General features: G+C 49.9%; 2 protein-coding genes across 2 annotated transcripts in view; both read left to right on the top strand.

The window, feature by feature from the left end:
* LOC144752426 (uncharacterized) overlaps positions 1–21,623 on the top strand; it is a 1,170,660-nt gene extending 1,149,037 nt beyond the window's left edge. The window contains exons 59-62 of the mRNA XM_078640356.1: positions 10,384–10,437; positions 10,703–10,720; positions 20,994–21,047; positions 21,516–21,623. Coding sequence (XP_078496482.1) covers positions 10,384–10,437; positions 10,703–10,720; positions 20,994–21,047; positions 21,516–21,623 — 234 coding nt within the window. The remainder of the gene's footprint in view (positions 1–10,383; positions 10,438–10,702; positions 10,721–20,993; positions 21,048–21,515) is intronic.
* Positions 21,624–53,649: 32,026 nt separating this feature from the next.
* LOC144753049 (collagen alpha-1(II) chain-like) lies at positions 53,650–185,155 on the top strand. The gene is made up of 5 exons (XM_078640849.1): positions 53,650–53,812; positions 119,611–119,717; positions 170,265–170,345; positions 182,081–182,269; positions 183,076–185,155. Exons 1-5 carry the CDS (start codon positions 53,683–53,685, stop codon positions 183,223–183,225), a joined length of 657 nt encoding a protein of 218 aa, XP_078496975.1. The 5' UTR covers positions 53,650–53,682; the 3' UTR covers positions 183,226–185,155.
* The last annotated feature ends 103,203 nt before the right edge of the window (positions 185,156–288,358 follow it).

The following is a 288,358-nucleotide window of genomic DNA, read 5'->3' as shown; positions in this document are numbered from 1 at the left end:
CATAGACATAGAAAAAGACTGCTCATGTGCCAACCTGTGTGCTGAGTGCAGAGTGTGAGTGCAGAGTGTGAGTGCAGAGTGAGTGTGCAGAGTAGTGAGTAGTGAGTGCAGAGTAGTGAGTGCAGAGTAGTGAGTGCAGAGTATTGAGTAGTGAGTGCAGAGTAGTGAGTAGTGAGTGCAGAGAGTAGTGAGTGCAGAGTAGTGAGTGCAGAGAGTAGTGAGTGCAGAGTAGTGAGTGCAGAGTGCAGAGTAGTGAGTGCAGAGTGCAGAGTAGTGAGTGCAGAGTGCAGAGTAGTGAGTGCAGAGTAGTGAGTGCAGAGTAGTGAGTGCAGAGTGCAGAGTAGTGAGTGCAGAGTAGTGAGTGCAGAGTAGTGAGTGCAGAGTAGTGAGTGCAGAGTAGTGAGTTGTGAGTGCAGAGTAGTGAGTAGTGAGTGCAGAGTAGTGAGTGCAGAGTAGTGAGTGCAGAGTAGTGAGTGCAGAGTAGTGAGTAGTGAGTGCAGAGTAGTGAGTGCAGAGTAGTGAGTGCACAGTAGTGAGTGCAGAGTAGGGAGTAGTGAGTGCAGAGTAGGGAGTAGTGAGTGCAGAGTAGTGAGTAGTGAGTAGTGAGTGCAGAGTAGTGAGTAGTGAGTGCAGAGTAGTGAGCAGTGAGTAGTGAGTGCAGAGTAGTGAGTAGTGAGTGCAGAGTAGTGGGTAGTGAGTGCAGAGTAGTGAGTAGTGAGTGTAGAGTAGTGAGTGCAGAGTAGTGAGTGCAGAGTAGTGAGTAGTGAGTGCAGAGTAGTGAGTGCAGAGTAGTGAGTAGTGAGTGCAGAGTAGTGAGTGCAGAGTAGTGAGTGCAGAGTAGTGAGTAGTGAGTGCAGAGTAGTGAGTAGTGAGTGCAGAGTAGTGAGTGCAGAGTAGTGAGTAGTGAGTGCAGAGTAGTGGGTGCAGAGTAGTGAGTAGTGAGTGCAGAGTAGTGAGTGCATAGTAGTGAGTAGTGAGTGCAGAGTAGTGAGTGCAGAGTAGTGAGTAGTGAGTGCAGAGTAGTGAGTAGTGAGTGCAGAGTAGTGAGTAGTGAGTAGTGAATGCAGAGTAGTGAGTGCAGAGTAGTGAGTAGTGAGTGCAGAGTAGTGAGTAGTGAGTGCAGAGTAGTGAGCAGTGAGTAGTGAGTGCAGAGTAGGGAGTGCAGAGTAGTGAGTGCAGAGTAGTGAGTGCAGAGTAGCGAGTAGTGAGTGCAGAGTAGTGAGTGCAGAGTAGTGAGTAGTGAGTGCAGAGTAGTGAGTAGTGAGTGCAGAATAGTGAGTGCAGAGTAGTGAGTAGTGAGTGCAGAGTAGTGAGTGCAGAGCAGTGAGTAGTGAGTGCTGAGTAGTGAGTGCAGAGCAGTGAGTGCAGAGCAGTGAGTGCAGAGTAGTGAGTGCAGAGTAGTGAGTGCAGAGTAGTGAGTAGTGAGTGCAGAGTAGTGAGTAGTGAGTGCAGAGTAGTGAGTAGTGAGTGCAGAGTAGTGAGTGCAGAGTAGTGAGTGCAGAGTAGTGAGTGCAGAGTAGTGAGTAGTGAGTGCAGAGTAGTGAGTAGTGAGTGCAGAGTAGTGAGTAGTGAGTGCATGCAGAGTAGTGAGTAGTGAGTGCAGAGTAGTGAGTAGTGAGTGCAGAGTAGTGAGTAGTGAGTGCAGAGTAGTGAGTAGTGAGTGCAGAGTAGTGAGTGCAGAGTAGTGAGTGCAGAGTAGTGAGCGCAGAGTAGTGAGTAGTGAGTGCAGAGTAGTGAGTGCAGAGTAGTGAGTGCAGAGTAGTGAGTGCAGAGTAGTGAGTAGTGAGTGCAGAGGAGTGAGTAGTGAGTGCAGAGGAGTGAGTAGTGAGTGCAGAGTAGTGAGTTGTGAGTGCAGAGTAGTGAGTGCAGAGTAGTGAGTAGTGAGTGCAGAGTGCAGAGTAGTGAGTGCAGAGTAGTGAGTGCAGAGTAGTGAGTGCAGAGTAGTGAGTAGTGAGTGCAGAGTGCAGAGTAGTGAGTGCAGAGTAGTGAGTGCAGAGTAGTGAGTGCAGAGTAGTGAGTGCAGAGTAGTGAGTAGTGAGTGCAGAGTAGTGAGTAGTGAGTGCAGAGTAGTGAGTGCAAAGTAGTGAGTAGTGAGTGCAGAGTAGTGAGTGCAAAGTAGTGAGTAGTGAGTGCAGAGTAGTGAGTGCAGAGTAGTGAGTGCAGAGTAGTGAGTAGTGAGTGCAGAGTGCAGAGTAGTGACTGCAGAGTAGTGAGTGCAGAGTAGTGAGTGCAGAGTAGTGAGTAGTGAGTGCAGAGTAGTGAGTAGTGAGTGCAGAGTAGTGAGTGCAAAGTAGTGAGTAGTGAGTGCAGAGTAGTGAGTGCAAAGTAGTGAGTAGTGAGTGCAGAGTAGTGAGTGCAAAGTAGTGAGTGCAGAGTAGTGAGTGCAGAGTAGTGAGTGCAGAGTAGTGAGTAGTGAGTGCACAGTAGTGAGTAGTGAGTGCAGAGTAGCGAGCAGTGAGTAGTGAGTGCAGAGTAGTGAGTGCAGAGTAGTGAGTAGTGAGTGCAGAGTAGTGAGTAGTGAGTGCAGAGTAGTGAGTGCAGAGTAGTGAGTGCAGAGTAGTGAGTGCAGAGTAGTGAGTGCAGAGTAGTGAGTGCAGAGTAGTGGGTGCAGAGTAGTGAGTAGTGAGTGCAGAGTAGTGAGTGCAGAGTAGGGAGTAGTGAGTGCAGAGTAGTGAGTGCAGAATAGTGAGTGCAGAGTAGTGAGTGCAGAGTAGTGAGTGCAGAGTAGTGAGTGCAGAGTAGTGAGTAGTGAGTGCAGAGTAGTGAGTACTGAGTGCAGAGTAGTGAGCAGTGAGTGCAGAGTAGTGAGTAGTGAGTGCAGAGTAGTGAGTGCAGAGTAGTGAGTAGTGAGTGCACAGTAGTGAGTAGTGAGTGCAGAGTAGCGAGCAGTGAGTGCAGAGTAGTGAGTAGTGAGTAGTGAGTGCAGAGTAGCGAGCAGTGAGTAGTGAGTGCAGAGTAGTGAGTAGTGAGTGCAGAGTAGTGAGTAGTGAGTGCAGAGTAGTGAGTGCAGAGTGCAGAGTAGTGAGTGCAGAGTGCAGAGTAGTGAGTAGTGGTAGTGAGTGCAGAGTAGTGAGTGCAGAGTGAGTGTGCAGAGTAGTGAGTAGTGAGTGCAGAGTAGTGAGTGCAGAGTAGTGAGTAGTGAGTGCAGAGCAGTGAGTAGTGAGTGCAGAGTAGTGAGCAGTGAGTAGTGAGTGCAGAGTAGTGAGCAGTGAGTGCAGAGTAGCGAGCAGTGAGTAGTGAGTGCAGAGTAGTGAGTAGTGAGTGCAGAGTAGCGAGCAGTGAGTAGTGAGTGCAGAGTAGTGAGTAGTGAGTGCAGAGTAGTGAGTAGTGATTGCAGAGTAGTGAGTGCAGAGTAGTGAGTAGTGAGTGCAGAGTAGTGAGTGCAGAGTAGTGAGTAGTGAGTGCAGAGTAGTGAGTAGTAAGTGCAGAGTAGTGAGTAGTAAGTGCAGAGTAGTGAGTGCAGAGTAGTGAGTAGTGAGTGGAGAGTAGTGAGTAGTGAGTGCAGAGTAGTGAGTAGTGGTAGTGAGTGCAGAGTAGTGAGTGCAGAGTGAGTGCAGAGTAGTGAGTAGTGAGTGCAGAGTAGTGAGTGGTGAGTGCAGAGCAGTGAGTAGTGAGTGCAGAGTAGTGAGCAGTGAGTAGTGAGTGCAGAGTAGTGAGCAGTGAGTGCAGAGTAGCGAGCAGTGAGTAGTGAGTGCAGAGTAGTGAGTAGTGAGTGCAGAGTAGTGAGTGCAGAGTAGTGAGTGTAGAGTGCAGAGTAGTGAGTGCAGAGTAGTGAGTAGTGGTAGTGAGTGCAGAGTAGTGACTGCAGAATAGTGAGTAGTGAGTGCAGAGTAGTGAGTGCAGAGTAGTGAGTGCAGAGCAGTGAGTAGTGAGTGCAGAGTACTGAGCAGTGAGTAGTGAGTGCAGAGTAGTGAGTAGTGAGTGCAGAGTAGTGAGTGCAGAGTGGTGAGTAGTGAGTGCAGAGTAGTGAGTAGTGAGTGCAGAGTAGTGAGTAGTGAGTGCAGAGTAGTGAGTGCAGAGTAGTGAGTGCAGAGTAGTGAGTAGTGAGTAGTGAGTGCAGAGTAGTGAGTAGTGAGTGCAGAGTAGTGAGTAGTGAGTGCAGAGTAGTGAGTAGTGAGTGCAGAGTAGTGAGTAGTGAGTGCAGAGTAGTGAGTACAGAGTAGTGAGTAGTGAGTGCAGAGTAGTGAGTAGTGAGTGCAGAGTTGTGAGTAGTGAGTGCAGAGTAGTGAGTGCAGAGTAGTGAGTAGTGAGTGCAGAGTAGTGAGTGCAGAGTAGTGAGTAGTAAGTGCAGAGTAGTGAGTAGTGAGTGCAGAGTAGTGAGTAGTGAGTGGAGAGTAGTGAGCAGTGAGTAGTGAGTGCAGAGTAGTGAGTAGTGAGTGCAGAGTAGTGAGTGCAGAGTAGTAGGTAGTGAGTGCAGAGTAGTGAGTAGTGAGTGCAGAGTAGTGAGTAGTGAGTGGAGAGTAGTGAGTGCAGAGTAGTGAGCACTGAGTGCAGAGTAGTGAGTGCAGAGTAGTAGGTAGTGAGTGCAGAGTAGTGAGTAGTGAGTGCAGAGTAGTGAGTAGTGAGTAGAGAGTAGTGAGTAGCGAGGGCAGAGTAGTGAGTAGTGAGTGCGGAGTAGTGAGTAGTGAGTGCAGAGTAGTGAGTAGTGAGTGCAGAGTAGTGATTGCAGAGTAGTGAGTAGTGATTGCAGAGTAGTGAGTAGTGAGTGCAGAGTAGTGAGTAGTGAGTGCAGAGCAGTGAGTAGTGAGTGCAGAGTAGTGAGCAGTGAGTAGTGAGTGCAGAGTAGTGAGCAGTGAGTACAGAGTAGCGAGCAGTGAGTAGTGAGTGCAGAGTAGTGAGTAGTGAGTGCAGAGTAGTGAGTAGTGAGTAGTGAGTGCAGAGTAGCGAGCAGTGAGTAGTGAGTGCAGAGTAGTGAGTAGTGAGTGCAGAGTAGTGAGTAGTGAGTGCAGAGTAGTGAGTGCAGAGTGCAGAGTAGTGAGTGCAGAGTGCAGAGTAGTGAGTAGTGGTAGTGAGTGCAGAGTAGTGAGTGCAGAGTGAGTGCAGAGTAGTGAGTAGTGAGTGCAGAGTAGTGAGTAGTGAGTGCAGAGCAGTGAGTAGTGAGTGCAGAGTAGTGAGCAGTGAGTGCAGAGTAGTGAGCAGTGAGTGCAGAGTAGTGAGCAGTGAGTGCAGAGTAGCGAGCAGTGAGTAGTGAGTGCAGAGTAGTGAGTAGTGAGTGCAGAGTAGTGAGTAGTGAGTGCAGAGTAGTGAGTAGTGAGTGCAGAGTAGTGAGTGCAGAGTAGTGAGTAGTGAGTGCAGAGTAGTGAGTAGTGAGTGCAGAGTAGTGAGTACAGAGTAGTGAGTAGTGAGTGCAGAGTAGTGAGTAGTGAGTGCAGAGTTGTGAGTAGTGAGTGCAGAGTAGTGAGTGCAGAGTAGTGAGTAGTGAGTGCAGAGTAGTGAGTGCAGAGTAGTGAGTAGTAAGTGCAGAGTAGTGAGTAGTGAGTGCAGAGTAGTGAGTAGTGAGTGGAGAGTAGTGAGCAGTGAGTAGTGAGTGCAGAGTAGTGAGTAGTGAGTGCAGAGTAGTGAGTGCAGAGTAGTAGGTAGTGAGTGCAGAGTAGTGAGTAGTGAGTGCAGAGTAGTGAGTAGTGAGTGGAGAGTAGTGAGTGCAGAGTAGTGAGCACTGAGTGCAGAGTAGTGAGTGCAGAGTAGTAGGTAGTGAGTGCAGAGTAGTGAGTAGTGAGTGCAGAGTAGTGAGTAGTGAGTAGAGAGTAGTGAGTAGCGAGGGCAGAGTAGTGAGTATTGAGTGCGGAGTAGTGAGTAGTGAGTGCAGAGTAGTGAGTAGTGAGTGCAGAGTAGTGATTGCAGAGTAGTGAGTAGTGATTGCAGAGTAGTGAGTAGTGAGTGCAGAGTAGTGAGTAGTGAGTGCAGAGCAGTGAGTAGTGAGTGCAGAGTAGTGAGCAGTGAGTAGTGAGTGCAGAGTAGTGAGCAGTGAGTACAGAGTAGCGAGCAGTGAGTAGTGAGTGCAGAGTAGTGAGTAGTGAGTGCAGAGTAGTGAGTAGTGAGTAGTGAGTGCAGAGTAGCGAGCAGTGAGTAGTGAGTGCAGAGTAGTGAGTAGTGAGTGCAGAGTAGTGAGTAGTGAGTGCAGAGTAGTGAGTGCAGAGTGCAGAGTAGTGAGTGCAGAGTGCAGAGTAGTGAGTAGTGGTAGTGAGTGCAGAGTAGTGAGTGCAGAGTGAGTGCAGAGTAGTGAGTAGTGAGTGCAGAGTAGTGAGTAGTGAGTGCAGAGCAGTGAGTAGTGAGTGCAGAGTAGTGAGCAGTGAGTGCAGAGTAGTGAGCAGTGAGTGCAGAGTAGTGAGCAGTGAGTGCAGAGTAGCGAGCAGTGAGTAGTGAGTGCAGAGTAGTGAGTAGTGAGTGCAGAGTAGTGAGTAGTGAGTGCAGAGTAGTGAGTAGTGAGTGCAGAGTAGTGAGTGCAGAGTGCAGAGTAGTGAGTAGTGGTAGTGAGTGCAGAGTAGTGAGTGCAGAGTGAGTGCAGAGTAGTGAGTAGTGAGTGCAGAGTAGTGAGTGCAGAGTAGTGAGTAGTGAGTGCAGAGCAGTGAGTAGTGAGTGCAGAGTAGTGAGTAGTGAGTGCAGAGTAGTGAGTGCAGAGTAGTGAGTAGTGAGTGCAGAGTAGTGAGTAGTGAGTGCAGAGTAGTGAGCAGTGAGTAGTGAGTGCAGAGTAGTGAGTGCAGAGTAGTGAGTGCAGAGTAGTGAGTAGTGAGTAGTGAGTGCAGAGTAGTGAGTAGTGAGTGCAGAGTAGTGAGTAGTGAGTGCAGAGTAGTGAGTAGTGAGTGCAGAGTAGTGAGTAGTGAGTGCAGAGTAGTGAGTAGTGAGTGCAGAGTTCTGAGTAGCGAGTGCAGAGTAGTGAGTGCAGAGTAGTGAGTGCAGAGTAGTGAGTGCAGAGTAGTGAGTAGTGAGTGCAGAGTAGTGAGTAGTAAGTGCAGAGTAGTGAGTAGTAAGTGCAGAGTAGTGAGTGCAGAGTAGTGAGTAGTGAGTGGAGAGTAGTGAGTAGTGAGTGCAGAGTAGTGAGCAGTGAGTAGTGAGTGCAGAGTAGTGAGTAGTGAGTGCAGAGTAGTGAGTGCAGAGTAGGGAGTGCAGAGTAGTGAGTCGTGAGTGCAGAGTAGTGAGTAGTGAGTGCAGAGTAGTGATTAGTGAGTGCAGAGTAGTGAGTGCAGAGTAGTGAGTGCAGAGTAGTGAGTGCAGAGTAGTGAGTAGTGAGTGCAGAGTAGTGAGTAGTGAGAAGTGAGTGCAGAGTAGTGATTGCAGAGTAGAGAGTAGTGAGTAGTGAGTGCAGAGTAGTGAGTAGTGAGTGCAGAGTAGTGAGTGCAGAGTAGTGAGTGCAGAGTAGTGAGTGCAGAGTAGTGAGTGCAGAGTATGAGTAGTGAGTGCAGAGTAGTGAGTGCAGAGTAGTGAATAGTGAGTGCAGAGTAGTGAGTGCAGAGTAGTGAGTGCAGAGTAGTGAGTAGTGAGTAGTGAGTGCAGAGTAGTGAGTAGTGAGTGCAGAGTAGTGAGTAGTGAGTGCAGAGTAGTGAGTGCAGAGTAGTGAGTAGTGAGTGCAGAGTAGTGAGTGCAGAGTAGTGAGTGCAGAGTGCAGAGTAGTGAGTAGTGAGTAGTGGTAGTGAGTGCAGAGTGAGTGCAGATTAGTGAGTAGTGAGTGCAGAGTAGTGAGTAGTGAGTGCAGAGTGCAGAGTAGTGAGTAGTGGTAGTGAGTGCAGAGTAGTGAGTAGTGAGTGCAGAGTAGTGAGTAGTGAGTGCAGAGTAGTGAGTAGTGAGTGCAGAGTAGTGAGTAGTGAGTGCAGAGCAGTGAGTAGTGAGCAGTGAGTGCAGAGTAGTGAGTGCAGAGTAATGAGTAGTGAGAAGTGAGTGCAGAGTAGTGATTGCAGAGTAGAGAGTAGTGAGTAGTGAGTGCAGAGTAGTGAGTAGTGAGTGCAGAGTAGTGAGTGCAGAGTAGTGAGTGCAGAGTAGTGAGTGCAGAGTAGTGAGTGCAGAGTATGAGTAGTGAGTGCAGAGTAGTGAGTGCAGAGTAGTGAATAGTGAGTGCAGAGTAGTGAGTAGTGAGTGCAGAGTAGTGAGTAGTGAGTGCAGAGTAGTGAGTGCTGAGTAGTGAGTGCAGAGTAGTGAGTGCATAGTAGTGAGTAGTGAGTGCAGATTAGTGAGTAGTGAGTGCAGAGTAGTGAGTGCTGAGTAGTGAGTGCAGAGTAGTGAGTAGTGAGTGCAGAGTAGTGAGTAGTGAGTGCAGAGTAGTGAGTAGTGAGTGCAGAGTAGTGAGTAGTGAGTGCAGAGTAGTGAGTGTAGAGTAGTGAGTAGTGAGTGGAGAGTAGTGAGTAGTGAGCGCAGAGTAGTGAGTGCAGAGTAGTGAGTAGTGAGTGCAGAGTAGTGAGTGCAGAGTAGTGAGTGTAGAGTAGTGAGTAGTGAGTGGAGAGTAGTGAGTAGAGTATTGAGTAGTGAGTGCAGAGTAGTGAGTGCAGAGTAGTGAGTAGTGAGTGGAGAGTAGTGAGTAGTGAGTGCAGAGTAGTGAGTAGTGAGTGCAGAGTAGTGAGTGCAGAGTAGTGAGTGCAGAGTAGTGAGTAGTGAGTGCAGAGTAGTGAGTAGTGAGTGCAGAGTAGTGAGTAGTGAGTAGTGAGTGCAGAGTAGTGAGTAGTGAGTGCAGAGTAGTGAGTAGTGAGTGCAGAGTAGTGAGTGCAGAGTAGTGAGTAGTGAGTGGAGAGTAGTGAGTAGAGTATTGAGTAGTGAGTGCAGAGTAGTGAGTGCAGAGTAGTGAGTAGTGAGTAGTGAGTGGAGAGTAGTGAGTAGTGAGTGCAGAGTAGTGAGTAGTGAGTGCAGACTAGTGAGTGCAGAGTAGTGAGTGCAGAGTAGTGAGTAGTGAGTGCAGAGTAGTGAGTAGTGAGTGCAGAGTAGTGAGTAGTGAGTGCAGAGTAGTGAGTAGTGAGTAGTGAGTGCAGAGTAGTGAGTGCAGAGTAATGAGTAGTGAGTGCAGAGTAGTGAGTAGTGAGTGCAGAGTAGTGAGTGCAGAGTAGTGAGTAGTGAGTGCAGAGTAGTGAGTAGTGAGTGCAGAGTAGTGAGTAGTGAGTGCAGAGTAGTGAGTGCAGAGTAGTGAGTAGTGAGTAGTGAGTGCAGAGCAGTGAGTAGTGAGTGCAGAGTAGTGAGTGCAGAGTAGTGAGTGCAGAGTAGTGAGTAGTGAGTGCAGAGTAGTGATTGCAGAGTAGTGAGTAGTGAGTAGTGAGTGCAGAGTAGTGAGTGCAGAGTAGTGAGTAGTGAGTGCAGAGTAGTGAGTGCAGAGTAGTGAGTGCAGGTGCAGAGTGAGTGTGCAGAGCAGTGAGTGCAGGTGCAGAGCAGTGAGTGCAGGTGCAGAGTGAGTGTGCAGAGCAGTGAGTGCAGGTGCAGAGCGGTGAGTGCAGGTGCAGAGCGGTGTGTGCTGTTGAGTGCAGAGTGCTGTTTATTGGCAATGTAAATGACAATGCCATTTATTTATGATTTAAAGAAAAAAAAAGAAATGTCATGAGCAATGCCAAAAGCTCTACCTTTAATGATGCCGAGACCATTGCATTGTAAATGCTTGTCTTTAAAACTGCAACCGCAACTTACCCATTGACTTGTGTTGATCACTCGGTCATGTTCACGCTCTACACACGGCCTCTGTTGGGTTCTTGGGTACTTACCATGGGTGGTTCCTCGAGTCCCCAACACTTTTACATCCTCTGAGTCCATTCTTGACTTGAGTCGTGATTCGCATTCCACTGTTTTAGTATATGGTTTGGTCTTCCCCCCTGGAGACCACTGTGTATTTGTGCTACTTACGTGCTCTATTTCCTAAGTACTGTGTGTATTGTGTTTCTATCTCTGGGTAGTAGATAGTACAAATGTGTTAGTGAGTGTTTGTGATAAAATACATATTTTTTAAAACTACACTGTGTGATTCTTTTTCACTTAACCTATATCATAAGATTAGGTACTGGTAAAACAAGTTGCTTTTCACTACTTCTCGACTAAGCCTGAAGGCTGCACGCCACAGTTACCACTTAGAGAGCTCTCTAAGTTTGTCTAAGACCACTAAAATCCCCATAAGGGTTGTCTGGATTATTGCAGGGTGCTACACTTAAATAAGTGAGCACCATATACTAATCCAGCCTCCCACAATTCCTGAAACTGATATCCAACTGGATCACAGATTGTAAGTGCATTAATCAGGTACATGTTTTATTAATGTAATTCTAGCTAGCATATTTGTGACTCAAAACATTATTTAGCTCAGACTCAACATTCTAGTCTTATAGTCATAAGTCATTATATAAAGTGTTCATCCATGTATGTGTTACATTATGCATTTTTGTGGTACAGCCATAGGTTAACATCAATGATTTTCAAATGTTCTAGGGTAACGTCGGATTCCCTGGCCCTCCAGGAATGCCAGGGCTGCCCGGAATGCCCGTAAGTACTTTTTTGTAATGTTCCTCAGATCAATATGCTGTGGATGTCTGTGCCTGAAATGTCTAAAAGGCATCCAATGTTGGTTCAGCCAATTTGCCTTCATGCTTAAATCAGGATCTCATTTGATGCATTGTGTTAGCTATAGCTTGTCTTTTTAAAGAAGTGTGAGACAGTCTGTGTATTTTGCGTTTGAGTGACACATTGTCTCACAGTATGTGTTAGAAATATACTTATTTTGTACTTTTTGTTCTTTCCTAACTTGCAGGGTTTGTTCGGGGCAAAGGTAAGGACTTCTCATGCACCTATGAAACACAAAAGCTAAATCTCATACTGATTACAAGACTGCCTATTGTTGATTTAACAAATATTCAAGTTTTTGAATATTAAGCATAAAAGCATTATAAGTCCTAGAGAGAATGACACACAGCTGGTGAGCTTATATTTTTGAAGTATCCGTGTGCCGCGGATTTACATAATATACTTATTCTTCTATCTCATAGTTTGGACGTTCAATGTAGTTTTTGCAAAAGTTAAACTTTTTGGGTGTCACCTATGGTTGTGTATTTTAGCTGTCTCTGAGGCAACGGAGCTCCAGCATATTTGTAAGAAAACAATACTGAAATGATGTATCGAAAACCAGAAATTAGTTTAAAAAAAATGCAGCTAGCATGAAGACATGTCTGGTCATCGACAGACATTCCACTCAGTATGTTGATGATTTAGAATGTGATTATGGGGATGGACCTGTAGCAGAAAATGTGTGACCTGTAATCCTGCATAAGGTTTGAGTTGCAGTCAGACCCATTTGCTTGTAAACCCAGATAGCAACTTCCCAGTACCAGAGGGTGTGTGGGAAAGGAGTCTTGGTTCGGAAAATGTAGAGGCAGAAATCAGACAATCCATGCAACTCTAAAAGAAAGAGGATGTCCTAGGACATCTGACTTCGAACACCTCAGAACTGATGTTACATAAACACAAAACCTTCAGAGGTAAATAATTTTCAAACACATTATTTAGCTCGACTAAAGGTTACACATTTCTGCTACGATGTCTAAGCTTTGAAAAGCTCCACGCTTGATGTGCTTTGGGGTTACTTCAGTGCCTCCAGGTGCCACAACTTGTTTTGGTTTCTGGTTTCATCCATCCAGAAATTGATGAAAAAAATAACACCTATGAAAATAACACTTTGAAAGTGTGACACACTGGCTACCGTCAGCCAATAAGATCAGACCTTCCCTAGTAATGTAACGTTTCAGAGCATCCAGGTCTTCAACCTTGGAAAGAGCAGATAGTCCCTAGTGATGATTGTAAAAAGTCACTGGAGCTCCACCACGAAGGTGATGCTTGCTGGCTCTCATCTTTTCTAGCTTTCATTAGGCCTTCAGGGCTTCTTTATTCCTTTCGGCATCCTCCATGCAGGTCCTTCAGGCAGCTAGGTCTTGTACAGGGCTTCCAGCAGAAAGGGAAACTCCTCTCCTTGCAGGGCAGTTCAGCTCATCCTCTCCCACAGCTCGAAGGGGCTCCAGGAATCTAGGCTTATCTGCAGACTTACAGTAAGACCTCAAACTAGCAGACTTTCTAGTCCTGGGAATGTGTCTGCTCAGAGCTAATTCACGGAATGAATGTCCTTGAACTGTAGAGGAGGTGTCAAGAACACTATTAACGTGGCAACTTTGGCCACAAGATAGGAAAACCCAAGTGAATAAGTGTCTGCATCCTGTCTGCACTCTTCACTATTTTCTTCATATCGAGAAGTGCATTTTCTTTCCTTTAGGTCAAATATTATAGTATTGTGGAGCAGCTCACCCAAAGTTAGACTGGGTAGAACCCCCAAACATAGCCACTCTTGGTAGCAAAAGCCATTAATGGAGTGAGGGGAGAGGATGGGCTTCAATGAGTCAGAGGCAGGTTATTTAAAGCCTCCTTCCATCCAATAGGTAAGACACATTTTAGGAAGGATTTTTTGACCCACAGTCTTCTACACTCATAAACATAGCATCCCATATAGACATTACACACGTTCACACACCCCACATATGAAAATAGACAAGGGGCCTCAGTTGTGGGATTGAGGTGTCTGGGTCAGAAACTTCATAGGGGCCCCTGCTAGGCACGGTGTTCTTAGTATAAAGAAATATGTATTTGGAGAAAGAAGAAAACATAGCATTTACAGTGTGTCACCATTTTCTGATAAGTCTTGCTAGCTGGCACATCATTAATAAACTATGCCGGAATATCAGATGTTACAACACAGGACATTACCTTGCTTGCCTTTAACCCACAGTTATTACAATGAGTTGACCTTTGCGTCACATTGTAATACCACACAGGGCTTTACAAAACATGCCTTTAACCCGCAATAGTTATTTTTTCAGAGGTGACCTCCCCCCAAACACCCCCTTATCTCCTTTTTTTTTGGGAGGAGGCCAATCTCCCAAAACACAATTTTTGTAAATCCACTAATCTCCACTTTACCTCTGCCCTCTCCTGAAACCTAAGAACTCTCTACCGCATTCAATTCTACCTCTTGAACACTAAAACAAATTATTATCCCCTTTACCTCTACTTGCCCCTCAAATCCTAAGAACCCCTTAACCCCCCTTTACATCTACCCGCCACTGAACTCTAAAAACAATTCTTACTTCCTTTATTTCTATTCACCCCTTTATCATTCAAAATCATTATCTCCCTTTACCACTACCCATTCCTGACCCCTAAAAAACGTTTAATCTCCTTTACCGCTACCCACCCCTGAACCCTAAAAAACCTTACACCCTTTACCTCTCCCTGCCGCATACCCTAATAATCCCTTTTCCTCTCTTTACCTCAACCCACCCCATAACCCTTAAAATCCCTTACCTACCTTTATCCCAACCCATTCCTGACCCCTAAAAAAACCTTACCTCCGTGTACCTCTACCCATCTCTGAACCCTAAACCCTAAACCATTACCTCTCTTTACCTCTAATACCTTATCTCTTCCCTCCATTACAGTTACTCTATAAATTAATTTTTTGAAATTGTATTTATGCCATTTACAAAAAATATACATACTAACCTGTGTGGTAAAGTACTGTGGGGTAAAGTGCCAGAAAGGGGACAGTGTGGTACTTACCTGTAGGGTAAAGACTGCATAGCATCTGCTGGCTTGTTTTTGAAATGTGTTTCAAATGGATAGATCTTCTCACAGATTCATCACCTTATGAATTATCCTTCCAAGGTCTAGACTCGTTTGAAAAGCTTTTCCCAAACAGCGGCTATCCAGCACCACCAGGTGATGCCATGCAGCTCTAGCCCTGACCTCACTTCCGGATATGGTGGTACTGGAATTTCAAGCCTTATTGCTGATGCACAACATTCTCCTTTTGGGTGCACATGACAACTGCATGTGGTGTCTTTGATCAGAGCACAATACTGCAGTCTGCAATTTGTGTGCCTCCTTGCATCTGAAGGCTATTAGGGAGCAGGATCCATTATTGGTTTTGGCAAAGACCCACAGGGAAACATCTAAGGAATCTTTGTCACCCATGGGTAAAGTCCTGTAAGCAAAAGATCTCCCCAAAAACACAAATCATGCCTTAGGAAAGAGAACTTGTTTTCGTCTGCGAGAAGAGGTCCCCCTCCAGGGGCCATTCAGAGTCTATATATTATTCCCAAATGCCAAACTCTTCCTCTTTCTCATAGCAGATCCCATCACTGAAATAAAGGAGGCCAGAGTTCTGGAGTTCTGGATGGCTCCTGTACAGCACTGTAAGGGCCACCCATCACAAAGGAGCTTTGAGTGGTGGTGAGTGCAGCAGCTCCAACCTTGATGCCTTGCCTACACTGGCATCACCCTGGTGGCGACAAGTAGTTGCAGTTTGCCAAAGTACTGAGAATACAAAAAAGCAAAGGGTAGAATGCCCTGGTTACTTACCTGTAATCTTTATCACTCCACGTCGTGGTCTTCCTGGATGCAGTCCTTACGCATGATACTTCTCCTTTCTGGCAGACCCAACTCCCTAGCTGAAACCCAAAAAGTTCCCACAAGATTGCCCCTGTTACCCATGAGCCACCGCAAAAGGGAGGAACAAGTGAAGCACTTCCTGTAACATACCATACCACGCCAAAAGACACAAGAAAACAGGAAATAGTCAACCGCCATGCCCTTGTGGGAGGGTGTGACTCCGGACTACATCCAGGAAGACCAGGACATGAATCAATCAAGATTACAGGTAAATAACCGGGTTCTTCTGATGGATACATCTGCCTGTGGATTCCTCACCTTATGAATATTCCCTGCGCCAGCATTCCGCAGACATTTTTCCTAGCTCTTCACGCCAACAAGGTCATCACAACGCCATGGCTCCGCACGCGGCTCTGCATGACGTCGCCGGAGCCATAATAGGACCACGTCGGCGTGATGACGTCAGTTCCCTTTTTTCTGCACTGTCGAAGCTAACGGTTTTTTCTGGGACTCTCCATACTTCGACTGGATACTTTGTAATTTCGTTTGTATCTCTTTCTCTTTTGACATGTCTGCCCCAAGGTAGTCAGGTTTTAAGCCCTGAAGGGAGTGCGGTAGACATATGTCAATTACTGACCTGCATGAAGATTGTCTTTGGTGTTTATCTTCAGACCACGACGTCGAAGGATGTTCTTCGTGCAGGAAAATAAATCCTAAGGCGATGAAGGAGCGAGAAGCCAAGCTTTATATGGCCAAGGCAAGAAAAGAAAAAGGGGTCAGAAAAGGTAAAAGTCCAAGTCTTCGTCGTCTCATGACTCCAAGGGGAAGCATAAGAAGAAGAGGAGACATGCTTCTCGACGCCGATCCTTGAAGGCTGTGGTGTCGAGGTCTCCTTCTCCTGCTCGACGATGAGAAAAGGAGATGGTTTCTCCTTCAGTGTCTCATCAGGTGACTTCGGCTCAATCTCCCTCATATAAAGGGACTCCAGAGCAGGCAATGATGCAGAGATTCTCACCGACTCCAGAGAGTGTGTCGAATCCAGCTGACACAGACGTTCCACCTGTGGCTCCAACGGCTCTGACCCCAGGGGTACCTTATTCAGATCTCGAACCGGCCTCATACCCTCAGTTTCCGACGCCGGGTTCGGATCCCTCTGATTTTTTAAATGCGAAGTATGGTGTGTTCACCAGGGCTTCGTACCCCTCTGGAGCACCTTCGGGTCCCATGGGTCCTAGGCATATAATTTGGGTGTGCCTCACCAGTATCCTCAGGCCCCCTTTATGCCGTTCATGCCAGCGACGCCATCCTGGCCCTTTCCAGCTCCGAGGATGTCGACGCCGTATGGTCAGTCCCCGGCTCCATCCCGTGAAGCTTCTCGGATTCGATCGGCGCCGGCTATGGTAGTGGATCCACCTTTGACGCAGCTCCTGGAGCTGTCGACGCCGCGTGTGGCGTCGACGACGACGCAACTAAAGATGTGCTCGAGGAGAGAGGCGCAGAAAATATTGAAAGAGGAGCAGTACCAGGCTGAAGAGAGGGAGGAAGGAGAGGTGTATGACACAGAAGATGTGTTTGAGGACCTGTGTGAGGCAAATGGACTTGACACTTCTCCAGAGTGGGACTTTGCTTCTCTACAGGATTCTCCCTCGAAGGATGTTGCTCCTCATCATACGGTTATTAGGAAGGCTGCGTAATTTTGGGATTTGCAGCTCCCTGTGGCGGAATATAAACCTAATCTTCTCACGGGAGTGCTTCATTTTCCGTCTTCGGTGGTTGAACCACTTTTGCCATTTAAGATGGACTGACTGAGCCAATCCTCGATGTGTGGCACAACCCTCTTTCGGCTCCTACGGATTCAAGGTCAGTCTCAAGAAGGTATAAACCTGCTCCTGGAGATCCGGTTTTCCTTTCTTCTCACCCCTCTCCTGAGAGTCTGGTGGTGCAGGCTTCTTGTTCGCAGCAATATACAGGGGCATTTTCGCAGGCTCCAGCAGACAGGGATTCCAAGGAGTTGGAGCAGTCTGCGAAGAAGGTCTTTTCATCAGCCAGTATGGCACTGAAGTCTACCAACGCCACTTGTCTCTTGTGCAGGTAATTCATGGGTGGAACTGACGGCATTACGCCGAGGTGGTCTTATGGCTCCGGTGATGTCATGCGCAGCCGCGAGCGGAGCCATGACACTGTGACGACTTAGTCAGCGCGGAGAGCTAGGAAAAAGTTTTGCGGAATGCTGGTGCAGGGGATATTCATAAGGTGAGGAATCCACAGGCAGATACTGTATGCACCAGAAAAGGTGTTAACAAAGGTAAGTAACTTGTTCGTCTTTCCCTTCCTATTTTTTTTAAGGATTGACTGGGTCTTACAACAAAATGTTCCTTTCTATTCAAGGTAGGTACAAAATGAGATTTATTGAATTGTTTTGTTTCCTTCTTTTACATCCTTTTAAAGAGGAGGAATGCTTTCACTGTATTAACCTCCAATGAACCTTAAGTCATTGCATTGAGAGAATTCACCCAGTCAGGATTAATGGCAACCTTTTTGCAGTTAGATTGATTTCAATGGTTCTTAACTGTGGATAGCTATGGCAAAATAAAGAATTCCTAAATGGTTGTCCCTCAGAGTTGGTTGGTAAACCTGTACTTGAAGATTTCATTTCTAAATGCATTCCACTAGAGGCACATCTGCTACATTTGTCTTCATGAGGGCTTTTCCAATTCAGACAATCTGCAACCTTGGTACCTTTCTGTAAGAAAGTGGCTCTGTATATACTGGACAATAATGAAGTACAGTGTGTACAGAGTCCACAATCCCCAAAGGTATAACAGAGGTTAAAGTCAGAACAGTCCACAGGGATAGCTTGGTCGAGCAGTAAGGCAGTACCAGAGGACAGTGTAAAGCATTTGTTGTACACACTCCGTCAGCAAAAGGTTTCACACACTCAAGAACTGAACTCCAGGCCAATTGTTATTACATCCTCAGATATAGTCGTTTTATTTTTAGAACCAACCGTTATAAAAATAGACTTTTCAAGTTATGAGTACTCTCATGTAAATACTTTGCAGAGGAGCAATAAAGTTTGTGCACACAATAATTACAGGATAGCTAGTAAGCACCACAGTTCTGAAACACACTATAGCATTGAGCTCAATGGGTTTTTCACAGTTAAGTACAGTTGATTACTTTATGGATTACTTTGGTAGTTCCAGGACTAGATCTTAGATTCAGTCCTGGGGTCTAAGCTGAAATCAGATTAGCAAAAACGTTTTAGTTATTGTGATGAATTTTCATGAATATAAAGCTATTTTAAAAGTTGACACTTAGAAACTTTTCAATGTACTTCTGACAATGTTATTCAATGGGAGGAAATTCAGGTTGCAGGTAAAGTACGATCGCGTTACTTTTGTAACCCAGCACTAGTCTCCTAGGGCCAGCACTGGGGGCTTAACTCAAAACAGGTAGGTAATTGCGTTTCAGTATTTCGTACGATTTTTAAAGAATATTTGCAGTTTTCAAAAGTAGACTGAAGAAATTTCATAGAAAAGCAGACAATGGGTTCCTATGGAGAAAATACAGGTTACTAATAAACCCGCTAGGGATTACTTTTGCGGTTCAGTACTGGGCTGAAAGGTACAGCACTGGCTTCTCTCCTGATCACAGTGAGTACTTTCGAATTCAGACTTTGGCTGATTTAATAGGAATATTTTTAGTTTTCAAAACTTCACACAGAAAATTTTCGAGTCAAAATGGGTCAATGTTATCCAATGGCAGGTAAGTGAATTACTGGTTTCCAGGTGAGTACTTGGTGGGTGAAGTTAGGGTTCTGGGCATCGACTCAGGGGTCCCCCAGTGTCAGGTGAGTACAGTTAGTTCAGTCCCAGCGGCACTGGGGCGGCCGAGTGCAGAGGTAGGTAGGCCCAATGTTATCTAATGAGGGAAAGGGGGCCTTCGGTTGGTGGCTGCTGGCTAGCAGGCCACGCGGCTCTGGGAGCTGGGCTCCTGGTCACTTGCTCAGGGCAAGCGGGGAAGTAGGATAGGGCCAAGGGGTCACAGCCAGCGGCACTCGGGCGGCTGGGTGCAGGGTGCTTTTGAGCCGTCGGGTGCTCAATGTTATCCAATGAGGATTTTGAAAAAGGAACAAAGGCTGCAGGCTCGGGGACGGTGACTCTCCAGGGGCGACCAGCACTTCGCGAGGTAAGTTGGGATGATGGAGCACAGGTAGGTACCCCAAAGGGAGGCACAGGGGGCCTCGGGGCGCCATGTGCAGGGGTGTTTTTGAGGGTCGGAAAAGCTTACCCTCGGCTGGTTGCGGTTGGGATGGCCCCTGGTTCTGAGTCTTCAGGCGTCGGCTGGTTCGTCAAGGAGGGTCTTTGGGCTCTGGACTTTGGGTCCCAGTCGCTGGGGGGACGTCCGCGTGGTCTTGGTTTGGGTTGGCCCGGCCAGGGCTCGGCTGGTGCAGAGTGGGCTGGTCCGGAGCTTCCTGGTGAGCACCAGGTGGGTTGTTGCAGCAGAGCCTATGCTGATGGGAGTCCCAATCTTCGAGAGGGTCAAGGCAGGCAGGTGCTCTGGGTGTCCCAAGGTTGCTGTCCGCGGAGGTCGCCGGGATTAGGCAGGAGCAGGTTCCAGGATCAACAGGCCGGTAGGGCTGGGGTCAAGTCAGTTGTTGTTGTCCTGTTGTTAGCAGCTGCGCGGCGGGTCTTCTACTTCTTGATCTTCTTTCTTCTTTTCCTATCTGGATCTGAGAAAGGAAGGTTCAGGGAGCCCCTAAATACTAAATTTAGGGGCGTTACAGGTAGGGCAAGGGCAGGGACCAATGGGTCCCTGTCCTGGGGTGAGGACAGCCCCTAGCCCGCTCCTCTCCTGTGGGAGGGGGGCAGGAACCTAGCTGGGATTGGGCAGGGCTCCCCATCTACAAGATGGCCGGAGCCCGGATTCGTGCTTCACCTCGCCTCCTCCACCTGAGGGGTGGAGTTGGCAAAGGTTGGCACACCCTCCTTCCTGACGTAGTTTTTCCTGCCAGTCTTCCCGCCAGAGTGGGGGTAGAACGGTTGGGGGGCCAGTTGCTGGGTACAGCAAATGGTCTGTAGAAGCTCTCAGAGGCGGTATGCCTTTGAAGCTTCCCCCTGTCCATCCTGGGGGAGGAGACATAGCACCACACCCGGGATGTGCATTGTTGCAGGCCCAGGAGAGCGGGGGCAATCCACCCAGGGGTCCAGCAACATGTCTTCTGTGTGGCAGCCTCTGCAGCCACTCAGCCCAGACGTGGATTGTAGGTTCGCGTTTTGGAGGGCATCTCTAAGATGCCCTCTCGCGCATCTTACATTAAATCCCACACTGGCATCAGTGCTGGTTTACTGTGCTGAGAAGTTTGGTACCAAACTTGTCAGTCTTCAGTGTAGCCATTATGGTGCTGTGGAGTTCGTAATGACGACCTCCCAGCACCATATAGTCTTAAATGGCATCACTGCACTTCCAGTGCCCAGGAATGGCCCTGGGTACTGTAGGGGCACAGGGCTCATGCCCGGGTGCCCTCACCTCTGGCATAGGGCACCCAGCTAGAGGGGTGACTGAAGTATGCCAGGGCAGTGGGTTCTGTGGGCATGGCACACAGGGATGTGTGCCATGTCGACTCTTGCTTTAGTTCTGTATTTAGGCACGCAGCCTGCAAAGGCAGTGGGTGGGTGCCAGGGTACAAGGAACCTGAAGGTGGCACAATAAGTGCTGCAGCCCTCAGGGGTCTTCTCTGGTCACCATGCCCTGGGTACCATTTACTAGGGGCTGACAGGTGGCCAGAGATGCCAATTGGGTATTTTGTTTCAGCATAGCTTTTCTTTTTAGGGAAGGAACACAGGCCCTGGGTACCCGATTGGCAGGGACCCAGGTCACACTCAGTCAAAGCACATCAGCAGTTCAGAAAAAAAGTGGGGGCATACCAAGGCAAGAAAGATGGCACTTTCTCACACTTTCTTTAGCCAATTCATTTTCACAGTTTTTATTGCCTGGTATCTAATGAAAGAGATCAACTTAAATTTGGTAAAGCGTAAAGCTTTGATGTATTCCTTTGTACCATTCTCCTACCTATACTGCCTTGAGATGTGTTCACTTGATGAGTGTGGGAGCCGTTTTCATTAGAAGTAATTACTTACCTTTGAGAATGTTCTTTATGATGGATTCAGGCCCAGATTACTTATAGCCTTCCTTCTTGAGGATAATTTTGATATTCTCACCTCTTATTTTTGTTAGATCAATCCAGTATGCCCATTGCGGGGGCGGGCAGGCTTGGAAAGTATGGACAGACCAACATCACCAGACCTCAAGTTCAAGTATATGCCAATGGTATATCACTTCCTTTGGAGTTACTTAATGCCACTCCATAACTCTGTCAGATGCTTTGTAGCACTAGTGGACATGCATCACTAGAAAACAAATCCCAGACTTATTCTGGCCCATGTAAAGGCGTTCACCCATGGAATGTATGGAATCCACCGAAAAATAACTTTACAGAAGATAAAAACTTGTTCTTCTATCAGTCAAATTTATTCATATTATCCCTTCTTTCATTAGCTTGATATTTTCAGCTGGGGACTGAAGTTTTCCTATGTTTTTCTTTGCAGGGACTACAAGGCTTTGATGGTCCTGAGGGCCCAAAAGGAGAGCGTGGGCTTCCTGTGAGTACTGTTCTGTTGATTTCCTTTCTCCCCTTTATTTCCCTATCACCTCCGCTTCTCTACCCTTATTTTTGTAAAACAACATATTTTCTTTTGGCACTCGGTTTCCGCATGCTTATCTGGCAAACTATTTTTGAATGTCACTCACTGGTCCTAAAGAATGTAATATAACCACACTCACAATATTTCTGGACAATACTGTTTAACACATCAACTGCAGAGAAGACTCGTAAATTGTCATCACTGTGGTTGTGTGTGCTTAATTGTCATGGGCTGACAATCTTAATTTCACTAAAGTCACAGGCTGATCTGGTCCCATACTTTTACTTATTTTTCATATTATGCTTTTCAGTTTGTTCTGTCATATAAGGTGAGCTCATGCTCTGCTGTAGACTCTATAAATCCAAGGAATAGCTTTCTGTAGTACCTAGATTTCTTGATGAGTGAAATTTAATTGTATTCTCTTAGGGACCACCTGGAGCACCTGGTCCTCCCGGACCCTCATTTAACAGGAGTGCAGAAGAACTGCAGGTGAGTATTGCTTGCAAGGGAAACCTTATAAGGCACATACTATAATACTGGAAGCAGACACTAGATCCTGTGCTGCATGCCGTAGAAGGGAAAGTAAGCCTTCCGTTACCATTCTCTTTGCATGTGTCCTAAGAAATTTTAGTGGGATTGTGTCTTGATGTGCTTTAATATTTGTGTCACTTGGGTTTGCAAGCATTCAGTTAGTTGGTTTGCTCTAGTTCTTTTAAAGGGCATAGTTACTTGCTTTTGGTTTTGTTGTAACTACCTATGTGATTCTTTATGTGCATGTTGCTTTAATTTTGTTTTGATGCTGCCATTTCCATGTCGCTTTGCAGTACTTTGGTGTAGGGGACAATATGATAGAGACTACTAGCCGCAGATTCCTTGATGTAAAATTATCCTCAGGTGTGAGACTGGATCCGGATTTCTTTTGCCACAGCATCGCTGCGCACCGGGGGGGACGGCATCACGCGAATCCGCCCAGGCGTTGTCCGCGTACGTGAAGTCACATAAGTCCCACCCCGGCGCGTCTACGTCAGTTTTTTCCTTTTCCGCTTGCAACGCGGATCCGGATTGTCCTCCGGGCCTGTTCAGGCCTTTCCCTTTCGCTTATTGCGTGTGTGTGGGAACAGTGTGCGAATGCCTTCGGGCTTTAAGACGTGTTCGTCTTGTGCGCGCCAGATATCGGCGATAGATCCTGCATGTGGTGTATGGGGGAACACCACGACTCAACTGATTGTGAGGCGTACCAGCAGATGAAACCGAAGTCCCGGCGGGAGCGCCAGATGAAACTTCTCTCAGCTCGCATTTTCAGGTAGGCGTCGTCAACTCGCCGGCCACCGTGGAGGATTTTCGGAACCGCTGCCTCCGTCTTTGACATCGTCCTTCTCCCAGGCCACAAGAGTGTCGTTCACCTGTTGGTAAGTGCCGCAGTTTGTCCCCAAGGGCTTGTTCCCGGCCTGTTGGGGGCGCGGGCTCTCCGCGGGTGATGCGGCCCCGCGTGTCATCCTCCTATCTGCTGTTTCCCGGTGTGGGGGCGATTAGAGCCCAGATGGAGACATATGCAGCGGCCTTGCAGGCCTCGCTGGCTTCTCCTCCTCCTCCTTCCCCTCCCGGGATGTCTGCGGATCCCTTGCAGTGTGGGCGGCCCTCCGTGACGTCGCAGGTGGCTCCGGCCCTGGCCCTGGCACCGACTGGTTCGGAACCAGGTTCGGAGGATGTGGTGCCATTGGGGTGTGGCTCTTCTGGGGTCCCTCCTTCGGACCACGGCACCTCTGCTTCGCCGCAAACTCCCGCAGGAGTCCCTGTGGTGTCGTGGGAGGTTGCCGGGGCTCGGTATGCATCTCCGAGCCCCCTCGGCCCTCTGGACAGGCGGCGGTCTTATCCGAGGCTGAGGTGATGTCGCTTCGGCGCCAGTGGCTGCTGGCCCTGGTGGCATCACAGGGGTCGGCGGAGGGCCCCTCTCATCCAGTCACCGGGTCAAGGCTGGCGGGGGACCCCTCATCCCTCCCCGGGTCCCTCTCGTCCCTCCATGCAGGCGGCTGCCTCGTCGGAGGTCGAGTTGGAGGTTGAGTCGGCCTTGGCGGCCCTCTGGACAGGTGGCGGTCTTGTCCGAGGCTGAGGTGATGTCGCTTCGGCACCAGCGGCTGCTGGCCCTGGTGGCGTCACAGGGGTCGGCGACGGGCCCCTCTCGTCCCTTTCTGGGTCGAGGTTGGCGGCGGGCTTCTTGTCACTCCCCCGGTCCCTCTTGTCTTACCACACAGGCGGATGCCTTGTCGGAGGTCGAGTTGGTGCCGTTTTGGCGCCATCCCTTGGCCACTCCGGCTCCCGGTCAGCTCCGGTCCCCGGCGCTGCATGACGTGGGGGGGACCTGTCCGGCGTCTCCCTTGGCGCCGGATGGTGATGACGTCCTTCCTCAGGCTGCGGACTCTACTGCGCCGGACAGGTGTCGAGTCGCGGACTAGTCTTCGGACGCTCCCTCTTCTCCGGAGGTTGGGTGCCAGCTGGTGTCGTCCTCACCGAACACGGGCCGACGTGTGGTGGCTTTTTCGCCGGCGTCATCAGAGGGCGGCTCCCCGCCATTCCCGAGGCCGCAGTGTTCACCGGAGGAGCGACAGGTCCCCCACTCCTCGGTCCCTTCTTCTAACTTTCAGGTCTGGCCTTTGCCAGCCCTGCTGGGCTTCGGGGATGGCCGCCTTAGTTTGCAGCCGTCACCCACAGGGGAGCTGCTTTCTCCGCCGCGGGGCACTAGGGAGGCATGCGCGGCCTTCGCTCGCACTGTGTCCACGGATGTGGGTATTTTGCGCTTGGGGGACCCGGTTGCTCATTTCCCTGCAGATCATCTTTTGGAGGTTGTCCACCAGGGCTCTGGTGGGAGGGAGCTGTTGCTTCTTTTTGAGGGTTCGCTCCTTTCTTCCCTGATGGGGACTTAGGGGCGCCCCGCCACAGGGGACCCGGTGCCCCAACACCTCCTGCACCAGCACCACGTGACCCGGCGTGTCTTTCCCTCCACCCCTCCACCCCTCTGCCTCCAGCCCACTTTTGCGGACTGCCTTCCCCTCCCTGCCGCCACTGTTGTCTCCACCGTCCCGGGAGGCCCGCTGGCTGGATTCTTGGGGGTACAACATGTTCACCTTGACCAGCGATGCTCTGCGGGCCCATAACACCTTATGTGTGTTGGCTCGGGTCACCTCTTGTTTGTGGGACTCGGCTGAGTCCTTGGGATCCGCCGCTTCGCAGGAGACTGTTCAGGTTGACTTACGGCATCATGCATTTGATGGCCGGGACATTGCGGTGTTTATTCTTCACTCCGCTCTGGACATCTGGGAGGTGCTGGACTGTGCCATGGCTTCCTCGATTGCCCTCCGCCACCATGCTTGGCTTCGGGACAGTGTGCTCCCTGAGAATGTTTGGGAGCGGCTGGTTGATCTTCCATTCGATGGCACACTGTTATTCCATGCCCAGGCAGACTCCGCCATCCAGAGGTTCTTGGCAGGGCTTTGTCCTCCTCCTCCTCCTCCTCCTCCTCCTCCTCCTCCTCTTCCTCCTCCTCCTCCTCCTCCTCCTCCTCCTCCTCCTCCTCTTCCTCCTCCTCCTCCTCCTCCCCCTCCTCCCCCTCAGTGATAGGTGAGTTGATCTGGTTCTTGGACCTTCTTTTGGGCAGGTTGCCCTGGCTGTGCTGTGTGCTTTATGGCCACTCGAGTCCTCCTTGCTGAGACTGTGGCTTTTTTGGCTGCTGGACGGCCCTTTGTTGCCTGTGTGTTTTTGCTTGAGTTATCTGCACAGAATTGGCCCAGTGATTAGGCCTTCTGTTTTTCTCTTGCCAAGCCTTCTGCAGGGCTTTTTTTCCCAGTGCCTCTTTCGTTTTTATCTCTGCTGCGGATGTTTCTTCCAAAGAGGGTTGGGGTAGTGGTAGCTATGTAGCTGGTATATAGCTTGCGCTGTGCTAGGGAGTTGTGGTCGCCTTCGGGCCTCTGCTCTCCATGGTGTTTATGTATGTGGCCGATGCTTCTTTAGGTCGGGTGCAGGGGCCCCTCGTAGTAGCGTGTCCGGGCATTTCCTCACCTTCATGCTCCTGTCCTGGAGGCTGGGATGATTCTGTGTTTTTCCCTTTTTCAGGCGTAGCCTACCTGGTCTTTCTGGGGCCCCGGGCTGTTCTTCCTGCTTCCGGCAGCCTATTACTGCTGGCGCCGCTCTGTCTGGTCTGTTGCCTTCTGGCTAGGGTGGGCTCGCCTTCTTTTCCCTCGTTTTTTGGGCCCTCTGGACTTTTCCTCTTCCTCTTCCTTGCCGGAATGGGCTGGAGGTTATGTTGCTTTGTAGGGGCGTTGGGTGCTTCAGCCTCCCCTGGCCTTGCCCTTGTTTCCTCTGTTGAGTGTGAACGGGCTTCCTCTTTCTCCTTTCTTCTTCCTACATCCCTCTGGGGGTCGGTGGTGTTCTGCTTGTGGGGGTTCCCCTTGCCTGGGGGTACGGGGCTCCTCGCCCTGTCCGTTGGGCTGATCCCCTGTGGGACCCTCTGTTCTGTCCAGGCTGATGGGGTCCTTTCGCAGACCCTCCTTCCAAGTGGGTATGACAAGGGTATCTACTCTACGTTAAGGAATCTGCGGCTAGTAGTCTCTATCAGATGTACGAGTTACATACCTTCGGTAACGTTGTATCTGGTAGGGACGATTCTAGCCTCAGATTCCTTCATGGCCCGCCCTTCCTCCCTGTTCTGTGAGGACCTTTTATCTTGGTCTTCTGCGTTCGCCTCCCAGTTGGTGGCTGTGTCTTCTGTAAGTGCATTCTTTGCTCTTTTGACAGGATGTTTTTGTCTTGTTTCTTGTTCCTTCCTCCTCTTCGGCAATTTAGAGGATGGGTCTATAGGTACTCCTGTGCCCCTCTACCCAGGTTGCTTCGGGTTGGGGCTTGCCTTTATTCTCGTCTCTCCCTTTCCTCCCTCTTGTTTCTAAGGGTCCTGACCCCTCTGCTACGCTTTGAGTTGGGGTCGCCTGGCTGTGCCTTGCCCTTGTTTCCTTGGGGTATTGTCTCACTCTATGCTAGCGTCGCCTTGGAGGGTTGTGGTTCCCCTTTGTTGGTCTTGGTTGGGGTTCTACTCCTGCTACAAGTTGTCATGACATTTTCCATGTGTTCCTTGTCTCAGGGTGGTACTGTGTACATTCTGGCAGTGTGGCGGTTCAGGGCTGTGCTCTAATCTTTATTCTTTTCCCTGCTTTTGGGTACTGCAGTGTCCGGCACTGCTCCTTATGGTGTTGTTTCTCACCATTCCTTTTTAGGTCTCTGCTAGCGAAGGCTGTGCACATGCGCAGTCCGGCTGGTGAGATTTTACGTTTTTGGGTAGCTTTCACTAGCTGGGTTTAAGCCCAGCCCCTCTTTTCCATTGGCTGGCGTCACCGTGCATGCTAAACGGTGGCCAGCCATTGGAAAAGAGGTACCAGTGACGTACACTTTTCTCTTTTAGTGCCGTCCCATTCGGACTGGCTCCCTTGACTTACGTGTGTGGTAAAAGGTTTCTTATCTTCATTATGGGTCCCATGAACCCATAAAGAAGATAAGAAACCTTTTACGCCAGCAGTATAAAGCTGGTATTGCACTGCTGTCCCTGGGAGGGCCCGTGGCAGGCAGCCTGCGCCCCCTGCACTTGGGTGCCTGTCCGTGGGCAGAATGCAGGCCATATAAATATTACATGAAGACGCGTGGGATCCGATGCCACGCTGGGGGCAGCGCATCAAGAAGTCAGCATTCAACCTTTATTTAGATGGCGGTGCTCGGAGGCCCAGCGGGGTTGGGTGGCCACGCTGTCAGTCTCCCATTCGCAAGGCAGCACAAATTGAATTACTGGGGCCGGGAGGAGGCGTGATGAACTCCTTAACCCCTTCCACGCTCATGACGAGCTGGGCTCGTCATGAAGTAGCCTCCTCGCACGCTCATGACGAGCCCAGCTCGTCATGTTGTGTGGGATTTCCGATTTCTCAGCACAGCAGGGGAATATGCTGAGCATCCATGGGGTTAATCTCATTTCCCCTCACTTCATTAGTGCCATGGGGTAAAGCCCGGGCCCCCCAAGCGCTGGCAAATCAAGGCCGCAGCTCGCAGATCTGCGGCCGGGCGGCAGGACTTCCAGACTCCGGCGCGGCCCCTCCCTGCCTGAGGCTCGTCCTTGTGATCGGAGCCCCGGCACCGTGCTTACCCGTCTCAGAGCGACTGCCGCGCGGCAAGGCAACTCAGCCGGCGAAGGCAGCTGCTGCATGTGAGAAAGTGGCTCTATATATACTGGACCAGAATAAAGTACAGTGTGTATAGAGTCCACAATCCACAGAGGTATAACAGAGGTTAAAGCCAGGTGTGACCTTACTCTCTAAAGTGGTAGCTTGGTCGAGCAGTAAGGCAGTACCAGAGGACAGTTTAAAGCATTTGTTGTACACACTCAGTCAGCAAAAGGTTTCACACACTCTAAGACTGAACTCCAGGCCAATTGTTTTTATATCAAGGCTATAGATGTTTTATGTTCTAGAACCAACAGGTATCAAAATATACTGTTCTCAATATGAGAGGTCTCAGATGAGTACTTTACAGAAAGGCAATAAACTTTGTGAACACAATAGGTACAGGGGTTGCAGTAGGCAACACCATTCTACACACAATTTAGCATTGAGCTCAATGTGTTTTCCTATATAAACACAGTGGATTACTTTGTGGATTACTTTGGTAGTTCCAGGACTGGATCCTAGAGTCAGTCCTGGGGTCTAAGCTGAAAACAATTTAGTAAAAACGTATTGTAGTGATTTTTCAGAAATATAAAGCTATTTTTAAAGTCCACACTTAGAAACTTTTCAACAGGAATCTGGCAATGTTATCCAATAGGAGAAATTTCAGGTTGCAGGTAAAGTACGATCTCGTTACTTTTGTAATCCAGTAGTGGGCTCCTGGGGCTAGCACTGGGGTCTCAACTTAAAACAGGTAAGTAATTACGTTTCAGTATTTCGTATGATTTTTAAAGACTATTTCTAGTTTTCAAAAGTAGACACAAGAAATTTCATAGAAAAGCAGACAATGATTTCCTATGGAGAAAATACAAGTTACTAGTAAACCCGATAGGGATTACTGTTGCGGTTCAGTACTGAGCTACAAGGTACAGTACTGGCTTCTCTCCTGATCACAGGTGAGTACTTCGGAATTCAGATGATTTTATGTGAATATTTTAAGTTTTCAAAAGTAGACACTTAAAAGATTTTTTCGAATCAAACCAGTCAATGTTATTCAATGGCAGGTAAGTGAGTTACCGGTTTCCAGGTGAGTACTCGGCTGGCGAGGTTAAGGTTCTGGGCATAGACTCAGGGGTCCCCCAGGGTCAGGTAGGTACAGTTGGTTCACCCTCAGCGGCGCAGGGGCGGCGGGTGCAGAGGTAGGGAGGCCCAATGTTATCCAATGAGGGGCAGGGGGCCTCCGGTTGGTGGCTGCTGGCTAGCAGGCCACGCGGCTTTGGGAGCTGGGCTCCAGGTCACTTGCTCAGGGTAAATGAGGAAGTAGAATAGGGTACAGGTTGCACTGTCAGGGGCACTCGGGCGGCTGGGTGCAGGGTGTTTTTGAGCCGTCGGGCACTCAATGTTATTCAATGGGAAAGGTGAAAAGGGAACAAAGGCTGCAGACTCTGGGACGGTGATTCTTCAGGTGCGATCACCACTTCGAGAGGTAAGTTGGGATCCTGGAGAAGAGGTAGGTACCCCAAAGGGAGGCACAGGGGGTCGCAGGGCGCCGGGTGCAGGGGTGTCTTTGGGTGTCGGGAAATCTTACCCTCGGCTGGTTGTGGTTGGAGGGGTCCCTGGTTCTGAGGCTGTAGGCATTGTCTGCTTCATCGAGGAGGGTCTTTGGGCACTGGACTTTGGGTCCCAGTCGCCGGGGGGACGTCCTCGTGGTCTTGGATCACTCGGGCACGGGCCGGGCGGGTGCAGAGTGGGCTGGTCCGGAGCTTCCTGACTGGCACCAGGGGGGTTGTTGCAGCAGAGCCTCTGCTGATGGGAGTCCCAATCTTTAAGAGGGTCAAGGCAGGAAGGTCCTCTGGGTGTCCCAAGGTTGCTGTCCACAGGAGTCGCCGGGATTTAGGCAGGAGCTGGTTCCAGGATCGACAGGCCGGTAGGGCTGGGGCCAAGTCAGTTGTTGTCGTCCTGTTGTTAGCAGCTGCACGGCGGGTCTTCTTCCTCTTGGTCTTCTTTCTTCTTTTCTTATCGGGATCTGAGGAAGGAAGGTTCAGGGAGCCCCTAAATACTGAATTTAGGGGTGTTACAGGTAGGGCAAGGGCAGGGACCAATAGGTCCCTGTCCTGGGATGGGTAAACCCCCTAGCCTGCTCCTCTCCTGTGGGAGGGGGGCAGGAGCCTAGCTGTGATTGGGCAGGGCTCCCGATCTTCAAGATGGCCGGTGCCCGGGGTTATGCTTCACCTCGTCTCCCCCACCTGAGGGGTGGGTTGGCAAAGGCTGGCACACCTCCCTTCCTGAAGTATTTTTTCCTGCCAGTCTTCCTGCCAGAGTGGGGATCAGGACTGGTGGGGGCCAGTTTCTGGGTACATCAGATGGTCTGGAGAAGCTCACCGAGGCGGCATGCCTTTGAAGCTTCCCCCTGCCCATCCTGGGAGAGGAGACCTAGCACCTCGCCCAGGATGTGCATTGTTACAGGCCCCGGAGAGCGGGGGGCTCTCCACCCAGGGGTCCAGCAACATGTCTGCCGTGTGGCAGCCTCGCAGCAACTCAGCCCAGACGTGGATTGTAGGTTAGGTTTTCAGGGGGCATCTCTAAGATGCCCTCTGGTGAAGCACATTTTGGGGGGGAGCATGGCGGTCGGAAGCTAACGGCCGCAGGCGGAGCTCCCGAGATGTGCGGCGTGCGTGTGCTACGCTGCTGAGGGGATCAGCTGACTCTGACCCTGCCCACTCTGTTTCCAGCTGCACTTCACCTCGCGTCACGTCCTCGCTAGTCCTCAGCTGCTGCCGTTTAACTCTGCCTCACCCCGGCCTCAAACTTCGTCCTGTAGAGAGAGTCAGAACGGAGGCGTAGCGGTCCACGGAAAGGAGAACGTTTCCAGCAACTTGCTTCAATGGAGGTTTGGATCGGCTGTTGCGTGGCCCTCGCGGGGGTGGGGGGAGTCTGTTCTACACGCTATCCTCTGTGTAGTTCAGTAGCAGGGCACCTGCTTTGGAGGTTGTTTCTCTTGCGTTCTCTCTCTTCTCTTCATTGCTCGAGCATGGCCGACATTTGGTGTGTGAGAGGACTGGGACACTGTTTTTTCGGGCCAAGCTGTTGACACTGAGCATTAAAGTTGATTTGTAAGTTCTTGAACGGAGGCAGATAAGGTTGAAGCCGAGTATACCAATGGTGTGGGAGAGACTCATAAGCAACAGTAGTGACTGTGGAGACACAGAAGTAGGGGTGCGGGCCTTATCTGGGTGTCGCATCTTGGAAGCTGCAAGGAATTGGAGGAAGCAAGCCCCTAGTATTTTAGGGGGCGCCCCACGAGGTAACAGCGGGACTGCAGCTATTGCAGCCATCGCAGTGAACCCCCTGCGCAAAGAGAGTAAGGTTGGAGAGGGAGAAGGGTCTGAGGGAGGCAACTTGTCAATACTGCACCACGACCTCAGTATACTTCCCATCACAAATTGTGAGCTGCTACTGTCCCCAGGGACTAGGGGGCCACACCAAGGGCAAGCCGGGGGGCAAGTTCGGGGGGTTGTAAAGATTTATAAAGACAAGAGGCCACTTAACAGCGCTCAGTGCATGGAGAGTAGAGGGGAGGCGGAACTGGACTGTTGTCCCCTGAAAACTTCACCGAAACACGCCTTGGGGAGATATACGCTGCGGAATAGAGCATTAGTAATCCGACCAGGTCAATCCACATTAAGGGAAGAGCTACCTCCAATTGTAGAGTTTAAAGCTGGGAATAGCAGAACACGAGGGAAAGAAACTAACAGCTCCCAAGGGACACCGCAGGACGCCTCGGAGGATACACCCGGTAAAGGAAAGCGGAAAAGCAAGAAACAGAAGAAAGCCTGTTTCTCGGAAAAACTAAAAATAACACCATCATTGAAGTCATACTACAAGATTTGTAGTACATCTTCCACCTCTACCACCGCTATTACCGCTCCCTCTACTCCTACCTTTACTGCTGTACCCACTGCAGTTCTCCTTCAAACCGGAAAAATGTCAGCTAAGGAAATTACGGCTCCAGCCAGCTCAGCCCCCTGCGTAAAAACTATAAGTGTCAACAGCAAGATAAGCGACCCATCCCTAGGTAAAGTAAGGCACGCCTCGGTACAAGAAGGTCTAACTGAAATACACCCATCAGTGGAGCTCTCAAACAGCTTTTCAACTCTTGCCGTACAAGATCTGGATATGATTCCAGTCATTGATGAGCAACGAGGGCAATGAGGGTCCACTAGCCCAAATACAAGCTCAAGTGCAAGCTACCGCGGTACCGGGTATCTTATAAACCTCCAAATCAATCCCCAATCCATCGACTTATGAAGGTTCAGATGTTTCAGATGCCCTTGATACTCAGAGGAAAGACTCTGGCATACCTCCACCTCCTCATACCTCCATTCCAGGGACCTTAGCGGATATCCTTCTAAGCCTACGAGATAATATAGGCAGGAGATTTGACGATATAGGCAAGAGGTTTACAACTTCAGAAGCGAACCAAGAGGCTATCCAGGCATCTTGTGACCTATCATCCAGAGTCGAGGAAATATCACTAAGGACTGATGCCTTAGAGGCAGAGATACCGAAAATAAAGGAATCTATAAATACCTCCTCCTCCACATTGAGTAAGGTGATCCGGCAAAATCAGGAGCTGCAGGATGATATAGAACGGCTTGAGAATCACTCTAGGAAAAATAATTTGAAACTACTGAATATTCCGGAGGACATTGAGGGAGTTGACATAAAGAGCTTCGTAGTCTCTCTCTTAAAAACTCACATCTTAAAAAGCTCAGATGAAGACCTGGATCTGTCAGCAGATATACAAAGGGTCCATTCGGACCCGTACAGAAGAGTGCCTGGAAAAGATCGCCCTAGGAAAATATTGGTCAATTTCCTAACGTATTCCCTCAAAGAGGGAATTTTAAAAGCTTTAAAAGCTTTAAAAGCTGGTCAATTGAAATGTAACCTGTTTTCTACTTCATTCTCCTTCTCCATTTGGTCGGATGTGTCCCATAGAACAGCAACAAGACAATGGGAACTGGGCAAAAGGATGACCATACTGAACCAACTGGGGGCCAAGAGTCGACTCAGATTTCCAGCATCCCTTCACATCATGTGGGATAACCACATGTACAATATGCGACATATAGAGGAGGTTGATGCTCTAATTGATAAGATAAGAAAGGGGGGGAGGATGAAAATTTTGATAGCGGAAGTGGAGCGGTTTGTAAAATATAGTAAGCATAGTATAATCTAACTTGACACATAATGGTTTAAGTAAAGTAACTGTTGATTTGAGGAGGCGGAGAGGGTTGGAGTCAAGACTGACACTATTCAGCGGTTAGCCTTATTACACTTTTTTATCTTCTTTTTCCTCTTTTTTAATTTTTTTATTTTCAATCAAGTTGTAGAAAGCCACACATCGGGGGGGACTCCGACCGTGGGTGTATGCCCGAGAGTAAGGGAGGGTTCCCCAGGGAAGAAATAGGTAGGGGGGGTCACGGGGGTTAGAAAGGGAGGGGGGCGCACCGGTGGGGTTGCAGAGGGAGAAAATCAAAAAATGTCCTTAATCCCGTTCCAGTATTCTTAACTATAATAGCGCAGCCCAACGGCTGTAGAGAAGTGAAGGGGTTAGTGAATAAATGAATACCATAAAGATAAAGGTCATATCTTGGAACGTTAACGGGTTGCGTGGCGGCAGGAGGGTGCGGCAGATTATGAAATACTTAGAGCAATCGGCAGCGCAAATACTCCTTATACAGGAAACGCACTTGAGCTATCTAGAGACCAAAGACATCTTCGGTAAGTTCAAATGGATTGAACATTCTCTTTGCTCACAAAATACGACACACAATAAGGGAGACGCTGTTTTGATTAGGAAGGGAGACAATTGTATTATTAAATCTGTTTTAACCGACGGCACGGGTAGATGGATTCAGGTGAGAGTAGGATGGGGGGAGACTGAAGTCACCTTAGTATCTTACTACGGCCCTAATGTAGACGACCCCGCCTGCCTGCTTAAAGTTCAGGCTAATTTGACAGAGGTTACTACCCCTGTAATAATCGGGGGCGACTTCAATGTACTCCTCAATCCCGCTCGAGATAGATCGAATCATAGGAAGCAAGTGACAGCCCCGCATACAAAACGAGCAATGATCAATATGATTCACGATCTGGGTTTGGTTGACATTTGGGATGCTAAAGGAGGAACGGGAGCTGGGTACACCTATTTCAGTAAAAAACACGGCCACTCCTCACGAATAGACTATATCCTTACGGATCAAGCAGGTCTAGATAAAGTGGGAGAGATCTCTGTTTTGCCATGTATTCTTTCAGACCACACCCCGATAACGTTCTCTTATATAGGAAGTACAATTAAACCCCCCTTCCGGTGGACGCTAAATAGAGCTATGTTGACAAATCAGGAGTTAATATGTAACATGAAGGAAGCTACTTCTATGTTTTTCATAGATAATGTTGGGTCCACCTCCCCAGAGTATGTATGGGACGCCTTTAAGGCCTATATACGTGGAGTACTTCGCAGCTGGATCCTAGATAGGAATAGAAAAGATAGGCAAGTATTTAAAAACTTGGAATTGGACGTAGCCAGACTGGAGGAAGCTAGGTCGAACTCCCAACCGGAGGAAACCCCTCAAATCCTCGAAGAACTTGATAGAGTTCGCTTTGAATATAAAACCAAGCTGGATGAAAAAGTAAGGGCCCAGTGGGAGATGCATAGAATGGAACACTACGAGTATGGGGAAAAAGCAAGTGCGACCCTGGCGTGGAAGACAAAAGCAGACAGAGCAAAGAACAACATTAATAAGCTAATAATTGATGAGGCTGGCACCACGTCTTGCAAACACGAAGACATGCAACTGCGCCTAGTGTCTCTATTTTCTCAGCTATATAAAGAGGATGGTACATCGGATGTTAACAGTATTAATGCGTGGTTGAACAAAATAAAAGCTCTACCACTGCTAACTGAGGAAGGCAAGGAGATGTTAGAAGGGCCGATCACCGTGGAAGAAATTAAGCTCCATATTAAAAAGATTAAGAACAATAAAGCGGCAGGGACCGTCGCCCTTCCTGGAGAGGTCTATAAAGTCCTAGAAGAAATAATTATATCTAGATTGCACAAGTTATTTAATTATGTACTTATACAACGAGGGGGAATCCCCCCGTCCTGGAAGGAAGCAACAATTGTGCTTATTTTGAAGCCGGGAAAGAGCCCTCTAAAGGCTGATTCCTATAGACCAATCTCCCTGCTGAATGCTGATTATAAGATCTTTACCGGTATTTTAGCAGGGAGATTGGTCAAGATAATACCACAATTAATAGGAATAGAACAGGAAGGCTTTGTTCCGGGTCGGTACATCCAAGAACAAACTTTGCAATTAATAGGATGCATTGACTGGGCAGCGACAAGGGCAGAGCCTCTTGCAGTGGCCGCATATGACGCAGCAAAAGCGTTTGACCGCGTCAGCTGGGTCTTTCTTTGGGAAACTCTTAGAGTAATGGGGTTCGGACCATTGTTTATAAACTCTTTAATAAAATGCTATGAGGGTGCGTCGGCCGCTATTCTCCTTAACGGGAGTTTGACACCTAAATTTGAAATCCCGAGAGGAACGCGTCAGGGGTGTCCCATCTCCCCCCTGTTATTCAATATTTATATGGAGCCTTTTGCTCAAACACTTAGATTAGACCACCTAATCACCCCGTTCTGCGTACAAGAGCTTAACATTAAATTCGCCTTGTACGCAGACGACCTATTGATCTACACTAGCAATCCCATAGAGGTTCTTCCCAAAGTAGAGAACGTCCTAAGTGACTTTGACAAGTACTCTGGGTACGCAGTTAACTCCGATAAAACGGAGATAATGTGTTGGGGGATTGAAGGGTGGGATAGAAATGTCAGTACAGAATGCAAATACCTGGGGATAAATATTGTGCAGGATGTGGTGAATATCCCATTGACAAATTTAAGGAGAGTTTTGAAGGAGATAGATCATCTGTTTCTGAGGTGGAAAAACCTACCACTTACAATTTACGGCCGCGTCAACATCGTTAAAATGGTAATCTTACCCAAACTAACTTATCTTTTTAGCGCCATCCACCTAGATTTTCCAGGCAAACTTCTTAGTAAAATACAGGGTAAGATAGGAAGTTTTATTTGGGCCAATAGGAGCTCCAGATTGTCATGGAAGAAACTAAAGAGAAGGTTAATCAAGGGGGGCCTAGCTCTACCTGACGTCTTTTGCTATTGTTTGTCTTTCCAGTTTAAAAACACCCGTTGCCTATTGTCTAGTCCAACCGAAAACAATTGGGGGAGGATCCTGAGCTTCATCAGAGGTGGGACTGTCTCCAGTCCCCAGAAATGCACAGCTAAACGCCACTTTGGGCTGTACCTATATACGAACATTATTCTTTTACTTATTCCACATTTATCCATGATAGTCCAACTCATTTATCATCAATATTCCAATTTTTCTCAGACGAGAGGGCGCACTTCGTGTGCACGTTAATTTTCAAATTTCTACTATTCTCCTGGTGTCACGAGGACTTTGACCAAGAATATGACAAAGACGAGAATTCATTTTAGGCAGTATTTATTGTATAACCCAATGCATTTCGGGCATCCAGCCCTTCTTCGAGGGTCACTGTAAATTATAAAAATATGACAAGATTACCGAACTGATTCACCCCTATAAATACATTTTTCACTATCTGTGCATATCCAACCACATTTAACTATTACTTTTCATTAAAAAGACATCTCAATAAACATTAAATTAATCTACACATGTTAACCAAAAAGTACCACCTCAGATTCGAACCCCTGTTGTATGCACATTGCATCATGCTGCATTATCGCGCTAAGCCACCCTTTATCCTAATGATCTATACCCTTCTTTTCTTAACTCAGCAAACAATTTCTACAATGCATGAAAAAAATACGTGGAAGTCATGTTTCTCAAACGGTGTAGCCTCTGTGTTAAATGCCATAGCCTCAAGTTCAACAAAGCAGTAAATCTTTTCATTAACACATTTTTAACTAACGGTATTTAACCTAGATAACATCGTCTAGAAGCCCTTTAGAAAGAAACCCCATCCCCATTCTATGCTTAAAAAACATGTTCACCTAGCTTACACGTACCTGCCGTCCCAGCGTTAACAGCTACATTGTATCTCTGGTAAAAAGAGAGTTACCAAACCACCCGTCCTCCCTCTTTTTAAACAACATATATTGTGCTCTGGTTGGTCCGAATTGTACAAAAAGTTCCCACCCTTTCTCATGACAAAATGATTACACCTGAGGTCTGTGCTGCCACAAAACTACAAGTCCCATCTTTCTATGTTCCCATGTGTATTCAGCTCAACTAAAAGACATCTTTAGTCACAGAAATGAAAGTCACATTAGTCCGACAGTAATTTATAAAAATCATGCTGTTTTTTTATCATTTCCAAAACCGTCCGGTATTTCAATCCAGTTCTCTTGCTGCCATCTCCATGAACCACGATGTTGGTTTCGGTGCGCGATCTCGTGTAGTCACACAAATTTCCAATCTTGTCTTTATGGGTGCAGTCCTGTAGTTTGGGCCAAAGTTATAATGTTTTTTCATGTAGGCAGGACGCACACCTTTTCTTCCAATGTCTGATGAAGTTAGTACCCCTGTGCTTAGGGCATAGCACTACAGGAAACTGCACGCACTTAAGGATTAAAAAAAGGATACATAGTATTAAAATTAGGTTTAATAACATTGGAAGAAAAGGTGTGCGTCCTGCCTTCATGAAAAAGGAGGATCCTGAGCGCCATGGTCAACCACGAGGGAGGCGGCGAGGGATTTTTGTATAAGTTCGGGGCCCCCAGGTTTTAAAAAAAAAGTCCGTCTGAAGGTGATTAGATCAGCACTAAATACTTGGCAAAGCCTTAAGGCAAGGTGGGGGATAAATTATTTTTCAGAGTTTGCCCCAATTTGGGAGTCCCCCGGACTCCCTGAGTGCTTGAAGGACGGCTTGGCTGCTCCAATTGCGAGTGCAGGTATTTTGGTGTGGTCTGAGTTAATATCTTTAGATGGGGTCTTAACATGGGAAGTCCTGAGAGCAAGGATTGGAGATACCTTTTCTCGTTTCAAATTTCTACTACTATGTTCATGGTACAAGGCAGAAAAAGGTAATATAGGGGGTAATTATGAGGTGGAGGCAAAGCTCCAAAATATAGCTCCAATTAAGAAAGAAATAGGTCTATGGTATGGTAGTTTGTTAGATAGGGAAGACACTGAATTACCGTCATCACACTTGGTTTGGAGGGCATCCACATTGGAGGACAGTTCCTTAGAGCTTTACTTCCTGTCTCTTAAAAATTTGTATACATTTGTGAAGCCTGCTTCTCTTGAAAAAAAAACATTTCTACACCATCAACAGGTTGTACTATACCCCCCAAAAAAATTGCCAAGTTTGCCCCGAATCCACCCCCAGATGTCCCAGATGTGGCCTGATAGAAGCAGATGATCTGCACATGTTCTATGAGTCTATGAGTGCACTCAGCTAAAGAGCTACTGGGGCAATATAGGGAAGGCATTGACGGGTATCTTCGGGGTGGAAATCACTTTAGATCTACAACTAGTTATATTTGGATCGGGTTTAGGTATCACCACCTTCGAATCAGGACAATATATGGGCCTCTTCTTATGTTTGATCCTGCTGGCCCGACGAGAGATCTGTATATTATGGAAAGATCCTGCCCCCCCTCGTATGAGAAATGGGTCCGAGTGGCTTTGAACATGGCAAGCCTGGAACGTAGTGAGAGAAACATCTGGTCGCCCTTGGTTCGCTGGGGAAAGGAACTATGGCGGATCTAGTTTTTGGTCTGATGATTACACCACGCCTCGTACACAGATGCTGGCCTGGCGGGGCCGAAAGCGAATGCAGGAACATAGACCCAGGGCGTTTAGGATCAGTTGGGTCTTATATGTGACGATGGCAGACGCTTACGGTGATATGAGGACTACAAAAAAAAAAAAAAAAATAGATGCCCTCTGGTGCATTTTACATTAAATCCCACACTGGCATCAGTGCGGGTTTAATGTGCTGAGAAGTTTGGTACCAGGGGTGAGGTGGAGATAGCAGGACAAGAAAGACAGCAGACCACATGGCAAGAGTTGAGAGAATGAAGGGCAAAAGGCGACCGCAGGTTTAGAGTGGGAAGGCCAAAAGATGAAGGGAGACAGGGCAGGGCAAATTACCACTGGGCGACAAAAGAAAGCTAAAGGCTTAGAGAAGAGACTGCAGGGTGTGAGAGGGGGATACCACAAAGCCAGAGCAAAGAGACTTCATAGAAAGAGGTCGCGGGCCACAGTGTAAGATAAGCCAATAGGTTTTACATAGGCTTACCCAATGGTTTAAGCCATGTTGCACAGCACTACTGCTGCTGGGCAAAATGGTCAAAAGTTTTCAAATTAAAAAAGTGCTATGACTTAGTCAGCACTGCCTGTGTCATAGCACTTTCTTAAGACATGCTTTGGCATAGCCAATAGGTCTCGCTTTTGGGACCTTTTAAGTATTTAGTTATGCAGCACAATATCCTTGGTGCGTGGCTAAACACTTATAAGGTCCCAAAGGCAAGACCTATTGGCTATGCCAATGCTTGGTGTGGTTCTGTGTGTGGTTCTGTGTGTGGTTGTGGGTGCGGTTGTGTGTGCAGATGTGGGTGTGTGTGTGGAAGTGTGGTTGCGTGTGTGGTTGTGTGTGTGGTTGTGTATGGTTGTATGTGTGGTTGTGGTTGTGTGGCTGTGTGTGTGTGGTTGTGTGTGTGGTTATGTGTGTGTGGTTGTGTGTGTGGTTGTGTATGTGGTTGTGTGTGTGTTGTGTGTGTATGTGAGTGGTTGTGTGTGTGGTTGTGTGTGTGTGGTTGTGGGTGGGTGTATGCTTGTGTGTGTGTGTGTGGTTGGGTGTGGTTGAGTGTGTGGTTGTGGTTGTATGTGTGGTTGTGTGTGTTTATGTGTGTGTGGTTCTCTGTGGCTGTGGTTGTGTGTGTGTGTGTGCGTGGTTGTGTGCGTGGTTGTGTGTGGTTGTGTGTATGTGTGGTTGTGTGTGTGGTTGTGGGTACGGTTGTGTGTGCAGGTGTGGTTGTGGGTGTGGATGTGTGGTTGCGTGTGTAGTTGTGTGTGTGTGGTTGTGGTTGTGTGTGGTTGTGTGTGTGGTTGTGGGTGTGTGATCGCGGGCGAAAGTGAAAGTGATCGCGGGCGCTAATGAGCATGACACGGTTTGCCATATGGCGCCTCTGCTTCTAAGCGTGCGCCCGCGCGCATGCACTGTAGCTCTAGGCTGGCAATTGTAGCATTTTTTTTAGCCCTCTCTAAAAGTCTCGTCGGTGCAGCGCATGCGCGGGGTCAGGCGAGACCTAAAAGGAATTAGTGGCAGAAGGGATCTTGGAGGGAGGTTGTGCAAGCCGGAGGATGTAGATGCTTTCTGACCTGTCTTCCAGTGAGCAATAAAAACAAGCATTAAAAATGCAATAGGGGGGGCGTGGCCAGGCGCCGAAGGAAATGGCCGCCTGAATCCCTAGCTCCGCCGGGACCGTTAGTGTCCCCTTCTAAATCCGCACGAAATCCTGGCTGGGAGGCTCTCTGAAGGCAGCCCCCAGCTCCCTCAGTTCGAGTGACTCCTCGGTGCGAATCCCGGGCGAGGCGAACCCTCGGAGGCTCCGTAATACGGCCGCGACTGGCAGCGGCGACCCTGCGTCTCACCCCTGGAGCCCGGGAGCGGCCGCATCTGCCACTTGAGATCCCGGCTTTCGGCCTGCCGCGGCTCGCGGCTGAGAGGCGCGAAGGCGGGGGGCGTGGCCTCCGCACCGGCGCGATAACATCGAGGCGCCGGGATCGTCTGGCAGGGCGGCCAGCGAGACCCCTCGGACCCAGGGACCCGAGAACCCCAGTGAACACCTACCTCGGCGGTAAGGGGGGCTGCCACACACAGCGTTGCTACCAGGGGAGGGAGGGAAGAACGACCGGCCTGTGCTGCTCAGAGCCTTCCAGGGAGCAGCTGCCCCTGAGCGCTACCTTCGGACACCCCCTGGAGGCCGGACACATACCCGCGGCTGTGGAGGAGGCTGGTCCCGGGACATTGGCAACAGGTGGACCGGCTGGGAGTGATAGCGAACCTGGGAAGCCTCGGATCGCGACGGAGAATCTTGGGGCACACCCCTGACAGCAGGCCCCACGCTACTATAGCGCCTGGACAGTAGTTGCAGTAAGACAGAGTCTCTGTCTCCTGTTGAGGTCAGTTGGAGCCGGGGAGTGGATCTGAACTGGCGGCGGCCCGGAAGAAGGTGGGCAACGGAACGTCTGACCCCAGGGGCACCAGATCGACCATGAGACCTAAAGGGGGTGTAGTGTCCCAAACGAATAAACTGGATCAATATACAGTACCTAAGACTCAGACGCAGTCCGGGGGGGAGACGAGGGAAGTCAAGGGGAAGGCGGAACCCTCTCTAACGTCCATCATGGCGGCAATCCAGACCCTCGGCACTAGCCTTGAAACGAAGATGGACAAGATCACTATCGAAGTGAATCTGCTCCGCACCGACTTGGGGAAGACCACGGACCGCTCGAAAACCAACGAGGTAGACATTAAGGCCCTCCAGGAGTCGGAGAAGAAGCTCGAAAGCAGGGTCAGCGAGCTTGTCCACCAGCACCGACAGATGGCACTTCGGCTCGATGACCAGGAAGGTAGGGCTCGAAGGAGCAACATACGCTTGGTGGGAGTAGAGGAAGGACTGGAGGGTGACAGCACGGAGCTATTTCTTGAGGACTTGATACTCCGCCACCTTAAACCCAAGAGGCTTTCCAAGATATTTACTGTTGAGCGGGCCCACCGGGCCCCGATTCCTAAACCCAAGCCTGGAGCCCCACCACGAACAATTATTGCCAAAATTCTCAATTACCGAGACCGGGATGCGATACTACAGGCTGCCAGACAACACGGGGACCTGCACTACGAGGGGTCCACAGTACGTTTTTCCCCTGACTTTACGCTCCAAGTGCAACAGGAGCGGCGCTCTTTCCAGGGGGTCAAGGCGGCACTCCGTGACCATGGAGTGCGATACATGATGTTCTTTCCCGCAAAACTAAAGATTATACATGATGGCAAGTCCCATTTCTTCACCTCGCCAGCGACGGTACAGGAGTGGATTGACGCAACGTTGGCAGTGGCCCTCCCTCTTCAAAATGGCGGACAGTGGAGAGACACTGGGCACCCCTCTCCGGGATCGGCGACGGGGGGAGCTGAGGCTGGTGGGCAGAGTCAACGATCCTGGCGTTCGAGGTCAAACAGTCCCCGCTGGGACTCGCCCGGAGAAAACACGGCGAGATGAAGCGACGCACACAGGACTTGGAAGAAGCCGGACAGTAATGTATAAAGTGTGATTGTTTGTATGCCTGGACGCTCCGAGGGGACAGAGCGAGGCCTGCCCGTGGATTAAGGGCCGGGCTCCCCTACGGTACTCGCACACACATGGCCTGAGGGACTGAAGGACCTGGGACGCTGCAGGAGGGCGGCCGGGACGGAGCTGGCCACGTAACTCCCGAGTTAGAAGTTCCTCTGTGTCTCACCGGGGTAGGGTTGGGCGACAGGCGCTCTGCTAATTGGGGTGGTGGGTAATTTGAAACCCACGGAGCAGGGGGCAGGGAGGGGGGGGTTTGTTTTTGCAGAGGTGGGCGGGATGGGGGGGATCCATACCGGGAGGAAAACATGGGCACTGTCGGATGTTCATGTTCCTGTTTGCACTGTTAGAGCCTTTGGGGGGGAACCAGGGTGGGCGATGGCCGCTGGGGGGGATCCGGGGAGGGACGGTATGGTCGTACAGAGTGACTGTCTATGATGTCCTTAATGGTTCAGTGGTGCTAAGTAGGAAAGGCTTACAAAGCAATGGTTATGGCTAGGAAATGGGAAAAGAGCTTAAAAATCAGGAGCTGGAATGTAAATGGACTTGGGGACAGACTTAAGCGGACTATAGTCCTCCAACTCATTAAACGACACCAACCGGATATAGTAATGCTGCAAGAAACTCACCTACTGGGTAACACATGCCACGCCCTCAACAGGTGGGGCTACACTCTCGCTTCGCACTCTGGCTTCACCTCAGGCTCCAGGGGGGTGGGGATCCTTTTGCGCCGCTCATTGCCCTTCCACACTGATAGTACTAAATCAGACCCGCAGGGCCGCTTCACGGTGGTCACAGGACGGTGGGAGGGATACACGTTGAACCTGCTCTCGGCCTACGTCCCGCCGGGCTTGCAGGCTCAAGCATTTGCAGACCTGGGCAAATTGCTGCTCTCCCTTCCCGAAGGTCAGTTAGTCTTAGGCGGAGACTTCAACTCAGTAGTGTCAGGCATCCTGGATAGACAGCCCTCCAGAGACCTACCCCAAGGGCAACAATGGTTAGCTGACTTTCTTGAGGCCTTTGGTCTCACTGACGTTTGGCGTCACCTGCATCCCACGAATAGCCAATTCACCTTCCTCTCTGGGCCGCATCATTCCTTCTCACGCATTGACTACATCCTCACCGTCCTGCAGCACCACACTATAGTACGAGAGGCCACACTCTTAACTCGGGGCATTTCGGACCATTCGCCTGTAACTTCACACATCACGTTCGGATCCAGGAGGGAGGGGTGTGTAGCGCCGATAAACCGCTGGCACCTCAAAAACGAAGACACAAGGGGGAAACTTGACACCTCTATCGCCCACTATTTTGAAGAAAATTTAGGATCAGTAGACTCCCCTGTCACGGTATGGGAGGCATTTAAACCGGTGGTGAGGCGCTGTCAGCCATCTCAGGTAAACGACGAGAACAGCGCTGTCAGGTCACCGCAGTTGAGGCGGACCTTGCAGAACTGGAGGCGGAAGCGCTCGAAAAAGGGGCCAGGATGGTTAGACATCAGTGGCAGGTCAAATTGGCAGAATACAGACCGCTGGTCTCCCAGGAGGCCCAGACGGTGGCAAGACATAGGATGGGTAGGCTGTACGACCAGGGCGACAAAGCCGGAAAGCTCATCGCCTGGCTAGATAAAAAGCAGCAGGCCAGGAAGATAGTCCCGTTAATCCATACGCAATCCGGAGCGATTCTCACAGAGCCTCGAGATATAGTGGGTGAGTTTGCTAGACACTACAAGCAGGTCTATACGAAGGTGTCTGACCGTCCAGAGGAAGACTCTATAGCCCTCCTCGCTGATATCCGAATGCCTTGTCTATCCGATGATGATCGGGAGACCATTGACAGCCCACTCACGGAGGCCGAAATACAGCGTGCGATAATGGAACTCCGGCCAGGGAAAGCGTTGGGTCCCAACGGCCTCCCGATAGAATTGTACAAGATTAAACCTGATACTATTAGTAAACATCTTAAAGCCATGTTTGAGACCAGCAGAAAGGAAGGAATACGGCCTTGCGACCAGCGCATTGCTACTATAGTGGCAATCCCAAAGGAGGGGAAACCCGTTGAATCCTGTGCCTCCTACAGGCCAATTTCCCTCCTCAACGCTGAGCCAAAGATACTGGCAAAAACACTCGCCAGTAGACTTAAACCAGTACTGAGTAAGTTGGTACATCCTGACCAATCAGGCTTTATGCCACACCGAAATACGGCCCTCAATATCCGACGTTTACACGGGGTGCTTGGGCAACGCCATAGACTGAAGGAGGACGCGGTGGTGGTCTCCCTGGACGCCACGATGGCGTTTGACACCCTAGAATGGCCATACATGTTCGCTGTCCTGAGTAAACTGATTCAGAAAAGGGGGTGATGGATCAAGCCCTGATCTTTGGACTGGGTAAGAGTGGTCTGCTTAATTCAGACACTCTGTTCATCACCACCCCCTTTTCTGAATCGTTTTTGGCCACTATAGGTGTGGCAGGGTATACTCAGACATGAGTCCCTTGCTCACTGCTCCATCAGGATTCAAGCAAGCCGGGCCGACGAGGCTGAAATACCAGAAACCGGTCCCCGGTAGCTTGTCTCCTTTCTGGTGAAGAATTGGCTTGGTAGTTTGGTCTGCCCTGTTCCCATGATGCACTGGGCCAGGGACATACTAATTTGCATATAGCCAGGTTCTGAGCTGGGATGGGGCAGTGAGCTAAATAACGGTGATGGATCAAGCCCTGATCTTTGGACTGGGTAAGAGTGGTCTGCTTAATTCAGACACTCTGTTCATCACCACCCCCTTTTCTGAATCGTTTTTGGCCACTATAGGTGTGGCAGGGTATACTCAGACATGAGTCCCTTGCTCACTGCTCCATCAGGATTCAAGCAAGCCGGGCCGACGAGGCTGAAATGCCAGAAACCGGTCCCCGGTAGCTTATCTCCTTTCTGGTGAAAAATTGGCTTGGTAGTTTGGTCTGCCCTGTTCCCATGATGCACTGGGCCAGGTACAGACTAATTTGCATATAGCCAGGTTCTGAGCTGGGATGGGGCAGTGAGCTAAATAACGGTGATGGATCAAGCCCTGATCTTTGGACTGGGTAAGAGTGGTCTGCTTAATTCAGACACTCTGTTCATCACCACCCCCTTTTCTGAATCGTTTTTGGCCACTATAGGTGTGGCAGGGTATACTCAGACATGAGTCCCTTGCTCACTGCTCCATCAGGATTCAAGCAAGCCGGGCCGACGAGGCTGAAATGCCAGAAACCGGTCCCCGGTAGCTTGTCTCCTTTCTGGTGAAGAATTGGCTTGGTAGTTTGGTCTGCCCTGTTCCCATGATGCACTGGGCCAGGGACAGACTAATTTGCATATAGCCAGGTTCTGAGCTGGGATGGGGCAGTGAGCTAAATAACTGTGATGGATCAAGCCCTGATCTTTGGACTGGGTAAGAGTGGTCTGCTTAATTCAGACACTCTGTTCATCACCACCCCCTTTTCTGAATCGTTTTTGGCCACTATAGGTGTGGCAGGGTATACTCAGACATGAGTCCCTTGCTCACTGCTCCATCAGGATTCAAGCAAGCCGGGCCGACGAGGCTGAAATGCCAGAAACCGGTCCCCGGTAGCTTGTCTCCTTTCTGGTGAAGAATTGGCTTGGTAGTTTGGTCTGCCCTGTTCCCATGATGCACTGGGCCAGGGACAGACTAATTTGCATATAGCCAGGTTCTGAGATGGGATGGGGCAGTGAGCTAAATAACGGTGATGGATCAAGCCCTGATCTTTCGACTGGGTAAGAGTGGTCTGCTTAATTCAGACACTCTGTTCATCACCACCCCCTTTTCTGAATCGTTTTTGGCCACTATAGGTGTGGCAGGGTATACTCAGACATGAGTCCCTTGCTCACTGCTCCATCAGGATTCAAGCAAGCCGGGCCGACGAGGCTGAAATGCCAGAAACCGGTCCCCGGTAGCTTGTCTCCTTTCTGGTGAAGAATTGGCTTGGTAGTTTGGTCTGCCCTGTTCCCATGATGCACTGGGCCAGGGACAGACTAATTTGCATATAGCCAGGTTCTGAGCTGGGATGGGGCAGTGAGCTAAATAACGGTGATGGATCAAGCCCTGATCTTTGGACTGGGTAAGAGTGGTCTGCTTAATTCAGACACTCTGTTCATCACCACCCCCTTTTCTGAATCGTTTTTGGCCACTATAGGTGTGGCAGGGTATACTCAGACATGAGTCCCTTGCTCACTGCTCCATCAGGATTCAAGCAAGCCGGGCCGACGAGGCTGAAATGCCAGAAACCGGTCCCCGGTAGCTTGTCTCCTTTCTGGTGAAGAATTGGCTTGGTAGTTTGGTCTGCCCTGTTCCCATGATGCACTGGGCCAGGGACAGACTAATTTGCATATAGCCAGGTTCTGAGCTGGGATGGGGCAGTGAGCTAAATAACGGTGATGGATCAAGCCCTGATCTTTGGACTGGGTAAGAGTGGTCTGCTTAATTCAGACACTCTGTTCATCACCACCCCCTTTTCTGAATCGTCCTGAGTAAACTGGGCTTCGGACCCCAGTTTACGGCGTGGGTTTGTCTCCTTTATTCGGAACCGCTGGCACAGGTCCTAGTGAATAACAAGGTGTCGGAGGTCTTCACTTTAGAGCGGGGAACTAGACAGGGCTGCCCCCTTTCCCCCCTCTTGTTCGCCCTCTCCCTTGAACCGTTGACTGCCTGGATCAGACAAGACGTATACCTTCGAGGAATAGAGTGGGCGGAGGGATGGGAAGATAAAATATCCCTCTACCCAGACGATATTCTTCTATACCTCTCCAAGCCACGACGGTCGATCCTTGCTGCACTCGACATATTCGCGAGCTTTGGTCGTAATTCCGGCTTCAGAGTCAACTGGAGCAAGTCGTATCTTTACGTCCTCAGAGGAAGTCCCCCGAGGCTTCCCGACACGTGTCCATCACAGTCGCTGAGGAAGGCTTCAAATACCTGGGAGTGTTCATCTCCAAGGACAAGGCCCTATCCTACGAGCGTAATCTTCAACCTCCCCTACGGCGTCTCCAACGAGAGGCCAAGTCCTGGCAGGACCTGCCATTGTCATTACTAGGCCGAGCTGCCTTATTCAAAATGATGGCGCTGCCTAGGTTCCTCTACGCCCTCCAAAATTACCCAGACCTGGTGCCTAACGCCTACTTCACAGCGATTGAGGCGGCTCAGTGTACCCTCCTTTGGGCGGGCGCCCCTCGAATTGCCTTGTCAAAACTCACAATGGGGTGGTATGACGGTGGCATAGCCCTCCCCGACATCCGTAAGTACTACTGGGCGGCCCATCTCTCAGCAATTAATCAGGGGACCTATGGGGATGGCAATGATCCGGCCTATGGGATGGACAGATGGCAACTCCCTGGGGGGAACTATGAAATTGCACTCTACTCTAAAATGGGCAAACATCAATTCACGCGACCTACACAACACTCGGTACAGATATGGCATATAGCCCAGAAAAAACTAGGCTGGCCCGGGGTCCTCACCATGGCTACACCACTCTGGGCTTTGGAAACGTTAGGCAACCTGGGTCGTACTAAAGGGTTCCGGAACTGGGACCTGATCGGGATCTCCCAAATAAGAGACGTCTGGGGCCCTAAAGGTGTTCACACGTTCGCTCACATGCAGGCAACGTACGAACTGGCACACACCGAATACTTCAGATACTTACAGGTGCAACACTCCCTTCAGACAAACATTCCACCTGACACCACACTGCCTCACTGCTCCCCTCTTGAAGACAGACTATTAGATGGCCTTATACCAGAACATGCTATATCTCTCACGTACAAAAAATTACTCAATAACTCCCCCGACCTACTCCTTCCCTTAAAAGAGAAATGGACTGCTGATGGGTTGGAAATTGATGAGGAGGAATGGACGTATGCTCTTGCCTCTCCCCGTGAGGTGGCAGTATCAGCCCGACTGCGCCTAATTCAACTGAAAATACTACACAGAATTTATTTTTCATGTACGAAGCTGCAGATGATGGGAAAAGGTGGGGACGGACTCTGCAGAAGGAGATGTGGTGCAGAGGGTACCTTCTTTCATATCCTGTGGGGGTGCCAAAAAGTGCAAATATACTGGGGGAGAGTGGTGCGCTGCATGCAGGAGGTATGGGAGGTAGAAATTCGACTGGAGGCCAAAAGATGTCTGCTCAACATTTGGGAACCAACTGACTTATCACACAAAGGGAGGCTTTGGGTAACACTTGGGCTGATGGTGGCGAAAAGGAACATTGCGAGGCTGTGGGGTGATCCCAACCCGCCGAAACTGAGAGACTGGCAATGTGACATGGACTGGTGCATGCTGCAGGAGAAGACAGTGTATGTCTCGCGAGGCTGTCCTCGCAAATGGGTGGAAATATGGTCCAGGTGGAACGAGTACAGGGGGAACATTTGTGAGCCTCCTCTAACCACGCAGTCTAGCTCATTGGAAATATAAGGCAGACCGTTGCTACCTGACTCCAAGCACTCAAATGCGTTTATGTACCATACATGCACCTGAACTGCTCTGAACCTGACAGTCATGTAACGTATCGACCAAGTTAAAGGGGGGTTTGTTTTCTGTTTGTTTCCTTTTTGGGAAAAGTTTATACACTTTGACCTTATCATACGTGCTAAATTGTAAAATGTGACCTTCCTAATCCCTCATTATCCTTCGGGATCTCATCTATTTACACTCTACAACGCCGCCGTACCCCGGGGTTGACGGCACTGGGCTGTGTCTTTGTTCTATGAAACTAACTAGGTTTTTGACTGTTTGCCGGCCAGATGGGTTGTAGGCGAGGGATGTTTGATGTGATCCACTAAATAAAGGTCTTTATAAAAAAAAATATTAAAAAAAATGCAATAGGTCTCGCCTTTCATTAAGTTAAACCCATTTGCTTTGCTATACAATACCATTAGCAAAGCAAATGGCTTTAACTTAATCAAAATTGCAAAAAACACAGTTGATGGACAGAATGTAGAACAATGTCATACATTCACCCCAGTACAAGGATCTGGGCCTAAATCCATCGTTTTTTGCACTCCACACCACCCTGGGTTAGACACTGGCTATATGCAAATCAGCTCTGGCCCTGTGCCTCATGGGAACAGTCCAGTCCGAACTACCAAGCCATGTCTTTCCCAGACCGGAATCAAGCATCCAAGGACCGGTTTCTGGCTATCAGCCTTCATCAGCCTGGATAGCTTGACTCCAGTGGTGTGGAGAGCCTGGGACTCACGTCTGAGCATACCCAGCCCACTCGGGGTGAAAATTGCAAAAAACACAGTTGATGGACAGAATGTAGAACAATGTCATACATTCACCCCAGTTCAAGGATCTGGGCCTAAATCCATCGTTTTTTTGCACTCCACACCACCCTGGGTTAGACACTGGCTATATGCAAATCAGCTCTGACCCTGTGCCTCATGGGAACAGTCCAGTCCGAACTACCAAGCCATGCCTTTCCCAGACCGGAATCAAGCATCCAAGGACCGGTTTCTGGCTATCAGCCTTCATCAGCCTGGATAGCTTGACTCCAGTGGTGTGGAGAGCCTGGGACTCACGTCTGAGCATACCCAGCCCACTCGGGGTGAAAATTGCAAAAAACACAGTTGATGGACAGAATGTAGAACAATGTCATACATTCACCCCAGTACAAGGATCTGGGCCTAAATCCATCGTTTTTTTGCACTCCACACCACCCTGGGTTAGACACTGGCTATATGCAAATCAGCTCTGACCCTGTGCCTCATGGGAACAGTCCAGTCAGAACTACCAAGCCAAGTCTTTCCCAGACCGGAATCAAGCATCCAAGGACCGGTTTCTGGCTATCAGCCTTCATCAGCCTGGATAGCTTGACTCCAGTGGTGTGGAGAGCCTGGGACTCACGTCTGAGCATAGCCAGCCCACTCGGGGTGAAAAATACAAAAAATACAGTTGATGGACAGAATGTAGAACAATGTCATACATTCACCCCAGTACAGGGATCTGGGCCTAAATCCATCGTTTTATTGCACTCCACACCACCCTGGGTTAGACACTGGCTATATGCAAATCAGCTCTGACCCTGTGCCTCATGGGAACAGTCCAGTCCGAACTACCAAGCCATGTCTTTCCCAGACCGGAATCAAGCATCAATTGTCCATCAACTGTGTTTTTTGCAATTAACTTGATCAAAGGCGAGACCTATTGCATTTTCAATGCTTGTTTCCAAATGTTCTGCTATTCGCACACTGTTCTCATGTTCCCACAGTTTGTCTGGTGGCTCCGTGTTGTGGCGTGGAAAAGTTCTCCGAAGAAAACTGACGTAGGCGCGCCAGGGTGGGACTTATGTCTCAGCGCTGGGATGCTTCCGGGTTACTATGCTCTCTACAAAACCCTAATAATAATAATAATAATGTGACCTCGCTGACGTCATGTTCGCGAACGACGCCTGGGCGGGGTCGCGCGATGCCGTCCCCCAGGCGTGCAGGGATGTTGTGGCAAAAAGTTTTCCGGATCCAGTCTCTCACTTGGGGATAATTCTATGTTAAGGAATCTGCGGCTACAATCGTCTCTGCCAGATACATCGTTACCAAAGGTAAGTAACTCGTACGTCACTGGAGGTCCGCTGGCTGGACTCCTGGGGGCGAAATATATTCGCCTCAACCAGTGCGGCTCTGCAGGCCCTTAACACGCTGTGTGTTTTGGCTAGGTCCACTTCTTGCTTGTGGGACTCGGCGGAGTCCCTTATGTCTGCCGCTTCTCAGGAGGGTGCCTGTGTTGATTTGAGACACCATGTGTTGGATAGCCGGGAGCTGGTGGCGTTTATTCTTCACTCCACTCTGGACGTCTCGGAGGTGCTTGGTCGTGCCATGGCTTCTTCGGTTGCACTTTGTTTGCCATGCCTGGCTTTGGGACAGTGTGTTCCCGGAGAACGTTCGGGAACGGCTGGTGGACCTTCCTTTGGATGGCACTCTTTTGTTCCACGCCCCTGCAGACTCGGCCATTCAGAGGTTCTTGGCGGGGCTTCGACCTCCTCCTCCTCCTTCTTCCCCTCAGTGACCTGTGAGTTGACCTGGTTTTTGGGAGGGCTTCTTCCGCTGGGGCGGGTCACCCCTGTTGTGTGATCTATGTGCTTCATGTGCATTCGAGTCCTCCTTGTTGGGACTGTAGTTCTGTTGGCTACTGGCCGGCCCTTCTTGACTGCGTGTTTTTTGCTTTGGGTTTTCTACACCATGCTGACCTTGAGACTAGGCCTTCTGTTTTCTTTTTCCTTCTCTTTGGCTGCTTGACAAGCCTTCTGCGGGTTTTTCCGCAGGTCTTTTCTGCTGTCCTCTGCTACGGAAGTTTTTTCCTAAGAGGTTCCTATGTCTTGGGACGTAACATGCCTTACGTGTGGTAGTGGTAGCTGTTATATAGCTCTATCATGTGCAAGGGAGCTGTGGTCGCCTTCGGGCCTCTGCTCTCCGTGGCGTTACGGTGTGTTGCAGATGCAATCCTCTTGCTGATGGCTTGGAATGGTTTGAGTTGCGCCCCCGGGTGTCCTTCTCCGGGGTCGCTGCGTTGTTCGCCTGGTCTGGCCTGCTGTCTGTGGCCTGGCGTCATGCCTCTGTCAGGTTCCACTTCTTTTTGGTCCGTGTGTGTGGACTCCTCTCTGGGGCGTGTCCTGACCCTTCTTCGCCCCTCCTGCTCTCTGTCTTTGGCTGGCATCTGGCTTGCCCTTAGTGCATCGTTCTGTGGTGTCCTCAGCGTCTGGCTGTGCTTGCCAGTGCCGATCTACTGTTTTTCTGCACCATTGTGCCTTCTTCGCGCTTTAGTGGGACAGTCATCCTTGCCTTGTTCGTTCTTCCAGTGGGCCCTGCACTCAGTTCTACCTCTCCTCCCTGGGGGATGAGATGGTTATTGGGTTCCTTGTCCCTCTTTTGGGCGCAGTCTGTCCCTGTTGGACGGTTCTTTCTGGGTGACCTCGAGCTACCCTTTCTGCTTCCACCTGCTTATTGCTGATGGCACCGTTCTGTCTGGTCTATTGCCTTCTGGCTGTGATGGGCTTGTCTGCCCTCTTCACTGGGTGTGTTCCCGGTGGAGGGAGCTTTTGCTCTCCCTCTGCTCCTTGGAGTCACTAGGTTGTTTTTCTTCCTCAGTGCTCCTCTTCCTTGCCTTGGCCATGGGCGGAGGTTTTGTTGCCTTGTATGGGCATGGGGTGCTTTGGCCTCCTATCGCCTTGCCCCTGTTTCCTCTGTTGAGTGAGGACGGGCTACCTCTTCTCTTGTTTTTCCCGTATCCCCTTTGGGGTCGGTGGTCTTCTGATTGTAGAGGTTCCCCTTGCCTGGGGGGACAGGGCTCCTTGTCCTGTCCTTGGAACTCTTCCCCTGTGGGACCCTCTGTTATGTCCAGGCTGGTGGGGTCCTCTTGCAGACCCTCCTTCCCCTTGGGTATGGCTATGGTATCTATTCTATGTTCAGGAATCTGTGTCTAGTAGTCTCTATCAGATGTACGAGTTACTTACCTTCGGTAACGATGTATATGGTAGAGACGATTCTAGCTGCAGATTCCTTCATGGCCCGCCCTTCCTCCCTGTTCTGCGAGAAGCTTTGGCTTGGTCTTTTGCACTCGCCTCCCTGTGGGTGGCTATGTCTTCTGTGAGTGCATTCTCTCCCTCTTTCTGTCAAGATGTTCGTCTTGTTTATTTGTTTCTTTTTCCTCCCCTTTTGGAACATTGGAGGATAGGTTTATAGGTATTTCTGTGCCCTTATGCTCTGATTGCACCAGGTTGAGGCCTACCTTCCACCCCGCCCCTCCCCTCCCTCACCCCTTTATTACTAGGGTTTTGGGCCCTCTGCTATCCTATCTCTGTGATGGGGCTGTCTTGGAGTTTTGTCGTTCCTTGTTTGTCCGGACTGGTTCCCCTTCATTGTTATTGGTTGGGGTGTAGTACTGCTACATGTTATCAAGACATTTTTACATATGTTCTATATCTCCAGGGGGGCTATCTTCTTATCTCCAGGGGGGGCTATCTCCGTACTGGCAGGGTTGCTGCTCAAGGCTGGGCTCTGTTCTTTATTCTTTTCCATGCCTTTGGGTACTGCAGTGCCTGGCACTGCTCTTTATGGCGTTTTTCCTCGCCATTCATTTTTTCCATTTTTTCTGTTCTTTCGCACACTGTTCCTATACTCTTACAGTTTTGTCTGATGGCTCCGCGTTGCGGAGCGGAAAAGTTCTCCGAAGAAAACTGACGTAGGCGCGCCGGGGTGGGACTTATGTGACCTCGCTGATGTCATGTACGCGGACAACGCCTAGGCGGAGTCGCGTGATGCTGTTCCCCCCGGCGCACAGGGATGCTGTGGCAAAACATTTTCTGGATCCAGTCTCACGCCTGGGGATAATTCTACGTTAAGGAATCTGCGGCTAGAATCGTCTCTACCAGATACATCGTTACTGAAGTTAAGTAACTCGTGCTTTAATGCTGTTAGTAAAACTAGGGTACCTACAGTTGTCTTTCATGATTGTTAAGCTTTACTGGAAAATGGGCATGCAGAGCAATAGTAAGAAAAATAAATTAGAAGGACCTGAGCAACAGCTTCACAAAGTCATACAGAGGTTTTTTGTCTCAACCCACACAGACACACACTGCTTAGGTAACAGAGACTAGAAAATGTCTCTTAGGCATTCAGGCCTTTTCCTTCTTCTTTGTAACAATTATGATGCTTCATTCTCTAGGTTTAAAAATAAGCCATCATAAAGTTCTTGATACCTATTTAGTCCTTTTGAATGTTTTCCTGAACCTTGACCCAAATGTTTGCATCTAGTTTTAAATCTTTTGAATGTTCTTTAGAATAATTTCCAGAGGGGTACCTCTGTTTCTGTAATTTGTGTGAATGGCCAATATTATTAGGGATTGTTAAACGTCTGTATTCAGTATTGATCTTGTTGTTCTAATGCATTATGTTTCAGGGTTTGCTTTATTCATCAGACAAACTGAATTATGACATGGTTTGGGCCGTCATGGAGAGCTTGGGGCAAGAGTTGAAGCTCCTCGTCAGTCCCCCAAATGGAACAAAGGAAAATCCAGCCACTACCTGCAAGGAGCTTCAGCTGGCACAGACACACCTACTTGATGGTACAGAAACACAAAAGCTGGGGAAAAGTAAAGCATTAAGACTAGGAAGATGGTAAAAAAAGTTGTGGTGGTGTAAAGTCCTCAACAGGAACTTAAATATTGATTCAAATGATCTATCTTTCTGATAGGGCAATTAGCCAAATCTGAAAGAGACATGTTAGTATTAGATTCCTTACCTTAAAATATCCCCAGGCGTCAGACTGGATCCGGAAAATTTTGCGTAGCAGTACCCTTGCGCGTCGGTAGGCGTCGTCTGCGGCTCCGCGTCCGTCGTCGGCGTCGTGGGCGCCGTGATGACGTCGTCTGAGTACTTAGACGCCGCCTCCGCGTGCTGACGCCAGTTCTTCTTTTTTCCGCGCCAGCAAGCGCAGATCTGGAAAAAGCAGTAACCCTAGTCAATTTTTGACTAACTTTTTGATCTTTTTGATTACCTGTTTCGAAGTCTCTCGACTCCGACTCGGTGCCTTAGGGATGCCCGGCTTCAAGCATTGTGACGATTGCGACCGACTGATGTCGGTCACGGATCCTCACCGCATCTGTTTGTCGTGTCTGGGCGTCGACCACGACGACAAGGCCTGCTCCGACTGTCGGGCCCTCTCTTCGAAAGCCAGGCGGGAGCGGTCCCGTAGGCGCCTCGAACTCCGACAGTCGGTCCCGCGCCGTGAGAGGTCCCGATCCCACGGGAGATCGAGGGACAGGTCGCGGGCCCGGAGCCACCACAGCTCCGAGAGTAGGCCGCACTCCTCCGGTTCGAAGTCGTCCTCAGGTAAGAGGCACAAGAAGTCCAAGCGGCGTCATCGTTCCTCGGACTCCCCCCGACGCTCGCGCGATGCGGCCGGGGGTTCGGGTGACACCGCCCACGCGGCTCCGTCGGTGCCGCGGGCGCCGCGTCCGGCTCCATACCCTCCGGTCCCTGGGCTGAATGCGACGCCGGAGGAGATCGAGCGCATCCTCATGGCCATGAGGAAACTCTCTCCTCCGACGGGTTCCGCGACGCCTCCGGGCCCAGCGGACCCGTCTGGGAGTCCTAGCGGGTCGGCGGCTCCGGCCCCGACGCCGTCGGGTGCTTTGGCTCCGACGCCGCCGGCACCTTCGGGCCCGGCGTCGCTGGTCCCTGTTATCCCGACGACGCCGGCGCCTTCGGGCCCGGCGCCGAGTGGTCCCGTTGTTCCGACGCCGCTGGCGCCTTCGGGCCCGGCGCCGCAGGATGCCGCTGGCGCTCCTTCGGGATCTGGTTCGTCGCCGGTGGATCCGACGACCTCCCCGGCGTCGGACCCTCGGGTGTCACCTCCGGCGCCGGCTCCGGGCGGCGCCGACCCCGGTCCTGCCCCCATTCCTGTTCAGCCGTCGGGACGGCCCCGATGGGCGCCGCTCCAGACGCCGATGGGTGAATTTCACTTCTATGAACGGGTCCCATTAATTGATGACCCTGATTCTCAGGAGATGGGAGAGGAGGAGGACTGGGAGGGGTCTGAGGACCCTCTGACCAGGGAGTGTCAGTCTCATGAGGACTGGGCAGGAGACCTTGGGGATGCCAGTGGCCTGGACACTTCTCCAGACACTGGTTTTGTCTCCCCTCCTACCGTGGCTTCGGAGGAGGGGGCAGCTTATAGTGTGGTGCTGATGAGGGCTGCCAAGGCATTGGGCCTTGAGCTCCCCGTCGCGGCCGTGAGGACTAACCTCCTCATTGAGGTCCTTAAACCGCAGTCATGCTCGGCCGAGCCTCTGCTTCCTTTTAATGAGGCCTTGACGGACGTTCTTTTGGGCACTTGGTCCAGGCCCGCTACGGGTTCGCCCGTAGATAGGAACTTGGCCAGACGCCACCGCCCAGCCCCGGGCGACCCATGTTTCCTGTCCACCCACCCCACCCCCGAGAGCCTGGTTATCCAGGCCTTCAATTCCCAGACCGCATTCCCGTCGGCCCCGCCGGATCGGGAATCCAAGAGGTATGATCAGTATGGGAAGAAGATCTTCTCATCCCTGAGCCTAGGCCTGCGGTCTTCCAACACCGCCTGCCTCTTGGGACGTTACACCCACTCGGTGTGGGATAAGGTCGCGGAAGTGCTGCCAGAGTGTCCGTTGGAGGTACGGGCCAAACTCGGCCAAGCCCTTGTGGAGGGCCGGGATGCAGCCAGATACTCTATTAGGTGTGGGCTGGATACCACCGACTCGCTAGGCAGAGCGATGGCAACGACGGTGGCGGTCATACGCCACGTCTGGCTGAGGTCCGCCAACTTCTCGGCAGATGTCCAGAACACACTTATGGACATGCCGTTCGATGGCCGTCGCCTCTTTGGCGACAAGGCAGACCATGCGCTTGAGCGTTTTAAGGACTCCAGGGCTACGGCCAAGTCCTTAGGCCTTTCGGGCCAACGCCAGCAACCGGCTGCCTATCACTCCTTTCGTGGCCACGGAAGGGGTGCGCCCACACGCGCCGCCAGCCACGCACCGCAGGGCAATACCCAACGCGGTGGCGGCCGTGGGAACCGCCGCCCGGGCGGTCGGGGGCAACGGCGAGGTCAGTCCACACCTTCCCCCGCAGCATCCGCCTCTAAACCCTCCTAGTCCGTGCTTTCAGGCCCATGTGACGCCAGTTGGAGGCAGGGTTCGCCATCACCACCTCCACTGGCGCACCGTCACCTCGGACAGGTGGGTGCTGCAAATCGTCCGAAGGGGCTACTCCCTCCCCTTCGAGGCGACTCCTCCAGCCATGCCACCGCAGAACCACCATGTATCGGGGGATCACTTGCGGCTTCTGCAGGAGGAAGTTACGGCCCTCTTGGCCAAGGGGGCCATCAAGCGCGTTCCTGGGCCAGAAGTAGGGTGTGGTTGCTACTCCCACTACTTCCTGGTACCCAAGAAGGGCAAAGGGGGCCTACGCCCTATCTTGGACCTACGGAACGTCAACGGCTTCCTCCGAAAGGAGAAGTTCAAGATGCTGACACTGGCTCAGGTCCTTGCTGCCCTGGACCCAGGAGACTGGATGGTAGCGTTGGACTTGCAGGACGCTTATTTTCACATCCCCGTCCTGCCTGCCCACCGGCGCTACCTGCGGTTCATGGTGGGCCACGAGCACTTTCAGTTTACCGTGCTCCCCTTCGGCCTTACCAGCGCCCCACGGGTGTTCACGAAAGTGATGGCGGTGGTCGCAGCTCATCTGCGCCGGTTAGGGGTTTCAGTCTTCCCCTACCTCGACGACTGGCTGCTGAAGGCGGGCTCGCCCCAGACAGTCGTCAGCCACCTCCAGACGACGGCAGACCTCCTGCACCAGCTGGGGTTTTCCATCAACGTGCCGAAGTCGCACCTGTGTCCCTCTCAGAAGCTCCTCTTCATCGGAGCGGTTCTGGACTCGGCGCGATTCCGGGTTTATCTGCCCGAACAGCGGGTCCGGGATATTCAGGCTCTGATCCCCATCTTTCAGCCGTTATCCCGGGTCTCGGTCAGGTTGACGCTGCGGCTTCTGGGGCTGATGGCCTCCTGCATCCTACTGGTGCATCACGCCAGGTGGCGGATGCGGGCTCTGCAGTGGGACCTGAAGTTTCAGTGGGCCCAGCATCAGGGCAACCTATCCGACCATGTCCTGATCTCGGAGGGCACTGCGAGACAGCTACAGTGGTGGCTTACGGACCGCGATTGGGTCAGCGGCATATCCCTCTCCCTTCCCCAACCGGAGCACGTAGTTGTGACGGACGCGTCCCTCCAGGGCTGGGGAGGCCACATGGGAGAGGCGGAGATCAGAGGTCTCTGGTCTCCGGCGGAGTCCCAGCTCCACATCAACCTGTTGGAGCTCAGGGCGATTCGTCTGGCACTGAAGGCATTCCTCCCCTCTGTCCGGGGGAGTGTAGTGCAGGTGTTCACGGACAACACCACCACCATGTGGTACTACAACAAACAAGGCGGTGTGGGGTCGTGGATCCTTTGTCAAGAGGCTCTTCGCCTTTGGCAATGGCTGGAACGCCAGGGCGTGACCCTGGTGGCTCAACACCTGGCAGGTTCTCTGAACGCCAGGGCGGACGAGCTCAGCCGTCGGTGCATGATGGATCACGAATGGCGTCTGCACTCGGACGTGGCGCAAGGCCTCTTTCAGCGATGGGGAGAGCCTTGGTTAGATCTATTCGCCACCGAAGAGAACGCGCAATGTCATCAGTTCTGCGCGTTGGAATTTCCAAGGCGGCACTCGCTCGGAGACGCTTTTCGTCGCGAGTGGAGTTGCGGTCTGTTGTACGCCTTTCCGCCTATACCACTTCTGCCCAGAGTGCTGAAGAAGATCAAGCGCGACCGGGCCCAAGTCATCCTTGTGGCTCCGGACTGGACTCGAAGGTACTGGTATCCAGAGCTACTCAGTTTGTCAGTAGATCCCCCGGTTCGTCTGCCTCTTCAGGAGGACCTTCTGTCGCAGCAGCAGGGGACGGTCCTCCACCCGAACCTGTCCAGTCTCCACCTCCATGCTTGGAGATTGAGCGGCGACAGTTGAGGCCATTTGACTTGCCTCCTGAAGTCTGTAATGTTATTCTGGCAGCCAGGCGTCCCTCCACAAAATCGGTATACGCCTGCAGGTGGAACAGATTTGTGGCATGGTGCACAGCAAAGGCTGTGGATCCTCTTTCTGCCCCTCTTTCTGAGGTTCTTCTCTTTCTTCTTTCTCTTGCCCAGCAGGGCTCTGCTCTGGGCACTATCAAGGGCTATCTCTCTGCCCTTTCAGCCTTTCTCAGGCTTCCTGATCAGCCTTCTTTGTTCAAGTCCCCTATTGTTAACAGATTTCTTAAAGGCATCACTCACACGTTTCCTCCTGTCCCGTTTGTGATGCCTCAGTGGGACTTGAACCTGGTCTTGACGTTTCTGATGTGCGCTCCCTTTGAGCCACTTCACAACTGTCCTCTTCGCCTTCTGTCTTTGAAGACTGCTTTCCTGGTTGCCATCACCTCTGCCAGGAGAGTGAGTGAGCTCCAGGCTCTATCTTCTAAACCTCCTTTCCTCTCTGTCCATCCGGACAAAGTTGTTCTGAGGACTCGTCCTTCTTTCCTGCCCAAGGTGGTCACAGCCTTTCACATCGGGCAGTCTATTACTTTGCCAACCTTCTTTCCGCCACCGCATCCCTCTAAAGAGGAAGAGCGGCTCCATCGTCTGGACCCAAAACGTGCGCTCTCATTCTACTTGGATCGCACACGCCAGTTCCGGGTGGATGACCAACTCTTTGTTGGTTACGTGGGCGCTAAGAAGGGGAAAGCGGTACACAAGAGGACCATCTCCCGGTGGATCATCTTGTGTATCCAGGCATGCTACTCCTTGGCTAGGAAGGAGCCCCCTGCTGGATTGCGGGCTCATTCTACCCGAGCCACGGCTACTACCACTGCCCTGGGCAGGGGTGTGCCCTTACAAGACATCTGTCAGGCAGCTACGTGGGCATCGCTGCACACGTTTGCGAGACACTACTGCCTGGACAGCCAAGTCCGGAGGGATGGCTTCTTTGGCCGTTCCGTCCTCCAGGACTTTCTGGTGTGATTATTGGTTCGCAGACCCACCACCGGGGTTGGTATTGCTGGGGTATCTATTCTAAGGTAAGGAATCTAATACTAACGTGTCTCTTTCAGATGCACAAGTTACTACTTGTGTAACGATATATCTGTAAGAGACATTAGTTAGTATTAGATTCCTTACCGACCCACCCATCCTCCCCGTTCTGCGAACCAATACCTAGGGTTAGGGTTGTCCCCTTCAGGGCCCTAGTTTCATTGGCACCAGTGTTGGTTTTTGGCATAGCTCTGCGTTTCTGGCGCGGAAAAGCTGTGTCTAAGAACTGACGTCAGCACGCGGAGGCGGCTTATAAGTACTCCGACGACGTCATCACGGCGCCCACGACGCCGACGACGGACGCGGAGCCGCAGACGATGCCTACCAACGCGCAAGGGTACTGCTACGCAAAATTTTCCGGATCCAGTCTGACACCTGGGGATATTCTAAGGTAAGGAATCTAATACTAACTAATGTCTCTTACAGATATATCGTTACACAAGTAGTAACTTGTGCGTTAGCAAAAAAGCAAATACATAATCCCTGCTGATACTGATTTACGTTAGAAACATCACACAAAGTAACACTTGAACAGTAAATGTTTAAACTCTCCTTTGCTTTGTAATCTGGGAAACTTTCAAATAGAATACTTGTAGTAGAGAAGTACATTAACACTCTTTAAATTGAGATGCAAGTTAAGCTATATTTCTGATGGATACATCTGCCAGTGGATTCCTCACCTTGTGAATATCCCCTGCGTCAGCAACATTCGGAACATTCTTTTGTAGCTCTACACGCCGACGTGGAAGACGTCACAGAAGCACGGCATCGCGCGCGGCTCCGTTGACGTCACTGACTCCATAATAGGACTCCGTCAACCTGATGAAATCAGTTCCCTTTTTTCCGCTTCGTCGATGCTAACGGTTTTTCTTGGGATCCTCAGTAGCTCGTTGTTACTTTGTTACTGTTGTCTTTTTCGAGTTAGATCTTGTTTCTTGTCGAAATGTCTTCGAGGAAATCTGGGTTCAAGCCTTGTGGGGAGGGCGGAAAATTGATGTCCATTACAGATCTGCATGAAGACTACGTGTGGTGCTTTTCGTCGGACCACGACATCCAAGGATACCCCTGTTGTAAGAAGATGAACCAAAAGGCGCTTCGAGAGAGAGAGGCGAAGCTGCTTGTTGCGAAGTTGAAGGGGAAGAAAGGTAGGAGACGTTCGAGGTCCCGCTCGAGGTCGAGGTCGGCTTCGAGGTCGTCTTCGGGGCATGCGTCTTGATCCAAGAAGAAGCAGAAGAAGAAGAAGCACAGGTCTCGACATCATTCAGAGAGAGAGTCGGATACGAAGTCGAAGTCTCCAAAACTCCGACATCGGAAGGACTATGTGTCTCCTTCACCTATTGCACCGAATCCGGAAGGTGAGCCTTCTCCTGTGGAGTCTCCGGAGCAGTCTCCGGCTCTGACGTCGAATACATCCCCGACACCGACGCAATCTCCACCTCAAGAGGAGGAAGAAGCTCCATTGCCTGAAGAGTCTTCGACTCCGGTGCATCTTCCATCGAATCCGATTGACCCGTTACCTGCTGTGCCTCGACAGGAGCAGAATCTGGGGCCTTTTCACCTTTTCCAGGCCCGGGTCAAGACCCGACTCATTATCTGAATGCAATGTATGGCGTCTTTTCAAGAGCCATATACCCCTCTGGAGTACCATCTGGTCCCATCGGTCCAATGGCCTTTAATCTGGGCGTCCCTCAGACATATGCTCCAGCGCCGTTTATGCCGGCGACGCCATCTTGGCATTTGTCGACGCCAATTCCATCTTCATCGGCTCTGGTCCCGACTCGACCTCGTACGCTTCAAGTTGTTCCTCCGGATCCGAACACGGTGCCGGTGCCGGGTCCGTCGGAGTCGATTGTGGCTCCGTCTACGCCGATTCCTAGAATGAGGTCTAGGCAGAAGGCTCAAAGGTTGCTGGAGGAGCAAAGGTATCGAGAAGAGGAAATGGAGGAAGGAGATTTGCAAGATACCGATGACTTGTTTGATGAGCTTAAAGAAGCAAGAGGTTTGGAGTTCCAACACATCAGGAGCCGAGGAAAGCTGGGTTCCGGAGTGGCAGCTTTCCTCGGCTCCTGATGTTCCATCAAAGGATGTAGCACCATATCACATGGTCATTAGAAAAGCTGCTGAACTCTTAGATTTGGAACTGCCAACTGCGGTGTTTAAATCTAACATTTTAACAGAGGTTCTCCATTCTCCCTCTTCAGTGGTGGAGCCTATGCTACCTTTTAATGAGGCAATCACAGAGACAATTATGGAAGTGTGGCGTCAGTCTTTTTTGTCTCCTGCAGTTTCAAGGGCTGTCGCAAGGAGGTATAGGGTGGCTCCTGGGGATCCGGACTTCTTGTCAACACATCTGGCTCCTGAAAGTTTGGTAGTTCAGGCGGCCTGCTCCAAAAAATCTACTGGTGCCTTTCCTCAAGTGCCTAGTGACAAAGAGTCTAAGAGACTGGATCAGACAGCGAAGAAAGTTTTCTCTTCGGCTAGCATGGCCCTGAAATCTAAAAATGCCACATGCCTTTTAGGGCATTATATTCAAGCTCTGATGGACTCTGCGAAGCATCTGGTGCCAAAAATACCTGAGGAGGACAGGCAGAACTTCAGTGAGGTTCTTGTTGATAAACAAGATGCTGCTTGCCAGGTGATCCAGAGCGGTTTGGATACGGCGGTCTCTGTGGCAAGAGTCATGGGGTCATCTGTTGCCTTTGAAAGGGCTGCTTGGCTGAAAACATCTGCAATTTCACCTGATGTACGGGCTACTTTAATAGATCTCCCTTTTGATGGTTCCGGCCTGTTTGGAAAGAAGACAGGTGCAGCTTTGGAAAGGTTCAAGGAGAGTAAGGCGACGGCTAGGTCTCTAGGCCTACAATCCAGAGGTTCCTCGAATAAAAGATTCAGAGGTTTTGGTAGATCGTTCTTTCGTTCATACAAGCAGCCACAGCAACAGCAGCAGCAACAGAATACCCTGTATAAATCTTACAGGGGCAGAAACAGGTCCCGTGGTAGAGGTCGTCAAGTCTCCTCTTCTTCCTCCTCCTCTTCCTCTTCCCACCCCCCTCCTGCCACAGCAAAGCAGCCCTAGATCCCCCATTCCGGTTCATGTTGGTCCTGTAGGGGGTCGGCTTACTCATTTTCTACAAGATTGGGAATCGGTCACATCAGACCTTTGGGTTCTCAGTCTTGTAGAAAATGGGTATGCTCTTCCCTTTCGGGAATTTCCCCCAAATTACCCTCCTTGTCAAGGATTCGGCACGAAAGACCACCTACTTCTCCTACAGGAGGAATTCCTGACGTTACTGAGAAAAGGTGCGATAGAGGTGGTCACGGAGCAGGAATGGGGTCAGGGATGCTACTCCTGGTATTTCTTGATACCCAAGAAGGATGGCAGGCTTCGTCCAATCCTGGACCTCAGGATCTTGAACCTCTGTTTGAAACAAGAGAAGTTCAAGATGCTCACCCTTGCGCAGGTTCTTCAGGAGCTGCAACAAGAGGATTGGATGGTGTCGATCGACTTGCAGGATGCGTATTTCCACATCCCAATCCTGAAGTCGCACAGGAAGTATCTCCGTTTTACAGTAGGATCGCAACATTACCAGTTTGCGGTTCTTCCATTTGGTCTTTCTACTGCACCTCGAGTCTTCACCAAGGTGATGGCAGTGGTGGCAGTCCATCTCAGAAGGTCGGGGATACCAGTATTCCCTTATCTGGACGATTGGCTGATCAAAGCAGAGTCGCCAGAGAAGGTGCTCCATCAGCTGCAGATTACAACTCAGTTGTTGTACAGGTTGGGTTTCTCGATAAACGTGCCCAAGTCTCACCTGGTGCCCTCTCAGCGCAACCGGTTCATAGGTGCGGTACTGGATACCACTGTGTGTCGGGCATTCCCTCCTCCACGAAGGATTCTCGACATACAGAGTTTGATTGCTAAATTTTTCAATGCAGCGGCTGTTCCAGTCCTGAAGGTCCTTCGTCTGCTCACTCTGATGGCTTCCTGTATTCTGTTGGTCAACCATGCACGCTGGCACATGAGGACACTCCAGTGGTGTCCCCGCAGGCAGTGGTATCAGCACAACGGAGATCTCAGGGAGTCAGTGAGGATCTCCAGAGAAGCTGCGGCGGATCTATCTGGGTGGAGCGTGGAAGGCAATCTGTCTCAAGGAAAGCCCTTTCATCTGCCTCCATCGGTGGCCACAGTGATAACGGATGCTTCCACCCTAGGGTGGGGTGCTCATCTGTGGGACCTGGAGATCAAGGGTCTTTGGTCTCCAGAGGAAAGGTTGCTTCACATCAACCTTCTAGAGTTGCGGGTGATACGTTTAGCGCTCAAAGCCTTCTTTTCGCGGTCAGTCAGTTAAAGTCCTAACGGACAACACTACCGCGATGTGGTATGTCAACAAACAGGGAGGAGTGGGGTTCCATTGTCTCTGCAGAGAGGCTCTGCGTCTCTGGTCCTGGGTTCAGGACCATCGGATTTGTCTGACGGCAAATCATCAGGCAGGAGTTGTGAACGTACGTGCAGACAGTCTCAGTCGGCAGTTCTCAGCCGACCACGAGTGGAGGCTTCATCCAGAGGTAGTTGATCACGTCTTTCGGACGTGGGGGACTCCTCGGGTGTACCTGTTCGCAACTCACGAGAATGCTCACTGCCCGTCATTCTGCAGTCTCCAGTATCCGATGCAGGAAGCTTTGGGGGACGCGTTTCAGTTGAGTTGGGACTCACATCTCCTTTACGCGTTTCCTCCCATACCCTTGATTCCTTGGGTTCTGAGGAAGGTTCGCCAAGACCGGGCCCAAGTCATATTGATCGCCCCGGATTGGCCAAGAAGGGTGTGATACACAGATCTTCTCCACCTCTCCTTGTGCCCGCCGCTCCGTCTCCCTTTCAGGGCAGAACTCCTCTCGCTGTCGCTGGGGCGGGTTCTACACCCCCACCTCCAGAGCTTACACCTTCATGTCTGGAGATTGAACGGGGCAACCTGAATTCTTTTTCTCTCCCACCTGATGTGGTGGATGTTATTTTATCAGCCAGGCGGTACTCCACCAAATCTATCTTTTCTTATAGGTGGTCCAAGTTTGTCTCATGGTGTGGAGAGTCTATTGACCCCTTGAAGTCTCACTTGTCCGACATTCTTCAGTTTGCACTCTCTTTGGCTCAGCAAGGTTTTGTTGTAGCGACAGTGAAAGGTTATCTTTCGGCTTTGTCTGCATTTCTTTGCTTGCCGGACCAGCCCTCCTTATTTAAGTCACCTGTAGTTTTAAGATTCTTAAAGGGTCTTACAAATAAATATCCTCCTACTCCTTTTATTGTGCCTCAATGGGACTTGAATCTTGTCCTTATTTTCTTAATGGGTTCACCTTTCGAGCCCTTGCATAGGTGTCCCTTGAGGTTATTATCTTTTAAAACGGTCTTTCTGATTGTGATTACCTCGGCAAGGAGGGTAAGTGAGCTTCAAGCTCGAAGTTCAAAACCCTTGTTCTTGACTATTCATGCAGAAAGAATGGGTTCGAGGCATGTGGGCTGCTAAATTCATATCTTTTGCATAGATCGCCGCCTAGTGTTGGGTCCGGATGATCGCACATTGTTGTCCTGGAAGAGTCTTCGAAGTATCCTGAGATAGGTGGCTCCTCCCCTGGACTACAGTGCGCATGGGCATCGGCTCCATCCCCAGATTGTTTTTTTCCGCCATTGGGTTCGGATGCGGTCTCGACGTTTCTCTGTCGGAACCGAGAAAACTTACTTCTTTAAGGCCAAAAGGCCTTCGTTACCTACGTCGGTATTGTTTGCGTACGGTCTCGAGTTTCTCCCGTCTCTTTGAGGCGGAATCTGCGGAGTCGAGTTACTCTTCGGACATCGAGGCCTTCTCATCGCAGCAAGACCACGACTTTTTCAACATGGACCGGAGCCCGTTTAAATACTGTCCCGTCTGTGGGTCCAAATACCCACATATCGACGTGCACCCGGTCTGTAATAAATGCCTCTCGCCAGACCATAACGAGGAGAACTGCATGGCCTGCTCCAAGTTCAGGTCGAAGAAAACGCTCAAGCTTCGGCGTGCGGTGCGCCTCGAGGCCCGGCGGGCGGCCCCGGCACCCGATAACATCTTCGACGGCCCAGAAGAAGAGAGCCTAAGCCATCATCTTCAAATCTCACCGCCTGCGACGGAGGTCGAGGCCGATCCCGAAGAAGACGACGGGGTCATGGACCAAGACCTTGAATACGTCGACGAGGTAGGGGACGACGAAGAAGGGCAAAGTCCACAAAAGTCGTCTACAAACATTCGGTGCCGACAGGGGCACCGTTAGACGAACGCGGGGTCGAAGCGGAGTCTACAAAATCCCTCGGATCAAAGAGCGGAGGCTCTACTCATAGGTCCAAAGACTCCGTGTCTAAAGCTGCGGCGTCGACGTCTAAGCCTCCAAAGGATCCACAGAACGTCGGAGGCGAAGGCCCGTTGGTGGCCTCCTCGTCGGCGCCAGGTGCCTCGGTGGGTGGCGCATCTCACATCGCTAGTTCACTGCAAAGAATTCGTGAGAAGGCTACTGCGACGTCGGCTCCCGCGCCGTCGCACCAGAAGACGCTGGACGTGCCTGCAAAGCCTACTGCCAAGCTTCTATACATTCTGCCGCCGAAGGAGGCACCGAAAGCCTTTGCACCAAAGACGGCGCCAAAGACATCAGAATCTTCCACGTCTGGTGGAATATTGGGTCGACAACACGACTCAGGAGAAGAATCTGAGCGTTGTATCAACGCGGACACTGGCAAGTTGACCCTTTATAAGCGGAAAATCACTTCCCAACCAGTGGACTCCTATGTTATTCCACTAAAAAAGAAAAGGCCTGCACAGGACATTCCTGCCCTGGTTGAACCTATCCAGCCTCCGCCTAGGAGGAGTCCAACACCTTCCCCCGACCACTCTGGGGGAGAGGAGGGGGGACAAGATGACCAGTACAATTTCCCCATCAATGACCCTGATGCACAACAGGATTCCTATGATGACACAGGTGGCCAGGGAAACCAACAAGTGGGGCAAGACCCACAGCCTTTCAGTGTACGCGCATCCCCAACAGAGGATTCTGCAGGATTTCATGCACTAATTGAACGGGCAGCTGCTAATCATGACGTGGACATGCATGCTGACCCAGTGGAGGAAGATTTTCTATTTGACACTTTTTCTGTCTCTGAAAGAACAGTCAAGACACTTCCTATGCTCAAAGGTGTCCTTAAACATGCTGCGGAGATCTTTAAGGAGCCTACCAGAGCGAGAGTGGTCAACCCACGCATCGAGAAGAAATACAGGCCGGCACCTGCAGACCCAGCATATATTCGGGTACAGTTGCCTCTTGACTCTCTTGTAGTCGCAAATGCCCGCAAACGGGCGAACTCCCAAACGACGGGTGAAGCTCCTCCCCCAGACAAGGAGTCTAAAGTGCTTGAGGCAGGGGGCAAAAGAATAGCTGCGCAGGCTGCCAATTTCTGGCGTATAGCAAACACACAAGCGCTATTGGCACGTTATGATAGGGCGCATTACGACACCCTAGAGCAAATTTTACAACACCTGCCTACGCAGTTTCAAGAGGGTACCAAACTGCTCATAGAGGAGGGAAAACTCATCTCCAACGCAGCAATAAAGTGTGCACTTGATGCCGCAGACACGGCAGCTAGGGCTATTAACACTAGCGTCATGCTAAGACGACAAGCGTGGCTACGCATATCAGGGTTTAAACCAGACATTCAAACAACCATACTCAACCAGCCCGTCAATCCTGATAGACTGTTTGGCCCTGATGTTGACACCACCCTCGAAAAGATTAAGAAAGACAACGAAACAGCTAAGTCTATGGGGGCCCTTCAGTCACAACAATTCCGGGGAAACACTTTTCGTCGCTCAGGTGCACATGGTGTTACCCGAGGACAGATGGGTCAACAATCACAGTTCACTAGAGGTGGAGCACAGTCCTCGTACCCCAAGCAGAATAAAGGGGGTTATCGAGGAAACAGCACCAGGGGACGTGGCAGAGGAAACAACAACTCCCGTTCCTCTGCCCCGAACAAACAGTGACTCTCTGTCACTGCCCCCCGACCATTTAACACCTGTCGGGGGGAGACTCCAGCAGTTCCTGCCAGTCTGGACAAACATCACCACAGACAGGTGGGTAAGACAACTTGTCCAGTACGGTTATTGTCTAGAGTTAACGTCCACTCCACCCAACATTCCACCAAGGCAACGTCCTATGTCCGCAAAGCACTTGCACTTATTGCAGCAAGAAGTAGTGGTGATGCTGTAAAAAGGCGCAATCGAGCTCGTGCCAGTGGAGGAGGAAGGCACAGGGGTCTATTCCCTGTACTTCCTTATTCCAAAGAAGGACGGATCCCTCAGACCCATTCTAGATCTGCGCCCCCTCAACCTGTATATACTGTCAGAACATTTCCATATGCTTACACTGCAACAGATTCTTCCCTTGCTGAACCAAGGGGACTTCCTAGCAACCTTAGACCTCAAGGATGCTTATTTCCACATACCACTACACCCGTCCCACAGAAAGTATCTCAGGTTCACTATCCAAGGCAGGCATTATCAGTTCAAAGTCCTACCCTTCGGAGTGACCACCGCCCCCAGAGTGTTTACCAAGTGTCTGGCGACGGTAGCGGCGCACCTCAGGAGGCAGAACATACATGTCTACCCCTACCTGGACGACTGGCTCGTTCAAGCAAAGTCGGAACAACAGTGCGCCGCGGACATGTCGACCACCATTCACCTCCTTCACAATCTGGGCTTCTCGTTGAACTACCCAAAGTCGCACTTTCAACCAGCACATGTGCGGCAGTTTCTGGGTGCGACAATAAATACCCTGACTGCTATGGCTCAGCCAAACAAGGTCAGGATAGACAGCATACAGTCTCTAATCCAAAGGTTCAGACCGCAACACTCGCTTCCAGCGAGAGTGTTCATGCAGTTGATAGGCATGATGGCCTCCTGCATCTTCATAGTCCCTCACGCAAGGTTACATATGCGTCCGCTCCAGGAATGCTTAGCAAATCAGTGGACACAGGCTCGGGGAAAAATGACAGACCTAGTGTTGGTTACCGGTCGGGCGTACAACTCTCTGCATTGGTGGAATCCACACAACCTTTGCAAGGGCCGACCGTTCCAGGAGCCAGTGCCACAGATTATCCTGACAACGGACGCATCTCTCCAGGGATGGGGAGCTCATGTGCTCAATTACACAGTGCAGGGACTGTGGACGACGCAGCAACAAAAGATGCACATCAACTATCTAGAACTGATGGCAATCTTCATGGCGCTCAAGTCCTTCAATGTACATCTGTGCAACAAGGTAGTGTTAGTCCGGACGGACAACATGACAGCGATGTACTACATTCAAAAACAGGGAGGCACCCACTCGCCACAGCTGTCTCATCTGGCTCAGAGCATGTGGAAGTGGGCCATTCAAAGGAACATTTTCCTCATGGCAGAACACCTCCCGGGCAAGGACAATCAGATGGCGGATCTGCTCAGCAGATACAGCCATCAGATGCACGAGTGGGAGTTACATCCATCAGTACTCCGCCCGTACTTCCAGCAGTGGGGTCATCCAGAGATAGACCTGTTTGCCACAAGGGAAAACGCAAAATGCCAACACTTTGCCGCCAGGTTCCCTCACCCACAGTCGCAGGGGAATGCGATATGGATGAACTGGTCAGGCAGATTTGCGTACGCTTTTCCCCCAGCACCTCTAATACCGCTGGTGGCAAGAAAGCTAAGGCAGCACTCAATGACACTCATCCTAGTTGCTCCAACGTGGGCACGCCAACCATGGTACACCACGTTTCTGGAACTCTCAGTGGTGCCGCATCAAAGGCTGCGCCTAACACCCAGGCTCTTGACGCAGAACCATGGAGACATTCAGCATTCAGATCCGCAACAGCTCAACCTGGCGATCTGGCTCCTGAAGTCCTAGAGTTTGGCTACCTTCACTTACCTCCAGAATGCATGGACATCATCAAAGAGGCAAGGAAGCCCACTACCAGAGCATGCTATGCTGCAAAATGGAAGCGTTTCGTCATTCACTGTACAGCCAATAACATAAACCCGCTAGATGCATCTATCCCTAACATCATTTGCTATCTGTTACATCTTTACAAGTGCAATCTAGCGTACACTTCCATTCAGATCCATCTATCCGCCATAGCAGCTTATCTTCAGAACAGGCAACATCTCTCTGTCTTCAGAGTGCCTGCCATTAAAGCCTTCCTAGAGGGTCTGAAACGAGTCATTCCCCCAAGAACACCGCCAGCTCCGGTGTGGAACCTCAATGTGGTCCTCACCAGGCTGATGGGCCCACCTTTTGAGCCACTGCACTCGTGTGAACTCCAGTTCCTAACATGGAAAGTGGCTTTTCTTATTGCTATTACGTCACTAAGACGTGTCAGTGAGCTGCAAGCGCTCACAATCCAGGAGCCATTCATACAAATTCATCCAAATAGGGTGGTACTACGCTCTAACCCCAAATTCCTTCCGAAGGTGGTGTCACAGTTTCATCTCAACCAAACTATTGACCTGCCCGCATTCTTCCAAAACCCACAAACGGTGGCAGAAAGAATGCTCCATACATTGGACGTTAGGAGGGCGTCGATGTACTATATTGACAGGACACAACACTTTAGGAAAACAAAACAACTTTGTGTTGCCTTCTCGCCACAGCACAAAGGCAACCCTATTTCCAAAGCAGGAATAGCCAGGTGGATTGTTAAGTGCATCCAAATCTGTTATCAAAAAGCTAAACGTACCTTAACAATACCCCCAAAGGCGCACTCCACACGCAAATTGGGGGCATCCATGGCTTTCCTGGGGAACATTCCTTTGGAAGACATTTGCAGAGCAGCCACATGGGTTACACCGCACACCTTTACAAAACACTACTGTGTTGATGTGCATTCCAAGCAGCAAGCAGCTGCAGGACAGGCTGTTCTCAAGACACTTTTTCAGGTTTCTGCAGCTGGCACGGGCAACCGCCGCTAATGGAGGGACTGCTATATATTCTATGCAAAAGATATGAATTTAGCAGCCCACATGCCTCGAACTGAATATGCTACTTACCAGTATGCATCTGTTCTTTGCATGTAGGGCTGCTAACATTCATATCGCCCACCCTCCTCCCCGGTGCCTGTCGCAGCTGCAGATATACTCTTGCATTCAATCATTAGCATGGACATCCTTTACACTTTTCACTCCATCTCTGCCACAATGGCTAAAAACAATCTGGGGATGGAGCCGATGCCCATGTGCACTGTAGTCCAGGGGAGGAGCCACCTATCTCAGGATACTTCGAAGACTCTTCCAGGACATCAATGTGCGATCATCCGGACCCAACACTAGGCGGCGATCTATGCAAAAGATATGAATGTTAGCAGCCCTACATGCCAAGAACAGATGCATACTGGTAAGTAGCATATTCATACTCAGGACCAGGGCTGCTTTTCTGCCTAAGGTGGTAACTCCATCTAGGGCAGTCCATTACCCTCCCTACCTTCTATCCTCCCCCTCACCCTTCCAAGGAGGAGGAGAGACTTCACCGTCTGGACCCTACGAGGGCAGTGAGCTTCTACCTTGACAGAACCAGGGAGTTCTGAATTGATGACCAATTCTTCGTGGGTTTCGTTGGCTGCAGGAAAGGCAGAGTGGTGCACAAGCGCATGCTGTCTAGATGGATTGTCTTGTGTATCAAGATTTGCTATTCTCTGGCCGGTAAGGAACCTCCAGTAGGTTTGAGAGCTCATTCTACTAGAGCAAAGTCTTCTACATCTGCTTTGTCTAGAGGTGTTCCTGTGGAGGACATTTGCAGGGCGGCAACTTGGGCCTTCCTTCACACTTTCGCAAAGCATTATTGTTTAGATGCAGAGGTGAGGAGGGACGGACATTTTGCCTGTTCCGTCCTTCAGGATTTCTTGGTATAGAAGGGTGGATACCCTCCTCCGGGAGTGGGACTGCTGTGGGAATCTATTCACAAGGTGAGGAATCCACTGGCAGATGTATCCATCAGAAGAACAAGTTACTTACCATCGGTAACACTTTTTCTGGTGGATACAGTATCTGCCTGTGGATTCCTCACATGTCCACCCGCCTCCCCGTTGTCCACCCTTGTATACCTGCATTTATGGCAATGTTTTTATGTATATATGTTGCCTTTAAAGGAAGTGTATTATTCTATTTGCTTTCCTAAATTGTATTCACACTGTGTGTGTTATCTTGGTTATTTTGTACTGTGTACACTGTATATATATCTACTGTTATTGGTCCATCCGAGTGCTTCGTGGGCACGGACAAAAGGGCGGAACTGATGTTATCACGCCGACGGAGTCCTATTATGGAGTCAGTGACGTCAGCGGAGCAGCGCGCGATGCCGTGCTTCTATGACGTCGTCGGCGTGTAGGGCTGCAAAATAATTTACCGAATGTTGCTGACGCAGGGGATATTCACAAGGTGAGGAATCCACAGGCAGATACTGTATCCACCATAAAAAGCGTTACCGAAGGTAAGTAACTTGTTCTTTACTGTTTATCATTTCATCTGAGACTGTTTATCGAGTATAAAATTAACTGCAAAAATAACTCTTTTATCTGATATCTGCTAAAATTCCGGGCATATACACGGAAATAATTACTGACTGCCCCTATTGCCTCGCGGTTCAAATTACCCATAGGGGTTTTCATAATGTGTTGGTAGTGAATTTTTATAATTCCTTCGATAGGGATCATCCAGTCAGCAACTTGATAATGTTAAATTCTTTTCTGTTTAAATTTAATGAGACATTAGAGTCTGAGTGTACCATCATATTAATGGGGGATTTTAACATCCATGGTTGTCAGGACAAATGTCCTCCTAATGATCATTTTGGTCTTCCTGATGAAGAAATTACTCACTTTGAGCACTCAGACCAGGGCATTTTCTTGGAAACCCTGCTGGCAGAAAATGGACTGATGCTACCAAAGGGGAGTGATGAGGACATTCCCACTTTTACAGGACATGGCAGCGGGTCTGTGATTGATTATATTTTTTTAAGCAGTAGTTGCGGCAGCCACATTAGTAGTTATTCAGTTGTGCGGTCCCATTTCAGCGACCACAACCCAGTTGTATTAAGGGTTAAAAATGTTATTGTTGCTATGGAAAGCAGACCTCATTTGGTGGATAAACGGGACATACGGCTGACTGATCAAGCACGCAGAATTAAGTGGTGCAAGGTAATCCCAGAGGAGTTCCTTTGTAATCTTTATAATAGTAGCCGGGAGGATCTAAAGCTCTGTATGGACGATCAGGCGGGGGACAGTGTAGTAGTGGAAGCGTATAGAAAGGTTTGTCTCGACATTGTCTCCAACCTGACTTGTAAGGGTAGAGGTAAAGCACAAGGGAAGGAAGGCTGGTTTGATAACAACTGTTCTGTGGCCAATCATAAATTGAAAATGGCCCTGAAAACAAAACCAGTAGATAGATCAGTGGTGGCTACCCTTAGGAAAGAGTATAAGACAGTAGTTGAAAAAAGGCGGCGTGAGATTCGAGAGGACGCCTGGGCTGAGTTGACATCAATTGATGTGTTGAAGAGCAGCGCCAAGTTTTGGGCCGTGGTCAACCAACCCTATTTTGCTGATAGCAGCAATAATGAACTGGATTGTGGAGTTCAAGAAGATAAATGGCACCTGCACTTTAAGTCTGTTTATGAGCAGGAGATTCCGGGGGTTGAAGGCTTGACCACCTTTTCCGGAATGCCTTATATCTTAAGAGTAGAAGAGGGAGAGGTGGCCGAGGCCATTGGTAAAATGACTTGCAATAAGGCCCCCGGGCCGGATGGAGTTCCCTACGACCTTTTTAAAACTGATATTTCTTTCTGGTCCAAAATTTTAGCAAATGTTTTTAATAGAATTGCAAAAACAGGAATTCTAGAGACATGGTCTCAGTCGGTGATTGTCCCCATATATAAGAAAGGGGACAGGGGTGACCCTGGTGATTACCGCCCCATATCTCTTATAGACTCAGCAGTAAAGGTTTTAGGGAGAGTGGTCTTGTGTAAACTTACTGTTTGGTTAGAGGAGACCAATACCCTCTGTCCTTTACAGTACGGTTTTTAGAAAGGGCCGCAGCACCATCGATCAAAGTTTGAATTTGCAACTGCTTATTGGGAAGTACACAATAGCGAAGCATGGAGCCCTGTATATCGCCTTCATGGATCTGGCCTCGGCATTTGACCGGGTAAACAGATCCAAGTTGTGGGCCCAGCTTCTTAGAATTAGAATAGACCCTAACATTGTGTACTTTTTGGCTGACCTCCATAGGGATCTTACAGCCACGGTGCGATATGACAGAAAAGGAAATAGCACTGGCAACATTAGCATTTCCAATGGTGTAAGGCAGGGATGCATTCTTGCTCCCCTGCTTTTTACACTATATATAAATGATCTAGGTGGAGTTTTGGGTGCAGTTTGCAAAGATATCCAGAGGGCTGGGAAGTATCTATTGCCCGCATTATTATATGCGGATGATGCTGCTCTCTTAGCCAGAACTGCAGTGGGTCTTCAAAGCCTGTTGAATTCATTTTTTAATTTTATGACAAATCTTGATTTGAGTGTTAACTATGGCAAATCCCATGTTATGGTGGTGGCCCAAAAAGGGAAGGCCATGAAAAATGTAATGACACTGCATTGTAATGGACACAAGTTGACAAGAGTCGCCAGATTTCCCTATCTGGGGGTTGTTTTCGACGACTGTTCTACGTGGCACCCCCAGATATTGGAAAAAAAAAAGGTCCTGGCGCGCTCTATCTCAGCGGTGATGGCCTTTTCACGCAAACTAGGGGTTAAACCGTTGGAGGCTAAAGGTATATGCTGCTAAGTGTATTGCCATTGTTATGTATGGCGCTGATCTGTGGGGTATTAGGCCAGTTAAAACGCTTCAGGTGACAGAGGATAACTTCCTCAAAACAATTCTTTCCTTGCAAAGATCCACGGCCAGCTTCATAGCCCATCAGGAGTGTGGTGTGGATTATTTGGAGGATCGAATCGCTATGGCCCCCCTATTAAAATGGATATCAGTCTGGCTTAACTTGGAACTTGAAGTGAATCGTGAAATATTAAAAGACTGTTTAATGCTAGACCATTGGGACAAGATTCCTTGGTTGAAATACGTACAGCAATTATGTGTAAAGCTGGGTCGGCCTGAATTGTTTAGTAAACCATCAAACTTAGTGAAAGGAGACCTAAAGTGGGTTAAAAACATTTTTTTGTTGAACCGAGGGATGGACAGAGAAGGCTTGGAGCTGTCGAAGCCTTCTGTCAGGACCCACCAATTGATTGTCTCCTCTGGTCATGACTTGGAACTGTATTTAAAGGTTGTCAAAAACTCAAACCATAGATATCTGTTAACCAAGTTCCGATTGGACAAAATCCACCTGCTAATCTCAGGCCGCCCTGGTTGGACCAAGCAAATTGATCTAGACTTGTGCAAATGCGACAGCTATTCAATCATGGACACTGCTCATTTCCTGTTTTTCTGTGAACATTTTAAAGACATCAGGAAAAAGTTCATTATACCCTTGTTAAAGGGGAAAGGGTTTAGGCAAGTCAAGCCAGCTTTATTGTATCTCCAACTACTAGCAGACATATGGCAAATCTACAATGTAGCTAAATTCTTAACCATAGCGGTGAGGCTCAGTAAAAAGATCAACTGGTCCTAGATGATTTACTGTAAATATTGACCATTGTAACTTGAATCAAGCATTTTAAATAAAATTTTCCTATGTTGTTCTTTTTAAATTTAAAGACGATGTATATATTGTTGTTTTTAAACTATGGCATCATGCATTGCACATTTTAATGGGTACTCCCTCCCTTTTTATATTGTATTTTAATGTTTTTATGTAGCTTGGTGACCAATGGACCGTTTTTGTGTGTTCTTGTACTTTTATGGTTTTTGCAATTGAACCGAATAAAGTATTTCTTGAACTCTTTTATCCTACAGTCCAAAAGAGGATGTGTAAGGAGTATTTCTGATAGATACATCTGCCAGTGGATTCCTCACCTTGTGGATATCCCCCTTGCGTCAGCAACGTTCGGAAAATTCTTCGTAGCACGCCGGAGTGGATGATGTCATAGGAAAGCGGCATCGCGCGCGACTCTGTCTGATGTCACCTACTCCTTATTAGGCCCACGTCGGCATGATGACATCAGTTCCCTTTTTTCCGCGTCGTCGACTCCAACAGTTTCTGGGATCTTCTGTGATTCAGAAAGTAACTTGTTGCTATTTTGTGTTACTGTTTCTCTGTCGAGTATCTATTATTCATCGAGGATGTCGTCGAGGAAGACGGGGTTCAAACAGTGCAGATCGTGTGCCCGGATGATGTCTATTACCGATCCGCACGACGATTGCTTGTGGTGTCTTGGTTCGGACCATGATGTCAAGAGCTGCCGATCCTGCTTCAAGATGAACCCAAAGGCTTTACGAGAACGTGAAGCAAAACTTCTGCTAGCCAAGGTGAAAGGTAAAGAAGCTGGTAGGTCTTCGAGGTCAACATCTAGACGCTCGAGGTCGAAGCAGAGGTCGCGATCGAAGTCGAGGTCAAGATCAGCTCCGAGGTCGAGGTCCAGAGTGAGGTCGAGGTACCGGTCGAAGCCGGCTTCGGGTCATACTTCGGGTTCCTCGAAGAAGAAGCACAAGAGGAGGAAGCATAGATCAAGACATCACTCTGGCAAAGAGTCTTCGGATTCGAAGAGGAAGTCTTCATCACGTAAACATCGCATCAACTTCGTGTCGCCTTCACCTGAGTGATCTAGTGAGGTTTCCCCGGATCCGGAGCAAGAACCGAATCTTCGGCGCATGAAGAAGACGAGGAGATTCCTCGGGCACCGACTCCGGTGGAAAACCCAGAGGTTCAAGAGGGTCAGGATGAACCGATGCCAGAGCAGCCTCCTTCGGAGCAGCCGATGGGTTCGTACCCTCCCTTTCCTGGTCCTGGACAGGACCCCTCGCATTTCCTTAACGCCATGTTTGGCGTTTATGCAAGGGCAATGTACCCCACTGGTGCACCAGCAGGTCCCATGGGTCCGTTGTCATTTAACTTGGGTGTCCCTCAAGCTTACGCTCCAGCACCTTTTATGCCGTTTATGCCGACGCCTTATACACCTTGGCTCGGTACGGCGCCGCCGAGGTCTTCGACTCCGCGCACGGCTTCGCCGGCTCCGGAGCGACCTCGAGAACTGGATCAAGGTACGACGCCTGTTCGAGATTCTCGTCCTCAAGCTGTCCCGGCTCCTCGTTCGACGCCGGCTCCGGCTTCGTCTGAGTCGTTACCGGATCCGACGACTTCGATTCGTCTGGAGTGGTCGAGGCGCAGAGCTCAACGCCTCTTGGAGGAAAAGTAGTACGAAGATCCTGAAGTAGAGGAAGGAGAACTTCTGGATCAAGGGGACTGTTTTGAGGATCTGCATAGTGCTAGTGGCCTGGAACTCTCTCCTGAGTGGGGTTTGCCATCAGTTTCTGATGCACCATCTAAGGACGTGGCACCCTACCATGTTGTCATTAAGAAAGCTGCGGAGCTGCTCAATCTGACTTTGCCTACCGTTGAGTTCAAGCCTAACATCCTCACAGAGGTTTTGCATTCGCCTTCCTCTATTATAGAGCCACACTCCCATTCACTGAGGCTTTGACTGAGCCAATAATGGAGGTCTGGAAGAGACCATTGACTGCTCCTGCGGTTTCCAGGTCGGTGGCTAGACGTTACAGGGTGGCACCTGGTGACCCTGACTTTCTTTCTTCGCATCCTTCACCGGAAAGTCTGGTTGTGCAGGCCGCTTGTTCCAACAGATCTGCAGGTTCTTTTCCACAGGTGCCAGCAGATAAAGATTCTAAAAAATTGGACCAGTCTGCAAAAAAGATTTTCTCCTCTGGTAGCATGGCACTTAGATCTACCAATGCTACTTGCCTGCTGGGGAGATATGTTCATGCTTTGATGGACTCTGTGAAACAATTGTCAACTAAGCTTCCGGAGGAAGATAGAAAAAACTTCATTGAAATAGTCTCTGATACTCAGGCAGCGGCCCGCCAGGTAATACAGAGTGGCATGGACACGACTGACTCTGTGGCCAGGATAATGGGCTCTACTGTTGCCACGAGAAGGGCCGCTTGGCTTAAGTCTTCTGAATTTTCAGCAGATGTACAGTCTACTCTAATGGACTTACCATTTGACAGAACTGGCCTCTTTGGAAAAAAAGCGGATGTAGCATTGGAGAGGTTCGACAATAGCCGGGCGACGGCAAGGTCTTTGGGCCTGCAGGCTAGAGGCTCTACCACCAGAAAGTTTAGGGGATTTGGTAGATCCACTTTTCGTCCCTATAAACAAGGCCAGCAGCAACAGCAGAACCCTCTGTACAAGTCATACAGAGGTAAACAGAGGGTTCGTGGACGTGGACGTCAGGCCTCTTCCTCCTCTACTTCCTCCTCTAATACCCACCCCCCACCTACAACAGCAAAGCAGCCCTTGATCCGCCATTCCGGATCATGCGGGTCCAGTAGGGGATCGGCTTACTCATTTTCTACGGGATTGGGAATCGGTTACATCAGATCTTTGGGTTCTCAATCTCGTAGAAAATGGGTATGCACTTCCTTTTCAGGAGTTCCCTCCCAATTACCCTCCTTGCCAAGGTTATTGTTCGGAGGACCACTTGCTTCTCCTGCAGGAAGAAGTCCTGGCACTGTTCAGAAAGGGTGCGATAGAGGTGGTTCCGGAGCAGGAGAGGAGTCAGGGGTGCTACTCCCGGTATTTCCTGATCCCCAAAAAGGATGGCAGACTTTGACCAATACTGGATCTCAGGATCTTGAACTTGTATCTGAGACAGGAAAAGTTCAAGATGCTCACTCTTGCGCAGGTTCTTCAAGCGCTGTTGGAAGAAGACTGGATGGTGTCGATCGACTTGCAGGATGCTTATTTCCACATTCCCATCCTGAAGTCGCACAGGAAGTATCTCCGTTTGACGGTAGGGTCGCAACACTACCAGTTTGCGGTCATTCCGTTTGGACTTACTACTGCGCCTCGAGTTTTCACCAAGGTGATGGCAGTGGTGGCTGCGCATCTCAGAAGGTCGGGGATTCCTGTGTTCCCCTATCTGGACGACTGGCTGATCAAAGCAGAGTCGCCGAAGAAGGTGCTCCATCATCTGCAAGAGACAACTCAGTTGTTGCACAGGTTGGGTTTTTCGATAAATGTACCCAAGTCTCACCTGGTGCCCTCCCAGCGCAACTTGTTCATAGGTGCGGTACTGGACACATCTGTATGTCGTGCATTCCCTCCACCACAAAGGATTCGCGACATACAATAAATGATTCCTTTATTCTTCAATGGAGCGGTTGTTCCAGTCCTGAAGGTCCTTCGTCTGCTCGGTCTGATGGCTTCTTGCATTCTGTTGATCAACCATGCACGCTGGCACATGAGGGCACTCCAGTGGTGCCTCTGCAGGCAGTGGTATCAGCACAACGGAGATCTCAGGGATCTCCAGAGAAACTTCAGCGGAACAGTCTTGGTGGGCGTGGAAGGCAATCTGTCTCAAGGAAAGCCTTTCCAACTGCCTCCATCGGTGGCCACAGTGATAACGGATGCATCCACTCTAGGGTGGGGTGCTCATCTGGGGGATCTGGAAGTCAAAGGTCTTTGGTCTCCGGAGGAAAGGTTACTTCACATCAACCTTCTAGAGTTGCGGGTGATACGTCTGGCTCTCAAGGCCTTCCTCCCTTCCCTTCGCGGTCAGTCGGTTCAAGTCCTGACGGACAACACGACCGCGATGTGGTATGTCAACAAGTAGGGAGGAGTAGGGTTGCAGTGTCTCTGCAGAGAGGCTCTGCGTCTTTGGTCCTGGGTTCAGGTCCACCAGATTTGTCTGATGGCAAATCATCTGGCCGGAGTTCTAAACGTACGTGCAGACATTCTCAGTCGGCAGTTCTCTGCCGACCCCGAGTGGAGGCTCCATCCAGAGGTTGTTCACGACATCTTTCAGATGTGGGGGACTCCTCGGGTGGACCTGTTCGCCACTCGCGAGAACGCTCACTGCCTGTCATTCTGCAGTCTCCAGTATCCGATGCAAGGAGCTTTGGGGGACGCGTTTCAGTTGAGTTGGGGAAGTCAACTCCTTAACGCGTTTCCTCCCATACCCTTGATTCCTCTGGTTCTAAGGAAGATACGCCAGGACCGGGCCCAAGTCATATTGGTCGCCCCGGATTGGCCAAGAAGGATGTGGTACACGGACCTAATCCACCTCTCCTCTCACCCGCCGCTCCGTCTCCCTTTCAGGGTAGATCTCCTCTCTCAGATGGAGGGGCAGGTTCTACACCCCCACCACCAGACATTACACCTTCATGCCTGTAGATTGAACGGGGCAACCTGATTTCCTTTTCTCTCCCTCACGATGTGGTGGATGTCATTCTTTCGGCCAGGCGTGAATCCACCAAGTCCATCTATTCGTATAGGTGGTCTAAATTTGTTGTTTGGTGTAGGGAGAAGGCTATTGACCCTTTGAGGGCTCATCTGTCCGATATTTTGCAGTTCGCTCTTTCTTTGGCGCAGCAAGGATTTGCTGTTGCCACAGTCAAAGGTTACCTTTCGGCGTTATCGGCTTTTCTCTGTTTGCCGGATCAGCCATCTCTTTTTAAGTCTCCAGTGGTTTTGAGGTTTCTGAAGGGCCTCACTAATAAGTTCCCTCCTTCTCCATTTATCGTGACTCAATGGGCCTTAAATCTTGTCTTAACATTCTTGATGGGTTCTCCCTTTGAGCCCTTACACAAGTGTCCCATGAGGCTTTTGTCTTTCAAGGCGGTCTTCTTGGTTGCGATCACCTCGGCAAGGAGGGTGAGTGAGCTTCAAGCTCTTAGTTCTAAGCCCCCATTCCTGACCATTCATGCTGATCGAATGGTTCTTAGGACCAGGGCTGCTTTTCTGCCTAAGGTGGTAACTCCTTCCATCTAGGACAGTCCATTACCCTTCCTACCTTCTATCCTCCCCCTCACCCTTCTAAGGAGGAAGAGAGACTGCACCGTCTGGACCCTAAGAGGGCGGTGTCTTTTTATCTGGACAGAACAAAAGACTTCCGGATGGATGACCAGCTATTTGTTGGTTTTGCTGGCTGTCGGACGGGCAGAGCGGTGCACAAGCGCACACTTCCAGGTGGATAATCCTGTGCATCAAGACTTGCTACTCCCTGGAGGGTAAGGACCCTCCTGAGGGTATAAGAGCTTATTCTACCAGGGCAAGGTCTGCTACTTCTGCATTGTCTAGAGGTGTACCTGTTGAGGACATTTGCAGAGCCGCGACTTGGGCCTCCCTCCACACTTTCGCGAAGCATTACTACTTGGATACCGAGGTGAGGAGGGATGGCCACTTTGCGCGCTCTGTTCTCCAAGATTTCTTGGTGTAGCAGGGTGGACACCCTCCGCCGGGAGTGGGGACTGCTGTGGGACTCAAGGTGAGGAATCCACTGGCAGATGTTTCTATCAGAAGAACAAGTTACTTACCTTCGGTAACGCTTTTTCTGGTAGATACAGTATCTGCCTGTGGATTCCTCACTGACCCACCCGCCTCCCCGTGGACCACTCTGCTATACCTGAGTTTATGTATATTTATAATTATATTTGTATTTATATTGGGTTTTTGATACCTTTGCTTCGCACTATGTGTGCTGTTCTGATTTGTATGTACTGTATACACTGTATATATGTATATTTACTGTCATTGGTCCGTCCGGGTGCCTCGAAGGCACAGAAAAAGGGCAGAACTGATGTCATCACACCAACGTGGGCCTAATAAGGAGTCGGTGACGTCAGACGGCGTCGCGCTCGATGCCGCGTTCCTATGACTTCGTCCACGCCGGCGTGCTACGAAGAATTTTACGAACGTTGCTGACGCAAGGGGGATATTCACAAGGTGAGGAATCACAAGGTGAGGAATCCACAGGCAGATACTGTATCTACCAGAAAAAGCGTTACCGAAGGTAAGTAACTTGTTCGTTACTTACACTGTAAGCATCTATTTGTAGTGTGTAGTGCCACAAATTCACATGCTATGCACACTCCTGCCATCTAGTGTTGGGCTCGGACTTGACATCTTGTTTTTCTCGAAGAAGTCTTATTGTTGGCAAGTGAGGATGAAGTCATGTAAGATAGTTAGTGGTCTTGAACATGCGTGTAACATGTTCTTATGTATATCTAATGATCCATATGTATAAATTTTACACCATCTTATACCTGCCAGGGAGGTGGATAGCGCATGTGAATCTGCAGCAATACACTCTACGACATCTACACACTGACTTCTAGCTGCAGATTCCTTACCTTTGAATATCCCAGGTATCAGGCTGGATCCGGAAACCTTTGCATGAGCAGTACCTGTGAGAGGCTGGCTTAGTATGTGGTGCTCAGTTATGGAAGTGTAGCACCCTGCACTAATCCAGACAACCCTTATGGTGATTTTAGTGGTCTTAGACAACATTAGAAAGCTCTCTTAGTGGTAGCTGTGGATAGCAGCCTTCAAGCTTAGGCCAGACGGAGCTTGTTTTACCAGCACTTAATATTAAGGTATAGGTTAAGTGAAAAAGAACCACACAGTGTACTTATAAAAATAGGTATTTATTATTAACACTCACTAACACATTGCAATATCTCAACCTGGAGATATAAACTCAATACACACAATACTTAGGAAATAGAACTCCTAAATAGAACAAATAGACAGTGGTCCCAAGGGGGAGACTAAACCATATACTAAAATAGTGGAATGTGAACCGTGACTCAAGTCAAGAATGGACCTAGAAGACGTTGAAGAGACAGAGACCCATGGGAGTTATGATATTGACCTTGTCATTGCAGCTGTGAGGACCAGGAGACGCTGAAGAAGCTGTGCATGAGCTGCTCCACATCCGTAGTCTAGAACCAGGGTGTCGGTGTCCAGTGGGAGCACCAACAAGCCATGGCAGCAGCAACAGGTGTGGAAAATGAAGAAGGAGCAACGTTGGGAGCAGCAAGGTCCATGGAACTCACCAAGTGCAGGAGGGTCAGAGCAGGCCCAGAGCAAGCAGGGGAGCCCACTAGAGCAGGAGACGACCCTCAGGAGGACCCATAGGCCAAAGGCACATGAGTCTCAAAAAGATGCTGGAGCTTCTTGTAGCCTGAAGATCTCTGGAGTACGAAGCCAACAAGCTTTGGCAACAGCAAGTCAACGCGGTGCACAGGTTTTTGGTCCCAGCAGTTCTGGCGAGGGATACTGACCTCAAAATTGCAGAGAGAACAGGTCGGGCGTCGAGGGAGTTGCAGAACCACACCTGTGTTGCTGAGTCTTTCGAAGTCTGTGGGACGTTTTTTGCGGTCGCAGAGGGGCATTTTGCCCTTTTGCGACAGCAAAAAATGGTAGCACAATGTACCAACACTATTTGTGAGTTGCTAATGTAATAGGGACTCACAAAACAGGGTTAGAGACCCCTATTAGGAAGGGGCGTTCCAAGGGCGTCCTTTTCTCATAGCGACTCTGAACCCTATGTAAGAATGTTTCTGATGGATACTTCTGCCTAGGGATTCCTCACCTTTTGAATACCCCCTGCACCAGCATTCCGCAGAAATTCTTTCCTAGGTCTCCCATGTCCACGAGGACGTCTTAATAGCACTGCTCCGCTCGCGACACCGTATGACATCATCGGAGCCATAAGAGGACCTCGTCGGCATGAGGACGTGAGTTCCCTTTTTTCCGCGCAGTCGACGCGTATCGGTTTTCTAGGGACTCTCCATTTTCTGTAGTGTTAACTTTGTGTCCTCAAAGATTTCTAATCTCTGCTTTTAGGAAGTCTGGATTTAAACCCTGCAGGGAGTGTGGCGCTCATATGTCGATCACTGACCCGCATGATGATTGTCTTTGGTGCTTATCTTCGGATCACGACGTTGAGTATTGCCGAAGCTGCAGGAAGATGAATCCAAAGGCTATTAAGGAGCGTGAGCCAAAGCCAAAAAGGAGAAGAGGAGTCAAAAACGAGTGAAGTTGATTTCTCACACTTCAAAGTCAAGGAAACATAAGAAGTCCAAGAAGAGACATGGCTCTCGACGCCGTTCGTTGAAGGTCAGGGCTTTGAGGTCATGGTCACCTTCTCCAGCTAAGCGGCTTCGAAGATAGGACTTTGTATCTCCTTCTCCATCTCCACGGGTGACGCCGGTTCCATCTCCGGCTTCGAGGTCGTCGGCGTCAAAGGGCCCTTCGTCGCCTGAAGGATCTCCGGCTCCCAGTATGTCTCTGACACCTAGGGAGTCGTCTCCAGTCTGTGTGGCTTCACCTCTACGGGCGCCATCTCTGGCTCCGCAGGCTCCAGTTCAGCCTCAGGTGGTTCCTGTTCAGGAATGTATGGATTCATATCCTTCTTTTCCTGTTCCTGGATCAGACCCTACGCATTTTTTTAAATGCGATGTTTGGCATGTTAGTCAGGGCCTCTCCTCCATCTGGTTCACCTCCGGGCCCAGTGGGTCCTTTGGCCTTTAACCTGGGTGTGCCTCACCACTATGCTCAGGCACCCTTTGTGCCATTCTTGCCAAATACGCCGGCTTGGCATTTTCCGACGCCAAGGTCTTCCACTCCGGTTCCTCGGACTCCTTCTGCTGTTAAGTCAGCGCCGTCTCGGATTCGATCAGCGCCGAGATTTGTAGCTGAGGCTCCTCCTTTGACGCCGTTGATGTCCTCACTGGCGCTGCGGTTGGCGCTGTCGCCGCTGGTTCTTAAACAGCGCTCTAAGAGAGAGGCGCAGAGGCTTCTTGAGGAGGAGGAATATGCACAGGAGCAGGAGTAAGGAGAAATTGTTGAGTCTGTGGATGAGTTTTAGGGCTTACAGGAGGCCAGTGGATTGGATTCTTCTCCTGAGTATGATCTCTCATCTCCAAAGGCTGGAGTATTGCAAGACATTGCTCCATACCATTTGGTGATAAGGAAAGCAGGTGAGTTGCTTGATCTGTAGCTTCCTTCAGCGTAGGTTAAATCTAATATCCTGACAGAGGTTCTTAATACACCTTCCACAGCCTCTGAACCTCTGCTACCGTTTAATGAGGCTTCAACAGAGCCTATTTTGGAGGTTTGGCAGAAGCCCTTATCTGCTCCTGCAGTTTCTCGGTCCATTTCAAGAAGGTACAGGCCTGCTCCCGGGGATCCGGCTTTTCTGACTTCTCATCAAAGCTTAGTGGTCCGGGCTTCTTGTTCGAAGCAATCTTCAGGTTCTTTCCCTACCATACCCGGTGACAGAGATTCTAAAAGAAAATGGAGCAAGCGGCGAAGAAGGTTTTTTCTTCTGCAAGTATGGCTCTAAAGTCCACCAATGCTACTTATCTCCTTGGGAGGTATATCCATGCTCTGATGGACTTAGTCAAGTAGCTAGCTCCAAAGTTGCCTGAAGAGGATCGAAATAATTTCTTGGAGGACCTTTCTGATTCTCAAGCTGCAGCCCATCAGGTGATTCAATCAAATCTGGACACTGCTGACTCTGTGGCTCGTGTGATGGGGTCTTCTGTGGCGACAAGACGACAAGCTTGGCTCAGATCATCCCGATTTTCTCCTTATGTTCAAGCGACTCTGCTGGATTTGCCTTTTGATTGGTCGAGACTGTTTGGTACTAAAGCGGATTCTGCCCTGCAATGTTTTAAGGACATCAGAGCGACAGCAAGATCACTGAGCCTTCAGGTGCAGTCTAGGGGATACGGCTACAAGCGGTATTGTGGTTTTGGAAGGGCTGCTTCCTTTCGTGGCCACCAACAGCTTCAAAACAGCCAGAAGCAGCAGCAGAATCCTTTGTACAAGTCGTACAGAGGGAAAAATAAAAGGACTTCTCAGGGGAGCTGCTCTGCAACAAACCTCCTCTTCCACTTCCTCCCGCCACCGTTGGTACTTCAGGAAAGCTGTTCTAGATCTCCCATCTTGAAATATGTTGGTCCAGTTGAGGGTCGGGTGTCCCTCTTTCTACAATATTGGAAATCGATCACTTCAGATCGTTGGGTTTTAAATCTTGTAGAGAATGGGTACACCCTCCCTTTTATGGAGTTTCCTCCTCCTTACCCTCCTCGCCAGAGTTGGTGCCCGGAGGACCACTTACTGCTTTTACAGCAGGAAGTACTTAGCTTGTTAGAGAAAGGTGTGATATTGGTGGTTTCGAAGCAGGAAAGGGGTCAGGGATGCTACTCCTGGTATTTCCTGATCCCCCAAGGCCGGCGATTGAGGCCAATCCTGGACCTCAGGATTTTGAATCTTTACCTCAGACAGGAAAAGTTCAAAATGTTGACCTTGGCTCAGGTTCTTCTTGCGCTGCAACAGGAAGACTGGATGGTGTCCATTGATCTGCAGGATGCGTATTTTCATCTTCCCATCCTGAAGTCGCATCGGAAGTATCTCAGGTTCATGGTAGGATCGCAACACTATCAGTTTGCGGTTCTTCCGTTCGGTCTCACTTCTGCGCCTCAAGTCTTTACGAAGGTGATGGCAGTGGTAGCGGCACATCTGAGAAGGTCGGGGATTCCTGTTTTCACCTACCTGGATGACTGGCTGTTGAAAGCAGAGTCTCCGGAGTTGGTGTTGTGCCACTTGCAAGCAACAACACAACTGTTGTTCAACTTGGGTTTCTCGATAAATGTACCCAAATCTCACCTGGTGCCTGCTCAGTGCAGCCTGTTCATAGGGGCAATACTGGACACTTCTGTGTGTCGAACATACCCGCCTCCGCAGAGGATTCTCCACATACATGAAATGATTCCTTTTATTCATGATGGAGTGGTTGTTCCAGTCCTGAAGGTTCCACATCTGCTTAGTCTGATCGTTTCCTGCATACCATTGGTCAGTCATGCACGCTGGCACATGAAGGCACTCCAGTGGTGCCTCCATAGGCAGTGGTATCAGCACAACGGAGATCTTGACGAGAAGGTCAGAATCTTCAGAGACGCTGCAGTGGAGCTCACTTGGTGGAGTGTGCAGGGCAACCTGTCTCAAGGAAAACACTTTCAACCTCCTCCACCGGGGGCCACGATGATCACGGATGCCTTTACTCTAGGGTACGGTGCTCATCTGGGGGATCTGGAGGTCAAAGGTCTTTGGTCTCCAGAGGAAAGGTTGCTTCACATCAACCATCTGGAATTGCGGGTGTTACGTTTGGCACTAAAGGCTTTCCTTCCTTCCCTTCACGGTCAGTCAGTTCAGGTCGTGACGGACAACACTACCGCGATTTGGTACATCAAAAAGCAGGGAGGTGTAAGGTTGTACCTTCTCTGGCGAGAGGCTCTGCAACTCTGGTCCTGGGCACAGAATGATCAGATTTGTGTGTTTGCAAATAATCTGGCTGGTGTGCTAAATGTTCGTGTGGACAGTCTCCGTCTGCAATACTCAGCCGATCACGTGTGGACGCTTCATCCGGAAGTGGTTCATCACATCTTACAGATGTGGGGGACTCCTCGGTTGGACCTATTTGCAACTCACGAGAACACGCACTGCCCGTTGTTCCGCAGTCTCCAGTTTCCGATGCAGGCAGCGTTGGGGGACGCGTTTCATTTGGATTGGAGCTCGCAACTCCTTTATGCGTTTCCTCCCATACCCTTGATTCCTCGGGTTCTGAGGAAGATTCGCCAAAACCGGGCTCAAGTTATATTGATAGCTCCGGATTGGCCCAGATCTTCTTCACCTCTCATCGCACCCTCCGCTCCGTCTCCTTCTCAGGGCAGACCTCCTCTCGCAGTCGCAGGGGCAGGTTCTACACCCCCACCTCCAGAGTCTGCACCTTCATCCTTGGAGATTGAACGGGCAACATGAATTCCTTCTCTCTCCCGCCGGATGTGGTGGATGTTATTTTATCGTCCTGGCGACTCTCCACCAAGTTTCTTTACTCTTCCAGATGGTCTGAATTCCTAAAATGGCGTCGAGAGAGATCCATTGATCCTTTAAAGGCCCATTTGTCGGATGTTCTTCAGTTTTTGCTTTCAGGGTTGTGCTGTGGCCACTGTTAAGGGCTGCTTGTCGGCTTTTCTATGTTTGCCAGACCAGCCATCTTTGTTTAAATCCCCCATTGTTATGAGGTTCATTAAGGGCCTTACAAATAAGTTTCCTCCCACTCCTTTCATTATATCTCTGTGGGATTTGAATCTCGTTCTTACCTTTTTAATGGGTTCTCCATTTGAGCCTCTTCATACTTGCCCGTTGAGGCTTCTCTCTTTTAAAATGTTTTTCTTGATTGCCATTACCTCGGCTAGGAGGGTAAGTGAGCTTCAGGCTCTTAGTTCGAAATGTCCATTCTTGATCATTCATGCAGATAAGTTGGTTCTAAGGACCAGGGCTGCTTTCCTGCCCAAGGTGGTTGCTCATTTCCATATGGGACAGTCCATTACTTTACCTACCTCCCCTCACCCTTCCAAGGAGGAGGAGAGACTTCATTGTGTGGACCCTAAGAGAGCTATTAGCTTTTATATGGACAGAAGAAGAGATCTGAGACTGGATGATCAGCTCTTTGTGGGCTACGTTGAGAAGAAGTCGGCTTTGTCTACATTTCTTTGTTTGCCAGATCATCCTTCTCTTTTTAAGTCTCCTATAGTCTTAAGGTTCATTAAGGGGCTTACTAACATGTTTCCGTCCACTCCTTTTATTATGCCCCAGTGGGATTTAAATCTGGTGTTGACTTTTTTAATGGGTTCCACTTGCGAACCAATGCATAGTTCTCCTTTGAGACTACTGACATTCAAAACGGTCTTTCTAGTGGCTATCACTTTGGCTAGGAGGGTGAGTGAGCACCAGGCTTTGAGTTCAAAGACTCCTTTTCTGACCATACATGCTGAAAGGATGGTACTCAGGACCAGGGCTGCTTTTCTGCTTAAAGTGGTAACTTCCGTCCATCTAGGACAGTCCATTACCCTCCCTACTTTCTATCCTCCCCCTCACCCTTCCAAGGAGGAGAGGCTTCATCGTTTGGATCCAAAGAGAGCGATTAGCTTCAATTTGGATAGAACAAAGGACTTCCGTCAAGATGATCAGCTCTTTGTTGGATATGCTGGTAGTATGAAGGGCAAGGCAGTGCACAAGGGGCTTCTCTCCAGGTGGATCATCTTGTGCATCAAGATTTGCCACGCCTTGACCAAGAAGGACACTCTTGAAGGTATCAGACCTCATTCAACCAGAGCTAAGTCAACTGTTCAAGGCATATGAGCTGCAGATTACACACTGTGTATAGTGTTGGGCCCGGATGTTTGCAGTTTGTTGTTGTCCTGAAAAGTTCTTTGGAAGTCACAAGATAGGTGATTCCTCCTTTGGACCACATTGCGCATGGGCATCGGCTCCATCCTTAGATTGTTTTTTTCCGCCATCGGGCTCGGATGTGTTTTCGGCGCACAAACCTCACCCAGTTCGACAGTATTGTTTCGATCGCGCTCTACATCGATGCGATTCTTCACCACTTCGAAGTCCTCGATTCCGGTCGTCGACGAAGGCCTTCGGGCCTACCTAGGCCTTACTCTCTGGCTCAAGGAAAGGACGGCATTCAAGAGGTATCCTCGATGTCGGTCGAAGTTTCCCCATACCGACCTACATGAGGTGTGCAACCTTTGCCTCTCACCGGAGCACGAGGCCAAAGACTGTTCCGCTTGTGCCTCCTTCCGCTCCAAGAAGACGATCCGGGACCAACGAGCTCGAAGAACAATGGCTCGCTCGTTGGTTTCGATCCTTCGAAGAGGGCGTCAACGTGCCAGAACACCAGCACACCGAAGAGAGTACGATCTCCTCAGATGCCGCAGACTCCGACATCGAGGACGTCACTCCGGCTCAACGGGTCGTAAGTAAGATCGTCGACCCCAACCCTTCCTCAACGCCCTCTAAAAAGGCTTCGGTCACACCCTCACCTTCGGGCCCGGGACCACACAGAGACATTGCCTTCAGGACCGGCAAAGAAGCCCACTAAGCCTTCAGGTGGCTCTGGCCCGAGCCAGCCTATTTACGGTGCCGATCCGATACCGACACCGAAGAAGAAGCCATTTTCTTCAACCACGCCGAACGTTGCTCCGACACCTAAGCACACGGTGCCAAAGACTGGCAGCGGCTCATCGATGCTTAAACTGCATTCGGAGCCGACTAAAAAAACGCCTAAAGCTCAAGAACACGCTTCGGAACCGAGAAAACACCCGGAACTGAAGAAACAGGTACCGGTAAAGGACATTTCAAAAGGGCACACTTCTAAACCGAAATCAGCTCACGCCTCGGTGCCGAAAAAACCTACGGAGCCGAAAACCTCGACACCGAAGGATTTGCCCTGTTCAGAGGAACTTTTCATACCTGATCCTAACCAAAAAACTCTTGTCAAGGATCCTAAGACTGGTCAATTGACTCTCAGCTCCAAAAAGAGACCACTTACTGCACCAGCACCTCCTCCTCCTTCAAAGAAGAGAGACATTGCAACCTCTCCATTAAGGGTGCCTTCTCCTCCACCTCCCCATGCTGTTCCTCCTCCTACACCTACTCCACCTCACCATTCACCTACACCATCCCCTAATCCAGATGATGATGTAAACACAGACTCTGATGACACAGATGGAGGTGCACATGACCCAGCAGGGAATAATACTCCCCCTCAGTCACCTACTCCATGGGATGAGAACAACACCCCTGATGTGCCTTATGCTCCACAAGACGACATATACCCTTCTAGACCTTCCCCACCAGATGACACTATAGGTTTTAACCTACTAGTCCAAAGAGCTGCCCAATATCATCGGGTGGACTTACACACAGATGCGGTGGAGAAAGATTTCCTACTAGACACTTTTGATAACACACACAGGTCTACTGCCATTTTACCAATGCTTAAGGGTGTAATCAAACATGCAACAGAAGTTTTTAAAGACCCCGTCAGGGCTAGGGTCCTCATATTGAAAAAAAATATAAAGCTGCCCCTACAGATCCAGTCTATATTAAAGGCCCAGCACCATTAGATTCTTTGGTAGTGTCTAATGCACGTAAACGTGCTAACTCTCAGACATCAGGTGAGGCCTCACCACCAGACAAAGAATCCAAGGTACTGGACACCTCAGGCAAAAGAACAGCGTCACAAGCAGCTAATATCTGGTGCATCCCCAACACCCAAGCTTTGCTCGCCAGATATGACAGAGCTCATTATGATGAACTAGAGTCCATAATGCAGCATCTACCTGACAAATACAAAAATAGGGCCAATGAACTTATACAGGAAGGTAAAAATATTACTAACACTGCCATTCGCTGTGCCCTAGATGCCGCAGATATCGCCTCAAGGGCAATTAATACCAGCACTCTCCTACGTAGACATGCTTGGCTGCGTATCTCAGGTTTTAAACCTGAGGTACAAAACTCCTTTCTTAATCAACCTTTTGATGAGACACATTTATTTGGCCCAAATGTTGACTGTCTTTAAAAAAAATGAAAAAAGACACTGACACAGCAAAATTTATGAGAGCCTTGCAGCAGCAAGCTCCCAGACGTTCTTTTCGTCGCTCATCATACAGAGGCAACAATAGAGGCTACTCCTCCAAAAGTCCCTCCACCTCTTACAAAACCCCTAGCCAATCCACATTCACTAAGGGCTACCAAAGAGGGGGTTACAGGGGTAACAATAACAAAGGCAGAGGCAAAACCAACAACTCCCGCTCTGCCTCTACCCCTACCCAATGACTTTCCTCCCCTTCCCCCCCAACATTCCACTCCTGTGGGGGAAAGACTGCAACAATTCCTTCCGGCCTGGACCAACATCACATCAGACAGGTGGGTGCGACAAATGATTCAATCAGGTTACTGTCTAGAACTAACATCTACCCCCCCATACACACCACCCAAACAGCGTCCAATGTCACAAGAACATCGAGCATTGTTAAAGCAAGAAGTACAATCCCTGCTACAAAAAAGTGCAATAGAACCAGTTCCTCTGCACCAATAAAACAAAGGGGTTTACTCTCTATATTTTCTAATTCCACAAAAGGACAGCTCTCTAAGGCCTATTCTAGACCTCAGACTGCTAAACATATACATACAGTCAGACCATTTTCACATGGTCACACTCCAACAGCTCCTTCTGCTCCTGTTACAAAACTACTTCCTTGCTACTTTAGATCTCAAGGACGCACACTTCCACATTCCCATTCACGAGGCTCACAGGAAGTATCTCAGATTTGTAATAGACGGGCAGCACTATCAATTCAAAGTACTCCCATTCGGAGTCACAACAGCACCAAGAGTATTCACAAAGTGCTTAGCAGTAGTGGCAGCGCATTTACGAAGACAACACATCCATGACTGGCTCATAAAAGCCAGCTCATACAACCAATGCGTGGACCATACTCATGCCACAATACAACTGCTTCATGACTTGGGATTCACAATAAATCACGTCAAGTCCCATCTACAACCATCCAAAGTACAACAGTACCTCGGTGTCACATTAAACACCTCAAAAGCAGTAGCTTATCCCACTCCAATAAGGATAGCCAGCATGCAAACTCTTCTAACAAGGTTTCAGCTACAACACTCCCTCCCAGCACAAGTGTTCATGCAACTCATAGGGATGATGGCCTCTTGCATTTTCATAGTGCCCCATGCAAGACTTCAAATGCGTCTGCTACAAGAATGCTTATCACGTCAGTGGAACCAGGCTCAAGGTCAATTGACAGACCTAGTGTTGGTAGACGGTCGGACTCATCGCTCTCTGCAGTGGTGGAATACTGTTAGACCTGGCATCATTGGCATGAGTCTCTCCTTCGCCTAGACGCCGCGCACCGCGCATTGACCTTTCATCTCCGGACACAGCTTTCCTTCAGCCTCCCTTCAGCCTCCACGCCTCGCCGGACCCGCTCCGCGGGTCCCGCTTCGTGGATTGAGGCTCTGCGCATCTTGGGGCATTTTTTTCCAACACCGACACCGGCAGGGCTGCGAGGGTAGGGCGGAGGACTCCATTGTCCAGGAGTCTCCGTGCGCCCGTCTCCAGCTGGGCTCCTCTCCCTGCCGGCCGCGCCCCCAACACAGCAGGATTTAACGAGCTTCTGCAGGCTGATCTGTGGATTCTTCGCCTAGACGCCGCGCACCGCGCATTGACCTTTCATCTCCGGACACAGCTTTCCTTCAGCCTCCCTTCAGCCTCCACGCCTCGACGGACCCGCTCCGCGGGTCCCGCTTCATGGATTGAGGCTCTGCGCATCTTGGGGCATTTTTTTCCAACACCGACACCGGCAGGGCTGCGAGGGTAGGGCGGAGGACTCCATTGTCCAGGAGTCTCCGCGCGCCCGTCTCCAGCTGGGCTCCTCTCCCTGCCGGCCGCGCCCCCAACACAGCAGGATTTAACGAGCTTCTGCAGGCTGATCTGTGGATTCTTCGCCTAGACGCCGCGCACCGCGCATTGACCTTTCATCTCCGGACACAGCTTTCCTTCAGCCTCCCTTCAGCCTCCACGCCTCGCCGGACCCGCTCCGCGGGTCCCGCTTCGTGGATTGAGGCTCTGCGCATCTTGGGGCATTTTTTTCCAACACCGACACCGGCAGGGCTGCGAGGGTAGGGCGGAGGACTCCATTGTCCAGGAGTCTCCGCGCGCCCGTCTCCAGCTGGGCTCCTCTCCCTGCCGGCCACGCCCCCTCGGTGCAACCCTTAAAAGGAACTACCACTCCCGCGGCGCGGGAGCGCGCGGGAGGGCGCCGGGAGAAGCCCGGGACAAGGGCGGGACCGTCTGTGGCCGTCCGGGGCCGTAGGAGGCCGGGCTGGGCCCAATCCCTAACATTTTATATTCTACATCCGATATCACGGTACAGGCAAGGCTTTGCGATTTATGAATACACATAATCTGTAAGCCTCATACTCTGTGCCCTTGAACACTGTGGCCTAAACTTCGAAATATTCTGATTTTATTAATTTTACATTTACTCGTGCATTTTGTGATCTTTGACCTGACAATAATGTCTAAAAAAAACGCCTCAGTTACCCCTGCTGCACTTAAAACCCTCGATTCTTTTCTTGTTCATGTGGTCAAAAAAATCAACAATGATAGAAGGGAATCTTTGGGCTTAAGTCAATCGCCAATTTTGCCCCCACCTAGCCCTGAACGAAGTGCACATATTTCTGATACCCCATTGCCTGACCCTACCACTGCTATTCCTGATGTTGACCTAATCAATCTGGAAGCTGACGATGGAAACTCTGATTCGCTAGCTGACCAGTCATTACATATCGCGCCTGAACCAGAGCAGCAGCAAAACACCGTTGTGGAGATTCCCTCATCTTCTTCCCCTGTTACACGCCCTGTGAGAAATTGTAGAAAAGCCCAAGCCAAAAGGGGGGGAAAACAGGCAGGAAAGAAGAAGGTTAATTTACCTCCTGTTCACAAAGGGATAGATGTGGAGTGTGATGACGTTGACGAGCGTAGACAAATTATTGATGATGATCTATTTAATAGATTTGCAGATATGATAGATATAAAAATCCAAACCATCATCAAACCTCTTATTGGGAAGATCGATAGACTAACATCTGAGATAAAAAAGATGGGTGGGTTGCAAAGTAAGTTGGCGGACGATTTAGAGAACTTTGTTAATGAAATTTGTAAACCCATAGTAGCCATAGAGGAAGATCCGGGTGTCGCCTCTGGCACTATGGATTTACAACAACAGCCCATCTCGGATGGCCAACCGCTATCATCCGTGCCCACTAATGATGTAATAAGCGAGGCGCCTACGTCTCAACCCATGTCTCAATCTATGGCACCTGTCCCTTTGCAATCAGGGGATGATTCACTTCAATTTATTCTGGAAGCCTCCCCACTAGTCCTGGTTTTGGCGAATGTGCCTGTTTTATCTCAGGAACAAAGGGAATCCGCCCAAGGCCTCAAGGATAAAGCCCTACATTGGCTTACCAATAATATGCGTATGGCAGATCAGGGGGCAGATCAGTTAGCCGGTGATATTGTTAGGGCAAGGAGGGTTCCATGGATTGGGAGTAAGACCAAGAAATTTAATGGGGATTGCGTTATATTAAATTTTGCTAGCGCCGAAGTACTCCCTAACATTCTCGCATACATCCTCCCACCGCAACGCAGAACCGGATCTATAATTCCCCTCACCCTGAAATTCTTCTACACTGAGACTCAGATGGCGACCTCCTCTAATATTTCCAGGCCTAGAAGGAATGATATAACTGCTCACTGGGGTGGGGAAACTAGGCCCAGTTTTAATAGTATCCACCCTCATCCCATGAGTAGCCGTGGGTTAGGGCAAATCAACTTCCTGCATGGGCCAACGGCCAGAGCAACAGGGCCACTTTGGCCCAACCTAAATAGGTGGGGCCCACACACCCCGGGTTATGCTAATAGAGGCCAGGACTTTGGATTTATGCCTAGGCAAGGGTTTGATCACCTGTCAATACGACCTAATACCCCTCAGCCCATGTGGAACCCGGCAGGAAATGGATGGGGTCAGGCGCCCACCCCTTCTGACTGGGGACTGGCAATGGGAAATAGATATGGGGTTTTGTCAGGATTAAACGACAGCGATTGACATACAGAGGTTACTAATCAGGGTAAAGATGATATAGCTCAACAATTGGATGCGTCGCCGGATCCAGGCCCAGTAGCTGAGATTCTTAGAGACTCGTGTAGGCTAGTAAGTTGGAACATTGCGGGGTTAAATGGTAAACGTGAGGATAAATCATGGTCAAGCTTTGTCTTAGGCCATCATATCATAGCCCTCCAAGAAACGTGGGACACTTCAGATAGTTTGTGCTGGGATGGGTTTATCTGTTTTACTAAAGCCGCTGTCCATAGCCGCATGGGAAGGGCCAAAGGTGGCCTTTTATTTTTGTTTTCATTAGACCTGAAGGGTAGTTGGAGGCAAATTGATACTGATTCTCCAAATATCCTGTTGGTCGAAAGAGTGATCAAAAGCACTAGCAGGACTATTTTTATCAATTTTTATAATTCAGGTAATAGTGAGCACAGAGGCCGTAACATTAAAGATTTGGATAGGATTTTAAATATGGTCAGTCAGAACAAAACGCTTGATACAGATTACATTTTATTAGGCGATTTTAACATCCATCCGTGCAATCTAAATTGCAGGAGAAGTAGCCTTGATGGGGACGATGGGCCCGAGGAACCCCATTTTGAACATTCTATTGAGGGAGAGGAATTAGAGGATTTTCTTGCCAATTTTGACCTGTATGAACCAGATGGTGGCATTAGACAGCCAACTTTCATTGGTATCCCGCATGGCACCATTATTGACTACATATTTGTATCCCTAAGCACCCTTACACGGGTTAATGCTTATTGTACCACACAATCACATCTCAGTGACCATAACCCTGTAGAGTTAGAAGCGGCGTGGGGAGGCAATTTTGGACCATCCCCACTGGAAATCACCTCCCATCCATTAAGGACAACCAGACAAGGAAGATGCCTGAAATGGGCTAAAGTGGTTCCAGAAAAATTTTACGCCGAAAACTTCCCTAAGATTAAGGGTAAGGTTGAGGTCTGTATAAATCCTTGCGCACAGGGCCAAGAAATTGTAGAGGCCTTCGAGGCCATATGTATGCAGGTATCACAGGATCTCTTGGTAAAGACCAAAAATGTAACCACAGGCAATAAGCGCTGGTTTGACTCAGCTTGCTCAAAAGCACACAGACTACTAATGATAGCTCTAAAAAATATCCCAAGGGCAAATGATGAGATCACTAGACTCAGGAAAACTTATAAGTTAGCATTAAAAAAACGAAAGGATATCATCAAACATGAAGCCTGGGAAGATCTCCTTTCGGCGGCAGTCCTGAAGAATAGTAAAAAGTTCTGGGAGATTATCAAACAGCCTTTTTTCTCGGATGACGACAATGATATTATGGATTGTGTTATCCCTGACGAAAAATGGTTATCCCACTTTAAAAACGTCTATGGGGATACTGCTGATGCAACCACTGACGCTTTGCCGATAAGATCCGCTACCTGCTCTATTATTTTTAACCAAGACGAGGTGGAGAAAGCCATCATGTCCACCACAAAGCATAAGGCACCTGGTCCTGATGGTGTGCCCGCTGACTTTTTTATGCATTTCCCAAAATTGTGGGCTAAAGTTTTTACAAATGTGTTTAATGCAGTGAATGAAAATCTTGTACCTGCATCATGGAACATTTCCACAATTGTTCCCATTTTTAAAAAAGGCCAACGAGATAACCCAGGCTGTTATAGGCCCATATCCCTTTTAGCTTCATCTGTAAAAATCTTAGGCAGAGTCCTCCTATCTAGATTAAGGGCGAATGTCGAGGGCTGTGGCGGACTGTCCGAGATCCAATATGGATTTAGGGAAAAAAAAGGCACCATCGAACAGTGTATTAATTTACATCTGTTAATCTCTAAATACACTATAGCCAAGGAGGGGTCATTATATCTTGCTTTCATGGACCTCTCCTCGGCCTTTGACTTGGTCAATAGGACCAAGTTGTGGTCCATCTTGTTGGAGATCGGCATAGATGAAGCTTTGGTCACCTTTATGTCCTCCCTGCACCAAGAACTTTTCTCGAGTGTACGAGTGACCAATGAGGGCAGGTGTACTGCTCTCTTCAGATCCTTAAGGGGTGTGAGGCAGGGCTGTATTTTGGCCCCCTTACTGTTTACCATCTATATTAATGGCCTGGGGGCACATCTGGAGGGGCAGGAAGCTGACGTCCCGCGTGCAGGAGCTGCCAAGATCCCGGCACTCCTGTACGCGGATGACGCAGTGCTGATTGCGCGCACAGGAGTTGGTCTCCAGCGCCTATTAAATGCTTTTGGCACGTTTATGGATCAATTAGATCTTAAAATAAATGTAGCCAAGTCACACACCATGGTGGTGGGTTCTGAGTGTCGCAGGAAGAAAACCAAAACATTCACTTGTAGGGGGGACTTGGTCTCCAGGGTATCCACATTTCCCTATCTAGGCATCTTGTTTGACCAGAATGGGACTTGGGGACCACAGGTTAGAGCGAAGAGGTTGGCGGTCACTCGATCATCCTCAGCAATCATGAGTTTTGCTGCAAGGCTAGGAGCCAGGCCTATGGAAGCCATAATAAAAATCTACAATAGTAAATCCGTGGCTATTGCCCTGTATGGCTCTGCATTGTGGGGGTACGTAAATGTGGAGTCAATACAGAGAGCAGAGAATGGTTTTATCAGAGCTCTGCTCGCTGTACCCCAGTCTACTCCGACGTACTCTATTCACAAAGAAGTCGGCCTTCAGTTCCTCTCGGATAAATTGCGTTTGGCCCCTCTGATTCTATGGTTAAAACTCTGGACGAATGAGGAACTTCCATTAAACCATAAGATCCTGTCTGATGTTCTGTCCCTTGATAGATTCAATAAAATTCCCTGGCTGGCCTATCTTGCAAAAGCCTTTGCCGACATAGGTCGCCCGGAGCTTTTCACCTCTCCGGAGACCATCAGGATTCAAGATCTCGATTTGGTAAAAAAGTCTTTTTTAGGAAGGATGGAGATGTGCCGTGAAGAGCGTGAATTAGCAAAGCCGGCAGTGAGGGATCATTGTCTGTTGCTTACTACTCCCTCACTTGAACCCTATCTTGGCTATGTCACACGTCCTTTTCATAGGTTTCTTTTAATAAAATTTAGATTTAATTTGTTGCATTATTATTTAGGCTCTTTTCAAACTTGGCAGAAACCAGAATTAGCCCCGCCCTGCAGCTGTGACCATTTCTCAGTGCAGGACACAATGCACTTTGTCATGTTTTGTGGTCTATATATAGAGCCTAGAAAGAAATTCTTGATACCAATCCTCAAGGAGGCTGGCTTCACACAGGTGAGGCCGGCTTTACTCTATTTACAGTTATTATCTAACCCTAACATCACTTATTGTGTTGCTAAATTTTTGGTAGCTGCCTCAGGGGCAAAAGCCGCCTGTCAAGATCAATTATAAGAGCTAAGCACATTTTTCTTTTTAAAACAGTTTTTATAAATTTTATATTGTTGATGGATATCTGTATCATGTATTTTATGATAAATTTTGTATGGTATGTATCTTACTGTTCACCTCTTTGTATGGTTTTTAAAAAAAAAAAACGAATAAAGAAAATTGACTGACTGAGTCTCTCCTCCATTTTTTCTGTTTGCCTCCTCTGTTTACGATGTTTTGCTGGTATATTGCTTTGGGCACCGTGCCACTGCTGATCAGTGCCACAGTGCAAGTGCTCCCTATGTGAAATTGCTGTATTGAGTGACTTCCATGTTTGGCTTATTTGGTTTACTATTAGTCCCTAGTAGAGTGCACCAGGAGTGCCAGGGCTTGTAAATACAAATGCTGCTCGTGGGCTTGCAGCACGTGTTGTGCCACCCACAAGAGCGGCCTAGTAAAAGTATGTCTGAAGGTCTACCATTGCTGGACCACGTGCAGTCTGACTGTCACGAGGACTGCGCAAGTACACCTACTTGCCAGTCCCTAAACCTTCCCTTAACTTCATGTTAGTCACCCCTATGGTAGGCCCAAGGGCAGGGTGCATTGTAAGCATAAGGTAGGACAAGCCTGACAAGGTTGGCCTGTCCTAATAGTGAATTACAACCATATTCGTTTTTCACTATTGTAAGGTTACCTGCTCTCCATCAGTTAGAATGGGCTGCCAGGATTATTAACGCTATAATCCTAGCGGACTCGGGGAGCATGGTGCAATGTCGAGTTTGGTATCCCTGAACTCAGGGTTTAATAACGCATCCGTTTGGGTGGGTGGTTTTTGGACTCTGTGTTTGAAAATAGCACTTTTAGAAAGTAGCTATTTTCTTGTCTAACTGTCTACCGGTCTCTGCTGGTTCTGGTGTGCGTGTGACAGGAGCTGGGTGGCTCCAGAGGTCTGAATGAGTCAGTGTGGGATGAGTGGGGCATTTGCATTGAGAATAGGGGAAGAGTAGCTCCTGATAGCCTGCCCTGCCTGATACAATGCTGGCTCCGCCCCTCTGCCGGGCGACTGATGACTCTGAGCCTGCCAGGGACTTTCCAGGCCCCACCCCCTGCCAGGCAACTGATGGCCCTGCCCCTGCCAGTGACAATGCTGGCTCCGCTCCTGCTGGGCGGCTGAAGACTCTGCCCTGCACAGTGAATAGGCCAGGTGCCTAGGCCTGGCAACACCCACAACAAACCCAAGATGGGGGGAAATTCCCCTGCATGGACAAAGGGATCAAAGCCAAAAAGGGGTATAAGAGAAGGACCCCTGAACCAAGAATTTAGATCACTTCTGACAAGGAAACCTGAACCAAGGACAAGAAGCCTGCTGATCCAAGGACTGCCTACCCCTTCTGCCAGAGTGCTGTTTGTTGGGGGAATCCTGCATTGCTTCTTTATTTTTGCCAAGGAACCAGGAGAGAGGAACTGTGTGTGTACTCTCAAACTTTGCTAAGAAAATCTCCAAGGGCTGGAAGAGTGCCAGCCTCCTGTTGAAGTCACAAGGCTAAAGGACTGCATCTGCTTAAAGTGCTGTTTTGCTGGAACTTGTGAATCCAGCACCTCTGAAAGAATCCAGCAATCTCGACGCCGACGGACTCCGCCGAATCCAGCTCGACATCGTGAGTAACGGCTCCAGTGTCCCGCACCTTCGACGCCGGCCGCCGGGCCCGATCGACGCCAGTAGCGACGCCAGTGAGTAGCGAGTTCGGCTGCAGCTCCAAGTGACCCTGTGTCGACGCCGCCGCTGATCGCATCGACCTCGAGCCCTCTCGACGCCGTGAGCGCTGCTCACTCTTGCAACATCGACGACGACGCCGTATCCTGCTTCATCTCATTAGCGCTGCTCCCGCCGACATCGGTCGACGCCGCTGCAGATCGCCCTGACTCCGAGGCCCGATCGACGCCGAAGACGCGACGCCGGACATCTCGACGCCGCTGATCATCGAGTGCTTCACTTTTCCAAGGTACTGTCTTGTTGGGGTCTGTGCGACTCCGGGCTCGACGTAGCGCTCCTCGCGGTCGACGCCGAACCTTTGGATTAACTTTGCCTCGACGTCGTGTGACTCCCGTGTGGGTTACATTGTTGCCAAGAACTGTGTTTTAAAGAAGAAGAGTTGCTTTTGTTACTAAAGACTTTGTGCTAAGAAGAAACCGTGCTTGAACTATTATTTTTCCTTCCAAGAGTATTTATTAAGACTGTGGTATATTTTTGTCGTTATTTGGTCTTGTGCTAAGCCTTATATAAAAATCCTTATTTTTATAATACTACTGTGTCGTGTCCATTTGTAGGGTATTCACCTTATTACTGTATGTGGTCATAAATGTTTAACGCACTGCCTCTGAGATAAGCCTGTCTGCTTTGCCAAGCTACCAAGGGGGTGAGCAGGGGTTATCTAAGTGTGTGATCCCCTTGCCCTGACTAGAAAAGGTGTGTCCCTATTTGTCAGAAGTGTATACCTCTGCCAACTAGAGACAGCCGCTTCTAACATTGGTGGGTCAGCGGTGAGGATTTGAACTTTGCATTAATGACCCATGTGCAGTGATTAGTGTGCGCTACATAGTGAAAGCAGACCATAGCGCATCCACAATCTACTTGGTTGGATATTTTATTTTTGTTCTCCGCTTTCCTGAAGCTTGATTTTTGAAACTGCCAGTTTTGACCATGAGTGATGCCGGAGTCACTACCCCTGTTGTTGTGGAGGAATTTGATAGAAGTAAGATAAAGAAATACAACAGAAAGCAGCTGAAATCCTTTTGCAAGCAATTTAAAGTTCCTACAACAGGCCTCAAAGTTAAGGAAGATTATCTTAAAGCATTCCTCTGATCCGGTGGTGGTACCGACAGGGGAAGGGGAAGAGGAGGTGCCAGTGAATGGGCCCCCCTCCCCTCCTGGCAGCAGTGTTTCCTCCAAAGGTCTTTCTCCTGAAGAAAGAGAAGAAAGGGCGAAGGAGCGAGCGTACAACATGGAAATGGCAAAACTTAAGATAAATGGGCAGTTGGAGCTAGAGAATGCAAGAGGCAGGAGAGAAGCTGATCTGGAGATCAAAAGGTTGGAGTTTGAAAGAGAAAAGTTAGCTTTTGAGCGTGATACCAGGTTGAGGGAGTTGGAGCTCAAAGCTAAAGAGTTCGAATTGAATCCCTCTGGTGGCAGCATCCCATCTGTGCCTGCAGAAAGTAGGTTTTATTTTCCCAAAGATGTGATCAAAGATTTTCAGAAGAATGAAGATATTGGTCAATGGTTTAAAGCATATGAGTTAGCATTGTTGGCCCACCGGGTCCCTGAGAAGGATTGGGGAGCGGGGTTGTGGGGTCACTTTGTGAATGAGGGAAGAGATACCCTGTTAGACATGCCTGTTGAGGATAGAATGTCTTATGCTCATATGAAAGATGCTTTAATGTTAAGGTATGGCCTAACCCCAGAAAAGTACAGACAGGCCTTTAGAGAATGTAAGAAGTTGCCTGGTACGACGTGGGTGGAGTATGTGTCATATTTTTGCAGAGCCATGGATGGTTGGGTAAAGGGCAGCAAAGTGGAAAGTTATGATGCTCTTTATGATTTGTTTGCTTGGGAGCACTTGTCTAATAACTGTTTTCCAGAGCTGCACCAGTACCTTATTGATAGCAAGATATCTAACCCTAGAAAACTTGCTGAGGAGGCGGACCGCTGGGTCAGTACCAGGGTCCACAAGGGTCCAGTGGGAGACTCAGCCAAAGGTGGGCAGGGTCCCCAGCAGAAGAGTGGGGGGGACAAGGGTAAACAGAGGGAGTTCCAGAAAGGGCCCCAAAGTAATCCCCAAGGGAACCAAGGGAACCAAGGGAAGGGTTCCCAGCCTCCCCCAGATAAGAAATCAGAGGCCCCGACAGGTAAACCTGTTCGTAGGGGCCCAATGACCTGCTTCGCTTGTAAACAGGTGGGACACCGTTTTTATGACCCTCAGTGTCCCTTGAAGAACTCTACTGCACCACCACGTGCAGCTCCCCGTCAGTTGGCGAGTGTAGCCCTGGGAGGGGAGGAGATGGTTGCCCATGGTGGGGAGGGTCCCGCAGAGATGTCCCTGGTCTCTCTAGGAGACATGGAATTGGTCCCTCCACCCCCTCTGCCTAGTAACACTAAGAAATATAGGCAGTGGGTGACCATTAATGGCCATAGAGTGGAAGCTCTCAGAGACACCGGAGCGAGTGTGACAGCTGTCAAGTGTCACTTGGTGTCCAGAGAGCAGGTTGTTCCCCACGCATTCTACCCTGTGATAGCTGCTGACAACTCCCAGAGAGAGTGTGAGGTAGCTCAAGTTTCCTTTGAATGGGGGGGAGTTTCAGGTACTCTTCAAGTTGCTGTAAGGCCCGCCATGCCTGTTGATTGTCTCCTGGGCAATGATTTGGAAGACTCCCCTTGGGCTAAGGTGGAGAGGGAGACACATTTGAAAATGTTGGGTGTGCCAAAGTGGGTGTGTGCAACCACTCGATCCATGACAGCAAGTAAGGGTGTTGATGGGGTTCTGGAGCCTGAAAGTATGGCCCAGGACCCAGCTGTGAAGAGAAGAGGCAGGGGGCGCGGGAAACCGTCCCCCGTAGTTCCCGTGGTCCAGGAGGAGGCAGACCTTGAGGGGCATGCCCTGGAACCCACAGGTGAACAAGTTGCTGAACTGGGAGACCGGCCCGAGCTGACCCACTGGCAGCAGGATGGTGGTCCCTCCAGGGAAGAATTTTGTGCAGAACAGAAAGTGTGCCCTTCTCTTGTGGGTATGAGGCAGCAGGCCTCAGCCCAGACAACAGGTGATCAGTCAGGGTCACATTTGGTCTACTGGGAGAACGATCTCCTGTATAGCGAGCCTAAGGCTGCTGAGCCTGGGTCAGCCCGTGTGCTGGTGGTACCCCAGCGCTTCAGAGCCTTCCTACTGGGTTTTACTCATGACGTTCCGTTAGCTGGACATCTGGGGCAGGACAAGACCTATGACAGGCTTGTCACCCATTTTTATTGGCCTCAGATGCGAAGGGATACAAATATCCATTCCAAGACCTGTCAAACTTGCCAGGCAAGTGGGAAAAGCGGGCGGAAGCAGAAGGCTCCCCTCCAACCTTTTCCCGTGGTCAGTACCCCCTTTGACCGGGTGGGGATTGACATTGTTGGGCCCCTGGACCCCAAGACAGCCCTGGGCAACAGGTTCATCCTGGTCTTGGTGGACCATGCCACACGGTACCCGGAAGCCATCCCTCTCAGAACAGTGACGGCCCCCGTGGTGGGACGGGCACTGATGGGTGTTTTCTCCCGAATGGGGTTCCCCAGAGAGGTGGTGTCAGACCGGTGCACCAACTTCATTTCCAATTATATGAAGTCTCTGTGGAAGGAGTGTGGGGTAACCTACAAGTTCACCACTCCTTACCACCCTCAAGGTAATGGGTTGGTTGAGAGATTCAACCGTACCCTTAAAGGCATGATTATGGGTCTTGAGGAACCAATGAGGCGTAAATGGGACGTCCTCTTGCCATGCCTGTTGTTTGCTTACCGTGAGGTGCCACAGAAGTCTCTAGGGTTCAGCCCCTTTGAGCTTTTGTATGGACACCCGGTAAGAGGACCTTTGAGTCTGGTCAAAGAAGGCTGGGAGCAATCTCCCAGGAAACCTCCCCAGGATGTATACAGTTACATGCTGGCCTTTAGGAACCAGACTAGGCGCTTCAGAGATCTTGCTCAGGCAAATCTGGAGGCCAGCCTGGAAGAGATGAAGCGGTGGTACGACCAGAAGGCCACTCTGGTAGAGCTTCAGCCTGGACAGAAAGTTTGGGTCATGTCCCCTGTGGAACCTTGTGCGCTCAAGGACAGATGGAATGGACCATTTAAGGTTGTGGAGAAAAAGAGCGATGTCACCTACATGGTGGACTTGGAGTCTCCCAGGAACCCCTTGCGGGTCCTGCATGTCAACCGTTTGAAGCCCCACTTAGAAAGGTCTGAAGTGGGCATGCTCCTAGCTACAGATGCTGGAATGGAGGAGGAGAGTGAGCCTCTTCCTGACCTTCTGTGTGCAAAAGAGCAAGATGGGTCAGTGGATGGTGTTGTCCTCTCTGACACACTGACCCCTGAACAGCAGCAGGATTGTCGCCAATTGTTGGGACAATTCCCTGATCTGTTTTCCTTGATTCCTGGTGTCACTCAGTGGTGTGTCCATGATGTGGACACCGGGGATAGCACTCCTGTGAAGCACAAGGCTTACAGGGTGACTGACAAGGTCAGAGCATACATCAAGGAGGAGGTCTCCAAAATGTTTGCCTTAGGGGTGGTTGAGTCCTCTAGCAGTCCTTGGGCCAGCCCAGTGGTCTTGGTCCCAAAGGCTGCAGCGCCTGGTGCTTCACCGGAACTTCGGTTCTGTGTGGATTACCGAGGACTCAATTCAGTCACCAAGACTGACGCACACCCCATCCCAGAGCTGATGAGCTCATAGATCGGTTGGGGGCTGCCCGGTACCTTAGTACGTTTGATCTAACGTCTGGGTACTGGCAGATCGCCTTGACTGATGGGGCAAAAGAGAGGTCAGCATTCTCCACACCAGATGGGCACTACCAGTTCCGGGTTATGCCCTTTGGGATGAAGAATGCCCCTGCCACCTTCCAGAGGTTGGTCAACCAGGTCTTGGCTGGACTGGAGGATTTCAGTGCCGCCTACCTGGACGACATCGCAGTGTTCAGCGCTAGCTGGGGGGAACACTTGTGCCACCTCCAGGAAGTGTTGTTGGCCCTGCGCAGAGCGGGCCTCACAATCAAAGCCAGTAAGTGCCAGATTGGGCAGGGTTCAGTGGTGTACTTGGGGCACCAAGTAGGGAGCGGCAAGGTGGCCCCCCTGCAACCCAAGATCGATACCATCCTGGCATGGGCACCGCCCAAAACCCAGACTCAGGTGAGAGCCTTCTTGGGTCTCACGGGTTATTACAGGAGGTTCGTCAAGGATTATGGTAACATTGTGCACCCCTTGACTTCGCTGACTTCCAGGAAGCAGCCACGACTTGTGATCTGGACTGACGCCTGTCAGACGGCCTTTGACACCCTGAAAACTGCAATGTGCACAGCACCCATACTCCAGGCACCCGACTTTTCTAAAGAATTTGTTGTCCAGACGGACGCTTCAGAACATGGCGTGGGGGCTGTTCTAGCTCAGGTGAATGAAGAGGGCCGAGACTTACCTGTAGCCTTCATCAGCAGGAGGTTACTTCCCAGGGAACAGAGGTGGAGTGCGATAGAGAGAGAAGCATTTGCTGTGGTCTGGGCGCTGAAGAAGCTAAGACCCTACCTGTTTGGGACTCACTTCCGGGTTCAGACAGACCACAGGCCCCTCAGATGGTTGATGCAGATGAGGGGTGAGAATCCAAAGCTGTTGAGGTGGTCCATTTCCCTATAGGGGATGGACTTCACGGTGGAACACCGCCCTGGCACAGATCACGCCAATGCTGATGGTCTGTCCAGATTTTTCCGCCTTAGTGATGAGGACTCCCTAGGGTAAGGGTAGTTCTCCCCACATTTCAGCTGGAGGGGACACGTGTTAGACCTGGCATCATTGGCATGAGTCTCTCCTCCATTTTTTCTGTTTGCCTCATCTGTTTACGATGTTTTTGCTGGTATATTGCTTTGGGCACCGTGCCACTGCTGATCAGTGCCACAGTGCAAGTGCTCCCTATGTGAAATTGCTGTATTGAGTGACTTCCATGTTTGGCTTATTTGGTTTACTATTAGTCCCTAGTAGAGTGCACCAGGAGTGCCAGGGCTTGTAAATACAAATGCTGCTCGTGGGCTTGCAGCACGTGTTGTGCCACCCACAAGAGCGGCCTAGTAAAAGTATGTCTGAAGGTCTACCATTGCTGGACCACGTGCAGTCTGACTGTCACGAGGACTGCGCAAGTACACCTACTTGCCAGTCCCTAAACCTTCCCTTAACTTCATGTTAGTCACCCCTATGGTAGGCCCAAGGGCAGGGTGCATTGTAAGCATAAGGTAGGACAAGCCTGACAAGGTTGGCCTGTCCTAATAGTGAATTACAACCATATTCGTTTTTCACTATTGTAAGGTTACCTGCTCTCCATCAGTTAGAATGGGCTGCCAGGATTATTAACGCTATAATCCTAGCGGACTCGGGGAGCATGGTGCAATGTCGAGTTTGGTATCCCTGAACTCAGGGTTTAATAACGCATCCGTTTGGGTGGATGGTTTTTGGACTCTGTGTTTGAAAATAGCACTTTTAGAAAGTAGCTATTTTCTTGTCTAACTGTCTACCGGTCTCTGCTGCTTCTGGTGTGCGTGTGACAGGAGCTGGGTGGCTCCAGAGGTCTGAATGAGTCAGTGTGGGATGAGTGGGGCATTTGCATTGAGAATAGGGGAAGAGTAGCTCCTGATAGCCTGCCCTGCCTGATACAATGCTGGCTCTGCCCCCCTGCCGGGCGACTGATGACTCTGAGCCTGCCAGGGACTTTCCTGGCCCCACCCACTGCCAGGCAACTGATGGCCCTGCCCCTGCCAGTGACAATGCTGGCTCCGCTCCTGCTGGGCGGCTGAAGACTCTGCCCTGCACAGTGAATAGGCCAGGTGCCTAGGCCTGGCAACACCCACAACAAACCCAAGATGGGGGGAAATTCCCCTGCATGGACAAAGGGATCAAAGCCAAAAAGGGGTATAAGAGAAGGACCCCTGAACCAAGAATTTAGATCACTTCTGACAAGGAAACCTGAACCAAGGACAAGAAGCCTGCTGATCCAAGGACTGCCTACCCCTTCTGCCAGAGTGCTGTTTGTTGGGGGAATCCTGCATTGCTTCTTTATTTTTGCCAAGGAACCAGGAGAGAGAAACTGTGTGTGTACTCTCAAACTTTGCTAAGAAAATCTCCAAGGGCTGGAAGAGTGCCAGCCTCCTGTTGAAGTCACAGGGCTAAAGGACTTCATCTGCTTAAAGTGCTGTTTTGCTGGAACTTGTGAATCCAGCACCTCTGAAAGAATCCAGCAATCTCGACGCCGACGGACGCCGCCGAATCCAGCTCGACATCGTGAGTAACGGCTCCAGTGTCCCGCACCTTCGACGCCGGCCGCCGGGCCCGATCGACGCCAGTAGCGACGCCAGTGAGTAGCGAGTTCGGCTCCAGCTCCAAGTGACCCTGTGTCGACGCCGCCGCTGATCGCATCGACCTCGAGCCCTCTCGACGCCGTGAGCGCTGCTCACTCTTGCAACATCGACATCGACGCCGTATCCTGCTTCATCTCGTGAGCGCTGCTCCCGCCGACATCGGTCGACGCCGCTGCAGATCGCCCCGACTCCGAGGCCCGATCGACGCCGAAGACGCGACGCCGGACATCTCGACGCCGCTGATCATAGAGTGCTTCACTTTTCCAAGGTACTGTGTTGTTGGGGTCTGTGCGACTCCGGGCTCGACGTAGCGCTCCTCGCGGTCGACGCCGAACCTTTGGATTAACTTTGCCTCGACGTCGTGTGACTCCCGTGTGGGTTACATTGTTGCCAAGAACTGTGTTTTAAAGAAGAAGAGTTGCTTTTGTTACTAAAGACTTTGTGCTAAGAAGAAACCGTGCTTGAACTATTATTTTTCCTTCCAAGAGTATTTATTAAGACTGTGGTATATTTTTGTCGTATTTGGTCTTGTGCTAAGCCTTATATAAAAATCCTTATTTTTATAATACTACTGTGTCGTGTCCATTTGTAGTGTATTCACCTTATTACTGTATGTGGTCATAAATGCTTAACGCACTGCCTCTGAGATAAGCCTGTCTGCTTTGCCAAGCTACCAAGGGGGTGAGCAGGGGTTATCTAAGTGTGTGATCCCCTTGCCCTGACTAGAAAAGGTGTGTCCCTATTTGTCAGAAGTGTATACCTCTGCCAACTAGAGACAGCCGCTTCTAACAAATACCAAAAACCTTTACAAGGGATGACCGTTCCTACAGCCTGTTCCTCAAATAGTCTTGACAGCGGACGCATCACTCTCCGGCTGGGGAGCCCACCTACTGCAACACACCATGAAAGGCAGGTAGACACCGCAACAAAAGTTACTCCACATCAATCATCTGGAGTTACTAGCAATATTTCTAGCACTAAAAGCTTTCCAAAAGCAAGTCTCAAACAAAGCTGTGTTAGTCCGCACAGACAACATGACAGCCATGTATTACATACAGAAGCAGGTAGGCACACACTCCCTGAAGCTTTCTCAACTAGCACAGGACATATGGCGGTGGGCTATACCTCAAAACACATTCCTTCTAGCCCAACATGTTCCAGGAGTACAAAACACCATAGCGGATCTGTTAAGTCGTCATGTACAACAGACCCACGAGTGGGAACTTCATATGCAAGTTCTTCAGACATTCTTTCAGATGTGGGGACAACCTCAGATAGACCTATTTGCCACCCACGAAAACGCCAAATGCCCAAGCTTCGCCGCCAGATATCCACACCCACTGTCCAAAGGCAATACGATATGGATGAACTGGTCAAAAAATTTGCGTATGCTTTTCTACCGCTATCACTCATGCCACTAGTAGTACACAAACTATGTTATTTAATATGTTATGTTATTTAATTTTTTATATAGCGCACGGCGACTCAAAAAGAGTATCCCGGCGCTTTTTGGTAAAGGAATGCTGCATCATAATAACATAACACGTTTAAAAGAGGGGAATAAAACAAGGAGGACCTGGAAACAGACAAAAAAAGATCTACTGAGTAAACAGCCAAGTCTTAAGATCTTTTCTAAAAGCCAGTAAACTGGTTGCTCCCCGCAGAGAAAGCGGCAGGGAGTTCCACAGCTGTGGTGCAAGTAAGCCGAAAGAGCGGCCACCCACGCGGGCCTTCTTCACTCGCGGGACAACCGCCAGAAGCAGAGACTCCGGCCTCAGGGAGCGAGTTGGATAATAAAAAGACATTCTCTTTTGAAGATATTTTGCTCCCACCGCATAGAGGGCTTTATAAGCCAAGGTCAGAGCCTTAAAGGCAATCCGTTTCCGAACTGGAAGCCAGTGCAAGGTCTTCAACAGCCCTGTTGCACTAGCCCGCCTATTTAAGCCAAAAATGGCTCTTGCGGCCGCGTTCTGCACCACTTGGAGCCGCTGCAGCAAGTATTCTGGTAGGCCCAGGTAGAGAATGTTGGAATAATCCAACCTGGACCCAATCAGAGACTGTACTGTCAGCCTCCTGTGCTCCTCAGACAACAGGGGCAGAAACCTCCGCAGCATCCTGAGGACGCCAAAACAGGTGCCCGAAACCCCCAAAATCTGAGATTTTAAAGAAAGCCCATTGTCCATCTTGACTACAGCAGCATTCTCTGACCCTCATCCTAGTTGCTCCAAGTGGGCCAGACAGCCAGGGTACACCACACTGCTACAACTGTCGGTAGTACCGCACCAAAAATTACACCTGTCTCCACACCTCTTAACACAGAACCGTGGAGAGATCAGACACCCGGACCCAGCTCAGCTCCATCTTGCAATCTGGTTCCTGAAATCCTAGAATTTGAATATTTGAACCTTCCTCCAGACTGCATGAATGTCATAAAAGAAGCTAGACATCCAACCACTAGGGCATGTTATGCAGCCAAGTGGAAACGATTTGTAATATATTGTCACAACAACAATTTTAATCCTCTAGATGTGTCTATTCAACACATCATAGGATACTTACTGCATCTCCAAAGATGCAACTTAGCCTATACGTCTATTAGACTACATCTTGCTGCAATCATAGCATATCTGCAAAACAGACAGCATCTATCTCTGTTCAGAGGGCCGCCATTAAAGCCTTTATGGAAGGCCTTAAAAGAATAATTCCTCCCAGAGTACCACCTTCACCTGTGTGGAATTTAAACGTTGTTCTGACAAGGTTAATGGGACCTCCCTTCGAACTCTTACACAAGTGCGAACTACAATTTTTAACGTGGAAAGTGGCGTTCCTAGTAGCTATAACCTCTCTGCCGAGAGTTAGTGAACTACAAGTATTAACCATTCAAGTACCCTTTTTGCAAATGCATCACAATAAGGTAGTTCTACGTACTAATCCAAAATTCTTACCCACAGTCATTTCTCCCTTCCATCTCAATCAATCTGTGGAGCTGCCCGTTTTCTTCTCGCAACCACAGACAGTACCAGAAAGAGCTCTTCACACATAAGATGCCAAAAGAGCATTACTATATTACATAGAAAGGACACAACCCTTTCGTAAAACAGAACAACTTTTTGTGTCTTTCTCACCACCACACAAAGGTAATCCCATTTCAAAATCTGGGATAGCTAGATGGATTGTCAAATGCATACAGATTTGTTACCAAAAAGCTAAACGTACGTTATCTGTTCCTCCTAAAGCCCACTCTACAAGAAAAATAGGGACTTCAATGGCATTTTTAGGGAACATTCCCCTAAATGACATCTGCAGAGCAGCTACATGGTCTACACCGCACACATTCACAAAACACTATTGTGTAGATGTGCAAACCAAGTAACAAGCTAATGTGGGCCAGGCTGTTCTCAAAACATTATTCCAAACTACTGCAACATGTAGGGGTGGTCGCCGCTAAGAGTGGGTACTGCTATACAATTTATGCACAGTGTGCAATCTGCAGCTCATATGCCTTGAACGGAAAATGCTACTTACCAGTATGCATCTGTTCTTGGCATATAGAGCTGCAGAGTTACACACGTCCACCCGCCTCCCCGGCTACCCTTGTCTGTTCCAGTATTATCTTAATTAGATACAGCTTACATGGACATCCTTCCTTTTCTTGCAAAGCTCCATCATTTGCCTAATGGCGAAAAACAATCTTAGAATGGAGCTCGTTCTGTTTTGCAAGATTTTTTGGTCTAGTTAGGTGGACACCCTCCTCCAGGAGAGGTACGGCTTTGGGATTGTATTCAAAAGGTGAGGAATCCTCAGGCAGATGTATCCATCAGAAAAACAAGTTATTTTCTGGTGGATAGAGTATCTGCCTGTGGATTCATCACGGTCCTACCCGCCTCCCCGTTGTCCACCTGTTTCTACCAAAAAATGTTTTAACTGTCTGGCATGAATGTTTTTAATATGTCTTAATCATGCCTATGTTTTAATAGTGAGAAATGCTTGATTTGTTGGTATTTCTTTATGCTTTTTTTAGTTATGCATTTGTGTACATATTTATATTTAGTATACTATGTATACATATGAAAATGTGTCGGTCTGCCTGTTTGCCTCTGGGGCACGGAAAAAATGGGTGGAACTGACGTCAGCAAGCCGACGAGGTCCTCTTGTGGCTCCGATGATGTCATACAGTGTCGCGAGCAGAGCTGTGCTATTATGACATCCTCATCGACGTGGGAGAGCTAGGAAAGAATTTCCGTGGAATGCTGGCGCAGGGGGTATTCAAAAGGTGAGAAATCCACAGGCAGATACTGTATCCACCAGAAAAAGCGTTACCAAAGGTAAATAATTTGTTCTTCAGGCAGACAGGCTGACACTAGGGACAGGAGAGAGGAAACTGTAAAGATCCTCCAGACAGTCAAATATGAAGTAAAGGTTCGTTATTTAAGTATTAGGTAACAGTTTAAAGCATCCAACAGAATAACAGTTTCACTAAATTAAAGATACACATTCCATGCTGAAGCTAGGTCATCAGAGTTCCAGAACTCTGAAGCACTGGAAGAAGGAATAAACTTCAATGGCTGACAAAGTAAATTTAAAGCGAAACACACATATGAAAAAGTACAGAATATCACACATCTCCCTCTCAACAACTAAACATGACAGTGGAATATCATTACAAGTTAAAACTTAATATCACAGAATATCACAGAAACCAGTTGCCAAATTGGTTTTCCAGGGGTGTGCAGCTCCCTTGGTAGCCACACCTCTTAGTTGGGCTAGGTAGCTCCACACACCAGGAGAAGGATCCTGTCATGTTAGAAGTGGGCAGAAGAGTGGATCCTGGGATGCCAAACTTCGCAGGAAGTGGTCATCAGGTGGAAGGGAACTTGGTAGCCCATTGACTACCAACTGCATCCTGTCCTGAGGGTATTTCTGAGCATAAGTAGGGCACCCTTGGTGCTCTGAACTCAGATCTTCACTGGACTGGAAGACGGACCAAGGAAGGACTGCCCTGCTGCACTGTGAAACCGGCAAAGAGAAGCTGCATCATCATTCACTGTGTCTGCTGCACCTGTTGATTAGCAAAGGAGAGGGACTGTGTCTGTCGTGTCCTGCTCAGAGAGAAGTTGTCTCCAGAGCTTAGCCATAGCCAAGAGACTCCAAAAGTCAGCTGACTGGCCTCCTTTTCGCAGCAAAGGGACACAGGCCTGCTGGGGCAAGTTAGTAGCCTAAATCCTTTTCCCACCACTTTGCAGAACCAGGACTCGATGCACAAAGTTGCATCTCAGTTCAGTGAACCTAGGAGTGTTGTCAGGGTGCAGCTAGGGCTGCCGGAGGATGAGATATTAACCCAAAAAGGATTGGCCTGTGACCGTGATACTAGTTGACTGTTAGTCCAGTGATACAGGACTTATGCTAGAACCAAGAGGACTTAGAGGGAGGTTGACCCTATAACCAGGATCACCTCACCCACTTCGTGGACAGAGGAGTAGTCACAACAAGACCCCTCAAACCGCGTTGCACCCACAGCATCCTTTTAGCATCTTCAGTATCCTTCTTCCCTCGCATCAGGGCCACTTCCATATGAAAGCGCTGCAAAGGATAACGTTCCTGGAATGGACTGAAGGCTGCTTCACCTGCTCTGGTAACTGTTTCTGAGAATCTTGCTGGTCCTCCTGATGGTCTCACCACTGGAGCTTGTCACCTAAAGTGACTCCAAGTGACCGTATCTGAAAGAGACATGTTAGTGATAGATTCCTTACCTTAGAATATCCACAGGCGTCAGACTGGATCTGGAAAGTTTTGCGAATTGGCCCGTTTGTGAGCCAAAAAAAGGTACATACATCTGGCCCACAAAATTTACAAGGAGTAGTAAATAAAAGCATTTCAGTCAACTGGGAACAAGCATTGGCAATTTCAACTAATTTGACATTTTAAACCTTTTACACTGGAAAAGTTTGCGCTAGTTGTAATGCACAAGTTACTACTTGTGTAACGATATATCTGTAAGAGACATTAGTTAGTGATAGATTCCTTACCTTAGAGTATCCCCAGGCATCAGACTGGATCTGGAAAGTTTTGCTTAGCAGTACCACTACGCATCAGCAGGTGGCGTCCTGCGGCTCCGCATCTGTCGCTGGCGTCGTATGCGCCGAGATGACATCACAGAGACTACTTAGGCACCACCCATCTCGTGTTGGTCTTCTCTGGTGCGAGTAGGGATGCCTGGTTTTAAGTCCTGCGGGGCCTGCCGTCATAATCTATCGGTGGCGGACCCTCACGACGTCTGCCTCTACTGGCTGGAGCGAGACCTTGACTCCCGGTCCTGTTTGGACTGTAGGGTCATGGCCCGAAGGCCTTAAGGGAGCGATGCCGGAAGTTGCTTGAAGTTCGGCACATGTCCCCACACCGTTCGAGGTCCAGGGGTTGTTCCTGTGATCGCTTGCGGAGCCGTCATCACCGCTCCTTGGGATCCAAGTCTTCAGCGTCGGATTCGGGTAAGAGACAACACAAAAAGAAGTCGAAGAAGCGTTTTCGCTCTCCGACGGTCCCCCGTTGGTCCCCAGAGGGGGACACTGGGAGCCTCGCGGCCAACCTGCCTTAACCGGGTCCGTCGGCGACTCTCGCACAGGTGCAAGAATTTCTTGCTGCCATGAACCGCCTGTTTAGGCCTCGGACTCCCGCCGGTGCGCCTTCAGGCCCATCAGGTTCTGTGTCAGGATCCTGCTGGTCTGTCGACTCCTCCGGCGGATCCAGCCCCGGCGCCGCCAGTGGCTCCAGCCACGGCACCGCAGGATCTGGAGCCGCTGGCTCCGGCCACGGTGCCAAGAGGTCCCATGCTTCTGGCTCCCGCCCCGGCGCTGCCCTCGGCTCCGCCGGCGGCGCCCCAGTGGATACCGCTGGTTCCGCCTCTGCCCCGGATCCCGGACGGGTTTGTCCCCGCCTGGGATCCGAATTGGACACGGCGCCGGTTCGACCCCAGCCGGCGCTGTTGCTGGCGTCGTTTCTTCCTTCCCCGATCCCTGCCCCGCTGCCGACGTATGCACCAACTACGACGGCGGTGGAGGATGACTGGGAGGGGTCCGAGGACCCTCCTTGCTCGTCAGTGTAATTCTGAGCAGGACTGGGTGGATGACTTGGAGGAGGCCGGCAGCCTTGATGTCTCCTTTGATCCGGGCTTTGGCTCTCCCCCACCCACTATGGAGGAAGGTGTCTCGTATACGGTGGCGCTCCGTCGGGCAGCTGAGGTCCTTAACCTCGATCTCCCCACGGTGACCCTTAAGACTAATCTCCACACTGAAGTGCTCCAGTTGGCGTCCACTTCATCGGAGCCACTGCTGCCCTTTAATGACGCCCTCATTAAAGTCTTGTTGGGTACTTGGTCGCGGCCAGCCACAGGGGCCTCTGTGTATAAGAACATCGCCAGGTGTCATCACCTGGCGCCGGTTGACCCTGCCTTTTTGACCACTCATCCTACACCTGAGAGTCTGGTCATTCAAACTTCAACGTTTCAGAGTGCCTTTCCCAAGGCACCACCGGATAAGGACTGGCAAGCGGTTGTTCTCTTCGGCCAGCTTAGGGCTGCGGTCGGTGAACACTGCATGCCTCCTGGGCCAAAAGTAGGATGTGGTTGTTATTCCCACTACTTTCTGGTCCCAAAGAAGGACAAAGGGGGCTTGCGCCCCATCTTGGACCTCAGGGACGTCAAACGCTTCCTCCGGAAGGAGAAGTTCAAAATGTTGACTCTGGCTCAGGTCTTGACTGCCCTCGATCCTGGAGACTAGATGGTAGCGTTGGACTTGCCGGATGCATATTTTCACATTCCCCTGCTGCCGGCCCACTGGCGTTACCTGCAGTTCACGGTAGGCCAGGAGCATTTTCAGTTTGCTGTGCTCCCCTTCGGTCTTACCAGTGCCCCTCAGTTGTTCACGAAAGTGATGGCAATGGTTACAGCTCATCTGCACAGGTCAGGGGTGTCAGTCTTCCCCTACCTCGACGACTGGTTGTTGAAGGCGGGCTCGCCCCAGGCAGTTGTCACGCACCTTCAGACTACGGCCGACCTCCTGCATTTGCTGGGGTTCTCCATCAATGTGCCGAAGTCGCACCTGAGTCCCTCTCAGAAGCTCCCTTTTATCAGAGCATTTCTGGATTCAACGCAGTTTCTGGTGTATCCTCCGGAGCAGCGAGTCTGCGATATTCAGGCTATCATTCCGATCTTTCAGCCTCTATCCTGGGTTTCAGTCAAGATGACCCTCCGGCTCCTGGGCCTGATGGCCTCCTGCACCCTGCTAGTGCAACATGCCAGATGGCATATGCGGGCTCTGCAGTGGGACCTGCAGTTCCAGAGTGCACAGCATCAGGGCAACCTGTCCGATCACGTCCAGATCTCGGAGGGCACTGCACGACACTTGCAGTGGTGTCTCACGAATCGCGATTGGGTCAAGGGCAGATCCCTCTCCCTACCCCAACCGGAGCACACAGTGGTGACGGATGCGTCCCTCCTGGGATGGGGAGGCCACTTGGGAGAGGCGGAGATCAGAGGCCTCTGGTCTACGGTGGAGTCCCGACTCCACATCAATATTTTGGAGCTTCGGGCGATCCGACTTGCACTGAAGGCATTTCTTCCCTCTGTCCGGGGACGGGTAGTGCAGGTTTTCACGGACAACACCACCGTCATGTGGTATTGCAACAAGCAGAGCGGGATGGGGTCCTGGACCCTTTGTCAGGAGGCTCTGCGCCTCTGGACATGGCTGGAACAGCAGAGCATTACTCTGGTGGTTCAACACCTGGCAAACTCAGCCGCAGGTGCTTGATGGATCACGAGATGCGTCTGAACTCAGACGTGGTGCAAGGTCTCTTTCCGCAGTGGAGAGAGCCTTGGTTTGATCTATTCACCACCAAAGAGAACGCGCAATGTCATCAATTCTGCCCGTTGGAATTTCCAAGGCGGCACTCGCTCTGCGATGCTTTTCGTCGCGAGTGGAGCTGTAGTCTGTTGTACGCCTTTCCGCCTATACCACTTCTGCCCAGAGTGCTCAAGAAGATCAGGCGCGACCGGGCCCAAGTCATCCTTGTGGCTCTGGATTGGGCACGAAGATTCTGGTATCCCGAGCTACTCAACATGGCAATCGATTCCCCGATCCGGCTGCCTCTTCAGGAGGATCTTCTGTCATAGCAGCAGGGGACGGCCCTTCACCCGAACCTGTTCAGCCTCCACCTCTATGCGTGGAGATTGAGTGGCGACAGTTGACAGCCTGTGATGTCATTCTGGCAGCCAGGCTTCCCTCCATGAAAATGGTATACACCTGTAGGCGGAACAAGTTTGTGGAAGGTGCACAGATAAGTCTGTGGATCCTTTTTCTGTCCCTCTTTCTGAAGTTCTTTTGTTCCTTCTTTCCTTGGCTCAGCAGGACTCTGCTCTGGGCACTATCAAGGGTTATCTTTCTGCCATCTCCGCCGTTCTGCGGCTTCCTGATCAGCCTTCTCTTTTTAAGTCCCCGGGTAACCGTTTCCTGAAAGGCATTACGCACACGTTCCCTCCCATGCCGTTCATAATGCCTCAATGGGACTTAAACCTTATCTTAACATAACTGATGTGCGCTCCCTTTGAGCCCCTTCATAGCTGTCCTTTGCATCTTCTTACTCTGAAGACGGCTTTCCTGGTAGCTATCACCTCTGCCAGAAGAGTGAGTGAGCTTCAGGCCCTTTCTTCTAAACCTCCTTTCCTTTCTGTTCATCCGGACAGGTGGTTTTAAGGACCCGTCCTTCCTTCCTGCCAAAGGTTGTTATGCCCTTCCACATCGGGCAGACCATTACCTTGCCCACCTTCTTTCCACCCTCCGCATCCTTCGAAAGAGAAGGAGAGGCTTCACCGTCTGGACCCAAAACGTGCGTTCTCATTTTATCTGAAGCGCACACAGCAGTTATGGGTGGATGACCAGCTCTTTGTTGGGTACATGGGCGCCAAAAAAGGTCAGGCCGTGCACAAACGGACCGTCTCTCAGTGGGTCGTTCTTTGCATCAAAGCCTGTTACTCGTTGGCTAAGAAGGTGCCTCCCGTGGGGCTGCGTGCCCATTCCACCAGAGCAACAGCAGCCGCTACTGCCTTGGGACGTGGATTTCCCTTGCAGGACATTTGTCAGGCTGCTGTGTGGGCCTCGCTGCACACGTTTACCAAGCATTACTGCCTTGACAGACAAGTCCGGAGAGTCGGCTTCTTTGGCCGTTCTGTTCTCCATGACTTTCTGGTGTAATCCTGTTCGCAGACCCCCACCGGGGTTGGTATTGCTGGGGTATCTATTCTAAGGTAAGGAATCTATCACTAACGGATATATCTGTAAGAGACATTAGTTAGTGATAGATTCCTTATTGCCCCTCCCATTCTCCCCGTTCCGCGAACTGATTACTAGGGATGAGGTCATCCCTTTCAGGGCCCTAGTTTCAATGCACCAGTGGTCAGTATCTTGCATGGCTCTGCGTTCCTGGCGCAAAAAGCCATGTACAGAACTGACGCCAGAGCGCATCGGTGGTGCCTAACTAGTCTCCATGATGTCATCTCAGCGCATATGGCGCCAGCGACGGACGTGGAGCCGCAGGACACCACCTGCTGACAGGCAGGGGTACTGCTAAGCAAAACTTTCCAGATCCAGTCTGAAGCCTGGGGATACTCTAAGGTAAGGAATCTATCACTAACTAATGTCTCTTACAGATATATCGTTACACAAGTAGTAACTTGTGCATTACAACTAGCGCAAACATTTCCAGTGTAAAAGGTTTAAAATGTCAAATTAGTTGAATTTGCCAATGCTTGTTCCCAGTTGACTGAAATGCGTTTATTTACTACTCCTTGTAAATTTTGTGGGCCAGATGTATGTACCTTTTTTTGGCTCACAAACGGGCCAATTCGCAGAATTGGCCTGTTTGCAAACGGAAAAAAAGGGTTTTCAAATGTATCAAACCCAAATTCCGATTTGGTAACGTGTTACTGAATCGCAAATAAGGTTTGCGATTCGGTATTAAGAAGGGGCGTGTTTAGGGCGTCTATTCCTAATACCGAATTACATCGGTATGTATGAATGTTTTGTGACTGTGAATGCTGTTGCAAAACATTTGCATTTTACCACCTACTTCAAATAGGTGGTAACCCATTCACAAAGGGAAAGGGGTCCCCAAGGGACCCCGTCCCCTTTGCGAATGTTTGTAAAATAATTTTTTTAAGATCAGGCAGTGGTCCTATGGTCCTATGGACCACTGCCTGCACTTAAAAAATTAAAAGAATACTTTTCATTTTTCTTTCTTTAATGCGAAAACGGGCTGCATTAAAAATAAAAAAATGATTGTTTTTTTTTTAAAGGTAATCACAGACATGATGGTCTGCTGACTCCAGCATGCCACCATCCCCTGTAATTTTAGCGATTCCTAGGGGATTGCAAATTGCGACCTACTTCATTAATATTCATGATGTAGGTCATTTGCGACCCCCTAAGAATCGCAGAAAGCATTAAACACACTTCCATGCATTCCGTTTTCAAGTGGATCTTTTTTGTTGTGGTGTCTAAATATCCATAAAAATACAGTTTATTTTTATAAATTGGTATCTGATTTCTTTGGTGTCTACTCAGTTTCTTTAATAGTTTTTGTGGTGTTTATATGCTTTACAATGGTTCCTTTGTGTAAGCTTTGCTGCTTAGAGCCACATCTACCAAGGGTTGAGCTAAAGGTTTGACAAATGATGCCCAAGGGTACTAAAGCGGTTGGCAAGTGTATTGCACAGTGTGGTCGCACAACCACACCATATAGTACACCCCATTTCCTGACAGCCCCGAAATAGGGAATTACATGCAAGACCTTGGTTTAACCAATCTTTTCCTTTAGTGCTGGTATTTTCCACATTCTCTTAGCAAGAGAAAAATAACAGTTGACCCACATGTGGTTTTCACCAGGTAGACAACATTATCGCACCATGTAAAAGTGGGCCTACTATTTTTTTACCTGGTCATTTTGTGGATGGGGACACCAGGGCACCAAGAACTACCCAAAGTGGTATCCCCCTGAGGCTAATTCACCTGCCATCTCGTAATGAGAATAGCAAAAGGAGCAAATCTGGTAATGAGATCCCAGGAACCTCAGAGAGACTTTAAAAGTAACAATATACATGACTTTGTCTTGCAGGTTACTACTATGTTGATCCTAATCAGGGCAGCCCTCAGGACTCATTGCTTGTCTTCTGCAACTTTACAGCAGGAGGGGAAACTTGCATCCACCCTACCCAAAACCAGGTAAAGTAATCAGAGAGTGTGTTTTGTTTAATACAGTTCAGTGTCAATTCCCTATATATGCATTATGGGGCTGTTTGCAGGGTTCAGGGGCAGTCAGAAGCTAACGGGTCATATTGAAATGGGAATAATCAGTTTCTATAAACATTATTGGTGGTCCGCACTCCGTTATTTAATCGATTTTAATCCATTTTCTTTCAGCCAAGAGATTTCTACAAATGCGTGCGTCCCTGGGATTGTGCAAGCCCGAATACACTAGTTAAGCATAAACATGTGGGGAGCGTGTGTGAACACACTCCACTCCCAGGTGCACTGCTCATGAGGATATCAAATCCAACTTCATTTCAAACCATTTCACCACTTCACATTTTATACATTGTTCATCTTTTTTTGTTTTTACGTTATATTGTTATCACTTTTGTCCAATCCACATAGTTCTCGTACTGCATTTAAGCAACTTCTCGTATTTCAATGTGCCCATCCGGACCTCTTTTGAAAATAAGATCTTAGTGCACCAGAATGTTCAGAGCAGCAATCTTTTTATTTCATATAAAACCCAATGCATTTCGGGCTATGGTCCAGCCCTTCGTCAGGGGTAGCTGAAAACGGACAATTTTAAATGGTACATTATTTTAGGATAGTATCAATATTGTTTACAGCCTTTTTTTTTTTTTTTAAACATTTTCAATACAAGCGATCTCATACTCAATGTTAGTCAGATACTACATAAATCAATGCTGCATAAATATGTGAGGCGCATTCTCAACCATATCCTGCATTGCGTGCATAAACAATAAATTTGACCTTGCTTACATCACCTTGAGATATCTATTTTATCAACGGGGAGTTTAAATGTAACCGTTTAATGTTGAGCTTTTAACATGATGCTAAACAGGTTTTTGAGCACACGGTAATTTAAACTCCCCGTTGATAAAATAGATATCTCAAGGTGATGTAAGCAAGGTCAAATTTATTGTTTATGCACGCAATGCAGGATATGGTTGAGAATGCGCCTCACATATTTATGCAAATAGAAATGTTTGCCTATGCCTCCAAACTAATTAAGGTACACACTGATTCATGTACGAGTAAACCACAATTTATTAGTTTACCCAGACAACAGTTTTTGTCTTTCAATTGTTACTCAGTTTACAAGAAAGATATACATTTAACAAAAACAGACCTAAGACCACTATCGACCTCATGTCTAGCCATATACAATTTTGAAAAACAGTTTGTGCATATATACAGTGAAAACAAACAGATAATTGACGTTGTAACAAAAAGTGACTTTTTACCATAAGTACATTTCACCATGAATACATTTTCATGACATGGACAAATTGACCATACTCATTTGTGAGCGATATGAAACTTTTTACAAACAAACGATCACAAACAAAGGGAGAAAGAAGAGGAAAAAGTATTTTTCAAACAAGATCAACTCCCAAGACCTGAACCCGATGGAATCAGTTAAATTTCAGGAACATTGCCCATTTTTGCATCATTATCATTGACCAACTGGCCAGTGAAAAAAAGAAGGGGGGTGCCGACGCGTTTCGAATCCTGATTAGTGACTTGCAGGATTCTCGTCAGGGCAGTATGATTCTAGTCCATGGGAACTGTTTAAAAAAATAAAGAACAAAACAGTTTGTTTACCAAAAAGGGGGGTCCTCTAGCCAATGCTCTTAGAACTCAGTATGTGAGAGGATTGAAGCGTACCTTGTGTTATTCCTGCCCAAAGTAGCTCCTGTTAACATGAGAATGACGTCTATGCCGCGGGGTTTGCGCTGCAACAGAGTAAGGAGTGGGTCAAGTCTGGTGGGGGTGGAAAACCATGTTTACACACGGATATTCAGTAGAGGTTTTTTTTACCTGCAATATTCGTGACCCCTTTGGCAAATTGTGCCGGTATCTTTCCACTATTTAGGTTGTATGCTCATTTCCATCTCTGGGGAAGGTAGAAAAAAGGAAAGCGTGTTTTAGTGCACCGCTCGCTCGGTGGCGCGCCAATGATCAGGGCCATTGAGGGAAAACTTACTTGTACAAAGGTCCGCAATGGCGGTAGGAAAAATTCTGACTCTTTAGACGTGTTTCCAAAGTGTTTTGCTTCGCAAATCTAGGGGGGCAAGGAGAGATAAAGTATTAGCGCCCTGGTGCGCTAATCCTGTGCTCTTTTGAAAGGCAAAAAAGACAGATCTAGTTGCTAGCGGGTCTCTAGCTTACCGTGAATATCTGTAAAGCTCCGCTTCGTGTACTTGCTCCAACCCGGCACACTGAGGTTTGTGGATGTCCGTGGCAATGCCGGTTTGGACACTCACGTACCATGTGATTAGTCTCCGGCCAATCAGAGTTGAAGAAGGATTCTGATGCACTCTGGGAACTGTAGTTTATATGCAAAGGGGATTGTTGTTTCATGCCCTATTTATTTCACTGAGACTATTCAAACCCTTATTTACACTGTCAAACTTGAGGATTAAATAAGCCTCCTTGCGCAACAACATTGCGTCAACGTCTGGAAAATGTTTGGGGTCAATCCATGCCAATGTGGTCCATTTGAAATCATTCTCAGAATGATTATTACTGATAAAATGTTCCACCATGGGAGCGGTCAAAACCTTTTTCTTTAGACGGGATCGATGTTGAGTGATCCGAGCATTGATGGGCTGATTTGTTTTGACTATATAGACTCTGTTGCATGGGCAAACCACCGCATAGACGACATTGCGAGTCTTACAATTAGTGAAACATTCATGCTTCCACCTAATGCCATTATTTGTGAAAGTGTCACCTTCTAGCATGGTGGAACATGACACACAATTGCCACATTTGTGGTGCCCGCATATTGGTTTCAACTTCCACTGCGCGACAAGGTCACTTTTAGGTAATGGGATATGACTATCCGCTTTAATCAATTGCTGCCCAATGCTTCTGTTCTTGCGCATGGCAAAAATGGGCTTAGAGAGGGGGTGCTCCAATGTCTCCAAGAGGTGCCAATTCTTTCGGATTATACTCTTGAATTGGTTTGTGTGTTGGCCAAATGTTGTTACACAAACCAATTGGTCCAAATCTTTCTTTTCCTTCTTCTTTAGTAATGTTTCTCGTGGAGTAAATTTGGCCCTGTTTTTCGAGTGTTTCAACAGTTTTTTAGGGTACCCTCTTTCTGCCATCTCACTGCAGAATCTTGTTGCATGACAGTCAAAATCACATAGACTCGTACAATTACGCCTGATCCTCAATAGTTGACCGTAAGGTAAGTTTTTCTTTTGGACTGTGGCAGGGGAGCCAGACGGCACTCGAGCAGTTCCATGTGTGGTTGAACTCAAGGCACCCTGATATCCAATTCACGCTGAACCACAGTCCAAAAGAAATGACTTTCCTTGACGTCACTGTAGGCACCAGCGAATCAAAGTTGACGACTTCCTTGCATAAGAAGGAAACTGACAGGAATACAATCCTGCACTATACCAGTTCGCATCCTCAATCACTAAAGAATAACTTACCTTACGGTCAACTATTGAGGATCAGGCGTAATTGTACGAGTCTATGTGATTTTGACTGTCATGCAACAAGATTCTGCAGTGAGATGGCAGAAAGAGGGTACCCTAAAAAACTGTTGAAACACTCGAAAAACAGGGCCAAATTTACTCCACGAGAAACATTACTAAAGAAGAAGGAAAAGAAAGATTTGGACCAATTGGTTTGTGTAACAACATTTGGCCAACACACAAACCAATTCAAGAATATAATCCGAAAGAATTGGCACCTCTTGGAGACATTGGAGCACCCCCTCTCTAAGCCCATTTTTGCCATGCGCAAGAACAGAAGCATTGGGCAGCAATTGATTAAAGCGGATAGTCATATCCCATTACCTAAAAGTGACCTTGTCGCGCAGTGGAAGTTGAAACCAATATGCGGGCACCACAAATGTGGCAATTGTGTGTCATGTTCCACCACGCTAGAAGGTGACACTTTCACAAATAATGGCATTAGGTGGAAGCATGAATGTTTCACTCATTGTAAGACTCGCAATGTCGTCTATGCGGTGGTTTGCCCATGCAACAGAGTCTATATAGGCAAAACAAATCAGCCCATCAATGCTCGGATCACTCAACATCGATCCCGTCTAAAGAAAAAGATTTTGACCGCTCCCATGGTGGAACATTTTATCAGTAATAATCATTCTGAGAATGATTTCAAATGTACCACATTGGCATGGATTGACCCCAAACATTTTCCAGACGTTGACGCAATGTTGTTGCGCAAGGAGGCTTATTTAATCCTCAAGTTTGACAGTGTAAATAAGGGTTTGAATAGTCTCAGTGAAATAAATAGGGCATGAAACAACAATCCCCTTTGCATATAAACTACAGTTCCCAGAGTGCATCAGAATCCTTCTTCAACTCTGATTGGCCGGAGACTAATCTCATGGTACGTGAGTGTCCAAACCGGCATTGCCACGGACATCCACAAACCTCAGTGTGCCGGGTTGGAGCAAGTACACGAAGCGGAGCTTTACAGATATTCACGGTAAGCTAGAGACCCGCTAGCAACTAGATCTGTCTTTTTTGCCTTTCAAAAGAGCACAGGATTAGCGCACCAGGGCGCTAATACTTTATCTCTCCTTGCCCCCCTAGATTTGCGAAGCAAAACACTTTGGAAACACGTCTAAAGAGTCAGAATTTTTCCTGCCGCCATTGCGGACCTTTGTACAAGTAAGTTTTCCCTCAATGGCCCTGATCATTGGCGCGCCACCGAGCGAGCGGTGCACTAAAACACGCTTTCCTTTTTTCTACCTTCCCCAGAGATGGAAATGAGCATACAACCTAAATAGTGGAAAGATACCGGCACAATTTGCCAAAGGGGTCACGAATATTGCAGGTAAAAAAAACCTCTACTGAATATCCGTGTGTAAACATGGTTTTCCACCCCCACCAGACTTGACCCACTCCTTACTCTGTTGCAGCGCAAACCCCGCGCCATAGACATCATTCTCATGTTAACAGGAGCTACTTTGGGCAGGAATAACACAAGGTACGCTTCAATCCTCTCACATACTGAGTTCTAAGAGCATTGGCTAGAGGACCCCCCTTTTTGGTAAACAAACTGTTTTGTTCTTTATTTTTTTAAACAGTTCCCATGGACTAGAATCATACTGCCCTGACGAGAATCCTGCAAGTCACTAATCAGGATTTGAAACGCGTCGGCACCCCCCTTCTTTTTTTCACTGGCCAGTTGGTCAATGATAATGATGCAAAAATGGGCAATGTTCCTGAAATTTAACTGATTCCATCGGGTTCAGGTCTTGGGAGTTGATCTTGTTTGAAAAATACTTTTTCCTCTTCTTTCTCCCTTTGTTTGTGATCGTTTGTTTGTAAAAAGTTTCATATCGCTCACAAATGAGTATGGTCAATTTGTCCATGTCATGAAAATGTATTCATGGTGAAATGTACTTATGGTAAAAAGTCACTTTTTGTTAAAACGTCAATTATCTGTTTGTTTTCACTGTATATATGCACAAACTGTTTTTCAAAATTGTATATGGCTAGACATGAGGTCGATAGTGGTCTTAGGTCTGTTTTTGTTAAATGTATATCTTTCTTGTAAACTGGGTAACAATTGAAAGACAAAAACTGTTGTCTGGGTAAACTAATAAATTGTGGTTTACTCGTACATGAATCAGTGTGTACCTTAATTAGTTTGGAGGCATAGGCAAACATTTCTATTTACAATTGTGTGGCCCTGCCTACCCTCCATCCCATTGGGCCCAGCCACCCTTGTTTTTTCTGATCACATATTTATGCAGCATTGATTTATGTAGTATCTGACTAACATTGAGTATGAGATCGCTTGTATTGAAAATGTTTAAAAAAAAGAAAGAAAAAAAAGGCTGTAAACAATATTGATACTATCCTAAACTAATGTACCATTTTAAATTGTCCGTTTTCAGCTACCCCTGACGAAGGGCTGGACCATAGCCCGAAATGCATTGGGTTTTATATGAAATAAAAAGATTGCTGCTCTGAACATTCTGGTGCACTAAGATCTTATTTTCAAAAGAGGTCCGGATGGGCACATTGAAATACGAGAAGTTGCTTAAATGCAGTACGAGAACTATGTGGATTGGACAAAAGTTATAACAATATAACGTAAAAACAAAAAAAGATGAACAATGTATAAAATGTGAAGTGGTGAAATGGTTTGAAATGAAGTTGGATTTGATATCCTCATGAGCAGTGCACCTGGGAGTGGAGTGTGTTCACACACGCTCCCCACATGTTTATAATAATCAGTTTCTAAACACACAACACAACTTCTTGGAGAAAGGCATGTGTAAGGAAATTCCTCTTTTTGTATGATCATCCCCAAGTTTTTCAACTGATAGTGCTGGTTTTTTGACCCAGAGTGTATTGTGACCTTCTAATCAGTCCTCAGTGCCAATGCCCTGATCCTAAAGTGTACTCTGAATTGATTTTACCCAATTGAAAATGGCTAATTGACCTGTATGACCTTGTAATTGGTAGCCTGGTACCCATAGCATGTAAATCAGAGGGGTACCCAGGACTTGCAGCACCAATTGGGCCACCCTGGAGGGCCCCCAAGAAAAACGAGTGCCCCAGTTTGCCCCTGCAGACTGGTAGAGCAGTCCTGCACTGCTAGCCTGACTTTGCTAATAAAAGCAATGGCAAAGCCACCGCTTTCCCTTTACATGTGCATGCAAATTACTCCTCTGGCAGGCTACGGAGCCCTAAAGGCAGAGTGTAACATATGGCACAGGCAGGACACATATTTTACATGTCCTGACAGTAAAACACGAGAAACAGCCGTTTTACTGTGTAAAGGCTTGGTCGCCCAATTTGCGAGTACAAGTTATCTGATAGAGACTACTAGCCGCAGATTCCTTAACGTAGAATTATCCCCAGGCGTGAGACTGGATCCGGAATTTTTTTTGCCACAGCATCCCTGCGCGCTGGATGGACGGTATCACGCGACTCCGCCCAGGCGTTGTGCGCGTACGTGACGTCAGCGAGGTCACATAAGTCCCACCCCGGCGTGCCTACGTCAGTTTTTTCCTTTCCGCGTGCAACGTGGATCTGGATCTTGCTCCAGGCTTGTTTAGACCTTTCCCTTTCGCTTATTGCGTGTGTGTGGGAACAATGTGTGAATGCCTACTAGCTTTAAGACGTGCTCATCTTGTGCGCACCAGATGTCGACGACGGATCCTCACCCCATCTGCATGTGTTTTCTGATGGATACTTCTGCCTGTGGATTCCTCTCCTTTTGAATACCCCCTTTGCCAGCATTCAGCGGGAAATTCTTTCCTAGCTCTCCCCACGCCGATGAGGACATCACAATGCACCGACTCCGCACGCGGCACCGCGTGACGTCATTGGAGCTACAAAAGGACCTCGTCGGCGTGCTGACGTCGTTTACCTTTTTTCCGCTCCGTCGACGGTAACATTTTTTTTTCTAGGGCTTTCCATTTTCATCGAGAAAAAACTTTGTATCTCTTTTGTTTTCAGAATGGCTACTTGAAGGAAAACAGGTTTTAAACCTTGTAGTGTGTGTGGCGGGCATATGTCTATTATGGACCCGCACGATGACTGCCTTTGGTGCCTTTCTTCAGACCACGACGTCGAGGAGTGCCGAAGTTGCAGAAAAATGAATCCGAAGGTGATCAAGGAACGTGAGGCCAAATTATTTATGGCCAAAGCCAAAAAGGAGGAGAGAGGTAGGAAGAGGGCGAAGTCTTCATCTTCACACACTTCGTGGTCGAAGAAGAATAAGAAGTCCAAGAGAAGACATACCTTGCGTCATCATTCTTCGAAGACAAGGGTTTCGAGGTCGAGGTCGCCTGCGCCAGCTAAACGACCTCGAAGGAAGGACTTAATTTCACCTAGAAGGAAGGACTTAATTTCACCTTCTCAGGCGACGCCAGTACCATCTCCGACAACGGCATCGCCAGCTTCGGATGCTTCTTCACAACATGAAGATTCTCCAGCTCCAGCAACGTCACCTGCGCCTGGTGAGTCCTCTCCAGTCCGTGAGTCTTCACCTGTGCGGGCGCCGTCCCCGACTCCGCAGGCTCCTGTTCGGCCTCAGGTGACTCCCCTTCAGGAAAGTACAGATCCTTATCCTCCTTTTCCTGCTCCTGGGGCTGATTCTTCACATTTTCTAAATGTAATGTTTGGCATGTTTGCCAGAGCCTCGACTCCATCCGGCGTGCCTTCGGTCCCGTGGGTCCTTTGGCTTTCAACCTGGGTGTTCCTCAGTTGTATCCCCAGGCTTCTTTCATGCCATTCATGCCGTTGACTCCGGCTTGGCATTTCCCGCCGCAAGTTCGATCAACGTTGAGGTTCGAAGCCGAGGCTCCTCCGCGACACCATTGATGTCGTCTCTGGCACCTCGTATGGCTCCACCGACGCCTTTGCCAAGACAGCGCTCCAGGAGAGAGGCACAGAGATTACTCGAGGAGGAGGAGTATTTACAAGAGGAAGGTGAAATTGTGGACTCTCTGGATGAATTTGAAGGCCCTCAGGTAGCTAGTGGTCTTGATACTTCCCCTGAATATAACCTGCCATCTGCAAGTGGAGGTGTTTTGTTTAGGACATTGCACCATACCATGTGGTGATAAGGAAGGCAGCTGATTTATTGGGCCTGAAGCTTCCCTCAGCAGAGATAAAGTCAAACACCCTAACAGAGGTTCAGCACACAATGGCCCAGCACACTAATTGTGATTATACCTCAATTTTCAACAGTAATAACAGTAATATACAGTGCTTATTCCAATTTGATGATAACAATTCAGTGGAGTTGTTTGTAGTGCATTATTTATTTCTTCTTCAAATAAAAGACCGTAGCCGTAGCCAAAGTGTTTTGGTCCTTCCCGGACTTCTTCAGGGCAGAGTATTTCTTTCTTTTATATTCAAGATAGCTGTGGTAAGAGACTCTTGCACTTGCACCTTTGTATGCAATGGCCTACCATGAAGGACGCGACGCCATGGAGCCGGCCCAAACCTGTTTGTGAATGCATTGGGGAATGATGACGATCAATCAGAACTGATCTTCCTGTGCAAGAGTCTCTTACCACAGCTATCTTGAATATAAAAGAAAGAAATACTCTCAAGGCAATCTGAAATCAAGCTGGATCCGATTGGGAAGATATTTAAAATATTTGTCAAAGATTAAAAACAACGACATTTTCTGCCCTGAAGAAGTCCATGAAGGACGAAACGTGTTGGCTATGGCTACGGTCTTTTATTTGAAGAAAAAATAAAGAAATAAAAAATGCACTACAAACAACTCCACTGAATTGTTATCATCAATTTGGAATAAGCACTGTATATAACTGTTATTACTGTTGAAAAATTGAGGTATAATCACAATTAGTGTGCTGGGCCATTGTGTGCTGTATTTTGAAAGGAAAGACACCTTAGGAGATTTAGGGGCTTTTGAATCTCCGGTCCGTGGCACCTAAAAGTTTTACAAAGAAGTACTAAGGATAGGTGCAATTGTGCATGACCCCATTCCCTGCTCTTCTTTTGCAATCCTAACAGAGGTTTTAAATAATCCATCTTAAACTTCTGAGCAGTTGCTTCCTTTTACAGAGGCATTAACAGATCCAAATTTGGAGGTTTGGCAGAAGCCTTTATCTGCTCCGGCAGTATCTTGATCTATCTCAAGGAGGTACAGACCTGCGCCTGGTGATCCGGCGTTCTTATCCTCTCACCCGATGACGGAGAGTTTAGTTGTCCAGGCTTCTTGTTCAAAGCAGTCTTCTGGTGCATTCCCTACAATTTTAGGTGATAGGGATTCGAAGAAAATGGAGCAAGCAGCGCAAAATATGTTCTCCTCTGCCAGTATGGCTTTAAAGTCTACGAATGCAACTTGCCTTCTAGGTAGATATATCCATGCATTAAAGGACTCTGTTGTTCAATTGGCTCCGAAGTTACCTGAGGAGGATCGTGCCAACTTCTTGGAAGTCCTTTCAGATTCACAGGCCGCAGCATGTCAGGTGATTCAGTCAGACATGGAGACTGCTGACTCTGTGGCTCATGTGATGGGGTCTTCTGTGGCAACAAGGAAACAGTCTTGGCTCAGGTCTTCAGGCTTTTCAGCTGATGTTCAGGCGATTTTGCTGGATCTGCCTTTTGATGGCTCAAAGATCTTTGGTTCGAAGGCGAACTCAGCCTTAGAGCGTTTTAAAGACAGCAGGGCTACTGCAAGATCTCTAGGGCTTCAAGTGCAGTCTAGAGGTTATGGCTACAAAAGTTATTGTGACTTTGGGAGATCTGCTTCCTTTCGTGGCCGCCAATAGTCTCAGCAGAGCCAGCAACAAAATCCCTTGTATAAATCTATCTGAAAGATAAACAGGTTAGTGTTCGATTCCTTACCTTAGAATATCCCCAGGCGTCAGACTGGATCCGGAAAGTTTTGTGTAGCAGTACCCCTGCGCGTCGGTAGGTGTCGTCTGCGGCTCCGCGTCCATCATCGGCGTCGCTGGCTCCGGAATGACGTCGTCGGAGTACTTAGACGCCACCCTCGCGCGCTGACGTCAGTTCTTCTTTTTTCCGCGCAGGCAAGCGCAGATCCGGAAAAAGCAGTACTTATTAGTCACTTTTCGACTAAACTTTTTCGATCACTTTAGATCATTTTTCGAGTCTTTACGACTCTCGCTGCCGATAGGGATGTCGGGGTTCAAGCCCTGTGCCGATTGTAGCCGACTGATGTCGGTTACCGACCCCCACCTTTGGTGCCTCTATTGCCTTGGGGCCAACCACGACATACATTAGTATTAGATTCCTTACCTTAGAATATCCCCAGGCGTCAGACTGGATCCGGAAAATTTTGCGTAGCAGTACCCTTGCGCGTCGGTAGGCGTCGTCTGCGGCTCCGCGTCCGTCGTGGGCGCCGTGATGACGTCATCGGAGTACTTAGACACCGCCTCCGCGTGCTGACGTCAGTTCTTCTTTTTTCCGCGCCAGCAAGCGCAGATCTGGGGAAAAGCAGTTACCCTAGTCATTTTTGACTAACTTTTTTGATCCTTTTTGATCGCTATTTCGAGTCTCTCAACTCCGAAACGGTGCCTTTAGGGATGCCCGGCTTCAAGCATTGTGACGATTGCGACCGGCTGATGTCGGTCACGGATCCTCACCGCGTGTGTTTGTCGTGTTTGGGCGTCGACCACGACGACAAGGCCTGCTCCGACTGCCGGGCCCTCTCTTCGAAAGCCAGGCGGGAGCGGTCCCGTAGGCTCCTCGAACTCCGGCAGTCGGTCCCGCGCCGTGAGAGGTCCCGATCCCATGGGAGGTCGAGGGACAGGTCGCGGGCTCGGAGCCACCACAGCTCCGAGAGTAGGCCGCACTCCTCCGGGTCGAAGTCGTCGTCAGGTAAGCAGCACAAGAAGTCCAAGCGGCGTCATCGCTCCTCGGACTCCCCCCGACGCTCGCGCGGTGCGGCCGGGGGTTCGGGTGACACCACCCACGCGGCTCCGCCGGAGCCGCGGGCGCTGCATGCAGCTCCATACCCTCCGGTCCCTGGGCTGAACGCGGCGCCAGAGGAGATCGAGTGCTTCCTCATGGCCATGAGGAAAATCTCTCCTCCGACGGGCTCCGCGGCGCCTCCGGGCCCAGCGGACCCGTCTGGGAGCCCTAGCGGGTCGGCGGCTCCGGCCCCGACGCCGTCGGGTGCTTCGGCCCCGACGCCGCCGACGCCTTCGGGCCCGGCGCCGCAGGCCCCCGTTATCCCGACGCCGTCGGTACCTTCGGGCCCGGCGCCGATGGTTCCAGTTGCTCCGCCGGCGCCGCAGGATGCCGCCGGACCTCCTTCGGGATCTGGTTCGTCGCCGGTGGATCTGACGACCTCCCCGGCGTCGGACCCACAGGTGTCGCCTCCGGCGCCGGCCTCGGGCGGCGCCGTCCCTGGTCCCCCCTTCATTCCTGTTCCGGCGTCGGGACGGCCCCGATGGGCGCCGCTCCAGACGTCGTTTGGAGAGTTTCATTTCTACGAACAGGCCCCATTGGATGAGAACCCTGAATTTCAGGAGATGGGTGATGAAGAGGATTGGGAGGGGTCTGAGGACCCTCTGACCAGGGAGTGTCAGTCTCATGAGGACTGGGCAGGAGACCTTGGGGATGCCAGTGGCCTGGACACCTCTCCAGACACTGGTTTTGTCTCCCCTCCTACCGTGGCTTCGGAGGAGGGGGCAACTTATAGTGTGGTGCTGATGAGGGCTGCCAAGGCCTTGGGCCTTGAGCTCCCCGTCGCGGCCGTGAGGACTAACCTCCTCACTGAGGTCCTTAAACTGCAGTCAAGCTCGGCCGAGCCTCTGCTGCCCTTTAATGAGGCCTTGACGGACGTTCTTTTGGGCACTTGGTCCAGGCCCGCTACGGGTTCGCCCGTAGATAGGAACGTGGCCAGACGCCACCGCCCGGCCCCGGGCGACCCATGTTTCCTGTCCTCCCACCCTACCCCCGAGAGCCTGGTCATCCAGGCCTCCAATTCCCAAACCGCATTCCCGTCGGCCCCGCCGGATCGGGAATCCAAGAGGTATGACCAGTATGGGAAGAAGATCTTCTCATCCCTGAGCCTTGGCCTGCGGTCTTCCAACACCGCCTGCCTCTTGGGACGTTACACCCACTCGGTGTGGGATAAGGTCGCGGAGGTGCTGCCAGAGTGTCCGCTGGAGGTACGGACCAAACTCGGCCAAGCCCTTGTGGAGGGCCGGGACGCAGCAAAGTACTCTATTAGGTGTGGGCTGGATACCACCGACTCGCTAGGCAGAGCGATGGCAACGACGGTGGCGGTCAGACGCCACGCCTGGCTGAGGTCCGCCAACTTCTCGGCCGATGTCCAGAACACGCTTATGGACATGCCGTTCGATGGCCGTCGCCTCTTTGGCGACAAGGCAGACCATGCGCTGGAGCGTTTTAAGGACTCCAGGGCTACGGCCAAGTCCTCAGGCCTCTCGGGCCAACGCCAGCAACCGGCTGCCTATCGCTCCTTTCGTGGCCACGGAAGGGGTGCGCCCAAACGCGCCGCCAGCCACGCGCCGCAGGGCAATACCCAACGCGGTGGCGGCCGTGGGAACCGCCGTCCGGGCGGTCGGGGGGCAGCGGCGAGGTCAGTCCACACCTTCCCCCGCAGCATCCGCCTCAAAACCCTCCTAGTCCGTGCTTTCAGGCCCATGTGACGCCAGTTGGGGGCAGCGTTCGCCATCACCACCTCCACTGGCGCACTGTCACTTCGGACAGGTGGGTGCTGCAAATCGTCTGAAGGGGCTACTCCCTCCCCTTCGAGGCGACTCCTCCAGCCATGCCACCGCAGAACCACCGTGTATCGGGGGATCACTTGCGACTTCTGCAGGAGGAAGTTACGGCCCTCTTGGCCAAGGGGGCCATCAAGCGCGTTCCTGGGCCAGAAGTAGGGTGTGGTTGCTACTCCCACTACTTTCTGGTACCCAAGAAGGGCAAAGGGGGCCTACGCCCTATCTTGGACCTACGGAACGTCAACGGCTTCCTCCGGAAGGAGAAGTTCAAGATGCTGACACTGGCTCAGGTCCTTGCTGCCCTGGACCCAGGAGACTGGATGGTAGTGTTGGACTTGCAGGACGCTTATTTTCACATCCCCGTCCTGCCTGCCCACCGGCGCTACCTGCGGTTCATGGTGGGCCACGAGCACTTTCAGTTTACCGCGCTCCCCTTCGGCCTTACCAGCGCCCCACGGGTGTTCACGAAAGTGATGGCGGTGGTCGCAGCTCATCTGCGCCGGTTAGGGGTTTCAGTCTTCCCCTACCTCGACGACTAGCTGCTGAAGGCGGGCTCGCCCCAGACAGTCGTCAGCCACCTCCAGACGACGGCAGACCTCCTGCACCAGCTGGGGTTTTCCATCAACGTGCCGAAGTTGCACCTGTGTCCCTCTCAGAAGCTCCTCTTCATCGGAGCGGTTCTGGACTCGGCGCGATTCCGGGTTTATCCGCCCGAACAGCGGGTCCGGGATATTCAGGCTCTGATTCCCATCTTTCAGCCGTTATCCCGGGTTTCGGTCAGGTTGACGCTGCGGCTTCTGGGGCTGATGGCCTCCTGCATCCTACTGGTGCATCACGCCAGGTGGCGGATGCGGGCTCTGCAGTGGGACCTGAAGTTTCAGTGGGCCCAGCATCAGGGCAACCTATCCGACCACGTCCTGATCTCGGAGGGCACTGCGAGACAGCTGCAGTGGTGGCTTACGGACCGCGATTGGGTCAGCTGCAGATCCCTCTCCCTTCCCCAACCGGAGCACGTAGTTGTGACGGACGCGTCCCTCCAGGGCTGAGGAGGCCACTTGGGAGAGGCGGAGATCAGAGGCCTCTGGTCTCCGGCAGAGACCCGGCTCCACATCAACCTGTTGGAGCTCAGGGCGATTCGTCTGGCACTGAAGGCATTCCTCCCCTCTGTCCGGGGAAGTGTAGTGCAGGTTTTCACAGACAACACCACCGCCATGTGGTACTGCAACAAACAAGGCGGGGTGGGGTCGTGGATCCTTTGTCAAGAGGCTCTTCGCCTTTGGCAATGGCTGGAACGCCAGGGCGTGACCCTGGTGGCTCAACACCTGGCAGGTTCTCTGAACGCCAGGGCGGACGAGCTCAGCCGTCAGTGCATGATGGATCACGAATGGCGTCTGAACTCGACGTGGCGTAAGGCCTCTTTCAGCGATGGGGAGACCCTTGGTTAGATCTATTCGCCACCGAAGAGAACGCGCAATGTCATCAGTTCTGCGCGTTGGAATTTCCAAGGCGGCACTCGCTCGGAGACGCTTTTCGTCGCGAGTGGAGTTGCGGTCTACTGTACGCCTTTCCGCCTATACCACTTCTGCCCAGAGTGCTGAAGAAGATCAAGCGCAACCGGGCCCAAGTCATCCTTGTGGCTCCGGACTGGGCGAGAAGGTACTGGTATCCAGAGCTACTCAGTCTGTCAGTCGATCGCCCGGTTCGTCTGCCTCTTCAGGAGGACCTTCTGTCGCAGCAGCAGGGGACGGTCCTCCACCCAAACCTGTCCAGTCTCCACCTCCATGCGTGGAGATTGAGCGGCGACAGTTGAGGCCATTTGACTTGCCTCCTGAAGTCTGTAACATTATTCTGGCAGCCAGGCGTCCCTCCACAAAGTCGGTATACGCCTGCAGGTGGAACAGATTTGTGGCATGGTGCACAGCAAAGGCTGTGGATCCTCTTTCTGCCCCTCTTTCTGAGGTTCTTCTCTTTCTTCTTTCTCTTGCCCAGCAGGGCTCTGCTCTGGGCACTATCAAGGGTTACATTTCTGCCCTTTCAGCCTTTCTCAGGCTACCTGATCAGCCTTCTTTGTTCAAGTCCCCTATTGTAAACAGATTTCTTAAGGGCATCACACACACGTTTCCTCCTGTTCCGTTTGTGATGCCTCAGTGGGACTTGAACCTGGTTTTAACGTTCCTGATGTGCGCTCCCTTTGAGCCACTTCACAACTGTCCTCTTCGCCTTCTGACTTTGAAGACTGCTTTCCTGGTTGCCATCACCTCTGCCAGGAGAGTGAGTGAGCTCCAGGCTCTATCTTCTAAACCTCCTTTCCTCTCTGTCCATCCGGACAAGGTTGTTCTGAGGACTCGTCCTTCTTTCCTGCCCAAGGTTGTTACGGCCTTTCACATCGGGCAGTCTATCACCTTGCCAACCTTCTTCCCGCCACCGCATCCCTCTAAAGAGGAAGAGCGGCTCCACCGTCTGGACCCAAAGCGTGCGCTCTCTTTTTATCTGGATCGCACACGCCAGTTCCAGGTGGATGACCAACTCTTTGTTGGTTACGTGGGCGCTAAGAAGGGGAAAGCGGTACACAAGAGGACCATCTCCCGGTGGATCATCTTGTGTATCCAGGCATGCTACTCCTTGGCTAGGAAGGAGCCCCCTGCTGGATTGCGGGCTCATTTTACCCGAGCCACAGCTACTACCACTGCCCTGGGCAGGGGTGTGCCCTTACAAGACATCTGTCAGGCAGCTACGTGGGCATCGCTGCACACGTTTGCAAGACACTACTGCCTGGACAGCCAAGTCCGGAGGGATGGCTTCTTCGGCCGTTCCGTCCTCCAGGACTTTCTGGTGTGAGTATTGGTTCGCAGACCCACCACCGGGGTTGGTATTGCTGGGGTATCTATTCTAAGGTAAGGAATCTAATACTAACGTGTCTCTTTCAGATGCACAAGTTACTACTTGTGTAACGATATATCTGTAAGAGACATTAGTTAGTATTAGATTCCTTACCGACCCACCCATCCTCCCCGTTCTGCGAACCAATATCTAGGGTTAGGGTTGTCCCCTTCAGGGCCCTAGTTTCTATGGCACCAGTGTTGGTTTTTTGACATGGCTCTGCGTTTCTGGCGCGGAAAAGCTGTGTCTAAGAACTGACGTCAGCATGCGGAGGCGGCGTCTAAGTACTCCGACGACGTCATCACGGCGCCCACGACGCCGACGACGGACGCGGAGCCGCAGACGACGCCTACCGACGCGCAAGGGTACTGCTACGCAAAATTTTCCGGATCCAGACTGACGCCTGGGGATATTCTAAGGTAAGGAATCTAATACTAACTAATGTCTCTTACAGATATATCGTTACACAAGTAGTAACTTGTGCGACAAGTCGTGCCCCGACTGCGGGCCTTCACGTCGAAAGCTAGGCGTGAGCTGTCCCGTAAGCGCCTCGAGCTCCGGCAGTCGGCCCCGCGCCGTTCACGGTCCCGGTCCAGGAGGGGGTCGAGGGACAGGTCACGGGCCCACAGTCGTCGAAGTTCGGCGAGTTGTCACCATTCGTCGGGCTCCAAGTCCTCAGGTAAGAGGCACAAGAAGTCGAAGAGATGACATCGCTCTTCCGACTCCCCCGACGCTCGCGCGATGCGGCCGGGGGTTCGGGCGACACCGCCCATGTAGCTCTGCCTGAGCCGCAGACGCCGCGGCCAGCTCCATACCCGCCGGTGCCGTCGGCAACTTCGGTCCCAGCGCTGCAGGGCCCCACTGGATCCGGGTCCGGATCCAGGACCGCCGCCGGTCGACCTTACTGCCCCACCGGCGACGACCCCCAGGGCCCCCGATGCCGTCCCTGGAAGACGTCGTCCCCGGTCCCTCCCTCGGTCCGGATCCGGCGTCGGACTGGCGTCGCTCGACGCCGCATTCGACGCCAGCAGAAGAGAAATTCTTCTATCACCCGGCCCCATCCTTTGAACCTGACTTTCAGGAGATGGAGGGCGAGGGAAACTGGGAGGGGTCTGAGGACCCTCTGGCACGGGAGTGCCAGTCGTATCAGGACTGGGTAGATGAGCTAGGGGAAGCCAGTGGTCTGGACACTTCGCTCGACACTGGCTTTGTCTCCCCTCCTACCGTGGTTACGGAGGAGGGGGCTGCTTACACGAGGGCGGCCAAGGCCTTGGCTCTTGAGCTCCCGTCGCAACTGTAACATCCTCACTGAGGTCCATAAACCGCAGGCAAGCTCCTCGGAGCCTCTACTGCCATTTAATGAGGCCCTTACTGACGTCCTGTTGGGCACCTGGTCCAGACCCGTTACAGGCCCTCCTGTAGATAGGAACATCGCCAGGCGCCACCGCCCGAGTCCGGGAGACCCTAGCTTCCTGTCCACCCACCCCACTTCCGAGAGCCTGGTTATCCAGGCCTCTAATTCCCAGTTGACATTCCCGACTGCGCCTCCAGATTGGGAATCCAAAAGGTATGAACAGTTCGGTAAGAAGCTGTTCTCCTCACTTAGTTTGGGGTTGCGGTCGGTCAACACCGCTTGCCTTTTGGGCCGTTACACACACTCTCTGTGGGACAAAGTTGCGGCTGTGCTGCTGGACGGCCCGGAGGAGGCCCGGGTGAAACTCGCTCAAGCCCCTGCGGAAGGGCGAGATGCAGCACGGTACTCTATTTGATGTGGGCTGGATCCACGGACTCGCTACTCAGGACGATTTCCACGACGGTGGCGATTCGCCGCCACTCCTGGCTGAGGTCCGCCAACTTCTCGGCTGATGTCCAGAATACGCTCATGGACATGCCGTTCGATGGCAGCCGCCTCTTTAGTGGCAAGGCAGACAGTGCGCTTGAGCGTTTCAAGGACTCCAGGGCTACGGCCAAGTCCTTGGGCCTGTCGGGCCAGCGCCAGCAAACTTCTGCCTTTCGCTCCTTTCGTGTCAAAGGAAGGGGCACCCACTCACGTCCTGCCAGCCACGGGCTGCAGACTACCATCCAGCGCGGTGGCGGACGTGGTAGGGAGAAGGATCTGCTGGGGACAACGGCGAAGCCAGTCCACATCCACCCCCGCAGCATCTGCCTCAAAGCCTTCCTAGTCTGAGCTTTCAGGCCCATTTGACGCCATTGGGGGGCAGGGTTCGCCATCACCTCCTCCACTGGCGAACCATCACATCGGACAGGTGGGTCCTGCAAATCGTCCGAAGGGGCTACTCCCTCCCCTTCGAGGCGACCCCTCCAGCCATGCCACAGCAGTACCAGTGCGTGTCGGGGGATCAATTGCAACTTCTGCAAGAGGAAGTTTCGGCCCTCTTGGCCAAGGAGGCCAACGAGCGCGTTCCTGGGCCAGAAGTAGGGTGTGGTTCCCACTACTTTCTGGTTCCCAAGAAGGGCAAAGAGGGCCTACGCCCTATCTTAGACCTGCAGAACGTCAACGGCTTCCTCCAGAAGGAGAAGTTCAAGATGCTAACTTTGGCTCAGGTCTTGGCTGCCCGAGACCCGGAGACTGGATGATAGCGTTGGACTTGCAGGACACATATTTTCACATCCCCGTCCTGCTGGCCCACCGGCGTTACCTGCGGTTCACGGTAGGCCACGAGCACTTTCAGCTCCCCTTCGGCCTTACCAGCGTCCCTCGGGGGTTAACGAAAGTGATGGCAGTGGTCGCAGCTCATCTGCGCAGATTAGGGGTGTCAGTCTTCCCCTATCTCGACGACTGGTTGTTGAAGGCGGGCTCGCCCCAGACAGTCGTCAGCCATATCCAGACTACGGCTGACCTCCTGCACCTGCTGGGGTTCTCCATCAATGTGTCGAAGTCACACCTGAGTCCCTCTCAAAAGCTCCTCTTCATCGGAGCAGTTCTGGATTCGGTGCAGTTTCGGGTTTATCCTCCTGAACAGCGGGTTCGGAATATTCAGGCTCTGATTCCGATCTTTCAGCTTTATCGGTCAGGTTGACGCTGCGGCTTCTGGGGCTGATGGCCTCCTGCGTCCTTCTGGTGCATCACGCCAGGTGGCGGATGCGGGCTCTGCAGTGGGACCTGAAGTTTCTGTTGGCCCAGCATCAGGGCGATCTGTTCGACCACATCCTGATCTCAGAGGGCACTGCGAGACAGTTGCAGTGGTGGCTCACGGACCGCGATTGGGTCAGCAGCAGATCCCTCTCCATACCCCAACCAGAGCACATAGTTGTGATGGATGCGTCCCTCCTGGGTTAAGGGGCCACATGGGAGAGGCGGAGATCAGAGGCCTCTGGTCTCCGGCGGAGTCCCGGCTTCACATCAACCTTCTGGAGCTGCGGGCGATCTGTCTTGCACTGAAAGCCTTCCTTCCCTCTCTCCGGGGAAGTGTAGTGCAGGTGTTCACGGACAACACCACCGCCATGTGGTACTGCAACAAACAGGGCGGGATGGGGTCGTGGACCCTTTATAAGGAGGCTCTGCGCCTCTGGCAATGGCTGGAACACCAGGGCGTCTCCCTGGTGGTTCAACACCTGGCAGGTTCCCTGAATGCCCGGGCGGACGAACTCAGCCGTCGGTGCATGATGGATCACGAATGGCGTCTGAACTCGGACGTGGCGCAAGGTCTCTCTCAGCAGTGGGGAGAGCCTTGGTTAAATCTATTTGCCACAGAAGAGAACGCGCAATGTCATCAGTTCTGCGCGTTGGAATTTCCAAGGCGGCACTCGCTCGGAGACGCTTTTCGTCGCGAGTGGAGCTGTGGTCTATTGTACGCCTTTCCACCTATACCACTTCTGCCCAGAGTGCTGAAGAATATCAGGCGCAGCCGGGCCCAAGTCATCCTTGTGACTCCGGATTGGGCACAAAGATACTGGTATCCCGAGCTACTCAGCATGTCAGTCGATCCCCCGATTCGTCTGCCTCTTCAGGAGGACCGTCTGTCGCAGCAGCAGGGGACGGTCCTCCACCCGAACCTGTCCAGTCTCCACCTCCATGCATGGAGATCGAGCGGCGACAGTTGAGGCCATTTGACTTGCCTCCTGAAGTCTGTGATGGGATTCTGGCCAGGCGTCCCTCCACAAAATCGGTATACGCCTGCAAGTGGAACAAATTTGTGGCATGGTGCACAGCAAAGGCTGTGGATCCACTTTCTGTCCTCTTTCAGAGGTTCTCCTCTTTCTTCTTTCTCTTGCCCAGCAGGGCTCTGCTCTGGGCAATATCAAAGGCTACCTCTCTGCCATTTCAGCCTTCTTAAGGCTTCCTGATCAGCCTTCTCTTTTCACATCCCCTGTTGTAAATAGATTCTTGAAGGGCATTGCTCACATGTTTCCTCCTTTTCCTTTCGTGATGCCTCAGTGGGACTTGAACCTTTTTCTGACTTATTTGATCTGCGCTCCCTTCGAGCCACTTCACAATTGCCCTCTTCGTCTTCTAACTCTTAAGACTGCATTCCTGGTTGCCATCACCTCTGCCAGGAGAGTGAGTGAGCTCCAGGCTCTTTCTTTAAAACCTCCTTTCCTCTCTGTCCATCCGGACAAAGTTGTCTTGAGAACACGTCCCTCTTTCCTGCCCAAAGTAATCACAGCCTTCCACATCGGGCAGTCCATCACCTTGCCCACCTTCTTTCCACCTCCGCATCCCTCGAAAGAGGAAGAGAGGCTCCACCGTCTGGACCCAAAACGTGCGCTCTCATTCTATCTGGATCGCACATGCCAGTTCCGGGTGGACGTCCAGCTCTTTATTGGTTATGTGGGCGCTAAGAAGGGACGGGCGGTGCACAAACGAACCATTTCTCGATGGGTCGTTTGGTGCATAAAGGCTTGTTATTCACTGGCTAAAAAGGAGCCTCCTGTGGTGCTGCGTGGCCATTCCAATCGGGCCACGGCGGCTACTACTGCCCTGGGTCAGGGAGTCCCCTTGCAGGACATCTGTCAGGCAGCTATGTGGGCCTCACTGCACATGTTCACTAGATACTACTGCCTGGACAGCCAAGTCCGGAGAGATGGCTTTTTCGTCCGTTCTGTTCTCCAGGACTTTCTGGTGTGATCATTGGTTCGTAGACCCACCACCGGGGTTGGTATTGCTGGGGTATCTATTCTAAGGTTAGGAATCTAACACTAACCTGTTTCTTTCATATGCACAAGTTACTTACCTTTGGTAACAATATATCTGTAAGAAACAGTAGTTAGTGTTAGATTCCTTACCGCCCCACCCATCCTCCCCGTTCTGTGAACCGATATCTAGGGTTAAGGTTCTCCCCTTTGAGGGCCCTAGTTTCATGGCACCAGTGTCGGTTTTTATCAATGCTCTGCGTTTCTGGCGCGGAAAAGCTGTGTATAAGAACTGACGTCAGCGCGCGAGAGCGGCGTCTAAGTACTCCAGCATCATTCCGCGCCGACGACGGACGTGGAGCCGCAGACGACGCCTACCGACGCGCAGGGGTACTGCTACGCAAAACTTTCCGGATCACGTCTGACGCCTGGGCATATTCTAAGGTAAGGAATCTAACACTAACTACTGTTTCTTACAGATATATCGTTACTAAAGGTAAGTAACTTGTGCTACAGGGGAAAAATAAAAGAGGCCCCAGGGGAGCAAATCATCACCAATCCTCCTCCTCCTCCTCCTCCTCCTCTACCTCCCCTCCCGCCATCGTTGGTACAACAGAAAAGCAGTTCTATATCCCCCATCTTAGAACATGTTGGTCCGGTTGGAGGTCGGCTGTCCCACTTTCTACAAGATTGGAGACTGATCACGTCCGATCTTTGGATCTTGAATCTTGTAGAGAATGGGTACGCCCTTCTTTTTTTGGAGTTTCCTCCTCCTTACCATCCTCACCAGGGTGGGTGTTCAGAGGACCGTTTACTGCTTTTACAGCAGGAGGTTCTTACTTTGCAGCAAAAAGATGCGCTAGAGGTGGTTCCGGAGCAGGAGCGGGGTCAGGGTTGCTACTCCCGGTATTTCCTGATTCCCAAAAAGAACGGTCGTTTGAGACCTATCTCGGAACTCAGGGTTTTGAACCTTTACCTCAGGCAGGAAAAGTTCAAAATGTTGACCTTGGCTCGGGTTCTTCTTGCACTGCAACAGGAAGGCTGGATGGTTCCATCGATCTGCAGGGTGCATATTTTCATCCTACCATCCTGAAGTCGCATCGGAAGTGTGAGAAGTTGGCCTGATGTGCAGTGCTCACTATTCTAGTGATCACTATATATCAGTCCAAACAACCCTTATTGATGATTGGTTGTAAGTCAACCTTATAGACCAGCTATCCTAGTAGCATGGATACGAGCAGTCTAAGGCTAAGACTCTAGAGGGCGTGTTAAGCCAGCTGTTTTACCATCACATTACCCCTTGAACACCCAGTGAAAGGACACCACACAAGTGTTATGAAAATAAACGGTGTATTTATTAGAATCACAACAGCCCTGTACTCTTTATGAGGACAGGGTGCTAGGCACACAACAAAACACTTACGAAAATACTTAAGTTAGCACAGTATATACAAATGCCCGAGGGGCACGAAAAACCATATACTCTAAAAGTGGAATGCGAAATTACTAGCAGGTAAGTACAGTACTAATAGGCTTTGGAATCGCTAGGACTTGACTATGGAATCGTTAGATTACTTCTAGGAGGCCCAGGGGACTCGGGTGCAGAGTGTGCACTCTCACGCGGGATGAGGGACAAAGTCTATGATAGCTAGTAAAGTTAAAGTTAGTGTTCACGGGCGAACCCGACCTGGTAGGGAGAAAACGAAAGTGGATCCTGACCCTTGGATAGTGAGGCTATGCTGGGGCACCGAAATGCCGAAGTTACCTAGCCCAGGGGCTGCAGCTGCATATGTCTCAAAAGACGTCGGGAATCCTCGTTGACGAACCAGGAGCCTGGAAGAAAGATGCTGGCAGGCGACCAGTGAAGAGAGTTCGAAGTGATCCAAGCCTGGATCTGGAAGATGGATGACACCTGAAAGCAGAGGGGACCAAGTTCGTGACTACTAGCCAGTAGTCAGTGGGCACCAGGAGGGCACCGGATGGTAGTCACCTCGACTAGGTGAGTGGGCGACGCTGTGCTCTGCAGTTCTCACGGACCAGGAGGCGTTGTCGGCGACCAGGATGGAGAGGCGAGCTGTCCCACGATGGATGAAGCTGTCAGCGTCGAAGTACCCAGGATTGGGCAACAAAGCCTTGGCTAATTCAAGCCCACGCGGTGGACTCAAAATGGCGTCTTGAGTGGACCAGGAGGGTCCGGGGTGCTCCTCTTCTGGAAGGGAGCAAGAGCCAGTCTGGAGCAACCAGACCAGCAGCAGTGATGTCGTCGGGCGTCGTTCAGAAGGCCACAAGCCAGAGGGCTAGTAGCCAAACAACGCGGTGAGCAGCAAAAAGCAGAAGGGCCCCACGCCGATCGTGGAGATGCTGGGGGGCTGCTCTTCGGTGCTGGAGCTGCTCAGGGTCGGGGCTTCTCGGACCCCAAAGCACTCGCCAGGAGATTACTCGGCGGGCTTGCTGTGAAGAAGTCGTGCAGTCTTGGCAATAGTCGGTCCCTTGAGGTCTCGTCGCACTCACGGTTCTCAGCTTGGCTGTAGAGGTGAGTAGAGGTCGGAGGTGCCAGGGAAGCCGGGTCTTGTCGAGCTGGGCAGTCGGATTCCGGAGGAAGGACTTACAGCAGACCGCAGTGTTCTTCAGATTATTATTATTATTATTAAATGGGTTTTGTTAAGCGCAGACTACCCGGAGGCCTCGTAGCGCTGTCAGATGGTGCCTGCGGATGCAGGGTGACTACTCCTTAGCCACAAGGGAGAATCTTGAAGAAGGAAATCTTGAAGTCCTTTCGCAGAAAGTCGTGTCTTGATTCCAAAGATGATCTAATTTGGAAGGGGGCCTGCTCCTACCTTTATCTGGGAAAAGGGGGCTGGCACGCGACTAAGTCCTGCCCTATGGGTGGGACCAGGAGGGGGGTGGTTACACCCCTCTCCTTTGGCGGGCTTTCCCCAGGCCAGGGGCTGGAGTGCCCCTGGAACTGGTTTCAGCCGGCCTATGCACAGTGAGCACCGGGGTGCCACTTGCAGTCACCTTCCTCTGAAGCCCTGCCTACCTAGGATACACAAAATCCTGTCTGGGACAGTGCTGGCACCGCCCCTGGCAGGAAACCCTTTGTCCTTATCTCCTGCTCTGGGAGGACTCCCAGCAGCAGGAGGGCAGACTTGTGTCTCGGTGGCAGCATCCATTTTGTGGAGCTGAGGCTCTGTTTGACTTTAACCGGGGTTAGAGGTTACATACATGTCATGTCCCTCTAGAAGGGTGGAATGCTAACCCCGTCGCCAGAATTGGCGAGGGGTTAGTATTCCAATTCGTATGACACCTTACTCGACATGTTTTGATAAAGCGATACCAGAGTTGGCATATAACCGCGAGGATTATAATGCACTTAAGAGTATATGGCATGCGTTATCATGGAAACGGCTAAGGGATAGATCCCGAAAGCCGCAGACAGGCTCAGCTCATGCCAGAGCACCATCTCACACGATTCCAAGCACTCTGCCTTCAGGATTGTTAAGGCCTGCCATAGGAGTGACTGATAGGAGATCTGTGTGTCCATTTTAGGGTTAGATATAGGTATACTATATCTAAAGCAAAGGGTGAGTACACCACCTTGCCCCAGCTGTCGTGCAGCCAGTTGTGCCAGTTTAGTTAGTCAGCCCAGGGGTGGCACAATACATGCTTCAGCCCCTGGGAGACTTCTGGGTGCACCTCAGCCCTGGGTACAGGGACTTGGAGAGGGCCCAGTGCCAATTCAGTACCTGAGTACAATTTGGATAGAGAGAACAGCTAGGCTGTGGGTCTGATTAGCAGGCCCACAGCCAGGGAAAGTCGTAAACCAGTGCAGCAAAAAGCAAAAATCTGGGTGATCATAGGATTGCAGACCCTACTCTCCTACATGACCCCCCCCCAAACTTTGGGACAATAAACTAACCTTGACCAGGTGAGTCTTCTTGCTCTAAGTGGAAATACCTGGAGAGCCCATCAGCATTGCTGTGATCAGTACCAGGTCTATGCTCCACTGTAAAATCCATCCCCTGTAGGGAAATGGACCACCTAAGCAGTTTGGGGTTTTCACCCTTCATCTGATTTAGCCACAAGAGGGGCTTATGGTCGGTCTGAATGGTGAAGTGAGTGCCAAACAAGTAGGCGCTCAGCTTCTTCAGGGCCCAAACCACAGCAAAGGCCTCCCTCTCAATAGCTGACCAATTTTTCTCTCTGGGGGTCAGCCTCCTACTAATGAAAGCAATAGGCTGAGCATTACCATCAAAATTCAGCTGAGACAGAACAGCTCCCACACCCAACTCAGAAGCATCTGTTTGGACAATGAATGGCTTGGAGTAATCTGGACTCTTTAGGATAGGTGCTGTGCACATGGCCTGCTTTAGGTCATTGAATGCTTTCTGACAGCTTGCTGTCCACTGAACTTTCTTTGGCATCTTTTTGCTTGTCAGGTCATTAAGAGGGGTCACTATGGACCCATAATTTCTGACAAACTTCCTATAGTACCCAGTCAGGCCCAAGAAAGCTCGAACCTGAGTCTGGGTGATTGGAGGAGTCCAGTCCTTGATGGCCTGTATCTTACTCTCCAGTGGCTGAACCTGGCCTCCACCTACAAGGTGGCCCAGGTATACAACCTGTGTCTGCCCTATCTGGCACTTAGTGGCCTTGATAGTGAGGCCTGCCTTTTGCAGAGCCTCTAACACTTTCCTCAGGTGGACCAGGTGATCCTCCCAGGTGGAGCTAAAGACAGCAATATCGTCAAGATATGCTGCACAGAAGTCATCCAGCCCAGTGAGGACTTGATTCACCAACCTTTGGAAGGTGGCAGGTGCATTTTTCAAACCAAAGGGCATTACCACAAATTGATAATGCCCACCAGGGGTAGAAAATGCTGTCTTGGGTTTGGCCTCCTCAGCTAACCTGATTTGCCAATACCCAGCTGTCAAATCAAACGTACTTAAGAAGTTGGCAGAAGCCAATTTATCTATAAGTTCATCTGCTCTTGGTATTGGGTGGGCATCAGTCTTAGTGACTGCATTGAGGCCTCTGTAGTCTACGCAAAACCTCATCTCTTTCTTACCACCCTGGGTGTGAGGCTTTGGCACTAGAACTACTGGGCTAGCCCAAGGGCTATCTGAGGGCTCAATGACTCCCAGCTCCAACATTTTCTGCACTTCAGTTTTGATGCAGTCTCTAACATGATCATGCTGTCTGTAGATTTTACTCTTGACAGGCAGACTGTCTCCAGTGTCAACATCATGGGTACACCAATCAGTTTGGCTGGGTGTCAGAGAGAACATATGTCTGAAGGATTGCAGAACTTGCCTGCAATCCTGTTGCTGATGCTCAGTGAGGCTGCCACAAAAGACAACACCATCTACTGATCCATCATCAGGATTCTGAGTGAGCAGGTCTGGGAGAGGGTCACTCTCTTCCTCCTGTCCCTCATCTGTGGCCATGAGCAAGCTCATGTCCTTGCTGTCGACATATGCCTTGAGCCTGTTGACATGGAGCACTCTGAGAGGGCTCCTGGGAGTTCCAAGGTCCACCAAGTAGGTAACCTCTCCCTTTTGCTCAATGATGGTGTGGGGCCCAGACCATTTGTCTTTCAGAGCTGCTGGGGCCACTGGCTCCAGCACCCACACCTTCTGCCCTGGCTGGTACACAGTCAGAACAGCCTTTTGGTCATGCCAAGCTTTTTGAAGTTCTTGGCTGGCCTCAAGGTTTTTAGATGCCTTTTCCATATACTCAGCCATCCTGGAGCGGAGACCAAGTACATAGTCCACTATGTTGGTTGCAGGCTTTTTGAGAGGTCTCTCCCATCCTTCCTTCACCAAACACAGGGGTCCTCTCACAGGATGCCCATACAGAAGCTCAAAGGGGCTGTAGCCAACCCCCTTCTGTGGGACCTCTCTGTAAGCAAACAAGAGGCAGGGGATCAGGACATCCCATCTTCTCCTAAGAGTTTCAGGTAGCCCATGAATCATCCCTTTGAGGGTCCTGTTGAATCTCTCAACAAGCCCATTGCATTGTGGGTGATAGGGTGTGGTGAACTTGTAGTTCACACCACACTCCTTCCACATTGCAGTCAGATATCCTGACATGAAGTTTGTACCTCTGTCAGAAACGACCTCCTTAGGGAAACCCACTCTGGAGAACACTCCAACTAGGGCCCTTGCCACTACAGCTGCTGTAGTGGTCCTAAGTGGAATAGCTTCAGGATACCTGGTGGCATGGTCCACCACCACCAGTATAAACTTGTGCCCTGATGCTGTCTGGGGTTCCATTGGACCAACAATGTCAATCCCCACTCTTTCAAAGGGAACCCCCACCACAGGTAGTGGTATGAGGGGGGCCTTTGTTGTGCCACCTGACTTACCACTGGCTTGGCAAGTGACACAGGAGCGACAAAACTCCTTGGTATTCTCATTCATGTGGGGCCAGTGAAAGTGTGAGACAAGCCTGTCCCACGTCTTTGTCTGACCTAAATGACCTGCAAGGGGAATCTCATGGGCCAAGGTGAGAAGGAAACCTCTCAGAGACAAGGGGATGACCAGCCTCCTGGTTGCACCAGGCTTGGGGTCTCTTGACTCAGAGTACAGGAGTCCATCTTCCCAGTATACCCTGTGGGCACCTGTGGCATTCCCTGCAGCCTCAGCAGCAGCCTGCTGTCTGAGGGGTTCAAGGGAAGGGCAGTCTAACTGTGCCTTCCCCAGGTCTGCTCTGGAGGGTCCCCCTGAGCCCAGAAACTCAACTTGATCAAGTTCAAGCTCTTTAGGCTCAGTTTCCCTCAGTTCTCTCAGATCAGCCTCCTCAGAGACTTGATCCTCAACCTGGGGCAAGGGGGAAGGCAAAGCCTTAACCCTACTGCTCTTCTTCTTGGAAGGTGTCTGGTCCATACTTTCAGGATCCAGCACCTGTTCAGTGGGGCATCTTCTGGCCTGTGACCTAGTCACAGCAAGTACATGTGCTGGCAAGCCTAACATTTCCATATGAGTCCTCTGCTCCACTTCTGACCATAGTGATGACTCCAAATCATTGCCCAACAAACAATCAACTGGGAGGTCTGAACTGACTACAACTTTCTTTTGACCCTTCACTCCACCCCAGGAGAAAGCCACAATCGCCATACTATGACTGGTAGTGACGTTGCTGGCATTGGTCACCAGGAAATCTGTACCTGGCATGATCTGTCCAGGGTCCACAAAGTTAGGTGTCACCATGGTGACACTGGCACAAGTGTCCCTATAGGCCTGAGCCATCTTGTCATTAATCAAAGGTGTCTGCCTGTATTTGCCCAAAGTATTGGGACTGATATCAGGGGATATATCCATATCCCCTGTACAGACAAGGACAGCCTGAGTGAGTGTGCCAACTAAGTTGTCAGACCCCTCAGTACCCAAGGTTAACCCAACTAATGCCTTGGGAGGTACACTACCACTACTGACTGTACTAGGGGGTGCAGTTGCCTTAGGGGCTGTAGTGGCAGGAGTTTGTCCTCCTCTTTTGGTGCACTCACTAAACCAGTGAGACTTACTTTTGCAGTACTGGCACCACCTTTTTGACTGGCCTTCTTGAGTCTTCTTCTTCTGGGAAGCCTGACCCCCACCCTCTTTGGTTTGTTGGGGACCTGGTGAAGACTTCTGGTCATTTTGTTCACTCTTAACATTACCCTTCTGGTCTGCTTTCTTCTGACCACCCTGGTTCTGGTTCTGGTTCTGCTTGATCCTTGTCCTGACCCATTTGTCTGCCTTCTTTCCCAATTCTTGGGGAGAGGTCAGATCTGAGTCAACAAGGTGCTGGTGCAACAACTGGTTCTGACAATTGTTTAAAATTTGTTCTCTCATCATAAGATTATACAATCCTGTGTAATCTGTAACCTTGCTACCCAGCAACCAGCCCTCCAAAGCCTTAGTGGCACAATCCACAAAGTCAGACCAGTCCTGAGACTGAGTTTTCTGGGTGTCTCTGAACAGCAACCTGTACTGCTCAGTGGTTAAACCAAACCCATCAACCAGTGCATTTTTCAGGACCTGGTAATCATTAGCATCCTCCACTCTTGTAGTGAGGAGCTTATCTCTACCTTTCCATCAAAGGAGAGCCACAATATAGCTGCCCACTGACTTCGGGGAATGCACTGCACAGTGCAGGCCCTCTCCAAAGCAGCCATCCATTTCTGGATGTCATCCCCTTGTTTAAAGGGGGGCACTATCTTAGTCAGGTGTTTAGTATCTAAACCCTTCTCTCTATCTCTTGGGAGATTGCTGCCACCAGTGGGAGCTAGCCCACTCATCTGCTGCTCTCTAGCAAAGGCAAGCTTTTCTTTGGCCAGGGCAAGTTCTTCCCTTTCAATCCTCAGAGCAGCCTGTCTCATTCTAGCTTCATGCTCTATTCTCTGAGGGGAAGTCACTCTCCTCTGTGGAGAGTTCCTCCTCCTCTGGGAAGAGGCATTAGAGTGCAGAGATCTATTGGAGTCCCTGGAAAGAGATCTATCTCTCCTAACTCCAAGGTTAGGCCCACTTCGGGTTAGTACTGGGGGTCCCCCAGATCCTAGCCCAAGTAAGTCTAAGTTGGCCCTAGTTAGCCTTCTGACTACCTCAAGACCTTTGTCTACCTCATCCCCAGAGAGTTCCTCTTGATCCTCCTCCTCAACTGCAGTAGCAGTGTTGGGGAGGTCTGGATCCCCAGAGGTTCCCTCTAAGGCTGGCATATTCTCATGTAACTGAGAAATCTTTCTGGCATCATATGTCTCTAAGAGACCTATCAGAAAGGGAATGGTGGGGTTAGACCCCTGCTTCAGTTTCCTGGAGGTACAGACTTGTCTCATCTCCTGGAAACTGAGAGCTGCATATCTTGAAGTGACCTGTGGAGGGTCAACACTTACCAGGGGAGTCTCAGTGGACTCTCCATGGTTAGATATGCTTTTCTAGTGAGGTGTAAGTGGTGCACTTACCTACACTATATGTTTGCCTACTGATCCCTTGCTAGAGTTGTAGTTTAGGGTGTGCTAGGCCCTAGGAGCTACAACAGCTGGTTCAGTAGAACTCAGAGTATTCTAAGCTAAGTTATATGTACCTTTAGTACTTATGTGATCTTTCACAAGATATTCTTAGGATATGTGTGGTAAAACAACAGCAAGCTCAAATCCCAACCGCTGCTCACCAATGTGATAAGTTGGCCTGATGTGCAGTGCTCACTATTCTAGTGATCACTATATATCAGTCCAAACAACCCTTATTGATGATTGGTTGTAAGTCAACCTTATAGACCAGCTATCCTAGTAGCATGGATACGAGCAGTCTAAGGCTAAGACTCTAGAGGGCGTGTTAAGCCAGCTGTTTTACCATCACATTACCCCTTGAACACCCAGTGAAAGGACACCACACAAGTGTTATGAAAATAAACAGTGTATTTATTAGAATCACAACAGCCCTGTACTCTTTATGAGGACAGGGTGCTAGGCACACAACAAAACTCTTACGAAAATACTTAAGTTAGCACAGTATATACAAATGCCCGAGGGGCACGAAAAACCATATACTCTAAAAGTGGAATGCGAAATTACTAGCAGGTAAGTACAGTACTAATAGGCTTTGGAATCGCTAGGACTTGACTATGGAATCGTTAGATTACTTCTAGGAGGCCCAGGGGACTCGGGTGCAGAGTGTGCACTCTCACGCGGGATGCGGGACAAAGTCTATGATAGCTAGTAAAGTTAAAGTTAGTGTTCACGGGCGAACCCGACCTGGTAGGGAGAAAACGAAAGTGGATCCTGACCCTTGGATAGTGAGGCTATGCTGGGGCACCGAAATGCCGAAGTTACCTAGCCCAGGGGCTGCAGCTGCATATGTCTCAAAAGACGTCGGGAATCCTCGTTGACGAACCAGGAGCCTGGAAGAAAGATGCTGGCAGGCGACCAGTGAAGAGAGTTCGAAAGGATCCAAGCCTGGATCTGGAAGATGGATGACACCTGAAAGCAGAGGGGACCAAGTTCGTGACTACTAGCCAGTAGTCAGTGTGCACCAGGAGGGCACCGGATGGTAGTCACCTCGACTAGGTGAGTGGGCGACGCTGTGCTCTGCAGTTCTCACGGACCAGGAGGCGTTGTCGGCGACCAGGATGGAGAGGCGAGCTGTCCCACGATGGATGAAGCTGTCGGCGTCGAAGTACCCAGGATTGGGCAACAAAGCCTTGGCTAATTCAAGCCCACGCGGTGGACTCAAAATGGCGTCTTGAGTGGACCAGGAGGGTCCGGGGTGCTCCTCTTCTGGAAGGGAGCAAGAGCCAGTCTGGAGCAACCAGACCAGCAGCAGTGATGTCGTCGGGCGTCGTTCAGAAGGCCACAAGCCAGCGGGCTAGTAGCCAAACAACGCGGTGAGCAGCAAAAAGCAGAAGGGCCCCACGCCGATCGTGGAGATGCTGGGGGGCTGCTCTTCGGTGCTGGAGCTGCTCAGGGTCGGGGCTTCTCGGACCCCAAAGCACTCACCAGGAGATTACTCGGCGGGCTTGCTGTGAAGAAGTCGTGCAGTCTTGGTAATAGTCGGTCCCTTGAGGTCTCGTCGCACTCACGGTTCTCAGCTTGGCTGTAGAGGTCGGAGGTGCCAGGGAAGCCGGGTCTTGTCGAGCTGGGCAGTCGGATTCCGGAGGAAGGACTTACAGCAGACCGCAGTGTTCTTCAGATTATTATTATTATTATTATTAAATGGGTTTTGTTAAGCGCAGACTACCCGGAGGCCTCGTAGCGCTGTCAGATGGTGCCTGCGGATGCAGGGTGACTACTCCTTAGCCACAAGGGAGAATCTTGAAGAAGGAAATCTTGAAGTCCTTTCGCAGAAAGTCGTGTCTTGATTCCAAAGATGATCTAATTTGGAAGGGGGCCTGCTCCTACCTTTATCTGGGAAAAGGGGGCTGGCACGCGACTTAGTCCTGCCCTATGGGTGGGACCAGGAGGGGGGTGGTTACACCCCTCTCCTTTGGCGGGCTTTCCCCAGGCCAGGGGCTGGAGTGCCCCTGGAACTGGTTTCAGCCGGCCTATGCACAGTGAGCACCGGGGTGCCACTTGCAGTCACCTTCCTCTGAAGCCCTGCCTACCTAGGATACACAAAATCCTGTCTGGGACGGTGCTGGCACCGCCCCTGGCAGGAAACCCTTTGTCCTTATCTCCTGCTTTGGGAGGACTCCCAGCAGCAGGAGGGCAGACTTGTGTCTCGGTGGCAGCATCCATTTTGTGGAGCTGAGGCTCTGTTTGACTTTAACCGGGGTTAGAGGTTACATACATGTCATGTCCCTCTAGAAGGGTGGAATGCTAACCCCGTCGCCAGAATTGGCGAGGGGTTAGTATTCCAATTCGTATGACACCTTACTCGACATGTTTTGATAAAGCGATACCAGAGTTGGCATATAACCGCGAGGATTGTAATGCACTTAAGAGTATATGGTATGCGATATCATGGAAACGGCTAAGGGATAGATCCCGAAAGCCGCAGACAGGCTCAGCTCATGCCAGAGCACCATCTCACACGATTCCAAGCACTCTGCCTTCAGGATTGTTAAGGCCTGCCATAGGAGTGACTGATAGGAGATCTGTGTGTCCATTTTAGGGTTAGATATAGGTATACTATATCTAAAGCAAAGGGTGAGTACACCACCTTGCCCCAGCTGTCGTGCAGCCAGTTGTGTCAGTTTAGTGGGTCAGCCCAGGGGTGGCACAATACATGCTTCAGCCCCTGGGAGACTTCTGGGTGCACCTCAGCCCTGGGTACAGGGACTTGGAGAGGGCCCAGTGCCAATTCAGTACCTGAGTACAATTTGGATAGAGAGAACAGCTAGGCTGTGGGTCTGATTAGCAGGCCCACAGCCAGGGAAAGTCGTAAACCAGTGCAGCAAAAAGCAAAAATCTGGGTGATCATAGGATTGCAGACCCTACTCTCCTACAGGAAGTATCACCGGCTCACGGTGAGGTCGCAACACTACCAGTTTGCGGTTCTCCTGTTCTGTCTTACTTCCGCACTTCGAGTCTTAACAAAGGTCTGATGGCAGTGGTAGCGGCTCATCTCAGAAGGTTGGGGGTGCCTGTTTTCCCCTACCTGGACGACTGGCTGCTCAAAGTGGAGTCTCTAGAGTTGGTTTCGCGCCACTTGCAAGTGACAACTCATCTGTTGTTCAAATTGGGTTTTTCAATAAATGTACCTAAGTCTCACCTGGTGCCTTCGCAGTCTGTTCATAGGGGCAATACTGGACACTACTGTGTGTCGAGCTTTCCCGCCTCCGCAGAGGATTTTCGACATACAGGAAATTATTCCTTTGTTTCAAGATGGAGCAGTTGTTCCAGTCCTGAAGGTTCTTCGCCTGCTCGGCCTCTTCGCTTCCTGCAACCATGCACGCTGGCACATGAGGGCACTCAGGTGGTGCCTCCGCAGGCAGTGGTATCAGTGCAATGGAGATCTCGGGGAGAAGATCGGGATCTCCAGAGAAGCTGCAGCAGAGCTGTTTTGGTGGAGTGTGCAGGGCAATCTGTCACAGGGAAAGCCCTTTCAGTCTCCTCCGCCAGTGGCCACAGTGATCACGGATACCTCCACTCTAGGGTGGGGTGCTCATCTGGGGGATCTAGAGGTCAAAAGTCTTTGGTCTCTAGAGGAAAGGTTGCTTCATATCAACCGGTTAGAATTATCGACAATACGTTTGGCACTGAAGGCCTTCCTTCCAGTCCTTCACGGTCAGTCGGTTCAGATCCTAACGGACAACACTACTGCGATGTGGTACTTCAACAAACAGGGAGGCATAGGGTCGTAACGTCTCTGCCGAGACGCTCTGTGACTCTGGTCCTGGGCTCAGGGCCACAGATTTGTGTCTTTGCAAATCATCTGGCTGATGTGTTAAATATTGGTGCGGACAGTCTCAGTCGGTGTTACTCGGCTGATCACAAGTGGCGGCTTCATCCAGAGGTGGTCCATCGCATCTTTCAGATGTGGGGGTCTCCTCGGTTGGACCTGTTTGCCACTTATGAGAACGCGCACTGCCCGTTGTTCTGCAGTCTCCAGTGTCCGATGCAGGGAGCGTTGCGGGATGGGTTTCAGATAGATTCGAGCTCACACCTCCTTTACGCATTTCCTCCCATACCCTTGATTCCTTGGGTTCTGAGGAAGGTTCGACAAGACCGGGCCCAAGTTATATTGATTGCCCCGGATTGGCCAAGAAGGGTGTGGTAAACACATCTACTTCACCTCTCATCACAATCTCCGCTCCGTCTCCCTCTCAGGGCAGACCTCCTCTCTATACCGTCACCTCCAGAGCCTGCACCTTCATGCCTGGAGATTGAACAGGGCAACTTGATTTCTTTCTCTCTCCCCGCCAGACATGGTGGACGTTATTTTATCATCCACTAAATCTGTTTACTCTTCCCGATGGTCCAGATTTGTAAAGTGGTGCGGAGAGAGAGACATCGATCCTCTTAAGGGCCGTTTGTCTAACATTTTGGAGTTTTCACTTTCTTTGGCAAAGCAGGGTTGTGCTGTAGCTACTGTCAAAGGCTATTTATCAGATTTGTCAGCCTTTATATGTTTACCGGATCAGCCATCTTTATTTAAGTCCCCCATTGTCATGAGGTTCATTAAGGGTCTTACAAATAAGTTTCCTCCCATTCCTTTCATTATGCAACAGTGGGATTTGAATTTAGTCCTTACTTTTTTAATGGGTTCACCGTTTGAGCCTGCCTCTCCATTCTCGCCTGTTGAGGCTTCTTACTTTTAAAACGTTTTTCTTGATTGCCATTACCTTGGCTAGGAGGGTAAGTGAGCTTCAGGCTCTTAGCTCCAAACCTCCTTTCCTAACCATTCATGTGGATAAGTTGGTTCTAAGGACCAGGGCTGCTTTCGTTCCCAAGGTGGTTACCCCTTTTCACATGGAACAATCTATTACCTTGCCCATTTTCTATCCTCCCCCTCACCCTTCTAAGGAGGAAGAGAGACTGCATCAGTTGGACCCTAAAAGAGCTATCAGCTTTTATTTGGATCGGACTAGTGATCTGAGGCTGGACGGTCAGCTCTTTGTGGGCTATATCTGAAAGAAACACGTTCGTGTTAGATTCCTTACCTTAGAATATCCCCAGACGTCAGACTGGGTCCGGAAAGTTTTCGTCAGCAGTACCCTTGCGCGTCGGTAGGCATAGTCTGTGGCTCCGCGTCCGTCGTCGGCGTCATGATCACCGGGATGACGTTGTCGGAGTACTTAGACACCGCCCTCGCGCGCTGGCGTTGGTTATTATTTTTTCCGCACCAGCAAGTGCAGATCTGGGAAGAGCAGTACTCTTAGTCATTTTTTGACTAACTTTTTTATCTATTTTGGATCTCTTTTTCAAAGCGACTTCGACTCCTGGTGCTGTAGGGATGCGTGGCTTCAAGCCGTGCGACGTCTGTCACCACCTAATGTCGGTGACCGACCCCTACCATCGGTGTCTCTACTGCCTCTGGGCCGACCACGACGACAAGTCGTGCCCCGACTGCCGGGCCTTGACGTCGAAAGCTAGGCGGGAGCGGTCCTGCAAGCTACTCGAGCTCCGGCAGTCGGATCCGCGCCACTTGAGGTCCCGGTCGAGGAGGAAGTCGGGGAACTGGTCGCGGAGCCGCAGTCATCGCTCGACGAGCCATTGTCATCACTCGTCTAGCTCCAAGTCCTCCGGCAAGTCGAGGCATTCTAAGACAAAGTCGAAGAGACGTTATCGCTCTTCTGACTCCGCTCGCGCGACGTGACCGAGGGATCGGCCAACACCGCCCACGCGGCTCCGTCGGAGCTGCAAGCGCCGCCTCCAGGCCCATACCCTCCGGTCCCTGGCCTGCGAGCGACGCTGGAGGTGATTCGTGATTTCCTCATTGCCATGAGGACTCACTTCGCTCTGTTGAGGCATGCTGGCGCGCCTTTGTGCCCCGCAGACACGAATGGGGGCCTCAGCGGGCCGGTGGCTCCGGCCCCGGCGCCGTCGGGTGCTTCAGCCCCGGCGCCGTTGGCGACTTCGATCCTGACGCCGTCAGCCCCTGTGGGATCTGTGCCCGGATCCCGGTCGATGGCAGTTGAACTTACGACTCCTCTGCTGGCGCCGACCCCTTTGGGCGACGTCGACCCCGGTTTCAGTCCGGGTGCAGTGTCGAACCGGCGCAGCTCGGCGATGTCTCCGGGGTCGATGGGTGAGGCCTTCACCTACGACCCGGCTCCGTCATTCCAGCCTGTATTCCAGGACACGGATGAAGGGGAGGACTAGGAGGGGTCTGAGGACCCTCTGGCACAACAGTGAAAGTTGAGCCAGGACTGGGCAGATGAACTAGGGGAGGCCAGTGGTTTGGACATTTAGCCCGACACTTGATTCATCTCTCCTCCCTCCGTGGCTACTGAGGAGTGTGCTACCTATGGTGTGGTGTTGCGCAGGGCGGCCAAGGTCTTGGCTCTTGAGCTCCCTGCTGTGGCCGCGAGGACTAACCTCCTCACTGAAGTGCTTCAACCGCCAGTAAGCTCCACGGAGCCTCTGCTGACATTCAATGAGGCACTCACAGACGTTCTGATGGGCACCTGGTCCAAGCCCTCCACAGTGCCCCCTGTTGATCGGAACTTGGCCTGACGCCACCGCCCGGCTCCGGGCGACCCTAGCTTTCTGTCCGTGCACCCCACCCCCGAGATCCTGGTCATCCAGGCGTCTACGTCCCAGACCGCATTCCTGACCGCTCCTCGCCTCAGGAATCCAAAAGGTTTGATCAGTTTGGCAAGAAACTGTTCTCCTCACTAAGTTTGGGGTTGCGGTCTATCAACACCGCTTGCCTTTTGGGCCGTTACACCCACTCCCTGTGGAACAAGGTTGCGGACGTGCTGCCCCAGTACCCGGAGGAGGTCCGGCTCGCCCAAGCCCTTGCGGAGGGGCTGGATGCGGCACATTTTTCTATCAGACACCACGGTCTCGCTGGGAAGGGCGATTTCCACGACGGTGGCGGTTCGCCGCCATGCCTGGCTGAGGTCCGCCAACTTTTCGGGCAATGTCCAGGCCATGCTCAGTGACATGCGCTTTGATGGCCGTCGCCTCTTTGGCGACAAAGCAGACAGTGCGCTTGAGCCTTTCAAGGACTCCAGGGCTACTGCCAAGTCCTTGGGCCTTTCTGGCCAGCGCCAACAAACTTCTGCTTTTCGAGGCCAAGGAAGGGGCACCCCCTCACGTCCGGCAAGCCACAGGCCGCAGAACCAGCCTCAACGCGGCCGCGGAAGTGGTAACTGCCATGGCGTTGCTGGGGGACAGCGTTGGGGCCAGTCCACATCCCCTCCTGCAGCATCTGCCTCAAAGCCTTCCTAATCTGAGCTTTCAGGCCCATTCAACGCCAGTGTGGGGCAGGGTACGCCATCACCTCCTCCACTGGCGCTCCATCACATCAGACAGGTGGGTGCTGCAAATCGTCTGAAGGGGCTACTCTCTCCCCTTCGAGGCGACCCCTCCAGCCATGCCACCGCAGTGCCACCACATGTCGGGGGATCACTTGCATCATCTGCAAGAGGAAGTTATGGCCCTCTTGGCCAAGGGGGCCATCGAGCGCGTTCCTGGGCCAGAAGTAGGACGTGATTGCTATCCCCTCTACTTTCTGGTACCAATGAAGGGCAAAGGAGGCCTACGCCCTATCTTGGACCTCAGGAGTGTCAACGGCTTCCTCCGGAAGGAGAAGTTCAAGATGATGACTTTAGCTCAGGTCCTACCTGCCCTGGACCCTGGAGACTCGATGGTAGCATTGGACTTGCAGGACGCGTATTTCCACATTCCCGTCCTACCGGCGCTACCTGCGGTTCACGGTAGGCCACAAGCACTTTCAGTTTACCGTGCTCCCCTTCGGCCTTACCAGTGCCCCACGGGTGTTCACGAAAGTGATGGCAGTGGTCGCAGCTCATCTGCGCAGATCAGGGGTATCAGTCTTCCCCTATCTCGACAACTGGGCTCGCTCCAGACAGTCGTCTCCCACCTCCAGACTACGGCCGACCTCCTGCACTCGCTGGGGTCCTCTATCAACTGCCGAAGTCACACCTGTGACCCTCTCAGAAGCTCCTTTTCATCGGAGCGGTTCTGGACTCAGCGCAGTTTCGGGTTTATCCCCCCGAACAGCGGGTTCGGGATATTCAGGCTCTGATTCCGTACTTTCAGCCTTTATCCCGAGTTTTGGTCAGATTGACGCTGCGGCTCCTAGGGCTGATTGCCTCCTGCATCCTTCTTGTGCATCACGCCAGGTGGCGGATGCGGGCTCTGCAGTGGGATCTGAAGTTTCAGTGGGCACAGCATCAGGGCAACCTGTCCGACCACGTCCTGATGTCGGAGGGCAGATCCCTCTCCCTACCCCAACCTCAGCATGTAGTAGTGACGGATGCGTCCTTCCTGGGATGGGGGCCCCATGGGAGAGGTGGAGATCAGAGGCCTCTGGTCTCCGGCGGAGTCCCGGCTCCATATCAACCTTCTGGAGTTGCGGGCGATCCGGCTTGCACTGAATGCATTCCTTCCCTCTGTCCAGGGAAGTGTAGTGCAGATATTCACGGACAACACCACCACCATATGGTACTGCAACAAACAGGGCGGGGTGGTGTCGTGGACCCTTTGTCAGGAGGCTCTGCGCCTCTGGCAATGGCTGGAACACCACGGCGTCACCCTGGTGGTTCAACACCTGGCAGGTGAATGAATGCCCGGGCAGACGAACTCAGCCGCCGGTGCATGATGGATCACGAATGGCATCTGAACTCGAACGTGGCGCAAGGTCTCTTGCAGCAGTGGGGAGAGCCTTGGTTAGATCTATTCGCCACCGAAGAGAACGCGCAATGTCATCAGTTCTACGCGTTGGAATTGTCAAGCCAGAATACGCTAAGCGCCGCTTTTCGTCGCGAGTGGAGTTGCGGTCTTCTATATGCCTTTTCGCCTAAACCACTTCTGCCCGGAGTGCTGAAGAAGATCAAGCGTGACTGGGCCCAAGTCATTCTTGTGGCTCCGGATTGGGCACAAAGAGTCTGGTATCCCAAGCTATTACACATGGCCATCGATCCTCCGATCAGACTGCCTCTTCCAGAGGATCTTCTGTTGGAGCAGCAGGGGACGGTCCTACACCCGAACCTGTCAAGCCACCACCTCCTTGCATGGTGATTGAGCGTCGACAGTTGACGGCCTTCGACTTTGCTTCCAAAGTCTGAGATGTTACCTTGGCAGCCAGGCGTCCCTTCACTAAAACGCTATACGCCTGGAACAAATTTGTGGTATGGTACGCAGCAAAGGCTGTGGATCACCTTTCTGCCCCCAATTTCTGAGGTTCTCCTGTTCCTCCTTTCTTTGGCCCGCAGGGCTCTGCCCTAGGCACTCTAAAGGGCTAGCCTTCAGCCATTCCAGCCTTTCATAGGCTTCCTGATCAGTTTGAGAAAGTGCCATCTTTCTTGCCTTGGTATGCCCCCACTTTTTTCTGAACTGCTGATGTGCTTGACTGAGTGTGCCCTGGGTCCCTGCCAATCAGGTACCCAGGGCCTGTGTTCCTTCCCTAAAAAGAAAAGCTATGCTGAAACAAAACACCCAAATGGTACCTCTGGCCACCTGTCAGCCCCTAGTAAATGCTACCCTAGGTACCCAGGGCATGGTGACCAGAGGAGACCCCTGAGGGCTGCATCACTTATTGTGCCACCCTCAGGTGCCCTGTACCCGGGCACCCACACACTGCCTTTGCAGGCTGAGTGCCTAAGTACAGAACTAAAACAAGAGTCAACATGGCACACATCCCTGTGTGCCATGCCCACAGAACCCACTGCCCTGGCATACTTCAGTCACCCCTCTAGCTGGGTGCCCTATGTCAGAGGTGAGGGCACAGAGGCATGAGCCCTGTGCCCCTACAGTACCCAGGGCCATTCCTGGGCACTGTAAGTGCAGGGATGCCATTCAAGAGTATATGGTGCTGGGAGGTCGTCATTACGAACTCCACAGCACCATAATGGCTACACTGAAGACTGACAAGTTTGGTACCAAACTTCTCAGCACATTAAACCCGCACTGATGCCAGTGTGGGATTTAATGTAAAATGCCCGAGAGGGCATCTTAGAGATGCCCTCCAAAACCCGAACCTACAATCCACGTCTGGGCTGAGTGGCTGCCACACAGCAGACATGTTGCAGGACCCCTGGGTGGAGAGCCCCAGCTCTCCTGGGCCTGCAACAACGCACATCCTGGGCAAGGTGATATGTCTCCTCCCCAGGATGGACAGGGGGAAGCTTCAAAGGCATACCACCTCTGAGAGCTTCTGCAGACCATTTGCTGTACCCAGCAACTGGCCCCCCCACCCGTTCTACCCCCACTCTGGCGGGAAGACTGGCGGGAAAAACTACGTCAGGAAGAAGGGTGTGCCAACCTTTGCCAACTCCACCCCGTAGGAGCGTAGGGTCTGCAATCCTATGGTCACCCCAGATTTTTGCTTTTTGCTTCACTGGTTTACGACTTTCCCTGGCTGTGGGCCTGCTAATCAGATCCACAGACTCGCTGTTCTCTCTCTAAATTGACACACATGTACTTTAGGTGCATTTACCAATTGGTACTGTGTCACTCTTGTAAGTCCCTGTACAGTGTACCATAGGTACCCAGGGCATAAGTGTACCCAAGGCCTAACAGGGGCTGCAGCATGTATTATGCCACCCCTGGCTGGCCATCTAAACAGACACAACTGGCTGGTAACACAGCTGGTGCAAGGTGGTGTAATCACCCTTTGCTGTAGATATAGTATACCTATATCTAATCCCAAAATGGACACATAGATTCCTATAAGTCACTCCTATGGCAGGCCTTATCAATCCTGAAGGCAGAGTGCTTGGAATTATGTGAGATGGTGCTCTAGCATGAACTGAGCCTGTCTGCAACTTTCGGAACCATGTCCTTATAGCTGTTCCATGATAACGCTATACCATATACTCTTAAGTGCATTATAATCCTCGCGGTTATTGCTAACTTTGGCAGAGCATTATCAAAACATGTCGAGTAAGGTGTCATACAAATTGGAATACTACCCTCTCGCCAGTTCTGGCGACGGAGGTAGCATTCCACCCTTTTAGAGGGACACGACATGTATGTAACTGAGAACCCCGGTTAAAGTGACCCCGAGCCTTAGCATCACAAAATGGATGCTGCCACCACAGGCACGAGTCTGACCTCCTGCTGCTGGGAGTCCTTCCAGCAACGGAGGCCTGGACAAAGGGTTTCCTGCCTTGGGAGGTGCTAGCACCACCCCAGACAGGATTTTGTGTATTGAGGTAGGACAGGCTGAAAGGAATGAGACATGCCTGGGGCACACAAGGTGTCCCTGTGCATACCCCCGTTCAAACCAGTTGCTGGGGCACTCCAGCCCCAGCTCTGGCACAAAACCGGACAAAGGATAGGGGGTGTAACCACCCCCCTTCCTGGTCCCACCCATAGAAGGGACCTAGTCACAGTACAGCCCCTTTAGGAGAATAAAGGTAGGAGCTGGTCCCATTCCAGATTAGATTATCCTGAATTGAAACTTTACAAGACGAAACTCTGGACTTCGACGTTCTGCTCCACAGAAGACTGAAGAATCTCCCTTGTGGCCAAGGAGTGACCACCCTGCAACTGCAGGCACCATCAAGCGTCCTAGCGGTTCACTTTGTCGTCCTTCCTGCTGGAACCAGACCTCAGAGCCCGACGAGACCCGGACTTCCAGACCTCTCCTACCTCTACCCACATCTGCAGCACAGCTGAGATACGTGGGTGCGACGAGACACGTGGGATCGGCCATCATGAAGAAACTGCACTTCGCTTCCAGCACGACTTCTGAGGCACCCTCGAGTAAGTGCTTTGGGGATTGAGAAGCCCCAGCCCCGAGCAGCTCCTGCACCGAAGACCAGCCCCCCAGCACCCACGAGATCTGCGTAGGGCCCTTTTGCTTGATTGCTGCTCGACGCGTTGTCTGGTCACTTGCCGGCTGGCTAGTGGCCTCCTAGACGACGACCCAAGAAATCTACACCGCTGGTCTGGTTGCTCCAGACTGGCCCTTGCTTCCTTCCAAAAGAGAAGCACCCCGGAACCTCCTGGTCCGCACCAGACGCCATCTTCACTCACCGCGTGGGTTGCCTTTGCCAAGGCCTGTTGACTCCGAATCCGGATCAGACACCGCCGACAGCGAGAGCCTGCGTGGGACAGCTCGTGCCTCCATTCTGGTCGTCGAAGACACCTCCTGGTCCACGTGGCTGCAGAGTCAAGCGTCCACTCTTCACCTGATCGCGACGACAGCATCTGGTTCCTTCCTGGTTCCACACCGGTCACTGGCTAGTGACTTTGAACACTGTCCCCTCTGCTTTCAGGTCTCCATCATCTTCGATCCGCCCTTGGATCACTCCGGACATCTTCCTCCTGGTCGCCTGCAGCATCTTTCTTCAAGGCTCCATTGACTTCGACGCAGAAACCCGGCACACTTTCACACCTATCCACCCGCAGCCCGTGGGTGAGGTAACAAGAGCATTTCGGTGCTCAAGGGTAGATTGACTCTCCTAGTGTCCAGGTATCCTGTCGTTTTAGTCGTAACTAGTCGGAATAGTCTTTACTTACCTATTTCGTAATTTGTTCATGCCCATTGACTTTGCATTGAAACCCGCGTGTGTGTTCTAACAATGCACACGCGTCCCGTGGGCCTCCTGCTCCTTGCCTAAGGTTAGGGTAGTGTAGCCCCAGCGATTCTACAGCCTCTGGGCATCCTTATTTCTCCTATCGTTCTACTTAACCCATTTACTTAGTGTATGGTTTGTCGTGCCAATAGGGCACCATTGTAATGTGTGCGATTGTATTTTTCTGAAGAGTATTGTTATGTGCTTAGCCCTCTGATCTCAAAGAGTTCAGAGGTGTTTGTTAGTAATAAATATATTGTTTATTTTCATAACAGCCTGTGTGGCGTCCTTTCATCTGGTATTCAAGGGGTTATATGTGGTAAAACAGCTGGCTTCACATGCCAAAAGAGTTTAGCCTAAGACTGCTCTGTCCATGCTACCATTAGGATAGCTGGTCTATAAGGTTGACTTACAACCAATCACCATAAGGGTTGTTTGGACTGATACAAGGTGATCACTAGAACTAGTGAGCATCATATTTCTGATAGATATATCTGCCGTGTGGATTCCTCACCTTGTGAATATCCCCTTGCGTCAGCAACATTAGGAAATTCTTTTTGTAGCTTCGCGCCGACGTGGATCCGGACGTCACAGAGGCACGGCACCGCTCGCGACTCCGCTGACGTCACCGACGCCTATAATAGGCCCACGCCGGCGTGATGACATCAGTTCCCTTTTTTCCGCGTCGTCGACGCTAACGGTTTTCTGGGATCGTACTGTAGCTTTACAGTAACTTTGTTTCTATTATCCTATTATTGTGTCTATCTTGATATTCTTCGAAATGTCGTCGAAGAAAACTGGATTTAAAGCTTGCGGCGAATGTGGCAAGACTATGTCTATCACCGATCCTCATGAATGCTGTGTCTGGTGCTTAAGTTCCGACCATGACGTCGAGGATTGTTCTTGCTGCAAGAAGATGACTCCGAAGGCTTTAAGAGAGAGAGAGACGAAACTCCTCGTGGCAAAACTTAAAAATAAGAAAGTTAAAAAGTCTTCGAAGTCTCGATCTCGACGGTCGAAGTCGAGGTCGAGGTCTCGTTCGAGGTCACGCTCGGAGTCGTCTTCAGCTCACGTTTCGAAGTCTTCGAGGAAGAAACACAAGAAGAGAAGCCATGAGTCACGTCATCATTCTGAAAAGGACTCTAGTTCAAGACCGAAGTCTCAAGTCAAGCTTCTGAATAAGGAAGTGGAAGTTTCAGAGTCGGAAGATCATAACTCTGTTGGTGAGGCTTCACATCCGAATTCACCCGAATCTCAGAAGCAGGTCCATTCTCCGGTTCCATCCAATCCTTCTGTTCAGGAGGATGAAGGTGAGGAGCAGGGGGGTGGTGAAATCGAAGTTCCGGCGCCTGCGGGTTCGTCGACCCCGGTTCCTGGACTCGATGAAGAGGTCGACGTCGTATCGACTCCACCTCCTCAGGAACAACCCAGAGGTCCATATCCTGATTTTCCAACTCCAGGTCAGGATCCTTCTCAGTTTCTGAACGCCATGTTTGGTGTCTATTCCAGGGCAATGTTCCCGTCTGGTGCACCTGTTGGTCCCACGGGTCCTATGGCTTTTAACTTGGGTGTTCCCCAGGCTTATGCCCCTGCGCCCTTCATGCCTTTTATGCCGGCTATAGCACCGCATTGGCATTTTCCGACACCACCGGTGTCGTCGACGACGAAGCGCACGACCCCGACTCCGTCGACGCCGGTTCCATCGATGCCGATACCTACGACTCCGAGGCAGGATTCTGCTCGACCTCGTATAAAAAGACCTCATCCGACTTCGGGTTCGACGCCGGCACCGACCCCGTCGGAGTCGATTCCGAATCCATTGGCTTCTGTTATGAAGGAAAGATCTCGGAGAGAGGCCCAGAGACTTCTGGAAGAAGAAAGATGTCAATATTCAGATACTGAAGAAGGGGAGTTACAGGATTCTGAGGATCCTTTTGAGGACTTGGGTGAGGCCAGTGGACTTGAACTGTCTCCTGAGTGGGATTTGGCTTCGGTGTCAAATGTACCATCGAAGGATGTGGTGCCTTATCACACCGTTATAAAAAAAGCAGCGAGTTTATTGAATATTACTCTGCCCACTGCTGATTATAAACCAAATATTTTAACTGAGGTTCTTCATTCACCCTCGTCTGTTATTGAACCTATGTTACCCTTCAATGATGCCTTATCTGAGCCCATCTATGAGGTTTGGAAGAAACCTTTATCTGCTCTGGCCGTTTCTAGAACAGTGGCGAGGAGATACAGAGTTGCACCTGGAGACCCTGAATTTTTATCAACACATCCCCTACCTGAGAGTTTGGTTGTGCAGGCTGCCTGCTCAAAGAGATCTGCTGGTGCTTTTCCACAGGTTCCTGGGGATAAAGAATCCAGAAAGCAGGATCAAACTGCCAAGAAAGTTTTCTCCTCAGCCAGTATGGCGTTAAAGTCAACCAACGCAACGTGTCTGATGGGAAGGTATATCCATGCATTGATGGATTCTGTCAAACAGTTGATTCCGAAAATCCCTGAGGATGACAGAAAGGATTTTCAGGAGGTGATATCGGACACTCAAGCAGCTGCGAGACAGGTGATTCAGAGTGGTCTGGACACTGCTGATTCGGTGGCGAGGGTCATGGGCTCTTCCGTGGCCACTAGGAGGGCTGCCTGGCTTAAATCATCGGAGTTCTCTGCAGACGTTCAATCTGTTTTGATGGACTTGCCTTTTGATGGCTCAGGATTGTTTGGCAAGAAGGCTGATGCTGCCTTGGAACGTTTTAAGGACAGTAGGGCCACTGCAAAATCTTTAGGTCTCCAGTCCAGAGGTACTACTGGAAGACGCTTCAGGGGGTTTGGAAGATCTTCCTTTCGTTCTTACAGACCATCTCAGCAGCAGCCACAACAGCAGCAGAATACGCTGTACAAGTCGTACAGGGGCAGGCAAAGATCCCGCCCTAGAGGGCGTCAAGCTTCCTCCTCCTCTTCCTCCTCCCCTTCCCAACCCCCGGCCAACGCAGCAAAGCAGCCCTAGATCCGCCATTCCGGATCATGTGGGCCCAGTGGGGGGTCGGCTTACACATTTTCTACAAGATTGGGAATTAATAACATCGGCTCTTTGGGTTCTCAATCTTGTAGAGAATGGGTATGCACTTCCTTTCCAGGAATTCCCTCCCAATTACCCTCCTTGCCAGGGTTATTGTTCGGAGGACCACCTGCTTCTCCTGCAGGAAGAAGTCCTGGCTTTGTTCCGAAAAGGTGCGATAGAGGTGGTTCCAGAGCAGGAAAGGGGTCAGGGGTGCTACTCCCGGTATTTCCTGATCCCCAAGAAAGATGGCAGGCTTCGGCCAATCCTGGACCTCAGGATTTTGAACCTTTACATGAAACAGGAAAAGTTCAAGATGCTCACTCTTGCGCAGGTTCTTCAAGCGCTGCTAGAAGAAGACTGGATGGTGTCGATCGACTTGCAGGATGCGTATTTTCATATTCCCATCTTGAAGTCGCACAGAAAGTATCTCCGTTTTACGGTTGGGTCAAAACACTACCAGTTTGTGGTCCTTCCGTTTGGTCTTACTACTGCGCCTCAAGTCTTCACCAAGGTGATGGCAGTGGTGGCAGCTCATCTCAGGAGAACGGGGATACATGTGTTTCCGTCTCTAGACGACTGGCTGATCAAAGCGGAGTCGCCGGAGAAGGTGCTCCATCATCTGCAAGAGACAACTCAGTTGTTGCACAGGTTGGGTTTTTCGATAAATGTACCCAAGTCTCACCTGGTGCCCTCACAGCGCAACCTGTTCATAGGTGCGGTACTGGACACTACTGTGTGTCGTGCATTCCCTCCTCCTCAAAGGATTCGCGACATACAGGAGATGATTCCTTTGTTTTACAATGGAGCGGTCGTTCCAGTCCTGAAGGTCCTTCGCCTGCTCGGTCTGATGGCTTCATGCATTCTGTTGGTCAACCATGCACGCTGGCATATGAGGGCGCTCCAGTGGTGCCTCCGCAGGCAGTAGTATCAGCACAACGGAGATCTCAGGGAGTCAGTGAAGATCTCCAGAGAAACTGCGGCGGATCTATCTTGGTGGAGCGTGGAAGGCAATCTGTCTCAAGGGAAGCCTTTTCAGATTCCTCCATCGGTTGCCACAGTGATATCGGATGCGTCCACTTTCGGGTGGGGTGCTCATCTAGGGGACCTGGAGGTCAAGGGTCTTTGGTCTCCAGAGGAAAGGTTGCTTCACATCAACCTTTTAAAATTGCGGGTGATACGTCTGGCGCTCAAGGCCTTCCTCCCTTCCCTTAGCGGTCAGTCTGTTCAGGTCCTGACGGACAACACCACCGCGATGTGGTATATCAACAAACAGGGAGGAGTAGGGTCGCAGTGTCTCTGCAGAGAGGCTCTGCGTCTCTGGTACTGGGTTCAGGTACATCAGATTTGTCTGGTGGCAAATCATCTGGCCGGAGTACTGAACGTGCGTGCAGACAATCTCAGTCGGCAGTTCTCAGCCGACCACGAGTGGAGGCTTCATCCAGAGGTAGTTCGTCATGTCTTTCGGACGTGGGGAACTCCTCAGGTGGACCTGTTCGCCATTCGCGAGAATGCTCACTACCCATCATTCTACAGCCTCCAGTTTCCGATGCAGGGAGCCTTGGGGGGACGAGTTTCAGTTGAGTTGGGACTCGCAACTCCTTTACGCGTTTCCTCCCATACCCTTGATTCCTCGGGTTCTGAGGAAGATTCAACAACGTTATATTGGTCGCTCCGGATTGGCCAAGAAGGGTTTGGTACACAGATCTTCTCCACCTCTCCTCGTGCCCTCCACTCCGTCTCCCTCTCAGGGCAGACCTCCTCTCGCTGTCGCAGGGGCAGGTTCTACACCCCCACCTCCAGACCTTACACCTTCATGCCTGGAGATTGAACGGGCAACCTGAATTCCTTTTCTCTCCCATCTGATGTGGTGGATGTCATTCTATCGGCTAGGCGTGACTCCACCAAGTACATCTATTCTTATAGGTGGTCTAAATTTGTATCCTGGTGTGGTGAAAATTCTGTTGATCCTTTGAGAGCTCGTTTGTCAGAAATACTTCAATTTGCTCTTTCATTGGAGCAGCAAAGTTTTGCTGTAGCTACGGTAAAGGGATATCTATCAGCTTTATCGGCTTTTATCTGTTTACCGGATCAACCATCTTTGTTTAAATCTCCTGCAGTATTGAGATTTTTAAAGGGTTTAACAAATAAGTTCCCTCCTACTCCCTTTATTGTGCCTCAATGGGACTTGAACCTGGTTCTTACATATTTAATGGGTTCTCCGTTTGAACCTCTACACAGGTGTCCTTTGAGACTTTTGTCTTTTAAGACTGTTTTTCTTGTCGCAATTACCTCGGCAAGGAGGGTAAGTGAGCTTCAAGCTCTTAGTTCAAAGCCCCCGTTCTTGACCATTCATACTGAACGAATGGTTCTTAGGACCAGGGCTGCTTTTCTGCCTAAGGTGGTAAATCCTTTCCATCTAGGACAGTCCATTACCCTTCCTACCTTCTATCCTCCCCCTCACCCTTCCAAGGAGGAGGAGCGACCTCACCGTCTGGACCCCAAGAGGGCAGTGAGCTTTTATCTAGATAGGACCAAAGACTATCGAGTGGATGACCAACTCTTTGTTGGATTTGCTGGCCTGAAAAAAGGAAGAGCTGTGCTCAAGCGCACACTCTCAAGATGGGTTATATTATGCATCAAAATCTGCTACGCCCTGGCTGGTAAGGAACCTCCAGAGGGTATAAGGGCTCATTCTACTAGAGCAAAGTCATCAACATCTGCTTTGTCTAGAGGTGTACCTGTAGAGAACATTTGTAGAGCAGCGACATGGGCCTCCCTCCACACTTTTGCAAAGCATTATTGCTTAGATAGCGAGGTGAGGAGGGATGGCCATTTTGCGCGCTCTGTCCTTCAAGATTTTCTGATATAGAAGAGTGGACACCCTCCTCCAGGAGTGGGGACTGCTGTGGGAATCTATTCACAAGGTGAGGAATCCACTGGCAGATGTATCCATCAGAAGAACAAGTTACTTACCTTCGGTAATGCTTTTTCTGGTGGATACAGTATCTGCCTTTGGATTCCTCACATGCCCACCCGCCTCCCCGTTGTCCACTCTTCTATATCTGAGTTTATGACAATGTTTAGATGCATTGATGTGGTTATTTATATATATATATATATATATATATATATATATATATGTTATATATGGTGTTTTTCATGCATTATCTTCACACTATGTGTGTATTTTTGGAAGTTATGTACTGGGTACATTGTATATGTATATGTCTTCTATCATTGGTCCGTCCGGGTGCCTCGAAGGCACGGAAAAAAGGGCGGAACTGATGTCATCACGCCGACGTAGGCCTAATAAGGAGTCAGTGACGTCAGTCGGAGTCGCGCACGATGCCGTGCTCCTGTGACGTCCTCCATGCCGGCGTGCTACAAAAGAATTTTCCGAACGTTGCTGACACAGGGGGATATTCACAAGGTGAGGAATCCACAGGCAGATACTGTATCCACCAGAAAAAGTGTTACAGGAGGTAAGTAACTTGTTCTTCAGGGCCCTAGTTTTGCGCACCATTTGTCAGTGACTTACATGGCTCTGCACTTCTGGTGTGGAAATTTGTGTACAGAACTTACATCAGCACATGAGGTTGGTGTCTATGTTGTTACTATGATGTCATCCCGGTGACCACAACCCCAACGACGAACGCGGAGTCGACCGACGCCATCTTCCGACACGCAGGGGTACTGCAGACGAAAAACTTTCCAGATCCAGTCTGATGCCTGGGGGTATTTCTAAGGTAAGGGATCTATAACTAACCTATGTTTCTTACAGATATATCGTTACTGAAGGTAAGTAACATGTTTCTCTACCAGATACATCGTTATCGAAGGTAAGTAACTTGTTTATCAGGACCACTCCACAGGAATCTATTACATAGCATTTCAAGTGCCTGGAAATGCTTGAAGACTGCTTCTTCTGTGGAGTTATCTGTTTCTAAGGACCTTGCTGGTTCACCTGACTAGTGCCCTGTCAGAGTTGGTCGCCCCAAGTAACTTTACCTGACCGCATTGACACATGCCCAAGTTTTGCTTGAAAAAGTTTCTAAGTCTCAAATTGATTGAATTTGCCAATGCTAGCTCGCAGTTGATTTAAATGCTTTGTTTTATTATTACGTAAAAATTCCATATCTATGGAACCCTCTAGCTGATATTTTTCATATTGGTGTCTAAGTTACCATAAATACACAGTCTATTTTTATAGATTGGTGTCTGATTTCTTGAGTGTTGAATTCTTCAGTTGGTTTTGGTGCTGTTTAAATGCTTTACACTTGTTCCTTTGTGTAAGCCCCGCTGCTTAGAGCCACAGCTACACAAGGTCAAGCTGAAGGTGTAAAAATCAAAATCTAAAGGGGTTTGGTAAGTGTATTACATGGTGAGGTTCCACAACGACACCACATAACATACCCCTTTTCCTCACACACCAGATAGATCATTACTGAAGGCAAATAACGTAATCATTTAGCATTCTGTCTGTCACCTAGTGGCAACAGAACGTGGTGACTGGTTTGAGTTGTACTGTTTTTGGTTGTTGCTGGCATGTGACAGAATTTCACTAAATTGAGTGGTTTGCTGCCAATTGTAACTCTTCTTTGTTTGAAAACATTAGGTGCCTATTAAAGCATGGCTGACAGATTATTCCTCCCAGGACAACTTCCAGTGGTTCAGCACCCTTCCGAACGGATTTCTGGTAAGGATGTGAGTGTGTGTTTAATCTGTAGCACAGCACAAATTCATTTATCAATATGCTAACAGGCTGAAGGCCACAGAGTGTTTTAGCATGCATATATTTGTAAAATATTAATATGCAAGAGACCCAAAAACACTTATATGGAGCACAGCAAAAATGGTATGAAAACTAGTTTCTTTGTACTGTTCTTCCTTCTGCTCCCAAATTGTTCTGAAAACTGTCCATTTTCCCAGACCTAAACATATTCTTGTGGCCTACTTCCTCATTTATGTTTGCAAGATTCAACAACTCATGTTCTTTTTTGCAACATTGTTGTTGAAACAATAAACACATTTTTATTCCTACTTCTACATTTACGTTGATCTGCCATTGACCAACGTATTGTTTTCCTTCTCCTCAAATGTAAAATTGAGAATGTCCCTGCCAAGGCTCCCATGGAATCAGCCTGAGGAGATTGTAATCCTTGCCATTGTAAGAGCTTGGGAGCACAGTGAGACAATCTGTGGTTCCTTCTCAGTGTGCACTGAGAGAAGGGCCATTTATCATTGATGGTTCATTGAAGTACTGTCACTCCAGTTAGATTCCAAGGTTGCTCTCTTTAGGCATTCAGCACTGCTGGGGTAGCAAATTCAAGCAGTTTGGGTTTACTATATAATCCCGGGCCCCTGATATTACCTCCTTTAAAAAGAAATGTTGTCCAGAGATTTTCATTTTTGATTTGGGAGTTTGGATCATTAGAGAAGTAATTTAGCTTGGGTAGACATTGCTGAACCAGGCCAAATTTTTCGGGACAACATTTTTAAAAATGGTAGAGTGTTGCAGTGATGATGTAATATTTCAGGCACCATTATGCTAATATACTTCATTTTGGTGTCAAAACATAGGTATCGGGTGCCAAGTAGCCTTATAGAGACAGAAAAAACCTCCTCAGAGCAACCCTTCCACCATTTTCCAAATTGGTGGCTATAATAGAAGAAGTGGTAGCTGTGGAGACCAGCCTTCAGGCTTAATCCAGAAGGAGTGTTAAGCAGCTTGTTTCAGCAGAATTAATCATATGGTGTAGGTTAAACGAAAAAGAACCACACTTTTAGTTATAAAAATAAGTATATTTATTATACACATTCACTAACACATTGGTATATCTCCTACTCGGAGATATCAACACAATACACACAATATTTCAAAAGGAAACAGGTAAGTAAGCACAATTGCACAGTGATATCCAGGGGACGACCAACCCATATACTACAAAAGTGAAATGCGAACTGCGACCGAAGTCGGGACGTGGACCAAAAGACTCAGAATAGCTGGGGACACAAGGGACCACCCAAGGTAAGTACCCCTCAACCCCACGGAGGCTGTGTGCAGAGTGGAAACACAGCTGTACACTCAATGAAAGCCAATGGGAAAGTCGTGGTTGCAGTTTTCAAGAAGAAGGACCCTTCCCAGAGGACCCTGAAGAAACCCTGTGGAAGATGGAAGGGTGGAGAGTCACCCCACTTGTGGATACCCCAGGAACCAGGATACCTACACCAGGGAAACCGGGTGCATAGGTCTGAAGTGATGTCAGAAACCACTGTAGACCACAATGGAGGACTTCAGTGAAGATGATGCTGGCAAAGAAGGTGTAAGAGTCCGGTGGAATCCAAGGATGGATTCTTGAAGAGAAGTACCTGCATGCAGAGGGGACAGAGTCTATGCCACTCAGGAGTGACCAGGAAGCACAGAAGACCAATTACTACCGTTGACGGAAGATGCAGGAGAGTTGACAGTGACCTTGTCACTGCAGCTGTGATGACCAGGCAACACTGCTGTCCCACGTCAGAAGTCGAGAACCATAGGGTCGGTGTCCAGCAGGAGCACCAACAAGCCTTGGCAGCAGCAACAGACATGGCAGACGAAAAAGGTACAACGTTGGGACCAGCATGGTCCAAGGGACTCCCGAAGTGCAGGAGAGTCTGAACATGGCCGAGCAAGCAGGTGAGCCCACTGAAACTCAAGAAGACCCTTGAGAGGACCCATGGGCCGAAGGCACAGGAGTCGCAAGAGGACCTCGAGCAGCTAGCCAAAGACGCAGGCCCACGGTGCAGAGCATGCAGTGAGGATGAAGAACTTGGCAAGAAGAGATGCTGGAGGCTGGAGCTTTTTGCAGCCTGAAGATCTCTGGAGGACCAAGTCAACAAACCTTGGCAACAGCAAGTAAATGTGGTGCACATGAGTGCTGCTCCAGCAGTTCCGATGAGGGGTACAGGCCTCAAACTTGCTGAGAAGACAGTGCTGGCTTTGAGGGAGTTGCAGAACCACCACCTGTGTTGCTGATCTTTGCGAAGTCTGTGGGACATCAGGAGTAGCAGACCAGTCAGCTTAGTTACGGTGTCTGCAGATGCAGGGGAGTGACTCCTTCACTCCAATCGAGATTCCTTTGGGTGTCTATGATCCCACAGGCCTGGAGAAGAACCCGGATGAAGCACAGGCACAGATTACATGGAAGGCTGGCAGGATGACGAGACCAGGAGCAGCAAGAGGCTTCCTTGGTGCTGTCTCGGTTCCCAAGCAGAGTCTAACGAAGTCCAAAAGTGCCCAGATGGTAGACGTAGATGTGGTTTCGGATCCGAATCTTGTCCCAAGAGGAATCTGAAGAGCCACCCACAGGTAAGCCCTTAAGTACACTAGGGAAAGGGTTGGGATGATTCAGGGTTCCCTCCCAAAGGAGGGGACGGACAGAGGTAAGGATACTCATATCCTTTGTCCAGTTTCACGCCAGAGCGGGAGCCAACGGCACCCTGAACTGGTTCCAACAGAAGTATGCAAGGAGGGCAGTAAATGTACCCTTCAAAGTAGTCTGGTGGCACTGGCAAGCACCCCCACCCCAGCCCAGTACACTAAGTCCTGTCAGGGAGGTGGTTACACCTTCCTGTGACAGGAAACATATTATTCTACCTTTCCCTGCTCGAGCCTGGCTCAGCAGCAGAAGGGTAGAATTGTGTCTGGTCAGCAGCAGCATTAGCTTGATGTTAGACCATGAAAGGCTGGAACTTGGAATACAGGGGGGCTCCCTAAGGGAGCCCCCCAGTCAATGGGATCCTACATCTGACACGGGAATCGGTATTGGGGTAGGATTCCAACATGTTTGGTACCAAACATGACTGGTTTTGGGGCAGCCAATATATAGTTAGACATCTCGTAACTGACTTGATGTTCACTATATGTCTAAAATGGCTGACCACACTCACAAAGCTGGGAGAATTGACTCCTAGGTTTGAAGGGGGTGTCCTGCTCATGCATGATCTCAGTCAAACTAGTCAAAAAAAGAGAATGACACCAGCAAAAAGTGCGGGTGACCATGAAAGCAGATCCATTCTCTGAGTGTCTGTCATTGGTCTTGATTGAGGGAATACCATAAATGCCTAACACACTGTAGGAAAGTAGAATCTGCTTTCATGGTTACCCCCACTTTTTGCTGTTGCCCCTCTGTCCAGCCCGTCCTCTGGAGGGGATCCCTGAATCATCCCAACCCTTTCACTAGGGTACTCAAGGGCTTACCTGTGGGTAGCTCTTTAGATTCGTTGTGGGACAAGATTCAGATCCAAAACCACTTAATCTTCAACTGTCTGGGCACTTTGGACTTTGCTGGGCTTCGCTTTGGGAACTGAGACTGCATCTGGGAAGACTCCTGCTCCTCCTGGTCTTATCGTCCTGCTAGTCTTCTGCATCGTCTGTACCTGTGCTCCATACAGGTTCTTCTCCAGGCCTGTGGCCATCCAAGACACCCGAAGGAATTTCCCTTGGAGTGAAGGAGTCACTCCCCTGCAGGCACCCCAACCAAGCTGACAGCTCAGCTACTCCTGATGACTCCAAAAGGCTCAGCAACACAGGTGGTGGTTCTGCAACTCCCCCGAGGCCTTCACTGTCTTCTCAGCAAGTTTGAAGTCAGTATCCACTGTCTGAACTGCTGGAGCAGTACCCATGTTCACTACGTCAACTTCCCGTTGCCAAGGCTTGTTGACTCTTCTCCAGAGATCATCGAGCTCCAAGAAACTCCAGCCTCCAGCATCACTTGCTGCCAAGATCTTCATCCTCACCGCATCCATGCTTGGTGAGCTGCTCGAGATCCTCTTGAGACTCCTATGCCTTAGGTCTTTGGCTCCAGTGGGCTCCCATACTTACTCGAGGCCTGCTCGGACTCCCCTGCACTTGGTGAGTCCCTTGGAACTTGCTGGTCCTGACACTGCAACTTCTTCACTTTCCTCATCTGTTGCTGCTGCCAAGGCTTACTGGTGTTCCCGCCAGACTCCGACCCCCTGGCTCTCGACTTTCAATGTGGGACAGCTTGTGAATGATTCCTGGTCTTCCACAGCATCATCTGGTCCTCACAGCTGCAGCGACAAGGGCACTGTCAACTCTCCTGCATCTTCTGTCATCAGTGGTTTTTGGTCTTCCATGCCTCCTGTTCACTCCCAGATGGCATAGACTCTGTCCCCTCTGCTTGCAGGTACTCCTCATCAAGAATCCACCATCGTATTCCACCGGACACCTTCACCTTCTTCGCCAGCAGCATTTTCACTGAAGTCCTCCATTGTGGTCTACGGCGGTTTCCGACCTCACTTCACACCTATGCTACGGGTTCCCTGGTGTAGGTATCCTGGTTCCTGGGTATCCACAGGTGAAATGAATGTTCAACCTGCCATCTTCCACAGGGTTTTGTCAGTGTCCTCTGGGAAGGGTCCTCTTTCTTCATCACTGCAACCGGGACTTAACCCGTTGACTAACATTGAGTACACGGTGTGTTCCCACACTGCGCACGACCTCCGATGGGTTCCTAGATTCTCACCTTGGGTGGTTCCTTGGGTCCCCGGCTCTTCTCCGTCTTATGGGTCCTTTCTTGACTTAAGTCATGGTTCGAATTCTACTATTTTAGTATATGGTTTGGTCTCCCCCTGGAGACCACTGTGGATTTGTGCTACTTTGTGCTCTCTTTACTGAATATTTTGTGTATTGTATTGGTATCTCCAGGTAGGAGATAATACATTGTGTTCTCCAGTATTAGGGGTGTCTTTCATAGATTCACATACTTGAATATTCCCCGTCGTCAAAGTGGGAGTGCCACGGTACATAAAATAGCAATAATGCTAAATATATATATAATATATATATACATAATTAAAGAACAGGTAAATACAACTGAAAACCTCCAGAACAATTCCTACATAGGAATGCATGGTAAAGAGAAAAAACCACTTGTAACACATTAGTGTCATTATGTTAGTCCAAACTACAGCCAATCGGGCGCAAGCACCCTCTAGAACCTTCTCCTCAGAAGCTCCAGTCCTCAGATTTTCTACCGCACGTCGTGTGAAGGGAGTCTCCCTGAGCTCTGCTCAGTTCTTTGCCTCAAATCTTCTACTTCCAGTCTTCTCAACATGTCAAGTAAGAAGTCTTTATTCAGACCTTGCTCTTCTTGTGGGAAGCTGCGTCTTTTTGATAAGGACCCCCACCAGAAGTGTATTTATTTTCTATATCCTAAGCATGAAGTTGGCAGCTGCAAGTTCTGTAGAACTTTTTCTACAAAGACTCTGAAGGACAGAGAAGGCCGACTTCTCCTTTGGCTCCAACGTCTAAAAGACAAGGATTCTGTTCTGTCAGACGCAGAAAGTTTCCAATCTGGTCCTTCTACAGCAGCCTCTAAGTGTGGTAGTGTACAGGATATTCCTTCTCCTTTCCTCAAAAGGAAGAAAATGGCCCTGCCTCTGGCCTCTGTGGTGTCTCCTACCATTCCTACTACCGTTACGCCCACGAGACCTGGCTCTCAGGCATCTTATGCTGCCTCTAGGAGTGTTTCCACGCCTCTTAGGGTTCCGTCGTCGACGGGAGCGTCTATGAGCGTTCCGACGACGGGATCCGCAGTGTCTTCATCGTCGACGACGACGCTGATGACGACATCAGCTTCTGCTTCGTCGACGATGGTCTCGTCGTCAGCCTTCACGTCGACGAGAGTTTCTTTGCCTTCCCAGCCTGTCTCGTCGACGATTCCCATCACCTCGTCGGCGAAGGCTCCATCTACGGAGGTTCTGCCTACGTCGACGACTCCGTCGACGGCGCAGTCGTCGACGGAGTCGTCGACGTAGGCAGAACCTCCGTCTACGATGGATCACCCTTCGACAGTAACTATGACGGCGACTCCGTCGACAGCCACACCAACAACGATGGATTCTTCTAAATGGTCTGCAAAATCAACACCGTTGACAATAGCGTCGACGGCACCGTCGATGGTGGCACCGGCTTCCTTTGCCTCGTTGCCTTTAGTGCCTTTAAAGACTTTAGGATCCTCTGGCACTGCTGATCTTTCCCAACGTCGCAGTAAGGCTCCGTGCCACCAGTTATCTGCTCCAGAGCTACAACCACCTTCTCCAATGTTTGCCTCTACCTCTGAGCATGACACTGATTCTGAGAATGAAGATGACACGTTTGGGGCAGCCCATAGGCCCTCCGATTTGATCATCAAATGTCAGGAGTCTTATTCTGACGAAGATGGCGGAGACCAAGAGTCTCAACCTGAGGAACAGTTTGTCCAAGTTCCTATGGCTACGTTGCCATTGTCCTTAATCTCCAATCTCCAGCATATGCTGGATGACTACAACCGTTGTTTCCCAGCAACGCCGCAAGGTACTCCTGTGCAATCTCCTGCTGCCGTTGCACTGCCTCCACCGTCTCTTCCACCGACTTTGCCGCCCACAACTTCGTCCCAGGTTCAGACGTCCATCAGAATTCAAACTACTGTGTATCCGCAGGATGCGGATGATGAGGCGGTTCCAGAACGAGAGGACGGAGAGGTCCATGAGGATTCGGACGAGGATGTAGGCGAACCCGGTATGGCGGAGTGGGACGACTACCGAACGCAGACGCCCTCTACTCAGCCAGGAGACTCTGGTGATTCACCTCCAGTAGATATCGCCAGTTTTCATCTACTAATGGATAAAGCAGCTCAGCGTTTCAAATTACCTAGAACGCATTGTGAGGAGGACTGTTTCCTCTACGATTTTAAAAATAAGCCTTACAAACAGGTCCACACGATTCCAATAATCGATTTTGTTTGGAAGGAAGGACTTAAACTCATGCAGGCTCCAAACACGTTACCTGCTCAAGTACCGCGCCTGGAGAAAAAATACAAGGCCCCAACCGGTTCTCCGGCATGCTTGATCTCTCACCCTAAGCCGGACTCAGTAGTAACTCAAGCTGCACAGCGTAGAGCCCGGAATCCAGCGTCTCCAATCACATCACCGCGCCTCCCGATAGAGAGGGTCGGCGCCTAGACGCTATTGGCCGCAAGTTTTCTACCATGGCTTCCACTTCTGTTCGAGCAGCCAATGCCTTAGCCATTATGGGACGCTATGACCGGCAGATGTGGTCGGACATATCTGCATTAGTGGATCTAATACCGGAGGCCTCCAAGGCGGACGCTCAGCAGATTCTTCAGGATGGGAAGAGAGCATCGGAAGAAATGATCAACTGTGCAGTCGATATTGCTGGTACAGGTTTCCGTCTGCTTGATAGTGCAGCTGCCCTCCGACGCCAGGGTTCGTTAAAATCCACCTCCTTCCGGCAGGAAGTCCAATCCAGGATCCTTGATATGCCGTATGATGGTGAGTCGCTATTCGGGTCTCACATACATGACGCTCTGGAGTCCATTAAGAAGGACACCGATACTGCTAGGTCATTGGGCTCGTTGCAATTCCGGAAGCAGCCCTTTCAAGGTGCGCGCGGACGTGGCACTTCTTCCACATTTCGAGGAGGACAACAGTACCGCTCCTACAATCAGGGCAACCAGCGTTACGCATCCAATCAGCAGCAGTCCAATCGTCAGCAGTCCTCCAAACCCTATAGGGGAAAGTCCGCCTATCGCGGATCCACTCCTAAGCGCCAATGACTTTTATCATCCCCAAAGTGTTGGAGGTCGAATCTCTCTGTTTTATTCTCAGTGGTCCTCCATCACCTCGGACCGCTGGGTTTTAGACATTGTACGAAGGGGTCATACCTTAGAGTTCGTCAAGATTCCTCCTCCTACTCCACCATCTGGCCCGCCTCCTCCACACCTCAAGGAGCTTTACCATCAAGTCCGTCTTCTTGTTCAAAAAGGTGCAGTCGAAGTGGTCCCGGTGCATCAAAGAGGAGAGGGATTTTACTCTCGATTCTTCCTCATACTCAAGAAGACCGGAGATTGGCGATCCATTCTGGATTTGAGGGCTCTCAACCAATTCCTCAAGAGCCAATCTTTCCGCATGCTGACACTGCTTGAGATCCTGCGTCTTCTATCCAGCGGGGATTTCATGACCACCATAGACCTTCAAGACACGTACTTTCACGTCCCGATTCTCCAACAACATCGCCAGTACCTGCGTTTCAAGGTGGGGCAAACGCATTATCAGTTCAAGGTCTTGCCCTTCGGGCTTCGCTCAGCTCCTCGTGTGTTCACGAAGGTACTGGCTCTGGTGGTGGCTCACCTGCGTCTCCAAGGTGTTCAAATTTTCCCTTACTTGGACAATTGCCTCCTCAAATCTCAATCCCACCATCAACTATGTCAGGACACTCGTCTTTGTCAGCAGGTATTTCAATCCCTGGGGTTGGCAATCAACGTCGAAAAGTCACAGTTTGCGCCACTGCAAACCAGAAATTTCTTGGGAGCTATTCTAGACACGAGACTATCAAAAGCGTTCGTCTCACATGAGCGGCAACAGAAGATCCTTCGTCTGGTCGCCCTCATTCGAATAAGACAGTCCGTTTCTGTTCGGACGTTAAAATCATTTTTGGGTATGGCATCATCTTGTATCGCACTGATCCCAAATTGCAGGTTGCGAACCCGTCCCATTCAAGAGGAACTGGACGTACAGTGGCGTCAGGTCTCCGGGTCCTTCAACGATCTAGTTGCTGTCACAGCCCGTATGAGAGAGTTTACATTGGTGGGCGCAGCCAACCAACCTGGAGATGGGGACGTCGTTCCTTGTTCACTCACCAGATCTCACGCTCACGACGGACGCCTCCCTGGAGGGCTGGGGCGCTCATCTCCAAGGCCTCTCCATCAAAGGCAAGTGGACTCCGCCCCAACGCACGTGGCATATCAACAGGCTAGAGTGGATGGCGATCTTCCTAGCGCTCAAGTCATTCCTATCTGGGGAGTCAGTGCTTATCCAAACGGACAATACCACCAGCATGCACTACGTGAACAAGCAGGGAGGAACCAAGTCTCCACACCTGTCTCGCTTAGCCCAGTCAATTTGGGATTGGGCTCTCCGTCATCAGATCACCTTGACGGCTGTCCATCTGCCGGGCGTGTCCAACATCCTAGCGGACTCTCTAAGCAGATCCACATCATCGACACACAAATGGGAACTGCACCAGCCGACTCTGCATCTTGTGTTCCACCGATGGGGTCGCCCAGCTCTAGACCTCTTTGCAACGCCAGAGAATCGAAAATGCCCATCCTACGCAAGTTGGCATCCCCACCCCGGTTCGTGCGAGAATGCCCTTTTGATCGATTGGTGCGATCTATTTGCTTACGCTTTTCCGCCGATTCCGTTAGTACCGTGGGTGCTGTGGAAGATGCGGAGGCAGCCCTGTTACATCCTATTGATCGCTCCTCGTTGGCCCAGACAGGCATGGTTTTCGGAATTGCTTCTGCTGTCCCAGTGCGAGCCCATTCCTCTGCGTCCTCGTCCAGACCTCCTAACGATGGACAGGGGCCAAGTGTGCATCCGGATCCCTCCACGCTACAATTGTCAGCATGAAACCTGAGCACCTTTAATTCGCAGACTTAAACATATCTCAAGAATGCAGAGACATCCTCGCTTATACTAGGGCTCTGTCTACCATCAAGACTTATAAACTCAAGTGGAAGAGATTCTGTCATTGGTGTGTGGCAGCAAATGTCCATCCAATCCATTCTACTCCGGAGCAACTTTTTCCGTTCTTCTTAAATCTCGCTCAGTCCGGACTTTCACATGCTACCTTGAGAGTTTTCCTAGCCGCAATCTCTCGCTTCCGACACGATGGCTCTTCTTCCCTCTGCTCGTCCAGAATCATACGCCAGTTCTTCAAAGGGCTCTTCCGAAAGTTCCCACCTGTTCGGCGCCCTCCTCCACCATGGCACCTCAATGTTGTACTATCTCAACTTATGAAGGCACCATTTGAACCTATCCATAGGTCTGATATCAAGTTCCTCACCTGGAAGGTTGCGCTGCTTTTGGCTTTAACTTCATCTCGTCGCGTAAGCGACCTTCACGCTTTCACTATCAAGCCACCTTATCTACAGTTCAAACCTGACGGCGTGGTGCTTCGCACCAACCCCTCTTTCCTACCTAAAGTGCCTACGGATTTTCATCTGAATGAGCCACGCGAGCAGCCTACCTGCCCTGTCACCTTCCCTGTGTCTGAGTGCCAGATATGTTTTGTAGTCTAACGCGCAGAGGTCATCCATTGCGCTTTTATACGCCAAGCGAGCCTGGGCTAGAGCTTGGTCGATCTGGGGGTCGGTGTGGATGCGGAGCTCGTAGCTCTGTATTGCTGACTCATGAGTGTGAAGTGCAGTGGTCAGTGTTTTACCGGGTGCCTTAAGTTGCCTTGATGGTGTGCCCACAGAGAACAGCCTTAAAGGCGTCCCATTCCACTCAGCTGACGAGGCAGTTCCCTCGTTTACTGAGAAATAGGATTCGATGGAGTTTAGGAGGGTGGCCCGGTAGGATGAGTCGGCCAGCGTGGCACTCGGCAAGCGCAAAGTCAAAATCTCGGGGCGCCTCATGCCCCAGGACAAACTCAGTTAAAGCGGGGCATGATCAGAGAGATCACGTGCCAAATAGTCAGCGTGTAGTATGCTGTGGAGGGCATTGTCCGAGCAGAGCACAGCGTTTATTCGTGTATATAAATCATGTATTGTCGAATAGAGTGAGTAAGTGCGTGTCTGGGGATGTAACCTACGCCATATATCATGCATCTGCATGTTAGACACCCACTCCGACATATTTTGTGCCAGCTTAATAGATTGTACCCCCGGGATAGGGGGAGAGAGCAGTCCATTTAAAGATCTTGCACCCTGTTAAAGTCACCACCCCAATATATGGGGACTGTGAGATCTGTGTGCAGAGATGGTGTAAGTGTTTGTAGGAAGATGGACTGACCTGAGTTTGGGGCATATAGAGGTCATATTTAGATTACTGATTTTTCTGTTGCTCATCATCTGAGGGTCCAGAAGTTACTTGTATTTAAAAGGATGTTGCACCTACTTAAAGTCTGTATCTTCAATTCCAAAGGTGGGACAAAGCTGCAACTGAGTCAGAGGGAGCCTTATATTGTTGCGTGTTGGCTTTTGCAGATTTTTTTTTCTTATTGAGTCTGGAGGAATTTAAAAGGTGAGTATTCAACAGAAAGAGCATTACCAAAAGTTAAGTAATTTATTCTCTGAGGTGCTTGAAACGTCATTGACTTTCTTAGTGTGAGCCACATGTTATTTCGGTGTAAGATCAGACGAATTTCATTGTGTTGATAATGTGTTTTTAAGTTTCGTATGGATTTGGTTAGTCATATCCTTGAGGTGCCAAGGATCGCAGCTTCTCTTCAGTGTTCCAAAGATCATTGGGACTTTCTTAATATTGACAGAATGTCTTTGAGGTGCCAGAGATAATCAGCCTTTGAAGCACACTCATGTTCATCAGTGAGGATTTGACCCTTTCTGTCACTTATCTTTGTAGTTTGAGTATGCCGACAGTAACACAGTGCAGTTACGCTTTCTCAAGCTGCACAGTGCCCTTGCCACACAGACCGTCACATACTCCTGCCGGACGGATCCAGAGAAGGAGGGGAAAACAGCAGAGAAAGAGGTCAAGTTCTTAGCTGATACCAGGGAGCAGAGCTATCTGGCAGTGCTGCAAGGGTGCGAGGTAAGAGACTGATTGGCTCAACAGCAATATTGCTAATTACATCACGAGGGACAGGTACATAACCCAGAGTGAAAAAGAGGGTAGTAGAATTTATTTAGGTTAGTAGTTATGATAAAGCGTCTCCTAATTGGCGTTTAATTTGTTTCCTGAATTCACTTTGGTACACGATATGAACCTCAGTCAATGCCTTGCTACATATCAACATTTCTATCATGGCTCTCCATAAACATTCACACTCTCACAAATACCTATCAGGAACTATTATTAATAAACATCCCCTTACACTGAGGTGCTCGAACCCTCATAAGGGGATACGCATGCAGAATGCCCCTTTATCGGTCTCTCACTCAGGAACATTTCTTTGCATGCTTTATCTCTATATTTCCAGCAGCTCTTACAAAAACTGCTATGGGTCCCCACATCTTCTCAGGGATTGTGACACCGTTTCATCAGTGCCGTATTGTTTCTAGACCTTTCATGCCGTCTGAGTGCACATAGTCCTCCTGAAAGAAATACCCCACCCCAGGGACTACCATGTCTTCTTAGGAACACCAGTTGTGGCCTATTTCAATGGGGTGTGGCAGACTGGGGCAAGGGAGGTAGGTGTGAATAGTGGAACTAGTGCTCTGTGCAGTCGTTTATCCATTCGCCATTAGAGGGAAGGAGCACTGGTCATTTTATCCAAGCCTATTTACTATCTGTGACGGAGAGGCGAGGATCTCCTTCCTCTGTTTGGTCATGAGCTCCCATATGGGAGCGGCAAGGATCCTTCATTATTCTAACCATTAATACCAGCTTCCTTGTAGTTCCAGAACGAGTCTGTGCTCATGGACACCATCCTGACCTTCGCCACCGAGGAGCTGGCTTTGCTGCCTGTGAGGGATGTGGCTGTGTTTCACAATGGGGAGACCTCGCACTACTTCGGCTTCACCATCGGACCGGTGTGCTTCAGTTGAAGGCAAGAGAACTGCCCTCAAACACACCCATCGTGGGGTGCAACAACCTCGTCCTACCTCCTTCCTCACGAACAGGGGAGTGAAGGGCCAAAAAGACAAGAGACACTCACCTTTCCCTGTAACTCTTTAGGGTGCTACAAGTGCTATTTATAAGACTTTTTTTTATACTAAGGCCCCGGAAGCCATGGACTGAAGCTCCTTTTGAAGGACTCAAATATTGTTTACAAGGACAGACTTTAATTATTAATGTATATATATATATATGTATAATACGGTGCTAACAAGTGACTGGTGTCCTCCTTAACTCTTCCACAGGGATTGTGTGCTGTTTTTTCAGTTTGTTTTGTAAAATATCATTTCTGCACTCAAGGTTTCTCTGCCATCAAGTCTCCTCACCATTACACCTCCTTTTATTGAGATTTTTGTTTTAGCTGAGTTGAGGGGTGAATGGAAAACAGAACTGAAACACTCTTATTAGACAGAGGACATCTCTTTGCTAGACCAGCGTAGAGGCTATTTTGGACCCTTTTGAGAAACCTCCAAAAACATATCTTTATCTCTGATTTTTCAATTACAAAGTTGCCAGTCTGAGATGTAGTGCTGTATTGTAGCATCCAAGTGTTGTGAATCACCCCCCCCCCAGTAAACATAACCATGCATTGTCTCATTTGTAGGACATGGGGGAAGAAAGGAGTAGGACTTCAGGTAACTGTTGCATCAACGTTAAAATGCTCTGCTGGGTGGAGCTCCTGAAAGTGTGACAGACACGTTTTCAGAGAAGGTACTTCTAGACAGAAGGATCATAAGTTCCTTACTTTTCCTGTAGATTAGAAGTACACATATATCTTCAGGAATGCATGTCGTGGGACTAGGGAGCTATCACTACCACAGATAGCAAGATTCTGAAGTACTAATGCCCTCATTTACTAAAGTGTCCATGGATCTTTAAGATGGTAACTAAATTGATGCTATCTTTTGAATCACAGATGCACCCATGCATACCTTTAAGTAAATAAAGGCCTTAGTTTACAGTGTTCAGATTGATTATGTCTCTCATTTTTGTATTTTACCCTGAAGATCTCGAACTGATCATCCTGTCAGCTCACCATGGCATCAATGTGTGTACATGTATGTATGGCTACTGCAACCAGTTTTAAAATCCTTTTCAAGGCTAACTATATTTGGTGGTGGGTTATGATCTAAAAAATTAGTTCACATTGGTGGTTCTGGCCAATCAGAACCCTACAATCTCATCTAGTTGTTTTCTGAAATATCGCTGCTCTTTTTCTTGTTATGAAAAGATTTCAGAAACCAGCAAACATTCTACCCCGTCCAAGGCAATCTCTAATGGAGAACGCAACTGTACTGCTGCTACGGTGTTAAAAAGTCCATCCTACAAAGGGAATGTGAGAGGTATCTCTCATGACTCAGGTAACTGGGGAGAAAGTTTACATGGCTGTAAGCTGTAGAGCAGTCCACCAATATGTGCTTGGTGACTTTCAGGACATTCTGCTGCCTTTCTGAAAGGAAAGGCGATGCTGGTGGTCGTTTTCTAACACAGGTTGGCTGTGTGCCATAGTGTTCACTCTTTGAGTGTGTGATTGGGTAAAACATTGGTCACCATATGGCTATAGCATTTTGTTGGTATAGTCAATCGAACTGTGACTTGACATGCCTTCATCGGTATAGTTGCTGATGTTAGTGGTATATCTCCCCAAAACCTATGCTGACCTCCACTAAGCCAGGAAGAAGCAGCTTATGTGGAGCAATCCTTAAATGTTTCTGTATTGTCATGAACTGTGTTTCTGGAATTGCATTTGTTTATACCCACCATGAAAGTGATATGCTGGTCATTTTGGGTGGTATGGATTTCCCTTGTTCTTGTAAAACTGTTGATGTTTTATTGTGCAATAAAACCTGTCTGTCCCGCACTTCAGAGTTCTCTTTTCAATGTCAACCAGTTTCTTCAAGCAATGTATTAAATTATGCTTTGTTAAGTATGTGAAGATGGGATGATGTGATACCTGTTGTAGGTCGTATTTATATCGTAGTACAGTCTGCATATACTCGTCATCATAGCATGTCCTCAAAAACGTATTGCTCTGCAGGGAGTAGAAATCAAAATGTAATGGGCTGAATAGAATTCACCCTTCATCTGTTTGTGGTGGAAAGCAGCTATCTGTTCCCAGTATCCTGCTGGATACTTCTAACTGCTAATTCCTCACCTTGTGACTATTCCCAGGCGCTAAACTGGATGAGAAATCTTGAAAGCCGTCCTCCTCAAGCTGGTAAGTGGCTCTGTCAGTGTAGTTCCACTCCATCAGTGACATGCAGAGTAAAAACACACATGCTCTCTGAAGTATGTTCATTTTTTTGCCGCTCCTTCAGACTCCGAGTGCTCTACTCTTATTATCTTCTCTTGTGAAGTGACTTTTTTCTTCTCACCTAAACTTTTTCATATGATACAAGGGATGTCTCCCCAAAAGACAGTAGGGTTAAAGCGTTGTAGGACCAGACAAAAATACATGTCTATTAGAGATCCCCTGGTGCTTGGGCTTATCAAATGATTAGAAGGCCTGCCATGAATATGCCCAAATGCATCCGAAAGCCATCTGAATAAGAGAGACGAATCTCTATGTGAGAACGCACTGGAAATCTCTGTGCAGGTCCTGCTCCAAGTTGAAGTCAAGAGCACATACCCGTTCCCAATCACTCACAAATCTGTTGCAAATTTCAGGTAATTCAAAGAAAAGAAGCGGAAGGAGTTCATGCAAGACTCAAGCTGTAAGGGTGTCATTGTGCCTCCTGATGACAGGAGCAGATTTCATCTCTTGTCTCGATGCACCCCATATTCCCAGGTCCATTTGTGACCTTGCAGCAAGTTGAGGCCTTTTGTGATGCTATGCTCAGCATGCTTGGCTCTCTACCAGTTCCCTCTAGCACGCCTCAGGCGCTAGGATCAGCAGTGTCCTCTAGTAAGATCTCCACTGGCAGTACCCCCCTGGAATCCATTCCAGGTTTTGTACCGGCATTGGGTAAGGCACCACATATAATGTCAACCCCTTGTATATTAACGCCAACCCTAAAGGAGGACTTGCAGCCCAACTTCTGAATGATACACCTGTCTGTGGATTCCTCACCTTTTTAATTACCCCCATGTGCAGCATTCCATGGAAACATTTCTTTCCCACGTTGACGAGGACGTCACAATGGAAAGGATCTGCATGCGACTCTGCGTGACGTCATCTGAGCCATAAGAAGTCCTCGTCGGCATGCTGACGTCAGTTCCCTTTTTTCCACGCCATCGAGTGTAACAGTTTTTTCCAGGGCTCTCCATTTCTGGGAGTTTCTTTGTTGCGAGTCGTATTGTCTTTGTATTATTCACTATAGCGACTCTGAGAAAATCTGGTTTCAAGCCATGCAGGGAATGTTTATCTCTGACCCCAATGAAGACTGTTTATGGTGTCTCTCATCAGACCACGATGTCGAGGAGTTTTCATCATGCAGGTGCATGAATCCCAAAGTGCTGACGGAGAGGGAGGGCATATTAATTATGGCCAAGGCCAAGAACCAAAAAAGAGGTTGTCGAAGGAGAACGAGTAAAGGCAACGCCATGGGTCTCGTCATCGCTCGTCGAAGTATGCAACACCAAAGTCGGTGTCTCCAGTTTCCAGGCATCATCCGAAAGATGAAATCTCTCCTTCTCCTTCTCCTGAGGTGACTCCATCCTGTCTCTGGCTCCAAGAGTGGTGACTCCACCGGCTGCAAGAGAAGCCGCGCCCCACAGTTGCCAAAGCCGACCACTCCACCTCTGCTCCAGGGTCTCCAGCGCCGCAGCCGGAACTGAATGTGCTACCTCCTTGAGCAGCTTCAGAGCCTGCAGTGCCAGATCCGGTATATCCTGCCTTCCCGACACCGGGTACGGATCTGTTTAATTTTTTTAATGCGATGTTTGGCTTGATCACCAGAGCAGCAAACCCTGCTGGTGTACCTGTTGGCCCCATGGGCCCGCTGGCATTTTCCCTGGAGGTTTGGCATATCATTTGCCTCAGGCACATCTTATGCTGATGGCTCTAGGGAGTTGGCCTCTTCCAATGCCGGGATTTTCAACACCGGTACAATATCTGGAGGGGCGAGTGCCACTGGATGGATCTTCCCTGGCGCTGAATCAACCTTGACCGGCATCGACTACTGTTCCAGTAGACCTCCCTTTGATGCTGATCCCAAAGTAACCAGCGCCGCGTCTGGCGCCACTGACGCCAGTTCCGAGGATGAGGTCTTGAAGAGAGGCACAGAGATTATTAGAAGAGGAAGAATACCAGGAAGAGCATGAAGAGGCTGAGAAAGGGGAGAGTGCGGATCCTGGTTAGGATTTTGAAGGTTTGCAGGAGGCCAGTGGCCTGGATACCTCTCCTGAATGGGAGCTCTCCTCTCCAAAAAGTCTCCCAACGCAGGAGGCGACATCTTGTCACGCCATGATCTGGAAGGCAGCGGATCTACTAGAATTGCCCCTTCCCACTGCGGAATGAAAATCTAACGTCTTGACAAAGGTGCTCCCATTCTCCTGTCTCTATCTCGGAGCCTTTACTCCCTTTTAACGAGGCTTTGACTGAGCCCATTCTTGATGTCTGACAGAAACTGATGTTTGCTCCAGCGGTGTCTAGGTGTGTGGCAAGGAGGTACAAGGTGGCTCCAGGGGATCCTGCTTTCCAGTCCACTCATCCCTCACCAGAAAGTTTGGTTGTCCAGGCTTCTTGCTCCTCGAAGCAGTCTGCAGGTTCCTTCCCATCTACACCTGCAGATAGGGAGTCGAAACGCATGGAGCAATGTGCGAAAAAGTTAATCTGAAAGAGACTAATAGTTATAGATTCCTTACCTTAGAATTACACCCAGGCGTCCGACTGGATCCAGAGTAATTTTTTGCATCAATAGGTGGCGTCGGTCCACGCCGTGCATGTCGTCGGCGTCTTGGTCACTGGAATGACTTTGCGGTATCTACTTAGATGCCGCCCTCACACACTGATGTCCCTTCTTTCTTTTTCAGCGACTGCCAGCGCAGATCCGGAGAGAGGGGTACTTCCAGTCACTTTTTGACTGCTATTTTTCGACTTTTGTTGACTTCCTTTTTGAGTCGTGTTGACTCCTGGTGCACGCAGAGTTGCCACGTAAGACCGGCTTCAAGGCTTGTGACTCCTGTCACAAACTGATGTCGGTTACAGACCTGCACCATGTGTGTGTAGGAGAGTAGGGTCTGCAATCCTATGATCACCCAGATTTTTGCTTTTTGCTGCACTGGTTTACGACTTTCCCTGGCTGTGGGCCTGCTAATCAGACCCACAGCCAATCCAAATTGTACTCAGGTACTGAATTGGCACTGGGCCCTCTCTGAGTCCCTGTACCCAGGGCTGAGGTGCACCCAGAAGTCTCCCAGGGGCTGAAGCATGTATTGTGCCACCCCTGGACTGACTAACTAAACTGACACAACTGGCTGCACGACAGCTGGGGCAAGGTGGTGTACTCACCCTTTGCTTTAGATATAGTATACCTATATCTAACCCTAAAACGGACACACAGATCTCCTATCAGTCACTCCTATGGCAGGCCTTAACAATCCTGAAGGCAGAGTGCTTGGAGTCGGGTGAGATGGTGCTCTGGCATGAGCTGAGCCTGTCTGCGGCTTTCGGGATCTATCCCTTAGCCGTTTCCATGATATCGCATACCATATACTCTTAAGTGCATTATAATCCTCGCGGTTATATGCCAACTCTGGTATCGCTTTATCAAAACATGTCGAGTAAGGTGTCATACGAATTGGAATACTAACCCCTCGCCAATTCTGGCGATGGGGTTAGCATTCCACCCTTCTAGAGGGACACGACATGTATGTAACCTGTAACCCCGGTTAAAGTCAAGCAGAGCCTTAGCTCCACAAAATGGATGCTGCCACCGAGACACAAGTCTGCCCTCCTGCTGCTGGGAGTCCTCCCAGAGCAGGAGGCAAGGACAAAGGGTTTCCTGCCAGGGGCGGTGCCAGCACCGTCCCAGACAGGGTTTTGTGTATTCTAGGTAGGCAGGGCTACAGAGGAAGGTGACTGCAAGTGGCACCCCGGTGCTCACTGTGCATAGGCCGGCTTGAACCAGTTCCAGGGGCACACCAGACCCTGGGCTGGAGAAAGCCCGCCAAAGGAGAGGGGTGTAACCACCCCCCTCCTGGTCCCACCCATAGGGCAGGACTTAGTCGCGTGCCAGCCCCCTTTTCCCAGATAAAGGTAGGAGCAGGCCCCCTTCCAAATTAGATCATCTTTGGAATCAAGACACGACTTTCTACGAAAGGACATCAAGATTTCTTCTTCAAGATTCTCCCTTGTGACTAAGGAGTAGTCACCCTGCATCCGCAGGCACCATCTTAAGAACACTGCGGTCTGCTGCAAGTCCTTCCTCCGGAATCCGACTGCCCAGCTCGACGAGAACCTGCTTCCCTGGCACCTCTGACATCTACCCATCTCTACAGCAAAGCTGAGAACCGTGGGTGCGACAAGACCTCGAGGGACCGGCCATCTTCAAGACTGCACGACTTCTTTCCAGCACGACCGCCGAGGGATCCTCGGGTGAGTGCTTTGAGGTCCGAGAAGCCCCGACCCTGAGCAGCTCCAGCACCGAAGTTCAGCCTCCCAGCATCTCCACGATCTGCGTGGGGCCCTTCTGCTTTCTGCTGCTCACCGCGTTGTTTGGCTACTAGCCCGCTGGCTTGTGGCCTTCCTAACTACGCCCGACGACATCACTGCTGCTGGTCTGGTTGCTCCAGACTGGCCCTTGCTCCCTTCCAAGAGAGGAGCACCCCCGGACCCTCCTGGTCCACTCCAGACGCCATTTTAGGTCCACCGCGTGGGCTTGAATTTGCCAAGACTTGTTGCCCCAATCCTGGGTCCAGCGACGTCGACAGCATCATCCATCGTGGGACAGCTCGTACCTCCATCCTGGTCGCCGACAACGCCTCCTGGTCCGTGAGACTGCAGAGCACAGCGTCGCCCACTCACCTAGTCGAGGTGACTACCATCCGGTGCCCTCCTGGTGCCCCCTGACTACTGGCTAGTAGTCACGAACTTGGTCCCCTCTGCTTTCAGGTGTCATCCATCTTCGATCCAGGCTTGGATCACTCGAACAATCTTCACTGGTCGCCTGCCAGCAACTCCTTTCCTTCAGGCTCCTGGTTCGTCAACGAAGAATCCCGACGTCTTTTCAGACCTATGCAGCTGCAGCCCCTGGGCTAGGTAACTTCGGCATTTCGGTGCCCCAGCATAGCCTCACTATCCAAGGGTCCAGATCCACTTTCGTTTTTGACCTACCTAGTCGGGTTCGCCCGAGAACACTAACTTTGTGAATACTAGCTTCCATAGGCTTTTTCCCGCCTTACGCGTGAGAGTTCCCACTCTGCACGTGGTGTCCCTAGGCCTCCTGCTCCTAACCTGAGTGTTCAGTATTGTAGGCCTAGCGTTCCTAAAGCCTCTGAGAATCGTTACTTACCTGCTAGTAATTCGCATTCCACTTTTAGAGTATATGGTTTTTCGTGCCCCTCGGGCATTTGTGTAAATTGTGCGACTTGAAGTATTTTTATAAGAGTTTTGTTGTGTGCTTAGCTCCCTGTCTCATAAAGAGCCAGGGTAGTCTTGTTATAAATAAATACACTGTTTATTTTCATAACAACTTGTGTGGTGTCCTTTCACTGGGTGTTCAAGGGGTAATGTGATGGTAAAACAGCTGGCTTAACACGCCCTCTATAGTCTTAGCCTTAGACTGCTCGTATCCATGCTACTAGGATAGCTGGTCTATAAGGTTGACTTGCAACCAATCATCAATAAGGGTTGTTTGGACTGATATATAGTGATCACTAGAATAGTGAACACTGCACATCAGGCCAACTTCTCACATTGGTGAGCAGCGGTTGGGATTTGAGCTTGCTGTTGTTTTACCACACATATCCTAAGAATATCTTGTGAAAGATCACATAAGTACTAAAGGTACATATAACTTAGCTTAGAATACTCTGAGTTCTACTGAACCAGCTGTTGTAGCTCCTAGGGCCTAGCACACCCTAAACTACAACTCTAGCAAGGGATCAGTAGGTAAACATATAGTGTAGGTAAGTGCACCACTTACACCTCACTAGAAAAGCATGTCTACCCATGGAGAGTCTTCAGAGACTCCCCTTGTGGTTATTGACCTTCCACAGGTCAGCTCAAGATATGCAGCTCTCAATTTCCAGGAGTTGAGACACTTGTGTACCTCCAGGAAATTGAAACAGGGGTCTAACCCCACCACTCCCTTTCTGTTAGGTCTCTTAGAGACTTATGATGCTAGGAAAGCATCTCAGGGAGATGGGAATATGCCAGCCTTAGAGGGGCACCTTGGTGATCCAGACCTCCCCAACACTGCCAATGCAGTTGAGGAGGAGGATCAAGAGGAACTCTCTGGGGACGAGGTAGACAAAGGTCTTGAGGTAGTCAGAAGGCTAACTAGGGCCAACTTAGACTAGCTTGGGCTAGGATCTGGGGGACCCCCAGTACTGACCCTGAGTAGGCCTAACCTTGGAGTTAGGAGAGATAGATCTCTTTCTAGGGACTCCAATAGGTCTCTGCACTCTAATGCCTCTTCTCAGAGGAGAAGGAACTCTCCCCAGAGGAGATTGACTTCCCCTCAGAGAATGGAGCATGAAGCTAGGATGAGACAGGCTACTCTGAGGATTGAAAGGGAAGAACTTGCCCTGGCCAAAGAAAAGCTTGCCTTTGCTAGAGAGCAGCAGATGAGTGGGTTAGCTCCCACTGGTGGCAGCAATCTCCCAAGAGATAGAGAGAAGGGTTTAGATACTAAACACCTGACTAAGATAGTGCCCCCCTTTAAACAAGGGGATGACATCCAGAAATGGATGGCTGCTTTGGAGAGGGCCTGCACTGTGCAGTGCATTCCCCAGAGTCAGTGGGCAGCTATACTGTGGCTCTCCTTTGATGGTAAAGGTAGAGATACGCTCCTCACTACAAGAGTGGAGGATGCTAATGATTACCAGGTCCTGAAAAATACACTGGTTGATGGGTTTGGTTTAACCACTGAGCAGTACAGGTTGCTGTTCAGAGACACCCAGAAAACTCAGTCTCAGGACTGGTCTGACTTTGTGGATTGTGCCACTAAGGCTTTGGAGGGCTGGTTGCTGGGTAGCAAGGTTACTGATTACACAGGGTTGTACAATCTCATGATGAGAGAACAAATTTTAAATATTTGTCAGAACCAGTTGTTGCACCAGCACCTTGTTGATTCAGATCTGACCTCTCCCCAAGAATTGGGAAAGAAGGCAGACAAATGGGTCAGAACAAGGATCAAGCAGAACCAGATCCAGAACCAGGGTGGTCAGAAGAAAGCAGACCAGAAGGATAATGCTAAGAGTGAACAAAATGACCAGAAGTCTTCACCAGGTCCCCAACAACCCAAAGAGGGTGGGGGTCAGGCTTCCCAGAAGAAGAAGACTCAAGAAGGCCAGTCAAAAAGGTGGTGCCAGTACTGTAAAAGTAAGTCTCACTGGTTTAGTGAGTGCACCAAACGAGGAGGACAAACTCCTGCCACTACAGCCCCTAAGGCAACTGCACCCCCTAGTACAGTCAGTAGTGGTAGTGTACCTCCCAAGGCATTAGTTGGGTTAACCTTGGGAACTGAGGGGTCTGACAACTTAGTTGGCACACTCACTCAGGCTGTCCTTGTCTGTACAGGGGATATGGATATATCCCCTGATATCAGTCCCAATACTTTGGGCAAATACAGGCAGACACCTTTGATTAATGACAAGATGGCTCAGGCCTATAGGGACACTTGTGCCAGTGTCACCATGGTGACACCTAACTTTGTGGACCCTGGACAGATCATGCCAGGTACAGATTTCCTGGTGACCAATGCCAGCAACGTCACTACCAGTCATAGTATGGCGATTGTGGCTTTCTCCTGGGGTGGAGTGAAGGGTCAAAAGAAAGTTGTAGTCAGTTCAGACCTCCCAGTTGATTGTTTGTTGGGCAATGATTTGGAGTCATCACTATGGTCAGAAGTGGAGCAGAGGACTCACATGGAAATGTTAGGCTTGCCAGCACATGTGCTTGCTGTGACTAGGTCACAGGCCAGAAGATGCCCCACTGAACAGGTGCTGGATCCTGAAAGAGTGGACCAGACACCTTCCAAGAAGAAGAGCAGTAGGGTTAAGGCTTTGCCTTCCCCCTTGCCCCAGGTTGAGGATCAAGTCTCTGAGGAGGCTGATCTGAGAGAGCTGAGGGAAACTGAGCCTAAAGAGCTTGAACTTGATCAAGTTGAGTTTCTGGGCTCAGGGGGACCCTCCAGAGCAGACCTGGGGAAGGCACAGTTAGACTGCCCTTCCCTTGAACCCCTCAGACAGCAGGCTGCTGCTGAGGCTGCAGGGAATGCCACAGGTGCCCACAGGGTATACTGGGAAGATGGACTCCTGTACTCTGAGTCAAGAGACCCCAAGCCTGGTGCAACCAGGAGGCTGTTCATCCCCTTGTCTCTGAGAGGTTTCCTTCTCACCTTGGCCCATGAGATTCCCCTTGCAGGTCATTTAGGTCAGACAAAGACGTGGGACAGGCTTGTCTCACACTTTCACTGGCCCCACATGAATGAGAATACCAAGGAGTTTTGTCGCTCCTGTGTCACTTGCCAAGCCAGTGGTAAGTCAGGTGGCACAACAAAGGCCCCCCTCATACCACTACCTGTGGTGGGGGTCCCCTTTGAAAGAGTGGGGATTGACATTGTTGGTCCAATGGAACCCCAGACAGCATCAGGGCACAAGTTTATACTGGTGGTGGTGGATCATGCCACCAGGTATCCTGAAGCTATTCCACTTAGGACCACTACAGCACCTGTAGTGGCAAGGGCCCTAGTTGGAGTGTTCTCCAGAGTGGGCTTCCCTAAGGAGGTTGTTTCTGACAGAGGTACAAACTTCATGTCAGGATATCTGACTGCAATGTGGAAGGAGTGTGATGTGAACTACAAGTTCACCACACCCTATCACCCACAATGCAATGGGCTTGTTGAGAGATTCAACAGGACCCTCAAAGGGATGATTCATGGGCTACCTGAAACTCTTAGGAGAAGATGGGATGTCCTGATCCCCTGCCTCTTGTTTGCTTACAGAGAGGTCCCACAGAAGGGGGTTGGCTACAGCCCTTTTGAGCTTCTGTATGGGCATCCTGTAAGAGGACCCCTGTGTTTGGTGAAGGAAGGATGGGAGAGACCTCTCAAAAAGCCTGCAACCAACATAGTGGACTATGTACTTGGTCTCCGCTCCAGGATGGCTGAGTATATGAAAAAGGCATCTAAAAACCTGGAGGCCAGCCAAGAACTCCAAAAAGCTTGGCATGACCAAAAGGCTGTCCTGACTGTGTACAAGCCTGGACAGAAGGTGTGGGTGCTGGAGCCAGTGGCCCCAGCAGCTCTGAAAGACAAATGGTCTGGGCCCCACACCATCATTGAGCAAAAGGGAGAGGTTACCTACTTGGTGGACCTTGGAACTCCCAGGAGCCCTCTCAGAGTGCTCCATGTAAACAGGCTCAAGGCATATGTTGACAGGAAGGACATGAGCTTGCTCATGGCCACGGATGAGGGACAGGAGGAAGAGAGTGACCCTCTCCCAGACCTGCTCACTCAGAATCCTGATGATGGGTCAGTAGATGGTGTTGTCTTTTGTGGCAGCCTCACTGAGCATCAGCAACAGGATTGCAGGCAAGTTCTGCAATCCCTCAGACATATGTTCTCTCTGACACCCAGCCAAACTGATTGGTGTACCCATGATGTTGACACTGGAGACAGTCTGCCTGTCAAGAGTAAAATCTACAGACAGCCTGATCATGTTAGAGACTGCATCAAAACAGAAGTGCAGGGGGCGTGGCCAAGATGGCGTCGGAGTAGGACGCTTCTTCGAGCCTCTCCGACGCCGGACCAACAAAGCACCGGATAGCGGGGTCCCGGGGGCGCTGCCCGGAGTTTCATCGACGGCGGAGACCGCAGATATCTAGCGGAGTGCTCCGGTGCCGTCAGCGGGGAGTCCCGAAGTCTGTGGCGGCCGTTACAGAGGAGCCGAGTCGCGGCCTGTGCAGCCGCGGATTTGCGTAGCTGCGGAGCCGGACCGGGACGGGGCGGCCTCCGGTCCCGGAGGATATAGCGAGTGCCTGGGTCCGGGCACTGCGCCCAGCGGAAGCAGAGGGCAGGCTTCGTCGGCGCTGACGGGAGTGCTCAGGAGGGGACATCAGCAGCACAGGTCAGGGGAAATTGGGAGCCCCCGGAATCGATCGGAGTGGAGCTGGGCAGGGCCTTGGCAGCGGACACCCTGCAGGTTTGGAGCCGGGTCCGGACTAGAGGACGACCGGCCGACGAGGGGTGACGACTGGAGCATCTGACCTGCGGGAGAACAGACCGGCCGAGACTGCTGGGGGTAACGGAGCACACGCGGACCGGGCCTGGCGGGGCCATATTGACTGGGAGCCGGTGGGGGCTCAGTTCCCGAGCTGCCGGTCGCAGAGTGAGCCAGAACGGTAGGGGAGAGAGCGGACCCTGCAGTGGCGGTGGAGTGGGCCGCTGCCTGTGCTGGCCTGTCCTGGGGGCGGGCCTGCCCTTGAGTTTGCTGCCGAACTGGCCTGCGCCCCCCGGGGGACTTTGTGGGCTGCCCTGCCTCTCTGGATCCGGACATTGGCACCTGTGTGGCGGCGGATTGGCTCGGGGAGGTACAGAGGCTGGGTTGACTGAGCTGGGCACGGCCACTGCCGGAGAGAGGGGCACAACCACCGGTTGCGTCTGTGGCGCCTTTTTATTGGAGGGGACTTCTTCGTGGAGCTCGGCGGTCCGACCCTGCTTATTCCTGGGGTTGGCTGCTGGCGGGGGCCCTGGCCTGAAGCCTCGAGCACATCCTGCGAGCTGGACACTGCCTTTGTGGGGGTAACCTGCCGGCACTTCGGTGCACCTGGGTGGAGTGCGGTCCTTGGGACCTCGCTGCGCAGACCGTCCCCTGGCCGCAGTGGACGGATGAGGCCGAGTTGCTGAACGGACCAAACGGAAAGCAGTCTCGCTATCCCTGGTGGATTGACTCCCGGCGGGGTCCCTTTGGAACCGTGGACCAGGGTGCGGTGCGTCTAGGGGTTGAGCACAGCCGCCATGTCCTCTTCGCAGCGTAGAAAGGTGTTGAAGGATGGCGCCTCCAAATCGTCACAGCAGCCGGCCTCACCGGGTGCCGGTGGATCCTCGAGGCATTCGGACGACGAAGCACCCGCCACTAAAGCGTTCATGGTGGAGCTCTTTGCCTCCATTAAAGATGACATCGCCGAACTCCGCACGCAGTTAGCATCTGATCTACGGGAGGTGAGGAGGGATGTGGATGGGATTGGTGAAAGGGTGGCGACGTTGGAGGACCACGACCTAAGCATGGCGGCTGACATGCACCAGCTTCAACAGGACGTTATCCGCCTAACTGAGCAGGACTTGGATCTACAAACCCACGCGGAGGATTTGGAGAACCGTTCTAGGAGAAATAACGTATCAAAGCGGTGCCCGGGGACGGTGAGGCGGGGGACCTGCGGGAATACGTCCAGGCCCTGTTTCTGCAGATTCTGGAGGATGAAGAGGTGCGTGACATTCAGATGGACAGAGTGCACAGAGTGGGGTTGCCCAGACGAGGGGGGGTCCGCCTCCTGATATCCTCGTTTGTGTGCATGATTTTCAGCTGAAGGAGAGGATTTTGAGAAAGGCCAGAACCATCTCTTCCCTGCAGTTTAGAGGACACCGCCCGCAGCTGTATCAGGACCTGGCAGCGACGACATTGCAGAAGCGGAGGGATTTCCGACCTGTGACCGCCTTCCTCCGAGAGCACGGGGTCTCCTACTCGTGGGGCCATCCCTTCCGGATTATATTTCGCTGGGAGAATAGGCTGAGGCAGATCAATTCCCTTCAGGCGGCGAAAGTTCTCCTGGGCATCGAGGAAACGGAACCTTCACAGGAGGCACGCGGCTCGCCATTCCGGAGGCGGCGTCGCTCTTCCTCCTGGCACAGGGTGGGCCCATCCCCGGAGCGGCGACGACCAGATCCTACGGCTAGTGAACAGGAGAGAGGAGCTGCTGTGGCTTCAGTGGCCTCCGCCACCATGGCGGATTCCCAGGCGAGTTCTGGAGCAGCGTGACCCCGGCCTCATTGAATGGCGTCGGAGGGGCTCTGGGCCTGAGGTCCCCGGGGTACGATGGTACTTTTGGAGAAGACACCCCGGACCTTGGACCTGGGGGTCACCAGGTTGACACCCCTGCCCCGATTCCAGTCCAGTGGGGGACTTCCGAACCATGACCTGCTGGAACTGATGACTGCGAGGTTCAGGTTCAGTGCCTTGAGTTGCATTTTGTTGTTTCTTGTTTTTGGGGAGGGTGGGGGGGAGATTGGGGACGGGGGGGAACGTTGGGGGGGTGGGACATGGGGGGGGTTGGGGGGCCAGTGGTGGCGGCTATGTGTGGTATGTGTGGATTGCTGCGTGTGGGGGGGGATGTGTGTTCTACAACTCATTCTTGATTTTCAGATTTTGGGAGTCATATTTGGCTTGCATTTCGCGATGGAGGACGGGCTGGCGGGGGGGAGAGGAGTATGCTGGGTGGTTGGGTACGGGCAGGGAGTTGGTAGCGGGGTGGGGAAGTGTGATGGAATCTCCCTCCAAAGTAGGTGACATGGCGCATGGGTGTTACTTGATTGGTTATGACTATTAGTATAGGAACATGGAACGTGAAGGGACTCAACTCACCGCAGAAGCGGCAGAAGGTGTGGAAGTACCTAATAGACCACCACCTAGATGTGGTTGGTCTTCAAGAAACTCACTTAGCCCAGAAGGACGAGCACAGGCTTCGCCATCGGCTCTTTCCACTTATATACAGGGCATCTGCATCCACTAAGCATAGGGGGGCGGCCCTAATGTTTCGAGCGTCCCTCCACTTCCAACCGGAGGGAGTGAGTGGAGATAAGGAAGGGAGGTGGCTGATGGTGAAGGGGGTGTTGTATGGACGTATGTGCACATTTGTAGTGGTGTATGGGCCTAATGCTTCACAGAATGGCTTTTTGCAGACTCTGTTGGATAAAGTGGGGGGTTTCGTGGACGGCCAGCTGTTCCTGATGGGAGACTTCAACATGGTCTGGGATAAAATCCTGGATAGCTCAGGCACACAGAGGTCCGGGGCGGGGGTCTTTACCGCTGAGACGCAACGGCAGGTGGGGGACCTAGGATTGGTTGATGGTTGGCGTTTCCTTTATCCCCAATCTAGGGATTACACCTATTTTTCCCATGTGCATTTGTCTTATTCACGAATTGACCACATCTTCGTAAGTCAAGCATTAAGGGGGGACCTCCAGGTATCCAGCATCTTCCCACTCTCAGTGTCGGACCACAGCTTGGTTGTGCTTGGGTTACGGTGGTCAATGGGGGGGGACGGATGGAAGAAATGGTACTTCCCCGAAGCATTGTCCCGTGATGATGTTGCCTGTAAGGAGCTGAGGAGGGCCATTCGGGATTTCTTGGAACTCAACCCGCCTTCGGACACCTCGGTGTATACCACTTGGGATGCCTGTAAGGCCTCACTGCGGGGTACCTGCCTTAGTCTCAATGCAAATCTCAATAAGCAAAGGAGGATGGAACGTGAGGCTCTTGAATCTGAATTGGCGGCACTGGAACAGGCACATAAAGCCAATCCATCTCGAATGACCCTGCGGCCATTGATGCGGTCCGGGGGAAGCTCCGGGCCCACTATAATAACAGAGCGGAATTTACACTTCTGCGGCTGCGTAGGACTTCCTATTCAATGGGGAACAAGGTGGGGAGGCACCTGGCGAGGCAGCTTCGAGATAAACGGGAGCGGGAATATGTAGGTGGGATTAAAGATGAGGCAGGACGGGACCAGCACAGGGACGGGGACAAGGCTGCTATCTTTAGCCGTTTTTATGCGGCTCTATATGGTGGGGAGGACCTGGATCGGGCAGCTCAATCCGCCTTTCTAGCTAGCCTCCCTATTCCCCAAGTCTCCGGGGAGTGGAATGAGCTTCTCTCGGCCCCTATCTCAGGGGAAGAAGTGATGGATGCTATAAAAGCTCTTAAGCTCCACAAGGCCCCTGGTCCTGACGGGTACACGGCCACGTTTTACAAGACATTCGCGGGAGACCTATGCGACTTTTTAGTTACCCTCTTCAACTCCATGGCGACGGAGGGGCGGACCTCGGGATCGATGGCCGAGGCTTTAGTCACCATTCTCCCCAAACCAGGGAAAGACCCCACCCACTGCACCTCCTACCGTCCGATAGCGCTCCTTAACCTGGACGCCAAACTGTATTCCTCGATTCTTGCAAGACGGCTCCAGGATCTAATGCCGGCCATTATCCATCCGGACCAGTCTGGATTCATCAAGGGGAGACAAACCCATGACAATTTGCGTTGGGTGGCGCATTTGATCGAGAAGGCCGACCGATTTCGCTTACCTGCAGTATTAGTGGGTCTGGATGCGGAGAAGGCATTTGACCGTGTTGATTGGGGGTTTCTGAACTTAACGCTGGAAGCCTTTGGATTCTCCCCCCACTTTGTCCGAATGGTTCAGGCTAATTATGACCGACCAGTATCTAGGGTATTGGTTAACGGACATCGGTCGGCTTGCTTCCCCCATTCCCGAGGTACGCGGCAGGGGTGCCCACTTTCCCCGCTCCTCTTCGCACTCAGCATAGAGCCTCTGGCGCTTGCGATTAGGGAAAAGGAGCAGATTATCGGCATTCCATTTACTGGCGAACAGCATAAGATCTCTCTGTTCGCGGATGATGTTCTTTTATCGCTAGGAGAGCCGGCCAACTCGCTGCCTCATGTACATGAGGTCCTTTCTGAGTTTGAGAAGGTTGCCGGCTTTAAAGTTAACATGGATAAATCGTACATTTTGAATCTAACGGTGCCCCCTGATGAGGTAGACCGTGTGCGAATGCTTACACCTCTCTCGTGGTCGTCCTCCTCCTTGCTCTATCTGGGTATTAAGTTAACCCCCACCCTGGGGGGGTTATATGCAGCTAACATCTCTCCTGCGTTAGCGGCGATCCGTGGGGAGCTAGAGAAGTGGAAGCCGAAGTTTATTTCTTGGCTCGGTTGCATTCATGCGATCAAGATGGTGCTGTTGCCCAAATTCCTGTACCTTTTCCAGGCTCTTCCCATACCTGTGGAATTGGATTTCTTCCGGCGCTTGAAGACCTTGATGTTGAAATTTGTGTGGCAGGGGGGCCGGGCGCGGCTTTCCTATGCAGTACTCCGTCGATCGCGGGGGGAGGGGGGGTGGGGTTCCCCGACATGCAACTATACTATAAGGCTGCGCAGTTGAGGGTGTTGGTGGAATGGTCGCAACTCCTTTCGGAGAAGCACTGGCTACATATGGAGCGTAGTGTGGCTGGGAGATCCGTCTGGGATCTGGCCTGGAAACCTAAGGTGGACCGACCCAAGAATGCCTATATATGCACTCCTACTAGTACTGTCCTGAAAGTATGGGACACGGTCACTGGGGATGATCGTTGGACCACCTTTCCGTCCCCGTTTACCCCTATCCATAGGAATCCGTCCTTTCCGCCGGCAGAGCGCGATGGGCCGTTCACGCTGTGGAGTGAGGGGGGCTGCAGGGCGCTTACTCACCTGTTCCATGGGCCGAACCCCCTTTCCTTTCACAACTGCATGAGGGACTACGGGGTCCCTCCCACTGAACGGTTTCATCATACTCAACTCCTGCACTGGGCTACTGCTCCGGAGGTGCGAGATGCGGCCACGAGACAACTGACGCCCTTCGAGGCGTTTATCAACCGTACTTCCGGTATGAAGGGGACGATCTCATTCATATATAAACTACTACTTGACACAGTACTATTCCCAAGACCTCGATATATGGAGCACTGGGAGACTTGTCTGGGGCGGGACATCTCGAGAGCCGAGTGGGAAGGGTTATGGAGAGATATCAAGGCCCATAACCATTCGATTGGACTTAGGGAGGCACATTTGAAAGTTATGTATGACTGGTACCTCTACCCGTCCAAGCTGCACCGCATTTTTCCATCGACCTCTGACAGGTGCTGGAGGGGATGTGGCTTACTAGGAGATTTCCGCCATATATGGTGGGATAGCCCAACTATCAAGCCTTTCTGGTCAGAGATATTGGCGCACATTAAGGAGGTGGTTGGATACCCGATCCCGGAATCCATGGACTTTGTCCTGCTGGGGCTTCGGGATCCGATGCTGGCACACCAGACTAGAGCCGACAAACGGATGGTTTGGCTGTGCTTGGGTGCGGCTAAATTGACACTGGCGGCGGCGTGGAAGAAGCCGACGGCCCCAGCAACCTCACTGTGGCATGCGCGGCTGTGGCGATTACTGAGTCTGGAGAGGATGTCCGATATATTTCTGGGCAACTTTAAGAATTTCATATTTACATGGGGTCCATTAGTCAGGTTTCTCTCCCGAGGTCTTCCGTCAGCAGTATGTCCACCAGCATTGCGTGCACTTCACCTGTTTCAGATCTGAGTGAGGGGATGTATGCGTCAGGTATGAATGTGAGATGAGTCGCCACCACGGGGGGGGGTGGTGGGGGGGGTTTTGGTTTGGGGGTCTGTTGACTTTATTGGTTTACGCGACTTCCAGTGATTGGAATGGACTATAGAGGACTCCGGAGCTGAGGCTTACCGGGATGGTGGCTTGGACTATTGATTAATGCACCCGATGGAGTTCTGATGTATGCCACTGTAGCGATTGAACACTGGCTTTGTAGTCACTGGGCAACTTAGCCCTTTCGCATTACTGTGCTCTGTTGGGTGGGCGTTCCCGGAGTCCCCCCTTGTGGGAATTACTGCTTTGTCGCTATGTTTGATTGTTTTTTCCTCTGTCTTTGGAATCAATAAAAATTACTTTGAAAAAAAAAAACCAGAAGTGCAGAAAATGTTGGAGCTGGGAGTCATTGAGCCCTCAGATAGCCCTTGGGCTAGCCCAGTAGTTCTAGTGCCAAAGCCTCACACCCAGGGTGGTAAGAAAGAGATGAGGTTTTGCGTAGACTACAGAGGCCTCAATGCAGTCACTAAGACTGATGCCCACCCAATACCAAGAGCAGATGAACTTATAGATAAATTGGCTTCTGCCAAATTCTTAAGTACATTTGATTTGACAGCTGGGTATTGGCAAATCAGGTTAGCTGAGGAGGCCAAACCCAAGACAGCATTTTCTACCCCTGGTGGGCATTATCAATTTGTGGTAATGCCCTTTGGTTTGAAAAATGCACCTGCCACCTTCCAAAGGTTGGTGAATCAAGTCCTCACTGGGCTGGATGACTTCTGTGCAGTATATCTTGACGATATTGCTGTCTTTAGCTCCACCTGGGAGGATCACCTGGTCCACCTGAGGAAAGTGTTAGAGGCTCTGCAGAAGGCAGGCCTCACTATCAAGGCCACTAAGTGCCAGATAGGGCAGACACAGGTTGTATACCTGGGCCACCTTGTAGGTGGAGGCCAGGTTCAGCCATTGGAGAGTAAGATACAGGCCATCAAGGACTGGACTCCTCCAATCACCCAGACTCAGGTTCGAGCTTTCTTGGGCCTGACTGGGTACTATAGGAAGTTTGTCAGAAATTATGGGTCCATAGTTACCCCTCTTAATGACCTGACAAGCAAAAAGATGCCAAAGAAAGTTCAGTGGACAGCAAGCTGTCAGAAAGCATTCAATGACCTAAAGCAGGCCATGTGCACAGCACCTATCCTTAAGAGTCCAGATTACTCCAAGCCATTCATTGTCCAAACAGATGCTTCTGAGTTAGGTGTGGGAGCTGTTCTGTCTCAGCTGAATTTTGATGGTAATGACCAGCCTATTGCTTTCATTAGTAGGAGGCTGACCCCCAGAGAGAAAAATTGGTCAGCTATTGAGAGGGAGGCCTTTGCTGTGGTTTGGGCCCTGAAGAAGCTGAGGGCCTACTTGTTTGGCACTCACTTCACCATTCAGACCGACCATAAGCCCCTCTTGTGGCTAAATCAGATGAAGGGTGAAAACCCCAAACTGCTTAGGTGGTCCATTTCCCTACAGGGGATGGATTTTACAGTGGAGCATAGACCTGGTACTGATCACAGCAATGCTGATGGGCTCTCCAGGTATTTCCACTTAGAGCAAGAAGACTCACCTGGTCAAGGTTAGTTTATTGTCCCAAAGTTTGGGGGGGGGGTCATGTAGGAGAGTAGGGTCTGCAATCCTATGATCACCCAGATTTTTGCTTTTTGCTGCACTGGTTTACGACTTTCCCTGGCTGTGGGCCTGCTAATCAGACCCACAGCCTTGCTGTTCTCTCTATCCAAATTGTACTCAGGTATTGAATTGGCACTGGGCCCTCTCTGAGTCCCTGTACCCAGGGCTGAGGTGCACCCAGAAGTCTCCCAGGGGCTGAAGCATGTATTGTGCCACCCCTGGACTGACTAACTAAACTGACACAACTGGCTGCACGACAGCTGGGGCAAGGTGGTGTACTCACCCTTTGCTTTAGATATAGTATACCTATATCTAACCCTAAAACGGACACACAGATCTCCTATCAGTCACTCCTATGGCAGGCCTTAACAATCCTGAAGGCAGAGTGCTTGGAGTCGGGTGAGATGGTGCTCTGGCATGAGCTGAGCCTGTCTGCGGCTTTCGGGATCTATCTCTTAGCCGTTTCCATGATATCGCATACCATATACTCTTAAGTGCATTATAATCCTCGCGGTTATATGCCAACTCTGGTATCGCTTTATCAAAACATGTCGAGTAAGGTGTCATACGAATTGGAATACTAACCCCTCGCCAATTCTGGCGACGGGGTTAGCATTCCACCCTTCTAGAGGGACACGACATGTATGTAACCTGTAACCCCGGTTAAAGTCAAGCAGAGCCTTAGCTCCACAAAATGGATGCTGCCACCGAGACACAAGTCTGCCCTCCTGCTGCTGGGAGTCCTCCCAGAGCAGGAGGCAAGGACAAAGGGTTTCCTGCCAGGGGCGGTGCCAGCACCGTCCCAGACAGGGTTTTGTGTATTCTAGGTAGGCAGGGCTACAGAGGAAGGTGACTGCAAGTGGCACCCCGGTGCTCACTGTGCATAGGCCGGCTTGAACCAGTTCCAGGGGTACACCAGACCCTGGGCTGGAGAAAGCCCGCCAAAGGAGAGGGGTGTAACCACCCCCCTCCTGGTCCCACCCATAGGGCAGGACTTAGTCGCGTGCCAGCCCCCTTTTCCCAGATAAAGGTAGGAGCAGGCCCCCTTCCAAATTAGATCATCTTTGGAATCAAGACACGACTTTCTACGAAAGGACATCAAGATTTCTTCTTCAAGATTCTCCCTTGTGACTAAGGAGTAGTCACCCTGCATCCGCAGGCACCATCTTAAGAACACTGCGGTCTGCTGCAAGTCCTTCCTCCAGAATCCGACTGCCCAGCTCGACGAGAACCGGCTTCCCTGGCACCTCTGACCTCTACCCACCTCTACAGCAAAGCTGAGAACCGTGGGTGCGACGAGACCTCGAGGGACCGGCCATCTTCAAGACTGCACGACTTCTTTCCAGCACGACCGCCGAGGGATCCTCGGGTGAGTGCTTTGGGGTCCGAGAAGCCCCGACCCTGAGCAGCTCCAGCACCGAAGTTCAGCCTCCCAGCATCTCCACGATCTGCGTGGGGCCCTTCTGCTTTCTGCTGCTCACCGCGTTGTTTGGCTACTAGCCCGCTGGCTTGTGGCCTTCCTAACGACGCCCGACGACATCACTGCTGCTGGTCTGGTTGCTCCAGACTGGCCCTTGCTCCCTTCCAAGAGAGGAGCACCCCGGACCCTCCTGGTCCACTCCAGACGCCATTTTAGGTCCACCGCGTGGGCTTGAATTTGCCAAGACTTGTTGCCCCAATCCTGGGTCCAGCGACGTCGACAGCATCATCCATCGTGGGACAGCTCGTACCTCCATCCTGGTCGCCGACAACGCCTCCTGGTCCGTGAGACTGCAGAGCACAGCGTCGCCCACTCACCTAGTCGAGGTGACTACCATCCGGTGCCCTCCTGGTGCCCCCTGACTACTGGCTAGTAGTCACGAACTTGGTCCCCTCTGCTTTCAGGTGTCATCCATCTTCGATCCAGGCTTGGATCACTCGAACAATCTTCACTGGTCGCCTGCCAGCAACTCCTTTCCTTCAGGCTCCTGGTTCGTCAACGAAGAATCCCGACGTCTTTTCAGACCTATGCAGCTGCAGCCCCTGGGCTAGGTAACTTCGGCATTTCGGTGCCCCAGCATAGCCTCACTATCCAAGGGTCCAGATCCACTTTCGTTTTTGACCTACCTAGTCGGGTTCGCCCGAGAACACTAACTTTGTGAATACTAGCTTCCATAGGCTTTTTCCCGCCTTACGCGTGAGAGTTCCCACTCTGCACGTGGTGTCCCTAGGCCTCCTGCTCCTAACCTGAGTGTTCAGTATTGTAGGCCTAGCGTTCCTAAAGCCTCTGAGAATCGTTACTTACCTGCTAGTAATTCGCATTCCACTTTTAGAGTATATGGTTTTTCGTGCCCCTCGGGCATTTGTGTAAATTGTGCGACTTGAAGTATTTTTATAAGAGTTTTGTTGTGTGCTTAGCCCCCTGTCTCATAAAGAGCCTGGGTAGTCTTGTTATAAATAAATACACTGTTTATTTTCATAACAACTTGTGTGGTGTCCTTTCACTGGGTGTTCAAGGGGTAATGTGATGGTAAAACAGCTGGCTTAACACGCCCTCTAGAGTCTTAGCCTTAGACTGCTCGTATCCATGCTACTAGGATAGCTGGTCTATAAGGTTGACTTACAACCAATCATCAATAAGGGTTGTTTGGACTGATATATAGTGATCACTAGAATAGTGAACACTGCACATCAGGCCAACTTCTCACAGTGTGCCTCTGGTGTCTAGGCGGTACAAAAGGGGGTGGTGATGGACGGAGCATCTGAACCAATCAAACACTCACACCCAGTCAAAAGATCTGGGTTTGATCCATCACCGTTCTTTAGCCCACTCTGCCACTCCAGTTCAGACATGGCTATATGCAAATCAGTCTGACCCTGTGCCTCATGGGAACAGTCCAGCCCGAACTGCCAAGCCATGCCGTCCCTGGACCGGAAACAAGCTTCCGAGGACCGGTTTCTGGCATTCCAGCCGTCTTCAGCCCGGCTTGCTTGAATCCAGTGGCAAAGTGAGCAAGGGACTCACGTCTGAGAATACCCTGCCACACTTATGGCGGCCAAAGCGGTACAAAAGGGGGTGGGGATGGACGGAGCATCTGAACCAATCAAACACTCACACCCAGTCAAAAGGTCTGGGTTTGATCCATCACCGTTCTTTAGCCCACTCTGCCACCCCAGTTCAGACATGGCTATATGCAAATCAGTCTGACCCTGTGCCTCATGGGAACAGTCCAGCCGAACTGCCAAGCCATTCCTTCCCTGGACCGGAAACAAGCTTCAGAAGACCGGTTTCTGTTATTCCAGCCGTCTCTGGTGTCTAGAGCGCGACCACAACCCGAAGTCATGCTTCTCGAGGCCCGGCAGTCCGCATTGTGCCGCTGGAGGTCCCGGTCGAGAGGGAGGCTGCGGGACTGGTCGCGGAGCCACCACCACCACTCTTCGTCATAGTCTTCGGGTAAGTTAAAGAACAAGAAGAAGGTAAAGAAGCATTGTCACTCTTCGCGTTCTCCCCGGCCGATGGCCGACGCGACGCAGGATGTGGATGGGGCACTACCTGCGGAGCATGCTGGGTCGGCTCCGAGTTTCCTCCGCCCAACTTTGTAGATTCTATGAAGCCCTTCATTCCATCTTTGGGCAGCCCGACTTCACCGGCGCGGCTTCGGGCCCCGCAAACTCGGTGACGGGCTCTAAGCCTTCAATCCCGGGCGGCTTTGGTTCGGCTCCGGCGCCGTGGGACCCCAAGGATCCAGGCCTGGATCAGGATCAGTGCCGGTCGACCTTACGACACCTCCCCCGATACCGAATCCGATGTAGACACCTCCGACACCAGTTGGGTCTCCAGACAGCGTCGACCCCGGCCTCCACCTCAACATGGACAAGGAGCCGGACTGATGTCGACTGATGCCAATTCCGGTGCTGACCGGTACTTTTGTACCATTGTTCTATCCTGGTGTTCCTTATCTCCCTGAGTGGCAACTAGGTGAAGGTGAGGAGGACTAGGAGGGGTATGTGAACCCTCTTACAGACCAGTTGGATGAACCGGACTGGAGAGGGGAGTTGGGTGATGGCAGTGGTCTGGACACTTCTCCAGACCTCGGTATGCTTACTTCCCCTACCGTGGATACAGAGGAGGGTGCATCTTATGCAGTGTTGTTGCTTAGAGTGGCTGAGGCCTTGAACCTCAAGCTCCCTAAGGTGGCAATCAGGACTAACCTCCTGACCGAGGTGCTTCAACCGGCAGCAGCCTCTTCAGAGCTCCTGCTGCCCTTCATGAGGCCCTCACTGACATACTTCTGGGCAACCTGGTCCAGGCCCAGCACAGGGGCTCCTGCAGATAGGATGATTGCCCGACGCCACCTCCCGGCCAGGGTGACCACATTTTCCTCTCCCAACACCCTACCCCTGAGAGCTTGGTAGTCCAGGCCTCTACTTCCAAAGGCGCATTCCCTACTGCTCCCCCTGATAGGGAATCCAAAAAGCTGGATCATCTTAGGAAGAAGATATTGTCTTCCACCAGCTCAGGACTGCGATCGGTGAACACTGCATGTCTCTTGGGAATTACACCCACTCTGTGTGGGATATGGTTGAGCAGGTGCTGCCACAGTGCCCGGAGAAAGCCGGAGCTACTCTCTCCCATGCCGTTGCTGAGAGTAGGGATGCAGCCAAGTTCGCCATTCGGTGTGGGCTGGACACCGCCAACTCGCTAGGCAGGACGATTTCCACGTCGCTAGCCCTCAGGCGCTACGCCTGGCTGTGGTCCACTAGCTTTTCGGGCGATGTCCAATCGACTCTTTTGGACATGCCTTTTGTCCCTTTTAACAAGGCTTTGACTGAGCCCATTCTTGATGTCTGACAGAAACTGATGTCTGCTCCAGCGGTGTCTAGCTGTGTGGCAAGGAGGTACAAAGTGGCTCCAGGGGATCATCTTAGGAAGAAGATGTTTTCTTCCACCAGCTCAGGACTGCGATCGGTGAACACCGCATGTCTCTTGGGCCGTTACACCCACTCCGTGTGGGATATGGTTGCGCAGGTGCTGCCACAATGCCCGGAGGAGGCCGAGGCCACTCTCTACCGTGCCGTTGCTGAGGGTAGAGATGCAGCCAAGTTCGCCATTCGGTGTGTGCTGGACACCGCCAACTCGGTAGGCAGGACGATTTCCACCTCGGTAGCCCTCAGGCGCTACGCCTGGCTGTGGTCCACTAGCTTTTCGGGTGATGTCCAATCGACTCTTTTGGACATGCCTTTTGATGGCCGTTGCTTGTTTGGTGACAAAGCAGACAGCTCGCTCAGGCGCTTAAAAGGATTCTAGGGCTAGGGCCAGATCCTTAGGCCTCACTGCCACCCGTCCTGCGCAGTCTGCTTTTCGCCCCTTTTGTGGCTACGGAAGGGGTGCTCCTCCACGTTACACCCAGGGCCACAGGCCCGTGCAAACTGTTCAGCCTCTGCGTGGCCGGGGACTTGGGACCCAGCGTCCTGGGTCAGGGGACCAGTGGATGGGCCAGTCCACCAGTGCCCCCTCAGCAGTAGCCTCCAAACCTTCCTAGTCTGACCCTCCAGGGCCATAAGTTGCCAGTGGGCGGCAGGATTCACCATCACCTCTCTCACTGGCAGAACATCACGTCGGACAGGTGGGTTTTGCAGATTGTCTGAAGGGGCTACTCCCGCCCCTTTGAGACTACCCCTCCATCCATGCCACCTCAATTCCATAGCATGTCAGAGGATCATTTGGCCCTACTCCGCCAGGAAGTTGCGGCTCTCTTGACGAAGGAAGGCAATGAACGCGACACTGTGCCAGAAGTAGGTCAGAGTTGCTATTCCCACTACTTTCTGGTACACAAGAAGGACAAAGGCCTGCGTCTTATCTTAGTCCTCAGGTACATCACCCGCTTCCTATGGAAGGAGAAGTTCAAGATGTTGACATTGGCTCGTTCGGCAGTCAAGCATCAGATGGAACTCTTCAACCTTTTGAACACAGACTCTCCAGACTATTTATTTCTTACCGAAACCTGGTTTTCCACTGATTCTCTTCCGGATCTCCTGGCCATTCTTCCTGATACCTATTATGCTCTCCGAGCGGATCGCCCGGTAGAAAAGGCTGGCGGTGGGGTGGCGATGATTATTCGTTCCACCTTGAAATTTCAACTCCTCGCCCACCCCCCCATATCTAACGTGGACTACCTGGTGGCTCGATCTCTTAATCTTTTCGACCCCCTCACTGTTGTTCTTATGTACCGTCCCCCTCAATCCATGCCTCTATATGTAGCTGCTTTACAGGATCTCTTGGCCACACTGGCAGTCAACAACTCCTCGGTTATCCTGCTTGGTGATTTTAACTACTGGCCAGGTGACCCAAGGGAAGATCTTACTTCCAAAGACTTTACTGCCACCCTTCAGTGCCTGAACTTCTCGCCTCACATCTTGGCCCCCACCCATGTCAAGGGTCACATCCTGGACCAAATCTGGTCATTGCGCCGTGATGTTTCACCCCCTTCTATACTTCCTTGCATTTGGTCTGATCATTCCATTATTTCATTTTCCATTTTTTCGGCCTCGACCGACAAACTGTCTTTACCCAAAAACATACTAGCTCGCAGTTGGAACCAAACGGACCTTGACTCTCTCTCGCTCTCCCTGGCCTCTTCAGCGCCTGATTTTACTGACCTCTCTTTAGATTCGCAGACAGAAGCCATTAGCACTTGGCTTTCTTTCTCCTGCGACCAGGTCGCCCCGCTTAAGAAGGTCAAATCCGTCCGCCCCTATGACGCACATAAATGGTTCACCAGGGAGCTCAAAGACCTCAAACTCGATCTCAGGCGATCGGAACGCCATTGGAGACGAAACTATTGTCCCACTCTCCGTGCTAAATACAGGCTTCTCCTCAACGACTATAAAAAAGCGATCCTGGCGGCCAAAACTAAATACTTCACCGAGAGAGTTGCCCTCTCTGCTAATAAACCCCGAGAAATGTTCTCCCTGGTCCATCACCTTGCTACTTCTGACCGCACTAGTACCAGTCTTGCTCCATCTCAGATCCTCTGTTCCTCACTCAATGATTATTTTATCGACAAGATCGCCAACATAAAGGCCAACATTCCTATGGTGCATCAATCTGATGCCCCTTGCCCCCTCCCTCTGCCCTCCTCCTCTCTGGATCACTTTCCTCCCATTTCCATGGACCGCTTCCTTAATCTACTTTCAAAAGTCAAGTCCGGCTCTCCGGCGGACTGCGCTCCGGCACGGATCCTCAAAACTCTCTTCACCAGCTGTCCTGCCCCCCCCCCTTGCCCTTCTCAACGCTTCCCTGGCCCTGGGCTCTGTTCCTTCCTCTTTCAAAACCGCTATAGTTTTTCCTATTCTTAAAAAACCTGGTCTAGACCCCTCTCTCCTCTCTAATTTCAGGCCTATCTCTCTTCTTCCCTACCTGGGTAAGATCCTTGAAAGCTATGTTACATCTTGTCTGTCCACTTATGTCGAGGAGAACCACCTCTTGGCCTCCCATCAGGCGGGTTTTCGCCCAGGACACTCCACGGAGACAGTGGTCATCGCGGTCCTGGACGAACTCAAGGGGAAAGCTGACATCAATCTTCCCCAAGCCCTGGTCCTCCTCGATTTGTCCGCTGCATTTGACACGGTTGATCATTCCATCCTTCTCGACCGTGTCAGCGCAGCGGGCGTTCGGGGCACAGCCTTTTCTTGGATTGCGTCCTTTCTCCAAGGCAGGTCCCAAGCGGTTCACCTCTCAGGCTTTTCCGCTCCCCCTCGTTTGGTTACCTGTGGGGTCCCCCAAGGCTCCTCCCTCTCCCCCCTCCTTTTCAATCTTTACATCTACCCCCTTATCATTTCTCTTCGCGAGCTGGGGGTCTCTGTGTATAACTACGCGGATGACCTCCAGCTCGTCTTTGATCTTTCCTCCCCCTCGCACTCTCTCCCTAAGCTCTGCTCTACTTTAGTCTTTATTTCTGAATGGATGAGCATCAACCATTTGAAGCTCAATCCGGACAAGACGGAGCTTGTCCTCACGGGTGGCCCTTTAAATCCTTGGTCCACGGTTCACTGGCCCCCTTCCTTTGGTTCCCCCCCCTCTCCGGTTTCCTCCGTTCGGACCCTGGGCATCAAGGTCAGTCATGACCTGTCCATGCACGCCCAAGTTAGTTCCGTTGTATCTTCTTGTTTTTTGTCCCTTCGCCTCATTCGGAAGATCTCCCGGTATTTCTCTGCGGACGCCCTCAAATCCATAGTCATGGCTCTCATCACTTCCCGCCTTGACTATGGGAATGGCCTGTACGTGGGCATACCCGCTTATGAAACCAGACGTCTTCAGGCCATCCAAAATCAGGCGGCCCGCCTCATTCTTCGCCTTCCCAAATCTTCCCACATTACCCCCGCTCTTAAGTCCCTTCATTGGCTCCCTGTGCACTTCAGATCTTTTTTTAAATTGGCCTGTCTGGCTTTTCGGGCGCACACCCACTCAGCTCCCCTCTTTATCAGTTCTATGATCACTCCTTACGTCCCTAGCCGCACTCTCCGTTCTTCTTCTCTCTCCCTTTTGCACGTCCCCCGCTTCCGCAAATCCAGAACGGGGGGCACCCGTTTTTCGGTTCTGGCCCCCGGTTCTGGAATAGTCTTCCTCTCTTCATTCGTTCCATTCCCATTTATACCCATTTCCGTAAAGCCCTGAAAACATTCCTGTTTTCCCAGGCATTCCCTTGCTAGCTCCCTCGTATCCCCCCGTTGAGTCAGGTCTAGTCCCCAGCGCCAGGAAGCCGCTTGGCCGCAGTGCGCTTTATTAAGTTTCTTTTTCATTTCATTTCATTTCGGTCTGCCCTCGACCCTGGAGACTGAGTGGTAGCATTGGACTACGGCGGACCTCCTGCACTCACTGGGGTTCACTATCAACGTGCCGAAGTCACACCTGATTCCCTCTCAGAAGCTCCTCTTCACCGGAGAGGTTCTGGACACAACGTAGTTTCAGTCTTATCCTCTGAAGCAGCGAGTCCAGGATATTCGGGCTATGATTCCGATCTTTTAGCCTCTATCCCGGGTTTCGGTCAGAATGACCCGGTGGCTGCTGGGCCTCATGGCCTCCTGCATCCTGCAGGTGGGTCATGCCGGTGGCATATGCGGGCTCTGGGGTGGGACCTGAAGTTCCAGTGGGCACAGCATCAGGGGAATCTTGCTGATTGCATCCAGATCTCGGAAGGCACTGCACGCCAATTGCAGTGGTGGCTAACGAACCAGGATTGGATCAACAGCAGCTCCCTCTCTCTTTCCCAACCAGAATTCATAGCGGTAACAAAAGCATCACTTCTGTGATGGGGCGGCCACATGGGAGAGGCGTAGATTAGAGGCCTCTGGTCTCCGGCGGAGTCAGGGCTCCCCATCAATCTTCTAGAGCACCGGGCGATTCGTCGTGCACTGACGGCATTCCTTCCCTTTGTCCGGGGAAGAGTAGTGCAGGTGTTCATGGACAACACCACCGCCATGTGGTACTGCAACAAACAGGGTGGGGTGGGGTCGTGGACCATATGTCAAGAGGCTCTTTGCCTCTGGACATGGCTGGAACATCAGGGCATATCCCTGGTTGTTCAACACCTGGCAGTCTCACTGAATGGCAGGGCAGACGAATAGAGCCGCAGGTGCATGATGGATCACAAATGGCGTCTTCACTTGGAGGTGGGCATGGTCTCTTTCAGCAGTGGGAAGAGCCTTTGTTAGATCTATTCGCCACCGAAGAGAACCGCAATGTCTAGCCGCAGATTTCTTAACATTGAATATCTCCCCAGGCGTCAGACTGGATCTGGAAAATCTTTTTCCCCAGCAATACCTCTGCATGCCATGAGGCGGCGTCGCCTGGCTCCGTCCTGACGTCGTCCATGGCAGTGACGTCAATGGAGCCATGTAAGCCCCTCCCGGTGTGCTGATGTCAGTTTCCTTCTTTTCCGCATCCTAACCCGGATCCGGGAAAGTAATACCTCTGGCCTGTTATTGTTTATACAGGCCATTCGACGCCCTTTTGCGTCCACGATCAGTGTGTTCGATGCCCTTTGTGGGCTTCAACCGTGCTGGTCCTGCTCGCGACAGATGCCAGCGACGGACCCTCACGAACTCTGTATATGGTGCTTGGGAGAGTACCAGAACTCCTTTGGCCGCCCACTCGAAGGGTAGAGGCCTCTTCGGGGGTCACCGGTTCGACTCCAGGAGTCCAGACCTTTTCGAAGGTCGCCGACACCGGCTTGACTCAAGGAGTCGAGGCCTTTTCGGAGGTCACCGACGCTGGCTCGACTCGTCGCGTCCTCTTCGGAGGTAGCCGACGCCGGCTCCACTCGAGGAGTCGAGGCCTCTGTGGAGGTTGCCGACGCTGGCTCCACTCGAGGGGTCTAGAACTTTTCAGAGGTTGCCAGCTCGATTCGGGCGGTTGAGGCTTTTTTGGAGGTCGCCGACGCTTGCTCCACTCCACCAGTCGGGCTCTTTTCAAAGGTCTCCGACGCCGGCTCGGCGCAGATACCGTGTCCAGCTTAGTGGTGGAGGATGAGGTACCGGTGGGTTCACCACCCCCTGGGTCATTTCACTGCCCTCCAGAGCAGGCGCCAGTGGAGTATTGGCCTACTCCTCCTGCTAAGCCTTCATTAAGTGGCCGGTTTAGCTTGCGTCCATCACCTACTGATGACTTGCTTTCACTGCCTCGTTCTTCAGGGCTGTTTGCAGGGCTGCAGACATTTTAAGGATGGAGACGCCCTCAGTCTGTAGTCCTTCCGAGCCCTGGCTAGATCTTCTGTACAAGGCATCAGGGAACATGGGACCATTGTTACCATTTGCGGAGTCATTGTTTGACAACCTTCTCGGAACGTAGGCATTGCCCTCCTCAGGGGACCACGTGGATCGTGCTGTGGCACGTCGGCTGGCTCCCACTGACCCCGTCTGTTTGACCCTCTATCCTGTAGCTGGAGGACTTGTGCTTCAGGCAGCTCTCTCTGTGACTCCTGTTCCGTTGCACCCTCCCACTCGGGGGTCTCGATGGTTGGAGTCATATGGCTGCAATGTGTTTGCATCCATCTGCTTGGGACTCCGGTCCCTCAACACGTTGTGTGTATTTGCTCGCGCTCAATTGGCCCTTTGGGACTCTGTTGACCGGCTCCTCCTCTCCTTGCTGGGAATCTCTCATGCTGATCTGGCTCGCCTAATCAGTGATGGCCATGCTATGGCGCACTTTTCAATTCTGTCTGCCATGGACACCACAGACACTATGGGTCGTACTATGGCCAGGTCAGTTACCAGAAAAGGGGGTGGTGATGAACAGAGTGCCTGAATTAAGCAGACCACTCTTACCCAGTCCAAAGATCAGGGCTTGATCCATCACTGTTTTTTAGCTCACTGCACCATCCCAGCTCAGAACTTGGCTATATGCAAATTAGTCTGTTCCTGTCCCAGTGCATGATGGGAACAGGGCAAACCAAACTACCAAGCCAATTCTTGTACTGGGAAGGAAACAAGCTTCCGGGGACCGGTTTCTGCCATTTCAGGCGTCTTCGGCCCGGCTTGCTTGAATCCTGATGGTGCAATGAGCAAGGGACTCACATCTGAGTATACCCTTCCACGCTTATGGTGGACAAAATGATTCAGAAAAGGGGGTGGTGATGAACAGAGTGCCTGAATTAAGCAGACCACTCTTACCCAGTCCAAAGATCAGGGCTTGATCCATCACTGTTTTTTAGCTCACTGCACCATCCCAGCTCAGAACTTGGCTATATGCAAATTAGTCTGTTCCTGTCCCAGTGCATGATGGGAACAGGGCAAACCAAACTACCAAGCCAATTCTTGTACTGGGAAGGAAACAAGCTTCCGGGGACCGGTTTCTGCCATTTCAGGCGTCTTCGGCCCGGCTTGCTTGAATCCTGATGGTGCAATGAGCAAGGGACTCACATCTGAGTATACCCTTCCACGCTTATGGTGGACAAAATGATTCAGAAAAGGGGGTGGTGATGAACAGAGTGCCTGAATTAAGCAGACCACTCTTACCCAGTCCAAAGATCAGGGCTTGATCCATCACTGTTTTTTAGCTCACTGCACCATCCCAGCTCAGAACTTGGCTATATGCAAATTAGTCTGTTCCTGTCCCAGTGCATGATGGGAACAGGGCAAACCAAACTACCAAGCCAATTCTTGTACTGGGAAGGAAACAAGCTTCCGGGGACCGGTTTCTGCCATTTCAGGCATCTTCGGCCCGGCTTGCTTGAATCCTGATGGTGCAATGAGCAAGGGACTCACATCTGAGTATACCCTTCCACGCTTATGGTGGACAAAATGATTCAGAAAAGGGGGTGGTGATGAACAGAGTGCCTGAATTAAGCAGACCACTCTTACCCAGTCCAAAGATCAGGGCTTGATCCATCACTGTTTTTTAGCTCACTGCACCATCCCAGCTCAGAACTTGGCTATATGCAAATTAGTCTGTTCCTGTCCCAGTGCATGATGGGAACAGGGCAAACCAAACTACCAAGCCAATTCTTGTACTGGGAAGGAAACAAGCTTCCGGGGACCGGTTTCTGCCATTTCAGGCGTCTTCGGCCCGGCTTGCTTGAATCCTGATGGTGCAATGAGCAAGGGACTCACATCTGAGTATACCCTTCCACGCTTATGGTGGACAAAATGATTCAGAAAAGGGGGTGGTGATGAACAGAGTGCCTGAATTAAGTAGACCACTCTTACCCAGTCCAAAGATCAGGGCTTGATCCATCACTGTTTTTTAGCTCACTGCACCATCCCAGCTCAGAACTTGGCTATATGCAAATTAGTCTGTTCCTGTCCCAGTGCATGATGGGAACAGGGCAAACCAAACTACCAAGCCAATTCTTGTACTGGGAAGGAAACAAGCTTCCGGGGACCGGTTTCTGCCATTTCAGGCGTCTTCGGCCCGGCTTGCTTGAATCCTGATGGTGCAATGAGCAAGGGACTCACATCTGAGTATACCCTTCCACGCTTATGGTGGACAAAATGATTCAGAAAAGGGGGTGGTGATGAACAGAGTGCCTGAATTAAGCAGACCACTCTTACCCAGTCCAAAGATCAGGGCTTGATCCATCAATGTTTTTTAGCTCACTGCACCATCCCAGCTCAGAACTTGGCTATATGCAAATTAGTCTGTTCCTGTCCCAGTGCATGATGGGAACAGGGCAAACCAAACTACCAAGCCAATTCTTGTACTGGGAAGGAAACAAGCTTCCGGGGACCGGTTTCTGCCATTTCAGGCGTCTTCGGCCCGGCTTGCTTGAATCCTGATGGTGCAATGAGCAAGGGACTCACATCTGAGTATACCCTTCCACGCTTATGGTGGACAAAATGATTCAGAAAAGGGGGTGGTGATGAACAGAGTGCCTGAATTAAGCAGACCACTCTTACCCAGTCCAAAGATCAGGGCTTGATCCATCACTGTTTTTTAGCTCACTGCACCATCCCAGCTCAGAACTTGGCTATATGCAAATTAGTCTGTTCCTGTCCCAGTGCATGATGGGAACAGGGCAAACCAAACTACCAAGCCAATTCTTGTACTGGGAAGGAAACAAGCTTCCGGGGACCGGTTTCTGCCATTTCAGGCGTCTTCGGCCCGGCTTGCTTGAATCCTGATGGTGCAATGAGCAAGGGACTCACATCTGAGTATACCCTTCCACGCTTATGGTGGACAAAATGATTCAGAAAAGGGGGTGGTGATGAACAGAGTGCCTGAATTAAGCAGACCACTCTTACCCAGTCCAAAGATCAGGGCTTGATCCATCACTGTTTTTTAGCTCACTGCACCATCCCAGCTCAGAACTTGGCTATATGCAAATTAGTCTGTTCCTGTCCCAGTGCATGATGGGAACAGGGCAAACCAAACTACCAAGCCAATTCTTGTACTGGGAAGGAAACAAGCTTCCGGTAAAGAATTGGCTTGGTAGTTTGGTCTGCCCTGTTCCCATGATGCACTGGGCCAGGGACAGACTAATTTGCATGTAGCCAGGTTCTGAACTGGGATGGTGCAGTGAGCTAAAAAACGGTGATGGATCAAGCCCTGATCTGTTGACTGGGTAGGAGTATTCTGATTAACTCAGATACTCTGTCCATCACCACCCCCTTTTTGAATCAGGTCAGTTACCATACTCCGCCACGCGTGGTTGCATGATGGCATTTTCCCAGAGCATGTTCAGGAGCGGCTTAAAAAGATATACCATTTCATGGGATCACTCTGTTTGACTCCCAAGCTGATTTGGAGGTCAGGCGCCTCCTGTCTATGTATTTCTTTTCTGTTACCCGTCGTGGACCGCAGATGTTCTGGGTTGTGTGGCTGCTCAGCCGTGTTGTTTATTTATTCTGGTACAGCTGGTTAAGCTGTGATTACCAGGAACTTTGGTGCAAGCTGACTCTTCCTACTGTTGTAGGATTTCTCCTCTGGTGAGTTCCATAGGCTTGGTTTCTTTCCAAGGGTTACCATTGGCTGTCTACGGTTAGTCCGTAATACATCCCCGCCTCCGTAGACGTTTTTGTCACCCTGGCATGTCCTTACAACTTCGCTGTGCACATCTTGCCTGTCTGTGGGTGGATGTGCGCCCCAGGGGGGTCTCCGGTTCCTTGCTTCTTGCAGGACACGGGGTCCGGTTTGTCCTTTCCTGTCATGTGCATATTCCTAGTTCTCAAGGAGTGGCTCTGGTCTATGCCTTTCTGCCTCTGGATCAGTGCTCCACCCCTGATGTTTTTCGGGGTGTGAGTTCTTACTCCCATTATGGCACAGGTGCTTCTTTAGGTGGCATTACTGTGTGTGTATTCTTCTTGACGTTCTCCATTTTGGTAGATGGTGTCGGTCTTGGGCGGTGTAGGTTTTGGCGCCAGGCTTCTGTCTGTGCCTTCTTTCTATCCCTTATGGGCAGTCTTGTGGTCTATGTTTTCGCTGTCTCAAGGGAGACCAGGATTCTTCCCCCTCGGGGACCTGTTATTTTTTCTGCATTCTTAACTGTTATACAGCACACCGGTGCTGTGGTGCCACTTGCATTACTTCCCTAATTAGGATTTAGTCACTCCACGTACGTGTGTCGACATTCCTGTCTCTTGTGTGTATATTGTGGATTATACACGCCGCTGGGGTGCTCGCATACTAAATCTATTTTGCCTTAGTGTCAGACATTCTTAATTACTCTTTACTTCGGGACAGTGTCAATATGTATATTGTTTATTACCTACTGGCGGTCGCCAGTAGGTATATATAGTTAGGATTTTTTCTCTATGGGTTTTTTGAAAATTCTATGTCTAATAACTTTGGCGTTTGTGGACGGAATTGGCTGAAATTTTCAGGAAAATGGCACATTTTGTTTCTGAGCAGCCCTTGAAAATTTGGGGGGGGTTCGTCCAGGGGGGGCCGAGAAAAAAGGGGGGTCCCAAAACGTGTTTTTAACATTGAGTTTTCCATAGGGCGGTTGGCCTCACTTTTAGCCCGAACGGCTGAATGGATTTGCACGAAACTTGGCAAAATTGTAGGGACTGGTAGCCCGATGTGCCTTTTGTAGGTCTCAATATATGTGCTCCAGTGGATTTTGAGAAATTAACGTTTAAAAAAAGATATATATCTGTAAGCGCGGACCAGGCAGCGCTCTGGTTCGCGGACTTTTCGCGCAACGGAGCTTTGTGAAGCGAAGCTGATTGGTTCTCCGGCGTCTGTCAACATTCCAAACAGTCCGTAGCGGCCGCCATCTTGTCTCTCGGTAGGATCGAGAGACAAGAGGAGGTCAAAACAAAGGGGGAAATAACTATAAGGGGGCATAGTAGATCCTCGCTGACCCCCTAGGTTTGATGTGGAGGTTTTAAAAGGGCCCCGCGGGGCAAAAAAAAATAATAAAAATAATAATTGAACGGCTGAATGGATTTGCACGAAACTTGGCAAAATATTAGGGACTGGTAGCCCGATGTGCCTTTGCTAGGTCTCAATATATGTGCTCCAGTGGATTTTGAGAAATTAACGTTCAAAAAAAGATATATATCTGTAACAGCGCTCCGCTTCGCGTAACGGAGGTTTGCGAAGCTGATTGGTCATTCTGTCACTGGGCTATAGTTGGGCTACATCTGGCTGATATTTGGGCTACATTTGTTTTTTTGTGTGTCTGGCGGCCATCTTTGGGCTACATTGGGCTACATTGGGCTTCATTGGGCTACATTCGGCTAATTAGCAAATAGCTCATCGCAAACTAGGAATGGTAAAGAATCGCTATTTATTCCTTAAAGTTCGCTATTTAGGAAATGCAAATAACTTTGATGATACATATGGCGGTTCATCTCTAACAAGATAAGAAGCATAGGGATAGATTTATGATGACTGGCGCATCACCAGGGATGTGTTAGTCATTCTGTGCCGCTGTTCCGTCACCTATGGTGTGCTGCATTTACAATGCGGCGCATCATGGGGCAAAAACAGCACAGATGCGTGATGTATCTGTGCCGTAAAGGTGGCGCATTGCTGGAGTTGTATCGCAAGTGTGATGAAGCTCCAGCAAGGGTCGGGGGTGCCCCTGTCGCAGGGTTTCTGTTCTCACACAGAACTGTGGACAGAGGATTGGAACCTCGGCGAATTAGGGTGTCCCAAAACTCACGTTAGTAATCAAAAACTATTTAGCAAGCTAGGTACAGTGTCACATTGGATATAACAAACTCTCAATGTTTAGACAATCCAGAATATGAACTTATAGTACCTCAGGATACGTGGAACTCATGAACAGTCGGTCGTTATAGATTTCTTAGAAACCAGAACATGGAGTTAAGAAGAACAGATGTGTATTTGAAATGTTTATTTACTAATGCCGTCTTCTCAGGCGTAGTACCTTAGATAATAAAAGTACACATATTATCAGTAGCAAAATTACCAGCATAGTTACTAGTACATAAAAAGTGAATGGTGATAGTATGTTAACATGCTGTAAATGAATAAGAGTTAGCAACACTTATAAGCAGCCGCGGGCCGTGGAGGGAGTTACGGTGAGGCAGGGAGGCGGGGAGGGGGAGAAGCAGGGTGGAGAATACAAGTACACATATTATCAGTAGCAAAATTACCAGCATAGTTACTAGTACATAAAAAGCGAATGGTGACAGTATGTTAACATGCTGTAAATGAATAAGAGTTAGCAACACTTATAAGCAGCCGCGGGCCGTGGAGGGAGTTACGGTGGGGCAGGGAGGCGGGGAGGGGGAGGGGCAAGGTAGAGAGGGCTCCACCCTGCTTCTCCCCCTCCCCGCCTCCCTGCCCCATTGTAACTCCCTCCACGGCCCGCGGCTGCTTATATCTCACCCTCCCTAATACACATATTATATTATTTGCTAAGAAGGTCTCTTTGTGTTGGTTTAGGGCGTGCCCATACTTTAGTGTCTTAGATTTGAAGGAATCACATCAGCATACACCAGCTCTCTCTTCATGTGAACCGCATCAACTGTTGTGTATGTGTGTTCGGCAAAGCAATATAAAACCCGCCTCATGCCCAGAATTGGCAGAAGTTGCACTTATGTTATGAGTATGAAGTCGTGGAGATCAGACCTCATAACAATTCTGTATCGTGTTGTTCTTGAAACTTTAGCACTCGCTGTACAGATATAGTTTAACAAGTAAAGCAGATAGTAGACCAATAACATATTATTCTCATGTAAACCACGATGAACTACTAGGTGGAAAGCTAAAGCAACAACTAAGTGTCGTGTGCAGAAGTTGCAAAAAAGGAAAAATGGCGTTTAAACCGGTAATGAGCCCATGCTAACTTAACACGGTGTAAAGATATCCAGGACCTAGATGACACCTCCTCATGATCCGGAAACGAACTGAATAAGATAATAGAAGTGCCATCTCATGAGAGCAGATTGCAAGTTTATATGTGGACGGTCCGCAAGGTAAAGCATTAAAAACTAGGAAAATTCAATGCTAAAGAAAAATAAAACAGCCAAGTACTTTATCGAGTCTTAAGCCAATAGGCAAGGTAAATAATAAAAACTTGACAAATAAGTCAATGAATTGTCAATGAAATGCTAGTACTCAGCATATCAAACATGAAAAAGGTCTATGACATAACTGTGTATGCAAAATAAGCTGCAACAGCCTCCAATAGGAAGTCACCGTCTTCATCCGAAAACAGTTCAGCCATCCAATTTAAAAGCGGAAAAGAACATACGTGCTCTCCCAGCACCGGATCCTCTATCACCATCAGAGGACAGCTCGGTGGGTTTTCAAGAAAGCTGTGTTCCAAGAAAGACTGTGCTGCCGCCAGTAAATTCCAGGGACCAAGTAGTCCATGCATCAATGCCACAGCCATAATCCTTTCGCCAGGACAAATCAACTCGTGAGTAATGATAGGAGTCATCAGCTGATTAAAGTCGACGTCAGGAGAAACCGGTCCGCAGAGACACAAATCAATGGCCCAATCGAAATCACAGGTCAGGCAGTGAAATACAGGCTGGACACAGGTGAAGTAGGAGAACCGAAAAGATAATCCATATGCCGTGCTTAATATCGCCAACGGCATTGTGCCATAATATTCTAGCATGCGATTGCGGAACAGTGTCAGCAGCTGCAGGGTCGGAGGTTGCATAGGAGGGACATTCATATTTAAAAATGTAAAAAAGCACAAGAGCGTCCGCTGGTAATGCAAGTAAAAATGCCAATCCACGAACCAGAGTGCAGAAAATACAATGAAAGGGAGCAGGGATGACTCCAAAGATTTTCTCAAATGAAGTCACGAGACCACTGGTAACAACTTTAAAAAAGTGTGCCAGGGATTTTGTGGAGGATGCGTTAAAGATAGTCGGAAACATGTTGCTGAAATTGAAAGGCAAACCTGTGTACGGGTGTTCGCTATGTGAAGTACGAAAGTTTCACGGGCCGAACTCAAGGCCACCTCTCTCTGAGACAAAAGAGCTCTTATTCTTGCCATGCCGTTGAAACGTGTCCCAAGGTTGGTATTTGTGGCCAGATTGAAAACTCCCTATGTTCATGTGTGGGAGGAAATAGAACATTTCTGCAGCAAATAACCCGTTCACTTACTGTTACGATAAAAGGAATACTTTTAATTAACTCAGAACAATCTTCATTATTGAGCATCAAATAACTACCATTTTCCAACAACTTGAACGTGGGGATGATAGCAGGAACTGGCGTGCCTTGCAACACGCAAGCCATATTTGGTCGGTGTTTGTTGCATGAATCGTGTAACTGTATGTGCCTACACATTAGTGAATGATCTGGCGTCTCAGTGCATTCCTCTCCATTCAGATAAACTTCTTGATCATCTTTGAAACATCTGTATGTGTATGGAAGCGACCAGACCTCATGAACAAAAGCACTACCTAAAGGTTCATAAAGACCTATTGGTATATATTTCATACAATTTGAAAACTTATATAAAGCAAAAGGCAGCGTTATTAAACCGTGGATAAGGCATGTTGCCAAAAAACCCGCAATCCTCTGCTGATGATGTCACTGAGCATGTCATGAATGATGTAATATGTGACATCATCAGCAGTGGATTATGGGTAATAGTATCTCTAGTTTACTCCCCTATAGCTGTCTTTCTTTTAACATAAGTGTGTGTTTCCTTCCCTTATACTTACTGTTTTTGGTTCGCTTCCAGTTCGCGTACCAGCGAGCGAACTAGGAAGCGAACTAAGAGAAATAGAGGTTGGCACAGTTCCAAATATTGTACCAATTTTTTAATAACGGGGAGGTAGTTCTGAAAAGAACTTTTTTTTTTATTTTTCTGAACATTTTTTTACTGTTTTTGAATTTTTCGGAACAGTTTTATATTTTTTTGGGTTTTTCTTGGAGGGGGCAATGAAAACGATTCATTGTAAAGGGCTCAACAGGAGCAACAAAACAAAAAAAAGAAGTATTTATTATTTTGGGCGTTTCGGACAAACTTGCATATGATAGTCAATAGCTCTGTTGATCAGAGTGATGCTTCTTTCTCCGTAGGAAATGAATCCATCGCAAAATACGCAGGTGTGTTTTACTTCACCAAATCTCATTTGTATATTTGGCACCATCTCCCTGCCCTCTGGTCCCGTTACTTCCGGTACAACAGATCTTCTGGCCATAATAGGGAGATTATCTAGGTCGTTCCGAAACTGTGCAGCACTGTAGTTGTTAGGATGCCACCTAGTCATATGGCGATGCATTGTGTAGTTTCCGAAACTGTATTTTTTGTCGGTCCCTCTGGACAGTCTATCTTGACATATAAGGCAAGTTACGTATCTTGCATTTACTTTTTTCTGACCTTTGGGAATTTTAAAAAATTGCCAAATGAAGTTTTCTTTCCGGTGAGACGTCTTGGGCTGCTCAGGCAAAAACTGCCTCTCTTCGTGCTCGTCCTCCTGTTCCTCTTCTTCTTCTTCTTGTTGAATTACAACTTGAGCAGGTGGTCCACTCTTCCTTGGATGTGGTGGAGGTGGTGGGGAAGCACCAGCTGAAGCTACTAAAGAAGCCATTGCTCAGTGATCACAAAGGGTCTTTCTCTCACAATGATGAAAGTCAGAGTGAGGAAAGAAGGAGGGATTTTCATCATTTGGGAAAAACAAGAGTTCTCAACCAATCAAAAGTGTTCATTTTAGATTATATGACCTAGTCTTACATCATTAGGAAACCAAAAGTGAAATGAACCAATGAAAAGTGTTATTACCAAGTCACATGACTTGCTGTGTTTACGTTAAGCGCTTTGCAGGGCCTCCCGGTTTGCTTCCAGAAACCTGCGCTTTGGCACTCGCTTCGCGTACCAGTTCGCTAACGTAGCACGTCATATGACGTATCACGCGACAACGTGAAACGTCATGCGGACGGGAGGCGTCACGATGTTGTTTTCTAACGCGGCACTTGCGGTAAAGAAACGTTTACTGGCTCGCGGTCTATTTCGCGGCATCAAGGTCAGCTAACGGGAAGCTTCCCGATTCGCGAAGCGGGAACGAAGAAAAAAAAATATTTAAAAAAAAAATTATTCATAAACATATAAAATATATTTTTGGATTTAAAGAAGAATACATTTTACAGCTACAGATATTAGCTGTTAAAAAACCAATGAAATTCACAGAAAAAACCATAGGTTATAGACCATATATAGTTAGGAATTAGCATTTACAAAACCTTGAAAATTCACTGAAAAAACCATAGGTTATAGACCATATATAGTTAGGAATTAGCATTTAGAAAACCTTATTTTACTCACACAAAACCATTGAAATTCCATATATAGTTAGTTGCACTAACTATATATCGCGCTCCCGCAATCCACTGCTGATGATGTCACATATTACATCATTCATGACATGGTCAGTGACATCACTGATGACATCACTGATGACATCTCAAATGACATCACTGATGACAACATCCAGTGACTGTATGTTTCTGTAAAGTTAAAATATGTCTTAGATATTGAAGAATGAGTGGATGTATAAGTGTCTGGATGAAGGATTTAGTAGGTGCGTGACTGACTGTATGAGTGAGTGATTAAATGTGTCTCACTGAATGCATGGGTTAGTGACTAAACTGTCTTAATTTGTGCATCATTATGTCTGTTGTGATGTAAACTGCTGCATGTGTTGATCATTAGCTATACGAGAGGCTATATGTGTTATTAATTGGTTGCCCAAGTATTTCTATGGGAGATTGAGTTTGTGTGGGGGTGGCTGGGAGGTGTGTGACTCTGTGCATAGATGTGTGAGCAGTTGATTCACTAGGTGTATGAGTTCAAGAGTGCATGTGGAAAAAGCTACATGGGCGGTTGACTGTGTGCATGAGTGTATTGATGAGTGAATGGATATCTCAATGCTACATGTCATAGTAAGTACATATGTAAAACACAGTACATGTGAGAGTTGGCATATATAAATAACTGTGCATGAGAGCCACTGAATGTGTGAGTGGCTGTATGGATCATTGTGAACTTGTATCAGGGATTGTATAAGAGAGTAAATATGTGTTAGTATATGTTTGAATAAGTAAGGTGTGTATAACTGTATAGTTGAGGAAATGGAGGTGAGATTGTTTCTTTGCATGACTGACTAGGTGTGTGAGTAACTCCATGGATGAGTGACAGTGTGTGAGTGTCTGTATACACTGAGTGTATCTAAGGTTATATTAGAGTCTGAAGAGGTTTATCGTATTAGCACAAGAATGATGTCAAATGAGATGTCATCAGTGATGTCATCAGTGATGTCATTTGAGATGTCATCAGTGATGTCATCAGTGATGTCACTGACCATGTCATGAATGATGTAATATGTGACATCATCAGCAGTGGATTGCGGGTGCGCGATATATAGTTAGTGCAACTAACTATATATGGAATTTCAATGGTTTTGTGTGAGTAAAATAAGGTTTTCTAAATGCTAATTCCTAACTATATATGGTCTATAACCTATGGTTTTTTCAGTGAATATATATATATATATATATATGTGTTGCTGGTCTTGTATATATTTTATACATATATATATGTTTATTTATATGTTGATTTGTGTTGTTTACAGCCCTGATGACGTTCCTATAACAGGAACGAAACGCGTTGGCTGTTGTCCTATTTTCCTTATACGAAGAATGTAGGAAGGTAGATCCCTGACTATGGTTGCCCCCAACTTTTTGCCTGGTGTTTTGCTGGTTTTCTGACTTAGTTGACCTGGGGCCCTGCTATTCAGGACCCCAGGCCTACTGCTCTCTCTGTAAAATGGATTCCATGTACCTTAGGTACATATCTAATTGGATACTGAGTCACCTTATCAGTCCCTGTACAGTGTACCTTAGGTACCCAGGGCATAGGTGTACCCAGGGCCTACCAGGGGCTGCAGCATGTATTATGCCACCCCTGACTGCCCATCCAAATCTGACACAACTAGCTGCACGACAGCTGGGGCAAGGTGGTGTAATCACCCCTTGCTTTAGATATAGTATACCTATATCTAACCCTAAAATGGGCACACAGATCTCCTATCAGTCACTCCTATGGCAGGCCTTGACAATCCTGAAGGCAGAGTGCTTGGAATCGTGTGAGATGGTGCTCTGGCATGAGCTGAGCCTGTCTGCGGCTTTCGGGATCTATCCCTTAGCCGTTTCCATGATAACGCATGCCATATACTCTTAAGTGCATTATAATCCTCGTGGTTATATGCCAACTCTGGTATTGCTTTATCAAAACATGTCGAGTAAGGTGTCATACGAATTGGAATACTAACCCCTCGCCAATTCTGGTGACGGGGTGAGCATTCCACCCTTCTAGAGGGACACGACATGTTGGTAACCTGTAACCTCGGTTAAAGTCAGACAGAGCCTTAGCTCCACAAAATGGATGCTGCCACCGAGACACAAGTCTGCCCTCCTGCTGCTGGGAGTCCTCCCAGCGCAGGAGGCAAGGACAAAGGGTTTCCTGTCAGGGGCGGTGCCAGCACCGTCCCATGCAGGATTTTGTGTATCTAAGGTAGGCAGGGCTTTAGAGGAAGGTGACTGCAAGTGGCACCCCGGTGCTCACTGTGCATAGGCCGGCTTGAACCAGTTCCAGGGGCACACCAGACCCTGAGCTGGGGAAAAGCCCGCCAAAGGAGAGGGGTGTAACCACCCCCCTCCTAGTCCCACCCATAGGGCAGGACTTAGTCGCGTGCCAGCCCCCTTTTGCAGGATAAAGGTAGGAGCAGGCCCCCTTCCAGATTAGATCAATCTTTGAATCCTGAACCGACCTTCTACACGAAGAACTCAAGACTCTTCTCAAGATTTCTCCCTTGTGACTAAGGAGTAGTCACCCTGCAGCAGCAGGCACCAGCCAAGCATCGCGGTTTGCTGCAAGTCTCTCCTCCGGATCAAGACTGCTCCAGCACGACGAGAACCGGCTTCCCTGGCACCTCTGACCTCTACCTACATCGTCAGCTCGAGGGACCGGCCATCTTCAGAACTGCACGACGCTTGTCCAACACGACCACCGAGTGACCCTCGACTGAGTGCTTTGGGGTAAGAGTAGCCCCGACCCTGAGCAGCTCCAACACCGAAGTTCAGCCCCCCTGCATCCACGAGATCTGCGTGGGGCCCTTCTGCTCTTGGCTATTCACCGCGTTGTCCCGGTCACTTGCCCGTTGGCTAGTGGCCCTCTGACGACGAACTTCAACGACAAACACCGCTGGTCTGGTTGCTCAAAAACTGGCCCTTGCTCCCCTCCAACAGAGGAGCACCCCGGACCCTCCTGTTCCACTCCAGACTCCATTTTAGGTCCACCGTGTGGGCTTGAATTTGCCAAGACTTGTTGCCCCAATCCTGGGTCCAGCGACGTCGACTGCAGACACCTTCGTGGGACAGCTCGCCCCTCCATCCTGGTCGCCGACAACGTCTCCTGGTCCGAGAGACTGCAGAGCCCAGCAGCGCCCACTCACCTGGTCGATGTGACTTCGTCCGGTGCCACTCTGGTGCCCACTTAATCACTGGCTAGTGATTCAGAACTTGGTCCCCTCTGCTTACAGGTCTTCTTCTTCCCTGATCCCGGCTTGGATCTCCACGAACTTCTTCACTGGCCGCCTGCCAGCAACTTCTTTTCTTCAGGCTCCTGGTTCGACAACGAGGTTTCCGACGCAACTTGAACCCTATGCAGCCGCAGCCCCAGGGCTAGGTAAACTGAGTACTCCGGTGCTCCAGCATAGTCCAACACCCTAAGTGTTCGGATCCACTCTTGTTTTCGACCCACCTAGTCGGGTTCGCCCGAGAACAGTAACTTTGTCTTTACTAGCCTCCATAGACTTTTTCCCGCCTTACGTGTGAGAGTTCCCACTCTGCACACGACGTCCACAGGCCTCCTGCTCCTAATCTAATTGTTTAGTATTGTAGGCCTAGCGTTTCTAAAGTCTATGAGAATAGTTACTTACCTGCTAGTAATTCGCATTCCACTTCTTGTGTATATGGTTTTTCGTGCCCCTCGGGCATTCGTGTAAATTGTGTGACTTTCAGTAATTCTTTAAGAGTTTTGTTGTGTGCTTAGCTCCCTGTCTCATAAAGAGCCAGGGTAGTCCTGTTATAAATAAATATACTTTATTTTTTTTATAACAACTTGTGTGGTGTCCTTTCACTTGGTGTTCAAGGGGTAATGTGATGGTAAAACAGCTGGCTTAACACGCCCTCTAGAGTCTTAGCCTTAGACTGCTCGTATCCATGCTACTAGGATAGCTGGTCTATAAGGTTGACTTACAACCAATCATCAATAAGGGTTGTCTGGACTGATACATAGTGATCACTAGAATAGTGAGCACTGCATATCAGGCCAACTTCTCACAAAGAAGAATAAAGAATTTTGAAAAAGATAATATCTTGTGACTTCATCCCTGGTGTTGCCTTCACGCTTATTTGAAGTTTTGTCTCTGGATATCCAATGGGACCCAACCACAGCAGGTCTCGGAGGTGAATGGCACAGGACTTGATACTTATGGGACTCTAAGATTGAGGTGCTCAACATCTAGTCAGCTGTGGGATCAATAGCTTTGTGTCATGGGTCTGATGCCTGTTGTCCTGGCATTGCGTTTCCACCGTTTTTTCGTCAGCCTCTTGACGAATATGTTCTCCTGGAACTTGGTGGTTGTTTCGCAGATCCTCCTCCTTATGGGGTATGGCTTTGGTATCTATTCTAAGTTAAGGAATCTGCGGCTCGATGTCTCTTTCAGATGGAAGAGTTAGTTACCTATGGTAACGATATATCTGGTAGAGACATAGTCTAGCCGCAGAATCCTTAACGCCCGCCCATCCTCTCCACTCTGCGAAGACCTTTTCATATGGTGTCTTCCCACCTAGCCTCCCTCTTTCTGGTGGCCTTGGTCTTCCAGGGGTGTGCTCTCACACCTCACTCTAGGGTAGGGTGTGTTGTTCTTTGTGGGACCCTTCGGGCTCCTTTCCGTTTTAGTGTTTGGTTGGTGGCTTGCTCTCGCACCTTCCTTTGGCAGCTTGCGAGCCTTTTGGCTCTCCACTCCGTCCACATTTTAAGGTGGTTCAGGTCTATACTTTTTACTACCTTCTCATTTTTTTCCTCCTGTACTACTCACGCAGGGAGTTATTCTGTTTTTAATTCCCTCCCACCGCCCACAGCTATGCCTCCTCCTTTCTCTGGCAGTCAGTTGGGTTGGGTTCTCTTGATGCTACAGTTCTTCAATCACTGGAGTGTGTGTGTGGTGAACTTTCTAGTGGTCGTTTACTTCCCGTCCCTTGGCATGCAACATGTTGCTTCAATATTGTGGTTCTTTTAATTTACCTTCTATGGTGACAAGCTGTGCCTCGCTTGTCATATCTTTTGTGCCGCTGTTGTTGCCCCCTTGAGGTGGGGCACAGCTTGACAATCTGTTGGGCCCTTGCTCGCAGCAAGTACTCTGTGAGCTCCTTTCAGCCCCTCCGGGGACTGGGTGCTTTTTCAGTGATTTTATTCTTTTTTAACACATACTATTCCTGTGCTATCGCAGTTTTTTGCACGGCTCCACGTTGTGGCGCGGAAAGGTTTCCTGTAGAAAACTGACGTCAGCATGCCGGGAGGGGGTTATATGGCTCCATTGACGTCACTTCCGTGGACGACGTCAGGGCGGAGCCGGGCAACGCCGCCTCCCGGCGTGCAGAGGTATTGCTGGAGAAAAAGATTTTCCGGATCCAGTCTGAAGGCTGGGAAGATATTCTAAGTTAAGGAATCTGCGGCTAGACTGTGCCTCTACCAGATATATTGTTACCGAAGGTAAGTAACTTTTCGTCGCTTGTGGAGTTGCGGTCTTCTATACGCATTTTCCGCCTATACCACTTATGCCCAGAGTGCTGAAGCTCAAGAGCAACCAAGTCATTCTTTTGGCTCCGGGTTTGACATGAAGAGTCTGGAATCCCGAGCTGTTACAACTGGCCATCCGACTGCCTCTTCTGGAGGATCTTCTGTCGCAGCAGCAGGGAACGGTCCTCCATCCGAACCTGCCCAGCCTCCACCTACATGCGTAGAGATTGAGCGGTGACAGTTGATTCCTTTCAACTTGCCTCCTGAAGACTGTGATATCATTTTGGCAGCCAGGTATCCCTCCACTAAATCGGTATACGCCTGCAGGTGGAACAAATTTGTGGCATGGTGCACATCGAAAGCTGTGGTTCCGCTTTCTGCCCCTCCTTCACAAGTCCTTTTGTTCCTTCTTTCTCTGGCCCTGCAATTTCAGCCTCTCAGGCTCCCTGATCAGCCCTCTCTTTTCAAGTCCCCTATTGTAAATAGATTTCTCAAAGGCATTACTCACCTTTTCCCACCTGTTCCATTTGTGATGCTGCAGTAGGACTTGAATCTGGTTCTTACCTATTTGATGTGCGGTCCCTTTGAGCCGCTTCACTACTGTCCTCTTTGTTTATTGACTTTAGAGACTGCTTTCCTGGTTGCCATCACCTCTGCTAGGTGCGTGAGTGAGCTCCAGGCTCTTTCTTGTAAGCCTCCTTTTCTGTTGGTCCATCTGGACAAGGCTATGCTTCGCACTCATCCTTCCTTCTTGCCCAAGGTTGTCACTTCCTTCCACATCGGGCAAACTATCACCTTGCCCACTTTCTTCCAGCCTCCGCACCCTTCCAGAGAGGAAGAGAGGCTCCACCGCCTGGACCCAAAAGGTGCGCTCTCCTTTTACCTGAATCGCACACAACAGTTCCGGGTGGATGACCAACTCTTTGATGGCTACGTGGGCACCAAGAAAGGCCGGGCCGTACACAAGAGGACTATCTCCCGCTGGTCGTCTTGTGTATCAAGGCCTGTTATTCTCTGGCTAAAAAGGAACCTACAATGGGGTTGCGTGCCCATTCTACCAGGGCGACAGCAGCTACTACTGCATTGGGACCTGGTGTCCCCCTGCAAGACATCTGTCAGGCAGCCACATGGGCCTCGCTGCACACTTTTACTAAGTATTATAGCCTTGACAGTCAAGTCAGGAGAGACGGCTTCTTTGGCTGTTCTGTTCTCTGTGACTTTCTGGTGTGATCTTTGTTCGTAGACCCACCACCGGAGTTGGTATTGCTGGGGTATCTATTCTAAGGTAAGGAATCTATCACTAACGTGTTTCTTTCAGATGAACAAGTAACTTACCTTCGGTAACGATATATCTGAAAGAGACATCTAGCCACAGATTCCTTAACTTAGAATATCCCCAGGCGTCAGACTGGATCCGGAATTGTTTTTGCAGCAACACCTCTGCGCGGCGGGGGACAGCGTCACACGACCCCGACCTGACGTCATCCACAGACGTGACGTCAGCGAGGTCATACAAGTCCCTTCCGGCACGCTGACGTCAGTTTTCCTTCTTTTCCGCGTGCAACACTGATCCTGAGTAAGCGGTTCCTCTGGCCTGTTTTCAAGCCCCTTTTTGACGCTTCGCGTCTGGAACAGTGTACGATGCCTTCGGGCTTTAAAACGTGTACCTCCTGTTCGCGACAAATGTCCACGATGGACCCACACCTTATCTGTTTGTGGTGTCTGGGCGAACACCACGACTCGACGGATGGCGACGCCTGCCAACACCTCAAACCGAAGTCTCGGGGGGAAGCGCTGGATGAAGCTGCTTTCGGCTCGCCTGTCCCGGTCGGAGTCGTCTCGACCCCCGGCCTCCTCATCGGCAGCAGGTCCCGCTGGCAGTGGGCTTCAATTGCGGTGACGGTCGCCCTCTGGTGTCCAGATGCGTCGTTCGCCCCTCCTGGGTAAGTCACGGCACATGTCGCCCCTTCTGTTGGCGGGGGCACTAGTTCCCGGAGCACTCCGGACGTGCACCCCTGGGAGTCGCTCCTCCTCTATCCGACTCAAAGCACCCCTGCCACACCACATAGTCCCTTGGGGCTCCCTGTGGCATTGCGGGTGGTCACTGGTGCTCAAAGCTTTGCTTTGAGCCCACCTCGGCCTTCCGGGCAGGTGACAGCCTGCCCAGAGGAGGGGTCTGCGCCAGTCCAGTGCCGTAAACACGCGTCCCTAGCTCCGACTCCATTCCTTACTTCGGAGTCGGAGCCTGTTGTGGTTGAGGCTGAGTCGGCGCCGGTTCGGTGCCGTAGGCTTGCCTCCCCGGCTCCGGCGCCGTCCCCTTCTTCGGAAGCGGGGCTTGTCGTGGTTGGCGTGGAGTCAGAGACGGACTGGACAGAGTCGGCACCGGCCGGGGCCACGTCGGCGCCGGATGGGGCAGGGTCGGCACCCCGACTGAAGTCGCCCTGGCGCCTCCACGATGCTGGATTATTGACGCCTCTCTGGAGGCTTCTGGGGGGAGTTCGGCGTCGCCTCCACATCCGGCGACGCCGGATCTGTCCTTGCCCCTTCCCCCCCTTGGAATTTGTGGCCCCGGCGGAATCCCCGCCTCCTAAAGAGGCCCATCAGGATCCTCATTCGTCAATGGGGCTTCCTTTCTTTTGGGCAATGGTTGCATCCTCAGTTTATTGGTCAACCTCCTTGGGGTGGAACACTTAGTTTACAGGCCTCACCTACAGGTGAGTTGCTGTCCCCTCCTCGGAGGGCTACAGAGCCTGGTGCGGCGTTCATTAGGGTTGTCTCCTTGGCCGCTCGTGTTCTGAGTATGCAACCCCCTTCGGTCCCCTTGCCTGTCAACCCTCTGCTGGATGTCCTCCACCACGGTTCGGGTAATGTAGAGCCGTTTCTGCCCTTTGAAGCTTCTCCTTATGATGCCCTTTTGGGCACCTGGGCTCGCCCAGCTTCTGGTGATCCGGTGGCTCGTTCTATCTTGCACCGCCACCGTCCTGCTCCACATGATCCAGTTTGCTTATTTCTTCACCCAAAAGTTCAGGGGTTTGTTCTGAAAACCATCTTCCCTTCCTTGCCTCAGGCGATGCTTCCTCGCTCCCAAGAGTCCCGATGGCTGGGGTCATGGTGTCGTAACATTTTTGCCTGCACTAGCGCAGCTCTTCACTCACTAAATACAGTGTGTGTCTTGGCTCGGGCAACCTCTGCCCTTTGGGACTCTGCCGAGTCCCTTCTTTCGGCCACTTCTGAGGGCGCTCGTGTTGACCTCCTTCATCTTCATTAGGCAGAATTTACAATCCGCTCGGCCTTGGATACTGCGGATCCCTTAGGTCGAGCTATGGCTGGTTCGGTGGCCCTACGGCGCCATGCTTGGTTGCGGGATGGCGTCTTCCCGGAAAATATCCGGGAGCGCCTTGTTGATCTACCCTTTGATGGGGTCCTTTTGTTTGATGCCCACTCCGATTCGGCCGTTCAGCACCTCTTTGCGGACTTTTATCCCTCCCCCATAGGTCTGTATTTCGCAGGTTTTCATTTGTCATGTTCTAGGGTGGTTACCCTTTTATATAGCATCCACCAGTTGCACTATGCATCTTTAGGCTGGCAGTAAGCCTACTGAGGCGGTGTTCCACAGGTTGTTTGTGTTCTGTCCTCTAACTGTGGTTTGCCCTAAGAGGTGTTTACCTGTTGTTTTGGGGGTGTGCCATACTCCATGTGGGGTACTGGTATGCTATTGTATGGCTCTGCTATGCGTCAAGCAGGCATGGAGGTCCCTTCGGGCTCTCTACGTCCACTGATGCCATTATCTTACTGTTGCACAGTGTTCAATATTGTGCCTTTTGCCGCTATCTCCTGTACGCCATGGGTCGCCTTGCTTGAATGAATGAATATACACTTATAAAGCGTGTGAGAAGTTGGCCTGATATATAGTGCTCACTATTCTAGTGATCACTCTGTATCATTCCAAACAACCCTTATTGATAATTGGTTGTAAGTCAACCTTATAGACCAGCTATCCTAGTAGCGTGGACAAGAGCAGTCTTTAGGCTAAACTCTAGAGGGCGTGTTAAGCCAGCTGTTTTACCATCACATATACCCCTTGAACACCAAGTTGTGGTAAATAAAAAACTAATTATTTACGCTGTCGGAATTTCTATAATTACCCAAGAAATGGTAATACATAAAATGAGGAGCAGAGTCCGTGGTCTTCGAGTTGAAAAGGGTTTTATTCCAGAACTCGAGTTAAGGGAGAGCTCCTTCACCAAGCGGGTTCAGGAGTAGTCTGCTTTACTTGGAACATAACAGCACTTATATACATTATGAGTACAATCGAAAGAAGGAGTTCCCCCGGACTTGATTCAATCATTTGTGATGTAATCATACGGAAGACATAGCATGCTTGTTCTCGTTTAAAGAATAACTTGGATTTACATTTACACATAGACAAACATATGCATTGGAGTGATTGTGGTGACAAGTTACAGAGTTACTAGTGTCTGGGGACAGAGAATTGAGGCATTGTTACAGGGTCGTTTCTGTCGGAAAGGTAAAGAGGACGAGGCATTGTGCGTTCTTTACTTCTTACACAAGGGCGGTGATGTCTCACAATGGTATATGTGTGCAGCTGGGAGGAAGGAGAATGGGCTGTAGTTAACTATTCTTCTTCATGGCTGTCTCGTGTGCTTGATCAGGTTTTCCCTTGATTGTTCGCCCAACCCGTGGCTGCCCCCGCAAGCTGAGAGATCATTGACGAGCGAGAGCTGCTCGTTCTGTGACAGAGTTGGAGAGGGGGGGGGTTTTGGCGAGCCAACCAGCTTAACTGACTCCGTTCTGGTCTAAGGGAAAATATCGAACGGGACGGAAACCCGTAAGATACACGATGGCTGGCCATTATTTTCTTTGCATGTGCCAGTACAACGAAGAGAAAAATAGGCAAGAGGGGGTATAACAGGATCTGTGCTTGAAGTAGGAAAAATCGGCTTGCCTGGTCGGTGTTAGGGTGAATAGGGTGCATGATGGGACACCAGGCGGAAAGGGGAGTTTTTAGTCAATTTCCACATTCCCTCCTTGTCCCATAGAAACCCTATTACAGAAATTCTTAATCAATTTCTATATTCATTAGGTCGTATACTTGTTCTTGCAACATGATCTTTTCATTTTTCTTTCCTCTGTTTCGTGGACGAGGAGTACAGGAAGTGGCACACAGTCCACAAAGGGCAGGGCCACACTGGACACAGAGGCAGCAGGTGGAAATAGTGGCTAAAACGAGGCCAAGGACTGTTAATGCCTTCCACCCCCAGGTGGACAGGAGGTCCCACAACCAGCCGGTCAGGGACCATGTGCCGGTGTCCATATCCAACTTATCGGATAGCACATGGAGGCGGGAGATAGCAGAATAAACTGATGGGGCGTTGTCTGGAATAAATACACAACAACTGGACCCTATTACCTTACACACACCACCACGGTTGGCTAACAGGACATCTAAAACTATACGGTGCTGCAGTGTCATGAGCCTGTCTGCAGCTACCTCAGCTGTAATGTTATTTAAGGCGCCAGTTGTTTCGTCTATAGCGGCCTGAACTACACGGGTTAGTTGCCGGATATGGCGACTATTTGCCATAGGTCCCCAGAAAGGGAGAAAACCTTTAAAGAAGTCTCCAGCTTCTTGTCCTGCAGTATCTTCTGCATCTATGACCCCCCTTCGCTGTCTTCTAACTTGGGTTAGTGGGTCAATCAGGTGGTAATCGGCAGGGGCGGTGTAAGTCGGTGGTAAAAGGAATGCAATGTAGCACTTTCCAGACCAGCCTTGAGGCAACCAAGTGCGTGCATGGGGTCCACAGATGAAATAGATGTTTGGGGCAGTTACTATGGTCGGAAAATCGGGAGCGGGTAGTGTATATGTCCTCTCACACTCGCTGTTCCCCATTACTTCCCCTTTTCCTTTCCCCCTTATGCAAAACCGGCCGTTTTGCGGTACTACCCAACCTCCTTGATCTGTCCGTCTTTGATCGGCGGAAAACATTTCCCTAAAGGAAGCAATGTCATGGAACTGAGAGTAACTGATATTTTCGTGATCTTCGGCCCTCCCCCAGGTTACAGTAAGATCCACCATTTTAGAAACAGCCTTTACTATTTTAGTCTTTACTTCGTTCCAATTACTCTCGTTTTTCAATTTTGTCGGGGGGATGTTTCTAACTGAGGCAGAAAATATCATGGCTAATGCATAGGCGGACCCTGAATAACCGAACGGGAGAGAGAAAAATGGCATTCCCTTGTGTACGGAATGTGGCATCAAGCCACAAACCCAACAGTTCGTCTTGTTGACTATGAGTTGGTGTTTATGGAGGGTGGAAATGAAGGTATTATTTATAAACTCCTTTCTTCTGTCCTCGAGGTGTGGGGGAAGATCAACATGAGAATGCATAGTGGTATTCTTTACAAGTGTGGAAGAATGCGGAGGGAAAACTGTACATAATATCCAACCCAGACAAGCTGCTACACAGCAAACAAGTAACATTATCAGTAGGAAAATAGAGAATCTGCTATGCAGTAATTTTACATAATTAGTCTTTTTCCATTTGCGCATCATGTCATTTCTCCTCATATTGTCTATGAATTTAATATCAAAATGTCTCTGTACACGAGATCAAAACGTCTCCCAGCAGCCGCTTCACCAAGAGCTTGTTCCTGGGCTTAATTAGCTACCGGTGCGTTACGATCAGGTGTAATGTCTTTAGTCTATTTTTGGTGAGATCGCTGCCGCGATCTGTATTCCTGTTGAGGAGTGAGTTCTGGAAGTGGGGAAATTATATCCGGGGCGTTTATAGCCGTTGAACAGGGCACAGTGTCTGTTGGTGTTGGTGTTGGTCCAAAAAATGTTCTGCAGTGGCTAGCGTGGAGCCATCCCTTGCGTCCTTCTACTTTGACGGCCGTCCTCGTGGTCAAGAGTACTAATTTCGGAGCCGTCCACCTTTTCTCCAGGGGGCTGGTACGATCGAAGTTTCGTACAAGTATCCAATCTCCGGGCTTTATGGGGTGTTCCTCAGGCGTGGTGTGGTCTGGAAAAGCTGCTGCAACCTGTGAACGACAAGATTGGAGTGCAGACATCAAGGAAGCCAGGTAATCTGTCAACATGTTAGAATCAATTTCAGTCAGTTTCCTAGGAGAAGGGACACCCCAGATGTTAGGAGGTCTCCCGAATGTTATTTCGAAAGGGGACAGTCCCGTCCGGGAATGTGCCACCATCCGCATGTAAAAGAGAGCGACGGGGAGGGCAGTGACCCAGTCTATCTCTTTTTCTGCACATACTTTGGCTAGTTTTGTTTTCAAGGTCTGGTTGTGTCGCTCTACTAGGCCCGCTGCTTGAGGGTGTTGGACACAATGAAATCTCCAGGAATATCCCAGTAGTAGAGAAACAGCCTCCATTAGTTTGGAAGAGAAAGGCTGTCCATTGTCTGAATAGATGACCCTTGGTAACCCATACCTGGGGAAGAATTCTCTCACTAGTTGCTTAGCGGTTGTCTGGGCACCATAGTCTGGGACGGGGTATGCTTCAGTCCATCGTGTCAGTGTACACACTACTACCAGTACATATTTGTACCCTCTACATCTGTCCATCTGGATATAATCCATTTGGAGGACTTCGAAAGGATGATCAGGAGGCTGGAATCCACCCTGTTCTACTGGTACTCCTTTACCAGGGTTAAATTGGCAACATATCATACAAGTTTTTACTTTTTGTTTGGCTGCAGCTCTTAGGTGTTTGTTAAACCAGATGTTCCGTAAACTATCCAGCATACCTTTCTCGCCTAGGTGGGCGGGGCTATGGACTGTGTCAATTATGACTTGTACCATGGAGTCAGGGAGAAACCATACTGTTCGGTTTTTGGTCATCCAACCCTGATCAGTCTGGACCCCTCCTTGTTCAGTCCATTTCTTTATTTCATCTGCGGTGGCATGTGTCTGTATGTCTTGCACATCTTTCAAGGGGTCCCTCACTATCATAGTGACAGTCTGTGTGGGTAACTGAGAGTCTGTGGTATTCGCTGGATTCTGGGCTGTCTGTTTAGCAGTCCGGTCCGCTAAGTCATTTCCTTTAGATATAGTGTCTGTAGCTTTGGTATGTGCTTTGCACTTCAGAATAGCTATGGCTGTAGGCAGGTGTATGGCATCTAGTAAGGCTTGAATCAGGGGACCATGTTGTATTTTGGCCCCATGTGAGGTAAGAAAACCTCTTTCTCGCCACAATACTCCATAATTATGAACTACACCAAATGCATATTGGGAATCGGTGTAGATGTTCACTTTCAATTGTTTTGCCCATATGCAGGCCTGTGTCAGGGTGATGAGCTCTGCTGCTTGGGCTGACAGGATGTCTATTCTTTGGGTCTCTATAATTTTACAGTCCGTTGTTACGGCATAGGCTGCCACTAACTCTCCAGCGCTTGTCCTCATGCACGATCCATCCACATAAAGTGTTACATCAGGATCTGGGAGTGCAACATCTGTTAGGTCTTGTCTTGGTTTTGTCACTACATCGATCATCTCCACACAGTCATGTTGTGTCGTGTCATCTGAGATTGAGGGCAAAAGGGTAGCGGGGTTCAATATGTTGCACCGTCTGATCTCTATGTGTGGCTGAAAGAGCGTTAGTTCGTATCCTGTCAGTCTTGCTACAGTCAGGTGTTGAGTCTGTGTTCTGTTTAGAAGGATTTCCACGGCATGTGGCACTTGTACTATCAGGGGATGTCCTAACACTATTGAATCGCTTTGTCTTATGGCCAGGGCTGTAGCCGCAACGGATTTCAGACATGCAGGCAAAGCTTGTGCTACAGGGTCCAATGTGCTAGAGAAATAAGCACAGGGTCTATTTCTTCCTGCTTGGTCTTGTGTGAGGACAGATAGTGCTGTTCCGTCACGTTCTGTCACGAACAGGGAAAAATGCTTGCTGTAATTCGGCGTGGCCAAAACTGGTGCTTGACACAGAGCTAGTTTCAGAGCTTTAAATGCTTGGGAGTGTTCTGATGTCCAAGGGAGAGTTGTATGAGTGGCTGCTTCCACTGTAGTTAACTGTATGAGTGGCTTAACTATGTGGGCATACTGAGGGATCCATTGTCTGCAATATGAAGTGAGACCAATGAATGCACGCACTTCTTTTTGTGACTTTGGCTGTGAAATTGTCGAGATCAATTGGATTCGTTCTTGTGTCAGTTGCCTACCCTCCTTGGACAGCAAATGTCCTAAGTAAGCCACTTGCTGTGCGCAGAACTGCAATTTTGAGGGAGACACCTTGTGACCTTTGTCTGTCAGGAAGTGTAGTTCAGACAAGGTAGGGGAACCTGCCCAATGCAATCTAAAAGAGGGCCTCAGCGAGGTCCGCTATATTACAAATAGTACCCTGAACCCATGAAGGACACTTCAAGAATCCATAGTTTCTGATTTATAAATGTGATTTTTTATTTTTAGCTTCATTTTTCTTTTGTAAACTTTTAATACAATATTGATAATAAATATATACACAATAATAACAAAGAAGCAAAAAGACACAAAGGGTGGTGGTTCCAACTACACATTCAAAAAACCTCCAATCACACTGTAACATTCATACTGTAACATTCATACATCACAACACAATGCAGAGATGGTTCTGGGGAGAATGGGAACCAATGATGGGGAATCCGGATTAATTCGGAGGGTTCCACAGATGGAACAAACGCCAACGCGCGTTTCAGTGTGTGGCCCTGTCCGGGGCTACATCTTCATCAGGGCAAAGTGAAGAGGAGCAGGTGGAACCACAAGGAAGGTACGAGCTCTGCAATATAATAATGAGTATTAAAAATAAATCCTTACACGGGTTAAGGGTACATGATTCCTAAATATTTAAAACAACGGAAGGTAAATTGACATCCAGAGGGCCCAAACATAGTGAATCTAGGCAGACAAAAAGAACACTCAATAGACAACATGCCTACATGGAAAAGTTTCAAAAACTACCCACATTAAGAGGAAATAATAGAATGAGACACAATGCCAAACATCACAGATAAACGCAGGGTACCCTGTCCATGGAAATGAGAGGTAGCTTCACTGCCTGCGGATTACCTGAGATAGTAGAGCTGGGCTGACTCTAGATGGTCAAATTTTCTATTCAGTGGCCCATCGGAATAAATAGCAGGAAGCAGAATACATTTTGCAGTGAAGGTCAATTTAATTAAAAAATGACAGTTTTCCTGAAGAAACAAATGAAAAAAGAAGATAATAAAGACAAGTGAATAAATCTAAGATAGGAAGACCTCGCGACATAAATCTGAACATAATTCACAGATAAGGATATATACCAATTGAGATGGAAAATCCGGTCCAAGGAAGTGGATTCGTTTCCTAATGGAGTTAAGGTGGGGCTGTGCGGCCGCGTGGCGTCGACCGGATCAAAGTAAATGTAGTCACGGAGTGAATTCCAAGGCTAGGGGTCATCAAAAAGTGACGCGGTTTTCTTATTACTGGAGGGAACAAAATATTGCATAATAAATGACCTGGAATACGAATTAGGTCAGCAAAACAAAATATCGCAGCGTAAATGACCTGGGATACAAATTAAGTCAGAGGCACCTAAGCAACTGCAATACCTAATTATAAGCGTTTGGAAATTACGGAGCACATATAAAAGTAGGGAAGCTCGTGGTCTTACCCCTGGAGCGTATTTTTTCCTTTTGGAAAGTAGAGTGCATCGGAGAGGAGCAGAAATAATTTTTCCCTCTCAGGGCAAGGATTCTAAGCGATACGGAAGATATCCCATCGCTGCACCTGTGAAGCATAACACAGAAACTACTCAGGGCGGGTCAGAGTGAAGAATAAATAAAAATAAAACGAGAGCGGGATACTGCAGAATGTCAGCGCCCGAGGGGGGACTAGAACCTACCTATACAATCGGCATCCGATGTAAATCCGGTCGACAGCGGCAGACTCCCACGTAGGAACTTGGTATCAGAGAGCAATGCCGGACGGGGCGCGCCCGTCGAAATATATATAGGTATGGGCGAGGTGGCTGAGATTCAAAACAGCTGCACTCGCTGGGACACAAACATAAACAGTGGACTAACTCAGAGGGACGGACGATAAAACGGGGCCAAACGGACATGTGGTGGCCATATTGGAGAGGGGAGACAGAGATGATACATATCCATATAACGCGTCTCCAAACGGGCATGTAATGGCCCTATTGGAGAGGGGAGACAGAGATGATACATATCAATATAACGAGTCTCCAGAACTAAATGCAATAGATATAAAACAGCCACAAAAACTGAAGCACAATACACAGTATTATGGATAATTATACCGATATATACTTAGACATGAAAGGACGATGTAATAGAAGTGTTCATAAACCAGAGGTGGTAAAAATGGGAGATAAGCATACAGACCGAAAAGTTATCCAAGTATACTCTCCGCTGCAAGGAGAACAAGAAAAAAGAAAGTATCAGCAAGAAAGAAATAGGTCAAAGAGAATCATACTCTATAGTAGGAAACGAACCAATAACTAACAGGTATTTACAGAAGGGTATTGGCCCATATGCATTCCTCATTGAGGCCCCTCTCCACACTATTGAGGAAACAGATCCAAAAGACCTCACGTTTTTTTCTAAATGATATGGGGTCGACACCTTTGGGGGTCTGGATTTTTTCCAGTATGGACCATTTAAGGTCCGTTTCAGAGTGTCCTCTGGTGATCCAATGTTCCACTAATGGAGCTGTCCTCTTACAAATGCGAATGTTGGATTTGTGTTCCCCAATGCGTAAACGGATCTCTCTCCCTGTTTCACCCACATAGTATAGTTCACAGGGGCAAAAGATGATGTAAATAAGATTGGAGGAGCGACAATTGGTCATGATGGCTAAGTTGATGGTACGGGTGGGGGTATTGATGGTATTGCCCACTACTGCATTGGAGCAAGCTTGGCAATTGCCACATTTGTGGTTGCCCGTCACGGGGCAAGGGCCTGTGATGGAGCTTTGGTGTAGAGGTTCTGGTTCTCTTATTTTGCCTTTAACCAAGTGATTCCTGAAATTTTTATTTCGTTTGAAAGCAAAGATAGGTTTGGGTAAAGCTTCTTCATCATGGTTCAAATTAAGCAGAAACCAGCTTGAATTGATAGCATGTCTTAACTTGTTATTGATGGTAGAAGGTTTAGTTATACATACAATGGATTCCTTGGTGTCGGTGGGTCTAGGTTCAAACATAGATTCCCGGTTGTAATACCGGGCTCGTTTGAAACTATCCTTTACCAGCCGGTAAGGATAGCCCCGCTGTAACAACTTGTTCTTGAGGATGTCACCTTCCATGAGAAAGTCCCTAATGTCAGTACAATTTCTCCTAATGCGGAGAAATTGGCTGAAAGGGATGTTATCTCGTTGACAGCGGGGGTGATAGCTGTTATATTGGAGAGTGGTATTACGGGCAGTCGGTTTGATGAACAATGAAACCGAGATCTGTTGGTTATGATGCTCCACCCATAAGTCCAAAAAATCTATTCTGTCTGAGCTAAAGTGACTAGTGAATTTGAGGTTGGGGTCCGCTGAGTTTAGCCATGCAATAAATTCTCTTAACGTGGTGTCGTCTCCCTCCCAGATAAAGAACACGTCATCAATAAAACGTGACCAGGCCCGCACATTCTCGTAGAATGGGGCCATCTCGTTGTATATATTGATGCGTTCAAATGCACCTACATAAAGGCAGGCAACGCTGGGAGCGCAGGCAGCGCCCATGCTCACTCCACCCACTTGATGGTATATGGTGTTGTTAAACTCAAAATAGTTTTCCGTCAGAATCATTTTGAGACAATCCATGATGAAACTGGCATTATCAATGTCAGGATTGGAGTAGAGCATGTCATGTAGAGTCGTTAGAGCTCCTTCCTGGGGAATGTTGGAGTATAATGACTCGACATCCAATGTAACCAGGAGTTCCCGGTTGGAATAATAGGGGGTTCCCTCCACTTTGGAAATAAAGTGGCCAGTATCATTGACGAACGAATCTAGTGAAGCAACCATGGGCTTCAAAAATTGATCTACATATTTGGAAAGAGGCTCGGTCGCCGAGCCTATCGTAGATACAATGGGTCTCAGGGGAGGGTCAAGTTGGTTATTGTGTGTTTTAGGGACCCCGTAAATGATCGGCATTCTAGTAAAGGTGGGAGTCAAAAATTCCGCTTCCTTATCACAGATATGGCCGTCATTTACACCTTTCTCTATCATCCGAAGGATGCGGCATTTAAGAGCTGGTTCAGGGTTTCTGGTTATTCTTTTGTAATACTCGGTGGCAGAGAGTAAGGAGTTCATCTTCTCGATGTATCTGGGAGTGTCGAAGATCACAATACCCCCGCCCTTATCACAGGGTTTAACAGTAAGGGTATTATCCGCTGCAAGTGACCTAAGCGTTTTTTCTTCCGTGCTGGTCATATTTTTGGGTGCCTTAGGAATAAATTTGAGAATTTTGTTAATTTTCATGGTGACTGTTTTCTCCAAAATTCCTACCTCGTTACCGACCTCTCCAGGCTAGGAGTAAAGGTGGATGGAGGTTTGAGGCCTGACTTATTCTCAGTGGTCTCCAAAGCCGGGCGGGTCTGGAAGAATTTTTTAAGACGCACTTTCCTGAAGAAGGAATTTAAATCACTCAGGAATTCAAATTTATTAAAGTTGTTGGTGGGGACAGAAGACAAACCCCTAGATGGAAGTGCTACAGTATTGGGTGCCGTGTCTTTGTGTGACAGGTTGAATACGGGGATAGTCTTTACCTTGTCCAATATTGTTGATTTCTGGTTTGGACATACATTTGAGGTGGACCCTGATGGTAATTCCCCCTGTGGGGGTTCCGATTTCGTGTTCTGTAATTTCCCCGGCGATTCCCTAAAAAACGATTAGGTCGGGAGGATCGGTCAATATTCTCCTGTCTACCCATCTGGGGATAGCTGGCATCATAATTCGGGTCATAGTTGGTATTATGCCCTTCATCCCCATCGGAGTCAGTAGTGTCCGAAAAAGTGGTTACACGTTGGTTACCCCATTTCTGATAGCTACTCTGTTGGTCAGAGCTATTTTGTGTGTTATAGAAATTACTTGCTAGGTAGCTTTCTCCTGACTGAAGAAGCGAATATCTTTGCGGAACTTGTCCGTCTTCCGTTTTAATAAGTACTCAGAAAAGGAATTTAATTCTATCTCAATGTCAGGAAGTGTAGAACTGTGAGAGATGCTTTTTCACAGTCTGGTTCTGTCCTTGCTGTGATGAGAATGTCATCTACATACTGTATTAATGCTGTGTTGGTAGGCATATTGATACTGTCAAGTTGTCTTTTTAGTGCTTGGCTGTAGATGCTTGGACTTTCTGTATAGCCTTGGGGAGCTCTAGTGAACCTGGAACTGCGTCCTTTTAAACTGAATCCGAATAGATATTGACTGTCGGGATGTATAGGAATGCTGAAAAACGCATTCTTCAAGTCGATGACTGTGAAAAATGCAGCTTCGGGGTCTATGGCAGTCAGTAGTGAGGAAATATCTGGGACCACTGGATATTGTGGGATCACACATTTGTTCAGTTCTCGAAGATCAACCACCAGTCGGTAGACCGGGGGTGCCTGAGGGTCAGTCCTTTTGAGGACTGGAAGAACTGGAGAATTGCAAACATTTGAATCCGTCTCTATCCGTCTCTATCACCATGTTCTATGAGTTCTTGGATTATCTTGAGTAAGGCTTGTTCAGCCTCGGGTGGAATCTTATATTGTCGTATACGGGGTAGGACTACACCCTCCTTGAGTGTGATTTGATGTGGGGTGATGTCCATGTATCCGACATCAGTCGAGCTTTTTGCCCACAGATGTTGTGGGATGTCATTTAGTCTGGGGTCGAATTCTTTGACTGTGAAATGTCCTTTGAAATCTCGTAGAAACAATTTTACTCCTTCCGGTGAACAGCATATTACTGCTCCTAGTTATTTGAGTGTCTTGATTCCTAGTAAATTCTCTGGGCACGTTTCCGTAAGGACTAGATCGGTAGTACGTGTCAGAGGACCTACTCCTAACGAGACTTGTTCAGACACTTTGTTTATGATCGGTTTTCCTGAAAAGCCCAGAGATATATTATGTGAGCCAGAGAGAGGAACCTCTGGGACTTCCTTATGACTTATGGTAGTCCTACTCGCCCCCGTGTCTATGAGGAATTTTCTGTCTTGTCCCAGTAAGTGAGCTTGTACATATGGACCTTTCTGATCCACTGGAACTGGGATAAGGGGCAAGTCACTTTCTCTCTCTAGGCTGTCTCATGCATATCGTTCAAACACGGGGTAATCTGACTGTGCGTACTGGTACATCTGTGTGGCAGCAGCAGGAGGCGTCTGAACCTGTGGAGGGGTAATGGTCTGAGGCTGCTGAGTGTTACCTGGTCTGGGAGTGTGAGGGCGTTCTTTTGTCTTTCCTGTCGCTATGTTATGTTTCAGGACTGGGCATTCCCTCACAAAATGGCCTGGTTGCTTGCAGTAGTTGCAAGTACCTTTATTGGCCCCCACATTACCTTTGGGGCCCATGTTTACTGGTGCCGTCTGTGCAACCAGTACCTTCATTTTTGTGTCTTTTACTCGTTTCTTTTCTTGTTCCTGTTCTTCCCTTATTCTGGTGTGGTGGTACTGTAACATTTGTAACATTTGTGAAGGACTATTTGCTTGCCAGGTACTCTCAATCTTTAACACTCTATTTCTGATGGGGGGTAGGGCGTTGTCCACCAATTTGGACACAAAAAGATGAGGATATGCCTCGCTACTATGTGCGAGTCCACTATTTATAGAGAAACATTTCTCCAATCTGGTGTAATAATCACCCGTATCCTCGTCTGGCTTTTGTTTACAGGCAGAAATGGCATCCCAATCTTCCTTTTTTGTTGTCAATAACAGAGGCAAGACCTGTATGAGGAGACTGGGTAATTCCTTTGCACATTCACCTAGACCTTCACCTGGTTTTCGGTCTGTCTCTTCTTTTTCTAGGGCAGTCCACGTAATCTTTTTACCACCCACCTCCCAGTCCTTTTCCTTCAATTTATCAAATATGCCTGTAGGTAGAATTACTTTAAGTAGTATGATTATATCTGGATATGTAAAACTACCCATTTGGAGGATATCCTTCAACTCTCTATGAAATCCTCCGGGATCTTTTTCGTGAGAGGGCACCATCTTTTTCATTTCCAATATTTCTAACTTGGTAAGGGGAGTATACACATGTATTCGTTGTAGTGTACCATCTGGCTGGGGTATGGGGTGGACTTCTCGTAAGGGGTATTGACCTATACTGTAAGGTTCATGGTCTGATGAAGCTAAGGTAAGTTGGAGGTAACGGAGGCGCAGGTCCAGAATGGTATTGATCAATTCCGGTCCCCGAGACCTCCATCTTTCTGTCACTACTTCTTGTAGCAGTTTGTATAGCTTATCTGATCGGTGGAAGTTATTCTCGTATAAGGTAGCCAGGTGTTGGATCATATAAATACCTGCTAGTCGTTGTTCTGCTCGGGGAAGAGCCAGAAACATTTGTGCTACTATATCTGGGCCGTATACCCGGTGCTGTGATATCCAATGGGTGGCAGACCGGGCCAATTCCTTTTCTAGTTGAGTAAGGGGAGGCTCATTGTCCATCCATTCATCTAGGGCTCTTTCTGTGGACTGAAAAGGGTCTTCCGAAGAAGGATCCAATCTTTTAACTTTCCGCGATACTCGCGGGGTTCGCCACTTGGAGCCAGGACAATGTCGCGCTACACCCAGGAAATTCATTCTACCTAGTGTCGGACCCTCATTTTCCTCTGAGTCGTCCTCCTGTGTGACTTTCTCAGAGTGGATGGTGACAATTTTCTTAACCAGTCTTTTAGTTATTTTGTCGATCTGATGTCCCAGATCGTGTGCTCCCCTGTGTACCTGATCACTAAGGTCTATTAACTCAGAGTCTACGCTTCCATTACCCGGGTCTAGTTCCCGGATCAGACAATTTATGATGAACCGCAGGAGCAGTCCTCTGATGGGAACTTTTCTATTTTTCATGACCTGGACCAGAGTATCCGGACCTTCACCTGTTCGTATGAACTCATAAACTCCATCCAAATGCTTCGTTATATCAGGGACCTTCTGGAGATGACCCAGAGCTTGTCTTAATCTCTCTGATATCGTGGCCATTGGGCCACTACCGGGTTCGGGGTCGTAAGGACACTCAAGAGGCGGGACATCGTCCTTCTCCTCAGCCCCGTTCCCGGACACTCCTAAATCAGAGGTGGAACCACCGGTTACTAGTTCAGGAGCACGTGTAGACGGGCGTGTTCTAGGCATGTTAACATAAGCGGGGGGTGGTTCCGACAGATAGGCAGGGAGAAAATTGTCGGGAACAGTGGGAATTACTTTCACTGGGGATTTGGGATGTTCTTCTATAATTTCTTCTGACAAAACGGGATAAATGCCAGTAACAAGGGCGCTTCTTTCTCTAGCTGCCTGTTCAGCTAAAACCTTTTCACCTTCTTCCTGTAATTGTTTTTCTTTAGCCTGTTCCGACATTCTCTTACTTTTTTCGACTTTCTCTAGTTCTTTCTGGGCCCTCCTATGTGCTTCCTTACGCCATAACTCAATGGCTTCTGTCTGTGAGGGCCTCGCCTTTCGTTTCCATAACTCTTCTTCTACTCTCATAATACATTCTATGTCCCAGGTACCTGCGGCGGGCCATCTATGCACCATTTCTAAATTTTCGGTATAGTCTACCCAAAGGTCTAAGAATAATATGGCACTCAATCCATGTTTGTTATACATGAAATGTCCAGGTGTATCTCTAGGCGGGATTTTAACTGGTTTCTCTAATAGATTCTTTTTGGTGCCGATCGTGCGTAATTTGGAAAACAGAGGCATTCTTAAACTCAACAAATTACGGTTAAAAAAAAGGCTTGGAGTATACAAAAACAAAACAAACACTTTATACACTAAAATATAGTGCAACCGTACCGGTCTCACAAATGAGACACGTCTTTACCGTTTTCCAAAAATGGAACCCGTCTTTATACTTTCCCAGTGGTACTCACCAAGAAGCAAAAACGTGAAGACCTGGTCATCGGACTCTTGACGCTTGCGCAGGAATATCGGGGCTCCAAAGACCTCGGACTCGGCGTTCTCACTGGTCGGGCTCTGGGTTGGGACGCTCCGCTATCTTCTCCACCGCCTCGTGTGGATGATCAGTCGCAGTCTGTCTCCTCCTCGTCTAGAGGGAGTTAGCGGGAACACCCCGCTGTTGTGCACTTGAAGTCCGTCGAAAGTATGGAAGGGACAAGGACCCGACTTACATCTCCGGCGCGTAGGGAAGAGGGAGCATCCCTGTTCAGGCGCCAATTAATGTGGTAAATAAAAAACTAATTATTTACGCTGTCGGAATTTCTATAATTACCCAAGAAATGGTAATACATAAAATCAGGAGCAGAGTCCGTGGTCTTATTCCAGAAGGGTTTTATTCCAGAACTCGAGTTAAGGGAGAGCTCCTTCACCAAGCGGGTTCAGGAGTAGTCTGCTTTACTTGGAACATAACAGCACTTATATACATTATGAGTGCAATCGAAAGAAGGAGTTCCCCCGGACTTGATTCAATCATTCGTGATGTAATCATACGGAAGACATAGCATGCTTGTTCTCGTTTAAAGAATAACTTGGATTTACATTTACACATAGACAAACATATGCATTGGAGTGATTGTGGTGACAAGTTACAGAGTTACTAGTGTCTGGGGACAGAGAATCGAGGCATTGTTACAGGGTCGTTTCTGTCGGAAAGGTAAAGAGGACGAGGCATTGTGCGTTCTTTACTTCTTACACAAGGGCGGTGATGTCTCACAATGGTATATGTATGCAGCTGGGAGGAAGGAGAATGGGCTGTAGTTAACTATTCTTCTTCATGGCTGTCTCGTGTGCTTGATCAGGTTTTCCCTTGATTGTTCGCCCAACCCGTGCCTGCCCCCGCAAGCTGAGAGATCATTGACGAGCAAGAGCTGCTCGTTCTGTGACAGAGTTGGAGAGGGGGGGTTTTGGCGAGCCAACCAGCTTAACTGACTCCGTTCTGGTCTAAGGGAAAATATCGAACGGGACGGAAACCCGTAAGATACACGATGGCTGGCCATTATTTTCTTTGCATGTGCCAGTACAACGAAGAGAAAAATAGGCAAGAGGGCGTATAACAGGATCTGTGCTTGAAGTAGGAAAAATCGGCTTGCCTGGTCGGTGTTAGGGTGAATAGGGTGCATGATGGGACACCAGGCGGAAAAGGGAGTTTTTAGTCAACTTCCACAAAGTGAAAGGACACCACACAAGTTGTTATAAAAATAAAGGACATTTATTAATAACGAGTCTACCCTGAACTCTTTATGAGTCAGGGAGCTAAGCACAATACAAAACTCTTACGAAAATACTGCAAGTTGCACAAATAACACAAATGCCCGAGGGGCACGAACAACCATATACTCTAAAAGTGGAATGCGAAATACTAGCAGGTAAGTAACACGATCCATAGGCTTTAGGACCGCTAGGACTACCTTACTGAAGCCTCAGGTTAGGAGCAGGAGGCCTAGGGAACCCGGGTGCAGAGTGGGAACTCTTACGCGGGATGCGGGACAAAGTCTATGGATGCTAGTAATTCTAAAGTTACTGTTTCCGGACGAATCCGACTAGGTAGACTAAAAACGAAAAAGGATCTGGGCACTAGGATAGTGAACCAGTGCTGGAGCACCGAAATGCTTGAGTTACCTAGCCCAGGGGCTGCGGCTGCATAGGGTTCAAAAGACGTCGGGAATCCTCGTTGTAGTCTATGGAGCTTGAAAGAAGATGTTGCTGGCAGGCGACCAGTGAAGATGTTCGGTGTGATCCAAGGCTGGATCAGTGAAGAAGACGACCTGAAAGCAGAGGGGACTCAGTTCTCAATCACTAGCCAGTGATTGTGTGGGCACCAGGATGGCACCGGATGAAGTCACCGCGATCAGGTGAGTGGGTGACGCTGGACTCTGCAGCTACACGGGCCAGAAGGCGTTGTCGGCGTCCAGGCTGGAGGTGCGAGCTGTCCCACGATGGTGTCTGCTGTCGGCGATGCTGGATACAGGATTGGAACAACAAGCCTTGGCAAAGGCAAGCCCACGCGGTTGAATCAAAATGGTGTCTGGAGTGGACCAGGAGGGTCCAGGGCACTTCTTCTTGGACAAGGAGCAAGGGCCAGTCTAGGGGACCTAGACCAGCGGTGAAACCGTCGTGGTATGTCGTCAGGAGGGCCACTAGCCGACGGGCAAGTGACCGGACAACGTGGCAAACAGCAAGGCAGCAGAAGGGCCCCACGCAGATCTCGGGGAGGCTGGGGGGCTGGACTTCGGTGCTGGAGCTGCTCAGGGTTGGGGCTTCTCAAACCCCAGTGCACCCACTCGAGGATCCCTCGGTGGTCGTGCTGGTTAAGCGTCGTGCAGGTCTTGAAGATAGCCGGTCCCACGGGTCTCGTCGCACCCACGAATCTCAGCTGGGCTGATGATGCAGGTAGAGGTCAGAGATGGCAGGGAATCCGGGTCTCGTCGAGCTGGTCAGTCTTGATCCGGAGGATGGACGTGCAGCAAACCGCAAGCGCTTAGATGGTGCCTGCTGGTGCAGGGTGGCTACTCCTTAGCCACAAGGGAGAGTCTTCAGAGAATGACAAGAGTTCCTTTCGTGGAAAGTAGTTCAAGTTTCAAGATTATCCAATTTGGGAAGGGTGCCCGCTCCTACCTTTATTCTAAGAAAAGGGGCTGGCACGCGACTAGGTCCTGCCCATGGGTGGGACCAGGAGGGGGGTGGTTACACCCCTCTCCTTTGTCCGGTCTCTCCCCAGCTCAGGGGCTGGTGTGCCCCTGGAACTGGTTTGAGCCGGCATATGCACAGTGAGCACCGGGGTGCCACTTGCAGTCACCTTCCTCTCAGCCCTGCCTACCTGGGATACACAAAATCCTGTCTGGGATGGTGCTGGCACCGCCCCTGACAGGAAACCCTTTGTCCAGGCCTCCCTCGCTGGAAGGACTCACAGCAGCAGGAGGTCAGACTCGTGTCTCAGTGGCAGCATCCATTTTGTGATGCTGAGGCTTGAGTTAACTTTAACCGGGGTTCACAGTTACATACATGTCGTGTCCCTCTAAAAGGGTGGAATGCTAACCCCGTCGCCAGAATTGGCGAGGGGTTAGTATTCCAATTCGTATGACACCTTACTCGACATGTTTTGATAATGCTATGCCAAAGTTAGCATTTAACCGCGAGGATTATAATGCACTTAAGAGTATATGGTATAGCGTTATCATGGAACAGCTATTAGGACTTGGTTCCGCAAGCTGCAAACGGGCTCAGCTCATGCCAGAGCACCATCTCACATAATTCCAAGCACTCTGCCTTCAGGATTGATAAGGCCTTCCATAGGAGTGACTGATAGGAATATATGTGTCCATTTTAGGTTTAGATATAGGGAACTATATCTAAAGCAAAGGGTGATTACACCACCTTGCCCCAGCTGTCGTGCAGCCAGTTGTGTCTGTTTTGGATGGCCAGCCAGGGGTGGCATAATACATGCTGCAGCCCCTGGTAGGCCCTGGGTACACCTATGCCCTGGATACCTACGGTATACTGTACAGGGACTGATAAGGTGGCCCAGTACCAATTGGTAAATGCACCTAGGGTACATGGTTGTAATTGTAGAGAAAGAACAGCTAGGCTGTGGGTCTGATTAGCAGGCCCACAGCCAGGGAAAGTCGTAAACCAGTGAAGCAAAAATCTGGGGTGGCCATGGGATTGCAGACCCCACTCTCCTACATAACCCCCCCAAACTTAGGGACATCAAACTAACCTTGACCAGGTGAGTCTTCTGGTTCTAAGTGGAAGTACCTGGAGAGACCATCTGCATTACCATGGTCAGTCCCTGGGCGGTGCTCCACTGTAAAGTCCATCCCCTGTAGGGAAATGGACCACCTAAGAAGTTTGGGGTTTTCACCCTTCATTTGATTTAGCCATAAGAGGGGCTTATGGTCGGTCTGAATCTTGAAGTGAGTACCAAACAAGTATGGCCTCAACTTCTTCAGGGCCCAAACCACAGCAAAGGCCTCCCTCTCAATAGCTGACCAACGTTTCTCTCTAGGGGTCAGCCTTCTACTTATAAAAGCAATGGGCTGGTCATGACCATCAATATTCAGCTGAGATAGAACAGCTCCCACACCCAACTCAGAAGCATCTGTTTGGACAATGAAAGGTTTGGAGTAGTCTGGACTCTTGAGAATAGGTGCAGTGCACATGGCCTGCTTTAGGTCATCGAATGCCTTCTGACAGCTAACTGTCCACTGAACTTTCTTTGGCATTTTCTTACTTGTCAGGTCATTAAGTGGAGTCACAATGGTTCCATAATTTCTGACAAATTTCCTGTAATAACCAGACAGGCCCAAGAAAGCTCTGACCTGTGTCTGGGTGGTTGGAGGAGCCCAGTCCTTTATGGCCTGTATCTTGCTCTCCAGAGGTTGAACTTGGCCTCCACCTACAAGGTGGCCCAAGTACACAACTTGACTCTGCCCTCTCTGGCACTTAGTAGCCTTGATAGTGAGGCCTGCCTTTTGCAGGGCCTCTAAAACTTTCCTTAGGTGGATCAGGTGATCCTCCCAGGTGGAGCTAAAGACAGCAATATCATCTAGATATGCTGCACAAAAGTCATCCAACCCAGTGAGAACTTGGTTCACCAACCTTTGAAAAGTGGCAGGTGCATTTTTCAAACCAAAGGGCATCACCACAAATTGCTAATGACCTCCTGGGGTAGAAAATGCTGTCTTGGCCTTGGCATCCTCAGCTAACCTGATTTGCCAATAACCAGCTGTTAGGTCAAATGTACTTAAGAAAGTTGCAGAAGCCAACTTATCTATCAGTTCATCTGCCCTAGGTATTGGATGGGCATCTGTCTTAGTGACAGCATTGAGACCCCTGTAGTCTACGCAAAACCTCATCTCTCTCTTACCATCCTGGGTTTGAGGTTTAGGCACTAGAACTACAGGACTAGCCCAAGGGCTCTCTGAGGGTTCAATGACTCCCAATTCCAACATCTTTTGTACTTCAGTTTTTATGCAGTCCCTGACGTGGTCAGGTTGCCTGTAGATGTTACTCTTTATAGGCAGACTGTCTCCAGTGTCCACCTCATGTGTGCACCTGTTTGTCTGACTGGGGGTCAGAGAAAACATTTGTCTGAAGGATTGAAGGACTTGCTTATAATCCTTTTGTTGATGCTCAGAGAGGCTGTCAGAAAAGACTACACCATCTACTGACCCATCATCAGGGTTCTGAGTGAGCAGGTCTGGGAGAGGGTCACTCTCTTCCTCCTGTCCCTCATCTGTGGCCATGAGCAAACCTATGTCCTCCCTGTCAACAAATGCTTTGAGCCTATTCACATGAAGTACTCTGTGAGGGCTCCTGGGAGTTCCCATGTCCACCAAGTAGGTGACTTCTCCCTTTTGCTCAATGATGATGTGGGGTCTAGACCATTTGTCTTGGAGAGCTGTTGGGGCCACTGGCTCCAACACCCACACCTTCTGTCCTGCATGGTAAACAGTTAGGACAGCCTTTTGGTCATGCCAAGCTTTCTGAAGTTCTTGGCTGGCCTCCAGGTTTTTAGATGCCTTCTCCATGTACTCTGCCATCCTGGAGCGGAGACCGAGTACATAGTCCACTATGTCAAGTTTAGGCTTTTTGAGAGGTAACTCCCATCCTTCCTTCACCAGACATAGGGGTCCTCTTACAGGATGTCCAAACAAAAGCTCAAAAGGGCTGTAACCAACCCCCTTCTGTGGGACCTCTCTGTAAGCAAACAGAAGGCAGGGTAAAAGGATGTCCCATCTTCGCCTAAGCTTTTCAGGTAACCCTTTTATCATCCCTTTGAGGGTCTTGTTGAATCTTTCAACAATCCCATTGCATTGTGGGTGATAGGGTGTGGTGAATTTGTAATTTACACCACACTCCTTCCACATAGCAGTCAAGTATCCTGACATGAAGTTTGCACCTCTGTCAGAGACAACCTCCTTAGGAAACCCCACTCTGGAGAAAACTCCAACCAGGGCCCTAGCCACAACAGGAGCTGTAGTGGTCCTAAGGGGAATAGCTTCTGGATAACTGGTGGCATGATCGACTACCACCAGTATAAATCTGTGCCCAGATGCTGTTGGGGGGTCCATTGGTCCAACAATGTCAATCCCCACTCTCTCAAAGGGAACCCCCACCACAGGGAGTGGTATAAGGGGGGCCTTTGTGGTGCCACCTGATTTGCCACTGGCTTGGCAGGTGACACATGAGCGACAAAACTCTTTAGTGTCCTCAGACATATGAGGCCAGTGAAAGTGTGGGGCAAGCCTGTCCCAAGTCTTGTTCTGGCCTAAGTGACCTGCAAGGGGAATTTCATGGGCTAAGGTGAGAAAGAAACCTCTCAGAGACAAGGGGATGACCAGCCTCCTGGTAGCACCAGGCTTGGGGTCTCTTGCCTCAGAGTATAGGAGTCCATCGTCCCAATATACCTTATGGGCACCTGTAGCATTCCCTGCAGCCTCAGCAGCAGCCTGCTGTCTGAGGGGTTCAAGAGAGGAACAGTCTAACTGTGCCTGCCTCAAGTCTGCCCTGGAAGGTCCCCCTGTCCCAAGAAACTCAACCTGTTCAGGCTCAAGCTCTTCTAGGACAGTTCCTTCTGGGGTCTTGGGGTCAGTCTCCTGAGAGAGCTGATCCTCCACCTGAGGCGGGGGGGGGGAAGGGTCCATCTTACCCCTACTGCTCTTTCTCTTGGGTAGTGTCTGGTCCATTCTTCCAGGATCCAGCACTAGTTCAGCTGGGCATTTCTTGGCCTGTGACCTAGTCACAGCAAGGACATGTGCTGACAAACCTAACATTTCCACATGAGCCCTATACTCCATATCTGACCATAAGGAGGATTCCAAATAATTGCCCAAAAGACAGTCCACTGGGAGGTCTGAACTAACAACAACCCTTTTGAGGCCATTTACCCCTCCCCAGGAGAAATTAACAAGTTCCATACTATGGGAGGTAGTGGCATTGCTAGCATTGGTCACCAGGTAGTCTGAACCTAGTATTACCTGTCCAGGGTCCACAAAGTTTGGTGTCACCATAGTGACACTGGCACACGTGTCCCTGTAGGCCTGAGCCATTTTTCCATTGATCAAAGGCGTCTGCCTGTACTTGCCCAGAGTACTGGGACTTATTGTATGGGTCATATCCATGTCCCCAGTACAATACAAACAAGAACAGCCTGAGTAGGTATCCTGACTAAGTCAGAACCCGCCTCAGTTCCCAGGGTTAACCCCACTATAGCCTTGGGAGGATTACTACCACTACTAACTGTACTAGGGGGTGCAGATGCCTTAGGGGCAGTAGTGGTAGGAGTTGGGCCTTTCTTTGTGCACTCACTAAACCAGTGAGTATTACTTTTACAGTATTGGCACCATGGTTTCTTCTGACCATTATTCTTCTTCTTTTGGGAATTCTGGGACCCACCCTCTTTAGATTGTTGGGGCCCTGTTGAAGACTTCTGGTCATTTTGCTTATTCTCATTACCCTTGGGGTCTGCTTTCTTTTGGCCACCACCCTGGTTCTGGTTCTGCTGCTTGACCCTTGTCCTGACCCATCTGTCTGCCTTCTTTCCCAATTCTTGGGGAGAGGACAGATCTGAGTCAATAAGGTGCTGATGCAACAACTGATTTTGACAATTATTTAAGATTTGTTCTCTCATAATTAGATTATACAATCCTGTGTAATCAGTAACTTTACTTCCCAGTAACCAGCCTTCAAAAGCCTTAGTGGCACAATCAACAAAGTCAGCCCAATCCTGAGACTGAATTTTCTGGGTGTCTCTGAACAGCAACCTGTACTGTTCAGTTGTTAAGCCAAACCCATCAATCCGTGTATTCTTCAGGACTTGGTAATTGTTAGCATCCTCAGCTCTAGTAGTGAGGAGCTTATCTCTACCTTTACCTTCAAAGGAGAGCCACAGTATAGCTGCCCACTGACTCTGGGGGATGCACTGGACAGTAATTTAATTATAAGTAACAAGGACCCCCTGAAGATTGGATCAAGCTCCTGGGTCAGGGTAAATAGACTATTGAAAATAACACACCCAGGCAAGCAACCTAGATAAACAATGTGATGAGACCCAGACAACTGAAAATGACATGAAACAGCAAAATAGTATCTGTTTTAGAAAATTCTTAACGTTTTAATAATTATCATATACATATGAATATAAAAGTTTTACAAACAAATTATTTAGACATAATAAAAGTACATTGCATAGACAACAAATTATATAAAAAAATATTTTAAAATGGTGCAAATGAGGTAATGACGAATTCTTCTCTACGCGTTTCGACAACAAGTGTCTTCGTCAGGAAATTACCATCAAGAGGCTTTTAAAACAATCTGACATAGGCACGGACGCTGGTACTGTAGAACAATCACTGATATGTGTTGTCTAGTGGGTAGTGGCCCCTGTATTTTAGAATGTTCTGGGGCAGCACAGGTGATGCAGGGGGTGGTATTCTAACTGGAGAACACGCCGTGAAGCTTTCTTCTGATTATAAAAACGATCTCCTTGCAGGTAGTATAGCTGGGATGTGAAGTGACTAAATGTGAAAAGACCTTTTGACCAGGCAAACGAAATCTGTTACTTGGGGTCCGGATGTCTATGGTAAGAATGATTATCCGGTATTTAGACGATATGGGACCTCTGGTATTTTGATTCCAAATGATTGTGCACTGCTGAGTAGATTCACTTTCGAATGTAGTCAGACTTGGCTTATTAATAAACGCAGTGTTGCAGCTTGTCCGGGATCTGGCTGCTGTTATATGAAGCTGAATGAGCTCAAGTTCTGGTGCATTAAAGACTCGGCTAGTGAATAAAGGCGACGTGTCAGCTTGCCAAGGATGTGGTTGCTGTCACACGAAGCCGAGTAAGGCAAGGATTGCCTTTCGTCGTTTATCGAGTCTGCTGGTCGGAAAAAAAATGTAGTCAGTGCAGGCCCTCTCCAAAGCAGTCATCCATTTGTGGATGTCATCCCCTTGTTTAAAGGGGGGCACTATTTTACTCAGGTGTCTAGTATCAAAACTCCTGTCTTTATCCTTAGGGATATTGCTGCCACCAGTGGGGACTGCCCCACTCAACTGTTGCTCTCTAGCAAAGGCAAGCTTCTCCTTGGCAAGGGCAAGTTCTTCCCTCTGGATCCTCAGATTAGCCTGTTTCATCCTTGCTTCATGTTCTCTCCTCTGAGGGGAAGTCATTCTCCTCTGGGGAGAAGTCATTCTCCTCTGAGAAGAGGCATGAGAGTGCACAGATCTATTGGAGTCCCTAGAATGAGACCTATCTCTTCTAACTCCAAAGTTAGGCCTGCTTAGGGTCAGTACTGGGGGTCCCCCAGATCCTTCCCTATGTAGGTCTAAGTTGGCCCTAGTAAGTCTGCTGACTAGCTCAGGACCTTTGTCTGCCTCATCCCCAGAAAGAGCCTCTTCATCCTCCTCCTCCTCTACTTCTTCAGTTTCAGGGAGGTCAGGATCACCAAGGGTACCCTCTAAGGCTGGCATGCTCCCATCTGTCTGAGAAGCTTTTCTAGCATCATATGTCTCTAAGAGACCTAACAGAAAAGGAGTGGTAGGGTTAGAACCCTGTTTCAATTTCCTGGAGGTACACAATTGTCTCATCTCCTGGAAACTGAGAGCTGCATATCTGGAAAGGACCTGTGGAGGGTCACTAACCACTAGGGGAGTCTCTGCAGACTCTCCATGGGTAGACATGCTTCTAGTGTGGTGTAAGTGATGCACCTACCTACACTATGGGTTTACCTACTGATCCCTTGCTAGAGTTGTAGTTAGGGTGTGCTAAGCCCTGTTACACTACAACAGCTAGTTCAGTAGAACTCAGAGTATTCTAAGCTAAGTTATATGTACCTTGGTACTTATGTGATCTTTCAAATGATATTCTTAGGATACGTGTGTGGTAAAACAACAGCAAGCTCAAATCCCAACCGCTGCTCACCAATGTGAGAAGTTGGCCTGATATATAGTGCTCACTATTCTAGTGATCACTCTGTATCATTCCAAACAACCCTTATTGATGATTGGTTGTAAGTCAACCTTATAGACCAGCTATCCTAGTAGCGTGGACAAGAGCAGTCTTTAGGCTAAACTCTAGAGGGCGTGTTAAGCCAGCTGTTTCACCATCACATATACCCCTTGAACACCAAGTGAAAGGACACCACACAAGTTGTTATAAAAATAAAGGATATTTATTAATAACAAGTCTACCCTGAACTCTTTATGAGTCAGGGAGCTAAGCACAATACAAAACTCTTACGAAAATACTGCAAGTTGCACAAATAACACAAATGCCCGAGGGGCACGAACAACCATATACTCTAAAAGTGGAATGCGAAATACTAGCAGGTAAGTAACACGATCCAGAGGCTTTAGGACCGCTAGGACTACCTTACTGAACCCTCAGGTTAGGAGCAGGAGGCCTAGGGAACCCGGATGCAGAGTGGGAACTCTTACGCGGGATGCGGGACAAAGTCTATGGATGCTAGTAATTCTAAAGTTACTGTTTCCGGACGAATCCGACTAGGTAGACTAAAAACGAAAAAGGATCTGGGCACTAGGATAGTGAACCTGTGCTGGAGCACCGAAATGCTTGAGTTACCTAGCCCAGGGGCTGCGGCTGCATAGGGTCCAAAAGACGTTGGGAATCCTCGTTGTAGTCTATGGAGCCTGAAAGAAGATGTTGCTGGCAGGCGACCAGTGAAGATGTTCGGTGTGATCCAAGGCTGGATCAGTGAAGAAGACGACCTGAAAGCAGAGGGGACTCAGTTCTCAATCACTAGCCAGTGATTGTGTGGGCACCAGGATGGCACCGGATGAAGTCACCGCGATCAGGTGAGTGGGTGACGCTGGACTCTGCAGCTACACGGGCCAGGAGGCGTTGTCGGCGTCCAGGCTGGAGGTGCGAGCTGTCCCACGATGGTGTCTGCTGTCGGCGAGGCTGGATCCAGGATTGGAGCAACAAGCCTTGGCAAAGGCAAGCCCACGCGGTTGAATCAAAATGGCGTCTGGAGTGGACCAGGAGGGTCCAGGGCACTTCTTGTTGGACAAGGAGCAAGGGCCAGTCTAGGGGACCTAGACCAGCGGTGAAAACATCGTGGTACGTCGTCAGGAGGGCCACTAGCCGACGGCCAAGTGACTGGACAATGTGGCAAACAGCAAGGCAGCAGAAGGACCCCACGCAGATCTCGTGGAGGCTGGGGGGCTGGACTTCGGTGCTGGAGCTGCTCAGGGTTGGGGCTTCTCAAACCCCAGTGCACCCACTAGAGGATCCCTCGGTGGTCGTGCTGGTTAAGCGTCGTGCAGGTCTTGAAGATAGCCGGTCCCACGGGTCTCGTCGCACCCACGAATCTCAGCTGGGCTGATGATGCAGGTAGAGAACAGAGATGGTAGGGAATCCGGGTCTCGTCGAGCTGGTCAGTCTTGATCCGGAGGATGGACGTGCAGCAAACCGCAAGCGCTTAGATGGTGCCTGCTGGTGCAGGGTGGCTACTCCTTAGCCACAAGGGAGAGTCTTCAGAGAATGACAAGAGTTCCTTTCGTGGAAAGTAGTTCAAGTTTCAAGATTATCCAATTTGGGAAGGGTGCCCGCTCCTACCTTTATTCTAAGAAAAGGGGCTGGCACGCGACTAGGTCCTGCCCATGGCTGGGACCAGGAGGGGGGTGGTTACACCCCTCTCCTTTGTCCGGTCTCTCCCCAGCTCAGGGGCTGGTGTGCCCCTGGAACTGGTTTGAGCCGGCATATGCACAGTGAGCACCGGGGTGCCACTTGCAGTCACCTTCCTCTCAGCCCTGCCTACCTGGGATACACAAAATCCTGTCTGGGATGGTGCTGGCACCGCCCCCGACAGGAAACCCTTCGTCCAGGCCTCCCTCGCTGGAAGGACTCCCAGCAGCAGGAGGTCAGACTCGTGTCTCAGTGGCAGCATCCATTTTGTGATGCTGAGGCTTGAGTTAACTTTAACCGGGGTTCACAGTTACATACATGTCGTGTCCCTCTAAAAGGGTGGAATGCTAACCCCGTCGCCAGAATTGGCGAGGGGTTAGTATTCCAATTCGTATGACACCTTACTCGACATGTTTTGATAATGCTATGCTAAAGTTAGCATTTAACCGCGAGGATTATAATGCACTTAAGAGTATATGGTATAGCGTTATCATGGAACAGCTATTAGGACTTGGTTCCGCAAGCTGCAAACGGGCTCAGCTCATGCCAGAGCACCATCTCACATAATTCCAAGCACTCTGCCTTCAGGATTGATAAGGCCTTCCATAGGAGTGACTGATAGGAATATATGTGTCCATTTTAGGTTTAGATATAGGGAACTATATCTAAAGCAAAGGGTGATTACACCACCTTGCCCCAGCTGTCGTGCAGCCAGTTGTGTCTGTTTTGGATGGCCAGCCAGGGGTGGCATAATACATGCTACAGCCCCTGGTAGGCCCTGGGTACACCTATGCCCTGGATACCTAAGGTATACTGTACAGGGACTGATAAGGTGGCCCAGTACCAATTGGTAAATGCACCTAGGGTACATGGTTGTAATTTTAGAGAGAGAACAGCTAGGCTGTGGGTCTGATTAGTAGGCCCACAGCCAGGAAAAGTCGTAAACCAGTGAAGCAAAAAGCAAAAATCTGGGGTGGCCATGGGATTGCAGACCCCACTCTCCTACAAAGCGCATGGCTACCAAAGGCCTCCCAGTACTAGAGACAGAGCCCAAATCGAGACAAGTCAGCAGATTATGGGGAACAGCAGAGTCTTCAGATGTTTGCTGGACAATAGATGGTTAGGCTCCAGCCAAATATGGTCTGGTAGCTAATTCCAACATTTTGCCGCAATGGCGGAAAATAGCCGGCCACCACTCCGCACCACGTTAACTCTGGGAACAATTGTGAGATGTTTCTTCTCAGAGCGCAGTGATCTTTTTGGAAGGTACCGGGGATGATGGCGTGGAGAATCAGCAGAGCACTAGCCGAAAGAGACTTATGGGCAATGCACAAGGCCTTAAATTGGATTATCTCTGCCACTGGCAGCCAATTAAGAGAGGTGATGTGAGGCTTGGCGGATTCATGATTATGAGCCTGCATAAGTAGTGGTGTCATGCAGTTTTGGACCGTTTGAAGTTTTTGATGGTAGAACTGGGGGTGCCTAAATAGATCACATCGGCGTAATCGAGCCGCGAGAGAATCAAGGCTTGTGGTTTGCCCCAGATTTTCATCTCAGACTCTAATCTGAGCCAGCCTTATGGCAATGACAACAAAGGAAAGGTAAACATCCTCACTTCTCCATATTGTCGTGTAGTTTCTACAAATCTATACAGGATCTGCGTGTTTAGGTTACATTAACTAAGGGATTGGTGTCCAGGCTAATTCTAGAGACCGATACGAAAGGGGATGATGGACAGAGCGCTTGAGCAAATCAAACACTCACCCCCAGTCAACTGATCTGGGTTTAATCCATCACCATTCTTTAGCTCACTCAGCCACCCCAGTTCAGACATGGCCATATGCAAATCAGTCTGACCCTGTGCCTTATGGGAACAGTCAAGCTCGAACTGCCAAGCCATGTCTTCCCTGGACCGGAAACAAGCATCCTGGGACCGGTTTCGGATTCATAATCCTCATCAGCCAGGCTATCTTGAATCCAGTGGCCAAGTGAGCAAGGGACTCACGTCTGAGCATATCCTGCCACACTTAGGGTGAACAAAGCGATACAAAAGGGGATGATGGACGGAGCGTTTGAGCAAATCAAACACTCACCCCCAGTCAACTGATCTGGGTTTAATCCATCACCATTCTTTAGCTCACTCAACCACCCCAGTTCAGACATGGCCATATGCAAATCAGTCTGACCCTGTGCCTTATGGGAACAGTCCAGCCCGAACTGCCAAGCCATGTCTTCCCTGGACCGGAAACAAGCATCCTGGGACATGTTTCGGATTCATAATCCTCATCAGCCAGGCTATCTTGAATCCAGTGGCCAAGTGAGCAAGGGACTCACGTCTGAGCATACCCTGCCACACTTAGGGCGAACAAAGCGATACAAAAGGGCATGATGGACGGAGCGTTTGAGCAAATCAAACACTCACAATTCTAGAGACCCCCAAAAGATATGTTAGTCTGTAGACCAGCTAGCTCATAGTGCTACTATTAGCCCCACAACCTTACCAAGGAGCGAATAATTTCTGCCAACTATCAAACATGACAACCCTGACCCCTGAGGGATCGTTGAAACACTGCAGTATTTTTTGCTAAGGCACTCGTGCTCAGAGAGGTACACAGAATAACTGGTGGGGATGTTTTCATTTTTTTTTTTTTATTTTTTTTTTTATTGCAAGAGGAAACATAGATACAAAAATGAAATCACATTAGTTATACATAAATATATAATTAGCTATACATATAATTCTCATTGTGTATAGAAAGGAAAAAAGGAGAAGAAAAAGAAAACAGTAGAAAAAAAAAAAAAGGGGAACAAGCGTGCCGGTTACACAGTAGGATCATACGTTTAGTTAATAAATGTTCCCCATATTTTTTCCCTTCCTTTTAATGCTTTTGGGCCTCTTAGTTTAGCCAATGAGAGCTTAATAGTGTAAATTTCATGAATTAGATACCACCAATCCATAACAGTTGGGGGTTCTTTCGATATCCAAGTTCGCGCAATGGCCAGTCTGGCGCAAGCAAAAATAATTGAAATTAAATCTTTAAAGTTGCTGTTGGTGTCTTGTATGTCTAGCAGAACTAGATGGGCGGAGAGAGCCGGTGGGGATGTTTTCAATAAGTATTTATTGAACCAGCGTCATTCTAATGTAAAATACGGGTGCTGCAACAACCATGAGACAGAAACAGATACATGACAGTAGTAATGAGTACTCCTACGGTGCAACCCTAACTAGATGTACCTAGGTGTACATAGCATGTATGTAGGTATATAGCGAAGAATTCCTTTAGGAAAGAGCCAACCCCATTAACTGATGTGAGAGAGCAAAGGATCCCGTCCTTGTCTTGAGTTGGACACCCCACAAGAGATGTCAAACTACTGTGTGCTGGAGTGTCTGCCTGCAGAGACTTCAGCGTCTCGTGTCAGCATGGAAGTTTCTTCTCCTCTGGTTTGCCCAGCGAAGATGTGGTGCTTATATACCCAAAAGGTACCCTCAGGGTTTCTACTTAGATGTGTCATGGTACTGTGGGAATGTCGGCCGAGGACGATTAGAACCTTTTACAGAGTTATTATGCAGAAGATGGTAATCCTGCTGTGATACTGAAAATCCTCATGCATAATAAATGAGGGTAGTTTTTGGGAAAAACCACACGACATTTATGCAGCACCTAACTAGGTAAAATGTCTTGCGCCAGAACCGTTATGTAGAACAATGGTAGGACAAATGTAGGTGAAAGGTTGTGCAACTACCTAGGCCTATATTGGGGTATATTGGTGTCACAACACCCACTCCTAATCCGACTGAACAACAAAGTAATAAATGCTCAAATATGCCTGTTTAAAAGAGCATAAAAGACTGCTAAAATATAAAAAAAAAAATATCTAAAAATGTGTGTTAAAAAAATGATGTAAAAATTACAAATGCTCTCTAAGTCTTCTTAATAGTCAATGTAATGCTTAGACCAACTGAGCACGCCGACAGCCATAGTGCTCAGTGAGAGAAAAATAAAACAAAATCATGTTTTCGAATTCCAATTTAGGTTGTTTTCTAAAAAGACTGAATTGTTTCCAGCACACGGAGAGCCAAATGTTTATGTGTCCTGTGTGGGAGACGGAACATCACTGTTGCTTGCCTTCAGAGACAACGGTACCTGTAACACCTCTTGGATCAGGTCAATGGAGCAAAGCTAATCTTCTCCGGTTCCCACAGCCGTTGGTAGGGAAGCATTAGATACCTGTAAGCCTGGTACAGAGCTGGTGTCCATTCCAACAGGAGCTGAAGCATCCCGTGGTGGCTCTAAGAATGTCGACATCAGGATTGGAATACGCTGAGGACACTGCACTACCTGGGCCTTTAACGGGTCCAGTAGTACATCCATGTCCAGAGGGGCAACCGATGGAAGTGTTAGACAGATGCCCAGCATTCAAAGCCGTAGAATAAGCAGCAGACTACAAGCAAGATGCAGTCAACCCAGTCTGATCTGAATGACAGAAACCAATGCTCGCTTAGCTCCCGAAGCTGAGGTGTGCCCAGATGGAGTACCATGCGATCTAAAAGATGGACAGTTATTGATTCATTACCCTAGAATTTCCCCCAGGCGTCAGACTTGATCCGGAGAATTTTTTCTCAGCAGTACCCTGCGTGTCGGTAGGTGGCGTCGGTTGACTTCGTGTCTATTGTCTGGGTCGCCTGGATGATGTTGATGTACCTTTTTAGATGCCGCTCCTGCGCTCTGACGTCAGTTCTTATTTCCGTGCCAGCCTATCGCAGATCCGGAGAGAACTACCCCTTTAGTCACTTTTCGACTAAGCTTTTTTCGATGTTTTGTCGACCTCTTTTTGAGTCTTCAACTCCTGGTGCACAAGGGATGTCCTACCGTCACACCGGCTTCTAACCCTGTGAGGCCAGTCACAAGCTGATGTCTGTGACGGACCCGCACTTTGTGTGCCTTGGGTGTCTGGAGAACGACCACGACACAATCGTGCTCTGACTGCCGGGCCATGAATCCAAAGTCTTTGCGGGACAGTCCTGAAAGCTCATGGAGGCCCGGCAGCTGGCTCTGCATCGCTCTTAGTCTCACGCGAGAGGGAAGGTCTCGAGACCCCTCGTTGAGCCATCACACCTCGTCCAATTCCAAGTCTTCGAAGTCCTCTGGTAAGTCGAATCACAAGAAGGCAGCGAAGAAGCAATGGCGCTCTTCGCCTTTCCCCCATTGGTAGGCTGACACGACGTGGGACCTGGAGCGTCATCGTCGCTCTAAGGCTCTCCACAATATCATTGGGCAGCCCGATTCCTCCGGCGCACCTTCAGGTCCTGCGGAGCCAGTCATGGGTCCTGGACCTTTGATGCTGTTGGCTCCGGCCACAGTGCTGGCGGGCCCCGAGGTTCAAGCCCTGGATCTGGATCGATGCCGGTTAACCTATCTTGACCTTCCTTGGCACCGTCCCCATCCTCACCCCCGAGATGGCCCGGAGCCGGACCGACATTGGTTGACGTCAAATTCCGACGCTGGAGGGTACCTTTGTTCACCTGTTCATCCCTGGTGTTTACTAGTGCCCAGAACGTTGTGATGAGGATTGGGAGAGGTCGCTGGACCCTATGGTAGACCAGCATGAAGAACCGGACACGAGAGAGGACCTGAGTGACGCCAGTTTTCTGGACACTTCTCCAGACCTTGGCATGCTTTCCCCCCTATCGTGGCTACAGTGGAGGGAGCGTCTTACACTGTTGTGGTGCAAAGGGCTGACGAGGCCTTGGGCCTGGAGCTCCCTTCAGTGGCAGTCAGGACTAACCTCCTGATAGGGGTGCATCAGCCTGCGGCAACCTCCTCTGAACCCCTTCTGCCTTTCAACGAAGTCGTCACTGAAGTCCTTCTGGGCACCTGGTCCAAGTCCAGCACAGGGGCTCCTGTGGAAAGGATGATTGCCTGCCGCCATAGCCCGGCTCCAGGTGACCCAGTTTTCCTCACCCAACACCCTTCCCGTGAGAGCTTGGTGGTCCAAGCCTCTTCCTCCAAGCGTGCATTCCCTTCTGCTACCCCAGACAGGGAATCCAGGAAGCTGGATCTCTTGTTCTTGTTCTCTTCCTCCAGCTTGGCACTGCGATCCGTGAATACTGCGTGCCTCTTGTGCTAGTACTCTCATACTATCTGGGATACGGTCACGCAAGTGCTGCCTCAGTGCCCAGAGGAGGCTCGGACCATTCTCTCCCAAGCCTTGGCAGATGGTAGGGACGCAGCTAAATTCACGATTCAATGTGGACTGGATACCACCAACTCACTAGGCAGAGCGATTGCCACATCGGTAGCCCCTGGTTGAGGACATCTGGCTTTTCGGTGGATGTCTACTCAACTTTGCTGTACATGCCCTTCGATAGCTGTCGCCTTTTTGGCGACAAAGCAGACTTGATGCTGAAGTGCTTTAAGGATTCTAGGCCTACGGCCAGATCCTTGTACCTCACTGCATCTTCCTGTCTACCTCAGTCTACTTTTTGCCCCATTCATGGCTACGAAAGAGGTGCCCAGCAAGGTTCGACCCAGTCCAGCCACCAGTTTACCCAAGCTCCCCAGCCTCTGCGTGGCCCACCTGCTGGAGCTGTGGGCTATCCGCCTGGCACTGAAAGCATTTCTTTCCTCTCTTGAAGGGAAGGTAGTGCAAGTGTTCGCGGACAACACCACTACCATGTGGTACTGCAACAAACAGGGCGGGTGGAGTTGTGGACCTTATGTCAGGAGGCCCTTCACCTCTGGAGATGGCTGGAACATCAGGGCATGACCCTGGTTGTTCAACACCTGGCAGGTTCTCTGAAGGCCAGGGTGGACGAGCTCAGCCGACGGTGCCTGGTAGAGGTGGTGCAAGGTCTCTTTCAGTGGTGGGGAGAGCCTTTGTTAGATCTGTTCATCACTGAAGAGAACGCGCTATGTCAGCAATTCTGTGTGCTGGAGATTACAAGGTGGCACTTGCTCGGCGACGCTTTTTATCACATGTGGAACTGCGGCCTACTGTACGCTTATCTGCCTGTACCACTTCTGCCCAGAGTGCTGAAGAACATCCAGTGCAACCGGGCACAAGTTATTCTTGTGGCTCCAGACTGGGCACGAAGAGTCTGATACCTAGAACTCCTGAGCATGGCTATCGATCCTCCAATCAGACTGCCCCTTCGGGAGGATCTTCTGTCGCAGCTACAGGGGACGGTTCTTCACCCTAACCTGTCCAGCCTCCACCTCCTTGCGTGGAGATTGAGCAGCAACAATTGACAGCTTTTGTCCTTCCACCCGAAATCTGTAATGTCATCTTGGAAGCCTGGCTTCCCTCCACTCAGACGGTATTCGCCTGTCGATGGAATAGGTTTGTGGTATGGTGCACAGCAAAAACTGTGGATCCCCTCTCCGTCCCTCTTTCTGAGGTTCTTTTGTTCCTTCTTTCTTTGGCCCAGACGGGCTCTGCTCTGGGCACTCATAAAGGCTGACAGCCATCTTTTTTCTTTGGCTACCAGATCAGCCCTCTTTGTTCAAGACTATTATTAACAGGTTCTTTAAGGGCATTATTCACCTCTTTCCTCCATCTCCTTTCATAATGCCTCAGTTGGACTTGAACCTTGTCTTACCTTATGTGTGCTCCCAGCTTCACAACTGTCCTCTCAGGGTCCTTACTCTGAAGGCTGCCTTTCTTGTTGCCATCACCTCTGCTTTCAGAGTGAGTGAGCTTCAAAGCCCCCTTTCTTCTCTGTGCATCCGGAAAAAGACCCTCGTTCCTTCCTAAAGTAGTTACTCCTTTTCACATAGTACAAACTATCACTCTGTCCACCTTTTTTCGCCCTCCGCACCGGTCCAAGGAGGAGGAGAGGCTCCACTGTCTGGACCCTAAACGTGGACTGTGCTTCTACCTTGATCGCACTAAATTTCTGGGTGGACGTTCAACTTTTCGCTGGCTACGTGGGTGCCAAGAAAGGGTGGGCTGTCCAAAAGCAAACCATCTCAAGAAGGGTTGTCTTTTGTATAAAGATTTGTTACGCTTTCATGAAAAAGGAACCCCCAGTGGGGCTGTGGGCACATTTCAATATAGCTACGGCAGCAACTACTGCTTTGTCATGCGGAGTCCCACTTATTGACATCTGCCAGGCGGCCACGTGGGCATCTCTGCACACTTTCACCAGACATTACTGCCAGGTTAGTCAAGTCCGGAGGGACGGCTACTTTGCCTGTTCTATCCTCCAGGACTTTCTATTGTTAACTTGGTTTGCAGACCCTCCTCTGGGGTTGTATTCCTGGGGGTATCTATTCTAAGGTATGGAATCTATAACTAACTGTCTTTCAGATGAACAGGTTACTTTCCTTCGGTAACGATGTATCTGTAAGAGACATAGGTTAGCTATAGGTTCCTTACCGCCCCACCCATCCTCCCCACTCTGCAAACTGACTTCCAGGGATAGGGACTCCCTTACAGGGCCCTAGTTGTGGCGCACCAGTGGTCGGTGTCTTGCATGGCTCTTCGCTTCTGGCATGGAAAGTCGTGTCAGAACTGATGTGAGCACGCAGGGGTAACCTCCAAGTAGACACCTCAACATGATCCCGGTGACCACAACGCCACCGACGGACGCAGAGTCGACCGACGCCACCTACTGATGCGCAGGGGTACTGTTGACAAAAACTTTCCGGATCCATTCTAACACCTGGAGGTAATTCTAAGGTAAGTCAGTTTTGCGATGCATGCCATCTTTGGGCAGCCCGCCTCCGCCGGCGCACCTTCGGGCCCCGCGGACTCGGCTGGGGGACCTGGGCCTTCGATGCCTGCGACTTCGGCCCTCGCGCCGCAGGATCCCCTTGGATCCAGGCTTGGATCCGGATTGGCGCCGGTTGACCTAGTTACATCTCTCCCTGCACCACGTCCGCAGCCGGTGTCGGCTGTGTGCCCAGCCGGTGACGACCCTGGCCTCCACATCAATGTAAACACGGAGCCGGACCGGCGTTGACCAATGCTGGATCGGGTGCCAATGGGTACTTTTGTACCCTTGTTCTACCCTGACTCTTTTAGACCAGATTGAGGTGAGTAGCACTGGGAGGGGTCTGTTGACCCTTTAACTGACCAGTTGGGCTACGAACCGGGCTGGAGAGAGGAACTGGGGGAAGCCACTGGTCTGGATACCTCACCAGACCGTGGCATGTTGTCTCATTTTACCGTAGCTACAGAGGAGGGACCGTCATACGCTGTGGTGTTGCATAGGGCGGCCGTGTCTCTCCACCTTGAGCTACCTACTGTGGCAGTCTGGACTAACCTCCTGACAGAGGTGCTTCAACCAGCAGCGAACTCTTCAGAGCCCCTGCTACCCATTAATCAAGCCCTCATGGACATCCTTTCTGATGGATAGATCTGCCAGTGGATTCCTCACCTCGTGAATATCCCCTGCGCCAGCAACATTCAGAACATTATTTTGTAGCTCCTCACGTCGACGTGGATGACATCACGGAAGCACGGCATCGCGCGCGGCTCCGCTGACATCACTGAATCCATAATAGGACTCCGTCGGCGTGATGACATCAGTTCCCTTTTTTCCGCGTCGTCGACGCTAACGGAGTTTCTTGGGATCCTCAGTAGCTCGTTTGTAACTTTGTTACTGTTGTCTTTTTCGAGTATTTTCTTGTTTCCTTTGAAATGTCTTCGTGGAAATCTGGGTTCAAGCCTTGTGGGGAGTGCGGAAAGTTGATGTCCATTACGGATCCGCATGAAGGCTGCGTGTGGTGCTTGTCGTCGGACCACGACGTCCAAGGATGCCCCTGTTGTAAGAAGATGAACACAAAGGCGCTTCGACAGAGAGAGGCGAAGCTGCTAGTTGCGAAGCTGAAGGGGAAGATAGGTAGGAGACGTTCGAGGTCCCGCTCGAGGTCGGCTTCGAGGTCGTCTTCGCGGCATGCTTCTCGATCCAAGAAGAAGCATAAGAAGAAGAAGCACTTGTGTAGGAGAGTAGGGTCTGCAATCCTATGATCACCCAGATTTTTGCTTTTTGCTGCACTGGTTTACGACTTTCCCTGGCTGTGGGCCTGCTAATCAGACCCACAGCCTAGCTGTTCTCTCTATCCAAATTGTACTCAGGTACTGAATTGGCACTGGGCCCTCTCCAAGTCCCTGTACCCAGGGCTGAGGTGCACCCAGAAGTCTCCCAGGGGCTGAAGCATGTATTGTGCCACCCCTGGGCTGACTAACTAAACTGACACAACTGGCTGCACGACAGCTGGGGCAAGGTGGTGTACTCACCCTTTGCTTTAGATATAGTATACCTATATCTAACCCTAAAATGGACACACAGATCTCCTATCAGTCACTCCTATGGCAGGCCTTAACAATCCTGAAGGCAGAGTGCTTGGAATCGTGTGAGATAGTGCTCTGGCATGAGCTGAGCCTGTCTGCGGCTTTCGGGATCTATCCCTTAGCCGTTTCCATGATATCGCATACCATATACTCTTAAGTGCATTATAATCCTCGCGGTTATATGCCAACTCTGGTATCGCTTTATCAAAACATGTCGAGTAAGGTGTCATACGAATTGGAACTAACGCCTCGCCAATTCTGGCGACGGGGTTAGCATTCCACCCTTCTAGAGGGACACAACATGTATGTAACCTGTAACCCCGGTTAAAGTCCAACAGAGCCTTAGCTCCACAAAATGGATGCTGCCACCGAGACACAAGTCTGCCCTCCTGCTGCTGGGAGTCCTCCCAGAGCAGGAGGCAAGGACAAAGGGTTTCCTGTCAGGGGCGGTGCTAGCACCGTCCCAGACAGGATTTTGTGTATCCTAGGTAGGCAGGGCTTCAGAGGAAGGTGACTGCAAGTGGCACCCCGGTGCTCACTGTGCATAGGCCGGCTGAAACCAGTTCCAGGGGCACTCCAGCCCCTGGCCTGGGGAAAGCCCGCCAAAGGAGAGGGGTGTTACCACCCCCCTCCTGGTCCCACCCATAGGGCAGGACTTAGTCGGGTGCCAGCCCCCTTTTCCCAGATAAAGGTAGGAGCAGGCCCCCTTCCAAATTAGATCATCTTTGGAATCAAGACACGACTTTCTACGAAAGGACATCAAGATTTCTTCTTCAAGATTCTCCCTTGTGACTAAGGAGTAGTCACCCTGCATCCGCAGGCACCACCTTAAGAACACTGCGGTCTGCTGCAAGTCCTTCCTCCGGAATCCGACTGCCCAGCTCGACGAGAACCGGCTTCCCTGGCACCTCTTACCTCTACCCACCTCTACAGCCAAGCTGAGAACCGTGGGTGCGACGAGACCTCGAGGGACCGGCCATCTTCAAGACTGCACGACTTCTTTCCAGCACGAGCGCCGAGGGATCCTCTGGTGAGTGCTTTGGGGTCCGAGAAGCCCCGACCCTGAGCAGCTCCAGCACCGAAGTTCAGCCTCCCAGCATCTCCACGATCTGCGTGGGGCCCTTCTGCTTCCGACTGCTCACCGCGTTGTTTGGCTACTAGCCCGCTGGCTTGTGGCCTTCTTAACGACGCCCGACGACATCACTGCTGCTGGTCTGGTTGCTCCAGACTGGCCCTTGCTCCCTTCCAGAAGAGGAGCACCCCGGACCCTCCTGGTCCACTCCAGACGCCATTTTAGGTCCACCGCGTGGGCTTGAATTTGCCAAGACTTGTTGCCCCAATCCTGGGTCCAGCGACGTCGACAGCATCATCCATCGTGGGACAGCTCGTACCTCCATCCTGGTCGCCGACAACGCCTCCTGGTCCGTGAGACTACAGAGCACAGCGTCGCCCACTCACCTAGTCGAGGTGACTACCATCCGGTGCCCTCCTGGTGCCCCCTGACTACTGGCTAGTAGTCACGAACTTGGTCCCCTCTGCTTTCAGGTGTCATCCATCTTCGATCCAGACTTGGATCACTCGAACAAACTTCACTGGTCGCCTGCCAGCAACTCCTTTCCTTCAGGCTCCTGGTTCGTCAACGAAGAATCCCGACGTCTTTTCAGACCTATGCAGCTGCAGCCCCTGGGCTAGGTAACTTCGGCATTTCGGTGCCCCAGCATAGCCTCACTATCCAAGGGTCCAGATCCACTTTCGTTTTTGACCTATCTAGTCGGCTTCGCCCGAGAACACTAACTTTGTGAATACTAGCTTCCATAGGCTTTTTCCCGCCTTACGCGTGAGAGTTCCCACTCTGCACGTGGTGTCCCTAGGCCTCCTGCTCCTAACCTGAGTGTTCAGTATTGTAGGCCTAGCGTTTCTAAAGACTCTGAGAATCGTTACTTACCTGCTAGTAATTCGCATTCCACTTTTAGAGTATATGGTTTTTCGTGCCCCTCGGGCATTTGTGTAAATTGTGCGACTTGAAGTATTTGTATAAGAGTTTTGTTGTGTGCTTAGCTCCCTGTCTCATAAAGAGCCAGGGTAGTCTTGTTATAAATAAATACACTGTTTATTTTCATAACAACTTGTGTGGTGTCCTTTCACTGGGTGTTCAAGGGGTAATGTGATGGTAAAACAGCTGGCTTAACACGCCCTCTAGAGTCTTAGCCTTAGACTGCTCGTATCCATGCTACTAGGATAGCTGGTCTATAAGGTTGACTTACAACCAATCATCAATAAGGGTTGTTTGGACTGATATATAGTGATCACTAGAATAGTGAGCACTGCACATCAGGCCAACTTCTCACATTGGTGAGCAGCGGTTGGGATTTGAGCTTGCTGTTGTTTTACCACACATATCCTAAGAATATCTTGTGAAAGATCACATAAGTACTAAAGGTACATATAACTTAGCTTAGAATACTCTGAGGTCTACTGAACCAGCTGTTGTAGCTCCTAGGGCCTAGCACACCCTAAACTACAACTCTAGCAAGGGATCAGTAGGTAAACATATAGTGTAGGTAAGTGCACCACTTACACCTCACTAGAAAAGCATGTCTACCCAGGGAGAGTCTACTGAGACCCCCCTTGTGGTTATTGACCCTCCACAGGTCAAATCAAGATATGCAGCTCTCAGTTTCCAGGAGATGAGACAAGTGTGTACCTCCAGGAAACTGAAACAGGGGTCTAACCCCACCATTCCCTTTCTGATAGGTCTCTTAGAGACTTATGATGCTAGGAAAGCATCTCAGGGAGATGGGAATATGCCAGCCTTAGAGGGTACTCGTGGTGATCCAGACCTCCTTGACACTGAAAATGCAGTTGAGGAGGAGGATCAAGAGGAACTCTCTGGGGATGAGGCAGACAGGCCTGAACTAGTCAGCAGACTCACTAGGGCCAACTTAGACCTACTTGGGAAAGGAGCTGGGCCCCCCCCAGTACTGACCCTAATCAGGCCTAACATTGGAGTTAGGAGAGATAGATCTCCTTCTAGGGACTCCATTAGATCTCTGCACTCTAATGCCTCTTCTCAGGGGAGAAGGAACTCTCCCCAGAGGAGATTGACTTCCCCTCAAAGAAGAGAGCATGAAGCAAGGATGAGACAAGCTAAACTGAGGATTGAAAGGGAAGAACTTGCCCTGGCCAAAGAGAAGCTTGCCTTTGCTAGAGAGCAGCAGATGAGTGGGATAGTTCCCACTGGTGGCAGCAATCTCCCAAGAGAAAAAGAGAAGGGTTTAGATACTAAACACCTGACAAAGATAGTGCCCCCCTTTAAGCAAGGGGATGACATCCAGAAATGGATGGCTGCTTTGGAGAGGGCCTGCACTGTGCAGTGCATTCCCCAGAGTCAGTGGGCAGCTATACTGTGGCTCTCCTTTGATGGCAAAGGTAGAGATAAGCTCCTCACTACTAGAGTTGAGGATGCTAACAATTACCAGGTCCTGAAAAATGCACTGGTTGATGGGTTTGGCTTAACCACTGAGCAGTACAGGTTGCTGTTCAGAGACACCCAGAAAACTCAGTCTCAGGACTGGTCTGACTTTGTTGATTGTGCCACTAAGGCTTTGGAAGGCTGGCTACTGGGTAGCAAGGTTACTGACTTCACAGGATTGTATAATCTTATTATGAGAGAGCAAGTCTTAAATAATTGTCAGAACCAGTTATTACACCAGCACCTGGTAGACTCTGATCTGACCTCTCCACAAGAATTGGGTAAGAGGGCAGACAAATGGGTCAGAACCAGGATTAGGCCCAAGAACCAAGGTGGTGACCAGAAAAAGGAATCAACCAAGCCTCAAGAGAAGGGTGGGAATAAATCTACAGATCAAACCACATCAGGGCCCCAAAAATCCTCTGAGGGGGGTGGGTCCCAGAATCCTTCTAATAACCAGAAGAAACCTTATTGTTATCCCTGTAAGCAGGTGGGTCATTTGAAAACTGACAGCAGTTGCCCAAAGAACAACAATAAGGAGAACATACCCCCAAGTAGCATTCCCAAGCCTCCTGTTACTACTAGTAGTAATCCCCCAGGTGGTGGGAGTGCCCCCAAGAATTTGGGTGCATTTACTTTGGGAGTTCCTGGGGACTCTGGCCTAACCAGGTCCCCAAACTTAAATGCTCCTGTCTGTGAGACTGGCATGGGGTTTGCCAACTTCACAACTTGTCCCAACACTTTGGGCAAGTACAGACAGGAACTCCTCATCAATGGTATAAAAGTTGAGGCCTATAGAGATACAGGGGCTAGCATCACCATGGTGACTGAGAGTCTAGTCCCCTCAAGGCAACTTTTACCTGGTGCCACATACCAGGTGACCAATATTGATGGAGTACAGAGAGATCATCCCATGGCAGTGGTCAATCTCAGCTGGGGAGGTGTCACTGGCCACAAGAGGGTGGCAGTGTCACCAAACTTGCCTGTAGATTGCCTACTGGGGAATGATTTAGAGCTCTCAGCCTGGGCTGAAGTAGAGCAAGAAACCCATTCAAAAATGGTAAACCTCCCTGGTAAGGTTAGTGGGGCAGTGATAGCCACAGCCCCAGTCCAAGATATCCTCCCTGAACAGGTCAGGAGGGCTGTGCCAGTCACAGCCCAATCTCAGACAACTTCCTTCCCAGAACAGGTTGTCAAGGCTGTGATGGTAACAGCCCATACCCAAACTGAGCCCCCTCCTGAAAAGGTTGGGAGAGTTGTGATGGCCACAGCTCAAACTCAGACAGATAATAGTGTTGTGAAGCCTGAAACTATGGATCACTCCACTCAGACAGAGAGCATTGGGAAGGAAGAGAAATCTCCCTCCCACCAGACTTTAGGAAAGGATCAGCCTCCTCAGGGAGCTGATCTGACCCCTTGTGAAGAAACTGCCCCAGAGGTAGTCAGGCCTAGCCTGGCAGAACCCCTGATGTCAGTGGACCCTTCCAAGGTGGGACCCAGTCTGGAGCAGGTAACCTGCCCCTCTCTACCCTGCCTCAGTCAGCCCAGGGCTGTAGAGGGCAGGGAGGCCAGTGTTGGACCCCAAAGGGCCCCCTGTCCAAAAGAATTCCCCAATCAGCAGATTAAGGGCACTGAAGCTAGTAGTCCTAGCCAAGTGAAAATAAAACAAACTCCTGAGGGATCCCCCTTAAAATTAGTTAGGGACCTCCCCCAGATGGACACTGTTGGGCACAGCCAAACTTGGGACCTGAGGGCCCCAGACCTGACCTGTCCCTCCAGTAAGCCAAACAGAGGGACCCAGCCTCCAGCTTTAGGTAGCCAGAGGTTGACCCTGAGAGCTCATAGCAACTCAGTCCTGGAAAGAAAGGCACACATGGTAGATGGTGATTGGAGGAAGTTGAGCCCAACATTAGTGGAGTCTCACTTCAGTACTCCATCCCAGCACCAGTCTTTTACTTTGCCAAAACACACCACAGGTAGAGATTCCCTATGGTGGAGACCCTCAGATACCCTTAGGGTGAGGGATTGCTTAGTGGACCATGAGATAGGGGGTAACCATGCCAGTGCTGGTACTTCCTTATATGGCCACTTAGGCAATATAGGCTTACCTGGTCAAGGATAGCCTTATCTCCTTTCGTTTGGGGGGGGGTTATGTAGGAAGGTAGATCCCTGACTATGGTTGCCCCCAACTTTTTGCCTGGTGTTTTGCTGGTTTTCTGACTTAGTTGACCTGGGGCCCTGCTATTCAGGACCCCAGGCCTACTGCTCTCTCTGTAAAATGGATTCCATGTACCTTAGGTACATATCTAATTGGATACTGAGTCACCTTATCAGTCCCTGTACAGTGTCCCTTAGGTACCCAGGGCATAGGTGTACCCAGGGCCTACCAGGGGCTGCAGCATGTATTATGCCACCCCTGACTGCCCATCCAAATCTGACACAACTAGCTGCACGACAGCTGGGGCAAGGTGGTGTAATCACCCCTTGCTTTAGATATAGTATACCTATATCTAACCCTAAAATGGGCACACAGATCTCCTATCAGTCACTCCTATGGCAGGCCTTGACAATCCTGAAGGCAGAGTGCTTGGAATCGTGTGAGATGGTGCTCTGGCATGAGCTGAGCCTGTCTGCGGCTTACGGGATCTATCCCTTAGCCGTTTCCATGATAACGCATGCCATATACTCTTAAGTGCATTATAATCCTCGCGGTTATATGCCAACTCTGGTATTGCTTTATCAAAACATGTCGAGTAAGGTGTCATACGAATTGGAATACTAACCCCTCGCCAATTCTGGCGACGGGGTGAGCATTCCACCCTTCTAGAGGGACACGACATGTTGGTAACCTGTAACCTCGGTTAAAGTCAGACAGAGCCTTAGCTCCACAAAATGGATGCTGCCACCGAGACACAAGTCTGCCCTCCTGCTGCTGGGAGTCCTCCCAGCGCAGGAGGCAAGGACAAAGGGTTTCCTGTCAGGGGCGGTGCCAGCACCGTCCCAGGCAGGATTTTGTGTATCTAAGGTAGGCAGGGCTTTAGAGGAAGGTGACTGCAAGTGGCACCCCGGTGCTCACTGTGCATAGGCCGGCTTGAACCAGTTCCAGGGGCACACCACACCCTGAGCTGGGAAAAAGCCCGCCAAAGGAGAGGGGTGTAACCACCCCCCTCCTAGTCCCACCCATAGGGCAGGACTTAGTCGCGTGCCAGCCCCCTTTTGCAGGATAAAGGTAGGAGCAGGCCCCCTTCCAGATTAGATCAATCTTTGAATCCTGAACCGACCTTCTACACGAAGAACTCAAGACTCTTCTCAAGATTTCTCCCTTGTGACTAAGGAGTAGTCACCCTGCAGCAGCAGGCACCAACCAAGCATCGCGGTTTGCTGCAAGTCTCTCCTCCGGATCAAGACTGCTCCAGCACGACGAGAACCGGCTTCCCTGGCACCTCTGACCTCTACCTACATCGTCAGCTACGCTGAGATTCGTGGGTGTGACGAGACCTCGAGGGACCGGCCATCTTCAGAACTGCACGACGCTTGTCCAACACGACCACCGAGTGACCCTCAACTGAGTGCTTTGGGGTAAGAGAAGCCCCGACCCTGAGCAGCTCCAACACCGAAGTTCAGCCCCCCTGCATCCACGAGATCTGCGTGGGCCCTTCTGCTCTTGGCTGTTCACCGCGTTGTCCCGGTCACTTGCCCGTTGGCTAGTGGCCCTCTGACGACGAACTTCAACGACAAACACCGCTGGTCTGGTTGCTCCAGACTGGCCCTTGCTCCCCTCCAACAGAGGAGCACCCCGGACCCTCCTGGTCCACTCCAGACTCCATTTTAGGTCCACCGCGTGGGCTTGAATTTGCCAAGACTTGTTGCCCCAATCCTGGGTCCAGCGACGTCGACAGCAGACACCTTCGTGGGACAGCTCGCCCCTCCATCCTGGTCGCCGACAACGCCTCCTGGTCCGAGAGACTGCAGAGCCCAGCAGCGCCCACTCACCTGGTCGAGGTGACTTCGTCCGGTGCCACTCTGGTGCCCACTTAATCACTGGCTAGTGATTCAGAACTTGGTCCCCTCTTCTTACAGGTCTTCTTCCCTGATCCCGGCTTGGATCTCCACGAACTTCTTCACTGGCCGCCTGCCAGCAACTTCTTTTCTTCAGGCTCCTGGTTCGACAACGAGGTTTCCGACGCAACTTGAACCCTATGCAGCCGCAGCCCCTGGGCTAGGTAAACTGAGTACTCCGGTGCTCCAGCATAGTCCAACACCCTAAGTGTTCGGATCCACTCTTGTTTTCGACCCACCTAGTCGGGTTCGCCCGAGAACAGTAACTTTGTCTTTACTATCCTCCATAGACTTTTTCCCGCCTTACGCGTGGGAGTTCCCACTCTGCACACGACGTCCACAGGCCTCCTGCTCCTAATCTAAGTGTTTAGTATTGTAGGCCTAGCGTTTCTAAAGTCTATGAGAATAGTTACTTACCTGCTAGTAATTCGCATTCCACTTCTTGTGTATATGGTTTTTCGTGCCCCTCGGGCATTCGTGTAAATTGTGCGACTTTCAGTAATTCTCTAAGAGTTTTGTTGTGTGCTTAGCTCCCTGTCTCATAAAGAGCCAGGGTAGTTCTGTTATAAATAAATATACTTAATTTTTTTTATAACAACTTGTGTGGTGTCCTTTCACTTGGTGTTCAAGGGGTAATGTGATGGTAAAACAGCTGGCTTAACACACCCTCTAGAGTCTTAGCCTTAGACTGCTCGTATCCATGCTACTAGGATAGCTGGTCTATAAGGTTGACTTACAACCAATCATCAATAAGGGTTGTCTGGACTGATACATAGTGATCACTAGAATAGTGAGCACTGCATATCAGGCCAACTTCTCACATTGGTGGGCAGCGGTTGGGATTTGAGCTTGCTGTTGTTTTACCACACGTATCCTAAGAATATCATTTGAAAGATCACATAAGTACTGAGGTGCATATAACTTAGCTTAGAATACTCTGAGTTCTACTGAATCAGCTGTTGTAGCTCCTAGGGCCTAGCACACCCTAAACTACAACTCTAGCAAGGGATCAGTAGGTAAACATATAGTGTAGGTAAGTGCACCACTTACACCTCACTAGAAAAGCATGTCTACCCAGGGAGAGTCTACTGAGACCCCCCTTGTGGTTATTGACCCTCCACAGGTCAAATCAAGATATGCAGCTCTCAGTTTCCAGGAGATGAGACAAGTGTGTACCTCCAGGAAACTGAAACAGGGGTCTAACCCCACCATTCCCTTTCTGATAGGTCTCTTAGAGACTTATGATGCTAGGAAAGCATCTCAGGGAGATGGGAATATGCCAGCCTTAGAGGGTACTCGTGGTGATCCAGACCTCCTTGACACTGAAAATGCAGTTGAGGAGGAGGATCAAGAGGAACTCTCTGGGGATGAGGCAGACAGGCCTGAACTAGTCAGCAGACTCACTAGGGCCAACTTAGACCTACTTGGGAAAGGAGCTGGGGGCCCCCCAGTACTGACCCTAATCAGGCCTAACATTGGAGTTAGGAGAGATAGATCTCCTTCTAGGGACTCCATTAGATCTCTGCACTCTAATGCCTCTTCTCAGGGGAGAAGGAACTCTCCCCAGAGGAGATTGACTTCCCTCAAAGAAGAGAGCATGAAGCAAGGATGAGACAAGCTAAACTGAGGATTGAAAGGGAAGAACTTGCCCTGGCCAAAGAGAAGCTTGCCTTTGCTAGAGAGCAGCAGATGAGTGGGATAGTTCCCACTGGTGGCAGCAATCTCCCAAGAGAAAAAGAGAAGGGTTTAAATACTAAACACCTGACAAAGATAGTGCCCCCCTTTAAGCAAGGGGATGACATCCAGAAATGGATGGCTGCTTTGGAGAGGGCCTGCACTGTGCAGTGCATTCCCCAGAGTCAGTGGGCAGCTATACTGTGGCTCTCCTTTGATGGCAAAGGTAGAGATAAGCTCCTCACTACTAGAGTTGAGGATTGTAGGAGAGTAGGGTCTGCAATCCTATGATCACCCAGATTTTTGCTTTTTGCTGCACTGGTTTACGACTTTCCCTGGCTGTGGGCCTGCTAATCAGACCCACAGCCTAGCTGTTCTCTCTATCCAAATTGTACTCAGGTACTGAATTGGCACTGGGCCCTCTCCAAGTCCCTGTACCCAGGGCTGAGGTGCACCCAGAAGTCTCCCAGGGGCTGAAGCATGTATTGTGCCACCCCTGGATTGGCTAACTAAAACTGACACAACTGGCTGCACGACAGCTGGGGCAAGGTGGTGTACTCACCCTTTGCTTTAGATATAGTATACCTATATCTAACCCTAAAATGGACACACAGATCTCCTATCAGTCACTCCTATGGCAGGCCTTAACAATCCTGAAGGCAGAGTGCTTGGAATCGTGTGAGATGGTGCCCTAGCATGAGCTGAGCCTGTCTGCGGCTTTCGGGATCCATCCCTTAGCCGTTTCCATGATATCGCATACCATATACTCTTAAGTGCATTATAATCCTCGCGGTTATGTGCCAACTCTGGTATCGCTTTATCAAAACATGTCGAGTAAGGTGTCATACGAATTGGAATACTAACCCCTCGCCAATTCTGGCGACGGGGTTAGCATTCCACCCTTCTAGAGGGACACGACATGCCTGTAACCTATAACCCGGTTAAAAGTCAGACAGAGCCTTAGCATCCACAAAATGGATGCTGCCACCGAGACACAAGTCTGCCCTCCTGCTGCTGGGAGTCCTCCCAGAGCAGGAGATAAGGACAAAGGGTTTCCTGCCAGGGGCGGTGCCAGCACCGTCCCAGACAGGGTTTTGTGTATTGTAGGTAGGCAGGGCTTTAGAGGAAGGTGACTGCAAGTAGCACCCCGGTGCTCACTGTGCATAGGCCGGCTTGAACCAGTTCCAGGGTCACTCCAGACCCTGTGCTGGGGAAAAGCCCGCCAAGGAAGTGGGTGTAACCACCCCCCTCCTAGTCCCACCCATAGGGCAGGACTTAGTCGCGTGCCAGCCCCTTTTTACAGGATAAAGGTAGAGACTGGCCCCCTTCCAAATCAGATCATCTTTGAATCCTGAAACTACTTTCTGCGAAAGGAACTCAAGACTTCTTCCTAAGATTTCTCCCTTGTGACTAAGGAGTAGTCACCCTGCATCCGCAGGCACCATCTTAAGAACACTGCGGTCTGCTGTAAGTCCTTCCTCCGGAATCCGACTGCCCAGCTCGACGAGAACCGGCTTCCCTGGCACCTCTGACCTCTACCCACCTCTACAGCCCAGCTGAGAACCGTGGGTGCGACGAGACCTCGAGGGACCGGCCATCTGCAAGACTGCACGACTTCTTTCCAGCAAGCCCGCCGAGTAATCTACTGGTGAGTGCTTTGGGGTCCGAGAAGCCCCGACTCTGAGCAGCTCCAGCTCCGAAGTGCAGCCCCCCAGCATCTCCACGATCTGCGTGGGGCCCTTCTGCTTTCCGCTGCTCACCGCGTTGTTTGGCTACTAGCCCGTTGGCTTGTGGCCTTCCTGACGACGCCCGACGACATTTCTGCTGCTGGTCTGGTTGCTCCAGACTGGCCCTTGCTCCCTTCCAGAAGAGGAGCACCCCGGACCCTCCTGGTCCACTCAAGACGCCATTTTGAGTCCACCGCGTGGGCTTGAATTAGCCAAGGCTTGTTGCCCAATCCTGGGTAACTTCGACGCCAACGACTTCATCCTTCGTGGGACAGCTCGCACCTCCATCCTGGTCGCCGACAACGCCTCCTGGTCCGAGAGACTGCAGAGCCCAGCAGCGCCCACTCACCTGACTGCGGTGACTTCGCCCGGTGCCATCCTGGTGCCCACTTAATCACTGGCTAGTGATTCAAGAACTTGGTCCCCTCTGCTTTCAGGTTTTCTTCTTCCTTGATCCAGGCTTGGATCCATCGAACTTTCCTTCACTGGTCGCCTGCCAGCAACTTCTTCCTTCCAGGCTCCTGGTCCGGCAACGAGATCCCCGACGTCTTTTCAGACCTATGCAGCTGCAGCCCCTGGGCTAGGTAACTTCGGCACTCCGGTGTCCCAGCATAGCCTCACTATCCAAGGGTCAGGATCCACTGTCATTTTCTCCCTACCAGGTCGGGTTCGCCCGTGAACACTAACTTTGTGAATTCTAGCTTCCATAGACTTTGTCCCGCATCCCGCGTGAGAGTGCACACTCTGCACCCGAGTCCCCTGGGCCTCCTAGTAGTAATCTAACGATTCCCTAGTCCAGTCCTAGCGATCCCAAAGCCTATTAGAACTGTTACTTACCTGCTAGTAATTCGCATTCCACTTTTAGCGTATATGGTTTTTCGTGCCCCTCGGGCATTTGTGTAGCGTGCTAACTTAAAAGTATTTTCGTAAGAGTTTTGTTGTGTGCTTAGCACCCTGTCCTCATAAAGAGTACAGGGTTGTTGTGATTCTAATAAATACATTGTTTATTTTCATAACACTTGTGTGGTGTCCTTTCACTGGGTGTTCAAGGGGTAATGTGATGGTAAAACAGCTGGCTTAACACGCCCTCTAGAGTCTTAGCCTTAGACTGCTCGTATTCATGCTACTAGGATAGCTGGTCTATAAGGTTGACTTACAACCAATCATCAATAAGGGTTGTTTGGACTGATATATAGTGATCACTAGAATAGTGAGCACTGCACATCAGGCCAACTTCTCACATTGGTGAGCAGCGGTTGGGATTTGAGCTTGCTGTTGTTTTACCACACATGCCCTAAGAATATCTTGTGAAAGATCACATAAGTACTAAAGGTACATATAACTTAGCTTAGAATACTCTGAGTTCTACTGAACCAGCTGTTGTAGCTCCTAGGGCCTAGCACACCCTAAACTACAACTCTAGCAAGGGATCAGTAGGCAAACATATAGTGTAGGTAAGTGCACCACTTACACCTCACTAGAAAAGCATGTCGACTCAGGGGGACTCTACTGAGATTCCCCTGGTCAGTGTTGACCCTCCACAGGTCACTTCAAGATATGCAGCTCTCAATTTTCAGGAGATGAGGCAACTCTGTGTCTCCAGGAAACTGAAGCAGGGGTCTAACCCCACCCTTCCCTTTCTGATAGGTCTCTTAGAGACATATGATGCCAGAAAGCTCTCTCAGTTACATGAGAGCATGCCAGCCTTAGAGGGAACCTCTGGGGATCCAGACCTCCCCAACACTGATTCAGCAGTTGAGGAGGAGGATGAGGAGGTACTCTCTGGGGATGAGGTAGACAAGGGTCTTGAGGTAGTCAGAAGGCTAACTAGGACCAACTTAGACTTACTTGGGCTAGGATCTGGGGGCCCCCCAGTACTAACCCGAAGTGGGCCTAACCTTGGAGTTAGGAGAGATAGATCTCTTTCTAGGGACTCCAATAGATCTCTGCACTCTAATGCCTCTTCTCAGGGGAGAAGGAATCCTCCACAGAGGAGATTTACTTCCCCTCAGAGAAGGGAGCATGAGGCTAGGATGAGACAAGCTGAACTGAGGATTGAAAGGGAAGAAATTGCCCTGGCCAAAGAGAAGCTTGCCCTGGCAAGAGAGCAGCAGATGAGTGGGCTAGCTCCCACTGGTGGCAGCAATCTCCCAAGAGATAGAGAGAAGGGTTTAGATACTAAACACCTGACTAAAATAGTGCCCCCCTTTAAGCAAGGGGATGACATCCAGAAATGGATGGCTGCTCTGGAGAGGGCCTGCACTGTGCAGAACATTCCCCAGAGTCAGTGGGCAGCTATACTGTGGCTCTCCTTTGATGGTAAAGGTAGAGATAAGCTCCTCACTACAAGAGTGGAGGATGCTAACAATTACCAGGTCCTGAAGAATACACTGGTTGATGGGTTTGGTTTAACCACTGAGCAGTACAGGTTGCTGTTCAGAGACACCCAGAAAACTCAGTCTCAGGACTGGTCTGATTTTGTGGATTGTGCCACTAAGGCTTTGGAGGGCTGGTTGCTGGGTAGCAAGGTTACAGATTACACAGGATTGTATAATCTAATGATGAGAGAACAAATTTTGAACAATTGTCAGAACCAGTTGCTGCACCAGCACCTTGTCGATTCAGATCTGACCTCTCCCCAAGAATTGGGAAAGAAGGCAGACAAATGGGTCAGGACAAGGATCAAGCAGAACCAGAACCAGAACCAGGGTGGTCAGAAGAAAGCAGACCAGAAGGGTAATGTTAAGAATGAGCAAAATGACCAGAAGTCTTCACCAGGTCCCCAACAAACCAAAGAGGGTGGGGGTCAGGCTTCCCAGAAGAAGAAGACTCAAGAAGGCCAGTCCAAAAGGTGGTGCCAGTACTGCAAAAGTAAATCTCACTGGTTTAGTGAGTGCACCAAAAGAGGAGGAGGACAAACTCCTGCCACTACAGCTCCTAAAGCAACTGCACCCCCTAGTACAGTCAGTAGTGGTAGTGTCACTCCCAAGGCATTAGTTGGGTTAACCTTGGGTACTGAGGGGTCTGACAACTTAGTTGGCACACTCACTCAGGCTGTCCTTGTCTGTACAGGGGATATGGATATGTCCCCTGAAAAAAGTCCCAATACTTTGGGCAAATACAGGCAGACACCTTTGATTAATGGCAAAATGGCTCAGGCCTATAGGGACACTTGTGCCAGTGTCACCATGGTGACACCTAACTTTGTGGACCCTGGACAGATCATGCCAGGTACTGATTTCCTGGTGACCAATGCCAGCAATGTCACTACTAGTCATAGTGTGGCAATTGTAGCTTTCTCCTGGGGTGGAGTGAAGGGACAAAAGAAAGTTGTAGTCAGTTCAGACCTCCCAGTTCATTGTTTGTTGGGCAATGATTTGGAGTCATCACAATGGTCAGAAGTGGAGCAGAGGACTCACATGGAGATGTTAGGCTTGCCAGCACATGTGCTTGCTGTGACTAGGTCACAGGCCAGAAGATGCCCCACTGAACAGGTGCTGGATCCTGAAATTATGGACCAGACACCTCCCAAGAAGAAGAGCAGTAAGGGTAAGGCTTTGCCTTCCCCCTTGCCCCAGGTTGAGGATCAAGTCTCTGAGGAGGCTGATCTAGAAGAGCTGAGGGAAACTGAGCCTAAAGAGCTTGAACTTGATCAAGTTGAGTTTCTGGGCTCAGGGGGACCCTCCAGAGCAGACCTGGGGAAGGAACAGTTGAGCTGCCCTTCCCTTGAACCCCTCAGACAGCAGGCTGCTGCTGAGGCTGCAGGGAATGCCACAGGTGCCCACAGGGTATACTGGGAAGATGGACTCCTGTACTCTGAGTCAAGAGACCCCAAGCCTGGTGCAACCAGGAGGCTGGTCATCCCCTTGTCTCTGAGAGGTTTCCTTCTCACCTTGGCCCATGAGATTCCCCTTGCAGGTCATTTAGGTCAGACAAAGACTTGGGACAGGCTTGTCTCACACTTTCACTGGCCCCATATGAATGAGAATACCAAGGAGTTTTGTCGCTCATGTGTCACTTGCCAAGCCAGTGGTAAGTCAGGTGGCACAACAAAGGCCCCCCTTATACCACTACCTGTGGTGGGGGTTCCCTTTGAAAGAGTGGGGATTGACATTGTTGGTCCAATGGAACCCCAGACAGCATCAGGACACAAGTTTATACTGGTGGTGGTGGACCATGCCACCAGGTATCCTGAGGCTATTCCCCTTAGGACCACTACAGCCCCTGTAGTGGCAAGAGCCCTAGTTGGAGTGTTCTCCAGAGTGGGTTTCCCTAAGGAGGTCGTTTCTGACAGAGGTACAAACTTCATGTCAGGATATCTGACTGCAATGTGGAAAGAGTGTGGTGTGAACTACAAGTTCACCACACCCTATCATCCACAATGCAATGGGCTTGTTGAGAGATTCAACAGGACCCTGAAAGGGATGATTCATGGACTACCTGAACCTCTTAGGAGAAGATGGGATGTCCTGATCCCCTGCCTCTTGTTTGCTTACAGAGAGGTCCCACAGAAGGGGGTTGGCTACAGCCCTTTTGAGCTTCTGTATGGGCATCCTGTAAGAGGACCCCTGTGTTTGGTGAAGGAAGGATGGGAGAGACCTCTCAAAAAGCCTGCAACCAACATAGTGGACTATGTACTTGGTCTCCGCTCCAGGATGGCTGAGTATATGGAAAAGGCATCTAAAAACCTTGAGGCCAGCCAGGAACTTCAAAAAGCTTGGCATGACCAAAAGGCTGTACTGACTGTGTACCAGCCAGGACAGAAGGTGTGGGTGCTGGAGCCAGTGGCCCCAGCAGCTCTAAAAGACAAATGGTCTGGGCCCCACACCATCATTGAGCAAAAGGGAGAGGTTACCTACTTGGTGGACCTTGGAACTCCCAGGAGCCCTCTCAGAGTGCTCCATGTTAACAGGCTCAAGGCATATGTTGACAGGAAGGACATGAGCTTGCTCATGGCCACAGATGAGGGACAGGAGGAAGAGAGTGACCCTCTCCCAGACCTGCTCACTCAGAATCCTGATGATGGGTCAGTTGATGGTGTTGTCTTTTGTGGCAGCCTCACTGAACATCAGCAACAGGATTGCAGGCAAGTTCTGCAATCCTTTCGACATATGTTCTCTCTGACACCCAGCCAAACTGATTGGTGTACCCATGATGTTGACACTGGAGACAGTCTGCCTGTCAAGAGTAAAATCTACAGGCAGCCTGATCATGTTAGAGACTGCATCAAAACTGAAGTGCCAAAAATGTTGGAACTGGGAGTCATTGAGCCCTCAGATAGCCCTTGGGCTAGCCCAGTAGTTCTAGTGCCAAAGCCTCACACCCAGGGTGGTAAGAGAGAGATGAGGTTTTGCGTAGACTACAGAGGCCTCAATGCAGTCACTAAGACTGATGCCCACCCAATACCAAGAGCAGATGAGCTTATAGATAGATTGGCTTCTGCCAACTTCTTAAGCACATTTGATTTGACAGCTGGGTATTGGCAAATCAGGTTAGCTGAGGAAGCCAAACCTAAGACAGCATTTTCTACCCCTGGAGGGCATTATCAATTTGTGGTAATGCCCTTTGGACTGAAAAATGCACCTGCCACCTTCCAAAGGTTGGTGAATCAAGTCCTCACTGGGCTGGATGACTTCTGTGCAGCTTATCTTGACGATATTGCTGTCTTTAGCTCCACCTGGGAGGATCACCTGGTCCACCTGAGGAAAGTGTTAGAGGCCCTGCAAAAGGCAGGCCTCACTATCAAGGCCACAAAGTGCCAGATAGGGCAGTCACAGGTTGTATACCTGGGCCACCTTGTAGGTGGAGGCCAGGTTCAGCCACTGGAGAGTAAGATACAGGCCATCAAGGACTGGACTCCTCCAATCACCCAGACTCAGGTTCGAGCTTTCTTGGGCCTGACTGGGTACTATAGGAAGTTTGTCAGAAATTATGGGTCCATAGTGACCCCTCTTAATGACCTGACAAGCAAAAAGATGCCAAAGAAAGTTCAGTGGACAGCAAGCTGTCAGAAAGCATTCAATGACCTAAAGCAGGCCATGTGCACAGCACCTATCCTAAAGAGTCCAGATTACTCCAAGCCATTCATTGTCCAAACAGATGCTTCTGAGTTGGGTGTGGGGGCTGTTCTGTCTCAACTGAATTTTGATGGTAATGATCAGCCTATTGCTTTCATTAGTAGGAGGTTGACACCCAGAGAGAAAAATTGGTCAGCTATTGAGAGGGAGGCCTTTGCTGTGGTCTGGGCCCTGAAGAAGCTGAGGGCCTACTTGTTTGGCACTCACTTCACCATTCAGACAGACCATAAGCCCCTCTTGTGGCTAAATCAGATGAAGGGTGAAAACCCCAAACTGCTTAGGTGGTCCATTTCCCTACAGGGGATGGATTTTACAGTGGAGCATAGACCTGGGACTGATCACAGCAATGCTGATGGGCTCTCCAGGTATTTCCACTTAGAGCAAGAAGACTCACCTGGTCAAGGTTAGCTTATTGTCCCAAAGTTTGGGGGGGGGTCATGTAGGAGAGTAGGGTCTGCAATCCTATGATCACCCAGATTTTTGCTTTTTGCTGCACTGGTTTACGACTTTCCCTGGCTGTGGGCCTGCTAATCAGACCCACAGCCTAGCTGTTCTCTCTATCCAAATTGTACTCAGGTACTGAATTGGCACTGGGCCCTCTCCAAGTCCCTGTACCCAGGGCTGAGGTGCACCCAGAAGTCTCCCAGGGGCTGAAGCATGTATTGTGCCACCCCTGGATTGGCTAACTAAAACTGACACAACTGGCTGCACGACAGCTGGGGCAAGGTGGTGTACTCACCCTTTGCTTTAGATATAGTATACCTATATCTAACCCTAAAATGGACACACAGATCTCCTATCAGTCACTCCTATGGCAGGCCTTAACAATCCTGAAGGCAGAGTGCTTGGAATCGTGTGAGATGGTGCCCTAGCATGAGCTGAGCCTGTCTGCGGCTTTCGGGATCCATCCCTTAGCCGTTTCCATGATATCGCATACCATATACTCTTAAGTGCATTATAATCCTCGCGGTTATGTGCCAACTCTGGTATCGCTTTATCAAA

Source organism: Lissotriton helveticus, chromosome 5_1, assembly GCF_964261635.1.
Source record: "Lissotriton helveticus chromosome 5_1, aLisHel1.1, whole genome shotgun sequence".
NCBI classification, from domain to species: Eukaryota; Metazoa; Chordata; class Amphibia; order Caudata; family Salamandridae; genus Lissotriton; species Lissotriton helveticus.
The sequence above is the reverse complement of the archived record's forward strand: the minus strand, read 5'-3'. Positions and strand labels throughout refer to the sequence as shown.

Bases quoted from the DNA above. Each gene is read 5' to 3' on its own strand.
- LOC144753049 (XM_078640849.1), top strand. From the start codon at position 53,683: ATGGTTTGGGCCGTCATGGAGAGCTTGGGGCAAGAGTTGAAGCTCCTC. The intron at 119,718-170,264 runs GTAAAGTAATCA...TGAAAACATTAG, and splicing joins TCCACCCTACCCAAAACCAG to GTGCCTATTAAAGCATGGCT. The intron at 182,270-183,075 runs GTAAGAGACTGA...GCTTCCTTGTAG, and splicing joins CAGTGCTGCAAGGGTGCGAG to TTCCAGAACGAGTCTGTGCT.